Genomic DNA, 243,793 nt, shown 5'->3' on the forward strand with positions numbered 1-243,793 from the left:
AAATAGCACTTTTACCCAATCTTTCATCTGTCTCGTCATTTGGAATAAAGATAGCTAGCCTGTGGTCTTCCATATGTGGTTAGACCACAACAGCTCCCATCACCCTTGGTCAATGGCAGAACTAAACAAGAGAAAGTGGATTTAGGGAGGGAGATGGCCATCTAGAAGCATAAAAGGGATGGGAAGAGAAGGGGAGTTCAGTCCAGGCTCAGTGTCTGGGAGGCCCCAGCCAGTGTGGTGTCGAGGTCAGAGCACCAGACTAAATTTAATGTAGACATATCCATTCATTACTTTATTGCTTTCTAACTGCCCAAGTACTTGGTTAAAATAAAAATCCAAATGCTATCGAAGTGAAATCAAACAATCTGGATTTTAAAAAATATTTAATGTTTCAGGATTTAAGGTTTGTTTGCTACAGTTTATGCAAGAAAGAACATCTGGACAAGAGGACCAGTGAGATTTCTCTTTCCATGGCAATTGTAGGCAAATGTGTGTTTGGATTTCTCTACCCGGTATTATATCAGCTTTGTCACCTACCTTATCATTTACCCTTTCAGATACAGTGTACGCCTGCTTGAACAGCTCTTCAGCTGAAGCTAGTTCAGAGTAAAACAAATATGTGTTTTATTTTTAATGGAACTCATTATGAGAGCTTGGTGTATAAAGTAGGAGACACAGGAAATAACATTTCAGTTCACGGGGCTGGCTCTATTTGCAATCAAAAAAGAGAGAAATTGGCATTATATTTCTTGGTAACGGATATAAAGCAGGTGTTTTCAAAGGGGTGTAAAACTATGGTTTAGGGAGACCTGGGACTGTGGCACACACTGACCCACTGACTGACCCACACACCCTCCATTAAATATGTTTTGTTGGGGACATCAGTCAGATGTTGGTTGGTACAGCTGGGTGGGAAGGGATTTTGCCAACAGTCCAACTGGGCCGCAGTCTGTGGGCATTTGTTGTCATCTCAGGGTTACCTCGATGCATCACAACTTGGTGAGGGAAACTATCAGGCAGGAGCCTTATATTTTGAGGGAAACAGTGGCCCAAAAAGGCCCCAGTCCTACCTCGGGGGTGCCATACACCCACCGGCTGGGTTGCAGCAGAACCCACTGTATTGGTCTGCCCTGTGGTGGAAAGCCACCGTGTGTCAAGCAGATCACCTGCATCTAAATGCTTCCTGACACTCTGGGGTATGGTAGGCAATCTAAATGGGATCTCCGAGCTGCCCACTGATCCCAGGAACAATGCTACTGGCTGCCACCACTGCATACTGCCAGGCAGACATGTCAGGCCTCATGGAGAGCCCATTAAATAGTGGAAAGTTCAACAGGTGGTGGTATTTGGGGAAAGGGTTACCGTATTTTTTGCACCATAACACTCACTTTTTTCCTCCTAAAAAGTAAGGGGAAATGTCTGTGCGTGTTATGGAGGGAATGCCTACGGGTGGCATGCCTACAGATTTTCCTCCTCTACGTGTGTGTTATGGTCGGGTGCATGTTATAGAGCGAAAAATACGGTACTTCCGGGTTTCGCCAATTGCGCTTCGCGCATGAGCTCTAAATCATGCTGCGCACCTGCAGCATGGCACTTCAGGTCGTGCTCTTTTCATGTTGCGAACGGGCCTCCGGAACAGATCTCGTTCGCAACCAGAGGTACCGCTGTATAGGTTTCTTTGTTTTTTTAATGCCCCTAAGGAAAAGCCATTTGACATGAATTACAAAGTTGCCCAGGGACCACTGGACTAAGGCTCTTGGCATAATTGTGCTTAGTTGATGTCTTTTCAAGAGCTGTTTTCTTGCATGAGGACAACACACAGCAGCAGCAGCATTCATGAAATCTTAGGGGGAAATTTGTCCTTGCCATTTTAAATCATATTGCACTTACTTATATTGCTGTAAATTTCACAGCAGTTTTAATTAGCAAAGGTGTCAATATCCCCATAAAATGTATCTCAGCTAACTGTGCAGTTATGATGATGTTTTATTAAGGACATAAAGATTAAGAAGAGCGGGGGGGCGGGGGGAGAGGGGAGATCATAATCATTAGCTACAAAGAAGAACACCCACACGGCTACCTGTCAGTACACGTACATGTGTTCATTCTGTCACAAATGGACCTTCTGCACACCTAGTTGCCAGAGAAGCAGCCAAGCCTCTGGGCTACATTGCAGACTAACGCCAGATCTGCGTGATGACAGCAGAGCTTTGGGAAGGATTGTTATTGTCTCTTCTTCTCCTCTGCGTCACAAGGCACCTATGAAGGCTGTTTCATAAGCTCCCTGTGATGTGGTGTTTGGAGGCTGCAGTGCTTAAAAAAAATAAGGAGGAAATGCCTACCGTGCACACGAAGATGAACTTCCCAAATCTCAGCAGCCATTAGCAATGCAATCTCTCTTCTCAGAAAACTCAGATCCTGCAGCCTTGGTGCTTATCCTGTTTCTACCCATGCTGGAGAACTGGGTAGGAACATACCAGAGGCTTCCAGTATCTTGATCTGGCTTCCCACTGTCTCCCAAGCACGACTCAAAAGGTGACTTTATACAAATAAAACTAGAAGCATTTCAATCCTGACATACTCTGTATGTCTGTATGTGTTTTACTCTGTAAATTCTGTAAACTTACCATTCCTGACCTGCTTGGTTATTTTTTTCAAACAGCACTGAGTTATTTTAGGGGTAGTAACCTCAGACCCGAGGGTCAAATGTGGTCCTCCAAGCCTCTCTATTAAGCCCTCGAGACTTCCACCATCTCACCTCTTCTCCCCGGGTCACATCCATCATCGCCAACCTCCCTCTATCCTCACTTGAGTGCTTTTGCCTGGCTGCCACCTGTTCTGTATAATACAGGATCGTCCCGTATTTCAATGTAAAACTGTTTTGATACAGTTTTGTTCTGTATTTCAGGTCTTCTGTGTGTGTGTGTGTGTGTGTGTGTGTGTGTGTGTGTCAGTTTAGGGATCCTCTCCAAATGCATGTGCTTGAAAGGTCATGTATTTAAGCTCTGGGTAGCCAAGCACAAACAGATTTCCAAATTCAGGTTTTTTAAAAAATAAATGTCCCTCAACTACCTTGCCTTGCCCTGTCCTGTATTTTGCCAGAACAAAGGTGGCAACACTAGCTGCAGTGGGTCTATGAACTGTGATAATGCCCGGAAATCAGGTGAAGAGAAATGGAGTACAGGGTGCAGAGACCTCTGACCTTTGCATGGCTTGGATATACCCTTTTGAAAGTAAGATTCACATGCATTGCTCCTCTCGCTTTTGCCTCTGGCCCTCTCCACTACTGACATGCAGCCCCAGGAACATTGCATACACAAGGGAATGCAGCTCACAGTCTGAAAAAAATTCCTCACCTCTGAGTTATTTCATTGGACTTGAAGTCAGTTATTCAGATTCAAAACTGAAGAACTTTGTAATTCACTTAGATCTTGTGCAATACTTCTAGAAAATTTCTGCCCATACAGATTACAGTGGTACCTCGGGTTAAGTACTTAATTCGTTCCAGAGGTCCGTTCTTAACCTGAAACTGTTCTTAACCTGAAGCACCACTTTAGCTAATGGGGCCTCCCACTGCTACCGCATGATTTCTGTTCTCATCCTGAAGCAAAGTTCTTAACCCGAGGTACTATTTCTGGGTTAGCGGAGTCTGAACCTGAAGCGTATGTAACCTGAGGTACCACTGTACTAGGAACACGACACCCGTAACCATAGTAACGATGGCTGCGTATGTGCCCTCCATTCTCCCAAAGGATCCTGGGAATTTCAGCTTACTCCTCACAGAGCAACAGTTCCCAGTACACTTAACCAGCTATAGTTCCCAGGATTCACTGGGGGAAAGTTATGTGTTTTAAATGTTTGGTGCGAACACAGCCCAAGATCTTGTCCTGTTATGTACATTCCTTGAATATGTGATATTCAAAATAAGGGGATCAGTTTCAGTTAGAATACTCAATATTATAAACATTATGATAATATTGTACATCTCTGACCCTGTTGTACAAAGTTATGAGATTCAGGGAAGCTGTAGTCATTCATTCATTTTAGACTGTTTCTTCCAAGACTTTAAGACCCCAAAAGGTTCCTCCATTCAAGGTAGCTTCCTGATTAAAACACAAAACCTACATTAAAATTGTAACACCATCAAATAATCATCAAAACAGCAGCCACATTCTCTTCTATATGTATTTTGTTCCTGAAGATGATGGTAGTGAGCTAGCACATTTATGGTTCATGAGGCACGAGTTCCATACAATGAATGGGTGTACGGAGGCAGGGAGGAGAGGCATACATTTCTCCAGTTCCCTGCTCAGTAGACTAGATGGATTGAAAAGAAATATAAATGAATGGAGGTCGAGTTTGTCCCTGCCATACAAGTGTACATGTGCAGGTATTTTACAAACTTGCATTTGAATGTGTGGATGGCAGAGGCAGCTTAGATAAGACCTTTTGAAAAGAGCTTTTGATACCTTATTTCCAGAATTGAAAAGAAGAAGAAGAAGCCTTTAGCCTTAAACAGGATGCATACAATTCCTCTTTGTTGTTTTATTTTGTTCTGTGGAAGGAAAGGACAAATAAAAGCAAGTCTTCAGAGGTTGGCTCAGAGCCACTGTTTATGATGAAATTAGAAACCCATGCAAATCAGCATATAAAATAGAAAGTCTGGTGGGCTTCCTCCTGAGAGAGAGAGAGAGAGAGAGAGAGAGAGAGAGAGAGACGAATGTGGAACTGCCCCCTATTCATTTCAGCCACAGCAACCTCCTTTGTGCCAGCTTGTGTAATTATGAGCAAAGAGCTGCTCTCCACAAGTAGCTGGGAGCAACTTCACTCTTGCTGGCTTCTGCTGCAGAGGAAAGTAATAAGTCAACAATGTTCCCGTCTCCCAGGATGAGACATTTTGCCCCCAAAACCTCAGCCCACTAAGTATCGCCGCAGGGCAGCACACAGCCACCAGCAGACAATTGGCCGCTTTCTGCCGCGTCAGCTCTGTTCCTTGATAGTGGCTATCTCTGTGTACACAAGTCAGGCACACCAAGTACTTATGATACCAAAGTCTTGCAACAAAGTCACCATGACCCAAAAGAAGAACAAAGCACTCTGTGCACCATTTCACCACGTCTGTTGCAGCTGTTCTGTTGAGATCCATGAGACTGTTCTGTGAAGAGCACGAGTGAGAGGAGATTAAGACTTCGTGCCTGGAAGCATCGCCAAAGAAAAACAGGCCACAGATTTGCATAGAATTTTGCCTATGCTGGTTTATTTAGACGCCATGATTTAAATGGAAACACAAAGCCGCTCAAATAGTAGAGCCAAGTGTGGTGCAATGGGTCAGTGCGTCTGGCTGTTAATCAGAAGGTTGGTGGTTCAAGCCCACCCAGGGATGGCTGTGGGCAGGATTCCTGCATTGACGGGAGTTGGAAAAGATGATCCTTGGGGTCTCTTCCAACTCTACATTTCTATGATTCTATGTCCAGACAACCTGCTCAGCTTGCTGTTGAGGGCCAACTTCAGCACTCTAGCTCTCGGTTCTTTATATTGAAACCAGGCTTGGACCAAGGACTTCTTCAAGTAGAGGAAAGTAGGGCATATGGCTACCCAACTTGCCCATCTACTAAATGTCCACACTGCGTTCCTCATAACATGAGACAACCACACCCTGTATAATGCTGTGATCCCCACAGTCAAAAGCATCTTCTAATATGAGATGACCCTCAAGACATCTTTTTTATGGGGGGGGGGACTGTGGGTTGACATGAATGTCCAATTTCTGCAATGTGAGCATGGTCCCTATCAACTGGGTCATTCTGTGTAATGCAGGATGGAACATGATGACACAAGGGAACAAAAAAGAAACTGTCTTGGTTTTGAGGAAAATCTGGTATGAAGAGGTGGTGTTGTATTTGTCCTATTGACTGAAAAAGTCCAGATGCTCAGAGGGAGCCTTCATTGTGTTTTCGCACCCCCACACCCCACACACAGGGTGTAGTTGGGTGCTCCCACAAAAAAGGAGGGTGCATAGTCCCCAGAGAACTGAAAGCAGCGCAATCTGACGCATGCATTGTCTGAAGTAATTCCCTTTGAGTTCAACGGGGCTTAATCTCAGGTAGGTTTCCATAAATAGAAAGAGCCATTGCTACTTTTGTGCGTGGAAGTCATACAGCTCAAACAAAGCAGTAAATAAAATTAAGAATGAAGATCTCCAAAATAGGTAGATACTGTATGTGCGCGCGCGTGTGCGTGAGAGATCAGTGTTTTATAGACACAACAGCTGCAGAGCTGTGAGTTAAAGAAATTTAATCAAAATCAAAACTCCTGTTAAGCTGGATAGGACTAATTTAAAGCACAGATCAGTAGACCAGAGGAAGACACTTTCTCTTCATGAAATCACAACACTCATGTTTTTCTCTTGGCATTTACTTACTAGAAAACTCAGTCAGCAGGTGGTCATCCCTCACCCACACCATGTTTATAGCAATTGAGCAGCAGCCTTCAGTCTTCCTTACAGGCCTGCATCCAATGCATCTACTTAGTAGCCCATAGTCTCTCAGTGCCATCTATACAGTCATGTCTAGGAGGCGACTGTGATACTCATGCCATTACGTGTCATATTACACACAGTAACTAATGTGATGGGGACTGGACTGGAATGAGAGAGGGCTGTGTTCAGATGCTTGTTGAGCCTTGAGCCAAGTCCCTATATCCCCAGTCAGTTCAGCTCATAGGATTGATGAAAGGAGAAAAGGGTATGGACAACTTCATGTACACCCCTTAAAAACTGTGGGATGGGTTTAATGGGTAGGAAAAGGATATGTTAATTGCAATTTATACTTCTAGGCACCCATGTGTGTGGGTGGAACAGAGTTTCAAAATTCCATCCTTGGCAGAAAAAATAAAAGCATGGGAATTAGGCTGTAAAACCTTATTTTGAGCAAGTACAGCTAGGATGTAAACTGACTCTCACTTTCTTGCTCCACTTAACAAAGAATCAAGCAGCAACTTGGGAAGTAAGCTTTAAAATATAATTTACTTATAATCTTGCATTGGTTCACAGCAATGGCAGCAGTAAAAACTATGTAGGCAAAATACTTGCATTTACAATATAACCAGCTTCACACATGTGTCTAAAGCTGGAACAAGTGGAGGCATGTTTGCATCCATCACTGGTCAAAGGAAGAGGGGGGGGTGACAGGAAGTGCTATGTGCTCTTTCCTCTCCAGGAGAGGAGGGGAAATGACATCACACAGAGCTCGCTCTACCAATTGTATTTCTATGGTCTGAGTATCTGCCCATCTGTAATACAGCTCTGTGGACTTAGCCCCTTCTCATGCTAACTAGCAAGAATATGAATTTGTTAGATTTGGCTGCTAATATCCCACAAAAACACCTTAGAGAACGGATGGATTGGCTACAGCTGTGATAAAGATAAAGCAAGCAACAGGAATGAGCCTATTGTTAGAGTCAGAAGGCGAAGTAGCACACTTTCTCAAATTCAAAATAGATCTCTCTTAAATGCTGGGTGAATGCAGCATCTGAGCAACAAGCCTTCCTAGAAATGGAAGATATACAGACTGTGTGTGATAGATGAGAAACAAATATACATTTTTCTGTGTGCAAAAGAACTGGTTGCGTTTAAAGGCCCAATAGCCTGGTCCTCTACACAGTTACTTAGAGATAAGACCATATACAGTGAGCATTTACCCCAAGTAATTGTGCATCATGATGCAGCATAAATGTTGAGTCCTAACCACATTTCAGATTTAATTCAGAGGGATTTATTATATAGCCAGGTGGCTATTTTCAGATTGTCATAAAAGAAGGCAAAAGGTGGTAAACATCTGCATGCATTTTTCATATGCTAATTGATAGCTATAGACTCGGATTCAGAAATTATGGCTATAATGTAAACAGAAATATAATGCTTCTCCCGACAGTGGGAAACAATACAGTGACCGAGTGACCTGTGTCTACCTGTTGCTAACTGTTGATGGGTAACTTCAAGGTCCCTGCTCACACTCCCTTCTGATGGTTGTCTGTCTTTCAACCAGACTTGGAACAGACACCGCTTCAAAGAGGGGCCTCTTTCCAACAGAGGGCTGCCCTCTGAAAAGCCTGAGACATGTGACCACCCTACTTCCAAGTAAGGAAGAATTATTGCAGCTTAAGTTTTGCTTCCCTGCAGAAAGCAGATCCCCAGGAGTTCTCATGAATCTATCATTCTTGCTTAACTCACCATGCTAGCTGGCAACGTTCTCTCATCCTCTCAACAGAGGAATGCCGTCTCACTGATCAGAACTACAGATATGTCCGTGGGATTCAGATAGTTAGTGGTTTCAGAAACAGATGGCAATTTATTCCCACCACCCCCTCCAGGAGTCCCCTTACAGCACAACCGCCACAATGCCTGCCAGCCAAGACGTCTGTGCTAAAGCCCCTCCAAATCTTTAAAATCAGCATTAAGGTACGTGGAGGAACCAGAGGTCTCGTGTGGTCAACCAGCGCCATCTTCTGGATTCTGCCTTGAAAACCCCGAGAAAAGAAAAAGAATGAATGTTTGTTCTGAAGCAGTACAATGAACCCAAGATACTTTCCCTTTATCTGATCTATCAAGAGACGTTCAAAAAAAATCCCTTCAGCACCACCAATTCATTTTCTATGAATTCGCATGTCAACTTAGTTTTGGTTCACACAAGCAGTCCTGACTATTCTTGAGTGCGTGCTCATTTGGTAAAGTACAATTTATTTTTTAAAATCATATCCTGCCACATAACAGTCAAGGCATAAAAAAATATGCAATACTATTAAAATAATGGAACCACAACAAAATTATATAGGCATGTACAGTATATATAATATAAATGTATAAAAAACAGAAGAAATGTTACAAACCGGTACAAAATGGGCAGCAGGGTGATTTTAAGAAATCCTAAAATAAACTATAAATCAATCCAAATTTATATATTCAACTACTGCACACTTCACACCTGTATTTTCATCCCAAGTACACAACAAACTGAAACATAGCTGTCCTTTGAAATTTGCATTTCTCCGAATTTTGCAATGCAGTTTCTCCAGCCAAGTAATGTCGCCCCAGAAGTTGCCCCCCAGAAGCTGTCCTCTCTGACCCACAAATGAGATGATCAGATAACTTGTGGAACTTCCTCCCTGTGTGGTCTGCCATATGTCACATCTTTCCCCGTTTTAAAGGGGTCTTTTGCAAGGCCTTTCACCAATAATTTCTGCTATGTTACTATGTCTGACAATTTGACATTGTTTAACTTTTGGGGGGGGGGGTTTCTGTCAGCTGCCTTGGAAAGATCTGTACATACCCTCCACTTTGAAGCCAAAATTTGGGGTGTCATCCTTCTGTTTTTTATTGTAAGAGCACAGCGGCCATTTTGGTTGCTGTGATCTCGCGTGACTTCAGGCCATAGTTCATGAACAAAGGCACTTTTTCAGCAACGGCACCCAAAAACGTGTTTTTAGGTGCCACATGAGATCGTAGCCTTTAAAAAAGTGCTGGGGGGGGGCTAATTGCATCACAAAATCCTGTGAGATCACAGCAACCAAAATGGCCACTGTTTTCTCATGTTAAAAAAATGAGATGTCCCAGTTTACCACCTGCGGGGTATTCTGTATCCTTGCAAGGGCCATATTAGGATATATATATAATAAGATGATTTGCAATATAAGGGTGAAATGCATATACTTTACTTACAGAAAAATTCAGGTTCAGTCACTGGTATCTCTGGATAGGGCTGGGAAATATTCCTACTTGAAACCTTGGAAAGCCATGGTCAGTCAGAAGGCAGTGACAGTAATGCGCTCCACTGACCAATGGTCAGCTGTGGTATGAAGCAGCTTTCTAAGTTCCTAATATTCATGTGCAGGAGGCTGTTTAAACACCAAGCAGTGTGCCACATGAAACATTTTGCTTGACGGTTTTTTCCCTTCAGTTTCTAGAATCTTCCTTATTACAGCATTACTGCATCTGCCATTAAAAACTTGCTTTTAAAATGATTATTTTTTAAGGGAAAAGAAAGGGAAACAGCAAGAAGCCAGGCTAACCTGTGCCTCCTTCATAATGTTGACTGCTGTGGAAAACCTCCTTGCAATGGGGCTGTCAGTCACACCTGTCCTGCTCTTCCTTAAATTACAATATGGCATGTTTAGTCAGAGCTGCCGAGGCCAGACATAATGTGCCCTCTGTACTACAAGAGGGCATTCAGGCTCACGTCAGCAACAGGCTGATGCAGGTGTTCAAGTTTAAGCATGTAGATTTTCTACACCATCAGCCAAGAGAATGTTGAATTAGCTGCCACTTACAAATGGTCCCTGGAAATGTTTTTCGCAGTAATGCTGCAGAGTTTACACATAATCCAGAACAAAAATGACTATAATTATGTGCACAGATGAAAGTGAACAACCTGGTCTTCTTGCCAATCTTTAGACCTGATATATTTTGTAATTTATTTTTACTCTCATCATTCATGTTTTTTACCAGAAGCTTGGTTTTATCTTTATTAATTTTAAGACCTGCTATTTCTTCTTTTTAAAATATTTCTTCTAATGCTTTCGGAATTGACTATTGGTTCTTCTACAGATACCACGTCATCTGCAAATGCTTTTAATTTGTATTGTCTCTGTCCCACCTTTATTTCTTTAATTTCTTGATTACATCTCATTCTTTGTTCCAGAACTTCTAAAACTGATATAAACAATAAAGGTGACAACAGACAACCTTGTCTAGTGCCTTTAGTTATCTTACAATTCTCAGTCAATATGGTTTTTACTATCAATTTTGCTGATTGTTCTGTATATATTGCCTTAACTCCTTTTATAAAAGTGTCTCCGCAGCTCATATATTCCAAAACTTTAAACATAAAGTCCCAGGAGACATTATCAAATGCTTTCTCTGCATCAAAAACATTAAAGCTGCTTGTTTTTCATTTCTCACTACTTATTTTTCATTTCTCCAGAACCCGAATTAAAAACCTTCAGGCTTTTTAGAGAAGATGTGTTGCCCTTGCTGCCTTCCTGTCTCCTCACAGCAAGCAGGTTGCTCAACGTGAGTGATCTCTGCCATCCACCATTGCCCGGGGCAGACCAAAAAAGTATTTGCTGGCGAATGTAAATGTGCCATCGAATCTAATGCACACCTTAATTTTCGCAACATAATTTGGCCAAAAATGGTGAGCATTAGATTTGAGTAAATATGGTATATCAATTGATATTCCACAACATCAGAAAACTAAAGAACCTGCCATCAATCACACCTTAATGGCCTGTGGGCATTAAAAATGGGCTGGATTATTTAACTGACTTTTTTGTCAGTATGAAAAGTCTCTCTCTTTCGTGGTATGAAAGTGTCTCTCAAAGATTTTAATAATCTCCAGAGCTTGTTGAATTCTTTTGTTCTGTTGGGGAGGTTTACCATTATCTAAGATTAGGAAGCTATGGGCATTCCCCTCCCCTCCCCTCCCCTCTTTTCTTTCTTTCTTTCTTTCTTTCTTTCTTTCTTTCTTTCTTTCTCCCTCCCTCCCTCCCTCCCTCCCTCCCTCCCTCCTTCCTTCTCTTGAGAAAAAAATATATTGTCACAGCTTTGAAACAGCAAGAGCTAAGGACACAGCAGCATTCAATTCACATTTAAAGGTGAACCTACTGTCTGCAACTGCCTGTGCCCTGGGACACAGCCATCCTTTCAAATTTGCCCTATTGCAAATTTTGCAATGCAGTTCTCCCGCCAAGTCATGTGGTTAAAAATACAGTAGGGTAAAGCATGCATTAAAAATGCATGGATTGGTGAAAATAACATTAAAGGGCATTCTACTGGGGGAAATTACTTTGCAAAAATGTGTATGTGAAGCAAAACTGCACTCAAAAATGTATACATGAGGATAATTTCTCAGTAAAATGCTGGTGAATGTTCATAGGGACTTTAAAAAAAATCACGAACTGGTGTGGAAATGTTGAGAACTGAATTTAAGATTGGGGGAAATGAGGCACTGAGAGAAACTGAAATTGGTAGATTCCGCTATCCCTCACAGCAGTAGGAAAAGTGCAGCTGAAGCAGTCTGGTGGCTTCTTCACATTTGCCTCAGTGAGAAGGGCACTGCGCCCACACTACCATTTCCTCTTTTTTTCTGCTTGTATAGGAAAGAAAACCACTTGCCACTTCCTCTTAAATCATTGCACTCACACACATATGAAAAGAATTCAACTAGAACTACCCTAGCTCTCTAAGTGACCCCAAATATCCCTCTTCCTGCACTGCAGGGGCCTAGACTAGCGAATCCTCAGGTTCCCTTCCAACGCTAGAATTCTATGATTCTTTAAAAATGAATTATATAACCTGCTGCTTTAAATGGTCCTTTTACTGTATCTTAAGGCTGTTTTATAATTTTGTTCTGGTTTGGATTTAAGTATATTTGAAATTAGGTAGTACTTATTTTGTCCTTAAGCTACTTAGAATGTTTCTATAGAATGGCGGGATAAGCAGGTGAGCGAACAGCTTTTTTGGGTTCTGGCATGGAACTCCCTGCTGCTGGAAAAGCCTTCTTCCGATTGGCCTTTGACTGGCTGTTCTCTCCTTCCCAAGGTAAGTTTTAAACAGATGTACAGTGGTAACTTGGTTGTCAAAAGGCTTGGCTCCCAAACAAATTAGCTCCCGAACGCCGCAAACCCGGAAGTTGCGAACATTTTTTGGAAACCAAACATTTGACACGACTTCTACAGCTTCCAATTGAGTGCAGGAAGTTCTTGCAGCCAACTGGAAGCTGCACCTTGGTTTTCGAATGATTCCAGGAGTTGAACGGACTCCCGGAATGGATTAGGTTCGACAACAAGGTACCACTGTCTTGCCTTTTCTTTTTAAAGGCTGTGCAAGCCATTTTTTAAATGGAGTGTATCTATTTGCGTCCCTTCTCTTACCAAGGCTGATTCAATGGAGGCATCCGCAAGTGGAAAGGAGGGGAGGAGACTTGGGAAATTCCCCTTTTCCTGTAGCTCCCCCACCACCCGCAAACACCCACACCCACACACCCACTGTTCTGAAGGATCAAATGGTCCCCAAACATTCTGGTGTTGTGATGCAAGAAGGGACTACATAAGGAAAGGGGGAAATGAGCTAAAAATAATCTTGCTCCCCTTCCATTCATAGAGGTCATCACTGGATGAGAGAGCCATCCATCAGTGGAGACACATGACAGGGTACAATCTAATATGTATTAATTAAAAAAAACCCATCATTAGCCACTTTGATTTCTTTCTGAAGGCATTATGCCTTCTACAGATTTCTTTAAATAAAGAATATCTATACATAACAATGAATTAATAACAATTATATTGGGAGTTACCTAAGGAAGGCAATTCTTAGACTTCAGCTGTAGAGTGGTAAGGGGCATTGTTTAGGTACAGATAGCCTGCTTTTAATACAGCGTTTCCGTGAGCTGCTCTGGTTCACCAGAAGCAGCTTAGTCATGCTGACCACATGACCCGGAAGCTGTACCCCGGCTCCCTCGGCCAATAAAGCGAGATGAGCACCGCAACCCCAGAGTCGGTCACGACTGGACCTAATGGTCAGGGGTCCCTTTACCATTACCTAGCCTGCTTTTAAACATATAAGGCCCCAAGTTCCATTGAAAGCAGTGCTGGGAAAGCTCATCTCTCTGATTCAGGGCAACTGCAACCAGCTGTAATGGAGAGGACTGGCTGAAGCAGACTAACAGTGTGTCTCGGGATAAGGTGACTTCATTTCATCCCTAGGTATGGAAAATAAATCAGATCTTGGACCAACGGGATGAGGGGGAAGAACAATCACATTTGTATTGCTAATGCAGCTTAGAAACTAGAGAGGAATTAACAGCAGCAGGTGATAAATGCCGGAGGAATAATTTATAAGGCAAGCTATGGAGATGTTATCATCAATGGAAGCAATTATTTCTGTTCTTTATTTCTCTCATCTGATCATTTATCACTATAAACTTCTACCTGCGAGGAAAGCATCGCCCCCCAAAGTGCTATTCTGCCTCTTTTCATTTAGTCATGGTAAGCAAATCCAGAGGAGGAAATGCTAAACAGCCAAACAATGGCTTATTAACAGACATTGATATTCCTTTCACATTGGCGCACAAAAGCACACAGGTAGTTTGGGAGCAAGTGGTTTGTTTATTAAATGCGGCGCAGATCTCCTGCCGCCTCTTCTCGTTCCTTAAGAACCACTTTTCATGCGAGCCAATTCCCAGTGCCAGGAAGCCATTCAGAGAGGGGCTTTTCAGATTGACAGACACTTGTGTCTCTTGCACACTTCCTCGCCTCTGGCTGGCCTCCAAGGGCTCTGGGAACGAGGATAAGGAACGGCTTATATTTTCTGCTGGGAACAACTTGTTCCTTATCGTGTGCGTTCACAGCTATTAGCACACCACCCCAGAAGACAAGTAAAGCACCTGTTAAGAGAGGAGGAACTATTCATTGTGTTTTTTTACACTTCCATATACTGAGGACAGAGGCAGAAAGTACACGCACAGACCATCATCATCTCCCAAATCTTATCACCCAACTTTGGAAAGTGCCAGGTTTACAGCACTTCCATCTTGATGCAATCTGTGGTTTGGCTGCTAACAATTAATAAATATTAACCCCCTCTTTAAAAGTGGGGACATATTATCTGCCAAGCCTCCTCTCTTCCCTCCCTCCCAAATAATATGACAACTGGCTCTAGCAATGTAGCTTTTCCCAAGTTTATTTCATTGTCTTTGTATGTGCTGGTCTGCTGAAACTATGTAATTGTTTTGTTTAGTTAAGCATGAAAAAAGTGGAGGGAAATGTTTTATTTGCGTATTTGTAGAATTGTTTTCTTCTTTCCTTGAGTTGTTTGTGAGAACCTGGCATGGGGATTAATACACAAAAAAGTCACACTAGTCCAATGGTTCCCAATTAGCTAAGTACTGCAGACCCCCCCCATTATCCAAAAGCCAAGCCATGGACCCCTTACTCAGTGGGTAGAGAAATGAATGGTGAACCAGATGTAAAGCGGGGGAAATAAACAATGAAAAAGAATGTTGTGGGCAGAGGAGTACAGGCAACAACCGTGCAAATCAAGGGTTGTGGGTTACTGTGCGCAACGGTGGAGTGTGTATAAGCCCATCCCGTTACGCCCCTTTTTCCTGCCACTTCTGGGTCCATGGCAATGCATGTGCATGGTCATGCATGCTTTCAACATACACAAAATGGTCATTGCCTGTATACTGCCAGAGAAAAGCTGGCCTTCCCATTTAATCTATACATTCCCCTAGGGGTGATCTTCTGAAAGTAACATGCTACAGGTGGGCAGGGTGAGAGGCAAAAAGTGGGAGGGGCAACAGAACCAACTCTTACTTCTGCACAATTGGCTACATTCCATCCACACACACTTCTTAAGACAGTGATGCCATTCATTTTTTCATTCCAGGCATTTATTTACTACATATTATTCAGAATTTCTAAGTGGTGTGCATAAAAGGTTAAAGACCATTTCTTTACTCAGAGTAGACCTACTGCAAGTAAGGAACCTAACTTAGTCATGTCTGTTGATTTAAATAGGTCTACTCTGATTAGAACATCACTAAACATTGAGGGACGCGGGTGGCGCTGTGGGTTAAACCACAGAGCCTAGGACTTGCCGATCAGAAGGTCGGTGGTTCGAATCCCCGTGACGGGGTGAGCTCCTGTTGCTCAGTCCCTGCTCCTGCCAACCTAGCAGTTCGAAAGCACGTCAAAGTGCAAGTAGATAAATAGGTACCACTCTGGCGGGAAGGTAAACGGCATTTCCGTGCGCCACCAGAAGCGGCTTAGTGATGCTGGCCACATGACCCAGAAGCTGTACACTGGCTCCCTCGGCCAATAAAGCGAGATGAGCGCCGCAACCCCAGAGTTGGCCATAACTGGACCTAATGGTCAGGGGTCCCTTTACCTTTAAGCAGGACCCCATACAAAGAATAAGGTGAGTAAAGCTCATCACATCTACAATACTCCCATAATATAATTAAAGTAATCACACTGCTATTGGTTTTAAAATGAATCATCAACACTTTAAAAAATAATAATAATTCCAGACATAATTCTTCAGAAATACCTGTGGCAGAAGGCTTCTCTTTTTTAAACAAGCAAACACCTGCCTTAGATGATGTATGCGGCCTCATTAGCAGCAAGCACTGCCAGCCTCTCTATGCTTGAAATAATATGCTGAGTTCTAAAGGAAGACGACTTGTTCTTTCATCATTGTGACTGATCAAACCAAGTGTAAGGGATAATTCCGCTTCTCATTCAAAGGTGAAATTACTGTGGAAATGTAATACAGGAGCGTTCTCCGTGAGATGTGCTATGGAATGTCGGGAGGGGCGGGAATCAAGGTGGGCTTGCCTGAGAATACAAGTGGAGAAACAGTTGATGCCTGGAAGAATATTGCCAGTAATTTCCCAAAGATTCTCACACATAGATGGAAACCAAGGAGCAGCTGCTTCCAAGCACCACAGACCTCACAAAAGTATACTGGGAAGCTGAAAGAGGTTGCATGGATACCAAGAACACCATAAAACCCATAACACCCCTGGAAATCCTTCATGTGTCTGCCATACACTATGGTTACCAGACATCCCCATTTCCCGGGGACAGTCCCCGGATTCACTAATCTGTCCCCGGACAAAATCTGTCCCTGGAATGTCCCCGGATTTCATTTAATGTCCCCAGATTTATATTTTAAGTGTTGTAGATTTATTAGTAGGGAATGAATGTTGTGTGATTGGTTCAACAGCACAAGACACATGATATGGGGACTTCTGGCAAGGCAAAATGGTGGATGCCACAGCAGCAAGCAGCTCCTGAAGCCAGCCAGAGCCCACTGTGCTACTAGGCTGGCTCTGGGCTGCTGAGACTGCTCCCGCCGCCACCACTGCCAAGGGAGCACCGGGGGCACCCACTGCATCAACGGGGGGAACCGCTGCCCCCCCCCCCCGTAACTCAAATCAAGCCGGGAGCAAGAGCACCCAGCCACCCAGCCAACTGCCCAGCAGAGCTCCAGGGCCAGGAAAAACCTGGAGCCGATGCAGTGGGAAGGAGAAGGAAGAGAGAGGAAGGAGAAAAAAGAGGGGAGCCCCAACCTTGCCGCACCGCTGAGGACGAGAGTTAGGAGAGCACCAGGAGGGCTAGACACATGGCTGAGCCCAGGCCCAAACTGAGCCTACTCCACGGCGGCTGGCGCTCCAAGAGAGCAGGTCAGGGCCCAGAGGAAGGCCACATGACAGAGGACACCACAAAAGAGAAGATATTACTTCTTAATTTTTTAAAAAAAATAACTTTTGTTTTCTCTTTTTCTAAAAAAAAAAAAAAGTGTCCCCGGATTCTTTGGAAAAAATTTGGTAACCTTACCATACACAGGCCCCATGGCTTGGCCTGAGACTGAATGCACAGTAAGCCCTTGAGGCACTTGAGGAAACTGCTCCCTACCCTTTCCCTCACTCAAAAGAAGAAACTCACCTCAGAGTAGGCAGAGGTGGCATGGCAGCTGACAGCCAGTGGGCTGGAAGTGTCTTTCCTTTCTGGGGATCCATCACTGCCCCAAGGGGCTTTCTCTTTCGTCAGGAAAGTCCCCCACACTGGTCAGCTCCCTACCAGGATTATGGGACAGACAGGCTCAGAGCCCAGGGAGGAAAACACCACCAGGAGGTTGCCCTTTTATGCCTTGCCAAAAGAGGAAGCATTTGCATAAAGTTTTCCCAGATGCAAATGCAGACATAATTGCTATAATTTAAGTAGAGATATATAGTACAGTTCAGCATATCAAGGAAGACTGTGCCTGCTCCGTTTGCAGTCCAAATTCTGATTGCTGCTGGGCTTCTTCAAGCCCCCAACTCTCCCTTCAAGAGGCTTGGCTGTAATTAGAGGCTCTGAGCTTCAGTTGCGCCATATTGAAGCTCCATTAGTCAAAAGCAGTGCCTGCTCTTACAGGAAGCCAGAGAATACCTTTGGCTCTCCATTGTGACAGGGGCAAGGGAAGGATGAGGAAGGGCTGGCATGGGCTTGGGCTGCTCTCAGCAGGGCTGTGCTCACCCTGGTCCTGCTCACAGGCATTTGAGGAAATTTTGCTTTCCTGAAATACTCATGGCATCCTCCTTAATCTCCAGAGGGTATGGGGAGCTCATCACTTGCAGTCCAAGGTAGGAGTACTTGTATTTCCTGACCTCCTCAGCCAATAGCAACTTTAGAAAGGGGAGGGGAGGGTTGAACCAACAGAAGTAAGGAGGGAAGAGTTAAGTTCACAAATACATGAAGTCCAAGCTATCCCACATTTGTCTCCATTTGACTGAACTGCTAGCCTTCATAGAATTGTGATACAGTGGTACCTCGGGTTAAGAACTTAATTCATTCCGGAGGTCCGTTCTTAACCTGAAACTGTTCTTAACCTGAAGCACCACTTTAGCTAATGGGGCCTCCCGCTGCTGCCATGCCGCCGGAGCACAATTTCTGTTCTCATCCTGAAGCAAATTCTTAACCTGAAGCACTATTTCTGGGTTAGTGGAGTGTGTAACCTGAAGCATATGTAACCTGAAGCATATGTAACCCGAGGTACCACTGTATATTACAACACTTCATCATCTGCCTATTTAAAAAAAAAATTAAAAGTAGTAATTATGAATGGTGCATGCAATTCAACCTACCCCTGTGAGCTTATACGTTTAGGTAGAGTAGTGTTACAGCTTCTAAAATGACATCCCTCTCCATTTTTGGAACCATCACCATTCCAGCATTTGAAGAAGAGTCTCTCCAAAGCAGTTTTGATCAAATGGCTCTTTTTGCTGTTGGTGAGGCTCATACAGGATATATCCCTTCTGCTGCTGTGGATCTGTTCTGCCTGCTCTTGGAAGAGGACACTGAGATTGCTATGAAGTAGAAGAAGTGTTAAGTTGTGGGTAGACATAGCAGATGACACAGCGATTTCTCCAAAGCAGCTATTTATTTGTAAGCTGGAACAGAACTGAACTGAAGGGCTCAGTCAGCCTGCTTATATAGAGCTCCAGTACCTTGTTACTGTAACAACTTTCTAAAACTATCCAATCACTGAACGTCACTTGCGATCCTTCATTTGCATACAAACTATCCAATCACTGAATGTCACTTTCGATCCTTCATTTGCATAACTATCTACAGTATCCCCCTGCTGGCCCAGGGTGAGAACTTCAGTACATAACAAGAAGAGTTTGGATTTGATATCCCGCTTTGTCACTACCCGAAGGAGTCTCAAAGCAGCTAACAATCTCCTTTCCCTTTCTCCCCCACAGCAAACACTCTGTGAGGTGAGTGGGGCTGGGAGACTTCAGAGAAGTGTGACTAGCCCAAGGTCACCCAGCAGCTGCATGCGGAGGAGTGGGGACGCGAACCCGGTTCCCCAGATTACAAGTCTTACCACTCTTAACCACTACACCACTATGAAAATATTATGAGGAAGCACTTGTCCCACTCAGAAAGTTCAGTCTTGCTCCAAGAACCAGATCACATGTTTTTATACCCTAAGGCAGCATAAAGGCTTTTCCAGCCAGACTGCCCGGCCTTCATATGAGGAGGACGCATCACAGGCCACCCTAGTGACAAAGACAGTGCCTTTCTCCAGACTATTTTATGATTGTCCACTAGATGGCAATACCACATGAACTTCAACACTAACTGAACACTGTTTATTTAAACAGCCTGACATTTCAATTATAAAGAATCATAAGCAACCTTTCCATTTTAATATCCAATTCCAGTTGTATGCATGGGTCACTTCACTATAAGATACAGCGAGATTTAAGTTTCTTTCTTTTTTTTTTTTTTTTTTTTTTTTTTTTTTCGCCGCTCTCCGATTTAAGTTTCTAGTTATTTCAAAGACCGGAGCTTTGGAACTTCTGCTATTAATGGGAAGTGTTATTGAAATTCAGCTTTCTTCAATAAGGAAACGTAAGTGTATGCCATGATTTGGTCTTTGCACAATAGAAAGAACTACAGTGCCTTATTCCATGTCTCGTAAAACACATTGCAACACTCTGTGGTGGGGTTTGGTTTTTGTTTTTGGTGTGGTTTTTTTTAACCAATCTGAGTCTGGGGAAAAGGCAAAACACAACATTTATTAGCACCTCACATTTGCACTTCTGTGCCCTCTTAATCCTTTCTTATAATTACTCAGCGGATTTTCTGCTCCTGCCGGTGGCTAACTTGGATTGGTTAGGGACTTGCAGTTGAGACTCAACCTGATGTGTCCAGAAGCTGCTACAAAAGAGAGGCTCCCAGTTGCTCAGACAGTGGGTGCTGCTTAGGACACCTCCTCCAGATCTGTACAAACGGCAGAAAAAAGGTGTCTAAGAGTGACTTAAGCAGGACCAGAAGACCCATGAGATAAGCTGAGGCAATTGCCTCAGACAGCAGGATCCCCCAGGCAGTGTATCCTGATGTTAATCTTTCTCTGTTCTCTGCCCTGCTTGTTCTCGAATAGATCTTCCCTCACCCCTTCTTCCCTGGCATCAATCTGGGGTCCTCCTCAGGCGCCAAAATGTCTTGGTCCAGTCCTGTGCCTTGCGCACCTTTCACAGCTGCTTTTCAAGGGTTCTGGTTCTAATTCTAGACGTGATCTCACCAGCTCCTTGTGATGCTGGCAGAGAAGCTGCCTTTCTCAGTGACAGAGGCAGTCACACTTACGCATGATCACCTGTGCAATTTCTGCCACTGCTGCTCTCACTGTTGTCTGGCCTGCTTCGTGACACATGAACCAAGATCGCTCAGCTCCAGACGCTTGGAATTGCCCGTGTTCTCGCTTGCCCTGTTTTGCACAAAATTGATTTGGCTCGTGCTCCTGTCTGAGCATGTTGGGAATATGTGTTACTAGCACCGGAGTGCCAAAGTAGAAAACGGAACCACAACCATTTCATCGCCGATTTCATCCCGGATTTCAATGGAAAATTGAATATACGGTTCTGACTGAATTTATAGACCTACCTCACCTTGTCATTTGATTTGCCCTTTCTTACAAAGGTTGGTTGGGGCTCCCCCCCCCCCAATCACAACGGGAGATGGCTCCTCCTCAAGCTCTGCTTTGTGAAACATGATCCTTCTAACCTTTTGAAGCGAGGAGTGCCTGGCACTTGCAGGGTGAGATTATTTCAGCATAATTAAGAAAACTTGTCAGCGTGAGCCTGGCTGCTGGCTGCAGCCTGCAGCCTATGGGACTAAGCAAGCATGTCCTTGGCATCTAGGAAGTCCAGATGTCTTTATCTTCTTGGGCAATGAGTTAGATTCTGTCCAGATGGTGTCTTGATTGCTTGAAACTCAATTGATTGAATTAGTGGAGCTGCTATCTGTTCTGTAGCTTCGACGCTCAGGACTCCTATCCATTGTCATCGCATTAGACTTCGCTTGCCAAGTGCCTGGTGGGAGGGCCAATCACTAACTAACAACTCCGCAGCATCTCTAAGTGTGCATATTTAACAACCGAGCCCTCGCCCGGAGAACGCCTTCATATGGTTCCTGCTGACCTTGATGTGGATGGGCAAATACATCTGGTGCTCGTGAAACAGGAGGCTCTCGCTGCCTGCTTTGCATTTCAGCCTCATTTAACCACATCCTCTGCACAAAACCCACAGCGCCGTGGCAGCACCTGCTATCAGGCCGCCACGCCAGGGATCCAATCGACAGCCACCAGACTATCAGGCGTTTACAGAAACACTGCAGGAAGCATCTTTCAAGGATCGCAGACCAGAACTTGCCTTTTGGCCTTACAGTCAGGTTCTGTTTCTCTCAAGAGTTACAGAGCACAGAATTAAATGTCCCAGCAGTCAGATTACATTTCTTGTCGGAACAGGAGTAGTAGAGAACCGGTGGGCACAGACAAAAAGTCATTAATGCCCTCATTTCCCTTCTTACTGAAGCAGGAGGAGTTAGTGGAAAGAGCTCTCAGTCATAGACAAAGCATTAGCCACGGTCACATTGAACTGTGGCAGGCGGGGGGGGGGGCAATACTGAGAAGAGGAGGAGGTTAAAGAAGAATTTTCACCTTGCAAGATCACACTATGAATACTTACTCCACAGATTGCTGAGAGAGATTGGGGGGAAAATAAAGAAGCAGGGAGGAGAGACTATTTCTTGACCAAAACCTATCTTAAGCATATTGATTTTTAACAAAAGTATTCGATATCAGCCTCGGAGAAAGCTGGTGCAGCATTGGGAGAAGCAGACAAATTAATCTATGCAATAAGATTTTTTTTTTTTTATGATGTAAGAATATGCCCACTAGGATTAGACAGGCGCTTCGGCAAATGGTCTGATTTAGTGACTGCAGCAAGGCAAGGCTATTGGCAATCCCATTCCTCGGAGTAATTGAATGGGATATGAAGTGGGCAACACAAAGCACCAAGGAGAGTGTAAAATGGGATAATGGGGGGAAACTAAGAGACCTTGAACTTACTGATAAAATCACTTTGTTTTAAGTGCATCACGGACTGAAATGAGAATATGCCCTTGCCACAAGGGGACGAACAAAAGTTGGATTGAGAACGGAAACTGCTAAAACAAAATAGGTAATCTGTAGAAGACACAGAAGGGCACCTGAGATGGGGAGGAGGGAAAAGGCATTGCAATGTACTATTTGTATGCACGTTGATAAAAGGAGCCCTGGTACCTTTTGGAATAGGGGGAAATCTGTGTAGGTGGCTGCACATCTTCTCACCCCTGCATATTTACAGTTCCCCATGCTATCTACATACTAAAGATACAGCATCCTGGTTCTCCTTCACACATCAGCCCTATTCACAAGAGCAAAACAGTCCTAAAGGAAACAGGCTCTGTGTGCAGCAGGAGGCGATTTTCTGTCTTGAGATTCACCCTGTGGAACGCCCTCCCATCAGATGTCCAGGAAATAAACTATACGACTTTTAGAAGACACCTGAAGGCAGCCCTGCTTAGGGAAGTTTGAAGTTTTTTGAAGTTTTATTCTGTTTTTAATGTTCTGTTGAAAGTCGCCCAGAGTGGCTGGGGAAAGCCAGCCAGATGGGCAGGGTAGAAATAATAAATTTATTCTTACTCTTATTCCCTTTTCCATAAACTGCTTTGAACTAGTCCTGTGGAAGAACATAGACATCCTTGAGGTGCCCCAATACAGTTATTAGCCCAAAATCAAGTAAAAGAAGCTTGTTGTACTTAGGAAGTGGAACAAAAATGTCCTGCTCTGCTCCATGTGCCCCTCCCCCATTCCCTCTCATAAACATGAGCTTGCACATCCATTTAGATCATGGGGAGGGTCACTCATGCATCCACTACCACAAGGGGCTCCATGGGCACAGCCATTTTATTTCAGTCATACTGCCCAAATTGTGGGACACCCTGCACTGAGTGACCTATTTTGGGTTCCATCTTGGCAGCTTTTTGATCCCACCTGAAAACTGCTTCTTCTTCTTTTTTTTTTAAAGTATCAATAAGCCTACTGCCTGGATAGTGTTTGGTATCATGGCTTGTTTTTGAAATGGTTGTATTCAATTGTTTTTAATAATTGAATTGTAAATCACTTTATTAGGCAGCTCATGTGAGCTGCAAAAACAGGTATAAAAGATTCAAAAGAAATACACACACACAAAATAAATAAATACAAAACAAAACCATATGCCGCAACAGTAATGGACCATGCATAACAAGGCTTCGGCTGGGGAGGGTGGGATATAAATAAATAAATAAATTATTATTATTATTATTATTATTATTATTATTATTATTAGTGAACTGGTTGGGCAGCATTTGGTCTGGGGTTGGTTCCCAGCAGTGGGATGAGATGACAAGTCTCCTTACATTGGTACTGGAATACTTGTCCTCAGTCCTTTGAGTCACTGTTTCAGCACATCATCCCCCACAGAATCAATGCTGGGCTGTTTTGGGGGACCCTCACATGGCTGGCTGCACCCACTTCAGATCTTTAAAAAATGGTTCTTGTGTTTAAAAAAATGTTCAGAGCCTGTGGATATAATAATAATAATAATAATAATAATAATAATAATAATAATTTATTTATACCCCGCCCATCTGGCTGGGCCTCCCCAGCCACTCTGGGCGGCTTACATAAAAACCAAAAATACAGTAAAATATCACACGTTAAAAACTTCCCTGAACAGGGCTGCCTTAAGATGTCTTCTGAATGTCAGGTAGTTGTTTATCACTTTGACATCTGCTGGAAGGGCGTTCCACAGGGCGGGCGCCACTACCGAGAAGGCCCTCTGCCTGGTTCCCTGTTGCTTTGCTTCTCGCAATGAGGGAACCGCCAGAAGGCCCTCGGCGCTGGACCTCAGCGTCCGGGCAGAATGATGGGGTTGGAGACGCTCCTTCAGGTATACTGGACCGAGGCCGTTTAGGGCTTTAAAGGTCAGCACCAACACTTTGAATTGTGCTCGGAAACATACTGGGAGCCAATGTAGGTCTTTCAAGACCGGTGTTATATGGTCTCGGCGGCCGCTCCCAGTCACCAGTCTAGCTGCCGCATTCTGGATTAGTTGTAGTTTCCGAGTCACCTTCAGAGGTAGCCCCACGTAGAGTGCATTGCAGTAGTCCAAGCGGGAGATAACCAGAGCATGCACCACTCTGGCAAGACAGTCCGCAGGCAGATAGGGTCTCAGCCTACGTACCAGATGGAGCTGGTAAACAGCTGCCCTGGACACAGATTTGACCTGTGCTTCCATGGACAGCTGTGAGTCCAAAATGACTCCCAGGCTGCGCACCTGGTCCTTCAGGGGCACAGTTACCCCATTCAGGACCAGGGAATCCTCCACACCTGCCCGCCTCCTGTCCCCCAAAAACAGTATTTCTGTCTTGTCAGGATTCAACCTCAATCTGTTAGCCGCCATCCATCCTCCAACCGCCTCCAGACACTCACACAGGACCTTCACCGCCTTCACTGGTTTTGATTTAAAAGAGAGGTAGAGCTGGGTATCATCCGCATACTGATGAACAACCAGCCCAAACCTCCTGATGATCTCTCCCAGCGGCTGCATGTAGATGTTGAAAAGCATGGGGGAGAGGACAGAACCCTGAGGCACCCCACAAGTGAGAGCCCAGGGGTCTGAACACTCATCCCCCACCACCACTTTCTGATCACGGCCCAGGAGGAAGGAGCGGAACCACTGTATGACAGTGCCCCCAGCTCCCAGCCCCTCAAGACGGTCCAGAAGGATGTTATGGTCGATGGTATCAAACGCCGCTGAGAGATCCAGCAGAACTAGGAAACAGCTCTCACCTTTGTCCCTAGCCCGCCGGAGATCATCAACCAGTGCGACCAAGGCAGTTTCAGTCCCATGATGAGGCCTGAATCCTGACTGGAAGGGATCCAAATGGTCCGCTTCTTCCAGGCGTGCCTGGAGTTGTTCGGCAACCGCTCGCTCAATCACCTTGCCCAAGAATGGAAGATTTGAGACTGGGCGGTAGTTGGCCATCGTGGCCGCATCTAAAGATGGTTTTTTAAGAAGCAGTTTAATAACCGCCTCTTTCAGCGGGTCTGGGAAGGCTCCCTCACGGAGGGAAGCATTCACCACCCCACGAAGCCCATCGCCCAGTCCTTCCCGGCTAGCTTTTATAAGCCAGGATGGGCAAGGATCCAGGAGACAGGTGGTTGGTTTCACTTGTCCAAGCAGCCTGTCCACATCCTCGGAGGTAACAGATTGGAATTGATCCCACTCAACTTGACTAGACAGAACTCTAGCACTCTCCCGCCCCGGTCCTGCTCCCACGGTGGAGTCTACTTCTTCCCGAATCTGAGCGATTTTATCTGCAAAAAACTTTGCAAAATCATTGCAGGAGAACATGTGGCCCGTACTGGGCCCCGATGTTGCAGGTGGTTCCGCTAAATTGTGAACCACCTGAAAAAGTCTCCTGCTGTTGTTTTCTGCAGATGCAATAGAGGCGGTGAAGAAATTCTTCTTCGCCGTCGCTATCGCCACTTGGTAGGCTCGACGTTGAGCTCTAACCTGTGTCCGGTCAGATTCGGAATGAGTTATCCGCCACCGGCGCTCTAGCCGTCTCAACGATTGTTTCATTGCCCTCAGATCCGTGGAAAACCACGGGGCTGTCCGGGCTCCATGCAATCGGAGAGGGCGCTTCGGAGCCAAACAGTCAATAGCCCTGGTTAACTCCACATTCCAGCGGGCCACCAGGGAATCAGCTGAAAGGCCATCAACATGGGATAAAGCATCCCCTACCACTCTCTGGAAACCATTTGGATCCATTAAGTGGCGGGGGCGGACCATCCGAATTGGTCCCACCTCCCTGCAGAGGGGATGGGTCGCAGAGAAGTCCAGTTGCACCAGGAAGTGATCTGACCATGGCACTTCTTTCGTTTCGCTTTTAGTTAGTGTCAGATCACCAACATCCATAGAGGTAAACACCAGGTCCAAGGCATGTCCGCGGCTATGGGTTGGGCCAGACTTATTCAGGGACAGCCCCATGGAGGCCATGCTTTCCACGAAGTCCCGAGCCGCCCCTTGTAAGGTTGTGTCGGCATGGATGTTAAAATCCCCTAGGACAACCAAGCTGGGTGTCTTCAGGAGAACATCCGCCACGATCTGAAGCAGCTCGGGCAGGGAATCCTTGGTGCAGCGGGGAGGTCGGTACACCAAAAGGAATCCTGTACTGCCCCTATTGCCCAGCTTCCAGAACATGCACTCGGAAAACTGGGTCTTCCCAATAGGACGCCTGGTGCAAACTAATGACTTTCTAAAAATCACTGCAACCCCCCCTCCCCGCCCACATGACCTGGGTTGCTGTGCGTAAGAGAAACCTGGTGGGCAAGCAGCAGCAAGGACAGGCCCATCTGCTTCATCCAACCAAGTCTCTGTTACACATGCCAGGTCAAGTCCTCCATCCATGATCAAGTCATGGATGGCAGTGGTCTTATGAATCATTGACCTGGCATTACACAGCAGCACCTTCAGGTCATGTGGGTATCCCTTGCTGATTCTAGTATCCATCCGGTCAGGACCAGACCCGGAGGCAGGAATAGTCCTCAGATAACGACTAAACCTGCCCCCTCTGTAATGACATGGTCTAGTCTTAGCGTAACTCCTCCTCCTACCAGTGATCACTGAGATCGGTTGTCCCAGTGCATCTCCCCCTGTGGAACATGCCCCAGCCATTTTGTGGGCTGGGGCCCACTCCCCGGCAGCCCTGAACCCTCCCCCTAAGAACAAAATAACACCGTAAACAAACAAACAAAACCAATAAAACAATACAACAAAAATGTAAAAATTACAAAAACATCAAAATAAAAAAATAATTCCCCAAGCCCAACCAAACATCCATCCCACCCCCACCCCCCACATACAAAAAATCCAAAGGAAAATTTTAAAAAACATTTTAAAAACACTCTGTGCCCCTCCTGCAGTAACAACTGTCCTAGTGAGGCCTGTCAGGCCCCGCCCTGGGCCAGGTGGTAAGTGGCAAGAGCAGGGCCCTCAGGCACTCACTCAGGGGAGTCCTCCTGGGCAGCAGGCAGCAAGCAGCAAGCAGTCCTTGTGAGGCTTCAGGCCCCGCCCCAGGCCAGGTGGTAAGTGGCAAGAGCAGGGCCCTCAGGCACTCACTCAGGATACCTCCCTCTTGTGTAAGGAAGGTGCCATTTTGGCAGTATAATTGACAGCGGTAACCCCTAAATACTGGGAAAAGAATGTTCCCAGCAACCGACACACATCTGATTTGGAAGGCTTCTGTGGCACCTAATTTGCTTCACTTGGAACGTTCCTCTGATAAAGCAAGCAGGGCTTTTTTTCAGCCAGAACTCAGTTTCGGCACCTCTCAGGTGGGCCCCATTGCCATTATAAGAGAACAAGGTGAGTTCTGGCCCCTCTTTTTTAAAAAAAGAAAAGAAAAGAAAAATAGCACTGACACCAAGTGAACCTCAAAGACCAAACCCTCTTTTCACGTGCCTCCCTCCTGACATTTAATGCAGAAGTGGGCAGACTGATGCAAGGATTTAAGTGTGGGGCAGAAAAAAGGAACCGAAAAGGTTGGCTGCAGGGCCCATAAATGACTAGGCTTCAAGAGGAAACTTATTTTTAGCTGTGACGGCCGTTTTGTCTCCTACATCTCCAGTTTAACAAAGCTTTCTAAACCCCCATTCTGGAAAATTATTTTTCATCTGACTTCCATTACCGCAGCTCGTCTGTGTGGAGAATCTAATAAACCCTCCTAATGGCCTGGTGCACGTTCTGCTGGGTTCTGATGGGCCTTTTAGATGTTAGCTGTGAAGTAACCAAGCCAGCAGATATGATGTGCACTGAGGTGAGTGATAACTTGTTTGTCTCTCTATTCGGGGAAAAGCATCTTCAAGAGAGAATCAATAATTAATCTGTGGCAGTGAATACTTGCATGCTAACATCAGGTTACTTCAAAGGGCTATGAAATTTGCGGTTGGTGGGGCAAAAGTATCAGGGACAATGCTGTACCTTCAGAGCACATTCGCTAAAAGCGGCCTCAGGCAGGAAAAATTTCTAGACCTTGAGGATCCTTTCTCGCTGAAAAGGCAAACCTTAAATTAGCAGCGATAATCCTGTGCCATTTTAGCATGGGACTTAATAGGGACAGTCCTATGCGCATCTACTTAGAAATATGTTTCTCGTTGTTTTAATGGAGTTTATTCTCTTGCACTCGCAATTTTAGCCTTATAGCTATGCATTTTCACTGTGTTCAGTAGTGCAGTGTTCCCTGGTGCATGGCAAGTTTATTTAGGATTTCAACCTATGAATGCAATCCTATATACAGTTCATAGGAGCCAACTCCAGGGGGCCACGGGTGCTTGGGCACCCACAATAATATAATATAATTGAGGGAGGGGGCCGGGCACCCACAAAGTCAATGAGAAAAGCCGGCATGAGGCAGTAGAGTTGCCTGTGAAAGAGAAGCAGTTCAGTTCCTCCCTCCACAGCCAGCAAGTGAGGCACCCTTTACTTGGGGGGGGGGTGGCTGGGATGCAGAGGCAGAGTCTCTCTGCCTCCAAGTCTGAGCCCCTCCCCACGGAAAAGGGTGCCTTGCTGCAGTGGCAGAGCTTCATGCTCCACCACTGGGGGCGGAGAGCAGGTGAGGGCGTGGGGCATGTCCTGGGGGCGTGGCGGCCAGTGCGGGGGGGGGAGCCGGGATGGCACCCCACCGAGATCGTGGTGCCGGGGGTGATGCGCTCCCCACACCCCCTCTTCCTCCGCCAGTGCCTTGCTGGCTGCAGAGAGGAGGAGGAGGAAGAAGAGAAGCTGCTGTGCCACCGCCCACCACAACTATGTGCAGGCATGTAATATCGTGTATCCACGTTGTAGGGGTGGGCACCCACAATACTGAGGGCAAGATGGCGCCCCTGACACAGTAACTGGGAGTAAGCCGCTTGCTGCCTATTGCACCAAAGATTCAGGCACATCTCCTGCAGGGAGGTCATACAGTGCAGCATATCAATAAGCGAAAGGACAAGTCTGAAAAATCTTGTCCTGAACTGTGTCTAAGAAGTTTTAAACGGACATGTAGACATGAGAGGCAATGACGGAGAACCCATTTTCGAGGTAGTGCACATATTTTGCAGACTGTGTGCGCACATGGACATTTTACTAGGAGTTCTCTGGAACCAGAGGGGGTTGTAATGAAACAGACCACTGGTGCCTTTAATCTGTTTGCAGCAGGGCTTCCGAACAGGTGCTTTGTTTTATAAGCAGTTTAAATGTACCTAATTTCTGTAGAACTAGACCCTTTTTTTTTTTTTTGCACACTTTATGCTGCAAGCAGTAACATCCTTGATAGATGTAGCAGAGGAGATGAGTCACAGTTACAAAAGTAGGTAGGTTAATATTTCTTTCAGCTTTTCACCTTATCAAAGAACTACCTTTGCAAAAGCAATACTTGATGAGTGTATTTGAATGTGCTTTCAGAATTTGTTAAAAGAGGTGGCATTTTCTATACAGTAGCAGGGGAAAAAATGTCCCCCCTCCACTAGATAAAATAGCTACAGACTAAAAGGAGCACTAATATTTGCATTTAACTTGCCCTTTTAATTATGCTAATAATTTTTCTCACTTTAATGTTTTAACCTGTTGCAATAGTGGTCATCTGGCACAGATCCCACTCCAGTTTCAAGGATAATTAGGAATAACAGAACTAAAAATGGCCTCTGCATAGGGCCAAACTAGAATTGATCTTAATCACAATATTAGCATCCACATAGGTTTTAAAAAAGAGAGAAAGAATATCAATCACTGGGACTCGGACTGTGGTGTTGTGGGGAGGGCTTCAAATGCTTATTCACACCATGGTCCCACTCTGAATCTGTATGTAGGTCCTTTATAGATCTAACAACGACAGCAGCTTTTAGCACACGAAGTTCGATACTAGAATTTGCACTTGAAGACAACATTGTTTAGAAACACATCCTTTCCAGGTCTGATTTGGGGAATTTCCATTATGAGTATCATTGAGACCAGGGCAGTCCAACACATGACCCAAGAGCCACATGGCCTCAATACCATTTTTGGTGCCCCTCAGAAACATTTGATGCCCCCACTTGTTGTAATCTCATTGCTAAGCAACAACATGCAGGGCTCAATGGAGGCCAGCCAACCAGAAGAGTCTCTGAGGTGTACTTGTCTGGAGGCAGAGTCAGCATCTGAAGTCAGGTCCAGTCCTAGGGCTGGGTGAACAGCAACCCATGTGGTCAGATGGTCTGGGGTCAGAAAATCCAAAGATCATGGGGTCAAGGGTCAAGACGAGCAGAAAGTAGCAATATAGGCCCAGGAACTACAAGTGTTGTTACCAGCCTCTGACTGCTGCTGGAAGCTCTGTTTAAGGTGGCTGAAGCCAGCTGATTCTCATCAGTGCCTTCTCCTCTGAGTCCTTGAAGGCTGATCAGCTGCAGGTGGAGTCACTCCACCTTCTTCCCCTTCAGGCTGTTGTTCAGTAGGTGAAGCTGGCTCCTGGCCCATGACACCATCCAGCCCTGGCACTGTGTTCCCAAAGCTGCGTAAGTGAGGTGCTGGGCTTTGGGAAGGAGGTGTGAGGGCTCTGACAGGGTCCTCCAGCCTCCTTCGCAAATTCTAGTTAGCGCTTTTTCAGCTTTGGGAAGGTGGGAGGGCCCTGCCAGAGGCTCACACCTGCTTCCCAAAGCAAGGTGCCTTGCTTATCCAGCTTTGGGAAGGCATCTCAAGGGCTGGCAGGTGGGTGGGGGTCAAATTTTGGCCTCGCTCCCTGCAATGCAGCAAGGCAGTGTGTGGCCACGGGTTCTGTATCCAACTACGTTTTGTGACCCACTTGGTCTGCCCTGATTTTGACAGTGCCAGTCACATAGCATTATATTGACTCTAATATCTTATGTCGTCTGCTGGTGTAGTCTCTTCCCCTCCCCCATATACAGAGTTTCAGACAGAAGTGTCCAGATCAAATTAAAAGTGACACTCAAAGCACAACCCTATACTTTTCTATTCAGGAATCCCTTTGCAGCCTCAGTCATTTGAAAGACCCTCCCCCTCCCCCTTTTTTAAGCCAACACAGCTGTGAAAAGCTGCAGCCTGGACTGGACATTTTGGGAGAGGGTCCCTCTCATCACTTATCTGCAGGGCAGTTTTCTAACAGATATGAATAAAGCCTTAGATAACATATGAGTGGGCATGGAGGTGCCAAAAGCAGGTTCTGGAATGTGAGGGGAAATCCCCTCAGGTTTGCCTTCCTTGTATAGTTCTCAAAATTTGTAAGTTGTCTGACAATTAAAGAAGTCGCCAGCATCACCCGGACTATTGCCTTTGATTTCAGATACAAACACCAGAGTTTCTGAAAACTACAAAAGGCCCTTGCTGATACTGCTACTACAATAACAAAATAGTTTGTTGCACAATACTTATACACTTCGCCTTCTGTGCAAAGATAAAAAAGGAGATAGCATGTCAGATTCCCAGGCAGGGTCCATTTTTGGCATTGGTACTGATTCAGGCCAGTACAGAGATGGGACAATATTAGAAGTTTCACAAGAATTTTATTTATTTATTTACAAACCCCAATTACGAGAGATTGCATTGTGCCAACAGAGATGCACACATCTCTGTTGCATTAATGCATCTCTGTGCATCAGTGTGTGCGGATCCATAAAACTGTGTGTAATTTTTACAGCTTATTGCTAACAGAAGCTACAGTTGTGAAGATCTGGGACTGAAAGAGATTCCTGAGCAACTACCTAACATAACCCAAGTCCTTGATTTCAGCTTCAACTTCCTGTATTCCCTTCAACAATCAACACTCAGCAAGCTGAAAGATCTGGTGTATTTAGACTTAACAAGGTATGCTAGATCTTTGTCCTCTTTTTGTGCAAATTGGGACTTTCACTTCAACTTTTCAAGCAAGTGGTACTTGTGGTTACAGCCAAGAGATATTTAAGCCTCAAAGCTAGAACTCTCATCTACCCAAACCTGCTCCCACAAGTCATTGCACTGTGAATCAATACTTGTTAGAAAATTTTGTAGTTGTTGTAAACTGAGGCCAGCCTTTAGACAGTCACAACCTGTGCAGTGCTATTATCTAACGTTATGCCATGTGCAGCATAGAACTGACACCTAAAACTTCTATAATGCTATGCAAAATCACCTGAAAGGCAAAACCAAACCCTACCAAGGCACACATATTACAAGACCAGAAATTCATAGAACTTGCTTCACTACCCTGCAGTAGAGTATTGAAAGAAGTCCTAGATGACAAACTCTGGGTGCATATTTTGTTTCTTGACATCTATATAAACTGACTGACCTATCTTGCAAGGAAAGAGGAAATAGGATAAACCACAATATGGCCAGTGTCGGGAAATGGCACTGGTTTCTCCTAAATCAGGCTGAACCCTCCTCTTACATCTCTGCTTGGTTTGCTTGCTGGGGTGAAGATTAACGCCCCCCCCCCAGGCACTAATGGCTCGTGCTTGAACAAACAGCAAACATACAAAACTTACTGCCCGGTACCTGCACTCAGAATTCTGTTTTTCATACAAATTGTGCTGCCAAAACCAAATGAAGAGGCAAGGAGAACAAACGCCTCAATTTCCGAGAATAGCTGAGGAGTGTAAAAAGCTGCTCTTCAACAAAATTGCAAAAGCAAATGCTTTGGCACACTGGTATACCCTCCCCTGTGTTATATGACTTACAAGGATTTATGCAAGTGGGTGCATTGGAATGTTCTGGAACACAGTGCATGGCTACAAAAAGGTACAGCGGTTCATGCTCAGCCTGAAATTAGCAGAGACCCTCATTGATTAAAAACAGACACACAACTTGGGTACCCATCCATGCACATCTTTTCATTGGAATTTCTCCCTCCCCTTCACACCCTCCCCAGATCTGCTCCAGAGGGTTTGGGAACCCCTAGAACAGATTTAGGGCACACATGGTGGGAGGAAGAGAAAATGTTTCATTGTGCAAAGATAAATGACTGTGCTGACTGAGTGAGAGACAATGAATTGCAGTGTTAATGTTCACTGCCTATTTAGGTTGGTGCAAAATATGATCCCATTTACAGCTGTGCCAGTTCTATTGTTCTCCTCTCATTAAAAATGTAAACAAAAGCAGGAAATCCATTTTTATTGTTTCTGTAGATGTGTATTAATAAGATAAGCATATACAGTTGCGGTGTTTGACTGCTAGACTTTTGTGTGTGTGTTTTGTTTTTTAAGGTGTCAAATTAACTGGGTATATGAGGATGCCTTTGGAAACAACGCTCACCTGGAGACAATCATCTTGACTGGAAACAATCTTCTGTTTCTGGCAGACAGAGCATTCGCTGGACCTCACTCTCTGAAACACCTTGACCTGACCCAAACAGGACTCAGTAGTTTATCATCCATCCCAATGGAGGACCTGGGTAACTTGGAGACACTGATACTAAAAGACAACTACATCCAATCACTAGAGCTCCCATCACATTTTCCAACGAGGAACCTCAAATATTTGGATTTTCAGATGAACATAATACAAAGAATATCAGCTGAAGACATAAGGGTATTAAAGCAAGTCAGCAATCTGACTCTCATTCTTGCAGACAACGATATTATGCACATTGAGACCAAGGCTTTCAGTTCCATTTTTTTCTATACTTTGGATTTTGGCCATTGTGTGAATGTTTCGGTGATCCTGGAAGGGCTGCAGGATGCCAGTACTGTTGCTCTTCGACTTGGGAATTCTTTGGATAGAGATGCCCTTCCCATAACTCCCGCCATGTTGCAGGGTATATGCAACATCTCTGTTGACTACCTCTATCTGCCATATCGCCATTTCCTATACTTCTCAGCTGACACATTCCACTGTTTGGCCAAACTCCAGAAGTTGGACATGGCCCACACAGACATCGGTGAACTACCCACTGGCCTGGTTCAGTTGAATTTCCTGAGGGAACTCAATCTCGACAAGAATAAATTTGAGCACCTTTGCAATATCAGGGCTTCTGCTTTCCCCAACCTCACCCATATTTCTCTCAGAGGGAATCTGAAAAGCTTGGATTTGGGATCTGGGTGCCTAGGGTCTTTGTCGAAACTGCAACACCTTGACTTGAGCAGATCTCAAATAGAAAGCACCGACTGCTGCAGCAAGCCGCTCCGTGGCCTGAGCAGCTTGCAACACCTCAACCTGAGCTACAATAGGAAGCTCGGGTTCCACAATGAGGCGTTTAATGAAAGCATTAACCTGAAGGTTCTGGACCTCACTTCCACACAGATTCTCATCAATGCTTCTCAAGGACCCTTCTGCAACCTGCATTTTTTGCAGATTCTAAACCTTTCTTACTCTAAAATTGATCTCAATATCCCACACATTTTACAAGGTCTGGAGAATCTTATTGTCTTGAAGCTGAATGGAAATAACTTTGAATCCAAGACCATCCTGGAAGACAACCTCTTTCAGCAGGCACCCAATTTGGAAGTGTTAACTTTATCTTCTTGCAAATTGTCGGCTATACAAACCAAGGCATTTTCTAAGCTCAAGAAGTTAAAACACATGGACTTGAGCCACAACAATCTTATTGCATTCAATTCAGATGCATTTTCCAGCCTCAGAAACATATATCTCAATTTTGCCAACAATAGGATCCATATTATCCCACGTGATATGTTGACTAACCTATCTGGCCAGAGTGTAATCAATTTAAGTTACAATCCACTGGAATGCACCTGTTCCAATATTGGATTATTAACTTGGTACAAGCAAAACATAGATAAAATTGAAGACTCTGAAGAGACAGTGTGCTCAGAGCCCAAATCACTAGCGGGCTCTAAGCTCCTCTCTATAAATCTGTCCTGTGGGTTTAGCACTGCTCAAGTAGTATTGATTGCCTTTGTTACGATAGCAGTAATTGTAGTGACCTTCATTTTGATCATACGTTTTTTAAGGAGAAACTACCAACAGCTTTGAGTTCCTGGAAAAAGAAAAGATACAGAAGAGTAACAAAAGCCAACAAATTAGTAGGAAGATGCTTATAAGGGAATTCCACTTTCTAATACTAATTTTTGTTCCAGTTGTCGTTGACTGTACAGGCAGTCCTCGTTTTGCATGGGGGCTCCATTTTGGACACATGCAAGCATAAACCCACTCTGCACCACTCCCAACCCCTTTTCATAACATCTTTATGACATTTTGGGGCTGTTTTCAGGTTTGGTGCAGTGTGCATGTGTGTGATCACACATCATTCAGGTGCGCCTAAATCAGGAGTTGCCTGTAGCGCACTTGGTTAATTTGTTTTTGACATGAGATAACATGGCAAAGGAAATCACTGCAAGGTATGGAAATAAGAGAAAGCCAGAGTTCACTGCTCAGTCTTGCATTTTCCAGGTAGAGTTCATTCTCAGTGCCATATAGGAGGCAAAAACTGATGACCTCACAGTGCACCAGGTCAGTGTAAAGTTGACAGTATCTTAACCTGAAAAATGTAAGGCAGTTGTTCTTTCCTAGGTGATCATTTTATATTTGGCAAGGAAGACTCCTGCTAACTCCTGGACAAGATAAAGCTTGAAAGTACTCAGAAGTACTCAGCCTAGGCTTCCATATTTGGAATAAAAATGCCACAATAATAAACAGCAAGGCAGTTCTCTTTTTCATTACTGTTTGTTTAATGTTTCCTCACAAGGGTTAAAGAGGGTAAATATTACACACACAAATAAGGGCTAAACTGGATGTGGTGTGGCAGCCATATGTATTTTATTCCAGGACCTACCTAGATCCATCTATTTATTTGCTGCACAAAGGGAGTTAAACCCTCCCCATTTTACCCTGCCAAGTAGGGCCAGGACAAGAGATGGTTGTACTTGAGTTGCCACTCCATCACTCTTCCTCCCCTCCCCTGCTGGCGGTAGGGCCCCTCATGGACCTCTTTATCTCTGTTCTTCCATTCTCCCCCCCCCCCCGCACGCTTTGTTGCTGCTTTAGTAGAGGCCATGCTGAGTCTCTGTCTCCTCCTGCCCTGCCCTCCGCATCTCACTCTACATGTCCACGGTTCTTTGTCCGATAGAGGAATTCAGTCTGCAGTCCTGCAAGTCTGCTTGCATTATCCCAGTTTGCTGTGGTTGCTATGTTATTCTTCTATATTTAGGCGTACTGTGGGGGCACCGCAGCAAACCACAGCAGTTCACCCCCACCCCGTTGAGGGTTCAAAAATGGTTTATGAGGGCAGAGCAAAACAAGCGTCCTGATATTAAGCATTCTAGCCCATTATGCACATACCACTTTGTGTTTCAACTAAATGTTACTTGAAGCACGTAACAGGAAAGGAAACTCAGAAATGTCAAAACAATAGTGGCAATTTTTATATAGCCAAAACCATCATCTGGCAGCCAAACAGAAAAAACACACACTTTTTTGTGGCCCCTTGTCACTAGGTTATTTGGTCATTTATACCCTTTTCACACAGAGAAGGGGACTGTGGGGTTTCACTGCTAGCCTTGCCCCGAGGTTGTGCAGTTAGGTGTGGCTGTCTACAGGGAAAAGTCTCTGTGTCACCACTTCTACATGCACCAGTTTTCCCAAGTGTTCTGGAACCCAGAAAGTGTGGAAAGCCCATGCATGTATGTTTCCCCCTGCTTAATGTGTGAACATGGTGGGGGGCCTGGGACCCCTGGGGCTGTTGCCCAACAGCAGCCTCTGGCTATCTGCAATGTCCTCTTATGCAATTCACATGAGAAGGGAATATGTTTTATCAGTGGAACAAAAGACTATGCTGTGTGGACTCCTCCTTCCTTTTCTGCTTGTGCATTTATAGACCTATATTTGGTGAAAATTAAAGGAAGCCAGTTCAAGAAACAGACTCAATTCCCTTTCATGCTCAGTTTTATTTTAATGTTCTTCATAAGTATAAATAATTTTATTCAATACCCAAAGGTTAGGTCATCCATGTGGATTTCTTAAAGAAAATAAGACTGCAAACACTTTATTGCACAGATCCTAACTTTTTTTTTTTTAATAATTTGATAATCTACAGTAGGAAGAACTACAAAGGGTCATTCTAATATACAACCAACACATAGACTGACAAAAGAGTACACACTAAAGAGGATCTCTAACAGTTCACTGTAAGGTAAACATCAAGAACAAGGAAACTACATGAATGCAAGCTTATGTGCCACTACATTTCTAAAATAGGTGGGAAGTATTTGGCAGAAGTGATAAAGCACTATACAAAATATACATAAAAAGATACATTTGTAAACAAGAGAGCTAGGTGTGCTTTAAGGGAAACAAGTGGAAGGTTTTTAACTTGCAAGCAAATGTAAACTATGGGATAACTCCCAGATAGAAATGTCATGATTTTGGAGTGCATTAGTGTTTAATTATTTCAACCCCCAAAGCACAGATATAGGCTATAAATGCTAGAACTACTCACTTCAAAATGTTTCCCCCCAGTTGATTTTAATAATTCATGAGCACATGGAAAGGAAAAGAATATTCCATCACTGTATGGAAAATTACAGGGACTTGCTGGTAATTTTATTTTCTTAACAAGGATTTCAAAAATGAACAAAATCCCAATTGGTTTACTCATTTTTCTCAGGAAAATGCATTTAGCATACTTGTAAATACCTTACAAGCAGCCAATTCATAATTGGGTTATGCTTGGGTAAATATAGCTAGGGAAATGGTGTGTGGGGAGCGGGGAAAATGCCCTGAAGGAGGGTCTGCATTAAATGAGCTTTTGCAAGGAAATATAGAAGAAAGAAAGCACAATTGTCTTGTGGATCCCAGTCATTTTAGCATACTTATCTGTGATAATCTTTCTGGAGTGTTGCTATACATGTTTCCAAAAAACCAAATACTTTCCCTCCAAATTTAATCAGACAAATTCAACATAGACATATTCCACTATACACAAAATTCAAATAAGGCTTAGCAAAAAGTAAAAAGAACACCAACATTCTAGCACCAAAAAGCTCCAACAGCCCCCCTTTTTTCTACAAAAGAATGCCTTTTTCATTAAAAAAAATACATTTACTTCTTTTGCATACAAATAAAGATCACAATATGAAATGTATAGAGCTACTTAATGTACTTCAAGAAGAATGTTAAACCTAGGATGACTTGCTAAAAACAGCAAGATTAATCTACAACATAAGGCCCCAGCTAGGTATTAAAATGTTATCAGGTGTTTGATATATCATCTAGATACAATGCTGAAAAACGCTTCCCCTCACTTCACCACTTTTGTCATAAAATAGAAAAGAAAGCTGAACTGCTAAATGCTCACATCTACCTATCATGACAAAGATGATTCATTTGTGTACATGAAAATTGTTTCAACACTTTATGCCATGCACATCTGTATGTTCTTCATACCAGAAAGGCCTGGACAGAAATAAATGTGAGCTGAATCAAGGCAGCAGGAACTAAGCTCACAAAGGTATTTTAGTCTAAAGCCCAGGATGAGATGAAAGAACACAGGACAATTTCATATTACCAGAAAACTATATTGTGAATGGGATGGTGTACCCATGATAATGGAGACTTCTCTTTCCCATCATGCACATAGTCTACACAAGAGGCAGAAATTGTGTACTGAAGAGCTCCAGTTTTAACTGACAAAGTTAGCTCACTACAATAATACCAACCTTGCTAGCTCTTAAATACAATTCTAAATTCACTGAAAGTCATTAGATTTATCACTTCTTCTATTTTAGAGTTGTGCACAGCTTTTTGAACAAGGAAAGAATGGAGCGTCTTTCTTCTCCCTTCAGACCAATATATATTTGTGGGTTCTGTTTAGGCCCAAGTTTTAGTAATTCTGCTTCTTCTTAAATTATGGCAAACTAGTGGCAAAGCAACTATCATTAAAAAGATACAGTAAACAATGCAATCAGCAGCAAAGTAGAGACACTACATAATCTAAATGATACACACTAGTAAGTATTTACAGATAATTTGTCATCCCACCCGCCCACAACCTGTCTCTCAAATTGTAAAAGTATTTTTGTACAAATACAATATGGTAACAGTTTAACCGGTTACATTTGGGAAGGAATTTTGAGGGGGGAAGGAAACCAGTCCTTTCTTTACACACCCTGCTTAAGTGGCGCTGAATATTTTTTTTCTGCAAGAAAATACTACACAGTGCTGAAGGTAAGACAAGACACTAGGTTTTCAACTAAGCAGTCCTATTTGCAGGTCTTGCTATTGGGAGGGTTTTTTGTGAGGGCTGCTTCGGGAGGTGTCTTTTCCTCGCCTCGGCCGGGCAGAGTCTTTGTCGGCTGAAAGTGCATTGGGAGAGTCAGCTGGAGTCCCTGACTTTGGCAAATCTTTACCTACATTCGGTTTTCTCGTGGCAGAAGCCTGAGGCAGACCGGGGTCTTTCCCCTTCATGTCCACAGCAGAGTGAGACCTCTCTTGGCTTTTGTGCTTCCCCGCCAAGTCTGAAGTGGGAATGTTCTCTTCCACAGGGGACGGAGTATAGTGCAAGCCCAACAGGGAAACACTTTTAGTCATTTCTGCCCTGCCGTCTGCTGAGGAAGAGCTGGCTTGCTTTTTCACTTCCCTGCTGCTCAGTGCAAGTGGCTCGGAGGACCCCAGGCTAGCCTTTGCTGAAGGCAGAACAGGGGCTTCCGGCCTAGATTCAGGGAAGCTGGGTGGGCACTCAAGCTGCTTTGAAGCTGCGTGACATGAACTCTGCAAAGCAGGGGTGGAGGAATGTTTTGCAGCATGCTGCTTGCTCCCCTCGGATAGCTGCTTTTGATTCATGTGCCCTTTTCCTTTAGTGTCGTGAAAGTTCTTCGCACCCGTGACTGCCTTTTCCACTGCTTTTCCTCTGGCATCACAGCTAAGAAGGGAAAGGTTAGGATCTGGCTTCCCATGGTCAGTTTGAAAATAAAGTGCATTGGTGCATTTCCCCCCTTCAGGTTGCATTTCCGCAGAGGTGGTCTGAATGTTCGGGCTCTTGTCGGCTGGTTTGCTCAACAAGGAGCCCTCTTTTACAGCTGGCGATGTCTTGGGAGGCGTGTTCTGCTTGGTACGTAGACTGAATGGCTTTTGATCAACAGGATCGTTTAAACTTGCCATCTCTTGCCTCTGAAAATGCTTAGCACCATCTGGGGCTGCTGCCACCGCCTGCTTTTTATTGGAGGATTTAAGCTGTTTTTCAGGCAAGGTGCTATTGATGTGGATTGAGGGTTCTGACCCACATTCTATGACCAGATACCTTTCTGCCTGTATTTGCTCATTATTTAGCTTTCTCCGAGAGCTTGGAGGGTGTGAAAAAGAATCCAGTGCAGACTTATTGATGTTTTTCCCCTCCTTCACAGAGCCGGCCAAAGCATGAGGGCCAGTTTCTTTTTCTTTCACGTTTGTAGCTATTTGCTTTTGTGTCTGTTTTTCAGAATGTTTCAATTTTGAGAAACAAGTGTCAGGAACTGGTCTAGATTTAACAGTGCTATTTTCCATGTATGTTGCAGGTCTCATATTATCTTTAATGCTGCAGCAACCAGGAGCATCCACTACACAGGGCCTGTTTAATAATTCTTTTGCAGCGGGGAGATCAGAATTGCTTCCTTGTTGCCTAGAAGCAATGCTGGACTCTTTGTTACCAGCTGGAGGCTCCGCATTTTTGGGCTGCTTCTGTTCTTTTTCCCCCTGGTCCGTTTGCACGGTTACACCAGCCAGAAGTGATGCTTCAGGCTTGGAACATCCACTTGCTTTCTGCAGGCCCAACTCATTTGCTGAATAGTCTCTAGTGGTGTTATCATCCTCTTTTACGGATGGCTTGAGCACATCTTTGAACTTTGATTTCGAGCTTGCTATTTGTACTTTTGCTATTCCACGTATCTGCTGCTGAGCAGCTGAATCAAAGGAATACCTCTGAATGCGTTTTGCATCCTGATTTGGTGACACGTCTGTAATAGATTTCTTTGATGGAGAAACCTCAACTGCCTTAGGCTTCTCTGGAAGGATGCTATCACTTGGCTGAGGCCTTGTGTGGTTGTCTGGTCCTTCTTTGTAGGTTTTCTTCTCCTTCCGTTTGGCTTTCTCAGGATTTCCCTGTGCATGGGCAGATTTGCAACTTGTCAAGGTGGAACTCTGGTTTTGGGAACTGCTGGATTTAGCCTCATGTGCAGAAAGCTGAATAACCTCTTTCTTCTGATTAATCACCTTTACAGAGGAGTCACATTTAGCACTGAAATTGGAAAGTGTCTTTTCTGACTGCTGTTCAGTGGTCACAGGCATTGCTGGTGAGCTCTGAGTACTTTTATTTGGCTTTGGAGACTGGAACTTTACTAGATTAGATTCATAAGGGCTGGATTGTTGAAAGGCTGGCGTCTGCACTTTCTGACAAGACGGCTCAACCTTTACACTGATGCCTCCTTGGCAGATGAGTGGTTGGCCATCGTTTTTGGCATTTTGGCCTCCTGCAACTGCACATGAAGACACTTCTGTCTTTGAAGACTGTGGCCCAGAAATTAAAGCAATATCTAAGGTTCCTTCAATTGGCTTCAAGCAAGACACAGACCTCCCTTCTAACTTATATTCTGAAGGACTCTTTCGGACAGGTGACTCTGTGGAAATCAAGGCTGATTTCTCCACACCAGCTTCTGTTCGGCCAGTCAATCCTTTGAGAGGAATGAAAGGAACAGAGTTAATCTGAGTGGCATGAGCACTGCTAATAAATGATCGGCTTTCAGTCACCGAGGTGGAATCTTGCAGCATGTTTATAGGTCTGACTGCACTCAGCTGATGGCATTCATGTACACTTGGTGTCAGTTTGGACTTTAGCACTGGGCAGGAGTTGTCATCTTTTTCTTCAAAGGACATTTTCTTCCGGAGATAATCAATATTTGCAAGCTTACTATCTAATCTTTCAAATTTGACAGGTTCTTTTGTCGGTGCAGTTTTATCTACATTTTCTCCTTTCCCATTCGGCATCTTGTCAGATGAGTGAGGCAGAACATTTTGCAATGTACATGGAGGGGGTATTCTTTTGAAGTCATAAGACAAATGACTGAGCTCATTAAGTGGAGGCCCTTGACATGGTGTATGCGCATCCAAAGCAGTGCAATCATTTGATCTCATGCTTGCATTCTTCTGAAGGGTGTCTTTTAGCATGCCACCTACTGGCTCTGTCTCCAGAGCTGCAATTTTAGCTTCAAAGTGGTTTGATCTTTCCAAAGCTTTCTGAAATGCTTTTTTGCCATCTCTCTCTTCTAAGCATGAGGCAACTGGGTTTTCTGATTCACCACAAATTTCATGTACGGTGCTTGCTTTCTGCAAATATTCCTGTTTCTCTGCCAGATCTTGCTTCTTCACAACTATCTTCACCTTTAATTTTTCTTTATCCAGCTCATCAACAGATTCTTGCCTGCCCAACTTCCTGGAAATGGGACGTTTCAGGCAGCCTTGTTCAGCAGGTCTCACTCGTGTGAGTGATGGCACATCAGAAACATTCTCCTCCAGGCTCTGAAGGGTTGTATCCCATTGAGAAACCTCTCTATTAACTTCTTCCTGAGTTACTTCCAGGCTGTGCTTGCGAGAGCACAAGTGTTTCTTGTCAGTGCCATAAGAAGGGGCAAGTTTCTCTTCTGACTGAACCCTCTTGAGCAAAGGAGACCTTGGTGGTTCTGCACTCTTAGGCCTCACTATGTGTCTGACAATAGTGGGAGGAGAGTGCATTTTTGTAGGGAAAGCCTGAGCTATTTTTGTGTTTCCAATTGAATGCCCCAGTAAAGGTGATGGAGACCGCTGAGGAGATGTTGGTTGAGGTGTTGGAGAAGGAGTCCGTGCCAAAGGAGAGAGGGGAATGCTGCCAGCTGATTTGCGTCTTCCTGACCTGTATCTTTGCCCACCAAGCTTGGGCCCCAAACCATGAAGTGTGCTGGGCCTAATATGCCCAGAACCAGCTGGAGAATTGGGTGCACTTGAACTTGGAGAGCTACTCTGAGAAGAATTTGTACCTGGAAGAGAAACAAACAGAACTGCACTAGAACCTTCAATCAACGCTTGTCAATAAGCTATAAAAGATGTTTCTATACAGACAAGAAGAAAATAATAATCAAACCCAATATGGCTTGAAAATTACTGGCTTTCAAAGGTCAAATCTCTATAGCTTTTTCATCCTCCTTGCCTGCATTTCCCCTTGAAGTTTAAATTAACTGAACTTGGCCTACTTTCTGAATTTTCTAAGAGGACTCTGCTATATGGTCTAATACTAGCCGCCTGAGCTGATATGAATATAGAGTGAATACAAGCCACTCTCTATATATGGCTGAATAATATAAGCAGCTCTTTCAGAAACTTTTAATAGTGTGATTAGCTGGGGTTTTCGACTACTGAGGGACAGCATCATCCCAGAGGCCGTCTGAAACATGCTCTGGGAAGTGAAGCAAAAAAAGAAATACAGAATAGATGACATAATGAAAACTGCACTGAAGTAATATTTGCTGGCTTAAGAATTTTTTAATATTTTTTCTCTAGTTCAAGAATTCACAGGAATTCTCAAAGTTGGTTGTTTTGTTTCGGCCTTTTTTCTTTTGTAAAGTTAAGCTCTTCACTTGCTGAAGATGCAACAAAGCTGCCCAGTACATTGAAGTGGCTGTGAAAGCCTGCTCGTTGGCCCTTAGGTTTCATTAGATAATCCCTCTTTCCTTTCAGTGGGTATCTACTGTCAGGCATCAGAGGAACCAACCTTAACAGCAGCTTGCCAGGAACAGATAAGACAAGGAAAAGTCCTTAACATCTGCTTTTTATTCAATATTCACAGAGAGAAGCTTGGGAATGCAGCCTCTTGGAATAATAGCGTTGTCCTGAGTGAGTCTCCACCCCTTCCCTCTCTCTCATGCGCCATAGCTATGGGTGCTGAAAAGTGCCCTCTGCCTTTGAGCTCTTTGCTCTCCTACTTTCAATGCCCTCCGGGTTCTGGTAAGGGGGTTCTGAAATGCTTTCTAAAGACACTGTCTCCATCAGCTGTCGTCCCCCCTGGTGCTTCTTCTTCCTCCCTCTCCTCACCCATTATTTCCCAGCTTTCCCCCTCATCTGTCTCTGAGCTGTATTTTCCCTCAAACCCCTGTTGTAATTCTGAACTGTCTTCTTCTTCTCTGGGTCAGGCTGGGGAGGCAGTCTCCACCATTCCTCCTCTGCCCAGTCCCTGACATCCATACTCACCTGAGGGGAAATCGGGGGTGGAGCGGAGGCTGGGTGTTGGTGAGCGGGGAGACAAGCTGTGAGTTGGAGAACCAGGTAAGCTCTCCCCTGATGAGAGGGATCGGTTCAGGCAGGAGAAACTCCGACTAGTATGAAGGAGGGGCGAAGGCTGCTTAGCCAGCTTTTTGAAGAGAGATCTTCTCCTAATGTGAAGACAAGCGGTCTTCTGTAAAACATGCTCCCAACAACACGGCAAAAGCAGGGTATCATAGTACTATCTCAGCAATAACAACATTCCATTTATCCACAAGGACTACCAAGGTTTTAGGCAACACTGCAGCCAAAGTTTTAGAACTGCAGTTGTGTAAACTCTACAAACGCAGATCTTGTGGTATTAGAAATGTGGAATAGAGCTCTGATTTGTACCGTGTGGCTTTTAATGCAAAAATTATTTATTTAAATAATAAATTAAAAGAAAATAAAAAAGTTGTCACTGTTGCAGGTGACAACAGAATTTGAAAATAAACCCAACCCCCAAATTTTAAGTTCTGAAAAACTCATCACAGTTTCATTTCATTTATGAATCACTTCCTATGAAATATCTCAGTGCAGTTTCACAATACAAACAGAACAATGTACAATTGTAAGGTTCTAATTAGAGGCGGTGTCATGTTCTCTGGCCACAACCCCACCTTCATGCCACAGGAGCCACTGGTTACAGAACAGGACTCTTTACATCAGGGGTTGAGAACCTTTTCGATTCTGTGGGCCGGGTCCTTATCTGGCCCCACCCTATGGGTCAACTTTGAGGTGGTGGTCACAATTGAGAAGCATACTTTAAGGCTCCCAGTTGTGCACTGACAACAGGTTTGGGACAGGTAGAGAGACGTGCTATAGGAAAACTGCCACATGAGATGAATCTGAATATCTGGCAGGCCAAGCTTGGCCCACTGGCTGGAGGATGCCCACCCTGCTTTGAATGAACAGACAGCTTCTCAAGGGGAAAGGCACTAATAGGAGGTATCTTGCTAATAAGACTTCAGGATGCTGCTGAGACAACAGGAGTTCTAGTCAACACTTGGAACAGGTAACTCTTCAGAATCCTGAGCAGTTTTGCCTTGCCCTCTCTTGGAACTGGCAGCAACAACCTGGACTGAACTACTGGGTTTGACTTACTATTAAACTTGATTGGACCACTGGACTTGTCTTCATATTTGAGATGAAATGACCGCTTACCCTATTCCGTGTGGGTGGCGGGTGCAGTCCCTTGCGGGTCTGCCACTATCGTAGGGCAGTCAGGGGTCAGGTAGCTGTTAAAATCCACCCCGGATGGCTGCATTGCAAGGCAGGACTGCCTGCCAAAACCCCAGTTTTGAATCGGCCAAGCAGGGGTCCCCAAGCAGGCAGATCCTTGCTGGTGGACCCTGAGCTGGAGGTTTCCATGCCAGTCCACCAGCGATGAATAAAAGCCAACTGCACCGGGCACATCCAGCACAGTTGGCAAACCCTCCCTCCCTCCCTCCCTCTTATGCTACTGTAATTTTCTTGTTTTCTACTGTAATTTTCTTGTTTTCTACTGTAATTTTCTTGTTTTCTTGTTTCTTCTTTCTAGGCCACTTGGTGTTACCATCAATCTAACCATATTTTGCTTTCTTGGTTGCTTGTTTTAACCACGTTTTGCTTTTTGTATTACCTAACCTTGCTATGGTTACCAATGGTTGCCATATTCGGAACCAGGAAGGAATTTGGCCTCGTTTGCAAGTTTTCCCTCACCCATAGCAAAAACTTTTGGCAGTTAAGGCATTGGGTGGAATGCTACTCATCAAGATTTAGGGTGAATTGGTGCACCAACTGGATCGGAACCAGTGGCATATTCCAGATACTCTGTTAGAGTGGTCCTGGTGGAAATCTCTTTCCAGAAGCCGATTGTGGGGCAGACAGGCCATAGAGCTTCCAGAGGCAGCCTTAGGATGGCCTTCACGGTAGACTGGCATCTTGCGGAGGCCATAATCTTTGGTGCAACCCTGAAAAGTTTCAGCCCCCTGGCAGGATGCTGAAGTGGATATACATACAATGCCTGAGCCAAAATCCACCTACATCTGGAATCAAAAAAATTGCAGAATGTTGTCTGCCTGAGTTTGTTCATTATACACTAGCTGTAGCCATGCATTTGGGGGGGGGTGCAACTGGGACTGCAACATTTCCCTCTTAATAGCAAAGAGAACAAACTTCAATTTATTCTGTATTAAGCAACCACAACTTACCTTTCCAAACTCTCCTTCTTTTTTGTTTTCTTACTCCGTCTAACCATTCGGCCCCTATAGCTATTTCTTCTAGCTGGTCCTGTTTTTATTGAAGTATTCTCAAAGGCTGTTGTAGTAATTGACACTTTATTGCCACTCTGTCAAGTAAGAATTTTCAAGGCGTAAGTTGTTACTGAACCATTTTCTTCCAAACAGAACAGCAGATCAGGAGATGTGCACCATTACATAGTTAGGAAGAAAGTTTCCACTTACATCAATACCACCAGCAATCATTGATCTTTACTGGTCCCACCTACCCGAGTCATCCTCTTATTATACCAGTCCTTGCTTCCGGGGCTTTTTGAGGGAACATTTTCATCACCCCTCCACTTTGACAGCACCACGTTATAATCTGGATGATGTGGTAATATATAGTGGAGTTCATATGTGGAAGAGTAGGTCATAGGTCAACAACTACTACTGCTTATTAATACAACACTGAGCCCGTGATTTCACTGAGCTAGGCAATTCCAAGTCCAGATCTGTAGAGTGAGCAATTCTTCTTTCTGCTGTTAGCTTCCACTTAAGTTTTACATTACAAGTGAAGTCAGCTGCAGAACTCTAAGAGATCATGAGCAGAACTGAAAAGTGGTGGCCAAGATCCAAACAACTGCACAACCGGCAGCAGACAACAAAGGGAGCTTTGAACTTGTACAGCAGTCCCACTTGCTGCGTGACAAATCTCTTTTGAAACTGAGGGGGCTGGTGGTGCTGGTGAGGATCTGCTCTTCAAAGATAAAAAGTCAAATTCCACTGGGCATGGCCAAGCTCTTTGTATTTTTCAAACATGCTCAACTGTTTATAGTTTAGCAATTTGTTTTAGGGGGAAAGCAATGCATGTCTTCTTCATGGACCAATCAAGCTAAAAAGGACTGAATCCTGCAATTGTCACTGAATGGCTACTGGCTGAAAACATTTGGCTTCAGCAGAACTCTGGCTCCAATGTCAGATGCACCACTGCGGACATGCATTGAGCTCTGTACAATTTTGCTATCAGAGTGCTACCAGAACTGCTCAATTACATCCATGAGGTGGCAGGGTTGTGTAGTTCATTTGATAATGAAAAGCCAAAATTGCTTGCATTCACCCCTGATCTATATGCCACTTTTTAAAAGAGTCAATCCAGAATCCATTGAACAGTATAGTTTGGTTTTGTGGCTCAAGTTTCAATTGTTACAATTTTAAGATGTGGATTCACTTGTGAGCTTGATTTTTCAGGGCTTACCACATTTACCAGGAAGGCACTGTTCAAGCTGAGTTTAAAGGTAAAGGGACTCCTGAGCGTTAAGTCCAGTTGCGGACGACTCTGGGGTTGCACGATCATCTTACTTTACCGGCCTAGGGAGCCGTTGTTTGTCCGCAGACAGCTTCCGGGTCATGTAGCCAGCATGACTAAGCCGCTTCTGGCGAACCAGAGCAGTGCACGGAAACGGCGTTTACCTTCCCGCTGGAGTGGTACCTATTTATCTACTTGCACTTTGACATGCTTTTGAACTGCTAGGTGGGCAGGAGTTGGGACTGAGCAACGGGATCTCACCCCGTCGCGGGGATTTGAACTGCCAACCTTCTGATCGGCAAGCCCTAGGCTCAGTGGTTTAGACCACAGTGCCACCCGCGTCCCTTCAAGCTGAGTTTAGGAGGTTATAAATGCTTTGTTAGCAAAGAATGTAGTTCTAGCCACCTTGAAGGAAGTGGTTGTAAGACCACTTCTGAAATAAGTCTCTTTGGACCACAAAGGATTTTATCAACACCTGGCTGGTTTCTAATGTTAGGCAAAGTGTTGGAACAAGTGGTTCTGGGTCACCTCCAAGCACTGTCAAATCAAACTGATTATCTAGATCCATGTCAATCTGGATTCTAGCCCAAATCTGGAAGTGAAACTGCTTTGCTTGCCTTGATGGATGACCAGTACTAAGAAACTGACAGAAGGAAAGCAAGTGCCTATTATATATGAAGAACCCTGCCTATAAGCTTAGAATCCAAGCAGTGGCAGACCCAAATATGCTGATGTGCTTTCTGGGTAATATAGACTATACACTAGTAACACAGCAGGACATATTCACTTATTTGGAGAGCAGAGTGTTAAAAGGGAGGAGAGAGAGAATTAGTGGCATGCTCAAGTATATATGTAGGCCCGTTCTCTTTCACTACCTGCTGGATTGATGCTGCATCTGAGTAATCTATTTTCTGCAAGTAACTAAGACAATTACTGAAAAGAATGGCTATCAAAGTTGTACATGGTGACAAAACTGGAGAGGCCAGGTCCTCATACTACCCTTTAAAATTAAAAATTAAAAAACCCTCAGTGAATTTGTTGCAGCATACCTTGAATCACCTAGCCTTTCTAAATGACAAAAATAGAGTTATATACAGGATGCACTTGATAGAAACATGGAAAGGACTAGAGTGCAATTGAAAGGGCCAGCTGCTGAACACCCGCTTTAATACAGCAGTGACATTTGTTAGCCGTTATCAGAAAGACTGAATGAGGATGAAATAGGATTACACAGTTCAGAGGATTGATAATTGCAAGAAGTGCTTCATTTTATATCATTACACTTGTGCTATTTTTCTATTCATTGACTTGGGAATGCATCTTCACCTACACTGCATGTCCCATCTCTGTGTGGGGAGCATTCAGGCTTCAGCTTTATTATGTTTAAGTGGTTCTATTAATCCGTAGGCTTTTAGCAATTTTCCACTTGACTAGCCAAATATATGTGGTTCAAAACCACCACCAAAGGAGGGTTGTGATAACTGAGTTATTTATAGGTTCTGAGAGCTCCTCTAGCTTCAAATAAGAGATGAATATGAAAGACATACCAAATATTGCAGCGGAATTCTTTGATGCCTTTATGCTCCATTTAAAATTACAGCCAGCTAACTCAGAAATATGTTTATAAATTGCTTAAATGCTGGGTTACCTTAAATTCAGATTCGTGATTTTAAGTGCCAAATGGGCAGCGCTGGGATATATGATATGACAAGGTTGTGTTCGAAATATTCCAATGGGGATCTGGTCTGCACCGAACCTGTGGCTGCATCTTATTGCTCTCACTGTAGTCAACTTGGTGAGCCCTGGATAAATCAGCTTTAAGGCTGGATAAGCACCAGTTGCTAATAGCTACTAAGATTCAGCCTCCAGAAGGAAAGGCATCTATTGAATGAATGGTAAGCGCCAGGTTTCTTGGACAAAACTTTAAAAAATATGAATAAATAAATACTGTACCTTTAATAACAGTTCTATGACTTCAGTATGAACAAGGCCATGCACTGGTTCTCCATTGATATGTGTGATGAGGTCACCAGCTTTCAATCCAGCGTGATAAGCTGAACTTCCTTCTTCAACATTCTAGAAAGCAAAGAGAGGTATTTCTGAACCAGAAATCTTATTGGAATTATATGATCTATGTCTAAGTTAGGGATAATGTAAATTGAGTGTGTAAAGGGCAGAGTATAAATAATTAAATTATTTTAGAATTTTGTTTTGGTGTCCAGGTAAGATGGAAAATGGAACTTGAAAATGGATTAGAGAAGCCAATGGATGTTGGACTAAGCAAATCAAGTGGCTCAGCTGCAAGCAGCAGACTGTGATGCAACTTAACTTTTTTGGATCTGGACATATGATATCTGAGTTAAGAGAACACTTAACAGATGCACAGAAAATTCTAAAATTGGTCTAGGTCTAGAATGGCATATAATGAACATACTGCCCCCTACAAGGTCACCCAGATAGCTTGTTAGAATGCCAGCATGTTGGGCCATTTTCATCGGATGTAGACTTCAAGCAACAAACATAAGCCTTACCCAAACAATATGCTGTACTGTGTAGATATCACTATCACCCACATACACTCTGATTGCGCGGATAGTAAATCCATACTTCTTGCCTGAGGTGTGAATTATGACAGGCTGATGAGGACTTGCAGAAGCAGCTGAAGAATCACGGCTAGGCGAAGAATCTCTAGAAGACGAAGGATCTGAAGACACGGAATGGGGGGACATTGGACTTCCCAAAGGGGACACACCAAATATATCTGGAACAAATGGTCCTCTATATAAGAGTACATTCTGAATTTATGTTCATACATCCTACATATGTAGACTAGAAAACTAAGCAGATGCTTAAAAAAATAATTCTCTCCCCCGTAAATTTCCAAAACGTTTACAATACAGTGGTACCTTGGTTTACGAAATTAATCTGTTCCGGAAGTCTGTTCTTAAACAAAGCGTTCTTAAACCAAGGTGTGCTTTCCCATAGCAGTGAGGGACTCAATTTACAAATGGAACACACTCAACAGGAAGTGAAACATGTTCTTATTCCAAGGCAAAGTTCACAAACCAAAACACCTACTTCCGGGTTTGCAGCGTTCTTAATCCAAGCTGTTCATAAACTAAGCTGTTCTTAAACCAAGGTACCACTGTATGTATCTTTTGTTGGGTAGGAATTTTTTTAAAACTGAATAAATAATCTAAAGGTGCGTTTACATTAAAATTTCCTGTTCTTTTTCCATGGAGATCCCTACATATACAAATTATTATTCTCCTATTTACAAAAACAAACAAAAAAAATATTTTAAAAATATTACTTCAAATTAAATACCTAGCAAAGTTGCACTAATATCACATTGCATAAAGAGGAAAGGGGTATATACAAGCATATACAAGTATCAATTTAATAGTTATATTCATGATCTCTACCTCCTGGAATCATAAGGGATAGAGCACTGGCCGAGAGGGACTTTGTGACTTTTCCAGAGATTTTCTTTTTCTCTGTCGTTTCTAATCGCTGACGAGCCATATGAGATGCTTGCTCATTGGAAGGCTTTGAGGAATTATCAGTGCTGTCCACACATTCACTTCTTCCATTTATCTGATCCAAGTGCTCTGAAAAACTTCCAACTGCACAAAAGAAAAGAACAAACAAACTGAAGAAACAAACAAACCAAGAGGTTGGGGCAGAATCATACAACACTGTAAAACAATCTCATTTCTAGAAGCATATAAATACACTAAAATGTTATGCCCACTATTGACTTAATTGTTAGCCATCTCTAGGGATCAAGAGTGAGCCAAAACAATGGTCTCCTTCCCCTTCCATGCACTAGACTTCCCATATTTGTGGAAATCTACAACTTTAGACTTTGAATAAATATACTTGATAAGGAAAGGAGTGAACAGCTAAGATGTCCTGCACAATTTATACTGTCATGTAAGTGTTTATGCAAGACTTATACAACTAAAAATATAATAATTTAACAATGAACAAAATGTATCCTACTCTTTTATGTGAAGTGTCTATTCCTAGGTTAGGTGATTTACGCAGTCATCGGTTACAATGGTAGCTGATGAATCAATGATCCACATATATTTTTTTTATAAGCAAAAAATTGATCACTAGGCAAATGAGATAGCCTGCACTGACAATGGCCATGTTTGCACGTCATACTTACCAAATCATGCCTTGACATAAACATGCTAGCTCCTGAAGAGGAGATGGCATCCAATGTGCTCTTTTCAAGAGGTTTTGGCTCAATGTGGCACCTAACCCAAGGTTTGGCTTAGCATGCTTAAGGTCTATCTTTCTTGCCAACAAGCATGAGCCAAGGTTTGTTCTATAGGCTGAAGTTTCTGAAATCACATTACTGCAGTGTGCTATAGATGGGGATGCCTGTGAAGATGGTTCAGAAACTGCAGCTGGTGCAGAATTCAGCCCCCAGGTTGCTTCCTGGAGTAAGATGTTCTGAGCACATAACACCAACCTTAGCCCAACTGCACTGGCTTCCAATTAATTTCCAGGCTTAATTAAAATGCTAGATTTGAGCTATAAAGCCTTATGTGGCTCAGGAACCCAATACAGTGGTACCTCTGGTTAAGAACTCAATTCGTTCTGGAGGTCCACTCTTAACCAGAAACTGTTCTTAATGTGAGGTACCACTTTAGCTAATGGAGCCTCCCACTGCTGCCACCGCATGATTTCTGTTCTCATCCTGAAGCAAAGTTCTCAACCTGAGGTACTATTTCTTGGTAAGCGGAGTCTGTAACCTAAAGCGGCTGTAACCCGAGGTACCACTGTACTTCAAGAACTGCCACTCCTGACATAAACTGGTCCAGTCTCTGCGATTGTCCTCTGAAGCTCTTTTCTGAGTTCCCCCTCCACTGAAGGTCCCGAGGGTGGCAACATGAAAATGGGCCTCTTCAGTGGTGGTTCCCTACTTAAGGAATGCTCTCCCAAAGGAATCTTCCCTGACACCATCTTTGTCTAGTTGTAGGTGTGATGCAAAAACTTTCATTTTTACCTGTGCTATGGACACTTAATTTGAAAAGGTTTTTAAGTATTTGTGGCCTCTTTTGATGGGGCAGGAGTCTAGACCTTTATTTTATTTGTTTGTCTTTTAATGTTTTATTGTGTTTATTGTAAATAGTCTTAGTATTTCAATTATGTCTGTAAGACACCAAGTCATTTCTATGAGTGAAGCAATTAATTAATGATACAGTGCCCATGAAAGTCACTGCCATCCATGTATGTTGTTCATTAAAAGAGAAATCCCCAATGTTCCATTACCCATTTAAATTATGCATTTTGTGTCGCATGTAGTTTGGCCCTAAAACTGAAGACATACAGTAATTTTGATCTTGGAATTTAAGAAGGAGAAGGTCAGATGAAATGTCTAACTTTATACAAAACAGATGAACTAAACACACATGCTGTAGAAAATACTTCCATACTTGAGACTTACCTGACAGCGTGGAGCTACTGATTGTGCTTGCTGGAGTTGTTACCTCCACTTCATCTAAAACAATTTCCTCACTAACAAATGCAACCTTTTCTTGATCTTTGCAGGATGCAGCAGAACGCAGTGATTCTTCTTCATCTCCTTCAGCTGATACTGACAATTTTGGAAGTAACCCTGAACTGTGACGTTGCCTAGAACTTTCAGTACCAGAAGACAAAGATGTAGATAGTTGCTGCCTACATTTAAAATGATATTTACACAATATAATTAAATAGGTCAAATCAAAACCAGAAAAACACAAAATTTTGCAATGTTGCATTAACAGAAAAATTAATCAAACACGATGGTGTTAAGAGAGAACCAATGTCCTACTGTACACATCTCATGTTATGTCTGATCTCTGGCATGTCATTATAGTTTGGCCTAATCTGCTTCATAGGATTATTGTGAAGTTACTTTATGATAATTCTACATACTCTATTGGCAGGGGACAAATATGAAATAAATACTTACATTTCAGAATATTCTGAGCTCCAGCTTAAAGATTCTGCAGATGTTAGTACTACATTCTTTGTTCTCTCTGTTGTATCTTCCTTCTCTGCAGTTTGATTTCGAGTTCCTCGATCTATACTGCTAAAAACCTGTGCATGGGGGCAAAAGAAATGATAGCTAACAGTTGTTTGTATCTAAAAGAACTTCAGAAAAATACATATCATGCAGAGCTCTGCATGCTCTAAATACTTATAGGCAGTACCCTGGAGTTTTAAAGGACTTCAGTAGATGAAGTTCTTAAAAGGATTTTCAATTCTACTCTCCTTGGTATCTTTGCTAAGCAACAGGGTAGCTAATGGCATCTTTTCTATCATGAATTCATCTCATTTCTTCTTCACCTTTGACTTTATGTACTATGGACATGCATGCTAAACCTATAGATGCTTCAGGATTTTTATATCATAGGATCAGTGCATATCTCAAATACCTCTTAAGCATAAAGTCACTGAAAAACGAAAACAAAAATATCAGCAAGTCATATAATGGCCATCACTCAGGAATGCAAAGTGGTAGGGAGAGTGAGCTGAAATTGACTGTGAAGATGAGAATAAATTACTTGACTAAATGATTTAGAGATTTGGCGGGGGGGGGTGGCCATAAAAAAGCCAGTTGTTTATCTGACAACCTGCATATTGAGCTTGTTTGCAATGAAAAAAGTTGAGCTTTTAAGATATCAGTATCATACTATTCTTGTAGTATCCTATCTTACAAATGCACAGAAGCCATCCACAAAGAGAAGATTTAAATGCTTCTTGCTGTTTGAGAATTGGATTCTTGCTGCCAAGTCATGACAAAGGTTTAACATCACTAGACGGAAAGCAAGACCTTCTCTTGCTTTTCCCGCTTGCCCATTCTTAAATTGCCTCTACAGATGAATGGGGATTATGGATTTCTACAGATAGGGAAGCATATAACTATGCACAAGAGGAACAGAAACTTTAAAATCCCTTGCATTTAATCATATTCTGCAAAAAGCATTTGGAAATGGTATACAGTCACCCACCGAGATTATTTATTTACACATATAGCCCATCACATCACAGGGGTTTAGAGAAGGTACTGCAATAGCAGACAAACTATAAAAAGCATATTTTAAGATGTTAAAACTGCTCCTGCCCTTCCCTGAAAAACAACAACAACAGTGTACTCGGGGTGGACAAAATTACAATGAGGGGGAAAAGTATTTGATCCCCTGCTAAATTTGCCCTTTTGCCCTCTGACAAAGAAATGGCCAGTCCATAATTTTAATGGTAGGTTTATTGTAGCTGTGAGAGACAGAATAACAACAGGAAAACCCCCAGAAAACCAGAAGACAAAAGTCAGAGATTAATGTGCATTATAATGAGTGAAATCAGTATTTGATCCCCTCTCAATCAGCCAGATGTCAGGCTACCTGGTATCTTCACTGTATGTAACGAGCTGAGATTAGAAGCACCTGCTGTAAGGGAACAGTCTTACCTGTAATCCCAGCTCGTTACAGTACCTGTACAAAAACCACCTGTCAACAGAAGCAATCAATCCAGCAGATTCCAAAGTAGCCACCATGACCAAGACCAAAGAGCTGTCCAAGGATGTCAGGGATAAGATTGTAGACCTGCACAAGGCTGGACTGGGCTATAAGCAGCTTGGTGAAAAGGTGACAACAGTTGGTGCAATAATTCGCAGATGGAAGAAACACAAAATAACTGTCAACCTCCCTTGGTCTGGGGCTCCATGCAAGATCTCATCTCGTGGAGTTGCAATAATCAGGAGAATGGGGATGAAGCAACCCAGAACTACATGGTGGGAACTTGTCAATGATCTCAGGGCAGCTGGGACCACAGTCACCATGAAAACAGTTGGTAACACACCACGTCGTGAAGGACTGAGATCTTGCAGAGCCCGCAAAGTCCCCTTGCTCAAGACAGCACATGTACAGGCCCGTCTGCAGTTTGCCAATGCACATCTGAATGACCCAGAGGAGAACTGGGTGAAAGTGTTGTGGTCAGATGAGACTAAAATCGAGCTCTTTGGCATCAACTCAACTCGCAAACTCAGTGGGCAAATTTAGCTGGGGATCAAATACTTATCCCCCTCACTGTATGCTTACGTACTCATTCATTCACTTTATTTGTATACCATTTTTCTATGCACAGAAATATGCTTAAAGAGGCTTGCAACCAAGAAACAGGGATACATTTCAAACACACAATACAAAACAATTTCATTATAACACAGCAAAACAATAACATACCCACATTTACTTAACAACATGACAAAACAATAGCAAATATAGTAACATAGAGAAAAACACATTCCAATACTATAAATAGAACAGCATGCAACATCCAATAGCAAAAATAACGAGGGAGCTTCACAGTTTCACCTTAGCCCTTAGTGCTATACTAAGGAATAACTAAGTTAAACCACACAGAATATTCATTTTTATATATTCAATACTGCAATAATTATGCTCAAAACAGCAGAAGCTTACTTTGGATAAGTTAAAACTGAACTAAGACCTAAATATTAGCTTTTGCTATTTTCGTATGGGGTCTCTTCTTCGTCACTTTCTCACTTTAAAAATCCAGGAGCAATGCTTTTAGTTACTTTCCTCTTGATCTCACATACTCATCATATGGAAACATGATGAACTCACAAAGGAGCAAGTTACAGGTGCGGGGGGCGGGGGGCGCTTATTGTTTTTTGACAAATGATCTGGCTGGGTACAATGGAAGAAAGTGAACCTCTAGCTTAGGGTTTGCTATGGAGTGTGACCATTTTTGTATTTGTTCAAAGGAACTGAAATGCATAGTGCTAATATATTTACTTATATATTTACTTAATATCCAATAATTTGGATATTTTCTCAAACAGCCCTAGTAAAGTAAACCATAATAAATTAACAGTAGTAGTATTTACAGGAAGGTCATTTTTTAAAAACCCTTCAATGGACGTGCCAAAAATGCCTCTCAATAATTCACCACTACAATTTTCTTCTGTTTTCTCATGCATTACACTCACCACAAATATGGTATATCTTATGGTACATGAAAATGCTTACTTTTGAAAATCGATGTGAACATGAAGAAAACTGCCTAATCTCCAAATTAAAATCTTCATCATTTGTATCATCCTCTTCTTCTGTTTCCATGTGGTGGTATTTCTCAGAACGAGCTATAAAGTACAGGACAATCTGTCAGAATTTACTGTAGTTTGAAAACTAACTGAAGGACAGTTTTATTTTTGTTAATACATTCAACTTCTAGGGCAGTAAAACATAGCATTAAAATTATCGCTTCTGTAGAAAATTAAACATACTGTCAAAGTAGCTTGTGTCATCTTCAGATTCCAGCTGAGGAATGAATTCTGCCTTCTGTCTCAGCAAACTATTCCAATCTAAGTTTTGGAAGAACGGGTGCTGTTTCACCTCATAAGCACCACCTGGGGGAGCAAGAGAAGCCTGTCTGGATTAATTCTACAAATAAATTATTCAGTCATATTTATTTTAAAATAATAATGCCATTTATTTCTAAAACGGTTGCCATGTTGTCGTTGTTTTTAAATGATTATCTTGGATTAACCTGTCTTTAAAAAACAAACTACAAAAACTTGAGACTGCTTCCCAGTCCATCCTAAGTAGGTAAAATGTACACCAGAACCGGTATTTACTTTGACACAGAAGCAAAGCATTAAACAAACCAGTAAGAATACATTAGAAACTTGAGCCAATGAAAAGACATTAACATTTGTTTTAATGTTGAAAAAATAGTCTATGAATATTACCAACTGTTTAATTACTTTTGTGAACTACATTTTCATGTTCTTCTTCAATGGATAACCTGAGCTCAGGCAAGTTAGAAGCAACACAATGTCTGTGATATCGAAAAAATTAAAAACACCCACTATGTCATATGAAATAATATTAACAACACACTGGGAAATAAACATTGGCGATCTTGCATTTTTATTTGATGTTCATTTTGTTGTCTATATTTTAAACTTTATTTCAAAATAAAATTCCCTGTTAAAAAGGCTATCTTTTTCCTTAAAAACAATTTATTTTTTGGTAGTTGTACACTGAGGGGACAATTTGGGCCAAGATGCACTGGAGAGGGGAAAGGGAGCTGAATTATATATAATGGATTGAACTGGTTAGCCAATACTTTGGTGTTTCTGCATTCAACAGGTACAGTATTTTGCATAGTATCTAGAACAGTAGTATGCAAACTTTTTTTTACTTACAGACATGAAAATTGCTGGTGGGTAATTAATGATTAACACAATGATTCTTTTTTTTTTGCCTGTTTTATCAATTGTAATGTGCTGTGCTAGATGCTGTATGTTTTTTAATTGTACTTTATTGCTTCTTTCATTTTTTTATTTTAAAAGAAGCAATAACAATACAATTAAAAGTTATACGAATATTTTATATGGTGAAGGTGCCGTCTCTTTTCTTCAATCCCAAATCCAGACACTACATAACAGTTATAGATTGACTTTCTAAGAAGACCTTGGGGGGGGTATTGGTTTTTTATTCTTGTTTTTATTATGCCTTTTGTGTTTTTCATCCTCTATTTTTATATTGTGAACCTGGTCCAGATTGGCTACCTGAAATGTTTAGGGGGGAGGGAAGGGGAGGGTTAATAGGTTCTTGTTATTGTTGTACTTGTCAAAAATGTAATTTACAAGTACTCTGGAAACCAATGTATGCTTGTATTTTTTTTTGGGGGGGGAGGGAGGGACCCATAAATAATAACAATACAAAGAACCAAATCCAGAGATACGCTGCAGACCACCAGAAGGAATCTCATGGACTACTAGTGGGCCATGGACCAGAGTTTGAGAACCTCTGATCTAGAATAACAGTGAAAGTCAGAAGTTTACCAAAATCTGACAACTGGTTTTAGGCAAATGCCAAATGCATGAATTTCCAAAATAGTATTATTTCCGAATTTTTAAAAGTCACTTTTGCACAGCATTCCAAATGTCAAACAATCTAGACTCACCAAAAATTGTGACTGTCAAATTTTCACCTCCAACTCAAATGCACATTCTCTAAATGAATAATACTGTCATTCAAAGAAACACTTTTCAGTCTCTCTTTATACGCACAACTTTATCACAAACCAAGGCAACCAGCACTGCTATTACCAGCACATTATCAATCTCTCTATGAAAAACTGGAGCACAAATTACAGCCAGTCCACAGTACAAAAGACATAGCTGTATTCATCACCCCTTTCCTTTTATCTCCTTCAATTTCTCCTGTTTTTTGCTTCTGCAAAAGAATTGCACTGAATGAAGAGGATAAGAAAGCATTATGTGACTCAAACTCAAGCCTTTTCTTTGTATTAGTCAAAAGAAAAGTTCAGTCACTCACACTAGCATCTACTGAGATAATTGTTTTGACAGCGTTAACTGTGGCACATGAAAATGGCATTCTATATTGATTAACCATGATGTAAACTTTGATATGCTATAGAAGAATCGGGGCTCTCTGCTGAAGTGCTATTACTAGACACTGCCTCTGTATAGTGGGAGATGTATGGGATTCCTTAAAGTTTGGTACAGCTTAGTCAATGTGCTATGGGTGCCAAGATGCATTATACAGCCAGGAGAGCAGTAGCTATGGTCCCCCTTGTGAAGAAATGGTCCCACCTGTGCCTTTTGGTTTGTATATCACTACAGCGTTCAGGCATGAGGTTATGTATGGCTTCTTCTGTGTGTATGAGTGAGGTGGACTGAGTGAGTAGCCAAACAAGACATAAAGCACATAGATCAGATACATTTTCAGGGACAGAAAAGGGTTCAGGATAGGACTTCCAGAATCCCATTGCTGATTGGCACTTCAGTTGTTTCCGCAAATCGTTTATTTCAGACCCAGTAGCATGTCTTCCGATGCCTGAAGCAGAAACTTTAGTGAAATACCCACAGGGTGGATATGTGTCCATTCCATCATCACAAACACCACTCCAGGATATTTAATAGGAGTAGTTGCTTTCACCACAAACATACAGTTTTGGATTTCCTCCCCACTTTGTTTTCCCTTCTGCATGAGTTCAGTTTCTTTCCTGTTTGCGCCTCACCATGTTTGGTGCATGTATGGTTATGTATTTTTTGAACGTTCAATAACAATTAATAATAATTTTTAAAAAACAAATATACACTTTCAGAACTGGGGATCTATTAATAGACTGTGATGTGATTGGGAAACAGCATTGTCTATACAAACCCACATTTGGCCCTTTGCAGGCATTATGAACTCAGGTTGCAGAAGTGCTGGCACTGGCATTTTCCTTAAGAAAATATGTTTAGTGTGTGAAAAGCAGTCTCAGTATTCATCAAAATATGTTGGAAAAGCACAACAGGAACAGTACACTGTGGAGTCTGGTCAAATGACTGCTTCCTTAAAATATTACCGGTGAAACAAAACTAGATGTTGCCCTTGTAATAAATGTTCATAATGCATTATTTCTTAGTCAAAAAGAGCAAGATAAAAAGGCCTAAAACAAGCCAAGAAGATACTATTTCTATCATCTTGGTAAACATGAGTGTAAAAACCATGCTTTCTAACCTGTTCCCAATCTCTCCAAGGGGTTTTGTCTCAGAAGCAAAGTAATCAGTTCCTGGGCATCCGGAGGTGGTGCTTCATCTTTTTCTGGCCAGTTGATCTCATCTAGCAGAGAAAGATACAAATTGTCAATCTTTTTTTAACAGTCTATCATTCAACATTGACTTATGACATCTATTCAGCATAACTTGGTGCAGCATAAGCGCAGCCTCAGGGATCAAGGTGGAAGTGTTGCTGTGGTTCACTGATCTTCGGCCATGCTTACCATGAGACATCTTCATTCGGGGGCTGGCCTTTGGTTTGACACTTGGTGTCACACCAGAGAGAGAGAGAGAGACTGGCGATGCTGTTGCCCAGTAGTCTCCCTAACAGAGCTAATGCAAGCAGCCTCTGGTGTCACATTGGAGGCTGCTCTTGTTGGTCTGGCTCTGGCCCTCATGGCCTCCATGACAACCATGGGGCTCTCTCAAGTGGTCACCAACCCTGACCCATAGCACAGGACAACTTGTTTTTCTGCCCCTGGTGACGAAGCTGATGATCTGTAAATAGGGTTTCTGTGACCCCCTAGTCATGATCAGGCCACTTCCTGGTGAGGTTGGGCTAATGGTACCAACTTCCCTCTGTAGAGATGGAAGACCCACTATTATGGTTCACCCCTGGAGACTTATGGATTTCAATGGATTCCTGAATGCTCTGGGGGATTTTTCTGGTGGATAGAACTGGCAATCCTGTTGAGGCCAATGGAATTGTGAGACTCAGAAGGCTGTAGATATAATCATGCCTGACCCCCGTGGAAAATGTTTGGCACCCTGGTATACTGGGAAGCTGTAAGTAATGAAACAGTTTAGGTGATGGCTAATGTGCAGGTGGCAGAAGTCTCATTGCAAAGATGACCGAACAAGTGCTAGAGCACATAATCCTGCCTACTATGTGGAAGTGAATGCAGCACTTTGCTGCTTCCATCACATCCTTGATAAGTAGGTTAGCAGAGCACTTCAGAGTGGCCCATAGCCTACTGACACCTATATTGGTAGACAGAGCCTGAGACACCTGAGGGTCCCTCTGTGCATTGCTTTGAGGACAAAGTTAGTTACCTTCACAGCAAGCTAGATGCCAGGATTGATGGTGTTCCAAGTGAGTTTTCCAATGTCCCGTCAAACCATGTTTTGTAGGATCATCTACAGGTGATGGGTATTGGGGCCACTGTTCTGCAGTGGTTCTGGTGTCATCTTCAGAGATGGTTTCAGAACACAGCATACTTCTCAATCCCAATAGGGCACCACAGGGTCTCCTGTGCTATTTAACATCTACATTAAGCCACTGGGAGTTGCCATTAGGCATTTTGGAGCAAGGTGTCATCAGTATGCTGTTGATACCCAACTCTGTTTCTCAGTAACATCTGAATCAGGAATGGCTGAGAAGACCCTGAACCAGTGCTTGGATGCAGTGGTGGACTGGATGAGAACTAATAAACTGAGTCTGAATCTTTGCAAAATGGAGGGTGGGTGGGACCAGGAAGTTGGTAAGTTGCCTGCCCTGGATGGAGTTGTGCTGTCTTTGAAGAAGTGGATTTTGGGGGTGCTCCTAGATCTAGCTCTGTCACTAGACAGGTGTCCACAGTGACTAGGAGTGTCGTATGCTAACTATGGCTGTTAAGACAACTGTGGACATTCCTGTATCAGAATAGTTTGACCACAGTGGTCCATGCATTGGCAATCTCATGGCTGGATTACTGCAGTGGGGTTGATCCAGAGGCTGCAGCTGATGCAGAACTTAATTCACCTTGGACAAAGGCAGGAAATGGACTGGATGAGGACAGGAAATAGCTACACACTCCTTGGCTCTGAACATTTCCTGCCTTGGACAGTAGGTGGTGATGTTTACCTATGTAACAGCCTGACACCCAGAGGAAATAGTCATGCAACTTGCAAACTATATTCAAGATGCAAGACCAGGTCCTATGGAAAAGGTCACAACTTAATTGCAGTATTCTCCAGAAGGGCCAGATTAAACATCACAACTATAATGGGCCACATGCTGAATTTTACCTAGGTGGATTTACACAGAAATGCTTTTACTCAGAGTGAAAAGCAAAAGACATATTTTTCAACTTGGTTGAAGCAGATTTAAACACAAACCCAAGCCTTCTGAGGAAGCCCACATTTGGAAGACCTGATATCTGAATCCTGTCAAATATGGTTGCCCATAGATCTAAACACATGCTGAAGACATCTATCATGCAAAAAGCGATTTCATGGTGGAATAAACCATAGCTTTTAACTAACTTTTTTTGCATTTATGTTTTGTAATGAGGTAAATTACTCCAATGCGCAGGCACAGAATGGGGTATGAAAAGCAGTGGAAAAGGGAGGGAGGGGTGTTAAATAAGAAGCTATGGCAAAGACACATTCTCTGAACTCAAGAGAATCTGACAGATACAGTCTTCCTTTCCCCTAGGGAGAAACATATAAAGAATCTCATAGCACAGAAGAAATGCACCAGGGAAAAAATTACTTCCTAAGCAATGCCAATACTTTGAATTGAAGCTTGTAACCAGGTATTAATTATACTTTACTACAAGTTTTTAAAAAAATATTTAATATTTATTTAGTATTAAAATACACAGTATGGAAAGTGTAGTATCACTTAACCATGGTAAAACAACTGACCACTTTTTCGTCTCCGCTTCCTCCTCATACATTTATTTTCCCTACTGGTGCAATTGTTAACTAGAATTTGATTTCAACAAGAATTTTAACCTAGAATAAGATGCACATTTTCAGTCTCTGCAACTTCTGCTAAAATACTGAATCGTCCAATTTCTTTTTAGATATCTGAAGCTTTTGGAATGTCCTTCTCCAGCTTATTACTTTATTACATAATATCATATGCATGCACCCAAATGTACAAATGCACATAAGATAAACACAATGAAAGCATGACAGTATTTTATTTTTCCTGCCTACAAATGCTATTTAAATGCATTCTGAAAAACAAAATATGAAAATTGTTGCTGCCTCAGGGATCAAAAACAACAACTGCTTGTTTTAATTAAACATTTGATTGTCCCAAAAAAACAGTATGTTTTTAAATCTATAAACAGCTAATGTATTGTATAAAGAGGTTATTTACTGTAGGCAACCAACAAATCTATTTCATTAGATTACAAGCATGCCTAGCTGGAAGATCTAATAGGACATAGACATAATTGCAGCCTCCCCTCCCTTGTTCACTTCACTAGTGTACCTTTTCATTGCATTTTATGGAATGGATCGGGAAACAACTAGTAAAAGAAATGTCATTCTAGTAAGCATTTGGCATAAACTGTGGCCATCTACATGTTTTGCATCTGGAAAATATAAGGGAACAGCAGGTAGGATAGAGATAGATACTGTTTAATTATCATTTAGTTTTGCCACAAGCTGCATAACAATACTTAGGGCCGGCCTGCAGGTTAAGATCTAAAAGGTTATTGAATTTTAAATGAAAGAAGAACAGCTGTTACAGAAATAACATTATACTGTAACGGCCACTAGTGAAATCATTAACAATCTGTGAACTGCATTTGAATCCTTCTTTTCCCCATTATTTATTATTTGGGAGACATTTGTTTTAGGGTTTTATTACATTTCTGTTAATTTATTGCATTGTGCCCTTAGGCATTTTCCCATTTATGCAAATTAAGTACATATCAACCTTTTTTTTGCTGATTTTTAAAATTAATGGCTGAAAAGACAGTACTAGCTCCAAAAGTATTAACTATCCAGATAATAGTTCCTTTCTGATTAAAGTATTTATCCTCTTCTTTGTGACTAACTCTCTTTTCCTTTTAAAAAACATTTTCCTCTTCCTTTTCTAGTATGACTCTTCTAATATTTTTCCTGATCATATTCTTGCTCACCAGCACTGATAATTTTGTTCCTTCTTCTTTCTATTTCTTTGATCATTTCATGCCTTAGACTGACAGACTGCTGACGAAAATTGCTCTGAATTTTTATATATTGTAAAGTGCTTCCTACATGTTAAGCATTATAGAAATATTAAATGTAAGCACTGTAATATTATCAAATTATAACGATATTCACTGAATTCAGTCTTGCTCTGTTTCACAAGTTCACATACCAGTATTGTAATTCTGGGGCATTATATAGACAATTACATTTTTAATTGTGGCAAATATGTTAGTAAGCAATATGGATTTAAGTGGTTCTTACACTGAAATATATGTCATTTTTCCTGGAAGCTCCTCTGGCCTACAAACATTGACCCAAGTGGCAATTCTTAGAGAGGATGGTTTTAAGGATAATAATTCAACTTTTCTGATATTTACCACTGATTACTTGTCCAAATAGCTCCTCCGGTGTATCACCAAAAAAAGGAACACACCCAACAAGAAACTCATAAAGAATAATTCCCATAGACCACCAGTCCACTGGCTTGCCATAGCCCTGTCTTAGAATTACTTCTGGAGCAATATATTCTGGCGTGCCACAGACCTAAACGTGAGAGAAGAAAAGCAAACCTGAGTTATATTTCTGTGCATAAAACTGTAAGTTGATTGCAATCAATGTGTTAAAAGAAACATATTGAGAATTACAAATTTTGTCATGACTTTCTTTTTGGCTGCATGTATTTCAACTTTTCTGATGAAAGCACTCAAGCAACTAAATGCAAAATTCAACTGCAATTCAGATCTCAACTGAAAGCATGAAAAAAATACTTTATATATGTTGTTTGCTAATGTGAAGTCACAGTAAATTACATATATTTATACTAAGCACAATTGGCTCCTTATTATAACATGAAAACTGCAATGGATTTACCTTAAGTAACTCTTACAGTGAACAGATTGTGGGCAAATGGTAATGAGGCATGCTTAAAGGGAAATGGGCCATAGCTAGGATTTTTAGCACCCTTGATTGTGCAATGCATCATGAGTTCCACAAGTACTCTGCTGAGACTCCTGAATTCTTTATAAAAACAACTTTCCATTTGTCTCTCTTACAATCTCACTTGCTCACAATTAGATCATTCATCTTATTAATAGACCATAATTGAAGGAGGGAAAGTCTAGAACAGTAAAGGTAACTCTTACATATAGATTTGTAACAACACTATAGAAATAAAAAAGCATCTACACAATTTGCACAATTCATCTAGTTTCTAAAGTGTTCTGCTAATACAAAAGGAATGACACATCTCTTACCTGTTTATCCAGAAATTCTCTAGCATCCTTCTCAATGTGACCCTCATAAAGATTGGTGGTCATACTCATGAGGCCAACCTTAGATAGCCCAAAATCTGTTAACTTTATATGCCCCATGGAAGTTACCAGTAAACTGCAAATGAGAATGATAGTAGATTACTATTACTTTCTACTTCACTGCTGTAACAGCATAATGTTTTCGCTGTAACACATAAATTTAAACTCACATTACAGTCACAGTATATCATGAAATTTGTTGGAATAAAGCCAGCAAATGGATATGACAACTGGCAAGGGATACAGGATGTGTTATGTGGGGTCTTAGACTCTGAGAATGTCATGGTCCCATAATAGCACAGCCAATTAGTAGGTATAAAGAATAATTCAATGGAAGTAGCAGTGTGATTGATCTCTCCAATGGGTATAATTTCAAAATCTCATTTCCTTTTCAGACAACACATCAAGATCAGGATGGCCTTGTGGCACCAACCTTAGGGCCAGAAGAGCAACTCCACTCATGCTGCCACACTGAGTGCCCTATGCATGAATAAATGTGCAAATAGAGCTGGTAATTAGGCCTTATTAAATCTTAAAATAAAGTTATAGGCCTCAAATCATCATAGAAGAAATTGAAGATGTCTACAAAGAGGTGAATAAATATGCATATAAACTGGGGAAGAGGGAAAGCATTTATAAAGTTATGGTAACTATAACACATATTTTTTTCCTTCATTTAGTAGTAGGAAGCAAAAAGAAATCCAAAACTATGGAAACTAAATAAAGATGTTTCTCCATAGATGGTGGCCATCATACTACAAGAATGTGACAAAACACATTTGTGCAGGTTTTTAGACAGCTCTAAAAAAGCTAACTTTGAAAATTCTGAAGTGTCTTCATTCAGCTCTTGTTTAATATAATCCACACCTGAGAAAAGCTTTAACCCTCTTAACTGGACCATTATTGTCCAAAGGTGAGTCTGCAAACATTTGCATGATCTGACACATGAAGAAACTGCAATACCTAACAAGTGTCAAATGGTGTCTAAAGCATATAAGCATATAAGTGTCTAAAGCATATAAACAACTGTTGCCCTCAGCTACGGACTATGACTGGAATACCTCCTTGAAATGCATTGCTGCAACGAGTTAAAAATAAAAGAGGAACCAGTCAACAAATTCTCTATAATTGCAGTTCTTTTAAAAAGAAACAAAGCAGTTAAATGATTATATTCTGAATTTATCTATCAATAAAATTTTATTACATGGACACAAGCCCATTAAAATAAAATTAAAACCCTGGAAGTCATTCAATATGTAATATGAAATGAGTAGTACACATATAAACCACGAAGAGGAAAACCATGCAAACTACACTATACTTCATTTCACTTTGCCCAGAGGCTTCATATACGATATCATTAGTTTTTCAAGCAACTATTAGTTACATGCTATATACATACTTATCTGGTTTCAAATCCCTGTGTACTATTCCATAGTTGTGGAGATACTCCAATGCCAGAACAGTCTCTGCAAAATACATTCTGGCCATGTCTACAGGCAGAGGTCCCATATTTTTCATTAAAGTAGCACAATCTCCACCTGAAATATAATGTGTATTATTAAACCTATTCCACAATGAAGAGATGTTTCAGGATTCAGTTTGACACACAATTATAATTAAGAACAGTGTATCCTTAAGACTGTGAGCAGACATGTTGACTGTAATGGAAACTATTATAGTAATAGGACTTTTTTGCCACTTTACATCACAAAAAATAAACTAATATTTTTAAAAACTGTGTTACATACACTCAAAATAGTTAAAGAAACTAATGTTGAACGTTTTAGGTATGTGTATCTCTTTTTAATATTTGCCCTTTACCAAAGGATTTATGCAAATTCACTCACAGAAACACGGACAAGAAGGAAGAAAAGTTCTATTTCAGTATGAACATCTGGCACTGGCAGAAGCATGAGAACACGTGGAGGGGATGTGTGAGTAAGCAAACTATCTTATCTACTTATAATACTGATGGGTGAATCCTCCTAAGGAGCTTGATTCATAACCGAGCCCAACTAACCCAAACCAAAAAACAAGCTCACTTATTTCTGAAGATAGTTACAAGTCAACCAGACCACATAGCTTTCCAGGTATTAAGTACAACATGGTCCAATTCCGTCACCAACCCCATAAGCCTCCCCACTCAACTACCTCAGCTGGTGGTTGCTGGTTTTCTTCTACAGCTTAAAAAAAAAAGGAAAGGGGGGAAAGAACACAGAACCATCGTCATAGTAAGCAAAGTGTCTCATCACCCCTAACTACCCCTAACCATTTTGCACTCCCCCAATGACCTCTCTAATATGCTACAAGGAAAATCTGGGAGTAATTTCAGATCAGCCCTTATAACGCGCCCTGCCTTTTAAGAAGGTGAACATTATGAATTAATGGGATTTATCTTCTCTCACTCTTGTCATTCCTAATTTCTAGTATGCATTGTGGACACTGAAGAATGGGAATCTGAAAGGTAAAAATATTATCATCTTCTAGTATTACACTGCACATGCCACTGGATGTAGAACAATACTGTACCTTCTACATATTCCATGACCATGCATAAATGGCGTCTAGCTTCAAAGGAACAGTACATGCTGACTACAAATGGATTTTCTGCAAATGTCAGGATATCACGCTCAACAAAAGCCTGCTGAATCTGGTTTCGAAGAATGAGATTCTGTTTGTTAATCTTCTTCATCGCAAACCTCTGTCTGGTTTCTTTATACCGCACCAAATAAACAGCACTGAAAAGAAAAGAGAGAGAAAAAATCAGGATGAAATTGTTTTTAAATCTACTATTTTTAATGCACACTATGCTAGAATTCCAGAATTCAATTTCTGACCTAAGTTGCCACTTCATGTTTTTGTCAGTACTCACTAAAAGGCTTTATGATGGGGAAAACTATTATGGCGCAATATAATAAACCTGAGACTGCTTACTCTGCGAGTGTGCATCATATTTATGACTCCACCTTTGACTATTAAGGATGAAATCTTGAACACAAAGGAGGGAGGATGAGAGCTTCATGATGAGACAGCTTTTCTTTCCAAATTGTGAAAGTGGTACACCCACTATCCTAGACATTACCAATGAATAAAATTTATCACTACTAAGGCAGCTGTGCTGTGGCTGAGTCAATCTGGAGTTCGCTGACATCATGGCTGCTACATAGAAGCCTTCCAACCTCTGATCAAACTCTACTCAAGTTCAGACCCCTATATATTTCTGAATATGGGCTGAATTATGTCTATTTTTATTTGTACCCCCACAATCTTTTAAAAATAACATCAGCATTATCTTTTCCACATAGTCAAAGTTCTGTCCCTTATTACCACTACAGGAACATTTCTTAAGATACACTTTCTCTTAATTTCTGTCATTCTGACAGCACCATTCCCATTTCAGTGCTGGAGCAGACAAAAGAGATTGCACCACATTGAAATCAGGACGACATAGCACCTTAGGCAAAATATGAATCATGTTACATCCTTTGTACTTCCTTTAATGAAGCCATGTGACTCAGCCCAATAACATTTTGAAACTGGCTTCTGCTCCTTGCAATCCCCTCAAAATGTGTGTGTGTGTGTGTGTGTGTGTGTGTGTCCACACACTCAATCAATAAAGTTCATTTCCTTGCTGCTGGCCACAGAAATTATGGCATAAACATATTTAATCCTTCCCTATAGTTTAGGTTCTTTATCCCATTTGTTTCTCTGCACTACAAATCCTCTTCTTTGAACATGAATTATTTGCCCTGTTCAGCCTTGAACTCTTCTCTTTGATTTCAATGCTGTGAGCTCTTGTTTATCATATATACAGGAAAGTATATCATTTGCATTAAGTTTGTCAAAAGGCAAGAGCAATCCACCCTGCTCCGCTTTGGGGGTGGGGTGGATGGGATAGAGATGTCCCTCTAGCAACCCTGCTGGCCTCCTGCTGGTCACCACCTGCAGAGTGATACCAGCATCACTCTGCTGGCAAGGAGCTTCCACTTCTGCCTGCCAAACATGCAGGCAAACAGGATCCTCGCTAGCAACAGCCACCAGAACACCCTCAAATGGGACTGTCTAGGGGCTGGGTCAATCTGTGATCTGCCAGATGCCAACCTGGCCCTACTGTAGTGATGTGGTGGCATCAGGTCTGATCTTGGCCCTAATATTTTGCCACTTCCAGGCTGTCAGATCAATCTGCCTGCCAACCACCTACTGCTCCAGCCACCATGTGTAGGAGGGCTACAGATGCTACAGTGGCTTGCTGCTCTGTAAAGTTTCCATAAACAGGAAAGTTTAGGGATGAGGGGAGTTTGGACTCATCCCCAATACCCTGAAAATAGTTAATTAATCAACTGATTGTGCATAAGAATATAAGGCTTCATACATGCTACACCTTTAAAGCACATTTGAAGTACATTTTCCTCCTCAAAGAATGCTGGGCAATGGAGTTTACATATCACAGAGTTACAATTCCCAGCACCCACAGTGCCCAGAATTCTTTGAGGGTAAGAATGTGCTTCGAAATTGCTTTAAAGGTACAGGCAGCCCCCTGCTTACAGGCATTCAATATGTGTGTAATAGTGTATGTGCACATCGTGCTGAACCCAGAAGTGACCCAGAAATGTCATAAAGACATCAGTGAAACGTCATTAAAAGGGCAGAACAGAGGTGGGGCGGGGGGAGCAGGGTGGGGTGTTTGCAGGCTTTTTCAATGGGTTTCAATTATACTTTATTTCACCGACACTCGTGGTGCATCAGAATGTAACCCCCGCATAAACGGGGAGCTGCCTGTATAGTGTATACACACTCTAAAATGAGCCCTGCTGTATAAAACCAAAATTCCTTGCCCAAAATTCTGTTCCTATGGTGGCCAACTAGAGGTCTATGGGAACCACACAAGCAGGGCAACAGTGCAAGAGCCCTCTCCTGCCCAGCAACTGGTCTCAGGGGGAAGGTAGCTCCAACACTGGAGGCAATAACAATCATCATGATTCGTAGCTACTGATAATTTTGTACAATATTTAGTCTAAACCCGTTTTAAACATGTCCAAGTTGTAGAGTCTAAGCAATAACTGAAATCAGTTGTGTGAAAGAAAGAATAGGCTATACACCATACACAGTATGGTTGCTTAACCACTCTAACAAAATTTAAACATAAATGCTATATGGCATATAACCACATACTCAAGACCACAAGTACCATTAATATGGCATGAGAGAAACTGCACAGCAAAAGACACTGTGGAACAAATGCATCCTGTTTAAAACCTAGTCTGCTAGAATATTCAATAATCAACTAACATTATCAATGAAAGAGAGCTGCTACTGTACTGGGTCTTCTAGTCCTCTGGCAATCAAAACCAACCATGGAAAATGAGTGCAAGTGATACATATTACTGGAAAATATTCCACAGTGAGAAGCTAGAGACCCCTCTCACTTTCACACAATAAATGACTCTGCCACAACTGGCATGTGACTAATATGAAATGTGGCCATGTTTCTGTCTTAAGGGGGAAAAATTGTAATCTTCCTTGGCGCATTGTCTATATGAAAACATAACAATGTGAATGTTATTACTTCTTTGCAGTCTTTAATATTTAATTATTGCACAGACCAGCTACAGTGGTACCTTGGGTTAAGTACTTAATTCGTTCCGGAGGTCCGTTCTTAACCTGAAACTGTTCTTAACCTGAAGCACCACTTAGCTAATGGGGCCTCCCGCTGCCGCCGCGCCACCAGAGCATGATTTCTGTTCTCATCCTGAAGCAAAGTTCTTAACCCGAGGTACTATTTCTGGGTTAGTGGAGTCTGTAACCTGAAGTATCTGTAACCTGAAGTGTATGTAACCCGAGGTACCACTGTACATTTGAAATCAAGTGATTCTCTTGTGACGGTTCCACATTACAGTTGACATTACTGATTTTCCTAATCTAATTTGCTTTTTTCCAATTCTTCCTCAATTCATTTTCATTATTACATCTTCTATTTAATTCTATAGGCTGGATCCAAATGTACTTAAGAATAGACCCATTGGAATCAATGGGACGTATTATTATAGGTCTACTCTAAAGTATGCACATGTCTGAATCCAGCCACATATTTGTTTATCCATACTTTTTTTGATAAAGTTTTTTTAAAAGTTGTTGGTTTTTTTTAAAGTGGAATGCTATGAAAAACTCATGCATATAGGTCAAGCTTCAGCCAATGGGCATGTTCACACAGCAGAAAATCACACACAGCCAGAGACTGACGTCTGGTTTCCTTTGTAGTCATTGCTAGTGCTAAATAGAGACAAGCAGTTCTGCAGTAGCAGTCCAAAGTACCTGAGGTTCACTCCCTTGTTCACAAATCTGTTCTTTGGAATCTAGTCAAACTACATTGGAAAGCTAATGGCCAAACATAAGGTAAGCGTCTTTTAAATCTGAGCATCAGAAAGAAGAGCTGTTTATCAGCCAACTATGTCTGCACAACAGCTTGATAAACATAAACAAAAACACAGTGATGCTTTCCTTCTTTCACTTGACTGATTTAACCTTAGAAAAACATATTTTTACATATAAAAGAATTATCTTCCTGCTTTCTGCTTTCAGTCAGTTTACAGGCCAAAAAACTTCATTAAGAGCACCATATTTAGGGCAGGTCATTTATTTATTTGCATTAAAGATTTCTGTGCTCCCTTTTTAATCAAATTGTCCTCCACTGGCATTTAAATAAATTAATAATGTTAATTCATTTATTTCCCTTTTATTAAAAACACATGCCTTACACCCAAATGGAGCTCCTGTTGAGAATATATTTTCCAAAATATGCCTCAGAAAACACAGGATGCAGGGTAGTGGCCAGCTGGAGGACCTGGGGAAGAGGAGGCAATTTTCTCAGATTCCTACTTCTGCCTGCCACCCCTATTCCTCCCCAAAATCTATACCACTGCTTAGGAGATTGGGATACCCTCTGGAACATGGGTAGATAAACTAAGGCCTGGGGGCCACATCCGGCCCAGCGTGTTTTCACATGAGTAGAATGTGCCCTTTTATTTGAAATGCATCTCTGGGTTATTTGTGGGGCATGGGAATTCATTCATATATTTTTTTCAAAATATAGTCCGGCCCCCCACAAGGTCTGAGGGACAGTGGACTGGCCGGTGGGGGCTGCAGGGGAAAGGGGCAAAAATAATCCCCGCCACCTTGTCTAGATCTAACCCATTATGGATGGCTCATTAGGATGAGAATAGGGCAGAAGTGTCCCTACACTGGCAAAGACAAGATCTGAAATATTTTCCCCACAGTGCTAATAGTAATCTCTACAAATTAGATAGTTTATTTAGAAATGCTTTCTATTCTACTAGGAAAAATGAGAATAAGCACTCTTCCTTTAATCCCAAAAGCGAAAGAGCATCACCCCTCTCAAACTTAAAGCAACACAACTAACAATAGGTTTTGTTAATTATTTTGTGTATGTATCAGCCACATATGTTTATTTCCCTGCTGCTCACTAGCAAAGTCTCGAGAAGACCTAATTGTAGTGCACAGCAACTGTATTTATGTAACCTTCAACAAAACTAGAAATAGCTATTGAACTGTTTCACCAAAACATACCAATGAGGGATTAAGCAAGTGCAACAATTGTGAATGAAACTTCTGTTCTGAGGTTAAAATAATTGGGGAGGGGGGGAGAGAACACATTGCATTTGCAACAACAAACAATTTATGCACAAGAAACACAAGATCTGGCTTACAGAGGAAAGTCTTAGACAAGACAGCTTGTGAGGATATTAATGACTTGGCCTGCATCCTACATGTTTACTGATTCACAGCTTGTTTAACTTCTTGTATATTCTCAACCATTCATTCCCAATAGCCTAGTGTATCTCATGTGATATAAAGTATTTTAATTCACATGAATGAATTTATTCCCCCATACAAATGAATTTATTCCTCCAGTTCTCAGCCAGCTTTTAAAAAACATACTTACTGAAACTTAGGGAAAAGGCTCACATATTTAATTGATCAAACTTAATAAATCTGATAAATTTATGCCAAATTATGCCAAAATCAAGAATTATATTTTGAAACACAGCATGTAAGCTCTCTAATGAAGGCACCTAATTCCATAACAGAACCAAACAAATAAAGATCAGAAGGTCGGCGGTTCAAATCCCCACGACGGGGTGAGCTCCCATTGCTCGGTCCCTGCTCCTGCCAACCTAGCAGTTCGAAAGCACGTCAAGTGCAAGTAGATAAATAGGTACCGCTCTGGCGGGAAGGTAAACTGTGTTTCCGTGTGCTGCTCTGGTTCACCAGAAGTGGCTTAGTCATGCTGGTCACATGACCCGGAAAAACTGTCTGTGGACAAACACCAGCTCCCTCGGCCAGTTAAAGCGAGATGAGCACCACAACCCCAGAGTCGTCCACAACTGGACCTAATGGTCATTGATTACCAAATACATACATATTTGGTTCAATCAAAATGCTTCCATTTGGAAGAAACAGCATGTTACACTATCATAATAAAAACATTAATGAACTACATCAGAAAAATATACCCGGTGACATTTCTGAAAATAAATCAATGAACCATAAGCTAGACCTCCCTTATTTATGGGACTGCAGAAAATTAATGGCCTGGAAAACACCAAAAGGAAAAATGTTGTCTGACAACATTAACTTTATTTTCAGTTTATACTAGTAATAAACAGCATTAAGTGCCTGTGAAACAGTTTATTGCTTTGCATCCACAAAAGAAATAGTATAATTATTGTTTAATGGTACTAAAATTCTTAACAGCTAAGTTATTAGTAAGTGCTACCTTTTTACTTAGAAATAGTGGTCCAATTTGACTGAACACAGGGGATCAGAATTCTAACCTTCTGAACTTAGCATTAATAACCCAAACAAATAAAGAAAACCAATGAATGTGTTTTGTTAACACTAAACAATGAAAAAACAATGAAAAAGACAAATGATTTCAACATAAGCTTTATGCATGTGCTGCATATTATGCAAGGTAAAGAACTCTATTTTAAGCAGAAGTTGTACCAAAGATAAAATAATAATAATAAAATGGGAACCCCTTTCCCCATTTAAGAGCTATTCATTTCATTACCAAAAGAAGAATTATTTAATTACATTTTTCTATACAAACTTGTTTACCAGCCAAGAAGTAAGCAGTTTCATTTTGAACAGTATACAAACTTGCATGCAAAAGCTATGAGCCTTATTTATTATAAGAGTACTCACCCATATGCTCCATTACTAATCAGCTTAATTGTCTCAAAATCACTTTCACGAGGCTTCCTTTTAAGTTTAAGGGATGCATTGGAACTCTTTATAAGAAAAGAAAAGAAATCCAGTTACACTAGGCATAAAAAGTTGCAATATACCACAGTATATACCACTGTATACGAAGTGGGTCTACAGTGGTGCCTCGCAAGACGAAAAGAATCCGTTCCGCGATTCTCTTCGTCTAGCGGTTTTTTCGTCTTGCGAAGCAAGCCTATTGACGGATTAGCGGATTAGCGCTATTAGCGGCTTTTAGCGGCTTTTAGCAGCTTATCAGCTTAGCGGATAAGCAGATAAGCGGCTTAGCGGCTTAGAAAAAGGGGGGGAAAGGGGAAAAAAGTCGGAAAAACTCGCAAGACATTTTGTCTTGTGAAGCAAGCCCATAGGGAAATTCGTTTTGCGAAGCGCCTCCAAAACGGAAAACCCTTTCGTCTAGCGGGTTTTCCGTCTTGCAAGGCATTCGTCTTGCAGGGCACCACTGTACTTAGAACCGGTGTTAGAAACTGAGATGTGAAAGCTAGGAGCTAAATGGCACCTTAAACCTAGGTTATGGGCACAACGACAGAATGTCTAGGTGCTGAGTCCTAGAAGTGCTCTCTTACTGGACAAATTGCTTGATTAATGAATAGAATGGCAGTGCAGATAACCATTCTCTTCTATTTCTCAAAATGCACAAATTACTTATTTTTATTTTTTATATTACTATAAAGCAAAAATAATATTGTCAAAAAAGAGTGGTCTTTGATTACAACTAAATACATAAATAAGAGAATAAAGAAAGTAACCCTCCAAACTAATTTCTCATATAACTGCTACATTTATATTGATTACTAAAGAAAAATAGGATGTATGCCGCACACTTTTATAAGATAATGAAATGAAACAATACAGCCAACTGTTTATTTTGAACTCATTATAAGAAAACATAGGCCAATGTAGCAAAAGACTTACACTAACTGATTCATCAGTTTCTGGAGTTGCTGCAGTTCCACTGTCATAGTTTGCTAGCTGGGCTATTTCTACAATATAAAAACAAAGTACACTATATTTTAAGAATACAGTTTGAATATTTATTAAAATAATGGGCTAAAAGACAGAGGGTGCAATGTTTTAACTGATACAGGGAAATACAATTTACTTAAGGCATAACACTTTTGAAGTTCAACTACATCTTCATTTAAACTGGTGTAAGAACAAATAATACAAAGTCACGCTAATGAAAGTAATACTTAAAAAATGTGTTTGTAGTGCCACCTCCCTGATAAAATTTTAAGGTGGTTGGAAAAGAGGAAATGGCAAAAATCTTCACCTTGCCCCATTTGTCCAGCACTAGTGTACCTCCACTGAGCGCATATCAGGATCCAATCCATAGTATATGCATGTCAATATTGGGCTATTGGCCTGATCCTGCAGGCCCTTCCTATGTTCTTAAAGAGCCTGCTGAATCAGGTCAACAGTCCATCTAGTTCAGCATCCTGTTCTCACAGTGACTAAACAGTTGCCTATGGGAAACCAACAAGCAGGATTTGAGCACAAGAGCCCTCTCCCCTCCTGTGGTTTTCAGCTGCCTCCAACGGTGGAGGCAAAGTATAGCCATCCTCACATCAGCTTTAAAAAATAAAACACAAAGGAAACCATCCCATAACAGCAAAAACCAATTCATAAACTAAACACACACACAGAGAAGAAATCATTAATACAATCCAAGTCAAGAATGAACGTAGGTGTTTCTTTTAAATCAAAGCCAACATGTTTCCTCACTTAAGTTAAGGCCACCTACAACAACAACAAAAAACTTTGTATTAGTTTTACTAGTAAGTTAGAAAATATGGGATTTTATCATGGAACTGCTGAGAGTGAGTTTTCCCATCCGCTTTTTTGGCTTGGCAAGACCTAAGCCATTAATGTACTTTGACAACCTTTTCAATCCAAAAATTATATTCATAAATAAGAAAATTAAAATGGTTCCGTTTTAAACATTACTTTTGCAAAATAACCATTATCTGAGAAACACACATTATTTGTAAACAGTAGGTAGTAATGGAATGAAACCACGAGTCAGCTTTTGAAGCAGGAAGTTAAGGAACCATTTTGCAATGCCTGAAGACATTTTTTAAAACTCATCTAAATACCATTAAACATCTGCTTTTTTATTCCATTGATTTAAACCATTTCTAAAGACTCATGATTCAAAAAGGTAAATATGGTAATTTAAAAGCCATGGGGAAACATTTCTCCCCAGGGAACATTTCTGAAATACAACAACCAGGCTCCAATAAATGATGAATCTGTTGTGCTATTGCTTTCAGTACAGTATAGGTTATCTGGCATTATCTTGAAGTACTGCATGCATCATTTCACTTGAAGAAAAGATACTTTAGAAACTATAACAAAAAGGAGGAAAAACATAAAGGCTGAAATCCTAAGCACAATTACTGGAAAACAAATTTCATTGTCATATTAAGAGGCTCAGTCGCTTACAACTGAAAATATATCCTTGTTATAAACTTGTTTTTATAAACTTAGTCAACTAGAGCTGACCTGATACTAACAATGAAGGTAAAAGGTAAAGGTAAAGGACCCCTGGATGGTTAAGTCCAGTCAAAGGCGACTATGGGGTGTGGTGCTCATCTTGCTTTCAGAAGCCAGCGTTTGTCCACAGACAGCTTTCTGGGTCATATAGCCAGCATGACTAAACCACTTCTGGTGCAACGGAGCACCATGACGGAAACCAAAGCGCACAGAAACGCTGTTTACCTTCCCGCCACAGCGGTACCTATTTATCTATTTGCACTGGCATGCTTTCGAACTGCTAGGTTGTCAGAAGCTGGGACAGAGAAACGCGAGTCTCCCCTATAGTTTCATAAATGTGTTTTCTTTTATTTCCATGTGTTTGAATTTACATACCAACAAAATTATTAACATGCTTCAAAATCTGCAGATGGGATTGCATGTTTCTTTAGATAACTTTCAGAAGTATGCAACAGAAAGCACCACTGCATGCTAACGTTGTTGTAACATGCATAATTACAATACAGTCCTATTCAAAGTCCAATTTTGTTTATATGGTTTTAACATTAAAAAGGCAAGTGGGCTTAAATCACTGTTTGATTAGCCTGAAGAAATGAAACCTTGCAATAAATTAACTATATGGATAAATTATTTAAGAATCTGTATGCAAACAGGTACTGCATGTTTTTGCGGGGAACACAAGCTGTCCTCATCCTTCAAAAATACTAAAGAATACTAAAGAAGGTCAATAAGTGGTGTATTTCCATGTTCTATCCCCATGTGCCAACCAGAGGATTGTTTTAAACCAGGGCAATTTGCTATACTGATTTAAATAGGCAAGAAGACTAACCTGTTTCCCATGGGAGTTTAATACATTTTCTAGAGAGGAATGCATGCCATATTTAATGTTTTGGTATAAAACTAAGTAGTCAATAGCAACCTAAGACCATAATCCAAAAGCTTTGGCCATGTAGTCTATATGTCTTTTGTTCTGAAGAATTGTATCTGCTTAGAGACAGATTTCTGTGTGGCTCGTTCTATATAAATACAAGGATAGAGAGTGTGATCATTTACTTAAATGTAAGGCTGAAATTCTATGCACACTTACTTCATACCTCTGGACTGCCCTGAAATTTTCTTTTAAATCAGATTAACATACAAAAACCCATCTCAAAAGCGTTACTTTTATCTATGCTGCTACCCCCTTTACTATTGAGATTTGCCCAATGACTTCTTTCTGGTTCTCTGAGTGAATCATATTAAAATTATTCAGACTATCCAAGAATGTTTTGATATGCTCTAACATAACTTATATTCACATCATCCTTCGTTTATCCTGCCCTATGACTTGACCTCACCTGCAGCTGTCCCTGCTTTTCTCAAAACCACTAAACGTCGCACCACAAATTTCCACCATGAAAACATTTAATGAGGGAAGGCATTGAGAAGCTCAGTCATATCTTCCCTTATCAGCAATGCACCTCCTGAGATGAAAAATGAACTGGCTTTATCCTTTATCTTCCTTTTTCTTCCTAACAACTTGCTATTTTCTAACACTTGATAGATAAAATATTATATATTTTATTCCATGCTGTTTGTACATCATTATAAAGATTGAAGTAAACTAGATAAAGAAAGTAGAACTAGCTAACATAATAAACTTGATTTAAGAGCTGTTTATTATTAGTCCATGGCATTCTCATACCTTCCAAAGGATCCTTATTCAATCCCAGTTGACTGATAATATATCTAGGAATGTCAGTTTTAATGCCCTGTCCCTCTTTTGCATGTCCTTCAGCAGCTTCAAGAAGATAGTAAAATTCCTCAGGATCAAATTCCTAAAAAGAAAAGAAAAATCACTGCAGAGATCTTGTGTGTTTACTTAATTTTGTTGCAAGTCATTAAGATGCCTTTCTTATGATAACAATTTTGATGCATAGCATCCCCACATGCTGAAAACACCACCACTGCCACAACCATTTTGGAATGGCTTATCATTGCAATCAAAGGGAAATAACAACAAAATCTAAACTTTAGAGAGTGTACAAATTCCAATTATTTCAGTTTTATTCTAGCAGATTTCACATTATTTCCCTTTTGCAATTCAAATGTTTCCGTTCATATATATTTGTGTACTGTGCACAGCGAGTTCTATTGTTTGGGGTAATGACTAAATGTAGACTGACTGAAGGCAGCTTTATTGATTACAGCTTGCCAGAATTTTGCAACGATCCAAACACTGAGCAACCTGTTTGTTGGCTAACGTTGCTGCCCCCGTCACCATCCTGAGTGTAAATCTTCAGGGAGTTTTCTGACTACTAAGCCTACTATGGCCCCTTCTGAGGGTTCTGTGAGCAACCTGGGTATGTTGTGGCCAAAAGCAGCTCTCCAACCTGGGGCCATAGTGTGACTCCCGCAAGACTTCTTATGGTGATCCTCCTCAGTCCTGCCTCTCCTCAATGCTCACAACAAACATGGTGACAAGTTAAAGTTCTATTAACACCTATGACTGATTACTGATATGGGGAAGGCAAAATCCTTTCAGTGCCAAAGCCAGCTGCAGACACACACACTCTCTCTCCCCCACAAACCTCCAGCTAATCATTTTGTGATGGAACTGATGTATTGAAGGTGATTTATTGTTCCCCATTTTTATCAGTCTGTTTCATCAAAACCACCTCTCCCTCTCTCTTTCAAAACAGAAGACAGTCCTAAAATGGAAGTGCATACAAGACTCCTTAAAGGGATATCTGTGACAGCAGTCGACGCTGATGTGCACTGGGTAAGAGCCACCTAACAGCCGGTGCCAAATTTCTTTGCTCCTTATACACCTCCATCATGCACCCATTTACTTGCCTTTTTCTAAAACGTTGTAACCTTTCCTCATATGATTTAAGTCTCTTCCAGCTATACTGAACTGCTTTTTCGTTTCGTTTATTTGTATTTGTACTTCCATTATTTTTATTGCATTGCTTTGTTTGAATCACTTCGATAAAAATTGTAAAATAACAACTGCTACTACTACCACTACTATTACTACTACTAGAGGCCATAATGGTTATGCAACACCTTTTTTCTGCTGCCCCCACCCCACATAAATGGGTGTGGCAGGGAAATCTCTAGGCCCCATTTCATCCCTAATTACATTGTGAGGAAAATACTCATGCCTAATAAACTTGGAACAAATCTGATTTTATATAGTATTTGTTTGGGAAATTTAGCAGACATCCATTAAAATAATCTGATTTAAATGGACCCATTCCAAACCAGACCACTAGAGAATTCACCTATCGCTCCTAATAAGCTTTCCCCACCATGACCCTCATCCCAAACACCTATAAATACATGAAGTGATAAGCTACTTGGAGCTTAGTAAAATATGAGGCTGGCTGCAAGCTTTTTCCACGGTAAGCAACTGATTTCACGGAGACCTGCAGAGTGTCTCCCAAACAGGTATATAATTATTAATCAAAAATATAAGAGCATGGACTTCTGGCATACAGGTAATAATACACAGAAACCGATGCTTGTGAAGAAATAAAACCTTAACTTTGAAAATGTCAAAAGATAAAACAAAGGGCGTAAAAACACTACACACCTACCAGCCAAAACACTATCTTTCAATAAACCAATAGAGTAGATAAAGCAGAACATATGCATTCAATCCACAGACCACATGGTTCAAACATTTGCATTCTATTTTCCTAGCTTTCACTCACTTGCTCCCAGAGATCAAGAAAGGCAAATAAAAAACAATTTCACCAGTATTAAATGCTTACACTGTATCCCAATCTAAGCCTGCAATTCGTTGTTGGGGGGGCATACTAAAAATGTACTAAAAGCAACAATATTGAATGAAAAGTACTCATTCATTGGAGCCCTTCCACTGACCTTCAATGGCAACCCAACTGATTAAAAAAGCATAATCTTACCAAACATTCCAGTAAGCGAGCAGGACGTGCTATGACAATAAGAATCTTTCGGACGAGCTGCTTAATAAATGCCAGTTCTCCACTTTCTGATCGTTCTTGGGCCTGATAAAGAAAAAGAGACTTGATGTTATATATAGACATAGAGAAAGAATTAATATGACAAACCAAACGTAATACAGTGAAATGAACTGTATATTCTTCCAACACAATCATTTCTACAGTCACATGGGTTACCATCTCAACATAGCCACCATGTTGATAATACCAATGCCTCTGTTGTTAAATGCACGGCCTGTGTGTGTGTGTGTGTCCATCCATCTCCTATGTAAGGGGAGCATCTTAGTGCAAGTGCAAGAGAAAGCTTAGTAGAATAGTCATGCTGTAGAAAGAAACCCATAGTTGGTACACATATTTGGCAGATTAGTTTTAAGAGGGCTTGTAAGGAAATGGTTTTGTGAGGAGTTCTTCTTTAATTTTGTTTTGAATGTTATCATAAGTTGCTCTGGATTTACTGAAAAAACAAGGATAACATTTATAGGTAAGTCATATAGCTAAATCAATGCTAACTGTTTGGTAGCTTAGCTAACTCCAAACCATATTAATGCAGGCACCGGTGCGCCCTACCACCCCAAACAATGAACTGTAATGTCAGGATTGACAGTACAAACTAGTTAGTTCTTACATTTGAATCTTGCCTTTGCTATGTGCATCTCAGGGTGAACATCTGTCCAACTGTATACATGTGGTAGAAATATGAACTCAGTTCATTAAGAATCACTGCTGGAATAGCATAGGTGCTGGATTAATGATTTTTTTTATTAAAAAAAAAAACCAACACTGTATGTTTATGTGCTCACAGATTATGTTTAGCAAAGCAATCTATGGATGGAATCTTGCTTCTGCACATGGACTGCCACTGCTGGATGAGAGCAAATTTCCTTAGATCTGAGCTGTGCAATCATCTGCCTTAGGAGTAAACATTTTACCTCTATCTGTGGAAGCAGCAGCAAATAAAATGTACATGGGGGGAAATAGCAGGTGAGTAATCTAAGCAGAATTACTGGGATGGCAAATTCAGTAGATGATCAGAAAAGAAATTGAAAGTATAATGTGAAAGAATGGGAACAAAAAGAGCACTTTTTTGAAGAAAGAAAAAGCTTGGGAAAGAAATTGCAAGAGGTTTTGTACTGCATTCCAAATTTCTTTCAAACTTTTTTTTGTCTAGTAACAAAGAATAGACTTTCAGAGACCTAATGAATGCAAAGAAGCCATATGTTGCTTCTCCTGGCTGAAGGATATTGACGCTCCTTTGTTCATATCGCAAAAAAGGCACTTCTTTGTCTGAATAATAGAAGCTGCAGGATAAAGTTCAAATTACATTCACAACTTATTCTCCAGTGTACTGGTAGATATCCACAAGTGTGAATCTGAATCAATCCAAATTAGATGGTTGATTGCATTACTAGAAACTTACTTTTCAAAATATTTTTTTTACTTGTGAGTTAAAATCCCATACATGTTAACTCTTAATTAAAACAATATGAAAAATTAAGTTCAGGATAGGTTTTTTTTAAACACCTAGAAGTTGAAAGGCAGTATGTATAGATTATTGCATTTTATTGTATGGCAAATTTGAGAGAAGAAACAAAACGGGAAAAATGATTTTCACTATTCCAGTCTAGCAAACATTAGTATGTTGAATGCATTACTATTTGTATCAGATGCTTAAACCTGCAACAGTAGGTGAGCTTGTGAACAAAAAGATCCCAGGAAAGTAAAAGGAGGTTGCTCCAAGAAAACATTAAACTCAAATTGACCTTGACCTTAATACAAATATGTCAGCTGCTCAGATGCCTTGTGACTTCCCTTAGCCATGCAAAGCAATAACAATGTGCCAAGCAGCAGGAGACACAGCTATCCACTGAATGTCACAGCTGGGAACTGACAACAATTGCATCATCAGAAACCCAAAGTGTGTTCCCACAATTTAGTTCCAGCAAACAGCAGGCATTCCTGCAAGGATTTATGTTGAAATGAACACTATAAAGGTAGCAAAAATGGGAGTTTTCATACTTGGGAATAAAGGACACCTAAATAAAAACCATAAAAGCTCAGTTTGAGCTCAAAGATACTGTTTAAAAGTGTACTTTGGAATCAATTTTCTTATCAATAATTTAATGTTACCAAACATCGTGCAAACCCAAGCCTTTTTTTTAAAATCCCAAAATGTTCTTTAAAACTTCAGCATTATTCAAAAACCTTATTATTTTTGCTAACATTTTAATAGCACTTGACCATGGACAATTCAGAAATATTATTTCACGTTGTACTTGGACAGAAGGCATACCCAGGTCTGTGATACACTTAAACTACATGTAATAATTTTGCCTGTACTCATCTTCATCAAAATGTTCAATGATTTGTTAATACAGTAAACAAATTCACAAATAAGGACCAATGGTCTCTTCCCTCAAGCATGTAAATGACATCAGGTGTGATATACCTAAGCTGATTCATGTAAAATGAAGGTCTGCCTTCTGAACTAGGAGAACATGCTATAAGACAGGGGTCAGCAACCTAAGGCCCATGGGCCACAAGCAGCCCATGGGGGTTGTTTAACCAGCCCATGGACCCCTGCCACCCGCTCGGTCAGCTCCTGTGCACCACACTAAATGAGCGCGGAGCAGAGCAGGGACCGCCTTCCATGACACTAGCTGGCTTCCCATTGGCTGCAGCCAGTGGGAAGCTGCGCACACCTCCTCCGCACCAGAAGGAGTGCCAGAAATAGTGTTTGCGCATGCGTGCGTGCAGCACACACACTCCAGCCCACTGCGGCATCTGCGGGACTGTCAACCAGCCCAAGCCACAAAACCTTCACTGACCCCTGCAATAAGACATGTATCATGAATGCTGCCTTGGCCAAAGCATAAAAATCCACCTTATAAGGCTTAAAAAGATACTGGGACTAACCCATGTAGCCAACTGACTGACTTTCTGCAGAGGCACATTTAAGGAAAATGCTGCTGGAGTAGCTTCTGCTCTTGCTGAATGAGCAAAAATCTTGATGGATGGAGGCAAATGAATGATGCAATTATACATTTTGAGCCACCTTGCCAACATGGTGGATGGAGGAGGCTTTCTTACCCAAGGAGGAAGGGTGAAATATACTAAGAGGAAATCTGGCTGGTGGAAGGGCTTGGTACATGTAATGCAGATTTTCAATGCCTTCTGCAAGTCTAATGAATTTCACATTCACATTCTTTTGTATAGCTTTTCCTTAGCCACACAATTATTACTAGATTGTATAAAATTAGCCAAAAATTATTAGACTGCACAAAATTAAACTTGGATATAATATTCCTTTTGTCTACGACAGAGGAGAGTATAAGACTATTTCATCGGAGGCACAGAGGGACTGCCTAAGTTACATTCTAGGATAAAATAAGCTAGCTTTCAGATACTTCATATGCCAATTATATAGTAATATGCTTTAAGGTCCCTTAGACAACCACGAAGGTCACTGAACTGACCGGACCCACTTAAAGAGCTGTATGTGTCTTATGTATTTATTTTTATAGGTCAGTTGCCATAACTATTTCCAGAGCTGCATTTTCTTCAACTAACATATCTCAGCAATTTCTAAACCGTATTTATGTGGTTCATACCTCTTGTAGGAGCTTATCCAATTTGTGCTGTAACTCAAAGAAGTATCGTGAGGTGATGAGGCCCTGATGAGATTTATCCAAGCAATCACGAGCCAGCTCAATGATCTGGTGGTGGGTGAAACTGAGAACTCCATCTGCCAAGGGAAGGACGTTATCAGGAGAGTGGTTGGTGATAATCTCCTGAAGTCGCTCTTCCATCTGAGCAGTAGCCTATCAAAATAAGTTTTATGGGTTTAATCAAGAAGCTATTAAACATACTTAAGATTTAAATTAAAATCCTTGCAAGACAAAACAGAAATTTATTGAACCTGTAAACTTGATTGATTGATTGATTGATTGATTGGATAGTTGCTTTATCTTCCCCAGGGATAAAGCAACTTACAACCAACCAACCAGGCAACAACCCCCACATAGGAGAATAAAGAAATGCATTAAAAAGAGACAATGCATGTACTTTTGTAACCAAAGGAAATCTTTAATAAATTTATTTAAATATATATCCTGCCCATTTCTAAAAAGGCCACAGATGGTGATCATATAGGCCATACATACTAGCCTGGCTTTCACATTACATGAAAACATAGTTTAAAACCAACTATGGTTTAATGTGAACAAGCAATGTGCTTGTGCACGTTACTCAAAAGTTCTTGTGGCACTCCTCTCCAGTTTGTGCTGCTACCACACAGAGGACAAAACCAGCCAGAGTCTGACTTGTCATGTAGTCCAAAGCAGGGGCTTGTGGTTTGTTTGCTCCAAACAAACCACCAGAAGTAACCACTTTAGCTTGTTTTAGCTACAGTTCAGAAGGAGTGGAGAAAGAGTATCATGAAAACTTTTGACCAGCATACAACAGCACACTGCTCATTCACATCAAATCAGCTTCTTTTAAACTATGGTTTAATGTGGTGTGCAAACTGGGCTGTAGAAAGAGGTAAAATTTTATCCCTCTTTCAAACGACCTGGCATTTTTAAAAGACATTTATACTCTCTTTAGAGGAAATCCTCCACAAAATGGACTGTAGTACATTATAAAACCTTTTAAAGCACATAGTCAAGTCAGCGAAACAAACAACATTAAAACCACTAGCATAAAGCAGTAACAACCATACTCCAGTTAAATGCAGTTAACTCACCAATGCACAAATCAAATGTTTTGAGAAAAGACAGGTTTTTAAAACCTCCTTTTTAAAATTAAGACATGGGTCTTCCTGAATGCTAGAGCAATTCCATTTCATAATTGTACAGCAATCACAAAAAGCCCTGTTACTCTGATAATTCAATACTAATAATATCTACACTAAAAATAAACATATATTTCTAAAGCACACACTTGCAAAAGTTGCTTCCACAAAGTTATACATGCTGCTTCCACCAGGATTCCATGTATTTGCAAGGAATTATCTGGGCTCTGTGTCCTGTCATTGCATCTTACACTGCCAAAGAACCTTCTAGAAGGTTATGTACCCTGTGTAACTGTTACCATAAAACCAAAGCTTTTTGGAAAGCGACGAGAACTATAATGCAACTTTGACATGATTGTTTCTGAGACAGATCAGCTGACAAATATTTTAAAGAATATTGTTGCTTTATGATAGCATTTTTGGCTTAAATTAATCTAATATACCAAATATAACAGAACACCTTTTTTTAGAACACAGATTTCTTATCAAGTCAGCTTTAGAATGCAGTGAATATTCATCTTTACCTTTGGGAATCTTTCTTTGTATACATGGTTCATCATAATGATTTCATGGTCACAGCAGGCAGGAGAACGTCCAGGGCTGCAAGTAAAGCAAAGCCAATCATCCCTTGGATATTGTATTGAATGAACTGAAAATGAGGTCTATAATTTATGTACTCTCTTCTGTAGGCAGTCAGTATTATTATTACTACAGGACAAGGGGGGCTGCAACGAAATGTGGCAGAGTGAAGAGGTCTTAGTCACTGTTCTAGTCTGTCTGCCATGCCTTCCTCTGCAATACTCCATTCTAGTCAACCCTCCAACCTGGTTTTCTGTCCTGTCCCCTGTCAGCCAGCTTGATCTATGAACATGCTTTTTTGTAAACTGATAAAAACAATGTTTTCAAGAGCTGGGAGTCAGTCCACTCCCTGTTTCCAGAGGTGTAGGCATGTTAGTTTTGCTGCAGCAAAATCAACAGTGTCTTGTGACATTTTAAGACTAACTTAATTAATGATGCATTTGCTAGTCTGAGGGGCACAATATTTTTGAACTCATTCCTAAATACTGCAGATGCAAAAGGCTGCTTCCACCTTTCCTACTTTATAAGAAACGAAGAACGAGCGAGTATGTATTTCCTAAGGCTAGGCACCTGATAGGCCCCTTGTATCAAAATAATTTCTGCGGGTTCTAAAACTACATAAAGCAGGTTTACATGAACTGGGAAAACAGGTTCTAATGCACACATATCACTAAATCCTCATCAACTATCTTTAAAGTAGAATCTCTGCTCTGTTTTGTTAGGCCTGTGGCCAAATTCTGTAAGATGTTATGTAATATAATGAAATATAATGTAATGTAGTTGCACTGCGTTTTCATTGGGGGGTGGGGAGACTGTGCAAAAGACACCGAATTTCAGGATAAGTATACATGTTGACTATTGGAGAATTCCATTTTATGCAACAGAGCCTACTGACCTCTGAATAACAGGACCCAGTTGTGACTCTTGCACACCAGCTATGTCACTCTAGACAGGTTCTACCAGCTACTGTCCTCCTTCTACTTCATCCAGAATCTATTTGCTTATTGCATTTTGTCCCCTCTCAAGCCTCTATATGGCTAAGGGAAATTAAGGAGTGGGGGTGGTACAAGAGGAGCAAAGTGCCCATTTACATTAGACTGACTTGTTTACGCTGACACTAACACTACAACTCACTGTTTTTTCATAAGGAGCTGCTGTTTCATTAAATCTAGAGAGTGACCACAGCCTCCAGGATACATGCAACACAGTTCAGAATAAAATTTATCCTTCTCAGATAACTGGGAATCAGAAGAATGTAACATTTCAATCTATGAGCTAAGGCAGGAAATCTCTGCAAGTTGTAGTTTCTGGAGACACTAGTTTTATATTAAACTAATACCTTAAATATTTTGATTTAGTTCTGAACAAATGAAAAGATCACCTATATTTCTTTCTCTTTGTTGACAAGCTTCACCTCTACTGAGAACAAGAGAACTTCAAACTCTTGAAAAGAGCAAACCTATCACCCTATAATTTGGTTTCTCAACAAGTAGTCTATTTCTCTACAGATTGTGAATGTAGCTTTTCTTATTAATCACCATAATGTACTCAGAACTTTGGGAGAGGAAGAAATTTAAACTAAATACTTTTTTGTGATGGTAGGAATTCTGAATAATTTATGTTGCCACGCAGCACATTTTCAATCATTTCAATAGATATACTGAGAACATTTTGAAGATTATTAAGCTAGGAAGCAACTGAAATGAAAATTATAAACTTAATTGTGAAGGTCATGATTTCACATTTCTAAGGGCAAGGCTAGTGGAAGACCATTTGAAAACTAATGTGCATTTTTTAAAAAAGCATAAGACACAATTAGCTCTATATTTTACTGCAGTTCAAACTTTAGTATAAGCACACACAAAAAAACATACCGTTTTATCCAGACTTTCCCTGACACACAATTTTGGACCCTGTTATATGTTTTGAATCTCCGTATTTATTGTATTGCTTTACTGTTTTTCATGTTTTACATTCATGAAGACTGCCCAAAATATTAAGAGATTTGGAAATGCTTTTAAACAAGGTAACAAAATATAAAATAATGTTATAGTAACATGCATAAAAAGTATAGTTTCTCATGAGTTTCCACATGAAGATATCATTTCAATTTCCTGGCAGGTCAACCCACCTCAGGCTTCTGGATCGTGGCCGCATTTGAGTGGTCCTACATCTATTATCACTGGCAATGCTTTCAGTGGCACAGAAATGTTTAGACAAAAAATGTAGTTCGTCTGGAGTTGGTTGGTATGGTAACTGGTGCAACTTCTCTTGGGAGGAACAGGATGACTGCAATAAACATGTGGAAGATAAATTCGTACCATAACCATAAAGTCACGTTAAACATTTGTCTGGATTGTACACAGAATAACTTCCTTATTCCTAAACTTTCTGAACACAGAAAATAAAAATGCAACCTTAAAGAGATTATAGAAGCAATAACATCATACAAACACTTTATATGCATCTGTACAGATACAGCCTTGCAATTTCAAGGACCCTTCCTGTGTATTCTCTCAGCCCTTGGATTTAAAACAGACAAAACTGCTAAGCATATGTATGAAACTAGTATAACATGATCATCCATTAACTACAGCTATCCTTTTTGATTTGCTGTGCTGTAATGCAACTTTAAAGATAATTTGGTGCAGAAGGTGACTTATCAAGATGATGCGCTGGAAAGTTACAGAAGCAATTTTCAGAAGCAATTTTGAGGAAGGCTTATAACACAGTGGTAGAGCACATCCTTTGCATATGAAAAGTCCCAGGTTCAACCCCTGGTGTTTCCCATGTAGAGCTGGGAATAACGCCTACTGGAAACCTCCGAATGCTGCTGTCAGTGAGAGTCAACGTTACTGAGCTTGATGGATTGGCTTGGTATAAGGAAGATTTCTATATTCCTATGTTCCACTATCACTCCACTTAATACACTTTCCTACATGGATATTTACTTTGGTGTAGTAAAGAGGCACATTTGCTTTGCAGAAGGAACACATGATGGGGAGCAACAGTTCGTTTCCTTCTAACAGGTTGCTGCTGCTTCTAAATCCCGAGGCAGCAATACTTCACCTTTCTGGAGAAATGCCTTACAGAAATTTTCTATGCAGTCTCCAAGCATGTGTTCAGTCAGTTATTCAGATTCACAAAGCAAACATCTTGTCAGGGAACTGCCATCAGTGCCGGAGGGAGAGAGCAAAATCCAGAGAGATTCCAGAGAGCATCCCGGGATTGGGAGAGGCAGCCCATCTTCTGGGGAGGAGAATCAGCGTAGCACCAGTGGAGAAGGGGGGCAGATGGGGGAGGCGGCGAGGCGGTCCCATGATTCCTTGCCGGGGACCAGCGGGGAGAGTAGGGGTCCTCCACTGCCTACGCCCTCCTTGCGCAGAAGGCTTTCGCGCAGAGAGAGTAGGTGGAGACTAGGTGTCAAAGAGCTTCTTTGCTGGAAGAAGTTTAAGAAACACCCACTGATGGATTCTGCCAGCGACTGAGGCAGCCACGGGTGAGTGGCTGTCCGGACAGAAAAGGTTCACTCAGGCAATCCAGCCAGGTGTTTGCACCGGCTTACGCACGAGCAACCCCTAGAACCATTACACATCTGTATAAATCTTGAAGACCAAAATAGTTGCTTGCTTGAATATTACTATGAATAGATTTTCTTTTGAAATACTATCCTCTTTGTTTAAAATCTAGGATGAAAAAGCAATGAGCAAAGGAGTTTTCTATTAATTTTACCTTACCTATGCTTACATACAATCCTTAAGTTAAGTGATTTATGCTGACAGCTTCAGATTGATCAGTTAAGAACAGGGCATAGGCAAACTCAGCCCTCCAGATGTTTTGGGACTACAACTCCCATCATCCCTAGCTAACAGGACCAGTGGTCAGGGATGATGGGAACTGTAGTTCCAAAATATCTGGAGGGCCAAGTTTGCCTATGCCTGCTTAAGAAGTGTGAGAAGAGTCATGCTGGATCACATCACTGGCCCTTATAGTCCAGCATCTTGCTCATGTAGTGGCCAACCACAAGGCTGTGGCAGATTTAGGGGAGTGGGACTGGTTTGATCACACTAGGTCTGGAGCCTTGGGAATGCCACAAATATGATTTAGAATGGAACATGAGAGGTGAGGAACGCCAATTCTGGGGGTTGCACAGGCCGCTGCTGAAATTTGAGACCCCAAGGTCCTCCACTCCCTGTGGGTAGCCTGCAAGGAGGACCTGAGCGCAACAGCACTCTGCCCACCTACAATTGCCAGCAACTGGTTTTCAGAGGCATATTGCCTCTGACAGAAGAGGTAAAGCATAACCATCACGACTTATAGCCACTGATAGCCTTCTCCTCCATGAATTTATCTAATCCTCTTTTAAAGCTATCTAAGTTGGTGCCCATAGGTCCACAGTTTAAATGTGCACTGTGTGAATAAACGCTTTCCTTTATCTGTCCTGAATCTCCCAATATTCAGCTTCACCAGATGTTCACAAGTTCTGGTTTAGTTCACAAGTTCCTCCATGTTATACATAATCTGATAAGCTTTTCTCATGTCACCTCCTATTTGCATTTTCTCTAAACTAAAAAGTTCCAAATGCTGCTACCCTTCCTCACAGGAGAATTGCTTCATCTCTTCAATAATTTTGGATGCCCTTTTCTGAATCTTTTCCCACTCTATAACATTCTTCTTGAGGTTTGGAAACCAGAACTGTATAAAGTATTTCAATTGTGGTCACACTACAGATTTGTATAACAGCATTATGAGATTGTCATAATGCTTTTTCACAGCTGCCACACTCTGGAACTACATCTTTATCGAGCTGTCCACTACAACCTCAAGGTCTCATTCATGGTCAGTCACTACAAGTTCAGACTACATGAGCATATATATGTGTGTGTGTGAAATTAGAATGTTTTGCATCACTTTACACTTGTTTGCACCGAACTGCATTACTGTCCATTCATTTCTGTTGGAGCATTTCACAATCTCTTTTTTGCTTTAACAAACTCAAACAATATCATTAGCATGCTTGGCTACCTCACCGCTCACCCCTAACTTCAATTCATTTATAAACAAGTTAAAATGCACAAGTCCCAATACCAATCCTTGGGGGACTCTCCTTTCTCCATTCAGAGAACTGCCCATTTATTCCTGCTCTCTGTTTTCTGCTAATTACCCAACCCCTGACCCATATGACGACCTCTCCTCTTAGTCAATGAGTGCTAAGCTTACTCGGGAGACTTTGGTGAGGGACCTAACTGAAAGCTTTTTGAAAGCCCAAGTATGCTATGCCAACTGGATCACCCCTGTGAGCTTGTTCACAATCTCAAATAACTCTAATAAGCTCGTGAAACTGGTCTTGCCCTTGCAGAAGCCATGCCAGCTCTGCTTCAGCAAGGCTTGTTCTTCTATATGCTTGGTTAGCTTATCTTTAAAAAGACTTTCTGCTAGTTTTCCCAGGCCAGACGTTAAGCAAATTGGCCTGTAATTTCCAGGATCTCCCTGGATGCCTTTTTAAAAATTGGTGTTATATTGGCTGCTTTCCAGTCCTCTGGTATGAAGGCTAATCTGAGTGACAAGTTACATATTTCTGTTGGAAGATCAGCCATTTCACATTTGAGTTCTTTGAGAACTCTCTGGCGAATGCCATCTGGACCCAGTTGGCAATTTGTCAGTTTTTATTTTATCTGTGTTTATTATTCAGAGCCATCTTCCCAATAATAGATAGTTCAAAGGCTTTTTCTTAATTTTCTCAACATAACAGTTTACATGAAACTATTTTCCAGAAGGTTTAAAACAATAACAGAATATGGCAATTTATGCTGTGATCTCTTAATAACCTACCAGTAGATTAACTGTGGTTCGTATTTTCTTATAGCTATCTAAACGTCACCTAATCTTAAAAATTAGTATGAAGAGCCAGGTTGTACCTATCAAGATATGAATATGTAATTATTCAGGCATCCAAACCTATCTTGCAGTGAAAATGATTGGCTTCAATAGAACATGGATTTACTCCAAGGGAAATGGGCCCCAAACCGTGTAACGGGAAAAATAACTATTTGTATTATAGCTAAGCGATGCATGGAATCCTGCTAAATAAAAAATTCAAAGTGAAAGTGAGTTATGGGAGGATACAAAGTACCTTCTGGCATATATAAAATATACTATCATGTTGTACTGTATATTATATGAAAGAAGGGAAATCAACAGTGGTTATAACACACGGTGTGCCTGTTGAAGGAGGGACAATAACAAAAAAAGTGTATTTGTTAGAAATACAGCTCTACTTGAATAGCATTTTTGGGCAGAGGATCAGTGCAAGTTCTCTATTATGTCAGTGAGGCTGCCTTAACAATTACTTATTAGCTAGCATGCCTGTAACTGTTTTCAAGCACTGCACCTAATTTTTTTCCTTCAAGTTCAGCAGACAGCATCTATTGTATGAATTATGAGAAAGGAGCGGGGGAACTCATTGCCAGAAAAAGTTAAAATAGTAAATATTTTGACAAGCATAGTGGGGTGGGCGACCCAATCAAAATCCTTTAAAATGTTAATAGATGGTATTGCTGGGATAGAGCCTCCCCTATCTCCCTATAGTCCTACCCCAACTGTAGATACTAGTAGAAGTCTACATTATTGTTTAAAATCTTACAAGGGCTGAATCTGAGAATATATAACAAGCAGAAGCTATTTATTTATTTATAGATAGTTACTTACTGAAACAGTTGAGCTTGGAGTATTTGTACCATAGCCAGAAGAGGGGAGAGATGCCAGTGACCAACGTCGTCCATCAGTCCTGTTGGAAATTTGAGTTAAGCCACATAAGATAACTGTTAACACTACAGTATTATACAAAAACTGTTGGAATAGAATCCACGAAATGTTGTGGTGTACCATGAGGAAATACAGACAAACTCATAAGCAAGCGTTCTTACAAGGCACTTTTTTAAAAAAAGCACATGGAATAATCCAACTGTGAATGGGATGTTTTAGGATATCGGTTAGAGACAATGCTAAACAGGAACAGGATGGAGGAGAGACAGATGCACAACAATGACAGGCTAGAAAATGGAATGTACATGGAAATGCATCTAAAATGCACCCAGAATTACAGAAGGTTGACTTGCAAAACTAAACATTTTCATAAAATTATAAATTTTGGTAGAACAAAACATTTACCATGTAGGACAATTTCAAATTCTGCTACATGTAGTCCACATTCAGACATAGGACTGCCAACTCAAATTTTCAGCTGGATGAGGCCTAAATACTATGCTCATGTAACATGTGCAGTTATAGTGCCTGTGTTTATAATTCCTCTGCTACAGCACTACCATCCATGTCTAACAGGAGGCTACAACTGTTTCACAGACAAAAGTAGAAAATAACATACACATGATATGCACTGTCTGCATCCAACACAACTGATAGCTCTGTGATTGCTAATCAGTGCCGGGGGGGGGGGGGCAAAGCAGGTAAGCTTGCCAGCATCAATGGTGAAGAGAGCTTCTTCAATGCTGTCTTCCTGGGCTCCAGTGGTGAATGAGAGCCTTTTACATTTTTGTGACTCCTGTGACCTGTGTATGCAATAAGGTTACATAGTGCTGCTTAACTAATAGTTAATCAGCTTTCCCCACCCCACTTCAGCAACACTGTTTTGAGAAAAAGGGAAAACCCTGGCTTGGCTGGTTTGTTTCTAGGCAGTTGGCAATCCTAGTCAGAAATTTACAATCAAATTAACAAACCACAAAAAGAGAATAGTAAGTTTTCGTGACAGTTACCTCTCATTTCGATGCCCATGACTGCATTATAATTGCGCAAAGTATATTTAAAAAACAAATGAAGAAGTAGAACAACAACTTTCTAAATATAAGTGCATGACAATCAGCATAGACAGCTTCAAAATATATGGGGACGTACCCTGCATGGCATTTTGCAAAAGATATTTCAATTTTACAACAGATGTTAAAAGAAACACAACTCTGGGGTGGGGGATCTGTGGTACTCCAGATTTTGTCATGTTACAACTCACATAATCCCTGATCAATATCCATGGCAGCTGGGGCTGATGGGAGTTGGGAGTCCAACATAAGGAGGGCCTCAGGTTCTCCATCCCTGACATAACTGAATGATGCAACTTTGTTGTTTATTCAAAGCCCATTCTCTATCTTTTACTCAACTTTGGTAAGTGCAATGACCTGCTTCTATTTACACAAACACCCTGTTGGTGATTTTTTTCATAATGCTACAGCAAAGTGCTGTCAGACCAAGGTGACTTCTAAAGTGGAAGTCCCATGAAGCCCTATTTCCCCTGAAAAATAGGGAGATGCCAGTCTTGCTACGTTTCCAGAGAAGGCCAGAAGAGCAACCAGTGGCGTCCATTCAGTAATAGGATGTATGAACTTTTGCTTATTAGAAATTCGTTGTGTTTTAAAGAAAACTGCTGTGTTGAATAGATCAGTAGTTCCCAATTTTCCCCCCTGTGGACCACTTGGTTGCTGAGGGTCTTCATGGACCACTTAATTATTTTTCTAGTTGTTGGAACAATTGTAACGTGCTGTGTTAGATGCTGTAATGTTTTTAATTGTATCTTTACAAGCATGCCAAAGACCATCTAAATGAAGTTAATGGACCACTGATGGTCTTGTGGACTAGACAGTCACCCCTTTCATGTTACCATACTATGTTTTTTGGTCTGCCAACTTTTTCACTTGCATGGTGTGAAAACTAAGTCTCATATTGTGATGTATCCTCACATATATTTCAGGATCTTTACTATATGCACAGCAGTCAGCTAGAGTGATGACAATTTCACTCATATTGGAGAGGGGTAAATAGGGAGTGCTGGTATAATGGCACTTTGCCACTTCTAGCATGCTCATTAAGCTATGAAAACAAAGCAATGAAGAAAATGCATTGTGTAAGACTTGCTCTAATCTAGAAGGCGGGGGGACGAGAACCTCTTTCTAAAGAACAGATTATTTCCTCACTGAAAAATAGATTGTTGCCGAAAGTAGTAATTCAGGGAGAAACATTTCTATGAACACAAATATATAATGTTAAATATTTAAAACACATATCCTAAACACGTAATGGCAGTAGTTAGGTAGACGTTTTTTTCAGATTTTTGAGATGTACAGTTCTTTTAAATGAGCAAAGTTTGGATGAACCAATCACTTTTCATTCCCAAAACTCTTGGGTTGGGCTTTCAATAAAAAACATGTGCATAAGATCCTCTGTTTTATTCTATGAGCAAGGCAAAACTTAGTCTTTACAATGGGAAATTCCTATATACAAATAGAAGAAGGGGCATTCCTGGCTTTGATTTTTGCCCATGGTAGCAGTCACAACTCAGAGAATCAATGCAATTTATTATGCTACAGTTCTATTTTTTTTCCTATTGGTATTTCCTCTGGTGTATAAAACTGACACACAATGTAAATTAGTTTTCAATCAGCTATTCTGAAATACATAGTAGTGGTTTATGTTTCTGAACAAATATGAAAAGAAGATGGAAAATAAATTGGGAAGGAATAGTATATCCTTAAAGAAAATGTTGAAAGAATAGAAACTGCAAGATAAATCAATCGGAATTTTCAAATAAATCTGTATATAATCAAGATGTAACATTTTATGCATCTGTCTCTCCCAACATTAATACTTATATGGTTTTTATAAGGCCGTGACAAATGGAATTGTATTCAGGTTTGTGGCTTTCTTCTCACTCACCGAAAAAAGAGAAAAGATCACAGGCAAAAACTGCAGGAGACTGCAGTTATTTGGAGAAGAGGTATTTCTTACCCAGGTTACTGAATCCACTAGAGAAAGGGGGTCATTGTCCAGCATTTGACAATTATCATGTTTGAACATTCCAGTTTTAATGTTATTTTCACATCTATTTATGGTTGCCGAGACAGGTGGGGAGGAAGGTGTAGCATTTGAATTTCATGCTACATATCAGCTGGTTATCTGTGCATGCTTCAAATAACAATTTTTTAGAAACCACTGGTTTCTTTTATATAGAATGGGTTCATTTTCTTCAGGTGACCAACAGATCACTTATACTGATGCAAGAGTACTATACAATCACAAATGCATCTTCCAAGAACTATACAAAAATTAATCCTCACAAAGGGGTTCCTAGGTAGACAAATACTATGCCAGATGAGGCAGGACCCACTCTTTTTCTAACACAACTTTCACTCTGTCGTATTTTCTGGGTTTCGTTCTGCTAGGGGCATCTTCATCAGTGGAGTCACCCTAATCAACAATGGCAGCTCTTCTCTGGGTGACTCACTACACACCATTGTGGCTTAATTAATAGTTCTGCAGAATGACAATGTAGTGACAATCTCTTTTGACAGATTCCCATACTGTACTCCACCCCAGTTGGCTCCTTTCAGTGTAGTAGGAAACTGGTTTTGGAAATCACTGAGGTAGGTAACTCCTTCAGTATTTCCCATAACAACACACGTATCATTACAGTTGTGGAAGAGCTAGTTTGAAGTCAAAGGACTCTCTCTCAAGATGCCGCATTAAATAGCACATACCAATTTATGAGTGGAAGGTTTTAGAATGTACTGATACCTATCATGAGAAGTGATGGACTCTCCTTCCTTGGATGTTTTTAAGCAGAGGTTGTATGGCCATCTAATCAAGGTGAGATTCCTGCATTGTAGGGTTGAACTAGATGACCCTCAAGGTCCTTTCCAACTCTACAATTCTGGGTTCCTATAATTCACTAGTACAGTTTTGCAAAGGCTGGATTACAGGCCGCTGTAAATTCTATACGTGTTTTCTAGTCTTTTTAAAATTAATTAAATTAAATTAAATTACTATGAAGGAAGGGAAAGAGGTGATAATCCTGGTTCTTATATGAATGAACTTTAGATATTGCAAGAAATTAGCAGTGTCAAGAAGCAAGTTGTGAAGACTATTATAAATTGAACTGCATTTTAATGCAACATATATTGGTGTTTCTTACCTCCACCAGCATATTATAAATGCATAAATGCAAAGCGAAGCATGATTCCCCACTATTAATTATGACACATCAAATACACACAAACCCATCCTACCTTCGTGCAAAAGAAAAGTGGGCTGAGGCACTAGGAGAAAAATTTCTAGGGCTATCTTGAGGACTGCTCCCTGGTGAGAAACAGAAGAAAGTAGGAAAATTATTTACAGTGTCGTTCAATCATAGTAAGACTCACTGAAAATCCTCAGAAACGTATTTTGCTCTGATTATCATTTGTTTGTATAGCACTTAATGCGTATCGTGCTTAATGACAAAGTTTGTCAGATAGTGTAACCTTCAGTTTCTATTCCAGCCATATACATTGGGCTCGCTTGGTGCTGCCCTGATTGCTTTTGTTATGGAGTGGCATATAAAGTAAATAAATAAAATATAATTATCTAAAATGTAAATAAAATGGAAGCCAGACTCTTAACTTCCATCCTGCTTTTTATCTGTGGTTCTCTAAATATTTTTTAAATGTGTTTATTATTTTATTCGTTGAATTTGTATACCACCCTTCATCTAAATATTTAAATATAACATAAAACATAATATATAACATAAAAATACAAAACAAGAACACAAAAGACATAACAAAAAAATAAAAACAATTATTACATCATCTCAACCAAAATTAGTTCACCACAGCTACAGAAATATTTCTGTTTGGGGGGGGCAGAATATTAAGACTGAAACTCTGTTTTTTTAAAAAAAGTATATAAAATATGTATATATCTGTTCTCAATATATCAGCATTTAAGGACATTTGCAATAAACACTGATATCCACAGTTTAAAAATGTTATTTCTCAACATTTTTCTTGCCCCCCTCCTCCTTTAAAAACCATTCTATATGCCAACAAGCAAACCATGAAAATTAGATAGAAAGTTATTCCCAGGACTGGTAAGACCAAGGCATGGGGAGGTGATCTTAAATGATATGAAGATGTGACTGCTCATTGTGAAGAGAACATTTCCTTTGGGGCCTTGTTACTTTCTCACATTAGACCACTCAACCTGCTGCTGAACACTGAGAAAGCTTGGCAGGCAGCTGTTGAGGGAAAGTTCACCACTATCCCAGCCTGCCTCTCAGATGCATAATTAGAGCATGTGGTCTGTCTACAGGGGAAACGTAAAGGCGACACAAGCAAGAATGTTCTTTTTATGAGCAGTGGTGTCTGTCAAGAAATACATAATCATCTTTCTAGAGAAACACACAACCCACTAAGTTTTTGATAAGCACACAGTCCAATATATAGAAACAAGATTACACTGTTCAAGGGAATAAAGTTGAGTTATTGCACGCAAGGTTTGTCTTTTTCTATTTGACAACATTATTTAGTTTTAAAGGTAGCAAATAATTATCTAGTGTGTGTACTAAAGAGTAATGCACTGCAGATGCTTAAACAGTAATTAACCAGCGGTCATAATAAACACTAGAGTTCTACTAGAAAATGTTAATTATTCAACTACTGTATAATTATTCTATTATAGTCATTCCTCAAGATTAATTTTGGTCATCAAAGCAAATCTCAGAGGTGTTCCGGGCTCCATTAACCAATTTGGTGTCGACACTCTATGGTCCACCCTGAAGGGCTCTAATGGCTGATTACGCAATGAAGTGATGGAAGCAGCAAAGTTGGCCCTGCTCACTGCCCACATGGTTATGTGCTCCAACACACATTTGGTTTTCTTCATAGCAGGGAATTCACCACCTGTGTTCTACATTGTCTAGCCTGTTTCATAGCACATCTCTCCCCAGTATACCAGGGGCAGAGAATGTGTTCCACATTCTCAGAGAGGACACTCAGTACTTCTGGTCCTTTGCAACATGCCATTTCACAGCAAGATGAGAGCCTCAGAAGCATCACCAGCTTTATCCACCAGAAAATCCCCCAGAATGGTCAGGAATCCATCAGAATCCGTAAGTTTTGGTGGTTTGACCATCCTAACTGGGGGCCCACCTCTGAAGGGAAAAGTTGGTAGCATCAGCCCACACTTCACTAGAAAATCTTGTCTTGAACTCTTGGGGCAAATAGATCTTAAGCAGAAATATTATGAGGAAGATGCTTGGAAGAACACACATCCCTACAGCTGAAGATTTGCTTTTGCTGAATATATTGATTTTTATTTAAAACTTTATTGCCTTTGCCAGTCACTAAACTCAATATTTAGATGCAAAAGAGTTCACAGCATGTTGCACAGCTGACTCGTTTAAGTATTCAAATAACTCAAACAGACGGCAAGAAAACCCAGAGACAATAAGAATAGGAATCATACTGCTGCCACGATTTAAGGCGTGGCATTTCAGAAAAGCAACTGGAGTCTCATCTATGACCTTCATCGCTCACAGCATTTCTCTCAGTACTCATCCACCTATCTGCAAGTCAATACCTGAGAGGTTTTCAAATGACAACCAGTGCCGGTTAATTCTCTCCCCATATGTGCACTGCTTCCTTATTACTCAAATCCTGCTGTTCTCAGGGATTTTGCTGGCTGTTCCAGCTTTCACACATTTCATTTGCTGTCGAGACTACTACTGACGTTTCTGGCCAGATAAAGTAAACCTGATTGGTAGGGTCAGGCATTATATAATTAACACTACAATCTCCAGGGAGAGGCAAACACTGAGAGCGAGTAATCAGCATTTCAAAATACTGTATTTAATGGCAATATATTAGGAGCTGTGTTGCATACATGTTGCATTATGTGAATATATTCAGAATGCAGAGCTTCAGAAATCCTGAAGAACTCAGAGAGCAACTACTGCACTGACTATAGATTATTGCTGTGCTTTAGTGCCTGGAACAAGTGTTTTGATACACAGACGGTACTAAGGGAGATTAATAACATCTTTTAGATTATACACAGGATCAGTTAGAAACCTTGTTGTTACCACTTGACCACTCTCTTTAGTGCCTATCCGCATTTATCACCATAGCCACAAAATACACTAGTAACTACTCAAATTTATTAGTTTGTAGTAATCTGGCAAATTTTATAATTCAGGCAACTATCCAGGAAGCTATCGTCTCTGTTTTGACACCCTAGAATGTAACTATGCTGCAGATGGCAGAAAAATAATTTTCCAAGAAACTGCCAGATGATTTATGTGGGAAAAGGTTTCAGAATATGTTGCTGAGCTTGATTAAATGTAGATGATCCCAGAAGATAACAGAACTCACTACAGGAAAGTTTCCTATCTCTTATATCTGATTATCTATCAGAACATGTAATTTCTGAAAGGAAAATGCCTTGTGGCACTAGCAGCAGGCTTGCTTTGAAGAAAGCTTTCAATTCAATGTCTCCAAACAAGCCCCTGGGAAAGAGTGTTTGGGAAAATTTGAACCTACAGAAATGTTGGTGGCTGTCAGTACAGTACTACAATTTATTTGTATTACATATTTTAGTTGGTCTATATTATGTCTCCTAATGAAAAAAAAAAGCATAAAATCAGTACTGGAAAATGACAGTTCCCAAACTGTAAATATATTTCTGATATATAATTTTGTTGTATAGGCATTTTGATTTGGTAAACTTTAGTAAGATTTGCAGTGAAATCAATGTGTAACTTATCAAGTATTCATGTTTCACAGAAGTTCTGTCATAGTACAATTGCTTTAAAATTACAACCATAATGTTATTTTCTTGTCTCTCCTTCTGTCCTCATGTTTTATGTTAATGCTTAAAGACTCCATTCTTTGCTTAAATGTATTTCTGTATGACACTGCTGTCTCTCATTTCTTTCATTTGAATTGTGTGAACTGAGCATTTTATGTGCATGAAGCTTTCAACCCAGAGCTGGAAAAACAGTTCCATTTTAGGAACCAGTATCAATTATTTAGGCTAACTGTGAATGGAAATGAATATATATTTGTGATCAGATATTATGCATGTGATCAGCTATGTAGAATCTTTTTTCTATACAAATGCAAATTGAAAATCACTTAAAACCAAAAGGTTTTTTGTGAAAATGTCAGATCCACAACCTGATGATACCTTTATTCCCACCCCCACCCCCACATGCTGGTGTTTTTCCTGTGAAACACTGTTAAGTCTGAGGACCTAGAGAAAAATTAGTTTACTTATCAACCTGTCTATGTACAGCATTAATCTGCAAATAATTTTCAGTGTCTCTGCTATTCGAAATGAGGTGGGCAAGGACCAGAGGGATGGCCTTCTCTGTTGCAGCACCTTTTTAATGAAATTTGTCTGGTCTGAGCACCAGGCAAATAGCTTTTTATTTCCTCTGGACTTTGTTACCTAAGGAATTTTCTGGTGTTGCTGCTGCTAAAACTTACCATTAATGTGTTTAAACCAGCATTAAAAACTAAAATTTCAAACTTTCATTCTAGTCTGGTTCCACAGTGATCATTGGAAGTGCAAGGGTACCCCAACCCAGTCACGCTATATAGTTACAGACTACAATATTTCTCTCTTAAGTCTATAGAAACAGTGGAATTTACCTGCATGAGCTGAAAGTGGCGAATGGGGCCGGGGCATAGCTGGGGACTGTCCATTGCATATCAAACTTTTTCGGTTACTTGTCCGGCAACTGTAGGAAGAGAAGAGAATACTTAAAGTACAAATGGTTCAAATATGTAGCATCCCAACCCTATATTTAATTCAGAATTACTATCTTGTGATAGGCATTCTGAATTCAGGGGAGAGGAGAAACCCTAGAATTATACCACACACTGAATGTTAAATGAGTTATATCCCATATATCAGCAGGAGAAAATGCATTAAGGTTAATTATAACCACAATTTTAATGCAGATATTATCCCCAAAGAAATCCACCTGCCACTATGACATTACATTATTAACACTGATATTTTATCTGATACTGAACAACAGTCTTATTTATAATACATAAAAATGTCAGAAAAAAAGATGACCATTTAGAACCACCATTTGATACATGGATTTCCTAATTCCATCCAGGGCAATAATCTATCTATCTTATGATATACTAATTAAAAATCTAATTATTGAAGCAAATTTCACATCTGCGTCTTTTTGTAAATAGACCAGGCACATCCGACAAAGATAAATGTGTTCTTTCACTCACATTTTTCATCTCAAGCACTGCAAATCACTATTTTTCTCCATTACAGATAATTATGACATGAATGGCAAACGCATACATCTACTAAAAAGCAGGACTTCTGCAGCTTTAAGTGAATTCATACTCTTGTAATTATAATCAAATACACCTAAGAATATCATCTTCCACCTTGAAACACACATGTAAATTATTTCCCCTAAGATAATGAAATTGTGAATGAACAAAAATGTGTGCATCAAATATGTTAACATTTGGAATACAAATTATTCCATTACAACATCTTCAGAATGAACATAGGAAACTGCCTGATCATACTATTTGTCATACTATTTGTCAATCTAGCCTAGTACTCTGACTGACAGTGACTCTCTGGGGTATAAGGCACAGTTCTTTCCCATCATCTGCTACCTGATTCTTTTTAACTGAAGATATTGGGAACTATACCTGGGGCATTCTGCAGTGAAAGTATATGCTCTGCCAGTGAACTATGGTCTGCTTAAACTAAGGAAGGGTGAATGCATACATTGAATTCACACTGTAAGTCTTCAAACACATACATGCGCGCACACAAGCAACAAAAATGCAAATAGCTCACACTTCTATAGGCAAGGAAATAAAACACTGATCAAGTTCCTGCAGAAGGGTAGTATCCAGCTAAGTCATACTCAGAGTAAACCCATTGAAGTAAACAGATTTACAATAAATTCATCCTAAATCAATTAATTTCAATGGACCTACAAAGAGCATGACTTAGTTGGATACCACTCAATCTGTTTTTGCAGTGGCATAGTTGTGGAGTTACAACCCCATGTAAGAAAATCCATCTGTGAAGGCCAATAATATGATTTCAATGAGAGAAGCCATCTCCCAAATAACACAAATAAAAACCAAACCGAAATAGGATTTTATCTGCTCCGAAAACAAGTGGTAGATAGGGCTCTGAACATGAGTGTTCTACAGCAGTGGTGTCAGAACTTCGAATGCCTTTCACAAGTTTCTAGTTCCTTAAAGAAACAGAAGTATTTGAGTACTCTTGTTAAGGAACCATAGTCTACTCAGTACTCCTAGGCAAACATATACCTTCACATATATTTCCTGTAAACTACTTTCACCACTCGGGGATCCAATTTTAAATGTTCCAACCACAGGTTTTTTTGTTTTTGTTTTACAGTTCTGCTAAATGAGGACCATTTATTACATTATCGTTTTGCTTTAAAACACTGCTATATTCAGAACAGCTTATATTTAAATGTCAGACGTCTATTAAAAAGAAAAGTATGGCATGTCTGTTTCTACATGTAAAAAGACATGCTGCCCTATTTATTTAATTGCCTATTAACTGTTAAAATCAACTTAGTGCTGGTGAGAAAGGTCACATTTGAAACTGAATATTGTTACTAAGAAACCACTAGCAATTCTTATGCCCTCCCCATTTCACACTCTTTCAAACATGGGCTACAATCGCTTTGATCATCATTTAGTGGCTACAGGGAAGGCTCCACTAGCTGGGGGGTTTTGCACATTGGATAAGAGGTCATCACAACTCAAACCACCAACAGCTGGGCAACAGCCTTCTGTCAAACCCCTCATATTACATGAATATACTAAGGGAGCAGATCAAACACATAAGTAAAGGTAAAGGTACTGGCCCCATACGGGCCAGTCTTGACAGACTCTGGGGTTGTGCGCCCATCTCACTTAAGAGGCCAGGGGCCAGCGCTGTCCGGAGACACTTCCGGGTCACGTGGCCAGCGTGACATCGCTGCTCAGGCCAGAGCCAAAGCCGCACACGGAAACGCCGTTTACCTTCCCGCTGGTAAGCGGTCCCTATTTATCTACTTGCACCCGGAGGTGCTTTCGAACTGCTAGGTTGGCAGGCGCTGGGACCGAGCAGCGGGAGCGCACCCCGCCGCAGGGATTCGAACCGCCGACCTTTCGATCGGCAAGCCCTAGGCGCTGAGGCTTTAACCCACAGCGCCACCTGCGTCCCACCAGATCAAACACATAAGGACCCATAAATCAATATTTACATACAATCACATTGCAATGTGGTGCTACTAAGTGCAGCTTTCAAGATAAGGCAATCAGCAGCACAGATAATGGCCCTGTTAGGTATGCTACCATTAATGTTTCTTCTTCAGAGAGAGTCGTTTACTATGAATACATGGGTAAATTACTGGCAATAAAGGTTAATTGCTAAAAAGAGCTGGGTGAAAGGAATGTGCTGGCAGCAATTGCTTTTTATCACGCTTTTCACTTGAAATCTGACATCTGTTTTAATCATTTATAATAATTTCATTTTAACATCCTTAATTATTAATATTTACACTTGTAATGAAGATGGATATATGGGCTGTAAACTATTATGGCAGAACCTTTAACAGCATACACTGACTATTGTAATGTATCCCTTAATTTTGTTGTCATTGTAATGTGCTTGCTGGTTGAGCAGAAGATAAAGCTTTAAAAGAATATGTGTCTTTGTATTTGGAAAGCACAACAAATGAAGTGCTTTCTAAACCAATTTTAAATTCCAAATATCATGTAGGAACACAATATAAAGTGATACATGCAAGGATGAATGAATGGAGGATGGAGGCTGCAGGTTTTTTTACTATTAAAAATGTACAGCTAAACATCATCTCACAGAGGTAGGCTACCTCTGGCAAGATATGGTATGTGTCCACTTTGTTTACACTAGATAAGTTTACATTATATTCAACATGATGTGAAAGCTGACTTCAGATTTATTTGCTTTGCTAAGCACAGATTCCAGAGTGCCAACTCTGTTTATGGCACAGCAGCCTACGGTGCAGATGATGATGATGATGATGATGATGATTAATAATAATAATAATAATAATAAATATTTATACCCCACCACTCTGGGTGGCTTCCAACACAATATTAAAATACAGTAATGCATCAAACATTAAAAGCTTCCCTAAACAGGGCTGCCTTCAGATATCATCACTAAAGTCTGGTAGCTGTTGTTCTCTTTGACATCTGGTGGGAGGGCATTCCACAGGACAGGTGCCACTACCAAGAAGGCCCTCTGCCTGGTTCCCTGTAACTTGGCTTCTCGCAGTAAGGGAACTGCCAGAAGGCCCTCGGCTCTGGAACTCAGTGTCTGAGTAGAACGATGGGAGTGGAGACGCTCCTTCAGATCATCTGTTCAACATAGGCTATGAGAGCAACAAAGGACACAGCAATTTTTTTGGAACAAAGCCTCTATAAATGTATTGGCAAAAATTATGCCAACATGTTTTCACCTTTTAAAACTATTTTACTTCAGCATCCTTATTAACTTCAGACAAAAAGGTTTTTCATCTATAAAACAATCTTGAAGCCAATAGCAGTTAAAGCTATTACTAGTTATAACCGATTAGCTTAAGTACTACTAGTTAAAGCCATTTGCTTAGATCAAACCTAACTAGGGTTACTTGTTATGAAAACACACCTTGGTGTACCTCAAAATCATGTGCTTCCCTTTGCCCTCTCCATATGCAAGGAGACTGAAACATTCTGGTTTCACTTTTTCATAAAGCACAATTTCCTCCTACACCAAAACTCTAGGAACTTTGCTTTAGTCTAACTAAAGCTAGATAAACATCAGAAGAGCAAACCACATTTTGATAGCCTGTTTTACAAACACAAACAATATATACAATTCTAAAGCTTAAATTGGAGAGAGGTGAAGACATACTGGTACTTTCCCTGGGTATAATTTGGTTTAGGACTGGCTCTGGTATTTGTCATCAAGCTCCTGACTGTAAGAGAAGGGTTAAATCTTCCTTTTCCATGCCTTACACACATGCACAATGCAATAAAATTATATAGTAAGTCAGACTATCAGCACAGTAAATTGTTCCTGAGACCTGCCTTAGTCTGCATTGTATTTTTAGTTTATTATCCATGTAATGCAAATATACACAAGATGAAAAAACACATAAATGTTAAAATTTAACTCCAATGGGGCATGAATGTTTAGTACCATATTCTTGTTACGCAAGGATTTACAAAGCATGGTTGGTTTCATAACTACGTTGCTACTTTCAGCAAACTTAATTTCACAGTACACAAATATTTTGCCTCGCCTCTGTCTTTAAGGGCAAAAACTGAGCATTATTTTTTTAACAGCTTAAATTTATGCCAGAGCTTTGTTTTCAGTTCCAGGGCTATATCCAAAAATGTGTGAAGAAACATGTATCTTTGTATCTGCAGGGTATGTCACTGCTAAAATGGCCGCTGTTTCTTTAATGCGAATAAAGCTGGGTCAGCATGACTCAGCGGTCTGCACCAAGTTGTATATATAAGTGAGAAATGTTAGTTTGTTGCTGAGGCTGGTGTTTGGGTTGGTTGGTTGGTTGGTTGGTTAGTTAGTTAGTTAGTTAGTTAGTGCTGGTGTGTATTCTTATTCAGTCGTGTTTTGCACAAAGACTTTTAAGAAGAAAACTCTGCAAGGATATTCTCGTGGACTCTTTTATGCAGACAAGGGTCCGAGGACCAGGCTGAGGAGACAAAGGGAGGTCAGAACCCTTTCCTTCTTTTTTTTTGCTTTTTAATAACACTGACAGGGTGCATTTCACATATTGAGGAGAAAAGCATTAATGGCTATTTTTGTGACGTATTAAGTGGAAGTTTGTTTCAAAAGAAATAACGGACCATGCTGATAATTGGGAACACTGGTTGAGAGCTGAAAAGTGCATGTTAAACTGATTCAGCCCATGAAGCTAACAGGGCAGAGCCTAGAGGGCAGGCCCATGCAGGGCTTGTCTTAGGCCTGGGGCAAGAGTCTTGTCCACGAGATGCAGCACCTAATCTGATCTAACGCTACATGCTAGTACAGTGGACACTCAGGTTGTGAACGTGATCCATGCGGGAGGCACATTCTCAACCCGCAGCATTCGCAACCTGCAGCGCCGCATCTGCGCATGCGCAAAGTGTGATTTAGCGCTTCTGCGCATCCACCGAAACCCGTTCCGGTACTTCCGGGTTTTGGCGCATCCGTAACCCAAAAAAACGCAACCTGAAGCGTCTGTAACCAGAGATACAAACAGTGTTTCTGCTCAGTTGAGATCTAAATGTGAAGCACATAGCTGGTGAATACAGAATTTAATATATATTTCTATATTACTGCTAGCAGTATTTTGCACCATTCTTTGCTTTATTTCTGATATTATAAAGCACACATGAAAATATCAGAAATAAAGCAAAGAATGGTGCAAAATACTGCTAGCAGTAATATAGCTATGTGCTTCACATTTAGATCTCAACTGAGCAGAAACACTGTATGACACAAGTATTATCCCCAAGAGAATTTATAGCATGGCAGGGCTTTCAGGTCTCTGGTTATCATTTAGTTAATATCTAGTTGGTTGAATCAACATTTATTGAAATGTAAAAACTTCTTGAGCTAAGAAGGTAGTACAGATGAAGGCAGGCAATGGCTATATTATTCTGTACACTGGAAAGTTTCAATGATCAAACTTATTATTACTTTATATATTTATTAACAAGAGTGCATACTGTTTTCACAGTGCAGCCATCCCACCCTTCCTGGTGACTTTTGGGGCTCCGCGGGGACTTTTTTCTCAGCCTGATACTCCCACAGTGGACACTCGGCAGCTGGGTTGTCTTTCTGGCAGGGAGGCTAAAGCTTCAAAATCCTGCACTGAACAGGCAGGTGGAAATGGATGGCCTCCCTAGGACCCTTCAAACTGTGCAAAGAAGGAAGAGGAGGCAGTTGCCCAAGGGCCTGTGGCTTTGTGCCTGGCTGTGCTTTGCTGGTAGAGTGTTTTTCCTTCACTTTCTAAATCTCATTCATTGCATCAACGACCCAAGTTGCAGAACAAGTTTGAGTCAAGTTCAATCAGGGATAGGCAACCTAAGACCCAGGGGCCGGATGCGGCCCAATCACCTTCTCAATCTGGCCCGCGGACGGTCTGGGAATCAGCCTGTTTTCACATGAGTAGAATGTGTCCTTTTATTTAAGATGCATCTCTGGGTTGTTTGTGGGACATAGGAGTTCGTTCATTCCCCCCCCCCAAAAAAAAAAAATATATATATAGTCCAGCCCACCACATGGTTTGAGGGATGGTGGACCGGCACACAGCTGGAAAAGGTTGCTGACCTTGAGTTAAATGATGCTGAAAGCACCATTTCAGTGGAATTCACTCCCACCATTCCTCACTGCAGCCTGGCAATGCTAAATGGCCTTTTGGTCAAAGTGAAGCTGATAGATCCCTCCCTAAAAGGTTTAAGGTGAATGTACACATAACCCCTGGAACACATGTCTCAGAGCATGCAGTAAACAAGCAACTGACTGACAAAGAGAGAGTGGCGGCTGCCTTGGAAAACAACTACCTGTTGGAAATAGTGAATCAGTGTTTGCATAGTTTACTTTGGGAGGTAGGAAAGATACCCAAATTGCTTGTTCCTGGCATCAATTGGACATATTTCCCTAGCAAGTTCTAACGTTTAGTCTTCTTTCTGTATCTTTTGTCTTGATTTCATGCTGGAGAAATCAAGCAAACCAAAACAATAATTCCATGCAAGACTAGGACAAGTTATCCCAAAGAAGCATGATTTTAATTACAACAGTCAGTTCCTTAGCAGTTTTCATCACTAGGCTTTCAATATTTACTGTATGTTAATCCTTTATTTGCAAAAACAGAGAAATCTGTCCCTAAAGAGGTATTAAGCCTTGCATACATAGCTCCCCTTCTCCTCTGCAATTGTCAACACATCTACAGCATCCACAGTTATAGGTTTGCATTTTGCTGTATAGTTTCCAAAGATGTTGTGATTCATAACAGTCTCTAAGTTGCAATTCTGTGTTAGCTTTCAGGCAACAATAGCCTTATTTTGTACAAGCTCATTTCATATTTCTCACAGGTACCTCACATAAGCCTATTTGGACATTTCTTCATAGTTTAAAACCATCTACGAGTTTGAGGGCAAAGTTTGAAGTGGGGAGCAACCTCTATCTGATTCCATGGAGACTCCATGCCTGATTTAAAATCCTGGCTGTGCAGGGTTCTAAATTGCACAGGGAACTGCCACACAAGAAGAGGGCACTCCCCACGCAGTGCTTCATTGTGAAACTCCTGAAGGGCTCTAAAGAGTGTACACTGTGCAGGTGATGTGCTGGAGAGAGCAGAGCTTGATTGTGCACCCCCACTTCTCACTTGTTTGCTTATCTTTAAATAGTCTTCAGCAAAGTAGGTTGGCATATTTTGATTTTAGAAAATAGGTTTTAAAAAAGAAAACAAAAAATGCTGCAAAAAGACAAACTGATTAGAGGGAGAATTGAAGAGAGAGCTCCAAAGGCATTGCTGAGATTGCTCTATTGGCAGAGGAGAAAATGACATGCAGTACAAAAATTTGCATTCCACTATATATTCTTAAAATGGAACAAAACACAATTTGTCAGCAAATAACTAAACTTCTGTAACATGCTTTTAAAATCCCACAAGCTACTTTTCATTGTAGCCTCTATTAATGCATCTTATTGAAAGTTTACATTTACAATTTCATCAAAATGCTGCACTGCTCCATTAAATATAAATTACTAGCGTAATATTGATTAATTTTTATACTGACGAACACTGAGAGTTCTACCTCCCCAAAGTCACGCATCTTGTCACACTGACAGAATTAACCTTAATTATTTCACAGCAAAAGACCTAGCATCACAGCACATATGCAAATCTAAACAGTTAGGGAACTGCCCTTTGATTCAAATGTTACCTTTCAAGCTAGATAAGGCCCAAGTGAGGAACATATGAAAAATTAGTGCAGTCAAATTTTAATGATGTGGAAATAATCCTGAAACGTCTTACGAGCACTTAAATCTGCCACCAAGTACCTGCTTTGCACATTAACAGTTTCCACTTTTGGACAGGAAAGGGGGGATTTGATTGCAAAGAAGAGGTCTATGGAATGGGTTTTCTGTATAAACAAGGAAACAAACTTTTTAAAAAGCTTTCCTCGTACCCCATCATAAATTTACCGTATTTTTCGCTCTATTGGATGCACTTTTTCCCCCTTCAAAAATGAAGGGGAAATGTGTGTGCGTCCTATGGAGCGAAGACGCCATAGCCCCACGACCCTCTATAGCAGGAGCCTCTATAGCAGGAGCCTCTATAGCCGTGCGTCACCTCTCCAGCCGGAAGAGCTCACGTGGTGTGCTAAAGCAGCCCCCCGCGACCCTCTCCCGGCTGGAGAGGTGACGCACGGCTATGGCAGGAGCCTCTATAGTAGCGTGTCACCTCTCCAGCCGGGAGAGCGTGCGTGGGGCTAAAGAAACACCCCGTGACCCTCTTCCGGCTGGAGAGGTGACGCGCGGCTATGGCAGGAGCCTCTATAGTCGCGTGTCACCTCTTCAGCTGGGAGAGCGCGCGCGGGGCTAAAGCAGCCCCCCCGCGACCCTCTCCTGGCTGGAGAGGTGACGCGTGTCTATGGCAGGAGCCTCTTTAGCCGCACGCCACCTCTCCAGCCGGGAGAGCCGCGTGGGGCTAAAGAAGCCCCGCTTACTCTCTCCCAGCTGGAGAAGTGATGCGCGACTATGGCAGCAGCCTCTCAGCTGGAGAAGTGATGCGCGACTATGGCAGCAGCCTCTCCGCTGCACCTTTCCGCTGCTCCCTGACCTGCTCTTTGGGGCTGGTGGTGGGCTTCCCCCCGCCAGCCCCAAAGAGCAGGTTGAAAGGAACCTGAAGCCTGGAGAGCGAGAGGGGTTGTTGCGCACCGACCCCTCTCGCTCTCCAGGCTTCCAAGGTAGCCGCCTGAAAGCACCTTAAACGGCACCTTGTTTTAGAGCGGGAAAACAAGAGGGGGGAAATTCTCCCCCTCTCTGCGCAGCACCTCCTGCCGCTTCGCTGAAGGGGCGCTGGGCAGAGGGGGAGATTCTTTTTTTCTTCTTGTTCTCCCCCCTCTAAAACAAGGTGCGTCCTATTGTCCGGTGTGTCCTATGGTGCGAAAAATACGGTAACCTATTTTTGTTTGTGACATTATTAGAAGGATCTCTAGAAGACTATGGCTTATGCTGCTCCTGTACAATTTTTTTGTGTTGTCATTTTGTATTATGTCAACATGACATTTCAGTGAGAATGATACATTTCCTTGGATTTTTAAATATCCTGTTACATAATCTGGAGTACTGCTTGATATAGACTTCAGCTGAATATGTGACTAGTAAAATATATGGTGTTATATGATTAGCTGCTATATAAGTCAATTTACTATGTGACAGGGTACACTTGACAGAATTAGGCAACCAGCCAATTTTGTACATTGATGCCTTTATGAATAGACAATTTTAAACAGTATTTCCACCACACACCTCCTTGAGTCGATATCATATTCTTATACTTTCTATGGATCCATTGACATCCAGCTTCTGCTCTTAGGAGGTGGCCAAAACAGTCCAAAGCTAAAGTTATTTATTCTAAAATATTTATTAAGGCCATTTTAACAAAAGGAAGCTAAATGGTTAATAATTAATAGCCTAGGAACATTTATTGTCACAAAGAGGGTTTTAACAATTCACTGTTTCTCAGCCCATTCAATTTATTTAGTATATTTCTAGGCTGTTCATTGGTAAAATTCTTTGGATGCTTCAGAAAATATCAACAGCACACAATAATACTATCATATTCAAGTCACTGCCTCTACTGATATTACCAATTATGGTCAAATTTTATCATTTTTATGGTGGGAACAGCTGGCTGTCAGCAGCTGGAGTATCAACAAACTTACCTATTAAGAAAGAATACTTTCATCTTGATATGAAAGAACCTTATCAGGCCGTTCTATATCTTGATAGAAACCAGATTAGACACTTATAGCAGAACAAGAATATGTTTCTATAAGATTATATGATCTACTATGATTTCCAAGTTGGGCTACAGAGTGAGATTTAAGAATTTTATTGTCTGAGCACCTTGATGGTATCAAACAATTTAGCTTGGGTGTATATTCTTTTATATCTCTGCTTTATAATGAACAAACAAGAAAAAGACAAAACATGAAAGATTTATTATTTATAATTCATTAATAAATGTATTTATTGATGGAATAAATGTATAGACCAACCTCATCCCTGAACATAAAGATCGGGAGGTGGCATAGGGAGCAAGAGATCTTAAAGATAACATAGTCCTAAATTGTTCATGGTTTATAAACAATAAGTAAGCATTAAACTTAGCCCAATAGTGTAAAGGCAGAAAAGGTCAACTCTTTCAGCAATAGTGATATACTCTGACAAAAGGTCTTCATGCAGAGGAACCAACTGCTGCATTTAGCTGCTGTAGTTTCTGGAAAGAAACATCCCCAACACAGTGTGTGTTGCAAGCAATCTGATGTTTATTACTAAGACATGCACCACTGTGGCCAAGTTATCCTTTTCCTGGAAAGTCCATAGCTGATATACCAACTAAAGCTAGCAGAAGATGCAGACACTTGGTCCTCCAGCAACAAAGCTGAATCTAGGAGCACTCACAAGCTGCAAGCCTGTTCTGTTAAGAGTAAGAGCAACCCAATCCAGAACATGTAACTGACCAGCTCCCAGATGTGAGAACCAACCATCCAAATAGTTTCTGAATCAGACGTTACAGAAAAAGAGAGCTGTGTGTCATCAGTGTGTCAATGACATCAAGCCAGAAATCACCTAATGATCTATCCCAGTGGCTTCATACAGCTATTAAATAGCACCGGAGATAAGTGATAGCCCTGCAACATCCACAGCATGATTGCCAAGGGTCCAAAAGGCTGTTCCCCAGTGCTACAGGTTAGGGAAAACTTTCCGCAAAAACTTACTGTTTATTTTGAGGACCTGCCCTTGCATTTATATTCCAAGGCAATACAGTGGTACCTCGGGTTACATACGCTTCAGGTTACATATGCTTCAGGTTACAGACTCCACTAACCCAGAAATAGTGCTTCGGATAAAGAACTTTGCTTCAGGATGAGAACAAAAAGTTGCTCCGGCAGCAAGGCAACAGCAGGAGGCCCCATTAGCTAAAGTGGTACTTCAGGTTAAGAACAGTTTCAGGTTAAGTACGGACCTCCGGAACGAATTAAGTACTTAACCCGAGGTACCACTGTATATTTATATGTCACCCTGTCATTCTCCTAACCAGAAACAGTTTTGAAAGCTCAGTTACCGTACTTTTACATCTTGATACTGGTACGAGTCTTTTTCTTTGGATCTCTCATTTCTATACCATGTAAACACCACACTTTACAATTTGCCATTATTTTTAGGGTGTAATGTAGGCAAACACTTATGAGTCCTAAATAAACAAACCAGTGAAATCCAATCAACAAAAGCCAGTTCCTGAAAACTTGCCCATCACCAAGGAAAACATGGATTCAGCTTCCCTATGACCCAATAAAAATATGTTTTATGCATAGGCTCTGTCTTATGTATTCTCTTTGTTCATAAATGTTTGCAATAAGTTATATATGGAAAGGCATTGATGTCTTCCCCAATTACATTTATTTCATTTCCCCTCTTAAATCAAACATTTAAAATAGTATTATGTAAGAAGAAAAATCAAACTTTAATTAGAGCTACCAAGAACAGTCCGAAATGTGCTGCTCAGGAAAGAAACATGTGACTGCAACTAAGATTACTTAATATAGACAAGCAACAAATGCTAATGAAGTGTAAAGAAGGGCTACAAAAAGGATGGCACAATAACAAAAGATGTGATATATTAATGGTGGTTGAAACACACAAGGCACAAATAAAGCCATCTCTTAACATTATGTCCAAAATAAATTGAATCTTCATTCAAACGTTGTTTACTTTTACTGAGAATTTATCAAACTGAAATGTATCAGGTAACAATGAGTTAGGGTTCACACAGGTAACAGGATCTGAGTTCAACCATACCATTCTCATGAGAAAAATTATATCTGACCTGGTGCTGTGTGAAATCCCAACATTTAATTTTGGTTCAATTAAATTGCAAAAACCTTACCATCCCCAACACTATTTCAAGAATCTAACAATGGAAATAGAATGATACAATTAAGGAATGATGCAATTAAGGGTCCCTATAACGTCTTTGCTGTCAGAATTCACCACAGCTGATGCATTTTCAGGCTTCCACCCACACACTTTCATAACAGCCATATACTGTATCTGCTTTGTTTTGTTCCTTTTAAAATGACAGCTTAAGTTATTAAGATATGAAACAATCTAACTGGTATCTGATTGGGTAGAGAGGATGGAGGAAATGGGACTCTAAAAACTTCCTTACATTAAAAAAAAGTTAAACGCAAATGCAAAACCAAATGTCCCATAGTGCAGTTGTCCTGTGCCATATACTGTACAGTGGTACCTCAGGTTAAGAACTTAATTCGTTCCGGAGGTACGTTCTTAACCGGAAACTGTTCTTAACCTGAAGCACCACTTTAGCTAATGGGGCCTCCTGCTGCCGCTGCACCGCCAGAGCCCGATTTCTGTTCTCATCCTGAAGCAAAGTTCTTAACCCAAGGTACTATTTCTGGGTTAGTGTAGTCTGTAACCTGAAGCGTATGTAACCCAAGGTACCACTTTACACTAATCTATCTTGGGTATATCCTAAGAAAATTCCTGCATGCAAGTAATTACTGTCCCTAATTGAAAAAGTAGCACAACACCTTATAAGTTCAAGGAGCTGCTTCTACATATTTAGAAGGCTCCTTGGCATAGACTGTGTTTACACAATTACCATTCTTCTCCTGACCGTTTTCTAAACATTCATGGGCCATTGTGTTTTTCTGCTGTCTTGTGAACTATCAAATATAGCAATCCTTTTGTTTACTTTTCATGATCACTTATCATGAAGAAAAGAGATGAGTTAAGGTTCCTTGTTCTTGCTAGGGATTCTTTCCAGACACTCTACTCACTTCAAGCTTTGAGTCATACTTTGTGTACACAAGCCACTGGATAACCGAGTTCAGAGACTGTTAACTTAGAGAAATTTGGTAAACAGCAGCTTTCATGATGTATCTTTCACAACTTCTGCCATACATAATGACAAATTCATTCAAATATTTTATTTTAATATATATTTTGGTCAGCATTTTTACAATCAAGAATTTTCCACCTAAACACTCTATTAATTTTATCCAACACATTGTTTAGCAACTGTTAGACATAGTGTTTACTCTAATTTAACAACATCCGTGAGGGAACATATGACTCTAAACCATGCTCAAGGAGTAGTTCAAAGCACAACACAAGGACAACAACCCAGTTCATGGCATCAACTGATGTCTTCTGTGTCTTGTGATAACACAGTCAATGGAACTTTTTTTGTTTCAGCATTGAATGTCACTCACCGCTCTCGTTACTCCCCCTGTTATGTATTTAACCTTAGAAGTATATGAACTGCCACACAGCTTGCCATGACAATGCATAACGTAGCCAAAACATCCAATCACACAAAATTGTGTGAAAACTGTCTGGGTTTTCTTGCAGAATGATATCCTGACACATTTTTCTTGGAAAAGGAGCAATATTAGGGAGAGATCAAAGGGTTGTTTTTCTTTTCATTTCATTATAGTAACAGTGAAAACAGGATATGTTGAAAACTCTCTGGAGCATGGGGATGGCACAGAGGAAATGGGTGAGGGGGAAGTCCCATTGTGCTAGCAGTAAGCCTTGCACACATACAACTATTTTGTTGTATATTGCCCACAGATAGAAAATGGCAGTTAAGTTGGTTCTAAATGAACCTTTTCCTGTTACTAAAAGGACTCTGATGTTCATATTATACCAACCTTTTTTTTTATTAAAAAAAAAAACTACATGAATGTTCATATAACATCTTTGTTTTTTAATTTAAGCCAGTATGTAATGTTGCAACTTTTTTCTAGCAGACCTTAAACTACTTTCCTTTAAAGAAGACTTCAAATTCATAATGGTGGGGTCCTAGCTCTTTAATAGTTGCTTAACACAAATTTAATGGTAAGGGCATTTGTCACTTAACATAAGAAGTTTCACAGCTTGAATATCTGCTTGCCACCAACCATAGCAACAGAAATCCCTGGAGAGAGAAAAGTACAAAAAAGCTTCTACCATACAGGCCTTTCCCAGTTTTCTAGTTTACTGAAGCTACCGGATTTAGTACAGATGACTAGTACTCTTAAGTCCTCTGCTGAATGTACAAATAGGAAATAGAAGATGGTATAAATGGAAAAATTCAGTTCAGCTCTGAAACTACCTCACAGATTATATGACAAGACAATTACATCATGCTATGCTCATTTTAACATGAGGAAGTAGCAGGGAAAAAGCAGTGAGTAATCATGCCTGAAGTCAGAAGAAACTTTTGTAAAAACTCTCCTGCTTTCTACATGTCCCTTCTTGTGCCCTCAGCAAAGGAAGGCATGGCCTATTCATTAATAATCTTTGGGTGGCACAGCATCAGTCATGTGCTTTGGCATAAGCCTTCTAAGTGAAAACCAGACAGCCACAAAACTTGCTTAACTACTTTTCCTTCTCTTTCAAGCAGTATGTGCTTATGGCATCAAAATTATATACGAGAAATTATGTTGCCAATGTCGTTTTATTTAAGTTGAAAAATAAAAAGCTGTAGAATCAGAGACATGGTCACAAAGGTTTCTTTAAAAAGTTGAAACACCATATTTAGATAGATGAGAAAGAAACAGAACTCTGTGATGCTCATTTGCTTTCCATTGGACAACATACGGTACTCCTAGTCAACATTAAAAATAATCATTATCTATAAAGTTGGACTTTACTCCAAACGAAACGGGTGTTTCTGAAGTAGGTAGATTCCTTTTGATACGAAGTTTCTAATGTGCCAAAAATACTCGGTAGAAAACATTTCTCTAGGAGACAGCCTTATACTAGATGAAACACCCTTTACTCACTGTTACGCAGTTTAAATGCAGGCTTCTTCATTGCAAAACAGATATTGGGAGGAATAAGGCATTAGGAAACAAAGTAAAAGGAAGAAGCATGACTCCAGCTCATAAGGTTATGAGTCACCAAACTGACTTTACTACAAAAACATTTAAATATAGTCGTCATTGTTTGGAGAGAAGAGTTAAGACCTATTGCACACCAAGCACGGGGGAGGCAGGCAAGTGTGAGCAAGAACCAAACAAAGGCAGCATATGGGCGAAAAACGAGGCCACAGCTTTATTGGTTACCAACCCTGTGGGGTTTGGGCATGGCATGAGGCAAGGATCCATTCTTCCAGGCAGTCCACCAGCTGGCCCAATCTCTCATCCAGCTGCCTCCTTGGGCAACCTGAGGAGATGCCAGCAGGTGGTTTTCCACCACATAGTGGATCAATTTCAACCATAGATATAGTTGCTTCCCAGCCCTATCAACCAACAGCTGTTTGATACCCACCCCAATGTATTTCACTGAGAGTAGGTGGGTCAGTTGGTGGTGGCTTCAGAAGCTTCAGGGCTGCTGCAGCGCCAGGTTTTATAGCCCAGGTGCACATAAAGGCCAGCACAGGCTTCACCCTGGTCCACACCCAGATCCCAGATCTGGCTTCAGGGCTCACCAGTCTGGCTATGGATTAGAATCAGGTCTATGCCCTTGTTTGCTTCTTCAGTACTGCTTTGCTTCTATTTCCAGCTCAGTAACAGTAGAAGACAAGCCACCCCCAGGTATGAGCTGTATACATAGTTTATTGCACACTAAGAACTGCAGAGTCATAATTTCGACCTCAGCTTGTGACATGTTTGCCAAATATGGTGGCCACCACTATTTTAAGAATGGGAAGTAATAAGAAATTGATCTGTGTTTTATACTCAACATACTTTTTGACATGCTCATGGAAACTCATGCTCATTCAAACAACTGCTTTAGTATTACTGTGCAGCCTAGTACTACTTTGCATAAATACTTTATTTTTAATTCAGACTTCTTAGTGTTTAAAATCCATTTAGCTTACTTGCTAAAAAGTATGATTGACTCTTGGTGATCAGGTAGCCATTCCACCAGTACTAATAAGAATTAAGTTGTGTTATGTGATCTCCAAGGACGTGCTCTATTGGGAGCTGGCTTCAGGCACTGGGCCATTAGCAGACCAACTCTGTGTCACAAAGATGTCTGCAAATGTGACACGAAGGCTGACAACATTAACCCCGCCATGTAGGAATCCCTTGCAGAAAACTGCAGTGCCTGAAAACAAGTTCTGTATCCAGAGCAGTGACCAAAGGAGGAATGGCCACAGGAAAGAACACAGAAAGAAGAAATGCCATGGAACACCTGCATCAGGACAACCGGACACCTTCATTTGCCCCAAGTGCAACAAAACATGTCTCTCCTGTATTGGTGTTTACAGCCAGTGGAGGCCCTGTAACTTTCCAAAAGTTTGACTTCACCCCCAAAGGTGTACTCTTTCAGATGCCAACCAACCATAGATTCTCACATACCTTTTCATTTCACATTTAGTTCAAGCCTATGTGTGTTTACTTAGGTGTATGCCGATGAATGGCCACTGAGGAGTCTCAGTGGAACTTGTTTTAAGGTACTTGTACTGCACTCTTAGGTAAAATTAACCAGTAAAGTGATTTTGTAGTACAGTAATCAATGTACATTGCAACATTTTAAACTGAGCATTTAGACACATGAACTAGTGAAAAGAGGAGTCATTTCTTTTAATTACAGAGGGTCAAATCCAACATTGCCTTCCATTCACACAATTTATTATCCTCTCCTCCCCCCTACAATCCCCTTCCCAGCGTTCCAGTAAATGGGTTTTTTTTTGGGGGGGGAGGGGATGCTGCAGTGGAGAAGTGAGGAAGGCCAAGTCCTTTTGAAATAACAAGACATCTGTTCCCACCTGTGTGCAAACACAATTAGATACAACCTAGAATAATTAATTCAGAACTGTGTTGAAATGAATATGGATTATAAAATTTTAGGAATAATATGCATTGGAAAAAAAATTATGTAGGGACAATTAAGGGAGAAAATGAACTATGGCATTTTTACTGACACCAGACCTGATGAAATAACACCTTCAGACAATAACAGCTAGTACGGATAAACTGCAGTACAGTTTGCTTTTTTGAACCTTCTCCAATGGGCAAATCAATATGGAAGTAATCTTAGTGTCCCAGACTTCTGAAACTTGTTTCTATCTATTGGGACTAGTGCCTATCTTCAAACTGCTACTATTCTACATCTGCTGTTTCTCTGCTGGATCATTTTCAACAGAATCACAAGTCTCTTTTCCCCTGATGATTAAGATTTCACCCCAAGCTGTTTTGCCCTTCCATTTTATTCAGGTTTGAAACAAAGTGTTCTACCACAGCAGGTCTAAGTAATCATAAAGGATGTGAATGTTAATTACACTCAATGGTTCTGAAAAGTAGTATCAATGAATACCAGCATCTGGAGCAGCTTGTAATTACTTAATCTGAAAATGTGAAGCTTGTGGTTTCTGAGAAAATGAATAATATTAGGAACTGGTGTACGGGAATAAACTTATTCCTTATCAAATCTTGATTTCCATTTCCATTTCCATATATCCAAATTTGTTTAAAACAAATGTCCTGCTAATACAAATAATAGACTGACTTAAAGTGCAAACTGTTGTATGAAAGCAGAGGCCACACCTAAGAATTATTCTAGATGTGAGATTAAATCCACTTGATGAACACAGGCAAGTCAAGACTAGATTAACCATTGGTCTGATTGTACATGGAATAGCCTGGAATCTATTGTATTTTTTTTTTTTTAAGCCAGCAAGTTAGGATATGCAATATACAAAAACAAAAAAGCTACAAATAAAGCCAACACCTTAAAGATTCATGAGGAACGAAATTAACAATAAAGATAGAAACAGAGTCTTTAACAATCACTCTAAAATCTCATATAAAACTTACAATCCCAAAAGGAACTCTTTAGCAAATAAACATGGGTTACTTCATATATACTGAACAACCAAATTTGTCCTCAATGATATACCAATGTTGTTAATAAACTCAGCTCTCATATAATCACAGGAAAAAACGATGTTCTGCTTTTCAGACCAACTGCCAAACGCAACAACCCAACACAATTATATGGTGATGTCACAAAATAAACAAAAAGTAAATTATTTAAAGTTCTTAAAAGTTAAACAAATCTGTGCAATTCCCCCCTCCAAAACCCCCCACCAAATTCACCACTTGAGAAATAATGTCCCCATTCACACTTAACATTAAGTCAAACCATGGCTTAGCATAACTGAGCAGATGCGACTGCCTTCAGTCTCAGTTCCTGCAGCTGCCATGCTACCTGGGGCTGAGCCATGGATTGCCTATATGTTACAGCTCAACCAAGGTTTACATTTTTGTCTTTCTGAGCCGTAAGCTGTGATACTTTTATAGAAAAAGAGGTGCCAGAACTCACCAGGAATGCCTCCCTTGCTCTCATATAATGGCAGTGGCACCCACCTGAGAGGTGCCAAAACTGAGTTCCAGTGAGTTCTGGCTGAAAAAAAGCTCTGGCCAAAATAAAGTTTGATTAAAGCTTGTGCTTTATCTGCAGCAAGACAAACCACAAGCCAAGGTTCAAATGTATTGCTAAGCCAAACCATGGCTTAGCCCCCAATAGCACAGCAGCAGTCAGACTTGGGGAGAACCACTGCAGCTAAGATCTTTACATCAGGAACTCACACATTTGCATAAAACCATAGTCTGGCTTTGCAATATATGCAAAATGGATCAATGCACTACCATACCAAGGACAAAACTAACAAGCAAACAGAAAGCTTTTCATTGCTTGTTTGTTTATTAGTGACATTTTAAATGAAAAGTAATTCAAAGCAACTTACAAAAAACAGAATAAAAAAATTCCTTCCAGTAGCACCTTAAAGACCAACTAAGTTAGTTCTTGGTATGAGCTTTCGTGTGCATGCACACTTCTTCAGAAGAAGTGTATCTGAAGTGTATCTGAAGAAGTGTGCATGCACACGAAAGCTCATACCAAGAACTAACTTAGTTGGTCTTTAAGTGTATCTGAAGAAGTGTGCATGCACACGAAAGAAGTGCGCATGCACACGAAAGCTCATACCAAGAACTAACTTAGTTGGTCTTTAAGGTGCTACTGGAAGGAATTTTTTTATTTTGTTTTGACTATGGCAGACCAACAAGGCTACCTATCTGTTACAAAAAACAGGACATGCATTTAAACAAGCATAAAACTAAAACACTGAAGGAGGTCATTTCATATCAACAGTTTGCACGGCACACTTTAGAGATAGAAGGGAAAGAAAAGCACCCCAGTTTACTGATTCATCCATTGTACAGTCACGTGAGGTCTTGTCACAAAGACTGCATTTGGTGTTCTTTTTATAGTCTCAAGCTCCAGTTCTGTATCTGGAAGAAGCATCACTCATGCCAAGCATCCATGACTCCATAGCAGTCTCCAATGTGGTGCCTCAAGGGCCTGGAAGAGGTAACTGTACCATTCGGGGACCGGAGGGGGAGAAAAGCTTAGGTCCTATCAAGCTTTCTGAGGTCTGGGATTCTGAATCTTCAAAGGGAAACAGCCCACTGGGCAGTGGAGGATCAGGACGTAGAAAAACAGTGCAACTACCTGACATTCAGAAGACATCTTAAGGCAGCCCCGTTCCGGGAAGTTTTTAATGTGTGACATTTTAGTGCATTTTTTGTCTCTGTGGAAGCCACCCAGAGTAGCTGGGGAAACCCAGCCAGATGGGCGGGGTACAAATAATAAATTATTATTATTAAGGGGAAAGAACTATCCTTAGCAAAGTAGAAAATAGGTGTGCATATGCCCAATGATTATTTTCACTGGCTGAGCCAATGGTGGATTATATAGAACCAATACAAAAATTAAATACTAAAGTTAGACTGGAACACAAAAGAAAACAATCTGTTGCTTATATGAGGCATGTGACATTAAAACACTGGATTAATAGCATATACGGTTGCCATTTAACACTTCCAACTTTGTGTTTCCAAGCCAACCTGCTATCTGCCATAATGAAGCAGCCCTGCTTGGGAAAGGCACACCCTTCTGGTCTCTAAGCACACTAATCAATTGTGGGCTCCCATGCAGTGAAGTTGTGGGTGGATGAGCAGGCAGCAAATAATGATACAGGGCCGTGTGGATTAAAATTACTGATTACAGAAGTATAGGTTTAACATAAGCATTAGGCATGCATCCATTACTCAACCTGCTGTCAGCCAACAGGTGGGGATTGGTTCACGGTGTGGCCTACTTCTAGTAGACCTGATTTGGCCACTGGCAGGGGATACTATGGCCCGTCAGCCCCTGAGCTGGGCTTCTGAACGAAAAGCACCACCTCCACAATCCCTTCCCTATCTCTCCCAACTAAGGATCCAGCCAAATGTCTCTCCCGCCATCAAAGGTTGTGACGATTCCTATGAGGTAGGCTAAAGCCACAAGCCAAAGCAAATTTGCTTGTGAGCAAAATTTCTCCCCAGCCCTGAAACCAGCAGTCCATAGCAAAGTCATTGGTCAGCAAACCCATTCCTGCAAAGAAGAGGTAAATTAAACAGGGGGTGGGAGGCTGAAAAAAAGCCCAGTGCAACTGGTTAGGCAAGCAAACAAGGCATGCCTTCTATAGGCCAGGAGCAGACCAAGTGGAGCAAAGTCTTCTGTCTGGTCTGCTCCATGGCTCAGCACCCTCAGGACACCTGATTGGCTCCCTGAAGTCCCATTATGCCCCCATTTTCCCACGATGAGCCTGAGACACTGGCCACTCCCCTCCCCATGTCAGGCCACAAATGGCACTCCTCAAGTAAATCAGGAAAGAGGATATTCTTTTCTTACCCAGTGCACTAGCAAAATATTTTGTAATCTGACATGACAATCAGAATGAATGTTTCTATAGGTTTAAGCCTTGGATTTAGCCAAGCTTATTAGTTATGCACATTAAGGGGCCTATGTAAAACACAGGGCTGGATTCAAACTTGCTCTTGTGCAAATGAAAAGGCTCCCTGCTGGAGGGAAGGGCAATGAAGCTATTTCCATGGATTTCTCTATCCCTAGGCAACTCACAAAGGGACGCGGGTGGCACTGTGGGTTAAACCACAGAGCCCAGGACTTGCCGATCAGAAGGTCGGCAATTCGAATCCCCACGACAGGATGAGCTCCCGTTGCTCGGTCCCTGCTCCTGCCAACGTAGCAATTCGAAGTTCAAAGTGCAAGTAGATAAATAGGTACCGCTCCTGCGGGAAGGTAAACGGCGTTTCCATGCGCTGCTCTGGTTCGCCAGAAGCAGCTTAGTCATGCTGGCCACATGACCCGGAAGCTGTATACCGGCTCCCTCGGCCAATAAAGCAAGATGAACGCCGCAGCCCCAGAGTCGGTCACGAATGGACCTAATGGTCAGGGGTCCCTTTACCTTTATGCAACTCACAACTGCCTTTGTGGTTCCAAAGGGTCCCCTCCCTCAAGCAGCCATAAGACATTATCCAGCCCCAAAACATTTTAGTTTAGAAAAAAACACACACAAGAAATGGATGGGACAGGAAAATTATGCATGGTATGAAGAAAGTGAATTAAGTTTTCCACCCTCTCATATACACTATAACCTGGGGTAATCCAAAACTGAACAGTGCGAGATTCAGGACAGATAAAAAGAAGTATAACTTTGTCTAGCTAATAGTTAAGCTACAAAATTTTCTACCACAAGATGTACTGATAGCCACCAATTTGGAAAATATTAAAAAAGGATTAGAAAGTTTCATGGAGCAAAAGGCTGATAATGGCCGCTAGTCATGATAGCTATATATATTGCCTCTATCAGAAGTATGTGCCTCTGAATACCAATTGCTGGCAAACTACTGGAAGAGTGTTATTACGATCATGACTGCTTCTAGGCTTCCCACAGATTGGCCATTCTGAAAACAGAAAGCTGGACTAGGTAGACCCTGGTCTGAGTTCACCACAGCTGTAGTTATGCTCCTAACAAGAGTTTAGCAATGTGTCCACATCCGTGCTAACTATGGTTCAGTTTAAATGGGGCAGCATTTAATTGACTCAAAAACTTCCGCTGGTTCAAAATACAACAGCCAGATTCCTGCCTAGGGTTCCATTTATTGCTCATGTTATCTCTTTATAACAGCTATACTGGTTGCCAGTTGGTTTCTAGGCCTAATTCAAGGTGATCACATTCATGTTTAAGTCCCAAATGACTTACTCCTCAAATATATGAAAGACCATCTTCATTATACACCTTTAGGTGCCAAGCAAAAACATCCCTCTTTAACCAGGCCTTTGGCTGACTGATATCTAATGGCCTTTTAAAATGTGGTGGGGGGGTGGGGGGGTACTGGTTGCTGTTTTTTATTATGTATTTTGTGTTTTTATATTGTAATTTTATGTTGTAACCGCCCTGAGACCTATGGGTATAAAGGGTATACAAATTTAATAAATAATAATATTTATTTATCAGAACCACTCAGGTATTAAAATCAACAGGGTTTTTCCAGAGGTTTGGGATGTGTGTGTTAGGAGAGCGTATTCACTGTGGCAGCCCTTACATTGTGGAATTCCCTACCGTGAAGGAGGGGTCTGGCACCTTCTTTACAGAGCTTCTATCCTATGTTGAAGGCATACCTCTTTACCCTGGCTTTTTGACACCTGATATACATTTTTAGGAACTACCCTAGTCCTGTGACTCTCTTGTTTTAAACTGTTTTGAATTTTAAATTGTTGTAACCCACTATGGGACCTTAGGGACGCAGGTGGCGCTGTGGGTTAAAGCCTCAGCGCCTAGGGCTTGCCGATCGAAAGGTCGGCGGTTCGAATCCCTGCGGCGGGGTGCGCTCCCGCTGCTCGATCCCAGCGCCTGCCAACCTAGCAGTTCGAAAGCACCTCCGGGTGCAAGTAGATAAATAGGGACCGCTTACCAGCGGGAAGGTAAACGGCGTTTCTGTGTGCGACTCTGGCTCGCCAGAGCAGCGATGTCACGCTGGCCACGTGACCCGGAAGTGTCTCCGGACAGCGCTGGCCCCTGGCCTCTTAAGTGAGATGGGCGCACAACCCCAGAGTCTGTCAAGACTGGCCCGTACGGGCAGGGGTACCTTTACCTTTACCTTTATGGGACCTTATGGTGAAGGGCAGGTAATAAAGTGATTTATTATTAATAATGATGATGATGATGATGTATCCATAAACAGATGCAGACTGTGCCCAAAGTTTCCAAGAGTCAATAGACTATTTACACATCAGTAAACCATGAGTTACACTAGCCTAAGTACTAAAATGGGTCTTCTCTGTTGTGGTGCCCTGGACATGGAATTACCTCTCTATGGATGTGCACCTGTCTCCTTCACTGGCGGTCTTCTGGTCCCAGCTGAAGATCTATGGTTTCCCTTCAAACTTTGGAAGTTGTGCATTAACTGAATTCCAAAAGTGGATGAGTTGCACCTGCTATATTAATTTTTTATTATTGTAATTTGTTTTATATAATGTTTATATATTTTAATATGACTGTATGATGTGTATCTTTTATTTGATTGCTTTCAAACCCACCCTGGGATTCTAGCTAAAGGCAGTCTAAAAATACATAAATAACTACATGTGAGGCATAGTGTAAAAAACACTTGTTAGCTCATTTCTAATCAGTTTTTTGTTTCTTCTAACATAGCTCTAGTTTCTAGTTTCTACCAAATTCACTAGTTATGTACTTCAGTTTAGATCTTGTCATTATTCTGTTACTGCTTCTGACTGAAGTGAGAAAAACTGTAGTTACAGAAATGTACCTTAATTCTTGACACACAAGTAGTATCAAAACATAGACCAATGAAAACATCCTGCCAAAATTCAGAAAAAACTGATTAAATACTAATCAAACTGTCACTCAACAAAAAAGGAGCCCCATTATCACAGGTTAAGCAAAAGCACCAGATTAATGCAATCATTTCAAAAATAATAATCCAAACTTTATTTACATGCCACATTTCTCTAGTTATTTTAATTGTCTTCCAGAAAAACATTTTCCGATAAACAGAAAAATCACAGTATTAACAAGTGGCACTCCCCTTCCCCCCCCCCCAGTTAAAGAACCCCTTTCTGGGGGGAAAGTGAATTAGATATAGAACATTAATTTGAAACTGAACTTTCTCTACAAAAGAGTTATTTACTAACCTTGAAACAATAAAAGGTTCAGTGATTAGATTTCATTGATGCACAAATCCAAATACTGAAACTTTCTTTCCTCTACCTATAGTTAAGGTAGCCATAAGTCTACAAACTAATTATAGCCTACTGAGTGTTAAATGTAGCATGAAACCTCAAAACAAAGAAGGCGGAAGTGCTGAAGCAGTATTTACCTGCATTACAAGCTATTCGGCAACTGTATGTGGCCAAAATTTATTTACATTTTGAAAACTTTATAAGAATGGCAACAAACAACTAGAAACATAAGCTTCCTGAACTCAGTTTTTACCTTTGTGTTCGGCGGAGTCTGTTTCCACTTCTCAAATGAGGCATTGTAAAACTTGAGAACACAGTCCAAAAATGTGGATCAGACATATCCATATTCCTTCCTTAAACACACAAGTTGTGTTTTTCCCCTTTAAAAAAGGAGGGATATATACAAAAAGAAAAAAAGGAAAATAATCCCGATTTGATTATCTTCCTCCCCACTGAAAATGTAAACATTAACTCCACTCAAGGCAACTTTAAAGCACAGCGAAGCAGCTGGATACTATAGGCTTCCTTAGTAGCGAACAACTTTCTGTTCTCAATTAAAAATAAAAAACTTTTCCTTTTCTGTGTAAATGATCTGATGCGTATGCTGCTAAGCTTTAAATAAAAATTACAATAGTTTTAGCCCTCCCATTCTGCTGAAAACCCTGTCCTTGTACGTGTGATTCAGCCAAAGGTACTTTGTCATCTGTTTGGAAGATACCATTCAGGTTCATTCAAAGGGGGGAAGGTTATAATCTTTGTTTTTTTCTGTAACTTTCTTGGTGGTCATAATTTCAACGTGGAATTTTGTTTTAAGAGTCTCATTAAATAAACAACATAGCCAGTTTTAATTCCTTTAGTATTAATGAAGAATAAATCTCACACAGAATAAAGTTCACACAGTTGTTCCCCCCCCATGCTGCTTCAGAAATGAGATCATCTTTCAGAGACTTTCCCAAGACTTAAACCTATCACTTTTGATACTATCTTCCTGATTATTGAGAGGCTGTGAACAAAATCAGGGTCTCCTTTACTGCAGAAGAAAAAATCTTCCTACTTTAATCTTTCCACTGCAAATACACATTTCTTCCAGAATTCTAGCAGTCACTGATATAAAAAGGAGAGGATTTCAGTAAGAGGCTTGCAAAAAGCTTTCTTTCCCCCCAACCAGAGGGTACTCGAAGCACCGTTCACAGCAGAAAAAAAATAAGTGATTCACCCCAGAAGTGTTATTGTACGGAACATATAATAGGCAAAATAGGTATTCTATTCATACCTAAAACCAGTAAATTTGTATGTTTGTCTTAAAGAAAAGTGACACCAGGGAGTTCCATGTTAAATCTGTAATTGTTAAATAACAGATGTAACTCTACTTGCTCGGCTGGGAACTTATTAATAATTGGCAAAGCTGCAATACCTGTACCATGGGTGAGGTGAACAGACCAAGAGTGGGAGGAGAAGTATCCTGCCACCCATCTCAAAACTCAAACTCATTGCCCATTCATTCCAGCACTGAAAACAAAAAGAAAAGAAAAAAGAAAAGCCAGAATACAGGGTGTGGCAGGAGAAACTATTTAATAACTACAGCTACACCTCATACTTTCTTCCACTTGGAGGCATCTTGAGCACCTACTCATTAGTCCCAATACTAATTCTTGCAGCTTTGCAGTTTTATACCCTTAACCGCATTTGGATTCATATGCCAGAATCATCTCTCATTCTCACTTTGTTCCTTTAACTTCAGTTCATGCTCTATCACCTTTCTCAAGTTTTCCATTCTTGTGTTACCCTAGTTCTAATGCTGCCCTAGTTTCCTCCTGTACAAAGAAGTACGCCTGGCTATTTTCAAAAGCAGTAAATTGGATACAGTCTTAGCCATGCTTAGAACAGAAATTATTTCTAAGCATGACAAATGCTACAATCCTAACTTCACTTAACTGAGAGTCAGCACTCATCTTCATTGCTATTGGAAATGTAAAGGCATTTTCTCATGGCTACCACACATGATGCAGTAAGAGATGCAAAGCAAATCCTATCCCCCTTGTGAAACTGCATGTAAACAATTTCCTTTTTATTTCAGCTTTGGCTGCTTCACCAGCCCCTTTTGGACAAAGATGACTTGTCCTTCATGCTCTGGTAGATTATGCTCTACATGTGGCTGCCCTTGAAGGCAACTCAGAAACTTCAAAGGATCCAAAATGCAGCAATCAGATTGCTGGATGGGGTTCTGTTTACATCTCAAACTACCCCTGCTCTAAAACATCTCCAATGTTCATTTCTGGGTGCAATTCAGGATTCTCATGTTAGTATTTAAAGCCCTAAATGACCTGGGCCCAAAATACCTGAAAGGCTGCCTCTTTTCCCACAGATTCTTTCAGATGCTAAGATCAGCAGAGGGGGTTGTTCACTGCCTGGTTGTTCACTGCCTGTGGAAGTTTAGGGACAGGGGAGGGTGTCCTCCCTGTTAGCCCCTAAGTTGTGGAACTCCGGCCCCACAGAGATGCTTCTAGCATCTTCTTTATATGGGTTTTGGGAAATGCTGAAGTTGCACCACTTAACCCTGGCCTTTCAGAAGTATATTTTAAGAACCCACCTTATTTCTAGATTCAGGCAGGTAGCTGTGTTGGTCGGCCGCAGTAGAACTATATTAAAAAAAATTTAAAAATTGTACAGTAGCACCTTAGAGACCAGCTAAGTTTGTTCCTGGTCTCTAAGGTGCTACTGGACATTATTTTATTTTATTTTTATATATTTCAACCTTACTTCTGTAATTGTAAGTTATTTTAAACTGTTTTCAATATTGTTGTTTTATTTGCTGCCCTGGGCCCTTAGGGTGAAAGGCAGATAAACAACAACATGCCTAGGTTCAAAACAATGTAAAGCTGACTTCTTGGGGGGGGTGGGTTGCCCCATCCTTACAGAGCCATTGCTTTAGTAAACAGCGGCTAAAATTGGCTAAGCATTTGTACAACGCTTTTAAATATTCAAAGTGTATTCTTTTCCCGACATTTTGCAGATGAGGGAACTGAAGCTGAGAGAGAGTGGCTTGCCTAAGGCTGTTTGGTAAATACATTTCTACAAATTCAAAGTAATATGAGCTTCCTGGAGAATTTGTATTGGACCACAATACCTCAAGGACCATCTCCCCATATGAACTGATCTTTATTACGCATTTTATTTTCTCATTTTGTATTTTTATATTGTGAACCGCCCTGTGATCTTTGGGTGAAGGGTAGTATACAAATGTAATAAAATACATACATACATACCACCACCCCTGATATCTAAGACAATTTTAAGATCTGACTAAGCATGTTTGACATATTTAGTAACCACAGTGCTGTTGTGAGGGTTAGCAAAGCCATGTACTGTGTCAGATTGTCTTCCACCACTTCCTGCTAAACCTTACTGAGATTACAATAAAACCACCTCAAACAAGTGTCGAAAGAGTAGGCAACTGTGCAAGTAACCTGGAGAGAAAGGGCCTCTCATTCGTCCTTCTCCCTAAAAGCTTAACCTTTTAACGGCAGCTTAAAATTTGTCAGAAAACTATACAACACATTTACAATTACACCTTTACAAACTCTATAGGAAGGAAAGGAAATGGTGCAGTGATGAGGCTCTGAATGTTAAAATGGGGCTGAGCCCAACAAGCTGGAAATCTCCAAAGGGGCAGAATCCTCCCAAGACTTGCTGTAGTTGGTGATACTAGGCTCCAAGAGTAAATAAGTACTTCAGATGTAAGGACCAAAATGCTCAGGGTGATCTTGAGATGGAGAATGAAATCAATGAGACATCCAAAAGAGAAAATGCTGAAGTAATAGGTGACTCCAATCACCGTCACACAGAATGGGGAGATTTGTCTTCCAGGCAAGACAAAGAGGTAAAAACTCTAAATGACTATGCCCTGGAACAGCTGGTTGTGAAACTGACCAAAAGGATGGCAACCCTGGACTTAATCTTTCACATACAGAGATACACAGTTTCTATATGAAAAATCTTATGAAGTTTACCATTTCATATTTGAATATGTGGCAGGAAATATATAGCAAAACATACCAGAGCTCAAACTAGAGCTTCACTACTGAAGACTACATATAGCCAACCAACGTTATGAGAGGAAAATATACAGTGGTACCTCGGGTTACATACACTTCAGGTTACATACGCTTCAGGTTACAGACTCCGCTAACCCAGAAATAGTACCTCGGGTTAAGAACTTTGCTTCAGGATGAGAACAGAAATTGTGCCCCAGCGGCGCAGCAGCAGCAGAAGGCCCCATTAGCTAAAGTGGTGCTTCGGGTTAAGAACAGTTTCAGGTTAAGAACGGACCTCCGGAACGAATTAAGCACTTAACCCAAGGTACTGCTGTAGTGAAGATAGAATCCTTTCTGTTTTACCCTAATCACAATGATTGACCCTTCACTCCCTCTAGTGGTTACAGTTAATTAACTGCTACCTTTTTCAAGATTTTGTTTCTACCACATTCATTGCATTTCTTCTCTGAAGAGTGAGAGAACTATAATCTGGAGAACATGAATTCCAAGTTATACATCATGTGTGTTCAACCCCTATTTATGCATGAGTTGAACCATTTATATTCAATCCATAACAAACAATTTGGAGTTCAAATCAAACTTCCACTGGTCTACTAGCTTAATAAAAAGCAAATGGGTTGGAAAAATAGAAGATAGTTTTGTGGTAACCTGTTTATCTCTCCTGTCATCTAAAGGATTAAAAGCATTTTACACCTTAACCTAGAAGAATATCAAGGAAACATTGGTTTCATGAGGCTGCATCTATAGACGTTCTTGCCACCAACATCTCAGCTACAAAGCAAAATAGAGTGAAAATTAAGAAAAAGCACAATAGCAGCTGGAGATATGCTGTTGAACTGTAACAAACCAGGGAAGAAAAAGTGATATTATATATCTTCTGTCCATTCATTATTTTGGTTTCTGTGTGAGCCAAATGGTCCGTAGTTGAATTACCAGTCTATCCTCTGATGGTACTGATATTAAAAAGCTGAATGCTTTTTAATGTCCAAAATAACAGTCTTCATGCATTATTTGATTGTAAATGAATGGGCTGATCTGGCCAGAATTACCAAGACTTTGGTGGATGATTTGGATTAAGTCTGTCCTCAGCTTCCAGATATTGTATTCTGTTCAGCCCCAGCAAAGAATTGAGAGTAAGGGAAAGAGAATTACTGTGGTCAACAGGAACTTCATCTCGTTCTCAAGGCTATCTGTTTGAGTGTCACTCTTGAGTGTTTTTATCGTGTGTTGGGCACTCAGATTAGGGATTCCGCAAGTATAATGCCTATCCAATTGTCTCATCAGTTTCCCTTCCTAAAATGACAGACATGGACTTGGATTTGATGAGGATTCCTAGGATGGCTGTCCTGGGGCATCATCATCCATGTTATGATCACCTAATCTGCGATGGCATAGGACTTCATGACTGCTATGGGCTGCCCAAAGCTCTATCTTGTCCAGTATTTTTTGGATGACTTTCAGTTATTAAAGTCTGAAGTCTTGGTCAAGTGTAACTGACCACTTGTATGCTGCTTACCACACTCTCCTTTTAATATCCAGCAGAGATGGAATGTATACCTAGGTACAGGAGGTGGCGACTTCTTCTTGCAGAGTGGGAATAGCCCGAGCTGCCTTGAAATATGTTGTGGAATGGCCATTCCTGCACAAACCCACCTTTAATCCTAAAGACATAAATTATTAGCTAGTAGCCAACATTTATTTCCTACACAAAGTGTCCCAGTTGGTAGATGTCAGCCAACTCCAACCACTCAAGGACATGAAACCACAGAGTGAAGTCATCCAGAGGTTTGGAATTAAGTGTCATCAATATCCAGATGACACTCAACTCTACCTTTCCTTCTATCTAATGCAAATGAAGCAGTGGGAGTGCTACATCAATGGCTGTCACTTAAAAAGGCAAAATATATGCCTCACAAACAATTATTGATTAAATATTGATCTTCCTCTTAGGCTTTGGCACTCACAACAGGCCTTTTTCATTTTCCACCCCATCTCCTTATGATCTTTTTGTCCTTCAGAAAGGCAGGGCAAAGGCTTCTTCTTGCTCAATCTATATAGCAGGGTGTCTGTGTCACAGTTGCTCGAGGGGAGAGGTGAAAATGTTCACCAGAAGAGATGAACCAGTTCAAAAGGACAGCAGAAGCAAGATAATTGCTTTAAACTAAACCAAAGGTCACCAGAAGAAGGCAAGTAGCAATTACCAAGCAACAAAGGCCCTCTATAGTCATCTCATGAAGACTGCAGCATAACTAGGTTTAGACATGTACCTTAGATTTGAGCGTTGTATCACAGAATTCTAGATCAGTCTTCACCAACAATAGAGTTTGCTAAGACTGATGTTTCAAAACACATGGAGGGCACCAAACTGGAAGATTGTCTTACATTAAAAATCAATCAATCAAAGCAATTCAATGTAAATGAGAAAATATTTCATGGGAGGTTTTTTCTTCAAATTTTCTTTTCCTTTTTTCAAAAGCAAGAGCATTGTTGCTCTGGACCTGGGATAGTTCAGTTGGTAAAGCATGAGATTCTTAATCTTAGGGTTCTGGGTTCGAACTCAACGTTGGGCTAAAGATCCCTGCATTGCAGGCGATTGGATTAGATGACCCTCAGGGTCCCTTCCAACTCTACAATTCTATGATTCTGTATGTCCCCCTCCCAATATTCACACTCTACATGGCAACTCAGATAAAAAAATGTTTGCTTGCTGGAAGTGTTGCTAGTCTGCCATTCAACTAAAGGTTTCAGGGCAGCACAAAGTGGACATTAAAATTAAGACGAAAAATCTGAAACAAAATAAATTGAGCACCATAATTAAATTAATAACAATCTTACATAAAACATGCAGCAGAATTGGAAATGAAGTATCACTGTAAACTCATCGCTCCACAAAGCCTGGGCAAAGGAAAGTGTGCATGTTTACCTGTCACTGGAATGAAGCTGGAAAAAAGTAGGGGTGTGGCATACCTCAGAGGGGAGGCTATTCCAAAGCTGTTGGCTCACTGCAGAGAAAGCCCTCCTTCAGACCCTTGCATTGTGCTCATTGATTGGTGAAAGGACCACCAATGGGGCTTCCTCTTTAGGCAGGCTGGTATAAAATGAGGGGTTCTTTCAGATATTTAAGGGGGAAATCATTTGGGAGACATAATAAGCACCTTCAATGAGGCCTGACAGACAATGCGACTCTTTTAAAGTTGGTAATGTTCCATTATATTTGCCACAGCAAAAGATGACACATGGACACGTATCATGGAAACACAGCCACAGCCAATTCCAGCTCTTCTGTGGGCATCCAGATATTTCTGGATGTTTATTTCCCCCTTCATATGCTTATTATAACACAAGCCAGTAGAACATTAGGGTATCCTGCCTGTCTAGAGTTTGAAGTAAATCAACCTACTTTGATGCAAACGCCAGTCAGGGTACTTCCATATGGGTTTTTATTGTGGGAGCAGTGCTCCTCATGCACTCAGGTGCTTTGCAGTGCCCATACAATGTCACCGACATCAAAAGGATAGTCCATAACCACCACCACCCGTCCAATCCAGATTTACGCTTTCTGGAGGAAATCCAACAAGTTTTAAAAGCCCTGTTGCCAATGGGCCATTTGTGATATCTCAATGACTCTACTGAGATTGTGTTTTCTTTAATAACTAGCCACAGAACTTAAGATAAGAAGCACTGGATAGAGTCTATATTGCCTGCACAAGAATCAGGACACATTACTAAACTGGAGATTAAACATAGAAAGATGAAGAAGGAAAAGAGCTGGGTAAACTTGTTGCCATGTTTAAACACTGTCCTCTCAGTGGCTTTCATTTCATAAAATCCGGCTAATGAGCAAAGCCACACCACATACACCTCCAAAATAAAATAGACAAGAACCAAAGATAGATAGATAGATAGATGATAGATAGATGATAGACAGATGAGAATTGCTGTTATATAACCAATAATTCCCTTTCAGCCCTCACCAACTCCAGGCCCTTGAAACGGAACAGTGCAGCTGCAAAACAAAGATAAAACTTTAAAAGAAACATTAATTCATTCACAGGTATACAAAAGAATAATAAGATACAGCTTACAAGGCAACAACAGGCTTACAAAGACATGTTTTATGCGCTACATTTAATTATTTCCTAATGACAGCTCTATTTAACATTGTAACACTTAGTCACCAACACGTAGATCACATTCATAAGATAGTATTCAACAGACATGTTAATGATTTGTCAGGTATAACCCAAAAACTAACAAATAGAGGGAAGCTGAATAAATGCAGGGTCACAGTAAGGAAGAGATTCCCTGAGCATTTCAGTTTGAAAAAGGAAACTTTAATATAGGCCAGCAGAACTTGTGGCCCATCAAACCCAACACAGGCCACCACAGCTTTCAAAGTCTCCTGTTTTTTTTGTTGCATATCCAGAACTGCACATAGGATGGATGGGTTGTCAAGTACCTAACAGGTGAGCCTTCTTGATGAGCTTGTTGTGTAACAGGTTTTCTTAGTAATGTTTTTAGTAATATTGTCATCCAGGCTGAAGCATCATCTGATAATCTAGATTAATTCAACATGTAGACTAGAAATACACCCATATTTTATTATTTCAAATATTAATACCCCACCTATTACTGATCAATCAAGTTAACTTACAATGTATTTAAAATACAATATGATCAGAAAGATGAAGTCACTCAGTGGGTGGAGTTTCCTCATCCAGCCTGTTGCTGCTATCTTCTGCAGCTCCTGCCTCTCAGCAGCAGACACAAGGTAATTGGAGGAAAGGTACAAAGCTGAACACAAAGCCTACTCCAAGCTGTCAGTACCACCCCTGATAATAATAATAATAATAATAATAATAATAATAATAATAATAATAATATAGTTGTATACCACCCTATACCAGCAGGTCTCAGGGCAGTTGCAACATAAAATCACAATAAAAACAAAAAATACATAATAAAAACAAAAACAACCCAATAAACCCCCTCCTCATGCATGTTAAAGAGGCCTTGTATTTGCTTGTTGCTGGTAGCTTACATTAAACAAATTGATGGTCTAAGTCCATCACAGTGAAAACCATGCCCCATTTCCAATTAATATATCAACGGTCATATCCAACGTTTATATATAGGTTAGTAACTAAACAGTGATTATACTTATAAATCTACTTCAATGCCTACATATTTTCACAGTATTGATATAGTTTACACTGTCGTCTACCTTCTAATATTCCTGCAAAGCTTAACAGCCCAAAGGCTGTTAAAAGTACCCAACACAGCCAGAATTCAAACCTATATCATGCTTACGTCCCACATACATATACTAAGAGCTTACTGCAAAAAAATAAGGATATCTGCAAAAAACAAACATGCTCCTGATGAAGCCTACCAGGCAGTAGACTAATATACAGTCTTACCAAATCATATTAAGAAACCACCTGCCAAAGTTCTTTTCTGCACTTCAAAACTACTTGCAACACTCATCTGACCTTCATTACCACAATGTGCCAGTACTTTGTTCCCATTCTCCCACTGCCAACATCCTAACCTGCAGCAGCATTCAGGCAAGTTTCCAAAGAAGAGTAAAAGATGGGAGGATGGAAGTAATTGATCTCCTTTTCTATTGACTGCTTGGAATTGGTACTTTGTGCCAGCAGAAGCAAGAAGTGTTGGCATAAACGGGGGGGGGGGGGGGAGGATTACAAGAACCACATGTGTGTTGATCTGATGACTGCACAAGGGAGAACTCACCCGGGCCAGAACTACTACCAACCCATTTCGGCCTCTTATCATTTCAAAAATGCACTTTCATTAGACAGCAATGTAGAAAAGTGAAGCAGTAGAGCACAGAGGTGGTGCTAGGGAAAGTAGTAGGCAACAGATATGATGGATGACAAGAGGGTAAAGGGAAACTGTTTTCACACAAAACTGAACCAACATTTCAAAGGGGATTTGTCTAGAAACCACCACTCTGCTTCAGTGATAACAGCTGCTATTTTGCATCAGGAGAAATTGTAGTTTGATTTGTGAGTTGGCAATGATTAGCACAGATCAATTAGAAAACTGGTCCATTAATTTTGTTCAAAACTCCCTGAATTTACACAATAATCCAAAAGTAGGTCACAATTTACAACAAAGCAGAATTGTATATGCAGCTTGGTTAAATATATAAAACATCGTTTGAATGCATCTGCTTTTAAAAAACTGCTCATCCATTTTTATTTACTATCAAATATAAAAATGTGCATCCATCTCTTAATTCAGCAAACACTATAAATCTATTGATTCAGCAAAGTATTTCTTACCCTGCCAAACTATATGCATATAAAATTCAACTAAAATAAAGGTAGAAAAATGCAGATGAGTTCTGTTGGGTAATTTAAAAAATGTGTGCTCATCTCTTGGTAATTGCAGCACCATAACAATTTAGTGCATCTTGTGGGGATCTGTTCTCCTAGCATTAAGAGCTGGACTACAGAAAGGCTGAACAGTTGAGTCCTAACTCATACCCCCAGAACTTTACTCCAGAGTTCTGGTAGACTCTCACTGTGAAGTGTCTGAGGACAGAAAGGGAAAAAAATCTTTACCCACATAAGTCCTACAATATAGGTTCTGTTCATAGCAGTTTCCAGCTCAGGACACTCCAGACCTTGTGTGATTCTTTATAATTTAAAGTTCATGAACCAACCAGCAGCTGAGACAACCATCCATTCAGTCCAAGGTGGGAATGCAACAGTTTGGTGGACAATGATAATAACTGCTCCATATACTATACACTTGGTTTTTAAGATATTGCTTGAGATTCAGATCAATTCACCACTATTATCACTGCCCGCAAAGCACCCAACAAGGACAGTCATGAAAGATAATTCAGTAACTTTGGTTTTTTCTCATTGTCTTCTTCTTTAATATTAACCCTGTGCTCAGTTAATATTGTTGTTTATTAAGTATTTGTTCAATCATTGTGTTGTGTTGTGTTGTATTAAACTTAGAGCTGAACCAATACTCCCATCACCCCATATTATAGGCCATGCTGGATGGGACTGGTAGAAGTAGGAGTCCAACAACATCTGGAAGACCACAATTTAGTGACTCTCGTTGCAGAGAGTGGGAGGCACAGATATAAGAACTACTGCACAACCTGTGCAAAGCAAATACATTAAGTCTATCTAATTTTGAAAAATTATTCCAAAACATCACAGACAAATACAACATTTCAGAATACAAAAATATTCTGAACAGAGCTATGAAGTACTAAACTTTTGAGCTGGCAATCGTAATTATGATTGACCAGAAGATTAGCTGAATTTTAGGCAACCCACAAGTGGTCAAATAATTTCTGGAAAAAAGGTTGAACTGATAAATTCAGATGGTGTGCATTTGACAGTATTCTGAACAGCAGAGTACAGTAAATGCAAAGCTACCAGGTACTGAAACAAGACATGGCAAGCCTTCAGTTTGTATGTTGCTCATTTTGCAATGGGATTGAAAATTTTGCTTCTGTTCGAGACTATCTGCATCTTGCTGTTTTGTCTGAATATGACAAACTCTGGTTAATTTTAAGAGTTTGTTTAAAACAAATCAACTTCAAACCATGGATTATGAAAATGGAAGGTCTCCTCTGGTGCTGGAGGAGAGGAAGAAAGAAATGTGTGAACCCAAGGCGTTTAACTACAGATCATTCCTGAAAAGATAAATCACATTTTATCATGATGGCCAAACTGGTGCATTAGTAAGGCTATTCACAAACCTTGAATCTTCAGAAATCCAAAAACTGCTACCACCTCTAACTCTACCAGTATTATCTTACCACACATGCAAATTAATTTACTTTGGTGAAACATTTTTAAAGCTACCAATATTTGCTTGACTATGCATGCATGCATGCATGCATGCATACATACATACATACATACATACAGGCTTCAATTATCTACTCCCCCTCTTCAATGTGGAAGGCAGAGAACTGCAACAATGGAAGTTTAGTTGCTTACCTCCAAAAATGAAAAGCGTACAGAGGACTGCATGGACTGCAAGGGCTTGTTGGGGTTGGGCTCAGGCTTCTTGGGGTGAGACTGAAAGTTAAAATAATGTCATCTCTAGTAAACAGAAGTTGAGTAAAAATCCTATAGTATGACTGAATTAAGGGAGTATGGCTCAAGCACAATCAGTAGACAGGAAACTGGTTTTCTCTACATTGAGGAAAGCCAAACAAAAAAAATTATGTCAAAAGACCCCTAAATTTTCTGTATCTTCCTAATTAAATGGGGGGTGGGATTAACCATGCAAATATTTTCATTATAAGAAAGTGTTCAAACACACGGAGCATTTTTTTAAAAAAAAACAAATCTTGTTATAAAAATTGCTTGTAAAAATGAAATTAGCACAAATTTGAGTGCACAAATTGATGCACAAAAGAAAGATTCTGCTAACTTTCAGGAGAACTGATTGCCCTCAATTCTGAATTGCCATGCACTGAGGGGAAAATCAATTAACAATGATCATGCCTCAGATGAACCTCATTGGCTACAATATTGCACTGTGCAAACGCTGAATGAAAACTGGCTGAAAGAAGTATTGAAAACTTATTTCAGTACTTTAAATGCGACACTAACACATACACATAAGAAAAATTACAAAAGAAAAAATGCATCAGGCCTAAAGGAAAATACAAGTAAAATAAATAATAATGAAAATATTACTATTCATTTTTAGTTTTGAGAATGCCATTTGTGAAAATATGGTACAGTCACTGACAACAGCAGTATCTAAACATTGAATTATGAATACCTGATATCTTAAATACTTGTTCCAGAAAGACATCTGTAAAAATTTAACTTGACTGTGCTCGCATCTAATGCAAACATCAAATCTGTATTATTGTGCCTACGGTAATTCCAGCCTATGTTTATTTGTGTCAATAAACCTGGCACAAATTGTTTGTGGTAAGAATTTTCTTAAAATACTACCTATATAACTCCACCAGTCATAACACCAACAATAATGGCAACAGGCCAACTACCAATATTAAAACTCCATGTCATCCAAATTATTCTGAACAATGGCAAATATCATAGTTAACTGGGCAGAACTGAGGTACACAGGCCAGAGACAGTATGGAAACAGAAGATATAACTATGCCTACTGGAGTCCATGGCTCCCTTCAGGAATACTGCTATTTTGATTATTAATAAAATGTTTGCAAAATGGAGTTAAAGGCTATCATTTTTTCAAACTCTCGAGTCTATCAAAGGAAAACATCCTACCCAAACTTTGAATACCCGATTCTTAAGATGAAGCCCATTAATGCACCAATTTTAGTGGAAAATAAAAATAAAATTAGTAACAAAAAAATACAAAGTTTGCCAGCTGTCATTGTGTCTAAAAATTGACCAAAATAATAGTTAAGAGTTAGAATTTTATCAAGTTGCCAATGCAACGTAATGGATCATTTTTACCTTAGAAACTTTGTAAATGAAATATGTCAAACATTAAGTCAGACATAAAAGCTATATAACAGAAAATAATAAAATGTTGAGACTAAAAACAATCACATCCCAATACTTTACAAAATGAAGAATTTCTTACTATTATTTATTACTTTTATATATGGTAAAGTTACAATCAAGCAAAACTCCAAGTATAAACACTGGACTCCATCTTTTTAAAGGAAGGTATGCTCAAATAAAATAAACAATAAGCAAACCATTATCACTGCATTTATGTAATTCTTTCAGGGTACTATCTACACATCACATACAATAAATGAAACACTGACAGAAACTACTACCTTTATTAATGTCAGTGTTTCTGTAATCTAGTTATCAAAGGTGGTCAAAGATACCAGAATACCATTTTTACTAACAGAATTAATATTTTGTATCAGTTACAACTCACTAGAAGTGACACTACATGCATAAATGCAAACGTATATCAAATAACATACCTATTTTGTAGATGGGTAAAATGGTTCACTGCTAAGTAACCTGACCTTACAGATGACCTATTCTCTTTAGGAAAGCAGAACAACTGGCACATTAAATCTATTCAATACCTACAAAAACAACATCTTGAGAGAATACTGCATGTGTGTGTGTGCTGATACACATCTATATCTATGCAGCAAATTGTGGTGGGACACAAAAATAAACACATTTTGCACTGGCTGATTAATTCAGAATCAATGGACTGGCACTTTAAAAATCAGACATTATGGTCAACATGTTCACTGTAACATATGTTTTTATGCAGCTGTTTTCTAAATGCAAACTGGAATCATTCAAATGAGTCCATCAGTCCTAAAACATCACTAAGTAAACAAAGCCCTTAGCTACACAAACACATTTAATGCAAAGACTAGAATACCAAGCAGAAATGTCAGAATGCAATACAGTTCACCAGTACTCTACACAGTAAAACATGGATCATATGCAATGAATTTTCACAAATAGCATTCCTCTTATGCCCTAATCTCTTGCAGAGCTCTCTATTATTCAGCAGAGAAAGAGGCCTTTCAAAAAGGCAGCACTGGGATAAACAAACAGAAACAGAAAGGGTGTGAGAGAGAAACAAACACCGTGGCCTACCGAAGCATTATTTCACAGTATGCTTTTAGGATGCTCACATTCATGCATTCAGTGATTTTAAGTATGCAGTATATTTTAATCTGAAATATACTGCAATATCCTTGCTTTAGGCTCACACATTTGCGAACAGCAACTGAAATGCATTCTGAAAATGTTCCTGCGACCTAAAGCTGCAGTGCTCTGAGCCTGTCAGCACAAACGCATGTTAAATAACTACAGCTCGCACAAAAGCTAGTGCCATGCAGAAAGCATTAAAATATTAAAAGGCAGACAATACTTACTCCAAGGTCAGCCCTGGAATTTGCAGCCTTTCGCGTTGGGCTTTCATGGCTGTTACGTTACCACATTCTACTGTAACCATGACACACATTCAGTGGCAGCATCCTGGTGATGACAGAGAGCCCAAATGAGCCACTATAAAGGAATGGACTAACAATCTCTTGGGGGAGGGAGCACTGCAAGTTTGGGTCCTTCCACTTCTAGCTGTCACGAAGAAATGTCAGCAGCTTTCTTCCAGGTTAACCGCAAGCGTACTGCACTGATTTTGCTAGCAGAAAGAAGGCTTCAGGACTGTATCTCAATCGACTCATGTCTAATATTCTAAGAAGCAGTTTGCTTCCTAAAATGCAGACTTTTCTCTTCAGAGGAATGAAAATCTGCCCGCCCCTTGCCACAGAGACTGTCAGATTTCGGAACAGAGCAAAAAATTAAAAAGTGCAACAAAATATGCTTAAAATGCTATTCTTCAACACACATCCAAGATACAACAAGCTTTATGACCCTATCAAAAATGATTTATCCATCTTGTTTAGGTTGTCCCATTATTGTTTTACACATGAGCAAAATTCTGTTTCTGCATAAAATCACAGGAAGTTAAGTTCCTTCCCTTTGCGTCCAGAAAATTATTCCAAGCTTAGGAAGGAACACATGACACTAAAGCACAGATGTTCCTTAATTCATGATCGAAAGTTAATCATCTTATTTGAAGGAGCTTGTACTTGTGCTAAAAAAAGAAAATGTTAAAAATATTTTATTAAAGCACAATATGAACAAGAAAGGGAATCCGAAAGAAAACCCATTAATCTCATAGGGTAATTATATGGCATGCACACAGCAGTGATTCTCAGCTTGTTAATTTATTTATTTATTTTTTAGGTTTCCTGGATATTTTTAAACCTTAAATGATTAGATAACCAGAGAAATAGTGAGAATGCTGCTCTTTTGCAACCATGGGCATACCCAGGGGGTGGGGGGTGGGGGCAACTGCCCCAGCCAAATCAACCAAATAAACAAAAATACTTAACTGACCAATTGCATCACAGATAACTCAGTTCTGCTCCCCTAACATAAAGCCTGTCCTCCTAAAATAAATTCTGTCTACGCCCATGTTCACAGCCATCATGGATCAGCAAATAAGCTTAACTAACAAAGACTCATCATTACCAATTCTGAACACAAATGGAAACAAAACTCAAGACAGCCTGATGGTGTCTAGTAGGGGTAACATGTCTCAAATCTTTCCAGGTGATACAAAGGTCCATATGCCAAGATGGGAAGGCAAAAGATAGACTGCATTTCCTAAGCCTGGCCTGTTAGTAACTCTTGGAACCACCAATGGCCTGAAAGAATTCTGCTCTTGTATTATTTTGACCTGTGTTTTTGTGCATGTTTGCTTCATTCAACATTTTAGGGTTTTCACTGCCTTGGGTATATTACCATAAAGTTATATAAATGCAGTAAGTAAATCAATTAAAGTTCTAAGAATTTGTCCGAGTCCTATGAAACCTCCCCTATGACAACCTATGTGACAAAATAAGAAAAGAATGCACCACTGTGGCCCAGAAGGCTGAATAATGAACATTGTCTGGGCTCAACTTTCACCTAAGCCCCAGACTCAGTGGCTAAATCTTGAGTATCACTCTCCCATGCCTCAGTTTCTCTTCCACAAAAAAAATAATAGTAACATATTTTGCAGTTTGTTACAAGGAAATGCAAATTATAGATAATACAGAACTGTGCATCCAACACCTAAACAACCTGCATTTCAGAACTTTTTCCATCAATTGTGTTTTATGGATTTCCAATTAATCCCCAGAGCTTTCTCTCAGCTCTTCTCTTAGGAGGCCAAAGTATTTCTCCAAAATTTCAAACTTCAACTCTTACCTCTTCTAATCATTCCCAATAGGGATTCATTCACAGCCCCAAAATCTGACTGCAGATATATCAAACACACTGATCTTTTTTCTGAGGAAAAATCTACATAAAGGAACTGCCTGCAAAATGTCAACATGCACATCATTTAGCACTCGGTGAACTCCTCAGGCCATCTCTGACTCAGAAACTAGGACATACAAGTCACATTATTGATTCAAATCAAGGATGCAACCATGTATTAGGGCTTTGAAATACCTGTTACATGTTTACCTCTGTGAAGTCCAGAGTAGAAGCTGAAATAGCTCCAATAGAATTTAAACACACAGGGGTATCTAATTTGTTTTCACAGTGCTGTTGCACCAGCAGAGGCATCTACTACCCACTCATGAAAAAGGAGAAGGAAGTGTTTTTCCCATCTTCCCCATACCCTGACAGCACCATGCCCAAGCACCACAGCAAATATGTTCCTCCCACAAACCAATTCCCCACTGCCAATCAAAACCCTTATGCTCATGCAAGGGTACCAACTGGCTCTGACCCAACTGATATTTGGTGATATTTGGCAGGGAAGAGCATAACTCAGCTGTCTATGCAGAAGATCTCAACTCTTAAGTTCAATCACCAGCATCTCCAGGTAGGACTGGGAGAGAACCCTGTCTAAAATCCTGTCATGCAGGCAATGCATAGCTAGATAGACTAATGGTCTGACTCAGTAAAAGGTAGCTTTTTATGTTCCTACCTACATTTCCAACATGAATCCCAAACTTTGCTTTCAGAAACTCTTGCGGCCCAATCCAACACCATATGCAAATAGGACATTTGCAATACTGCTGTGGGGATTTGCATCACTAATGCAAAACTCCCATGTTAGGTCCTATTTTGTCTCACCTGGTACAGCAAAGAGAAACGAGGTGCGAACTGAAATAATGGCCATAGTTTGCACCAGAGTGATGGTGAACAAGGGTACTATAAAACACCAGATGCAAGATATTTCTTACACAACTTATTCAACCTAAAAAAGATGAAAATCACAAATAGGGTGTGCCACACCTCAGAACCCTTAAGTGAAATGTAAAAAAAACAGCCTGTGATTATTTTTGATTGCATAGTGTGTTTTTCCACACAGCTTCTATACACAATATTACTTAAACAGTTTACAAACTCTCCACATCCTTTGTGCCTACTTAGCTGCTTGCTTACACAATCTAGGCTCCAAAGAATCTCCCAGGGTTTCTAAACAAGCCCTCTATATTCCAGGGCATTCTACCAACACCTCCCTTCAGTACTGAACATCTCAGGTCAAAACTTCTAGGAATTTGGCATAAAAGAGAACAAGTCTTACTGCTCACCTGACGCTTGTGAATTCTTACCTTATGGGAGCAAAATGGCTGCCATATCCAAAACAAATCCCAGGTTTTCCCAGGACAGAGATTCTCTTTCAGATCATTTCAGCTTTTGATTTATATTATGAATGCATAAACAAGTCAAAGACTGGCAGTGAATCAAAGGATTCTTATCCCAAAATAAATATGAACAGATCTGAGTCTTTTCCCCATCCTGTGCCATTTAAAATATTGTTAACAAACACATTTTAGTCTAGTTGGTTTAGTTCATGGTCTCATCAACTTTACCTGTTTGTGCCCAATTTTGGGCATTATATTGCCGAGCTGGAACATGTGCAGAAGAGGGCAACCAAGATGATAAAGAGTCTGGAAACCAAGCCTTGTGAAAAACAGTTGAGGGAGTTGGTATGTTTGGTGTTGAGAAGACTGAAAGGTGAGATGATGGACATCTCCAGATATGTGAAGAGCCATCACATGGAAGATGGAGAAAATACGTTTTCTCCGTTATTCTTCAATCTCATAACCATGGATTTAAAGTACAAGAAAGGAGATTCCAATTAAACCTTAGGTAGAACTTTCTGATGTCAAGAGCTGCTTGCCAGTGGAATGGACTACCTCAGAAAGTGGTGGACTCCCCTTCAATGGAGGTTTTTAGACAGAGGTTGGATGGCTATCTCTCAGGGAGTCTTTAGCTGTGATTTTTGCATTGCAGGAGTTTGCCTAGATATATGGTATATGGTACTTACTCAAAAGTTGAGAGCATGAAAAATTTTGTCCTTGCTTAGGGCACCATATTACCAAAGTCCACCCAAGCTTGGGATCCCTTCCAATTCTGCAGCTCTATGATGCCATGAAAACAGGAGATTTGCCCATTTCCTGACTTAGTAAGCCTAAGGTATTATTTACGTACTTTGTCTCACAAGATATCTAAGTCTTAGAACATGAAAGCATATACAAACAAGAATGAGACTCTATTAGTGCACAAAAATGTATGCTTGTGAAGGAAAAAAATTTCCATGTGAATTCATCTTCATATACAGCAGCCCACAGCTTTGCTGTATAGAATAATATATCACATCTCATAATGGTTGCAGAAAATAGCATGGGGCTTTGCACAAAGCAGAACACTTCTAAAACTGTTCTGAACAGAAAGTACAGTATGGTTTATGGCTTTCACAACAAGAAAAAGATCAACATTTATATCAAACTCATAATTTAGATCAAACATGTAACATAAAATGCCACCTATCATTTGGAACTCATTGTGAAAGATTTTACATGTTAGATCTGCTGCAGTTTTAAGGAATCTTTAAAATCAAATTTTATTTATACTATTAAGTGGTTTAAAAGAAATAATGACATTAAGGACAGAAACGTTTTCTTACTGTGAATTTGTTTTGCAGTTGTCACATAGAGAGAAATCCTGTCTCTTGGGATGACACATTCTGCTTGCTGATAGAGGCACAACATGGATTCTTCTAGCCATCTTATCAGAGGGCTTACCCCACCCTCCAGACCAACTGCCAACAGAAGGAAAACTCCTCAACCCTCATCAATGATTTCACAGACATCCATGGAAAGAAAACCACGATACAGGCCACTGAGCCACCCACTTAAAATTAAACTCGGTGAGAAATGAAACATGGGGGGGGGGGGGGGATACAGTGCAAAACCAAGAGGAGAAAGGAGCCACTGATCAGGACATTCTAACACCAAGCGTGCAAAGTGCACACAGAAAGCACTAACATAATACGATCATGCTAATCCCATAAAAGAAGGGCAAGTAGAAAGTATTTCATGAGATAACTGGAAACAGAAAATCATGATAAGAAAATTTCCATTCCACCCCACCCCCACGCCATGTTGTATTGAGAGCATTTCTGTCTCTTGGAATGTATTATAGTCATAGGATCCAAGGTGGGTGTCTGGGATCAAGCAGCCCTTCTGCAGAACCTTCAATTTTATCATGTTTGGCAAAAATATGGAGGAAACCCAAGTGGCTGCCCGACAGATATCCACAATGGTGAAATTTTCCTTAAAGGCAGCTGAAGAAGACTACTCCGACCCCAAGAGAATGGGTGGGCTAATCCTGTCCCCTGCCCCGGTGGCATTTTCCCCAATGTTTGTAAATCAGTTTATTTCTTGCAAAATACTTAGAGGTTTTGTTATGAACAAGTGGTATGGAAATTTTGTTAAAAATAAATAAATTCTATGTACCCTTAAATGGAGACCTCCTTAAAATCATAAAGAGATATGAGACACAGCCACTTTCTTCCCTAAGGAAAAGAGATGGAAAGACACCCTCCCCTTCCCTAAATTCAGCAGTTCCATCCAAAGAGAAGCAGAGAACACCACAGACATCTAGCATGTTGCATACTCTTTACTGGACTTGCAATGGGTTTGGAGAAAATGTGGGCAGAAGAACCTCCTGTGACCTGTGAAATACTGAATTAATCCTAGGAACAAAAGATGGATCTGAGCACTACTACTTCCTGATGTAAAATACGTAACAGGGGATCACAGGAGTTTGGAGACCCTTCACATAGATTTAACAGCCAGCATGAATACCAATTTTAAAGTCAGGAACTTGAGGGCACGTGTGGCCATAGGCCTTTTAGCACTCAGTTCACATTCCATTTAGGGAACTGTGAACCACGGACAGTTTCTGCTGCCCCATCGCCTTGAGGAAGTGCTAAAATAGTGGGGTAGAAGAACAGTGCATTCCTTCCAATGGTGTCAAAAATGCTGCGGTGATTTTGGTCATCCCCTACTGTTAATACTATTGAAAGAGTAGAATTTACTACTCTGTGGATACCACAATGGTTCCAACAGAAGGAGGGAATTTTCTTGTTGTAGCTGGGAGGGGAAAGAGGGGGGGGAGTTTGGAGTTTGTTCACCACCCAGCTGTTAAACTATTGCAAGTTGTCAACAATTGCCTTTTAGATATAATGTTTTCCATGCATTACTATAACGTACTTATCATCCTGGAGCAAGTATGGATAATTTAAAAATAATCACATGGAATATTAATGGACTGGGGTCACCCATAAAAAGGAGATGGGTTTGGAAGGAATTAAGAAAAAGGGAGACCAGATTTGATTCTGGTCCAGGAGACTCACCAGAGGAGAAGGGGGACTACAATGAGTACGTCTCCCCTCCACTGGGGGACAGTGGTTTGTCTCTCAAGGAACATCTAAGGCTTGTGGGGTAGCAACATGGGTTGCGGATAAATCAGAATTTAAACCTGAACAAACCCTTAGTGATCCTGATGGACGTTACTTGTTTATCAGGGGCACATAGCAGGACCAATGGCTGACTATAGGTAATCTTTATGCACCAAACAACCAACAGGAAGAATTTTTGGGGAAAACATTGATGGAGCTGGAAAATTTCAAAATAGGTCAAACAATCCTGGGGGAGATTTTAATTTAGTCCTAAATGAACATTTTGACAGAAATTGTTCAGGTCAGGAAAAAAAAGGTCAACAGAGACTCCCCATCAACAACAAAAACCCCTGCATAGAATTCTTAAAAAATTCAATTTATATGATATCTGGCGAATGGCAAACTCTGATTTAAGGGACTATAGTGATTACTAAAGTGAGATACAAACTATTCTAGAATTGATTATTTATTGACAACAGAGGGATGGATCCATTGGATCCACTCATCAGAGATCAAAGCAGGAGAAGTCTCTGACCATGCTATGGCTATTGCTGAACTGTTGAGAGAAGGAGGATACCCAAGGAACCCAGTATGGAGACTTGACCCATGGCTACTGCAAGATCAGCTGGTTCTCGAACGGTTGCAAAACGAGATACCAGAATTTTTTAAGAATAATGATACAGGATTATATAACCCATCTTTAATTTGGGATACAGTAATTAGAGGAACGGGACGCAGGTGGCGCTGTGGGTTAAAGCCTCAGCGCCTAGGGCTTGCCGATCGAAAGGTCGGCGGGTCGAATCCCTGCGGCGGGGTGCGCTCCCGCTGCTCGGTCCCAGCGCCTGCCAACCTAGCAGTTCGAAAGCACCTCCGGGTGCAAGTAGATAAATAGGGACCGCTTACCAGCGGGAAGGTAAACGGCGTTTCCGTGTGCGGCTCTGGCTCGCCAGAGCAGCGATGTCACGCTGGCCACGTGACCCGGAAGTGTCTCCGGACAGCGCTGGCCCCTGGCCTCTTAAGTGAGATGAGCGCACAACCCCAGAGTCTGTCAAGACTGGCCCGTACGGGCAGGGGTACCTTTACCTTTACCTTTACCTTTAATTAGAGGAACATTAATCAGTGAGAGGAGTAGAATCAAAAAATGAAATCAAATATTCATCTCCAATTAAATAAAGAAATAAAAGAATTAGAAGAAAAACATTAAATAACATGCAGTAACAGAGTATATCTCAAATTAATTTGGAAAAGGAAAGAATTAGACATGTTAGAAATACCAAAAATAGCAACATCCCTTCAATATTTAAATCAACAATACTACGAATTTAATAAACCAACTAAAGTAACGTAAATTAAACAGAACAATCCACTCAATAAAAACAGGCAAAGGTGAAATAACACATAATAAAATTAAAATTAACCAAGCCTTTCATGCATTCTATAAGACCTTATACACTTCTGGAACACCATTGCTAAATGCCATTCAGGAATTTCTGACCGCAGTTAACATTCCAAAATTAACAGAAGAGCATGCAACTTACTTAAATCAACCCTTTGTTTTCATTAATAAATGTTGATTTAAAATTTCTTACAAACATTATTACACACAGGTTAGCGACAATTGTACCGAATTATATATATTCAGATCAGACAGGTTTTATTAGGCTAAGGTCAATAACTACCCCAATTAGGAGGATCCTCAATGCAATATACTGGGGATCAAACCAACCGGCACCAACAGCCATCCTTACATTGGATGTAATGAAGGCATTTGACCGTCTTGAATGGAATTTTCTTTTTGAAACCTTGTGAGGTTTTGGCATGGCATGGGAGCCCCATTTATTGCACTGCTGACTACCTTATATCAGGATTGCACCACAAATATTTTGATAAATGGTATACACTCAGAGCCTATATCGATGGGCCAGGGCACGAAGCAGGGCTACCCATTGTCGCCCCTGCTTTTTGCCCTGGCCATGGAACCCATGGCTCTAGCGCTTAGGGGAGACCCTGAGGTGTCTGGAATACAAATTAATGGGCAGACTCGTCTGGTCTCACCCTGGAATAAGCCTCCCGGCTGTAATGAAGATTCTTGATGCTTACAGAAAGGTCTCTGGTTTTTGTGTTAACTATAGCAAATCAGACCAGCTATGCATTCATATGCCACCTGAAGTACAACTACATCTTCAGCGCTCCACTGGAATAAAACTTTGTCAGAAATATTTTAAATATTTAGGAGTTATTATCCCCAGGAACCTTCAAAATTTGGAAAAGCTTAATTTTGGTCCAATGATCCAAGAGATTAGACAAAAATTGAAAACTTGGAGCAAGGGTTCGCTGTCATTCTTGGGCCGAATCGCCACTATAAAACTGATTGTGCTGCCGCACCTCCTCTATCTCTTTAGAGTCTTACCAATTGCCATAGAAGACAAAAAATAACAAAATTGGCAAAACACGCTTCTAAAATTTATACACCAGAATAAAAGGCCAAGGTTACCATATAAAGCGTTATATCAACCAGGCAAAGTAGCAGCCCATCTACATAGCATTTTTCTGGTAATTCAAGGATCTCAACAAATAGCTTGGCTAAATATGGAAAACCCAAATGAACAGAATTCAATAAGAGGGGTCCCATTTTGGCAAATTAAAACAAAAAAAAAATATTGAGGTAAAAAACCCCAATTTATTATCTAATCTAAAAGTTTGGAAGAAATAGTTCCCACGGGTGGCCTCTCAGTCTTCTCCTGTAATACCGCTGGCATTTCACCCTACTTTCTATAATAGAGACAGAACATTCCCCTTTGAAAAATGGGGAAATGTGGGCCTGTTTTGGCTTAAAGACTTTTACAAAGAAAACACCCCATTGTCTGGATTAATACTACGAGAAATGGTTCAAAACTTTTCCCACAATTGGATGGTAATCCATCAAGTCATCCATTTTATAAGTAGCACAGAAATCCACAAACAAGAGATGAAGTCACTAACTGCATTTGAAAATATTTTATATACCACAGACCCTAGAGGTAAAGGTCTAATTGCTTTAATCTATAAAGCGACTGTAAATTTCTCAACCTCAAAGCCCTCCATGTTGAAGACTAGATGGGAAAGAGACTTGGGAGAAGGGATTGATGATGGTTTGTGGGAAGGGATGTGGCAAAAAGCCCCCTTACGAGCTATTTCTGCCCAAATAAGAGAAAACACCTTAAAGCTAACCCACAGGTGGTACTTGCATCCCACATTGCTAAGCAAAATAGACAAAAATATTTGTGGTTCGAGGACCCGACCCCCGCAAAGTAAAATGAAGACACAGGGACACGTGATATAAGGTTAATGGGCTAGAAAAGGCCACAACTTTATTGATTACAGCAATGAAAAGGTATTGGCTTAGGCACTGGATCGCGAAACAAGTGGGTTTATTCACCAGGGGTTCATCACCTGTTGATGCTAATCCAACTATAGGCTCACCCCTGATGTCACCGAGGGTCGTGCCATGGCCTCCCGCCAGGCAGGCTTTGGACGGAATACACGACCGCCAGATTCCATTAACGGAATACCCCTAGAAATTGAAGGCATAGGCGATGGCCACACCTAGCACTTCGACACACCACAACACATTATTCCAATGCCTAACCTACCCACCAATACCACCAAAAAGTTGTGACGATTGCTACGAGGTAGGCGAAAAAACCAAAAAGCCTAATGCCAAATGGAAAAACTCCTACCAGGCCCCCCGGGCAACCGGGGCGACCAACCTAAGGTCCATAGCAAGGCCAATGACCTAAGCCCTAACTCAAAGGGAGTGGAGGGTGGGTGACTCGCCCAGGACGACAAAGAGAAATGAGGCCGGGGGGGGAGGCTGGCACTGCAGCATAAAGGCTGCTGGACACGCCCCCCATGGCACCTGGTTGGACAGCCACCGGGGGGGGGGGGCGTGAGTGCCAGCCAGGTGAGCTGGAGGCAGGGGGCAACGCCCCCTGCTAGGAGCGGTGCTCGGGCTCCCGTCCACAACCACTCCCCTCTCTTTCAGGGAGGAAAGTCTTTCTCAGCAATGTTGGTGAGATTGTGGGAATGAAGGAACATTTATACACATGTGGTGGAAATGCCCATTGATTAAAAACTTCTGGTTAAAAATATTTAAGGAAATGGAACAAATTACATCTCAATCGATCAGTTTAGATCCCAAAATAGCATTGCTTTCTATATTTGCAGACGAAGCACAAAATCTTAGAGACAAAGACTTAATTGTGCGTCTTATAACTGCAGCATGTCTGGCTGTTGCTAGACACTGGAGGACATTAAACCTGAACCTATATGAAGTTTGGTATGCTTATGTCTGGGAATTAATTTTGATGGAAAAGTTAACAGAAAGGGTACGTGAAAGAAAACAATGTGAGAAACTACATAACTTACATAACGTGGTCCTCCTTCATTATATATGCATCAAAGAAAGAACATGCATTTAAACCACGTAAGACACATGGGAGCATGTGGAATGATATTTTTTAAACCAGCAACTGTAGAAATAATTATTTATTTGATTCTATTACTAATGTAATTACCTGGACGTAGTTGGGGCTGTTTTTTGGGGGGGTAGGGGAAACTGTATTTGATTGCTTGTATTTGATTATATGTTGTTCTTATATTCAAAAAAATATTCAAAAAAAAAGTTTGCAGCAGTACAAAAGAATAATAATCATTTTTTAAAAAGGAGTGGGGTGCTAAGAGGAGATAGGGCTCCAAAGACAGCCCAAGTGAACACTTAACATGCTTAGTGGGCATGGAATGCTGACTGTCTGAAGTCAATAACATTGGGGGGAAACCCACATTAGGAACAATAAAGCTATTCTTTCCTTAACTCTGAAAAAAAAAATGCTGCTCCAGAACGTGTCCTGACACTTATTTTTTTTTTTAATAATATTTATTAAAAATTTTCCAGAATAAAAAGGAAAGATAGCAAGAAAAAAAGAAAAAACAAATATGATTTACACTTGGTTTCAGTGGCATCTTTCCCGGACTTCCCCCCCCTCCCCCTCTTGTATTCCATTTCCCTTAAATTGATTCCACAGATTCTTACCCCAAATTTTAAAACCTTATTTGTAATTTTAAATAACCCATTTATTCCAAATTAATTTATCTTATTTATCTTAATGAACCATTTCTCCTTATATTTTATATAATTCCCTAAGATCGACCCCATTTCCCTTCCACGAATTCCCCTATTTTCAAACAACAAACATGAAAAAAGAAAAGAAAGAAATAATATATAATTTTACAGCCTTTGGATTCCAAATCTCCCCCCCCCCCCCCATTCCCCGGTTCCAATCCCCAAAGTTCATCCATTGTCTACTGCCAGCCTGGTGTATCCACGTCTATATCTCAACTCCACTTTGCCGTCTTTTGATAGCTTTTAATTTCAGAAAGTCCAATCTCGAAAAAACTCTCAGAAAAAGTCATTGTTCTTCCATCCAGACCTCTATGTTTAAGAGTCTAACTTAAATTCTATTTCTTGGTCCTTTTAAAGTCTGGATGTTCCAAATACTCCAGCTTCAAATTTGGTCCAGCTCTTATTCCTCAGGTTGCTTTTTCCTGTTCTGCTGCAGAAAACTTCTAATTCATAAACTTCTTGTTCTCCACAGAGGCTTTTGTTATTCAGGAACATAACTTGCGTCAAGTCCCTTCCTTTCTTCAATAGATAAATCCATTGTCTCCTTTAGTATAGAAACCTCTGTAGACAAAATAATGCTTCGTTTTTGCAGCTTTCCCAAGAGATAACAGATCCTGCTCAAATTCATAGTATTTTTCCACTTGCTGCTACTGTTGCAATGTCCCAGCCTCCCTCTAGAGGGAATATGGTAACTTAATTTCTTTCAAAATCAGACCCAAAAGTCAAATAACTTGTTGCCTTTATTTCCAATAATTTATGTCCAAATTGTAACAAATCTAACCAGCAAAGCCATCGTAACAAAGTTCTCTTTTATTTTCCTGCTTTGACAGCTACTTTGACAGCTGTCAAAGTTTCTGTGTCTCTTCACCAGTCTCTCATAGCGGATCGTTCCCGGTTCCCGGGGGGGTTGCATTTTAGTTCCCACAAATCAGTCTTCTCCTCCAGCACAATTATTGTAATTTCCCTTCGTGAAGTTAAAAATTTTTTTCAGGTAAACAAGTTCATCTCTCGATCTTAGTTGTCAAATCCTTGCGTTGAGCCATCTACAACGGGGGGGGGGCGGACTTCCTTTTTGCACTCCCCCCGCTCGCTCCAAATTCAAAGATCAAATTTCCCTTTTAAGTCCAATCAAATTACTCACAGGTTGTTCCTTTTAGTCCAAATCCGAAATTTTCAAAGAAGTCGTTGCTCTCCGCCGAATGGCATGCGGCTTCGCTGGGCAGGGGAAGCATTGGACTCACAGCACCACACCCCCCCCGTCACCCGCTCCGCAGCCTTTAAAAAGGCTCCTTCACGGGTCGGGGGCGCAAACGGTGCCCGCCGAGTCACCAAGTCCATGGGCATCTCCGCCCATGGTTTTTGAGGGTCCCCGCGTCGCCGGCATGGCAGGACCCGACCCCTACCCAGCCGACTCCCTCCGGAGCTCGGAGGGAGTCCGCCATTCAGCGATGGCGCCGACCCGGAAGTCCAGAACGTGTCCTGACACTTAAAGGTATAAGTGTATCGCAAAACTAGGAGAGGGACCTATACAAGAACAGATATTCCCTGAGATAATCACAGTCAAACAGTTTAGAAGTCAAAACCAGCATCATGAATTGGGCCCAGAAACAACAACCTGATGATGATGATCCCCCACCCCCCAAAGATAGCAATACATCAGAAATGTTTTGTTCCAAGTAAACTAATACTCTGGGTACTCTAAACTCCTGCTATCTAGCTCCAGTCCATCACATTTCCTCGTAAAATTGACTTCTTTGAGACAATATACAGAGGGGAATAAACCTAAGTTCTAGTTACTAAAGATGTAAAAAATCAAAGTAATCTAGAACTACCTGCATTTGGTAGGTCTGGTGTCAAATGGACACCAAATACGTTTAAAATATTCATGGAAAAGGCTCATGAAGAAATTTTGTTTTCCATTTTGCTAGGAGCACTTCATTCTTATTTGTACATAGAAATTTCAGGTGATGTCATTTACTGAAATGCTTTAGAGTACATTCTGTTTTATTCTCTAGTGTAATGTCAGATTCAGCAAGTTTGCAATCAAAGTTTTTAGTCCCTGGCAGCCAGCTAGAATTGAATGTTGGCAGGCTCTCAATTGACAGGCTCCTACTGAGGTGCCATTGAACCATTAAAGAATAGTGCTGAAATGAAGCTGCTGGGATCTGATTATTTTTAAAGGAATGGCAAATGCTTAAAAAGATCCATGTGGTTTAAAGTTAGACTTTTAACTTTTCAATGAGACAACTAACGTCAACTTTGAAGGCAATGAAAGAACCTATATTTAAATAATGTGAGATAGGACTGTGTGAAATTTCCAGTTATATTCACAGCTAAACTTATGGCTTTCAAACAAGCATAAAAGAACAGGAAATCCAAGAAAAGAGTAAGAAATACACAATGCATACCTAAAGACATTTTAACCTTACTCACAAGACTGACTCACTAACTCATGGGGTATCAAAGTTGTTAGTGTAAAGTTGTACATGAACCAGAAATTTGAAATTTTGCACACGTGTCATCCAAGACAAAAAAAAGGTGTCACATTCCAATATGAGGAGATATACTGCAAAATGTTTAAGGTAAAGAAGCATTATCTAGAAATTGGAATTCCAGCACAGAGGAAGCCAAGCCAGGAATAGATTCAAAGGCTCAAACTGCTTGGCTTGGCTTGGCCTACTAGTCAAACCAACCGTTTATGGTTTCCATGGACCAGTCTCTTCTCTCACCTTAACTCTTATCCAGGATGCTACAGAATCAGGCTTGAAAGCAATTATATGTAGCCACAATAGAGGCATTAGAGAAGCAGAGGCCAATTGTTTAGAAGGCAAAGGATGTTTCTGCTCAATAGTTATCAAAAGGCTGCAACAGTAATTATTGTAAATTTAGTAGCTTAAACTAACTTGCTTCTATCAATGTTTGAGAAGAAGTTAGGGAGGAGCAGAGGCACAAATCAGAAGGAAACTGTAAATGGAGATGAAAAAGCTAGTCAATATTTGTTAGCCATAACATAGCCTTATCATTGTTGTACACTGTCAAAGCTTTTTGCCCTGGGTACAATCTTTTCCATGTTTAGGGCTGCCTCTACATTCAATTATTTCATTTGTCTTACAGTTTTATACAAAAATAACATAAAGACATTTCCCTCAAAACTGCTTCAGTCCTTAATACTAGATATTACCAAAGTCTTTCAGCAGCAGTTTTTTTTTTTAATGAAGACAGATAAACAAGAAGTTTTAAGTATAGTAACATTTGCAAATGCTTATATACACAAAAAGTATATTGCTTTTAAATCTACACTCTCAAAGAGCTCCAAAGGGTCTGATGAGTCTGACCTTCCCTTTGCGGAAATCATGATGCTTCAGGCAAGGCTTGTTCCTCTATAGATCTTAAAATTCCAAAGTTAGTAACACTGAATATTCCTATCCACAAAATGCTACTCCTACTTCCCTACATTTCTTTATATTTTAAACTCTGCATCCCACTTTTCTACCACAAACAATCCAAACCATAAGAGGTGATTAATCAAAACAATGAAAATAGTAAATAAAAATACAACAGAATATGGAAATAACATAGGAAAAGAACTCCCTTTGCTACAACCTCCTACAAATCACATAGATGTGTAATGCATTTTACCAACTAGCTAGTTAGTGAGAGGGAACCCTGAATTACTGAAGCCTCAGATACTGGGGTTCTCTCATATAATTAAGATAGCCAGAAGTGAGAAGGATGATGACGGGAGAGTGTTATTTCAACTATAGCACCCCATCAGTTGAACATCTCCACAGAAAAGCTCACCTGGTGCCTACCATGTCATATTGTCAATGCTAGGTCCTACAGATTTTTGCTCTCCCTGCCAATCTTCTGAATTTTCTTTACAGTGTTTTGGTTTTATAATTATGGGTGCAGTTTTACCTGTCTGATTTAACCATGCAGGAACTTGTGCTTATATAAAATCCATGTACAACAGATGAGAATTAGCTGGATCTTGGAAAGGTCAAGGGTACATAAATATTTGTTCCTTGCAAAAAAAATAATTCTGCATATAGTAAAGCATGTTTTATTATACCAAATTCAGTTTACCTATGATGTGTAATCGCATTCATCATGAAAACAATTAAACCCACTGAAAATGTTCTTTGATTTAGGGCAATTTCTTCTCTATCATTTTCTCCTATCTAAATCTCCACAGGCTCTTGCTCCATTGTTCCCTATTTCTGAGCCAAAGAATGAAAAGACTAACATTTAAAAAATGCAGGATCAACAGGTCAGGGCATAGGACAAGACAAAAACTATATGAAGAGAAGCAGTCTACCAGATATACAAAGAGACTGAAAAAAACATCACTGAAGCAACACATAAAATAAGATTGGCAGGTGGTCCGCTTTATTTCTTTCTGACTTCTTCCTGCTTGCTGTTTCCGCCCAATTTTGTCAGGTTCATCTATTGGGTCTTGTTAGTGATTGCTAGAGACCTTTTACCTGCAGGGTATTCTTTTCTTTTAATAATGATACGCTTCTCCAGGAACACATATGCTGCACAAAGGAAGAGGTGAAGTGAGAAATATAGAACGTGCACTAAAAATCCACTGTGTTCTTTCTTTGGCTTCTCAGCTGCCCTTTTCAGGTTGATAGGAATTTCTGACATGTTGATTTGCATTCCCTAGATCATATCCTGTTACTCTAAAGAACAATTTATTTCCAGACAATAGTGTTCAAAAGCAGGCACAATTTTTGTCACATTGTGTTTCATTCTAAGAGGTGGTACTGGTATTGCAGCAATAAATATTCCCATTATTCATTCAGGTGTCCACATAATCCACAACCAAAAAATGCTGCAATAGAAACAACCAGGGCAGGCTCAATCTCCAAACAAGGGACTGCTGGAAGCAGCAAATTAGGAATGTTGGCACACTTCTTGACATGAGAGGGTCAAGCATGTATAGGTCTTGTCAGCACACCAGTCTCCTAAGAGAAGAACTGTGTGCCAAAGGAACACAGAGAGAGTAGGTAAGCAGAGGATGGAGAGGATGGCTGAGGGGCTTCTTAATCACACACCAAACAGAATTCACATTCTTCTTTTTTCTCCTTCACTAATACTGCAGCAGGAAGGTCATCTGGTACAGAAGCTCTCTTCTGGTATTTCTGATGCTACGTTTTAGCATTACATGATTGAAAGGAGCTCTGCAATATGATGTTGATACTGACAGAATCAACAAAGCATTTTAAGTGACAAAGGCCCCTTCCAGTCTGGTAATCCTATTCTGTCTTCCTCTCCAAAGACTTCTGCATTCACTACTACTACATTGCCACCCTCTTTCCTTCTCTTCTCCTTTAACTGGCCACTCTCCTCGGTTTGTGTCCTACTCATGCTTTATCCCTATTTCATGCTCCCCATCCTCCATCCTTCCACTCGCTGGGGCATGATTTCAAGTTTATTTTCCCCTACTATCCCCAACGTATTACAAATTAAAAGTGCTTGCCAAAGGGCTGGCCTCATCTCGTTAAAGACTAAGAGTAGTGAAGCTTCTGTGCAAAACTGCATGGACTTAAGAACTGTTGGTTTCTGCTCTCTTCACTGTGCAGCGAAGTGCTTGTCACGAGGCAATGGACTTAAGAAGAGTAAATCAACTACAGATAGGTAGCCGTGTTGGTCTGCCATAGTCAAAACAAAATAAAAAAATTCCTTCCAGTAGCACCTTAAAGACCAACTAAGTTAGTTCTTGGTATGAGCTTTCGTGTGCATGCACGTATCTGAAGAAGTGTGCATGCACACGAAAGTAAATCAACTGTAAGAGATGTTAGGTAAAGGTAAAGGGACCCCATTAAGTCCCTTTAGGTCCAGTCGCGGACGACTCTGAGGTTGCAGCACTCATCTCGCTTTATTGGCCGAGGGAGCTGGCGTACAGCTTCCGGGTCATGTGGCCAGCATGACTAAGCTGCTACTGGCGAACCAGAGCAGTTAACGGAAACACGTTTACCTTCCCGCCGGAGCGGTACCTATTTATCTACTTGCACTTTGACGTGCTTTCGAACTGCTAGGTTGGCAGGAGCTGGGACCGAGCAATGGGAGCTCACCCCGACCTTCTGATCGGCAAGCCCTAGGCTCTGTGGTTTAGACCACAACGCCACCCGTGTCCCACGTAAGAGATGTTACTGGCTGCCTAATCTCTAAAAGAAGAGGCAAATTCTATGTTACACAGCTGATCATTCTGAAAACGGTACTTTGCTGCTTTTGCTGCTTCCTTACTATTTGTAAAGCAAGCAGTACAGTTACATGCAGGTAAAGGTAAAGGGACCCCTGACCATTAGGTCCAGTCGTGACCAACTCTGGGGTTGCGGCGCTCATCTTGCTTTATTGGCCGAGGGAACCGGTGTTTGTCCGCAGACAGCTTGAACTTTGATGTGCTTTCGAACTGCTAGGTTGGCAGGAGCAGGGACCAAGCAACAGGAGCTCACCCCGTCACAGGGATTCGAACCACCGACCTTCTGATCAGCAAGTCCTAGGCTCTGTGGTTTAACCCACAGCGCCACATGCAGGTACTCCCTGCTAATGACTAATTCTCCTAGACTATTATCACAAACCTATTCAACACTGTTGGGCCAATATTGCAATTTGAAACAGGCATGCAATGCAGTTTGGGCAATTGTCTCTAACCACATTTTTTCCACTGTGACACAAATCTAAAATCAGATATTAAATCTGTAGAGTTGAACAAAGTTAACAATAGAAAAATAGAGACTTCTGCATAAAAAATGTAATACTGTCCCATTGTTCTTTTATTGTTTGGCTGTAGTGGGAGGATTTCATTCTATTTCCTACCTTTATCTCTTCTTCCCCAAGGTAATCCAATAATCCACACTCAAAATCACCGATAAACAGGCCAATTACAAACCCTTATCAACTTCTGGGAAACCTGTCAGAATGAGCCTCAAGCAAAAAGAAGCTTAACAATTCCTATTAAGTTGTATGCATTTGGAGTCTTCTGTTCAGCACCTCATCTGATGGTATCAGCTGCTTTCCATCCAACACATAATGAGGTTTATGATCATTATGTGGAAAACCTGCAACAGCCTGATTTTTCTATGTGTGAAAACTGATTGAGATAATAGAATAAAATGGTCTCATGCAAAATTTTCACAGATTATAGTTTGCCATATTTCATTAAAATGAGATTCAGTAAAAGATAAATAAATCTGATAATATGTTGAAACCAAAAAAACACACTGGTACAATTCTATTCCAAAACCCTCTACCATATTTGTTAAGTAAACTCTACTATTCCTACAATAGTTTTTACCCACATGCACAGAAGAGCTTCTAACATATAAAAGTAAATTCATGGCAAGGGTAGTATCAAAGTTACGTCTTCAGTTAATAAATGTGATGTTACAATGTTCCAAAGCCATAATATTGAAAAGGATTTCCTTGTCAGAGATTATTTTGTTCCCACACTCATAACATTCAACTTCAAATGTTAATTACAGCAACAGCTTGGTTCTGCTTCTATTTCTGAAAAGTACATGCAGTTCTCAACCTTTTTAGTCCAATGCAAGATATGTGGCGCTTAAAGCAAAAACAAAAAATCTGAAGACTACGTGTTCTCCTCATTAATACAATAAATAGTGGGTAAACTTGTCTGTTTCAAAACAAAAATAGACAACTATTAATGGTGGTCCTCAACTTGTGCCAATTTTTTAAAAAGAGAACATTGCCATCATAACTTGAGAAATTAGGTATAATGAACAAGGAAGCAATATACATCAGAGCTAAGCTGACAAGCAATTTTAGTTTTGTTTTCACTTGCATTTTCTGACCTCCAGTTTTTTGTGAACACTTTTGACTGCACCTTCAAATATGCCCTCTATTTAAGAATCCGAGACCAGGGAGAAGAGTTGGTGGAAGAAGACTGGAAAAAGTTTAAAGACTATTTACAGAAATACTGTAAAATTAATGAATGTTAGAAAAATGTTAGAATGAAATTATATGGCTTCAGTAGAAATGTTATAAGGAATCAAATATAAACAGATTAATAGAGTATTAAAGGAAAAAATAAGGTTAGAATGTGTTAAGATAATTATAGGATAGAAAACAGAGGAAGATGGAAAGGAATTGCTGAAACAATTAACAGAAGTGGAATACAAAAAGGGAGGTGCGAGGAGGTCGTTGAAATAAGTGAATGAAAGACAAGATATTGAAATTGTTTGATGTGTTTTAAACTGCTAGTTTAATGTGTTTGTGTTATGTAATGTTTTTGTATTGTATTGTTTTGTTCATTTTTTTATTTTATCTATGTTTGTAGTGTTTAAATTGTTGGGAAACTAATATATATTATTTTCCAAAAAAACAACAACAAATATGCCCTCTATTTATATGGTCAAAAATTCACCAAAAGCTGGCTTTTAAGGCTCCTGAGAACTGTATAGAGTGCTGAGGTTGCCTACATGAGACCAGAGCCAGTTCTTCTATTTAGGCAACAGTCCCCAAGGCAACTGCCCCACGGGTTACCTGGTCTAACAGCATGGAAGTGGTGCCAGCATCAGTGCTGATTTTGGCTAAAATTTTGCCCGAAATCATGTGAGATCTTGCTGGTGCTGCTTCTCCGCCAGCAGCGAAGGAGGTAGTGAGGGAGAAGAAGCAGTTCCCGTGGCAGCAAGGCAAGGCGGCACTTCCTGTTTTGCCTCAAGTGGCAGAACGGGACACACTGCCCCTGCACAGGACAATACAAGGAAACACCAAAGCCTTGGGGACAGGAGTGCTGAACGAGCCCTGGGTGTTTCAGAACAAGCTGTCAGAAGTTCCTGAAAAACTGATCTAAACCTGAATCCAACATCATTTATATGTTTTAAAACAAGGAAATCATGGAAGTACATTGAAGATTTATGGAATTTCTCAGAAGTCCCTCTTTGTATTCTCTAGAGCCCTTCAAGTCAGCTGCTGGCTGTCATTTTCTTTAAAAACCACCAGTACCTCCTAGGTGGAGCTTGGGGCAGGAAACAACAGGCATCAGTGGGGGGGGGGGAGGTGCTATTCCCCCTCATCACTACATTTGAGGAACTAGGGGAAAAGAAAAATTGCAGCCTCTAGCTTCCCAAAGAAGATTCACTACTGGCTTAAAAACAGCAACAAAAATCAAAATCAAAAATAGAGAGACCCATTCAGACCACAGTCATCCATTTTACCCAAGCATTGTAAAGAAAAATATACAACTTAAAAGCACAAAAAGTAACACAGGCCTTAAAAATTAACTGCTTAAAATGTACTTTGACTGCAATTCTATGCACACTTACATGGAATTTAACAAAGTGTGACTTACTGAACTTTTTGAACAAAGTGGGGCTTACTTCTGAATAAACATGCCTAGACTTGTGCAGTTAGACAAACAAAGTCAAGACACACAAATTTACCCAATGCAATTATTAACCATGAGGTGTCAGCATATTTAACTCATTAATTTTCCAAACCAATACAAATAAATGCTTGCAAGGCTCTAACAATCCATACCTTGATTCTTTAAATATTATATTAGCTATCCTCGCTTGGCATTAGTTTAATTTTTAAGCTACTTTATTTTTGGCATCAATATTAAGGTTAAATTGAATCCATCTATGTACGTGTCTCTCTCAGCTATTTTTTGAAATTCCAAACATAACGAGTCCAAAGGAACATATCCTATACTTGATTTATTTCTAATGTATTTTTAATTGATAGCCTTATTGATACCCAGAATTCTTTCATGTCTTCCTACTATAAATTATTAACTAATACCAGAAGAAACATTCAGTGAAGTACAGTACAAGGACATGGCACATTGTACAAGGACATGGCGCATTGGTTTACAATGTTAGCTTTTTTGTGCACAATCAACTGCCACACTTAACCTTCATTTCATTGGCCACTGAGAGAAGGAAGATATATTGAAAAACTGTCAAGCCCTATGCAGAGCGCATTGAACAAAATAAAAAGAAGAAATTTCAACTACTTACAAACTTCCCCTTCTTGGAAGGCTCAGTTCCTTCTGCAAATGAAGAAAAATGTAATTATAAAATGAATTCTAAGCATACAATAAGAATATTTTTCAATCATTTACCTAAAATGCCACATATGAATGGTTCAGACATCTTATTCTAGACTAAGATTTATGTTTTTAAAACTACCTTAGTTCTTTGTGCACTATTTAATATTACAAAGTTGAAAATTGCCTTAAGTGATTGCCTCTTATTTTGTTATACAGTATATGACACTCTAGTACTTAATTCTGCGATCAGAAATCCCACTCAATGCCAAATCTTTGGGAGGAGCAGCAACTGCATAGTTAGCTTCAGAAAATTCTTGGCTTCTAATTACCAGGAAACAGGCAGTTTTCCATTAATAATAAAATAGAGCCCAGGCAGTTTTCAGTCAGACTCACCTTTATGGTATGTAAAATGGGTCCTTACAAAACATTATATACTTTATTTAAACCCTTACTGCAGGACTATAGGTTGAAGCCCAACTTAATTGTCTATGGCAGAAAGGTTCTTTCCATCCATACAGAAGGCTTTAATCCAGAGGAGGGAAGAAGAGTTGGGGTAATTGTCATCTATTTCCCCCTGTATCTGTTCCATAGTACAGTACTCCACAGCAGCTTCTAACTCTTCAGAGATTTTTGAAGGTTGCAAGGGACTGCAGGGGAGAGGGTGAATTGGCAAAGTATGATCTCCCCCACCAGCAGGAGCAACACCTGGATGGAACTCCAATCCAGGGGTGCTCACACTAGCAAAAGCAAAAGGCCAGGATCTAAGACTATATATTTAACACTCACACAATATAAGCTTGCAGCACAGTGAGAGAAAATGTATAGCTCTTGTTGTTGCTGAAGCCACATTTTAAATATATTTGCTCATCTTTGTTGAATCTCAAAACCTGAATTCAACATCAGATGTATCATTTAAAACAAGAGTGTCATCAGGATACATTGGCAATTTGTGGCAGTTCTAAAAAGTAATTTTTCTCACCTTAAAGTTATTATACACAAACACACACCTCATTTGAATTCCAGCACAGCAAATGCTACTTAAACATAAACTAAAATAAAACACGGCAGAGAGAGCAAACTAACAATACATTGGTAAAGTTTCTTTCTAAGTTCTATTTTTAATTCTATTTCTTCATATTTTTCAGTTATGCATTATAGTTCAGAATATCAAAAATAAATGCTGAGTTATTGTACGCTTGAAAGCATTCAATACACTCACACAGCAACAAATTTCCTTCCCTCTTTTCATACTCTACTGTATATAAATGAAGGATTCCCAGTTCCCATCTTATAAAGAATTAATGCCTGAATTTATTTATTTTCCTGCAAACAACCACCATCCAAATCTTTTTTCTTTTGCATTGCACTATTTAATTTTAAGTGAATGGTGATGGTTGATGGGTTGTTGCTTTTAACCTAGAAATGTTGGGGCATAATAAACTTTTACCCATGTTCTGAGAAACACAAGGATTTCCTACAAAGGGATTTTGCACAAATGTAACATTTCTTGTGGTGCCACATACTAACGAGGTCTGTTTTGGGATTAGTCAGAAGAGAATGTTCTCCCCTCTCCTCCCCTTGCTTTCTTCAGCCTCATATTTCTCTTCCACCTCCACTGTCATGTTATTTAACATATCTTCAACAAAGAAAACTCATCTACCCTCAAATCTAAATTGAAACATGATAACCAGTGAGGAGAAGCAGGAGAACAAAGGTATGCGGATGAGTGTTAGTGTCAAGGATTTGGGAAGGTGGTCCAGAGAAAGAAACGATTTGGTATGATCCTGAGAGAAATAATTAGTTTTGAGCTACTCCTAATGAAGTTTTTCTTAGGCTTCTTCCAAAATTAAGCAAATAAAGCAAATTATAGGATTTTATCATACTTTTCATTTCATATTTCAACACACCTATCATTTAGAGGTCTACATCACCAGTGAACACTGAGAGTTCATACATAGGAACTATTTACTTCCATATACGATAAAGTTGCCTCTACTTAATCACTTATTTGTAAATACAATATTAGAAGAAATTTAATATATTAATTCTGATGTGTAGCTCTACACCGGGGGTGGGAAAATGTTTTGTCCTTGTAGGCCAGATCTTCATCTCATCCCCACCCTATGGGCCAACTTTGACATGATCCACTTGCATCATTGATGACATGAATCATAGGTGAATAATCCAATTCTGTGCTAAACTATTATTTCCCATCTAAGTACTCATATATTGTTCCCTGTATTATGGCTGAACCAACTGGAGTGTCTTCCTGTATATGCATCTTTCACACATGAAGAAGGGAATAATAACCTAGGTGCATAAACTTAAACAAAACTAAACATTTATTTTATTTTTCATATTTATTTTATTATATTTTAAAAAGTATACCTATTCATTAAAAGCATATAGTGCTAATAAAGAGGATATGGGAAAGCTGCAAGAATTTTTCACAGTTGTTACACTATTTCATCACAGTTGTACAGTCTAATTTGAGAATGACTTAGTTGAATGCCACCCATTATGCCATGGGGGGAGGCAGACCTCAAGTACCTTGATCTGATTAAATGTTTATTCAGCACCATAATTAAAAATCAGGTTTATTTAATGTTAAGAAGTTCAAAAGGAAGCAACTTTCTGATTGTCACAAAGGCCAGTCATCCAGCACATGGCATATACTCCTGTTAGCTACAAAACAGGATTAATATGTTTCCTCCCGAGCTCAATCTGATGAGATAAAATTGTACTTCTGTTCAAAGCACTAGAAATACATTTCACAGTAGGCTCACTGCTAACAATTTTTATGCCTGGCCACACCCAAATTTCCTCTTCGTGTTGCATGACATAATCTTTGGGTAACAAAAGTACAGAAATGTTACCACAATCTGGCTCTCTGAATGCAACATCATTATTCTTTTTTATCTTGCTATCCAAGTTTTTCCTCTCATTATCTGTAAATAATCTCATGTAATATTAAGAGGATTTTTAAAAACCTTGATGTAGCTGAGGGAAATATGCATAACTGTTTCAGTAGTTCTTTGCTGCATTCAGTTGGCACTGAACTGTGGAGTTTGTGCCTGCTTACAATTACAAACTTAGTGAATAGATTGGCAGACCAACCTACTGAAGAGAACTATAGAAATCATGTTGTAATTGTGGAGCCCTCCTGAAATTTTGAATACTCTCTTAGTTATGTAATTTGCTTTTCTGTATTGATTTGAATGTCACTATATACTAGAGGGGTGCATGGGGTGTGAGGGGAGGGGCTCTACGTCTGGTGTGGGACACAGTGTGCTCCTTCTGGGTTGTTTGTCCTCTTTTGGTCTCCACCCTGCACTCAGTTCTCACTTGTGGCTCCTAGAAGCTGTCAGCATGCAACAGTGGCCACACTCTGGGAAACAGTTTTGACTGGTAAGATAAACCGAGTGAGGGTAGTTGATGAATTTCAACCCACTGTTGAGTTAGGTACTTTCCCTGTATGCGAAGACAGGGTCTGGCGGATTGAGCAGACGAGATCAATAGTGGGTCAAATAGCTAAGAAGGCAGTTTCTGCATGTGCTGTGGAGGGAAGGGAGGGGCAAATGGGGCTAATCAACCTGGCAAGGTAGCTTCTGATCCTAAACCTCAGATATCTTCAGAAGAAGAAAAGGCTGAGGAGTAAACCCTATACAAATCCGGAGTGAAGTTTCTAAGATGGTTGGATGGGGTCTTGTATGCCTCAACCTGGCAACTCCTGCAGCCAAGCTGGTGCCAAACATATTGCTCTGCTTTCCTTTGGACCACATCAGTGAGGTCAAGAGTGGAGTCTTGTCATCTGCGCAGCCCAGGACCTCCATACACACTGCCCAGGCTTGCGCCCCAGGGAGGTCACTGAAGTGCTTCTAATGCATTGGTCTGACTTCACCCCCAGAGGCACACTCCCATGTCTCCCAAGACAGATGCCAACAACAGTATACTAGAGATGTTGGAGAATTCAAAGAAATGGAAGCAGAAACTGCCCATGTTCACTTATTCATCCCATGTCTGTAATGGAAATCAACCCAGTAAATATTATCAGTATTCACTTTTGTTGCTGTCTGCAAACAAAACATAAATTATTGCCTCCCCCTCCCCATTTGCATTATTTCCTTTCCATTGACATGAATGAAATGAAATAACATAATGACAACATAATTCACATAAGTTACATAATTACTTTCATAAATTACTTGAGGTATGTAATTTCACCACAGTAGTCAATGAGACACACAACATAGTTTTGGGTGGAAGACAAACTGCACTGTAATGGAAACAGTGCTGCATGTGATTAATATAGGGCAGAATAGGGTAGAACTGTACACATGAAGCATATAAGCATTCATTATTGAAAGTTTCTCATTTACTTTTACCAGTTCCACACTATTTTCTTTCCCCCACCTTCGTGTGTGTCTGTGTGTGTGTGTGTGTGTGTGAGAGAGAGAGAGAGAGAGAGAGGAGGAGGAGGAGGAGGAGGAGGAGGAGGAGGAAGGGGGAGAGAGAGTCCGCTATATAGAGGGAAATCTTTGAAGTCTGAAAGCCAGGCAGCTTGACAAATGTACACCAAAAGAACAAGCAAAACTCTTAACGGTATTAAAAGCACAAGTAGTATTTTGGTTTTAAACAGCCTTGAACACTCAATACATTCTACAGTAAATGAAACCTGTTCAGTGTTCCTTAACATATGACACATTTCAGAACATCATGGATATGCACATAATTTCAGTATCCAGCTGCATTTCCAGCTGCAGGAACAAAGACTTTGACTTACAACAGAGTATAGATGAAAAGAATATATGCCTAGCTATACCCACAATACAGAAATTCTGTCCATTTGTTTATCCATTACTAGTAAATTACTGTAAATTCAAAATATTGATCTGGACACCTCTATATGGAAGCAAAGAGGTGCCATCGACTTTTGTTGTTTGTTGCTGGGTCCTATTTCCTGAAATCAATAAAAGCTACAATGTTCATAAACTGCTAAAGAGATGGCTAATGTTGTAGATATGGGGAAGCTTTTAGAATAAATCTACTTTCAGCTTTTGTGGCAATGTTTTCAAATATTGAAGTAATCCTAATGCATTTTCACAGTTACCTAAATATACTCCAGGAAATTTCTCACATGTCACATTTGTGAAATAATTAGGGCTTTATAAAAAATAAAACAAAAGCTATTCTACTTTCAGGTCCTTATTCTACCGCACACATCACCGTAACAAAAGTACGTAATCTGCTGCTCATAGGCAATCTACAGAACATCATGGCCATGTTTTTTCCCCAACAAAGAGCAACAAGTAGGTAAGAATGTATCTTTTGCAAGAACAACTCTACTGGTAAAAATGTATAGGCTTTCAAGCTCTACAATTCCGCAAACAATTTAAGGAAGAAAAGTTACTCTGTACTCAAATTAATGCATGTGTAAACAACCCAGCTTTAAGTAAGGATTTCCGTTTTTCCAAGCAAGTTTACACAGTTGCAGAGACTTATTAATCCACCTGGGACATCTTGAGTTTTTTGTCTCACCTGGGGTGTGTCTGTATGCTTGCCTATGTGTCCTATAAGAAGCAAAAGCCTAAGAGGCTAGGAAAGCCAGAAAGCCCTAGACCCGGGAAACCAGTCAATCCACAGTAGTGACTGATCTCTAACACACTGGGTTTAAAAAAAATGAAACAATTAATAATGCAAGTACAAAACTGCTAAGTATCCAATGCAATTGCTGTGATGAGTCTCCATATATTTTTAATTGTTATAAATAACCTCAATTGTGTTTGACATTTCTGTAAGCTACTAATAAATTCAATTCAGAATCATGGGTTGAATCCAACACAGTCACTGCAGAAGCAGTTACAGATAGGTAGCCGTGTTGGTCTGCCATAGTCAAAACAAAATAAAAAAATTCCTTCCAGTAGCACCTTAAAGACCAACTAAGTTAGTTCTTGGTATGAGCTTTCGTGTGCATGCACACTTCTTCAGATAGAAGCAGAACAACTCATGTAAATTAACTTTCTCTCCCTTTTGTCTCCCATGTGTGCATGCACACGCGCGCACACACACACACCCCTGCAAATCTGCTCCAGGGTGTTTGGGGAAAATTCAGAGCAGAACTGGAGGGAGGAGGGGAGAAGAAGGACTGTTCAATACATACAACTCATGTGTTTGTATTTCACAAAGTGGTCATTATTACAGTGAAGATACATTTACAGCATACTCAGATCCCTGTCAATGACATTTATTTCCAGGTCAGCATGTATAGCAGGGATGGAGAAGCCTTTGGACTCCAGCTCCCATCAGTCCCATTCACCATGGCCAACAGTGAGGAATGATGGAAACTATAGTATAAAAGCTACACTTCGCCATCCTTGATGGATAGGACTGCAGCCTTTAGATATCTTCATTTTCAAGCATGAACCATACAACCATGTTTTTCAGCCGTGTTTTTTTTTCCATTCTATGTTTAAGCTGAACAAAAAACTTTGGAAACCTTTCTAGCCACAGTAATGAACTGAAGTGGCAGTGCACACATTCTTAAGAGCATTAGAGTTTTCTGGGCCAGGCCAAGGGCTCATGTAGTTCAGCATCCTGCAAGAGCAAACTCCCTTACCTGTGGTTTCTAGCAACTGGTATTCATTATTTATTTTGTATTTATTCAGAAGCAAACTGCCTCTGATCATGGAGACAAAGCATAGCCAGCTTCCTCTGTCACAGGAGAAGGTGGCAGAAAGCCTTGCTTCACTGAGTGTACAATAATTAAATGGATAGGGGATCCACGGGTGCAAATTGCCCTCCATATATGCCGCCCAATAAAACAGTCTCATTCTGCCACATTACTGGGCCAGACCTAGCTGGGCTAATTGGTTTGTCAGGACTGTAGCCAAGATATTGTTCTGTAAATCATTGTCCCATTTTTCAGACATTCTTGTCAATCACAGTTTTATTAAGAGTAAGCGGTTAGAGTAATTAACTTCTGTGCATGTGCCAAAAAATGGCTGCTGATTTTGAGCATCTAGCATGAGGAATGCAAATTGCAGAGAGATTAAAATCATCACAAAACCTCATATTATTGATTTGATAATGAGCAGAGGATGCACTTCAGTTCAATGTAGTTTTTCTCTGAATACCTTTGGACATGACAAACTGGGAAAATTCATTTTCCTACTTGTTATATTTGAGCTTTTTTGTGGTATCACTAATTATACCTTTATCAATTACAGAGGCACAAACAAAAGCAAAAACCCTGGAATAGACAAAGGCCAAAGTACAGACTATTGCATTCAATGTGACATACTTGGCACTTCAAAACAAACATTTTCTAGTCTGCTTTATCCAAAATCAAAATATTGTTCTTGTGTTATAACCAAAGAATACTAAAGATAAAAAGGAGGCTGTAATAACAACAACAACAACAACAAAAACACTTGTCCCTTTAACTTGAAACATAAATTAGATATACAAGGGGCATTCATCAAATATATCCCCTGATCCACTTCCGGTTATCGTATGAGGATGTAACTGCACATGTATAATGATACATCTTTCCATAGGTAACGTAGTAATTTGTAGCTTTGAACTCCTAACAGTTTCTCTGTTAAATGTGCTAACATGGAGTAACGTCTGATAATCGAACCAGTTGAATGCAGAGCTGCCATCAGGTTCTTGTACTTGAAAGGGTGCACACCACGGGAGGTGTTCGATGAGATGAAAGGGACTTACGGGGAGGCTGTTCCATCGTATGGCATAGTCAAGCACTGTGTTGTCAGTTCAAGTGTGGTTGAACTTCGGTGGAATGGCTCCCATTCCTGGGTGACCACACCCCTCCATTGATGAAGACACCATTTGGAAAGTGGAGGCTGCCATTTTGGAGGATCGCCTCATAGCCGTTCGCCAACTAGCTGCAGATGTCAAGATCAGTGTGGGCTCTGTAGAAAAAATAATCTATGACCATTTGCACATGGGAAAGGTGTCCGCATGGTGGGTTCCCCGTCTGCTGACGCCTTTTCAGAAGCAGGAACGAGTCACATGGCCATGTGTCACAAAAACCATGAAGACTTCTTCGCCAGACTAATTACTCAGGACGAAACATGGGTCCATCATTATGACCCAGAGACTAAATCCCAGTCCAAACATGGAAGCACTCTGCCTCACTACCTCCAAAGTAGACACATGTCCAACTGTCAGCGGGCAAGGTCATGCTCATGGTCTTTTGGGACCAGCGTGGAATAGTGATGATGAATTTCCTGGCAAAGGGTACCACAAGGGACATACTACAGAAATTGTGGAAGGCCATCAAAATCGAGAGGCGTGGTATGCTGACCAAAGGTGTCCTTCTCCTGCAGGATAACGCCCCAGTTCACAACTCGCATGTTGCTCAGATGGAAGCATGCAAAATGCCGACTTCTACAGATGAGGTCTCCACAGCTGCATAAAGTGATGGGAGAAGTGTTTGACTCTTGCTGGTAGCTATGTAGAGAAGGACTAATAACTGTGCCCAGTTTCGTTTGTCTCAGTCCACGGGAAGTATGTCAGGGGAAATCTTTAACGAATGCCCCTCGTAATATGCACACCGTGCCATTAATTAAAACATTTTAACACTAGGGGGGGAAATGAGCTCCACAATAATAGTGTGGAGCCTTTCATAACTTGATATCTCTTGAAGTTTGATCAAATGAAATTCTCAACAAGAATATACCTTACAAAATACTCTTCCAAAATCAGTTTGGTTAGCTAAAAATCCCAAGCTAAACAAGAAACAGTGAATTTGTAAATACCAATTTAGTACATATGCAAACTTTATAAGGTAGCAACATACAATTAAATAGCAAAAATCCTCAGCTAACAAAAACCTGAGTTGCCCCAAGCAGCCAACCAAGAACACAACCAAGACAGGAAATTTGTAGATTTGTATTATTCAATAATTGCTTCAACATCTGTGCAGCTGAAAGGAAGGATACTAATACTGAACTAATAGTAGAACAATCCATTATTACTCATGCCAGATGGAGACTGCAATCTAGGCGATACTATGGGTCGTTCTTGGTGTGATCAGATCCATAGAGACATAGTAACCAACACTTCTCTATAACCTTATAATGCCCTTCCATGACAGCAGAAATACAGAGCAGTGAAAATCTTCTTAAAACTAATCCCATTTATCCACTCAAGATATTCTTCAAATGTATGCTCTGCCTTCAAGAAAGGATATCAAGGAAACATCTTGCAGTTGTAAATTGCTGCCAGGTCAGATTCCCTAGCAAAGATTTCTATTTGAAACGTGATTTGGGATATAACAATCTAGATAGCCTCCTGCTGAGTTCTGAGATAGGAAAAGCCAAACAAAACCAAGAAAATAATAAGGAAAAAAGAAAAGAAAATATTTCCATAATGTCATTTTTGCCCTAATACATTTATCTGGTTTCCTTGTTTCTGGCTAATTAGGGCAGTAATCATAGAACTTATTTCCATGTTTGTCTGCACTGGGGGGGGGGGGTGAAATTATTTTTGCACACACACACACACACACACACTGCAAATGCTTTGTCAGAATTGGTCATATATGTGGATTTTCAAGAAAGAGGCAATGAAACAGATATTGTGATTCCAGCCAGGTGCTTTCATAGCACTTCCAAAACATTAGAATATCTCTTTATCACTATTTTCTGTAGTGACCTTTCTGTGGGTGTCTGCTATAGAACTCCTGGACAAAATGAGACTTCGATGGTGCCTTCCTAGAGGAGATTACCAAACATTCAAAAAGAAGATAGTCATGGGAGACTTCCAACTACCCCAATATCTGTTGGAACAAGTGTTAGAAACTGAAATATGAAAGGTAAGAGCTAAATAGCACCTTAAACCTAGATTATAGGTGCAAAAATCGAATGCCTAGGCACACTTTTTTATAACAAGAATATAAAGCTGAAAACAAATGAACTGCAGCTAAAATCTTATATTTATTTTTCACATGGTCTAGTCCTCATCTGAAAACTGCAAAGAAAAAAACCAAAGCCATGCTTCCGCTGCCTACCTCCCTAATATTCTTAAGAGGGTCTCTTCTCCAGTCTTCATAGAGTGGCTGAAAGTGGGGAGGCAGAAAAAGGTCCTCCTTTCCTTCCACTCTGCAGTTTTCAGTGGAAATCTTAGGCGCAGTACTGCGCCCAGAACTCAGTAACTGCTTGCGCTAATGAAATTCCTTGTCACAAAACACATCTAGAATGGGAGTTTCGAAGGCTGGTTGGGACTCCAATTCTACAAGAACATAAAGTCCAACAAATTCATTTGCCAGAAGGTGGAAGAAGCAACAAGGGGATCACCTCTCTTAGACCTGGTCCTCCCCAACAAGGAGGAACTGATCAACCAAATGGAAGCACTGAAGAACCTTGGAAGGAAGTGACTGTGCTCTCTTGGGTTTCATTTTCTGCAGGAAAAGGAAAGCTGAGTACAGTCTGACATGTACTCTGGACTTTAAGAAGCTTAAGAAACTAACGGGAGAAGTCCCATGGTCAGAAATTCTCAAAGAGAAGGGAGTCCAAGATGGATGGGAGCTTCTTAAAGGTGAAATATTGAAGTTGCAAAAGCAGGGAATTCTAACAAGAAAGAAAAATGGGCGACGTCTAAAGAAACCAGGGTGGCTACATAAGGAGCTTACAGATAAGCAGAGGTGTAAGAAGGGAATGTATTAGAAATGGAAGAAAGGAGAAATCACAAAAGAAGAGTATACACAACTAGCCAACAGTTGCAGGGAGAAGGTCAGGCAGGCCAAAGTTCAGGTTTGCAAAAGAGGTTAAAAATAAATTGAAAAGGTTTATTTGGCAATGTTTAAAGCAAGAGGAAGAACAAGTGGTATTCCCCTTGTATGGCGAAGACTGAGAAATGCTACTGAGTGACAGCGGGAAGGTGGAACTGCTCAATGCCTACTTTGTCTCTGTCTTCGTCCAAAAGGAGAACAGCGTCCAACCTAGTGATAACAGAATAAACAATGCAAGCAAGGAGCTGCAGCTCAAGATACAAAAAGAGGTGGTAAGGAAACAACTAGCTCCTTTAAATTAATTCAGATCTCCAGGGCCTGATGCACCCAAGGATGCTAAAGGAGTTTGCAGATGAAATCTCAGGGCATCTGTCTATAACCTTTGAGAATTGTTTGAAAACTGGTGAGATCCCCGAGGACTGCAGGCAGGCAGATGTTTTCCCCATCTTCAAAAAGAGGAAAAAAGAAGTCCCAGTTAACTACTGACCAATGAGCTTGAAATTAATGCCAGAAAACACTTTGTCTGTGAGCACTTAGAAATGGATGCTGTGATTACTAAGATGTAGCGTGGGTTTTTCAAAAATAAGTCATGCCAGACGAATCCTCTCTCTCTCTCTCTCTCTCTCTCTCTCTCTCTCTCATTTTGCTGGTTTGGGCCGAGTTCTCCAATCTGTTAAGGTCATCTTGAATTCAGATTCTGTATTCTGCTGCATTGGCTTCCCCTCCCAGTTTTGGGTCATCTACAAATTTGATGAGCATCTCCTCAATACCTTCATCCAAGTCACTGGCTAAAGATGTTGAACAACAATGGGCCTAGGACAGAATCCTGTGCCCATTTGTCACTTTTTCCCAGATGACACTCATTCAGTCAGACAACCAGCTATAAATCCACCTAACAGACATCTCGTCCAACCCACATGTTACCCAGCTTCTCTGCAAGAATATCATGGGGGATTCTGTCAAAAGCTTTACTGAAATCAAGATATACTATGTCCATAGCATTCCCCTAATCCACCAAGGTAATGTTCATGAAAGCTTTGAAATATTTCCCTTGTTTAGCACATTTAAGTTCCACTTAAATTAACTCACTTTTGTAGTGGCTGGTTCCACTAGTCTCTGGCGATGTCTTGTTGAGCTGAAATGGCTCTTCTGAGGTGTCCCTTCCTGACAGTGAATAAAAGGTGGCAAGGGGGGGGGACAAAAAGGGGAAAGATGGATCATGGGAAGGGATGGAATGGAATGGAAAATGACCAGGGAAGGGAGAAGGAGACTATTTAACTAAAGTGTACTTTCACTCTGTTTCTAAAAAACCAATAAACAATTGCAACATTAATGTAAAGATATATATAGAGAGAGTCAGTAATTACACAATGTAATAACTTTGGATGGATCACATCCATAGTAAAGTGATCGTTCTATTAGTTTCAGTGGGAGACATTTAAGCACTTGCTTAACTCACTGAATTCAACAGATTTTCACAGTGCTCAATGTTGGATTATATCCTATATGTCTAATAAATACAGTTGTTTTAAAAATGCACCTGCTGTCCATATTAATTTTATTATAGGTAGCCCTGAATCAAATCTTTATTATACCCTTGGCATTAACAACTACTGTCAAAAGCACAAGATAAAAATGTACTAAGATTTAATATATAAAAATTACATTTTTAATATTAAAAATAGCTTTTAACATCAACATCATTCAAAACAACTACTTTTAATTATTAAATTAGTTATTTCCTAAACAATACACCTTTTAAATATGTCAAATTAATGGATTAAACCCATTTGCACTTACTTATACACTTGTGCTATTGGTAAGTAAATTTTGTTTATAAGAGAAACCATGGCACCTTGTAATGTTTAGAAAACTGGGGTGCTAAAAAGTTATTTTTTATATCAAGTGACATTTTAAATGTGAAGTTTAAGGCTGCAATGGTCTAGGGCAGAGGTGGGGAACCTGCAGTCCTCCAGATTTGGGGGAGACTACAACTCCCAACAGCCTTGATCATTGGCCATATTGGTTGAACCTGATGGAACATGGAGTTCAATAGAATCAGGAAGGCCACAGGTTTCCATCTCTGATCTAAGTTGGTATCATCCTGCTTGGTATCTCCATAATATTCTACCTATGGTATACATGCAAAATGCTCTATCTCCACCTTCACACACCAACCCACTCATGACATCCAAGAGATTTTAAAAATCAGCATGATGTGGATATGGAAAGCAAGTTAAAACTACTGTAATATCACATCAGCACTTTAAATGCATGCAGATAGGGTCTCATACATACAGGATTCACAGGGAATCAGGGAATCATGATCAATCAAGTACTTAGAACATGAGATTTAAGGTATCTTAATTCCTACTTTGTGTCTTTCATTTAACTTCTTAAAATAAACCTAGCATTCAGAGCGTAACACAGAGCGTTTTTAAAACACATATGCACAATATATCTTGTGTGTCCTCATTATACAGTAGATTTGTATTTATTTATTCCAGTTTATTAAAATGGGGGCCTGCCTTCCATCCCTTCCAAGGCTCCTCCTTTCCCAGATGTTTCCCAAGCAGTCTCAAACTGTGTCTGCACCCTTCTGGTCTCTGTTCTGCCCTCCTCATTATTCTGAGCATTCTTGGGGTAGGAGAGCTTGCCACAACAGGAGAGGGAGATCCCCTGGATTCTTCAGCAGCCTCTTGACCCTGCTCCTCTGCTTCAGCCTTGAGTCTGAACTGATCCCTGTCACAGGCCCTTTCTGCTCAGTAAACCCTGTTGCCCCTTCAGCATTCATCTCCTCCTCCCAATCTTCTCCCTCTGAACTCTCCTACATGTCCTACCACCAATCCCCTGGCTCTGAGCCTTCCTCCTCTGGGGTTCCCCGGCTGGTGCTTCCCACCACTCTTCTTCATCCAGTCAGTCCCTGATCTGGCACAGCTCTGAACACCTGGGTTCACAGTATAACACCTAACCAGACTAGAGGCATTATCAAAATTCATAGGAGTACATACTACACTTGGGAGCTGGCCTGGAGGGCCGGATTCTGACATGAGGTCCTGAAAACAGGTCGACAATACTCTTGGTATACTGGCCAACCTGCTACCCAATGGCCTCCATCACTGAGCTGGCTGAGTTGTCTCCAGTGTGGTGTTGAAGGAGTCCAGGCCTGTGGTCCTAGACAACTTCAACAGCCCAGCCAAGGATCAATGTAAAGTTATGTAGCAGTGTCTAGCATCTTGCCAATGTTATCTGTCCACTTGCTGTTAGACAAGGTCTTCCCATCAAGTGTTGTGATCAAGTGTCATAGGGGTGGAAGACACAAACCAACCAAATCAGCTTACGACCAATCTTGACCTCTACCCAATGCATGATACCACCCTTCCAGCCAGTGTTAACATTTATAGCATCAACTCCAATGGCCTACAGCCTCTTACCAATGCCCTTATTCATGAAATCTACAAATTATGAACAATAACCTCAGTTACATAGTTTTTCTCTCTTTGGGCCTTTCTCCAGAGTGCAGAGGTGGAGATATCTTTCACCTGGCTCACTGCACACAGAATAATGCTGTTCTCTGATGATGCTGGGGGAACCGCTGATCCGCATTGTCTGCTTTCAGAATAACTTTAGTTGTATTTTCATGGCCATCAAAAAAGATGCAGTCCTGTTCACCCTTCTGGCAAAGATTGTCAAATTCCTGATCCAGGGATTTCATAACGTTTTCTTGGGCCCTCTTGCCTTTATTATGATCAACTATAAGCCTCTTGTCCTCTTCAGTGATCAAGCCAGCATCCATAAAGGTGGCAGTAGTGATGGCAGCTGTGGCACACAGGCCAACACCGTGTCTGGTGCTCTGCAGAACAACGTTATGTATTTCTATTGTGATGTAATCTGTCTTTTTTTTAGAATTGGAAGATGTACTTGGTTTTCCTAATGTCAATTCTTAACTTCCCACATTTCCATCTTGGGCACCAGCCATTTATTATTCATTTTCATCAGCAGAGAAAATATTTCAATTGATGATATTGAAGCATCCTGCTTACTGTTCTGCTTATATTGAGTAAGACTTCTTCTCTCGCCTTCTTGCCACCTCCTCTTTTTGACTTGTCTGTTATGCTCAGGAAGATCTGGCAAGCCAATCAGATGTGGTCCAGTAGAACTAGTCCTCTTTCACTCTGACTTTTAATGAAAACAATTTCCTTCACAGGGATTTTCATTTCAATAAGGTATATACAGTTAATGTGAGCTTCCTTTTTGCAATTAACAATATATAAAATATGTATAATATAAAAAAATAAGAAAAATATTGATATATAACATTAACTACAAGAACTCGGCATCATTTTTAATTATTTTATGCAATTTTACACACATATTCTCCACAATTTTCTTTTTAATAAGACCAGTTTGAAGTTACTGGCACTTTCACAAAAACATAAAAATCTCAATATTTTTATGTAGTTATTTACCCTGCAAAACTAACCAAAATATGTTCTGAATTCCCAAGTCATGTTACAACTTTTTAGCACCCCTCATTTTTGGAATTTGAAAGTGTAAAAATTCAACACATCCTATGTTATATATAATTATCAAGTCACTGATAAACATACAGTCTCTTCACCATCAAGTTTACAGAAAAAATGTTTTCTATGCAGTAATTCATTTGATGCGTTAACAAAGCTGTCTGGAGAGATAATAGCTCAAAAGAAATTATCCTTCAATAAGTGCATTTCCCAAAGGTCATTTTATTACTAAGACAGATAATTGGCACTGCCACAATCTGACAAACTATAGTTCTATTCTATGGGAAGTGGCATGAACATGACATATCATATGAGTAGAAACTTTCCTTAATTTATGCAAGAAACAAGTGTTTATATCAATGTTAAAATGTATCTGAAAATTCGGTGGTCAAATAGATTAGGTCATAATCTTAATGAAAATATATAGTATTGTTAAGAAAAAATATCAAAGGAGGCAGAAGGACAATTATTCTTAGAAACATATTCATGCAATTAGATGAGAGATATACTTTTACCATATTGTCAAACATTAATAAAGTAATAGTCTTGTCTGGAAGGTAGGAACAGAAGCAATTACTTTTAAATTTGTCCAATTCAATTTGAGAACCTGCCACGCACAATTTAGGTATCTTCTATGAAAAATAATAAGAATGAATATTGGTCCATATCCAAATACTGAAAACATCAAATATTGATATTCTAAGGAACAGGTTGGCTGATTTGGAAAGTACAGCTAACTAGCATTCAGAGGACCGTGAAAATGGTGCTTGGTACAGGTCCAAAAATGCAATGGAACTGGATTCAAACCATCCTTGGATACCTCTATAGAGACATATTGCTTGCTAAAGGATTTGACATGAAGGAACATTAAGTTTATGGTTTTCCTTTCAAACAGAACACCAAACCGTCAGCTTTGTAACATATTGTACACATTATCAAGAAATGTTGGTGCAATTATCAAAAGGCATTAATGAGAAGTACGATACAAGCTGTAGACATTTAGTTTGGCCAAATGCCAAACGCTCCAGCTATTAATGTAGCAGCTCTTTTTTCTGCTACACGAGGCCACTAGACTACAGAAGGAGTGAACCCATGGGAAACAGTGTTAACTCTTTTGTGAAGCTTAATATAGCTTTAATAATAGTACAATTGACTGTTACAAATAAAGAGCCTTTGAGATAGCTGGGCAAACACATAATGATAGATAAATGGCTTGAAAACATCAGACAAAGCAAGCAAATACACTGCTCTCTGTTATGCCAATAGAAGCATCACCTAATCAGAAAATAATTTGAGCAGTGAGCCCAGTATAGAAACACAATCATAGTGTTTTGTTCTGATGTACAAGCTTCTGATAAGGATCACGTTCTCAAGAAATACATTCTTCCTGTTTGCAGCTGAACCTGGCTGTGCAGAGAGCTGGTTCGTTGGTTCCCTGCAACTCATTTCCACCTGCCTCTTCAGAGCTAAGGGTTAAGGTGAGAAATGTCCATGAGCATACATGCAGCATTTTTAATTTTTAGCTCCCCCGTAAAGCATGTGTGGCAGGATAGGCAAAATAATATACTGGTTTTGTGCTTTTATATTGTTGCAGTATATTTTTATGATACAGCATTGTATAATACTTTTTTTTTATAAACAGATAGGTAAATAAATAGATACATGGCATTCCAAACAAGGGAGGAAGCTACATTCACCTCACTGGGGAAATAGGCATTTTGACTCCTGTTTGCCAAAATTGTGGATTTAAATTGTGTGGAGATGAAAATGAGGTCAAAAGGTATGTCATCTGAAAGCCACTGCATTATTCTGTTTTAGAAATGTGCACAACAGCTATTGATGTGCTTCATTTAAGCATTATAAGAACAATGCAGAAGTTTCCTATTGTTATGACAGAATAAAGATGTTTAGCATCCAGAACAGTACTCAACTAAACCTGTAAAATGCATCTAAAAACTACAAAACAGTGAAAACTGAACTTCTGACCTACTATAAAAATATTAGATTACATGCAGCTATGGTTTCAGAATGTGCAATCAAACTTTTGTATGCTCAAGTGCATAACTGAGAATATTAAGAGTATTAATGGTGTATAGCCCATTATAAGAACAACAACAAAAATCCATGTGGAATATATGAAACAAGACCTCTGTCCCTAGGGGGAAACAGTGTTTAGCTCCATTCTGATCCATTTAGTATATACTAAAAATGCTCTTTATTCTTTTTTTTAAAAAAATGGTCTAATGAGCAAGTTTTCTTTTCTGTACCATTATTTTTTTCATTACCATGCAATTACTGTGGTAAATACTGATTAGGACGTCTAATTTCTGAATAATCAATTAAATCAACAAAAGGAACAATCCCACACAAAGTCTCTGGAATTTTCTACTATCTCACTTCCTCATATATAAAGCATTGTTTTTCATTAATACATATAGTAATGTTTCAACTCATTTGTGTACTTCCAGGCCCTTACCAAAGAAAAATCATTTCACTATGAGCAACAGGATGCAGAGCTTCCTTTCCCACCCTAGATTAATTACCCTAGATTTCTGAGACCAGGAATGCTAAAAATTAGGTCAGAACTCAATCTAGACTGTTGTTTATATTTTTTGTACTTGTTATGAGTTTCTTTCGATAAGCAATTTTGTAAGCAATCTTTATTTGATTTCACTGACACTTTGAGTACTTATTTTCTCTCTGTTTCACACACAGGGGGTGGTGGGGCAGGGGGACTGGATTACAATGAAAAGGAACTATCTGTGTACACCTAGGGATACTCCACATACCATGCAATTTCCTCTGAGTTTTCAAACAGCTTGTCTTGTTGGCTGTTGGGAGTTCCAGCTCCTTACATGGTTCCCTCACCCACTCAAATGACTCATTTGATTACAACCTGAATCTGCAGTTTGATCATACTTTCTGTGAGAACAGAAATATGCCCAAATGTACTATAAATGATTAAATCCCCTAATGGTTCCTTCACCTGGAAAAGTTCTTTGGAAGAACAAAAGTAAAAGGCCTAGATTGCTTCCCTTTGAACTTCATCCAGAAGAAGAGCTTGCCCTCTCCAAACCACGAAAGCACTGTCTCAGAGAGGCATCTGTGCAGCAGCCAGTGCCAGGCAGCAGCGCCCTCTTCTGCTGGCCTCCTTCACTGGGCTGGCTTGCTCTCGTGATGAGAGATCAGTAGGCCAAACGGCCTTAGCTTCCCCTGTATTGAACTGCCTTGACCGGGGAATTTGCCGCTGTAACTACAACTATCACAATTGTAACTGCAATAGCATATAAATTTCTGCTGAGGCTGTCAGGAACACGGGCAGTGGTGGGTGCTGCTTTTGCTTGCACAGACCTTCTCTCTTTTCCTAACTTTCTCTAACTGAAGACAATGTTTGTGGCTTGTCAATATAAAAATTAGTTGCAACCCAACTGACTCACTCAGCAATTGAGTGAGGGTTGGAATTTTTGCACAAACCCTGATCTGCAGTCTCCATATTTATTGAGTCCTGGTGTGCACAAGCACTATTCCTTATTGGGATTTCACTGGAGTTTCTATAGTGGCATTAAGGCTGCCCCCACAGGTATTTTGTGCCACACAGATTCTGAAAGAGGCAAGATGGAAGGTTTCTGCCTTTAGGAGCTACACAACATAGGCAGAGGAGAAGAGCTTTCAAGGGCTGGCTGGAAAAATGGGCTGCACACCTAGTAACCAAGACCGCAGAGGGCTTCTACTGCTTAGCAACTCTGCAGCACTATCACCATCATGGAGCAGCTGAGGGCCTCCTCTTCTGGACAGCAATTACTATCTCTGTTGCTCTCACTGCTTTGCAGCAGTGGCTTCTATAGCCACCATTTCCTGTTCCAGACAAAGAGGCAGACTTGACATCTGCTTTGGTGTTAGCCACCTTGTGATTTAGTAAGGTTGGGAGCATGCAATGCAATATCCTGGTGCCCTGTCTTCTTGAACTGGTTATGGGGGAAAGCCCTGCCACAGAGGCTGACAAACATTTTAGGCTGAAATTGGTCTTCAACAGAACCAGTAGTCCTCTCAGAATGAAAATTATGTTCCTTGGTGTAGAAGGTATACCCTGAAACTGAAAGGTTCAATTGACAGACCTTTGAATACTTTTTAAGGACATATTAAGCTGTCCACTAACTAAATTTACATAAAATTATAAGCAATTTACAATCCCTTTTGTATTTATCAAATCCTTTATGCTGTCATCATTTTCTTCTCTTTCACTGCTCTCCTCTCCATTCTACAGTTGTCTCCAATTTAATTTTTCCCCACACTCCCAATGCACCATGGGTGATATACACTGAACCCTGCACCCCAGTAGCACAGTGGGTCTGACTGTTAACCAGCAAGTTGAGGGTTCCAGCCCACCCAGGGACAGTGAAGGGGGTTGGAATAAATGACCCTCAGGATCCCTTCCAGTTCTACAATTCTATGATTCTATGAGATCTCGAAGTTTACCAGAACCACACCTTATGATCAGCCATTTCCCCTTATGCCTCTGTCTATACAGTGGTACCTCGGGTTACATACGCTTCAGGTTACATACGCTTCAGGTTACAGACTCTGCTAACCCAGAAATAGTGCCTCGGGTTAAGAACTTTGCTTCAGGATGAGAACAGAAATTGTGCTCCGGCGGCGCGGCAGCAGCAGGAGGCCCCATTAGCTAAAGTGGTGCTTCAGGTTAAGAACAGTTTCAGGTTAAGTACGGACCTCCAGAACGAATTAAGTACTTAACCTGAGGTACCACTGTATTATGGTTTCTATAAATGAACTGGAACACTTCTACAGTTCAACTACTAGTAAGTCCTAATTCTGTAATCTCAGTCTTTCTAGAAGTTCTTGTGCTGACAGGATGGCTTTGTGGGATAGAATGTATATAAAAATTTTGTTTTAAAAATTACAATAAAATTCTAATAATTTAAGAAAAAGCACAGAACTTGACAAAACACAACCAAATATACCCAATCACAATAGACGGAGTAAAAATCACAGCCAGTTGCACCTTAGAAGACAATGAGATGCGGAACAAGGTTTCAGAAGGTGAATGAAATTCCATATTATGATGTGGTCTTGAGTTAAAGTTTGTAAGCCAACCCAGTACATTTCACTGCAAGACAAGGTATAAACAAATAAATGTATTAACAACATAAAACTGGGTAGCAGATTATGTGAAAGCAAACAGCCTCTTCAGATATCTTGATCCTAAACAGTTAAGAACATAAGAAAAGTTCTGCTGGATCAGACCAAAAGCCTACCAAGTCCAATATCCTGTTCTACAGTAGACAATGAGATACCTATGGAAAGTCCATAAGTACATGAGGACAATAGCTCACTTCCGCTGTTGTTCCATCCAGCAACCGTTACTCAAAGGCATACAGCCATCATGATTCCTAGTCACTGAGAACATGCATTTTTCTAATTCCCTTTTAAAACTCACCAAGATGTGGCAACAGCCACCAATTTGAGGAACTGAATTCCATAATATACTTATGCACTGTGTGAAGAAGTACTTCCTTTTGTCTGCCATGAATGTCCCACCATTCACCTTCCCTAGATGACTTGGCCACTGTACTCCATGCTCTAGTAACTTCCAGATTGGATTATTATAATGCATTCTATGTGTGGCTACCCTTGAAGATGGCTCAGAAACATTTTGTTCCAAAATGCAGCAAGCAGATTACTGGATGGGGTTCCTTTCATATCTCATGTAACAGCTGCACTGGTTGCCAGTTCACTTCCAACCCAAATTCAATTTATGAGGAACGGCTGAGGGAGCTGGGCATGTTTAGTCTGGAGAAGAGGAGGTTAAGGGGTGATATGATAGCCATGTTCAAATATATAAAAGGATGTCACATAGAGGAGGGAGAAAGGTTGTTTTCTGCTGCTCCAGAGAAGCGGACACGGAGCAATGGTTCCAAACTACAAGAAAAAAGATTCCACCTAAACATTAGGAAGAACTTCCTGACAGTAAGAGCTGTTCGACAGTGGAATTTGCTGCCAAGGAGTGTGGTGGAGTCTCCTTCTTTGGAGGTCTTTAAGCAGAGGCTTGACAACCATATGTCAGGAGTGCTCTGATGGTGTTTCCTGCTTGGCAGGGGGTTGGACTCGATGGCCCTTGTGGTCTCTTCCAATTCTATGATTCTATGATTCTATTCTATGATTCTATGATTCAAGGTGCTCAAGTTATTGTTTAAAGCTCTAAATGACTCATGCCCCCAAATACCTGAAAGATCGCCTCCTTCCCTACAGACCCTCTCTGGGGCCAAGATTGGCAGAAGCAGCACCCTTAGTTGTTCTATCACTCTTAAAAGCTCGGGGGGGGGGGGGTGATGGTCCAGGAGGGGGCATTCTCTGTGGCAGCCCCTAACTGTAGAACTCCCCACATCATCTGTCTCTGTCAACAGTGCCATATTTTATGCCATCCAAAGTCTTATGGGAAGTTCTAATAGGAGGGCATAACAGCATAAATGATGATAATAGCTATATCAGAATTAATCAGATACTGTTTCCTATGAAAAGCATTCCAAGTCACTGTCCCTTGAAGAGATATGCTAGATGATAAAAGAGACAAGTATCAATTCTACAAACTATATAAAATGTTTGGGCCTCCTCATGACTCAAGGTGTATTTAACCAACAAGCTATAAAAGGATGCCTCAATATCACACTCCCACATCAAAGGCTAATGCATATAAAATACTGTGATCACAGTATCTCCCCTGCCAGGTAAGTAGCATATAACAAATATACTCTGGTTTCTCTTCAGATCACATACAAAATATTATGATGTTGAGGATATACCTTGCACCAGGAGTTGAGATCAGCTGAAACAATCAAGTCTACAGGGCCATTTATCAGACATGACAGTTCCACTAGACAGCACCATACACAGATGCATCAGCAAAACAAGGGTAGGTGGGTGTGTTTTGCCACCTACATTGCTATGAAATTCTGTTCTTTAAAAAAGATACTGCCACAGATTGTCTGCTACATATAGGTACAATATGTGCCCCTCAGCTGCCTCTCTGCTGAATAGTTTGAAATGCACTGTATGCCAGATATCTACATACATTAGGAAGGTCTCTGTCCCTCAGCCAATCCTCGTCCCAAAATTCATGTTCCTTCACACATCAGGAGAGAAAAAATGTACCCATGTCTTCTAAGTTAACACAGACATCAATATCTGCAATAATTTTATTCTGAATCAGATATAGTCTTATGAAAGCTTTTATGGAGTGTTAAGAACCCTCACAGAGGAGAATACAGTAACTGATACACCTCAGTGTAGAGGTGCTCTTTAATAAGTGAGACCATAAGGCACAGTGACATCAGCAAACCTAGCCACGTGTCAACAATGCTAATTGATGCTTTAAGGACTCATATTTTTCATACAATCATACAAGCACAATGGTAGAAAGACAGAGTGCAATGCATAAAGAAAAGGTGAATAACAATAAAATATTGTCCTTTAACAAGTACTAAATGCATACTGGTAAAGTGGAGAATAGGTCTTCCCTCTAGGCATGATACTTGCTAGATTTTGACACCTTAATTTTCAATAAAAGAGGGGGAGAAGTATACGGATTGTTTAAAACTTTTTGAAAGCATGCTACAGAAGTTAATAGCCGAAGAGTGTGGTGGTGTATTTTTTGAGAAATTGCTTGATTTTTATTGAAGATAGAAATGTCCTTTACAATAAAAAAACCTGATTGGTTTTATGCAAGCACTATATTTACTAAAAATGTAACAACTTTGGCTTTTTAAATCCTATATTCAAGAAATTTGTTTATACTTGCAGCAACAATAACAAGAATGGTTCACTTTAGCCACAGTCATTCCAATGTTTTAGGATACATGAGTTCAACATGAGGGTCTTTATTATAAACTATGATTTTTCCAATAGTATCAATGAAAACAAAGGAAACAATATTATTTTTTTAAAGGCTCCAGAGTCCAGAAAGCTATTTTCTCAAAATGCCTCAAACAGCTCAAGTTATCTAGCATTGATAGTTTGTAATGTAATATGGTATTGTTGGTACATGAAAACCACTACACTTTATAACACTGAACAGTTAACAAAGCATCTTTAAGAGCTGAAGAGTTTACAAAACTCCCAGCACTCTAAAAATATACAAAGCTGCCATTTAAAGCCCCTCTGCACTACATACTGAAACAATGGGGTTGTATAGCAAACATGAGGAAGGAAGTTTAGTCAAAGATGAATGACCAAAGCATATTCATTCCTAAACAATAGACTGCAACAATGAAGTTTAAAAGTATTGGTACACCCACCTTCAGTTGTAAAATTTGCATTACTTTGTTTAAAATTCATATATAAAATGTTGGTTCATATAAAATATTGATGTGATTGTGCTTAATCCATCAATGTGTTTTTTTAAAAAAATTGCCACTCACAAGTCCAGACAACAAAGGTATTAACATGCCTGAACAGAAAAATATAGTAACTTTGAAACCTTTAGTGATAGGACAAGTATTCTGAAGTTATTTATTTTGGCAATGTATTCAATGATTGCCATAGTTTTGTTCATATTCCCCCCCCCAAAAAAAAAAGGTCCCAGTAGTATGGTCCCCCCCCCACCCATTTTTACAACAAAAACGATAACACATCCACCTATGAACCGGAAATCAATCACACTCTAGCATAACTTTGTGCTTTATTCCTAAAACATAATACTACAAGTTTCAAACTTGCAGTGAAAAAAAACCTCAGTACCCATGTATGCTATTTAATTCTGAGAATAAACCTTTAATAGTTACCAACATTTATTTGAATGCTAAATGGTTCCACACTTAAAGTTATTTTTGCACATATCAGTCATCATAATGCTACTAAATATCACATTTGTAGCTCTTTAGTGTCAGCTTATTTTAAAAATCAAACTTCTTTCCTCAAGGAAATGTTGCTAGAGAGAATTATTTTTCACCCCTCCTGGGGAAGGATGGCAGACAGTTTTCTGACAAGGAATTCTTTGATGAGCCATTTATCATGCTGTACTTGTGGCATGACACCCAACACTTTAAAATTATCCCTAGGTTTTTGCATAATACATGAATGCAAATCAAACTTTTACAACACAATTCCTCACTGAGAAAGCATAACTCATGAACTAGGTAACCTACCTGAAGCCCTCGTCTCCTCAGAATGCTGGACTCGTCCATTGCTTCCCTCATTCCTTCCACAACAATATAGCCATGCTGTACTATCTCAGACTTCGGCACACTTAATTCAGATCCTAGCAGCTGCTAAACACTTACATCACAGCTTATCTGATTGGAGAGGAATAGTCAGCTGACTACGGCCAGTTATTCTCTCAGTAACTTCTGAGCTCATGAATGCTTGCAGTACTGTGTTACAAAGCAGCAAGTGGGCTCCAGACACCTAGCACGTTTATCTAGGCAGGAGCAGCTATTCAACAGAGGAAATCCTGCAAGAGCACTGCTACGCTCCGAAAACAATAACCCAGGCATCCTGTGCTAACAGCAAACTGTTTTAAGCACAGACTATAGGTCAAGCTTTTGAGAGGAAGTGTGAGGTCAAAATGTCTGAGTTAATCAGCAGTGACACCTCAAGAGAAGGCAAAAGCCGATAGAGGGAAAAACGAAGCATAGCTGGTCACTCAAGCAGCACAACAAAGTCTGGCTCTCATCGTTTCAATGACATCAAAGGTGTGGGGGGGGGAGGCAGAACACGAGAGATGTATGGCAGCTTTCCAATCAACACTGGTATTTATTCTAAAAACATTAATGCAAAGTTGTTTAGCTTCCCAGAATGTATGCTCTACCTATATATTTCAAAGCTTTTAAAATATTAATATTCATAGTATTAATACCTCATAAAATACAGTCATCGGTTAAACAGTTAACCTATGCTAAGGAGATGAAGTAGTAGATACAAATATTATTTCTCCCCCTCATCATGCATAATTTCACACTCTGTTTCCACTTGTTTACTCTGATCATTTCCATTTTATTCCAGTTCAAGACTGCAAGGAGCTGAATATTAAGTTTTTATTGCTTGACTATTGCCACAGCAATAGTGATACCACAATGCCAGATGATAAGAAATCATCTTTCCCCATTTCCAGATTCCTGTATTTAGGCAATGTGGACTAAGTATCAAAGAAGAGAAAGAGGAACCAACTTGCCCCTTAACCATAGTCACACATCTTTATCAGAGTTCATGATTTCTGGTCAAATTAATTTCAAAAGGAAAAAGAGAAAGCTATTTGATTTGCCTTATCAGTACAGCTGAGGTTAAAGCAATGATTGATTTTTTTGGAAGCTGTCATCAGGCTATTAGGCTTGATATCAATTGATTAGAGTGTGTCATTAAAAATTGCTTAGGGATTTAACAGTCTATCCGCCAACTAAATCAATTGCATTTCATGCTTCAAAAATGGGCTCTGCATCTCTTTTTAGGTTTACAGGACAAACTCTTGTGAACAAGTATTTAATTCCTAACTCAAAAGAGGATTCTTTCAAATATACTAATGAGTTGTCATGAAGATTATTCTTCTGATACCATTTCAAGAGCTGCTTCACAGACGGCTGCTGCTGCTGCTGCTTGCGTGAGTGTTGGGAGGACTGCTCCCTCTCCTGCCAACTCCATCCGGCCTAGGGGGCGGGGCCTGCTACAGGGAACCAGACAGAGGGCCTTCTCGGTAGTGGCACCCGCCCTGTGGAACGCCCTCCCATCAGATGTCAAAGAGATAAAGAATTACCTGACATTATTAAATTTACTGCATGTAATGCTTTAAAAGAAAATATTATGAAAATGATCTATCGGTGGTACATGACCCCAGTCAAGCTTGCAAAAATTTACCACTTGCCTAACAATAAGTGTTGGAAATGTAATGAGACTGAAGGCACTTTTTACCACCTTTGGTGGACCTGCCCAAAGGTTAAAGCTTTCTGGGAAATGATCTATAATGAAATTAAGAAGGTCCTTAAGTGGACTTTTCCTAAGAAACCAGAGGCTTTTCTCTTGGGCATGGTTGGCCAATTGGTGTTAAAAAAGGATAGGATTTTCTTTATGTATGCTACTACAGCAGCAAGAATTCTACTGGCAAAGTATTGGAAGATGCAAGAACTACCTACTCTGGAAGAATGGCAAACAAAGGTGATGGACTTTATGGGACTGGCTGAGATGACGGGCAGAATCCGCGACCAGGGGAAAGAGACAGTGGAAGAGGACTGGAAGAAATTTAAAATATATCTTAAAAACAATTGCAAAATTGAGGAATGTTAAGATGTCAGGGGGTAAGAGGTAAAGAACTGCAGCAGTAACTAAAAAACTAAAGGAAACTTTATGAAAGGGAATTAAGACAATTGACTTAAGGGTTGCTAAAGAATCACTAAACAAGGATGCAGGGATGGGGAGGTATGGGGAAGTCAAAAGAAAGAAGGGTATGAAATGATGATTTTGAAGCTATATTGTTCTAATTGTTTTGTGTGCTTTGATTTTCTTGTTTTTCTTCTGTTTGTCTTGTTTTGTTTTTATTATCTGTTTGAAAAACGAATAAAAATTATTAAAAAAAAAAAAAGAATTACCTGACATTCAGAAGACATCTTAAGGCAGCCCTGTTCAGGGAAGTTTTTAATATGTAATGCTGTACTGTTTTTAACACTGATTGGGAGCCGCCCAGAGTGGCTGGGGAAACTCAGCCAGATGGGCGGGGTATAAATAATAAATTATTATTATTATTATTATATACTACTTCCATTATATGAGTGTTCATACTTGGGCTGGAAAGAACACCCACCATAATCAGATAGGGATGGCTAGCATGAGAATGGTTTTCAATCTGGTGTGCACACATCAAGATGACTCCAAAAGTATTTGGTTCACAATAGACAGACACTGATAAAGGCATAAGGATTTTTACAAAAATTAAGCATGTGAACATCCTGAAGCAAAGGTACTAAGAATACACATTTATACTGGAATTATAAAGTAAATACACCAACATTCCATCAACAGTTATATGGACAAACCCAGGAAACCCTTCGGATACTAAGCAAAGTCAAATTTTGTTAAAGAGACTGAATAAAACCTGGAGACAAATTTCTTCCATTTTCTTTTCCACTGCCTCCCCCACAGCAATGATAGGTTGAATTTAAGACATGCCCATCAATTTCCCTTCAGATGGGTCTAGATCCAAATTATAGTAAACAAAACTTAATTACAGTCATAAAAGGTAAAGGTAAAGGGACCCCTGACCATTAGGTCCAGTCGTGACCGACTCTGGGGTTGCGGCGCTCATCTCGCTTTATTGGCCAAGGGAGCCGGCGTACAGCTTCCGTGTCATGTGGTCAGCATGACTAAGCCACTTCTGGCGAACCAGAGCAGCACACGGAAACACCGTTTACCTTCCCGCCAGAACGGTACCTATTTATCTACTTGCACTTTGACGTGCTTTCAAACTGTTAGGTTGGCAGGAGCAGGGACCGAGCAACGGGAGCTCACCCCGTTGCAGGGATTCGAACCGCCGACCTTCTGATCGGCAAGTCCTAGGCTCTGTGGTTTAACCCACAGAGCCACCTGCATCCCTATTAAGTCATACCTGGGGTTGAAGTAGCTTCGGGATGAATATTTTCGGGTTGAGCTACGTGGCAACCCAGAAGTAATGGAGCGCGTTACTTCCGGGTTTCTCCGCTCGCACAGACGCTCAAAATGACGTCACGCACATGCACGGGAGCAGCAAAACGCAACGCGCCGACACGCCATCGCGTCTTACATTTACTTCAGGATGCAAACAGGGCTCCAGAATGGATTCCGTTTGTATCCACTTTAGGGATTGGATCTAAACATGTCCATCCACAATTTCAATTCTCCCTTCTACCTGCAGCTTCCAGGGCCACCTGCATACTGCCCTGGAAGCTCCCCTGATGGGTTCTAACATGCACCTCTCACTCACAGAAAAACCTGTGACAGTATCTAACACTATCAGTTTTATATATCTAATGCAACTTTTGGAAGAGGTTACCACACTGCTATCTTATATTCCTTCTAGAAGTCTGTAGCCAAAGATATTGTAGGTTGGCCAAAATCAGTATGGCTTCTCCATTACTCATCTCCATTTATCCCCTACTGCTTTCCTGTTTTTCAATCTGTCACTTTACCAAGCATCTTGAGCAGTTTCCCTAGTCCTCCTGTCTTCCCACAGCCTACACTGTACAAGCATTCTGAACCTTAAGCAGTGCAAGCACCTTTTCCTTACTGCTACCCTGCGATGCTAAAAAAAGTTGCTAGACTACAACTCCTATTATCCCTGATCACTGGAAATGCTGGAGGAAGCTCATGAGAGATGGAGTCCAAAAATATCTGGAGGGGCCCACCACATCCTCCATTTGCTTCTTCTTTCCTTGGATCATCATTTTCCAAATGACCTTCCTCAAACAATCTCCTCTTTCACTTACTGTCTATCCCTCAGATCCCTTTTTCTTTTCTAGAGTAAGCCAAGAAAAAAAGGGATAGACAGTTTGGGAAACTCTGCTCTACATCTTTCCTCAGCAGAATTTCTCCGGGGCTTCTGGCTCTTAATTATCTGCCCCGCTGGGCCACTTTACAATACTCAGTTTTAATATCTATGCTTTTTGGATTACAATTCTCTTCAGTCCCAACATGGCCAATGTTTATGGCTAATGAGAATTGTCATCCAAAATTCTGGAAGGGACTAGGTTGAAAGAAAACTATCCTAAAGCCTATGTAAGGATTAAAATTCCCAGCAATGCATTTTTGTAAGGCTGAGCAAAATGTTGTTGTGCTGCTCCAGAGAGAAGGGTGGGCTTAGTTTTCCCAATCTGTGATACCATTTTGATGCTTTTCAGCTGAAACATTTGCCGAATACAATAAGTGGCTCAAAAGACATGCATTGGGTGCAAATGGAGCTTTCATCTAAGAACCCCTCCACATGCGGTCTCCCTTTTCTCCCACAATTGTGGCTGTCAATTCGCCAGGCACATAAAAATATGAAATGAAGACGCAACCTTCCCAGAAGAGTGCCCATTTTCTTGCCCAGCCCAGGGAACAGTCCCGCTTGCTGCACTAAGTTGTGTCCACTCATAAGAGGATCACAGGAGGCATGTCTCTTGTTCAATCAAGGTCTTTGTAAACTAGAGCATCATGGGAGAGGCCTGCTTTCGCCAGAAGGTGGAACCTAACCCAACCTACCATCCCTACTGGCTAAAGGAAAATACCACAACCTTTGTTCAAGTTCTACCTCCAGTAGAAGCCAGGACATTAATAAGAACAGATAGTTGTAATTTTTTGCTTTTGTTTTGTGGTAATGTATTCTATCACAGTTCCTGTGTTTGAAGGATTTACTTTTTTGTTATATTCTGTATGCTTTATTTAGACGATTCTTTCTACAATATGTATGCCAAGTGTTATTCAATTATTATTTTTAATGATTAAATTCCTGCCAAATAAATAACTATCCTTCATTTGCTAGTTTACAAAGCATGAGGTCTATTGTCAAAAATACTGTCTCTCCGGCTTTGTTTACAGAGGCATGATAGTGAGATGAGAGGCTACCCAGAAATATTGAAGGAAGGGAAATCACATTTCTGAGACACATCTACCTAAAATAGGAAACCAGTTCAGAAGGCAAAAGTCTAAGCAAAGGACTAAGCTAGAACCTCTCTCCCCCATTTACTAGTTTTCAATTTCCACAGAGCTTTATTGATGAAAAAGGTAGACTGAAGTTAATTCCCTCCACTTCAGTGCTCTGGCACCCAAATTCAGTCTGTAGCAGTAGAGAACTACATCTTGTGATGGTGACATCAATGCAGGGCCTATTTGTAAGGCTTCCTCAACAAACAGATGGGGTATAAGTGCATACGGAAATAAATTGAAACTGAATCTGTTATTTTCCCCTTTCTATGGAGGTTATTAAGTAGCACCCACCTCTCTAAAACAACTACTGGCATTTTAAATTCTTGGTTCCAGCACACTCAAACATTTGCGAAGTGAGGAATGAAAAGGGACATTTTTGCAGTAGAGGTGAAAGGTACATTTCTTACCAAAGGCCAATGTGAAAGATAAAAATACAGGCTAGTATTTAGCCATTAACAAAGTCTACGAGGAGGATTATGACAATCGCACCCTCAAATCTAGCTTGAAAAAATATTGATTTCCTGTCAGAAAGCATCACTTTGAGAAGCAGACACACATACATAAAAAATTATATTACATGCTGGAGGCCAAAACTTATGAGACAAAATAAAGTGTTGAAAGAATGGCTCTGGGCAATAATATAGATATTGAAGAACCAGCAAGATAAAATGACTGTCTTTGCTACATATTTTTGTATTTTGACCAGGTGTGGGATGCTAGTCTTAGATTTGGAAAGTTTGTTGTGTCAATTTGTTGAATGTTGTACAGTGGAATTTGACTAAATTTTTCAGATATAACATATGCAAACTGTCAGAAACTAGAATCAGATGTCCATCATTTCACAAGCAACACAAATATCATTATAAATGAACTGTATTTTAAAATTCTACTGCATTCAAAAAGTGCTTTACAGATACATCAGTCCCTCATTCATAACCAAACAGTCATGTTGAACACACTCTTTGTATTTGTGGAAAAAGAGAGAGAGAGACAGAGATGAAAAATTCCTGGATGCCAATAACAAAGTTTAGAAAAAGTACTCTTTGTTGAGAACCCCAACAGAAATTTAAAATCACAAAACATTTAGCAAAGTGTGGAAATAAAGCCTTAAAATGTACCCTTCAAAGCGAGTTCCAAAAGTTTCCCTCTTCCCCCAGCATAGGAAAGGACCACACGTTTGGTAAGTTAAAAAATAGTTTACTTACAAACTCAGATTCATCCACTCCAGAAAGTTGCACAGGCAGTAAAACTTTGCTTAGTTACAAACAGTCCTAAATTATTAATGAACTCAAGAGTGGCTGGTGAGAGCCATGCTATCTGAACTTGAGCAATCAGCTCAAACCTTTTTACACATGGCGCTCCTCAGGTAGACTGAAGGAGAACAAAGACTTGATTACCTATTTCCTTCCAGGGAGAGGGAAGTGAGCTACGCTAAGCCTGCATTAATTAAACTTCAGCATGTTGATTATATGAGGCCAGTTATTCTACACTTTGGGACAATGACACTTGTCATTGCTGCTACCAGAAATTAAAATCTGGTTCCACTACAACTGTTGATTATTTTTGTGTGGTTACATATCCCTTGGGGCATGCTGTGACTTTTAACACCATGTCAAACATTTACATAAATATCCCCCTAATCCATTATGGTTACTCTAGGCTTATTAAATCAGGATGCCACCGTCTGCTCTTGATAGAGAAGAAATACAACTGTGCAGTACTTGTGACAACACAGGTGAGAACCACAGTGGAAGGAATTCAAAACTGCACTAAGAGATTGTTCTGTCAGTGCAAGCATGCCATGCTTGCCTGATGTAATTCCCTCTCCTTTCCTGGGTGCTTTTGTAGAGGTTCTCTCCCAATCCCCTCTGAGTGAATTTCCCAAGGCACACAGGGGAAGAAGAAGTCCTATTGTGCAAACAGAAGCCCTTCCACAGGCTTCTGCTGATGGGGTTCATTAGTTGAATCCTGCCCAGCATTTTTAATATTTTTACACCACCTTTCTGAAAAGAACCATGGTGATATACAACAGACCAAGAATCAGAACAAAACAATCTGGGAGCAACACAGGAAACAGTCCACTCATGCAGGCCCCTTAAGCAGGCCTTTGCAGGTGACACCATCCTCAAAAGTGATTCTCCTTCATACTTAATAGACACACAAGTTCATAATGAGACATGTGGTCCCCAAGCGCTTTAAAATGCTAAAACCAACACACTGAATTGAGCCTAGAAGACAACTGGCAGCCAGTGCAGTTGTTTCAGTATCAGAGTAACAATATCCCAGTGCAAACTGCCACATTTTACACAATAGGCAGATCCAGAGCTTGCATGTGAGTTTGTAGCCTTCTTCCCATGAATGCTCCTTGGGCTATAATCAAGGACGTGACTTTTTAATTTGCAATTGTAATTTTTAGTCAGTTTTGTAAAACCACAAATATGTAAAAAGAAAAGTATGAAAAAATGAATTGGAAAAATGACATGAATAACAAACTAAAAGGAATAGCATCTCAAATAAAATTTTTGGGTCATGTGAAGTATGTGCTTTGTTACACCAGAATTCAATAAGCACTGCTCACCTCTGTCTCAATATATTATGTTTCTGCTTTTCACTCTTAAATAACTAGTAAGCTTTACCTTGGGTAGTGTAATTATACAATTTTGCTTCCTACAGTTATGAAAAGTATTCCATTCCTGCACCGCATTGTGACTTGGGATAGACCCTGTCAGTGAATGACTTCAATCTGTTGAGAACTACATGGGTGAAGACTTTCCCCACAGTACTCAGCAGGGCGATTCCATAGTAGTCGTTACAGTTGTGCATGTCTTGTGGAACATATTCTGTTTCCCAACACTGCAAGAGAAGGCTGTGGAGGTGTGTTATGAGGGAGGGATGGAGGCTGGCTTTCAGCACTTCAGTTGGGATTGCATCCTGCCCTGATGTTTTACCACATGTCTGAGAGTTGATGACATTCTTCTTGCCTTACTCAGTGCAGCAAGCTTCTTCTCGTAGGGTGTACACTTGTAGTTCACAAGAACCTCATGCTTTGTAGTGACAACAGGCTCCATGTCCTTAATGCTGACCTCAAACCAGTCCAGTATCTGCTGCTCTCTTTCGCCAAAAGAGGACATAGCTGTGTTGTAGGTTGCCTCTTTGATGTAATTCCACCTTGCTTCAACACTGTCTCTGGGGCAGTTCAGTAGAGCTCTCACAAAACTCAGGTTGAGGCCACACTTTCTGCTTTGTACTATGCATCCTCTTTGGCTGGAGAAGGATCTTGCTCACCACCAGGGAGTGACCCATGTTGCAGTTGGCACTGTGGTAGCTCTATGTGATATGAACACAGTTCAGTAAAGGCGTGATAATCAAGTCCAGCTGGTGCCAGTGGCCCAACCTTGAATGTCTCCGGGAAACTCAATGTTTCGCCTTAGTAGAAAATAACGTGATCATGATGCAGAGGCCTTGATATGAGCACAGTAAAAGCAGCCTTTGTCCGTTCTTGTTCATGCTGCTAATACCAAAGTGGCCTTAGAATTTGTTCCACGTGTGATGAGCATCCCCAACTCTGGCATTAAAATCTCCCAGTAGAAATATGTGTTCACAGGCTGGGATCCTCATGACTACCCAGCTGAATAATGCTTTAGTGCATTGTATCATATAAAATCAGGGGTAAGATCTGCCAAAGATTGCATACACTATTCAAACATTTTGTCTGATGGATAAGTAGAGTGCTGGTACCAGGTGTTGGCAGGACTTCAGGCAAGATGTCTTAAAATGTTAGGGGAAGAGTTAAACCTTTCCTTGCTATGTGTTGTAGTGCCAATGATCTCTCCCCCATCCCTCATAAACACTCCTGTAAAATTCCAGACACAGTTGCCAGCTACGTATTTAATGTTATTGTGTAGCATGACTAAGAAAAAACAGGACAAACACATTTAATTACCAATAATTCACAAATTATTATACCACTCTGTAATAACAGTACTCCTGTGTTTCCTCATAGACTAAAAACAACATAATAGACTATAATACATTAGAAACAGGATCTTTCTGCTTGATAGTGACACTTAGGAACACAATATTCTATTGGATAATTTCTCTTACTGCTTCCCTTCTTCCAGATCCTCCTTCACCAAGTTTAATTTCTGGTGTAGTGACCTCCAGCAATTTAAATTCCAGCTTTTTATTTAATCGGTCACCATCTCATGGTTTATCATGAATCAGAAATGCCACAAAAGGCTTTATCACTATGACTAAATGCTCCAGGGCTGCAGACAGCTGTCCACAATGCACCTGTTGATTAAGATAGAGATTCTCTAGCTGTTGCTTGTGTCACATCACCCCCAATACTAGTCAGCAGCAACAAAGCTCCTATAAGTTTCCATGGCCACTTTTAAATCACTGCTTCTATACAATTGTGTGTGACTGCCCTTTTGAAAATCAGCAACTAAGGCATGGCTTAAAATTTAAGTGATGACTGCCCTTGAACAGCAAATTTGAATCAGTTTTTTAAACAGTTCCAGCCCTCTACTACGACACCCACTTTAAATTAAAAAATATGCTTTTAAACGAACATATTTATCATGTAAAGAAGAGATCAATGTGAACAATATGATCTATGCTGCCATTTAAAGTTTACTGTTTTGGTTATAGGGCTTTATAATATATACAGTTTAGGTCTGAAAGCATCATAATATTTTCATGTCAACTAGAGGGTTGAATATCTTCCAGGACTTATTATTTTTGTCATATTGCCCATCACAACCTGATACAGTTAAGAATAGCAGAAATTAGGGTACTGAAAATTTACATTTCAAAAAGAAAATCATAAATTTTAAGCTATGAGTTTGGACAGCTTAACAAAAACATCCTAGTATACTTTTGATATATACCAAACTGTCTCCATACATATCACCTCATCAATCAAACAGAAAGATGTTCTACTTTGGCTCCACATGCACCAAGTATTTGCAAATTTCTTTTATTAGGAAGTACAATTCATTTTCTTCCCTTATCAGTAGGAACAAGACATTTTAGTAGTATCTTATCTAAAATGTCTGAACTGCTCCTGAAATATATTTTCCTTTCAAAATGGAGCACAATTTGAGCACACATTTGGTATTATTATTATTATTATTATTATTATTATTATTTCCAGTTACCTAATCAGTTACAAGGAGGAAGGAAGAAACACTCCACACTGCCTGAAATTCTGCAAAGCTAACCAACATAAGATCAGGCTTGCTGTATATTAAAACTCACTTTTTAAAAAAATCCATATGATGGACTTCATATCATACATTAGAAAGTAAAAGGTTTCATCAACTGTAACAGCTGACTTAACAATGCAGTACAGAGACTGTATGTGCACTGTAGCAATGAGTGAGAACTGTGTGCAGATTATAAATACACTCTTATTCCCTTTCTCCACTAGGCACTTCCATCTGCTTCAATGGATTGTAGCGTTGCAGCAGACATGGGAAGCCAGCAGCCTGCAGGCCAATCTTGAGTCCAATTTTGTTCACCAGGCTGTTTTCCCCAACAGCAAAGTAAAAGGCAGCATTTCTCACCACTCCCCCTGCAGCACTGGGGTGGCTGTAGGTGGAAATGCTACCTTATTTAAAGAGGAAGCAGAGAGCTTTAGCTTAGTGCCAAGATCCAAGATAGAGGATCCCTCTGCTTGCTCATCTCTAAAGAACAGGCAGATATTCCTCCCCCATCTTGTTTGCCCTTTAGAGCTCATTCTCTGAAGAGCAAGCAAAACACTACCTCTTCATCAGAAAGCTGAAGGGGATAGTGGTCCACTTCCTGTTGCTTGGGCGGATAAATCCCAACGTAAACAACATGCTTTCTTTGAAGCACATTTCATAATAAAGAGTAATCAAAAGTCAATAATGAAAAAGGATAAAAACATGAAATGAGTGCGTAAGAACGCTGCTTCTCATTTAGCCACATGCATTTAAATCTACAAGCTGAATTTCAACAACAGATGTCTTAAAAGTCCAGCACTATTTTAATTCCACAGTACATCTAGACAAATAAGAGCAAATCTTTAGTTATCATATTTGTATGCAAGGGTGAGCGGAGTCAGTTTATCTATTTTCAGAATCCCAATATGGGTAGCTTTTATATGCATTTTGAAATAAGAGCTGTTGCACCTGTGGTCATTGTATCTTGATTGGCAGTTGAGTTTGATTATAACAAATGAACATTGAAAACAAAAGGGAAGGACAGAGTAAATATTAGTTACAGCACATATGATATAGACTACACACAGCTCTTGTGCCACCTAGTGGACATCACTTGCACAAACTACTAGATTCGTACTTTTAAAGCAGTCTGCTAAATCCATTGCAAAAATCACCTCACCCATCTCACAGGCCAACACTCATTGCTTTGCATACACCAGAATTAACTGCCAAATTGATGGAAACCATTATGAAAACTAATTTAAAATCTTTGTTTCAATAATGTAGCATCTTGCATATAAAATTAAAGGTAAAGGTAAAGGTAGCCCTGCCCGTCTGGGCCAGTCATGACCGACTCTAGGGTTGCGCGCTCATCTCGCTCAAGAGGCCGGGAGCTAGCGCTGTCCGAAGACACTTCCGGGTCACGTGGCCAGCGTGACGAAGCTGCATCTGGCGAGCCGGCACCAGCGCCGCACACGGAAACGCCGTTTACCTTCCCGCTATAAAGCGGTCCCTATTTATCTACTTGCACTTGGGGTGCTTTCGAACTGCTAGGTGGGCAGGAGCTGGGACCAAACGACGGGAGCTCACCCTGCCGCAGGGATTCGAACCGCCGACCTTACGATCAGCAAGTCCTAGGCACTGAGGTTTTACCCACAGCGCCACCCGCGTCCCACACATATAAAATTATTTCCTTTAAAAAGACTTATTTTTCTTAGTCAATGAAATCTCAACATTCATTTTGTGAAGGAGAAACCTTCTATAAACTTAAAAATGCCGGAAGTTTCTAGTTATCTATTTCAGTTCCAATCTGGAATGGAAGGTGTAAGAATCTGTAAGGCACATACCAGAAGCATGAGTTCTGAAAAAGTCATAGCTAGTTAGAAAATTTTCCAGTTTGGAATGGTTCTGTTCCCTGTTGTGGTCAATCAGGCATATTCTCCTCTGGTATATTCCATTCCTGCACCAATCCAGTTTTCCCATTCTCCCCAACAGTTAGTATTCCGTCGCTACTGAGCTTGTTTTTTGGGACCTCCTTTTACAGTCCGCCCCCCCCCCTACAGATTTTTATTTATTTCTGCAAACTACAGAACTCCTCAAGCCTGATGATACCTCACTCTTGTGTATGGATAGTGAAAAACAACTGGAAACCATGCTTGAATATCAGATATAGGAATGTTGATGAACTGAGAGACATTCTTTCTAAGCTTTTTCTAGGTTTTTTCAGGTAACAAAGTTGATGTAGTGTTTAAGCCTCTGCTGTAATATATTAAAACATGGGAAAGCTTATTTACTGTGGAGTGTCTTACCACTAACACCATGTCCATTGTTTTATTTATCCATTCTTCCGGATTCCTTCAGATGGGGAAGTTACAGATAGCTACTTTTAATTAATGCTTTTTAACTAGTGCTTGAGACTAGAGATACAAAAAGGGCAGTGGGCATTTTCCCTAGAGGTTATGTTTCTTCTGTGATCCAGTATTGCTTTACATTTCTTATACCACATTTTAATATGGTTGTTTAATCCTTCCAATAGTTCTTTGTCTTCTTCACCTTCAAGTGGCAGAAAGCAAAGAAAATCCCCCCAAAATTCTTTAATTTATTACTTGCCTTTATTGCTTGCTCGCCTGCCAGGCAGGAGCATGACCCCGAAGGTTGCTTTTGGGAAGAATATACTATTTTTAGATAGTTTGAAGATGTATGCTTTTAAAGCCCTCTTGAGGTCATGGGGACTCTAGATATTAACAGACAAGAAAAGCAACAGTCTTTCCCCAAGATTGTGCCACAACTGGGTTTGCTCTTGCATTACTCCTTGTGAAATAAAATATAAAAAACTGAGTCAGAAAGCTTTTACCAGACCAAATCAGCATGAACTTTAACCAGAAGAGCTAACCTTCTAATGAAATTTTGCATCTGACTCCAGTATTCAGGGACTTTGCAAAGTCTGTGCCCTTCCTTGCTAGGAGGGATAGAACAGGATATGCTTCGAGGGAAGGGCACACATTTGCACCTATTTATTTATAAAATTTACACCCTTCCCTTCTGCTTTATATGAAACACATGAATAAGCATACATAAGCTCACAGTGACTCTGAGAACAGCAGGTATACATTCAGTTATTTTGCCTGCCACATCCCAAGAACACAAAGCTGTCACAAAATAGAATATGAAAAAAGGCCAGAGCAATTAACTTTAAAGCCTGATACAGGTCAGTTTTTAACTCTGGCCATACATAAGTGACGGACACAACAGATTCTGCCAGCGATCAGAGGAAAAAGAGCTATCAGGGAGGTTGCACCCCTCCCTCCCATGAAAACCTTTATGGCAAGCAGAAGACCAGATCCCAGCCATCAGCAAAGATGCAGCTAACGTGTTTCTTCTCTTTTTTTTCATTTATTTATTAAATTTCTATACTGCCCTTCAATTCAAGGATCACAGGGCAGTTTACAATATAAAATCACAAAAAACATACCATTGTAACAAACAAACACGACAACACGCACAGTTTTAAAAGCCTAGGAGAAGAGGAATGTTTTTGCCTGGCACCTAAAGATTATATAATGAAGGTGCCAGGCGAGCCTCCCTGGAGAGAGCATTCAACAAAAATGGCCTGTTCTCGTGTAGCCACCCTCTGGACCTCTTGTGGAGGAGGCACACAAAGAAGCTGCCTCAAGATGATGAACCCAGAGTCTGGGACAGTTCATGTGGGGATAACTTGTCAGGGAATTGCCATCAGTGCCGGAGGGAGAGAGAAAAAGCCAGAGGGATTCCAGAGAGCGTCCAGGGATTGGGAAAAGCAGCCCATCTTCTGGGGAAGAGAATCAGCGTAGCACCAGTGGAGAAGGGGGGCAGATGGGGGAAGAAGCGAGGCGATCCCATGACTCCTTGCCTGGGACCAGCGGGGAGAGTAGGGGTCCTCCGTTGCCCACGCCCTCCTTGCGCAGAAGGCTTTCGCGCAGAGAGAGTAGGAGGAGACTAGGCGTCAAAGAGCTTCTTTGCTGGAAGTTTAAGAAACACCCACTGACGGATTCTGCCAGCGATTGAGTCAGCCACGGGTGAGTGGCTGTCCGGACAGAAAAGGTTCACTCAGGCAACCCAGCCAGGTGTTTGCACCCAGCTGGGGAGATAAGCACCGGCTTACACACGAGCAACCCCTAGAACCATTACATAGTTGTATCTCAATTCTCTGCATTTCCTTATTTTCTCAATAAGTTACCTAGACTGCTTCCACTCTAGGCATTTAACTTGGGCATAGCCATGATTTGTTCATTCTTTTTAATGCTCTTTTGTAGGCTCAGAAAATCTTATTTTAGGGAGAAGAGTGGAGAAGCAGAGTGATCTCTTTGGGGTATGGATCGAAAAATGTGCAACTGAGGCACCTAGCAGGAAGAGCATTCCATGAAGTATCTCCATTGCTTGCCTGTGAATTTCCTGCTGCCTGTCTACTTCATGACCTCTCCCTTGTCCTGAGCCTTTTCTGTCTTGTGCAAAGAAGTGGAGTTGTCCTGCTTGCTACCTGGGAGATCAGCTTCCAGCCAACTCTCCTCAGTGTTCAGCTGGTGCCTGACATCCCATTAGTCAGCCACATTAGACAGTGGCTTTAAAGCTTTTACCTGGCTTGCCATATCCTCTGCTTCTCTAGTCCTGGGGAAGATGAAGGGGGTGATCTAGAAGTCATCCAGTAACCTAGGAAGCTGGCATAGTGACCTCCAGTACTCGAGCAGAGGTATCTGGAGCCATTTGTTCTTCATGGTGATTAGAGGGGCCTGCTCCCATTCCTCCTCCTCTGAGGAGTCCTTAGGTTTGAGATCTGGACACAAATCCCTTCCTTGTCCACACAGATATATCCCAAGAGCAGAATGAGTTAACTTTAAAAAAAAAATTAAAAAGGCTAATTCCATGGAATTATTTTGTAAAACTTAGAACTCCCCATCAGGAAACACCCTCAGATAATAGAAAGATAATTTAATAAAGTAGTCTCTCAGCACGTCTATGAGATTGTCACAGAAGGCAGCATCTAAGCAGTCACAGACCATGTTGTTCACAGAACAAATCAGTTTGTGTGTGTGTGTGTGTGTGTGTGTGTGTGTGAGAGAGAGAGAGAGAGAGAGAGAGAGACCAGTTGTAATAAGTATTTTAATTCTACTGAATATATAAGGTAAAGGGACCCCTGATTAGGTCCAGTCGCAGATGACTCTGGGGTTGCAGTGCTCATCTCGCTTTATTGGCCGAGGGAGCCGGTGTACAGCTTTCGGGTCATGTGGCCAGCATGACTAAGCCGCTTCTAGCGAACCAGAGCAGCACACGGAAACGCTGTTTACCTTCCCGTCGGAGCAGTACCTATTTATCTACTTGCACTTTGACGTGCTTTCAAACTGCTAGGTGGGACCGAGCAACAGGAGCTCACCCCATCATGGGGATTCGAACCGCCGACCTTCTGATCGGCAGTCCTATGCTCTGTGATTTAACCCACAGCACTGTTACTATAAAGAAGCAATGCAGAAGAAAGAAGCAGCAGCTGGTTTAGCTGCTGGAGGCTGGAAAGCCAGACAGGATGTTTGTGACTGTTACCATGGCAATAAAGGGGCAGTCCATTCTCCGTATTGAGCACAGGATGTGAGCTCAGTGTGAGACTTATGACCTGTACAGGATGTACAAGGGTGGAGTTATGATTCTCTCTGTTGTTTGTGAAGAGTGCAGACATGTTTATCTGTATGGCTGCTAAAGACAGGAATAAAAGCATGTAGATACATTTCTGTCTGAGTCTAATTCCCCTCCCTGGGGAGCAGGGAGGAGGGAGAAGCAGTGGTGTGTTTTTCTCACAGTCTGAGAAGAATCGCCGATACAGACCTCGCATGTTTCCTGCCGGGAGTCGCAGGGGGTGGTCAAAGGAATTCAGCCGGTGCCTGAAGAGGTAGGCACATTCCTCTGACCGAGGCAGAATTCCAACACGTCCCCTTGCTGAATATACAGACCATGTCAATTACCAGGGGTAGCACATCCCATTTTGCTGCTTGAGGCAAAAGAGGAATGTGCCACCTGCCCCATTGACACCCCACAAGCCGCAGCAGGCACAGCAAGCCTCTTATCTGTATTGTGTGGAGGTGTCCACAAAGTACCAGCAGCAGTGCCAGTTTCTGGCAAGATCTCACTGAAAATTGGTGCTGCTGGCGGCAGCACTTCTACACTAGCAGTGGGACTTTTGTTGCTTGAGGCAGCTGCCTCACTCTGCCTCATGGGTGGGCCAGCCCTCTCAATTACAGTGTTGCTCAGTTAACAGGAAGCTCTTTGACCCACTTCAATACTCTTAAACAGCCCATTTTAACAGAACAGTGATTTCAACATTATTGCTAAAAAACAAGCCAGCACTATATTTGACATTTCCAATTAATGCTTCTGAAGGCGCACTTGTTTATTCTTGCATTATGTACATAAGGTATTTTATAACCTCTCAGGTAGGTAACTGAACCATTTTATTTCAGGAAGTAAAGCATAAAATAGTATTGAAGTACTCCTGAAATACATACAAATACCAAGTTATAATCTAATTAACATAATTATATCTGAAACCATTTTTACAAAAGGCATATGACAATTTAGTAGGAGTTATCATTTTCAATTAAGTGTTTGCTATTTGTTCTCTCCTAAACAAATACAGTAAACTCCCCAGGAAGAAAGGCCATTCCTTTCCATACAGTTATTTTCAGCTGTGGAAATAACAGAGTACAGAGGAATTCTTCTACAAAGCAAGAGAGGAATATTTCAGAAATGAATGTTTTCCTCTTTTCCAACAGCAAAGATGTAATAAGGTCAAATAAGCAGCATTTATTTAGACAAATGCTGACTGAGTGAAGCAAAACAGCACATCACTGGTCAAGTATCAGCATTAAAATGTAATGCAGAAAAATTGAAGGGTATGTAAACCATCATTACATGAAAAGCCATTCTTTAATAGAACAACCACAATTCTATGTTTCAAGAGAAGTCACATCTAAAAATTGAAATTAGAATCTATGGTACTTCTTTATAAGTGTGTAGACTTTAGAAACTCATTATAAACTACCTCAGACTCTGTACCATGAAAATGGACAAAAATATTGTTATATGTTTCATTTCCATACCTTTCATACTGAAACACTCTGTACATGTGTGAAGGGTCTAGAATTTGAGTGGAGAAAGAAATATTATGTTCATGTCTTTTTGAGGTTTTCCTGTAGTCACTGTGGGAATAGAGTGCTAGACTAGAAAGGTCTTTGGTGTGGTCCAACCTGGCTGTTTTATTTTCTTATTTGCTACTTGACTGAACACTCCAGGTTACAATGTTTTGCTTCAGATACTACTTGATGCTGTAGTTCTAAGTGTATGAAGTTTTTTAATGTGATGTTTTACACATAAAGCTCACTATCCCCATGTTTTCTCATACAAACCGTAATTACATACGCTGAAATATTTTCAATCCTACATTTATAGTGCACATTCCAGAACTCAACAAAACAGTTCTATCTTTCAGCAAAGTCGGCATTTCCTAGCCTGCCTACCTTCCTTATATTAGTATTAGTATTATTATTATGACTAGCTCTGTCAGCTTGTCCATTACAGGCAATTCTGTACATTTCATCAGCCATTCCCACTCTGTTGGGGCCTGCTGGCATTTCCATTTTCTTGTCCATACAATTTTGGCAATACTGACAAGTGATTTTAGATTTATAGTTACAATATCCCCATCTACACAGGGCTAGGTCTCAATATATGCTCTATTATATCTGAGATCTTTTGAGTTATTTGCCACCAATAATTTGTGACAATTGGGCATTCCCATCACATCATGTAATAAATGGACATTTCCCACAAAACATTCCCAACATTCAGAGCCATTAACTGGGTGGATTTCATTTAACCTTGCAGGTGTTAGATACCACCTCAGTAATAATTTATATTGTGCATCCCCAACTGACAGACTTGATGAGATTTTATCTACCTGTCTCCAAATCTGATTGCATTGAGGAACTATTCCATCTCCATGCTTTCATAACTAAATATATCTATCAGTTTAAATATATATTTTGAAATAAGCACAAGTACTTAGTACTTTCTTATTATCTATAATGAAGTGTCAGGCCCAAGCTTCTTCTTTGGTTTTGGAGTGGTGGGGTGAAAAAATTAACACTAAGATTAAAATAGTCTTCAGGGCCACACCAAGACTGAATACTTTTGAGGACAGCCTTACCATTCCATTGACCTGCAAGATGACTTTCAAAAACATATCCCCCTCCCCCTATAAAGTAGTGGTGGCGCAAAAGTTGACTCTATTGCTAACATTCCTCTAACTTACGAGATTTAGTACCAGCTGCAACCTGAAGCTCCATCACCCAATTTAAAAAGTCCTACACAGTATACCAAACTATGTTTTCCTCATTATCATGATGAGCTTCAAATACACACACCAATATACACATTGCTTTAGTAAGCTACTTGCATGCACATAATGGAACAAAATAATAGAATGTCTTTTTTAAAAACAACAACACCCCAGTATTTTAAACTAGTGTATTATTAAAAAAAGTGACTGCTTCTTTTTCTTAAATAGACTACTTAAATGGAAAAACTATACTAAAATGTGCTCCCAGCTGAGGTTTTATAGGAAAGCAAGTAAGGCAATTCAAAATTACAGCTCCCCTAGTAAACACAATTCAGATAAACTGTACATGTTTAGTACTATTATATACAGTAACCGACAACAGTTATGTGAAAGGCCCTGAATTACTGTATCATTTGAAAACAATTTTGGATTATTTGACTGTAGTGCAAATAAACTCCTTGCCGCAATGTTACATAAACATTAGTTTCTTGAATAAACAAATATTTGAAAATATAACTCACCAAGCTAGCTGTCAGAGAAGGTGCTGACTGCCCAAGAGCTTGACTGCGCATTCGGACAAGATTGGAAGTTTCTCCAGTTTGCCATGACTGTTGTGTAACAGCATTTGGCAGCAAGTACCTACCTGTCGAAAGTTTAGGTGGAAAAAAGTTGTCAGTACACAGCCTCTTGCACAGTAAATGGTCTGCAATATCAGTCCATGCAACTCACTGTAAATGGACAAATTTGGTCTGACTTAGCAAGATTTAAACCTCAAATGCTCCTTATAAGCTTCTGAAACAGATATTCAGCTAGCCTTAGATATATGCACATACTCCAAGTAATAAATCTTACTGTGCAAATACAAATATAAACACAAACTTATCCCATTCTGAGTATTAAGAAACTGATGAACAAAAGAAATGAGAGACTTGTGAATAGGAGGATTTTTTGGTTTATTTATGATTTGACCCACTGTTCCTAATGCCTTCTTTTTTTTAACTTGCACTAAGAATTAATTTTGATCCCTTTGGTGTTCTTTCTCTCTACTTACCCCCTTTCTCCTGTTTCCTGCCTTTTTAGGAAAAAAGACTTGCTTTACTCATTTGGGACCTATCTAGTACATTTCTTACCCAGGGTAGATATACACACAGAAAAAAACCCCACAATAAATAAGTCAGAAATTAAATCGTTATAACAAAAGGGGGGGTGGGGCGATGTAAAAATTGCTTTTGCTCTCTGGTGCCATCTAATGTTGCATGTTTATAACAAATTCAAAACATGTTTTTTTGACTAATGTAGCTGAGTCCCCAGACTCTGGCACAAGGAACCTTCATCAAGAAGCTGTTTCCAGGAGAAGTGCTGTGAGAGGAGAAAGACTCAATATTGACCATGGGGGGGGGGGTTCTACCTACTTTACTTCATCTTCTAGCCCTTGGAGCCTTCAAAAGTAAACACTGTTGGGTCTACATACAAAAGGGGTGGGTTGTTATTCTGTTTTATTCTATTGTAAATCACTTAATAATAATAATAATATTTTTTTATTTATACCCCGCCCTCCCCAGCCAAGGCCGGGCTCAGAGCGGCTTACAAGCAATAATAAAAACAAGATGAATGATTACAACTTAAAAACAAAAATAAAATACAACATTAAAATAATGGAACATTAAAATATTAAAATGTAGCCTCATCGCAGGAGGAGAAGGAAAAGAAAAAAGAGATCTATTATTATTAAAAGGTGTTTCTTTATTAATGTATTTATGGTAACACCATCAGATTTGGACTACCTTGGGATGTGAATGTATTGAATATTGCTAACTGATCTGCTGGTAAGTTTTATGCTCACTTTGATATTTTTAAAGTGGATTGTTAATTTCTGCAGTCATGTTATAACTTTAATAAGTATTATATCTGTGTATTATTGTTGTAGATTTATTTTCTGTGAACCACCAACTATTCGTGGAGAATGCATTATATAAGTAAACTGATTGACTTAAAGAAAGATATAAAGCAGCTGATTTTAAGTAAACAATTAAGAAGATTGCCTGGTGCATATATATGCCTATTTGTTTATGAACACATATGTGATATTAGGGCAATTGGCTAGAAGACAGTCTGTAAGAAAAAATGTACATTCTAGGTAAATCACCACATTTTCAAAAATAACATTAAAACTGAACTGTTCTTGGCTGCTGAATACATGCTTGCTGCTGAATCCTAATGGGAATTATCCCCCTTTCTTTCCAGAGACATGGAAATGGCTTTTAAAACAACTATTATCACAATAGCACAGAATCTAGACACTATCTAACCAGAACTAAAGACTTAAGGCCCATTAATTTCATTACTGATTTATTATTTTTATTATTTTTTAAAAAGAGTAAAAGCTTAAGGCTACAATCCTATGCACCATTACCTGGATTAAGTCCTACTGACCTCTGAGTAGACATGCCTAGGATTGCACAGTAATTCTCCCATTGATATGAGTCTTAGAAGTACTTAACTTTGACTGTATCATGCTATGTATTTAAGCTCAGTAATGCAGGAAGTAAATGTTAAGATAATCTGCATCAAACAATGATTTCTTCAAATGACTGTATTTAACTTGAAGGGTAGGAGCAGTAAGAGGATAAATCCCTTCTCAATCTGATCACCAGAGACCCTAGCAACTAAGACTCTAAGACATCACTTTTATTAGTACAAACTGTTGTAGCGCCAGCAGGGTGAAAAAAGAAATATGTAAATGTTAGTGTTTGTTTTTACAATAATGTATGCAGAATTAATGCAACCATCCCCATTAGACTTAATAGAAAAATAAAACAATTGATTAATTTTAAAACCATTGTTATGAAACCCTTCATTATTGTTATCTTGGTTCCTTGTAGTTACATCAAGAAACTTTATTTAAATCCAGTTTGGGAGGAATACCAGCAGGCATTTAAAAAGCATGTTGCTGTTTAATTCATGCATCATTTGCTGCTTACAACTTAAGGAAATTAGCATCTGTCAAGTGTATTACTTAGCTGCATATGGTTAAAATTAACGGACAATGCTTCTTTCCCTGCCAGATTTAAAAGAGAGATAAACATTTTCCCCCAATCTGTCCATTAAAGCTGATATAATTCAATCAAAGCTAGAAGTACAGACGACTTAATTGTGTTGTCCTTGGCCACTGCATTGTACAGAACCCCCATTAACAAAATTCAGCACTTTCATGCCCCTTCCTCCACACAGTAATAAAACCTATCTAGCTCATATTATTGAGGTGCTAAAATATCCTCAATAGTTTGGAATAATTGCCCAGTTAACATTTACAATTAGTGTTATTTTAATTCTTTGCTCTTTCAGAATGACTACTGCTATTTCACTATGATCTGTAATAAAGGAAGAAATGAGTTTCAGCTGAACCTTAAGCCACAATTAATGTCATAAACGTCCATCAATGAAAACTCTTCAGAAATGGCTTAGAGAGTGGCAGAAGCATGCTACTTTGGACAAAGAGGCCTGTTTCTTAAACAAAAGTTTCTCAAGTTTCATGCATTTATTCTTCCAGGTTACAGCACATGTAGTGAAACTGCCTTAAATTACATCCAGGCTGGGGAATCTTTGGCCCCCAGATGTTGCTGTACTAGAACTTCCATCAGGCCCAGCAAGCACAGACAATGGCTAGGAAGAAGGGAGCTGTAGTTCAGCAACATCTAGAGAACCACAGGTTCCCCACCTCTGAGTTACACAAACACCAAAGCAATTTTCACAAATTTCAATTAAAACAAGAAGTACTGGGGAAAATAACACACTGCCCCAACAGCACAAGAACACAGGAATAGTTTTTCTGCGGCATCACTCCAAGGATCTATCTTGTCCAGGATCCTGCTGTCAACACACACTACCCAGTCAAGAAGCCTACAAGCAGGGCATGAACACAACAGGCATTGAATGTTTGTTCTCAGTACATGAGATTCAGCGTCTGCCTCTGAACCCGGCTGTTACATTATTCTGCTATTTGTTCAATTCTTCTTTAGAGTCATCAAATAACATCTTGTGGCAGCAAACATCATAATTTAAATATGTGTTGTGTAAAAAGCTACTTTCATTTATCCATCCTAAACCTAATGTTAAAGTTAATTCCAGTGCTATCTAGGGATCAGCTGGAGGTCAGGGAGTGGTATTCCCCATCACTCTCTCTATACCACTCAGTTTTGTATTTTCATGGTTTGTTCGTGGCTAGACAAACCACAAACCCGGATTCAGACACGACACTAAACCAAACCATGGCTTAACTCAGGATAGTACAGGATGAAGGGAGACGCGAAGCAGCCACAATTTTGCTCCATGCATTCATATAAACGTTCACTCACACTTAGCCATGGTTTGGCTTAGCATTACATACAAACTGAGCCACTGACTTAAACGGCATAGAATTAGTTAGACTGCATTTTATTGCCTGAAATAACTGCCTGAAATTGCTACACAGCATAGTAACCAAATTAAAGGCATTTCACCTTTATTTTTATTTATTATATATAAATAAGGTAAAGTCAATTTCAGCATTGTAAAACATCTTAGCATGATGAACAAAAACATTTAAGCTACTACAATGCAATACTGCTCTGTAATAAGTAATAGAAAGGAAATAAAGTCACACATTTTAGTTAACTTTGAACCTAGTTAGACACAGCACTCTTCACCTCCAGCCCATTTAGAAAGCCATTATTTTCTATCTTGAATTCCACTTTCAGCATAGCCTACTAAGCCTGTGGAGCATTCTCAATTCTGACAATTTAAGCCCGAGCCCAAGTGATTGTATAAAGCCCTTTGAAGTTACTTCAGCTCATGAAACCCATTCACTGCAGCAAAGGAGCTTTGCAGTTAACCAGTTTTCCTGCTCCATGACAGGAATAAATCATGCAGCTTTGTTTTCTGCATTTAATATTTTAATAAAGGGAAATCAAGAGCCTTGACTCAGTTCGGCAGTGAATTACAACCAATTAGTTTGAACATATAAATTGCTGTTGATATATTTAATTTAAATAGAGAATTTGTTATTAAAATATATGGTGGTAATTCAGAAACTAACAGCAAAATGGCTACCCACGCTGTACATTAAAAATTGTCGACAGTCTCCTAATACACTTAAATTTAGAATTCATGAATAATTTTATGAAGTGACATGATTGACAAGCTTCTCTCTTGAGATCTATAGCAGCTTCCAGAAAGGCAAGTAGCTAAGAATGTGAAAGTGGCAGGGAGAATCTAGTGAAAAAGTATACAGCTAATTTGACTTCAGAATTCTTCCTTCTCAACAGACTTGTTGGAAAATGGACAAGTCTCCAACTGACAAAGTTGAGGGGAAATAACTAAAGGTGGAGTACTGAAGGATCAAGTTGTCTGTTTGTGGTAACTGATAATTTCCACTGTAAAGAATTTGCAGAAATGAACATGTTATCCATGGGAAACTAGAGTTTTACTCTAACAACAACAAAAAGTCTTTATAACACACAAAAATTGCATTATACGCATCACTCTCCAAATAGATAGCTGTCACTTCTGCTGGGCATGTTGACATTTTCTGCAGGACATTTTAAGATTCCACTGATTGGTTTCTGAGTGGCACAACACAGCTCACTCTCAGCATGTATTTTCTATAGGTATCTGACACTGGAAATGGAGTTCTGATTCCTGAGACACACCCAACCCCAGGAGCCACAGCAGTACATTCTTAGTGTAATTAAAGGTCCATTGAGTAACTTCTACTTTATGTAAGTAAAAAAAAGAGCAACCCAAAAGCTACCATGGTAGTAAATTAGCCTTGCATGTAAGGCCACAAAAGTTACTAACATGCCTTTTTCTTATTTTTACTAGCCTGCTGAAGCTGGGGGGAAAAAGACAGGGCTTCATCATTTTGCAAGAGCCAGCTGCAGTTCTATTCTAGGTACAAATGATGAACAAAGTGTTCTGCCATTCTTCTACCAGCCTGCTCACTTGCCTGCATAAAATTCCTTCTCACCTATGACTAAGAAGCTAGTGTATATATATCAGCGACAGGGGCCAAATGTGCCCTTCTGCACCGTCTACCTGGCCCTTGGGACTCTTGCCACATCACCCCCGCCCCACTGGCCCTGCTCTGCACTTTCCTTGAGTAATTCTGCTTGGCTGGGGTGTGTCATTGATTTTTTATAATGATTCCCTGCTTGCTTGGATGGGGAGTGGGTAGAGAGTTGTGTGTAGAAACTAACCTTCTGTTCAAAGGCAAAATTTACATTTGTTGCTCTTCTCACTTTTGTCTCCAGTCCCACCCACCACTGGCATATGGTCTCAGGAAGTTACCCAGAAAGGAATGCAGGCCTCACTAAATAATGGGCTGCAATAACCAGTACAATGGATTTTGGTGGGGAGCAGGAGTAATTGCTAATCTTACTTTACAGAGACAGTATTGTAGAGATTCATTAAAATGACTCATGGAGATATCTGTCTCTGTTATCCTCTCTAAGTCATCTGTCTATAATCAGTACACAACACTCTGAGCTTGACTGGTGTCTGTTCATATAAATTTTTAAGATCAGGCATGTTTTCTATAGCAGAGCTTTATTTTTTTACTAAGTATGTATGGGAATATATCCATCCTTGGCTATATGGACATGCCATTTTCCTTACCAGTCAGAGCTCCTCCAAGACTTCCTCTTCTAAACGGTCTCCCATCTTCACTGAGTTGCCTTTTAAATTTCAGTGGCTTGCTGGGGCCAGAAGAAACTTCAGGGTTGCTGGATTTCCGAAATGGCATAGATGGAGGTGACAATATACTATCAAGCTGTAAAAAAAAAAAAAAAAAAAGGAGAGATGCTGGAGTTAAAATCCATTCTCAACTGGAAATACAGGCAACCCCCATTTACATGGGGATTATGTTCATGGCTTCCACACATGTTGGTGGAGCATGTGTAAGCTCACTCCGGCCACTTCCGGATTGTGGCGATGTGCACATGCACTATTGTGCATGCACTGAGGAAGCATAAAATGGTCGTTGTAAAAGATACCATTTGTATGTGTAAAAAAAAGAACGCTTGCTAGCTTCAGAGAACACCATATTGCCGTAAGCTATTTAAACAAGGAGAGAGATGGAATGCTAGCAAACCTTCATCTGCCCACAGGCGATATGTTCCCCATATGCACACACACACTTACAAATGAAACTGAAAGCAATTTGAAGGAGGACTATCTGGTCATTGTTCACATCTCATTTTTGCACTTGGAAAGGGCAAGATAAAATACAATTAAATATAGTAAGTTTAGGTAAAGGTAAAGGGACCGCTGACTATTAGGTCCAGTCGTGGCCGACTCTGGGGTTGCAGTGCTCATCTCGCTTTACTGGCCGAGGGAGCCGGCGTACAGCTTCGGGGTCATGTGACCAGCATGACTAAGCCGCTTCTGGCAAACCAGAGCAGTGCACGGAAACACTGTTTACCTTCCCACCGGAGCGGTACGTATTGATCTACTTGCACTTTGATGTGCTTTTGAACTGCTAGGTTGGCAGGAGCAGGGACCGAGCAACAGGAGCTCACCCCGTCGCGAGGATTCGAACCGCCGACCTTCTGATCGGCAAATCCTAGGCTCTGTGGTTTAACCCACAGGACCACCCGCATCCCAATGGTAAGTTTACATCATATCAAAAACCTACAAAGCCTATTTGAATTGAGATGACAAAATAAATGGCTGTGTAATGTGGAGAGATGCAACTCTCACACCACTTTCAATTATTTAAAAAAATACTGTCTGTCAGCTTTTGTTTGAGCTACCCCTGTCATGAATCTGGGTGCCAATACATTGGCAGCTTTATGTTTTCCAAATATTTCTCATAATTATTTGCCAATGCTAATCAAAAACTGTTCTGAATATACAATTAGTACAGTACTGTTGTTATTTCAGGATGAAAGCATAGAGTGGCTATACTTAAGCCTTGTTCATGGAATTTTAACTGGTAGCTATATATGCAGAAAAGTTCAAAATGCAGGTGACCATGCAATAAAGTCTCATTGGTTCTTTGCTGCAGTAGGCTTCTCTACATGGGAATTGGAACTTTGAATGGGAGAGAGAGAGAAGAGCCGATAGAGGGAGAGATGTAACAATTATTATTCATAAAGGATAGAAACAATACCAAGGCGGGTTTGCAAGCAAGTACTTGTCTGCTAGCCTCAGGCAGAGTAAAAAAAGATTCCTAAAAGGTGGTGTCTGCTGCCTTAGAGCACCCAATTTGCAACAAATATCTAATATGAGAATGTAGATATTTTATTTTTATTTTTTTAAGCTAAAATCCATTGAACATTCTCAGTATAAGCCTACTTTTTCTCAGTGAAGTATTTTTCCACCAGAAGTCTCCTGGTTTGTTTTATAAAGTAAAAGGTGATCACACCAAATTGCAACTAGTCAGGCTACATGACCTTATCTTTTGTGTAACATTTCTTGTCCCTGGACCAAGTCATTGCCAAGTGTGACGTTGCCTGGAATGTTAGCAATTAACGTTCAGAGTACAATCCTGTGCACACTTACCCATCAAACTTAACAAAGCTTGCAACGTAAACACATATAGGGCCATATGTTATCTGACTATATGTTGTTTCCTTCACTAAGAGGGAGAAAATGGTATGGTTTTCATACAACTCTTTAAGCTTTACTATTGTTGCACGCCACCCCAATCTCCAAGTGGTGCAAGATTCCAGGGGTTCCAAGCACATACCCAGAGTTTCTGTTTCCTTTTGGAATGAGGTACAGTAGAGACTGTTGTGTCTTTGTAATATATGGTCTATTTACACATATATACAACCTGAGCCTCAGTATTTAACACCCCAAGAGGTCTTTGCCACAACATTAGAGTCAGAGAGAAATCAAACATTGCTTCCTCTCTCCAGCTTGCTGCTTTTCTTCTACCTTCTGAGTTGGGCTTGACTGCCTATAGAGCTATCAGATAGAATGCTACCAATAGGTTTTACATATATTTGGGGCCTATTGCTCCAGCCTAAAATATTAACCACATTACTTGTGGATACAGAAAGCTCACCCAATTAAGCTCAACAAAATGGAACTTTCAATTCTACCTGAAAAAGGTACACACAGGGATTTCCTCTGTGTATTCTGTAGTACAGTTGTACGTTGGTTTACAAACTTAATCCATTCTGGAAGTCCGTTCTTAAACCGAAACCATTCTTAAACCAAGGCGTGCTTTTCCTCATTAGTTAATGAGAGCTCCCGCCATCGGTGCCCTTCCACCGTTCCGCTTCCGTTCTTAGACCAAGGTAAAGTTCGCAAACCATGACACTACTTCTGGTTTTGCGGAGTTCGTAAACCGAATTGTTCATAAACAGGACTGTTCTTAAACCAAGGTACCACTGTATTTATAAATCTCATGACATAAACTTTTGCAATATATGCATAACCACCTATAGATGAAATTAGAATGAACTGGTCTCCATCCAGCAAAGTATAAAAACGTGTTTTCATGATGTACAGACAAACATATTAAGAATATTAAGCTGGGAGGAATAACATCATGAAAACACACCACTGAATTTTCATATTCTGTTTTAAGCTCCATTTTAACTATATTGCAGCAAGAGATGGAAAAGCCACCAGATGGCACTACATAATTAACAAAATAGAAACAATTCTGTGTGTCTCAAAACTTACTGTATCTTAAACTAACACCAAGTGTATTTAACAGACACACAAAATAAAGACTACACCCTCAGGGAGAAGAATTTGCATTGGCTATTTTGAATATTTGTAATAAAACAAAAATCTATTTAATTTTCCTCTTATACCATCCATTTCTCCATGAAATCAGTTTGTTTCCATCAACACAGCAGCACTATTTTTCTAGAAAAAAAGGGTGCCGGAACTCATCTTGTTCTCTTATAGTAACAGATTTGCCTGAAGAGAGTCTTTAAACCTCTTTTGCTGACCTCTTTTGCGCTTTCCATTTTTAAGTTCGGAATAGAGTACAGTGGTACCTCTAGTTACAAACTTTATTTGTTCTGGAGGTCTGTTCTTAACCTGGAACTGTTCTTAACTAGAGGCGTGCTTTCGCTAATAGGGCCTCTTGCTGCCACTGCACCGCCCGCACACGATTTCCATTCTCATCCTGGGGCAAAGTTCTCAACTCAAGGTAACTCTTCCAGGTTAGTGGAGTTTGTAACCTGAAGCGTTTGTAACTCGAGGTACTGCTTTGGAAGACAATAATCAGGCATCAGAACCACATGACCAGTCCAACGAAGTTGATGTTGAAGAATCATTGCTTCAACACTGGTGATCTTTGCTTCTTCCAGTACAACGGCGTAAGTTTGCCTGTCTTCCCGAGTGATGTGTAAAAATTTTCAGAGACACCGTTGATGGAATCTTTCAAGGAGTTGGAGATGAAGTTTATACGCGGTCCATGTTTCACAATCATATAGTAAGGTTGGTAGTACAATAGCTTTGTAAACAAGCATTTTGGTTTCCCTGCGAATGTCTCAGACCTCAAATACTCTGCACTTCAATCAGAAGAAAGCTGCACTCGTAGAGCTCAGGCAATGCTGGATTTTGGCATCAATGTCAGCCCTTGTGGAAAGATATTTGTGGTGCTGCAGAGAGGTTGTTTTGTGCTTGTTGGTGTACCACTTTGGTTTTTTGGATTTTGGGTGATAGGCCAAACTTTTTGTAAGCTTCTGCAAAAATATTTAGGATGGTTTGAAGGTCATCCTCTGAGTGTGTACACACTATGTTGTCATCAGCATAATGAAGCTCTATGGTGGAAGTTATGGTAGCCTCACTCTTTGCTTTCAGCCTACTCAGATTAAAGAGCTTTCAATCTATTCAATATATGATTTCTATTCTGGTGGGTAGTTTCCCTTCAACAAAGTGTAGGATCATGGGAATGAAAATAATAAATAGAGTTGGGGTGATAACACAACCGTTTAATACTGCCTTGCAGTCTCCTGAACTGACAGAGGTCTTGTCAGAGACAGTGTTGATGACTCCCAGACTGCTCATCCATGCTGAGGTGACTGGCTCTGGGGTAAAACCACTCCTCAAGAAACCCTCCCTGTATTTTGAAAATCTAAGTAAAGCCAGTTGCTAATCTCCCCTTCTTGGGCAAGGTTCTTGAGTGGGTGGTTGCAGACCAGATCCAGGCACTTGTAGAAGAAACTGATTTTCTAGCTCCATTTCAACTGGGATTTAGTCTCAGTTCCAGCACATATACTGCTTTGGACACCCTGAATGATGACTTCTGTCAGGAGAGAGATAAGGGAAATGTGCCCCTGTTAATTCTCCTCAATCTCTCAACAGCTGGCTGGGGAGGAGACTTAGGGGGAAGTGGAAGGCCCAGGTTGACAGCTTTACCAGAGCCAGTCTTGCCTATAGGTTTCTCTGTTTTGTATTCTGTTTCCTCAAATAAAGCATCAACCTTACTGCTCATCTCTGAGCTTCTGTACTGACCTGTAGCTGAGCCAACCCTGATAACAGCTTGGGGGTCTTTCTGGATCCATTGCTGTCGCTTGAGACTCAGGTGGCTTTGGTGGCACAGAGTGCCTTCCATCAGCTTTGGCTGACAGCCCAGCTGTACCCCTACCTGGACAAAGATAACCTAACTTCTGTTGTCTACGCTCTGGCAATCTCTAAAGATTACTGCAACACGTTACAAGGGGCTGTCTCTGAACATGGTTCAAAAATGCCAATCCTGGCCCAACTGCACTGGCTGCCAATTAGCTTCTGAGCTCAATTTGAAGTGCTCAAGGACTGCAATACCTCAAGGACTGCTTCCTGCCATTCCGTCCCCCGTCCCCCCATATCAACGAACCTGGGTCCTGCAATCATCATTTGAGTCCCTTTTTCATGGCCACACTTTCATGATCTCCTATCAGTCCCACCAGGTCCAAAGCCCACCAGCCACCACTGTCTTGGACCCTTCATATAATACCTTTCATACCACCCCGTAATCCTATGGGAGAAGACTTCCTTTGGGAAAGCTACTCTCTTTCTTAAGAATTCTCTTCCTTAGCCTGGTTAAATACCAGGAAAAAATAGAAAGGTTCCCTAACACAGAAAAGGTTAAGCATAATTTTTCAATGCTCTCAGAAAAATATTGAAAATGTAACTAATCTTTATATTCCATAGAAATTATTTTTTAAACTGTTGAATGTCTTATGATAAACCAAATATATATAATTAGACAAATACTAATTTTAAATCAGCCATAATATATTTAGAATACTTTGTATTTATAAGCAACTATTAACATATTTTATATGCATCACCATTGATTTAAACACTGGCTTATTTAAAAAGACAAAAAAATGTGACAGTTTCACAGCCACAGGGTAAAACCAGCAAGCTTGCTTTCAAAGTCACTTTCAATCTTAAGGAAAAGAAATTAAGCACATATTAAAGAGGCATTCATATTCATGGTTTGTTGACACCACCATCATTTGGTTAGTGAAAAATGCTTTAATCTACAAAAGAGAATATGTATTCTTGGGAAGGAGATACTGTATTTACCAGGAATACTAATGAAGTCACCTCAGTTTAGTTCATTTACAAAATCCATTTCTACTCTGTCACCAACAAATTTCAAAGCTACCTAAAATGGCTTAATTCGATCAGATACTATGTAGGCTTCAGAAAGCTAATTGTTCATTCAGGTCTATGCACTTCGACCCAAGCTCAATTAGATCTCATTTTCTCCTCTGTTACATTAAAGTATAAAAATACAAATACAAGCTAGCACATTTCTAATCCCAGAGTAAAAAATCTTGAGCTGGAAAACAATGGTTGTGTGCCTGTTCTTCTAGGACTTTTTCTTATCCTCTAGTTTTTTCCATTCCATCCGAGGGAGCTGGTGTTTGTCCACAGACAGCTTTGTGGGTCATGTAGCCAGCAGGACTAAACCACTTCTGGAGCAACGGGACAGTGTGACGAGTGCCAGAGTGCATGGAAATGCTGTTTACCTTCCTACTGCACCAGTATCTATTTATCCTCTTGCACTGGTATGCTTTTGAACTGCTAGGTGGGCAGAAGCTGGGACAGAGCAACGGGAGCTCACCCTGTCATATGGATTTGAACTGCCGACCATCAAGAGGCTCAGTGGTTTAGAGCACAGTGCCACCTATGTCCCTCTAGGGCTTCTAGTGCATCACAGCGGCTTTGCTTTTCCAGAGGATCTATTTGTTTCTGGATAATTATTTCTTGTAGAGATTTGTTTCCTTTTGTTAGAAAAAGTTGCATCTAATATGACCTCTTGCTAGAGTTTTAAAGGACTACTATTCTATATTAGCATTCATATCCTACGCTAGATCACTTCACATCATTCTCACAGCTTCCAAATGCACCTATGTAATAGATATCATAACTTTTCACTTACTTTCTCTGCAAGCTGTATGCATGGGTAGTGTCCCATTTCACCACTTGAGGCGGAACAGGAACATGGTGCCCCCCTGCCCCTGAAGCATCTCTTACCTCTCTTAACCTGGGTTGTGCAACAGCGCCTGTGAAATGGTAGTGGCGGGTTCTGCTGAGATCTTACTGAACTATCAGGAGATCTTGTGTGCTTCACTGAAATCTCAAAGGATTACAGTAAAATCTCTCAAGAAATTAGCAGAATACATTGCCAGCCCTGGTTTTAGGCATGCACTGAAATTTGGTGCCATGCTGGAGTTACCTAGCAAATGTAGCTATGTTGCTAGCTTACAGAAGTATATCCAAAGCAAATAAGACTTTGCAAGTGTCGCCTGACCCTCAACGGGATGATCACAGTTGCTCAGTGATGTATAATAAACTTCTTATCTAATTAACCCCAGCACCTATTTCCTTTTATAGAATACTAGATGTGTCACCTATATATCATATCATATCATATCATATCATATCATATCATATCATATCATAATATCATATCATAATGTATATATAAACCGTTCCGGGGGCAGATGGGGCTCATCAACCTGGGAAGCTGGCCCACCTAAGAGATGGAAAACTCTGATCCTAAACCTCCACTGCCCTGCGGGATATCTTTGGGAAAAGAAAACACTACACTTCATTGTCTCTCGACAGATGGATGCCAACAACAATTACATAAATATAAAATACTGGTCAAGCTGTTAATATAATAAAATTGTGTGATCCAAACTCTGCAGCATTCCTATATATTTAAATAAATATATTAATTATTCAGGATGTTAAGACAAAGAATAGGAAAAACAAAGCACATGCAGCAGTAAGTGTTGTGCTATTAATTTCCTCATAACAGCAGCACAGCCTAAGGCTATGCCTCCAATGCTTATGCCCGTGTGAAAAAGCTAGGCAGAAGAGCAAGGAGGGAGTGACTGGACAGGTTTTAGAAGAAGACGCATCCTGGAGCTCTCTTCATGTAGATTGTATACACCAAGGGGTTTCACTCTTCCTTATAAAAGATGCCATGTGATTGAGGCAAAAGTATTCACTTTATTTATAAGGATGTCCATGCCTCTGGGAGTGTAGCTATCAAGTCATGGGAACAGACAAAGAGGACGGGGGGGGGGGAGTTAGGCATAGAAAAAGCAAGTTTTCAAAACTTTGAGGGACAGAATCATTTTAGTCAAGAAGATGCTGTATGGAGCAGCAAGAGAAAATGGAGAAATTACGGAAAGATTTTAGGTTTGACCCCCCCCCCCAAAAAAAAGGCAGATGAAATAAGAGGACAAATACAAACAAAGGTAGTTAAGTAATATGCAGTGGATGTAGTGGCCTTCCCTGTACATGTTTTGGACCTCAGTTCCCATCAGTCTTAGCCACCACTAAAACAAACATAATAACTGAAGGTCAGAGGCAAGAGGAATGCCTTAGAGACACCCATGTTGCATGACACAATGGAATAAGCAGCATACATTGTGTAATATCATTGCATTAATAGTGACCATAGCTATAGTATAATGCGGTCAGAGTTGTATTCCACAACAGTTAATTTTAAAAAAGGGAAGGTGATATTCATGAAAAGTGGCAAGTAACATGAAAATATCCTCCCAGTACTATCGCAATTTCCTACCAAACATACAACTCACATCCCCTAAGTCAGCATCTGCCAAATCATGTTTAGTTTTTAAAAACATCAAACTATACAAATCACTATGTTATTGTGGATTTATTTTCAGGAAGCAGTTTGTTTACTTAAGGTGCTTGCATAAGGAGCGAGTTCCCTTGATAAAATTAGTGATGTTTTCTGTTGATGCTTACCTTTATTTCTCTTAAAGGAAAGGCGTCATTTGATTTCCTCACTACAGCTACAACACGCTAAAAACAAATCTACAAAAAAATCTACTATAAATTACAATGAATGAAAAAATAACCAACATGCAGAAGTACTTCATAATTTACTGTTAATACTATGTAATGCCAAGCATCAAGCTAGCAATAAAATAAAATAAATGATAAAGGCATCTGAATAATGTATCATTTTCATATCCACATTTTTATCAAGTCATAAAAAATTAGTATTTTGCCTAGCTTATCAAGAGTTCTACCATAATCCTAGGACTCTCAAGAAACTGCACTTCCTTTCCAAATGAGAAAAGAAAGAGAAATAATTTCAAGCCCTACAACTGTAGCTTGAAATAACAATAAAAAAAAATTTAAGTGAGTGAAGATTATGTACCAAGTGAAAGAAAAGAACATTTCCTATTCCTGATGCTCTCTGGGGAAGCCCAAACTCCTCTCTGATCAGGAAGCAGAACAAGCATTTCCACAATTACAGCAACAGGAAAGCCTGCCTGATCCCATCCCTAAACCATAAAAACACAAACCTGTAACATACTACCATCCTAGAAAACTACCGGTATTTCAGAGAAAAACAGGACAGTCACATACTATACACCAGGGGTCAGCAAACTTTTTCAGCAGGGGGCCAGTCCACTGTCCCTCAGACCTTTTGGGGGGCTGGACTATATTTTGGAAAAAAAATATGAACAAATTCCTATGCCCCACAAATAACCCAGAGATGCATTTTAAATAAAAGCACACAATCTACTCATGTAAATCCGGTCCGCGGGCCGGATTTAGAAGGGGATTGGGCCGGATCCAACCCCTGGGCCTTAGTTTGCCTACCCATGCTATACATCTATTCATCCTAGAAATCATTAGCACAGTATGAACTAATCTTACATTTCCAGTGTGTGAAATACTTCCATGAAACTACTAGAAATGTCATTTACAAGTTCCCTAGCACAACAGTGATGACCATTCCTGGACTGAGAGCTTAACTACGATAGTTCAGACAATGGTGACTTTAAAGTTGGATTACTGCAATGCACTCTATATGGAGTTTCCCTTGCACTTGATCCAGAAGCCACATTCAGTGCATAATGCTAAAGGTACCTCGGGTTAAGAACTTAATTTGTTCTGGAGGTCCGTTCTTAACCTGAAACTGTTCTTAACCTGAGGTACCACTTTAGCTAATGGGGCCTGCCGCCGCCTCACGATTTCTGTTCTCATCCTGAAGCAAAGTTCTTAATCCGAGTTACTATTTCTGAGTTAACGGAGTCTGTAACCTGAAGCGTCTGTAACCTGAAGTGTCTGTAACCCGAGGTATCACTGTATTAGATACTAGCATTTTAAAGTTTCCCGCAATCCATTTAAGTATGATACCCCTGCTTTAATATGGAATAGAAGACTCAACCTGTGAAATGATTTTAGATTAACATCAATTTGCTATTTCACAGCTCAAATGATTATATTCAAATAAATTTGCATAACTATTGTGCCCTTGAAGTATTGAAGGAAGTGCAAGCTATGATCACTTCAGAAACAAAAGTTACAACTCTTGTTGGAAATATCATTTTAAACTATTTTCCCCCATTCTATATATTACAGTAACATAGAAGAATAAAGTAGGCTAAAGAAGTAAGTTTGCCCTTAATTCCCAATGCCACTAAATTAAAGCTGGAACTTTGCAAACAAATAATCAAGTTTTAAAATTGAAAATCTACTGTTTAATCCACTTAAAACTTTCAGCACTACTTATAGCACACTCATTAAAAGCCTGTTTACAGTAAACTGAAGTTATTACAGGATATATACCCTTGCACCCTACTTTCTTCAGTAATCGGCCTCGGCCCAGTATACCTGAAGGAGCGTCTCCACCCTCATCGTTCTGCCCGGACGCTGAGGTCCAGCGCCGAGGGCCTTCTGGCGGTTCCCTCATTGCGAGAAGCAAAGCTACAGGGAACCAGGCAGAGGGCCTTCTCGGTAGTGGCGCCCGCCCTGTGGAACGCCCTCCCATCAGATGTCAAAGCGATAAATAACTACCTGACATTCAGAAGACATCTTAAGGCAGCCCTGTTCAGGGAAGTTTTTAATGTGTGATATTTTAGTGTATTTTTGGTTTCTATGGAAGCCGCCCAGAGTGGCTGGGGAAACCCAGCCAGATGGGCGGGGTACAAATAATAAATTATTATTATTATTATTATTATTATCATCATCATCATCATCATCATCATCACCATCATCACCATCATCTTTATTATTCAGCCATTTCAATAACCACGTTACTTATTTATCTTAGATGGTGGGTGGTCGCGGACCAATTCCAGGCATGCCTGGAGGATGCAGAGCATTTGAACCCCTTCCAATTGGGTTTCAGGCCCCATCATGGGACTGAAACCACATCGGTCATGCTGGTTGATGATCTCCAGCAGGCTAGGAACAGAGGTGAAAGCTGTTCCCTGGTTCTGCTGGATTGCTCAGCAGCTTTCCATTCGGTCGACCACTAGGCCTGGGCAATGTATCAATAAGTTGCCCAGAACCAGTATGAGGATCCGACCATGATGGCTGCTTCACCCAGTGGTATATCACGAGTGAAACCGCCGCCACCTCTGCCACCAGCGCCCCTAAGGAGAAACGAACTGCAGCCAAGCACTGGTGGCAGAGACTAAGGAGTAGCAGCAGTTTCACTCGCAATATACTGCTAGGTGAAAATGCCATCACACCCTGGCCATCATACAACTGAGGGAGGAACAAGCTACACTGACCTCTGGCAATGGCGTTACATCCAAACTATGGACTGCACAAACTTGATCATGAATAAAACTTCCCTTCCAGTTGTGGTTTGTTTGAAGTGAAAGAAACCACAATCCCCAATTCAGATATGATGCTAAGCAAATAATAATGGGTTGTTGTTCTCACTCATGCTAAGCAGGAGCCGTCTAAGATCAACTACTATCATAATGTGCCAAAGTTAAGAGAACTGTGTAAATGTACACGTGTGCAAGAGCACAATCCTACAAATTCACTCCACACACTATAAGAGTGAAATGAGCACAGTGCTAATAGCAGCTTCAGGACCAGGATTTTCATTAGGACCACAGCAGGGGAGAAAAGGGTAAGTTCTTCCTCCCTTCTTGAAACAAAATAAAAAAATTCCTTCCAGTAGCACCTTAAAGACCCAAGAACTAACTTAGTTGGTCTTTAAGGTGCTACTGGAAGGAATTTTTTTATTTTGTTTTGACTATGGCAGACCAACACGGCTACCTATCTGTAACTCCCTTCTTGAGGCAGCCTCAATTCTGATCAGGCTGCCTACACCTACTGTTTTGACTTTTTTAAAATGAAGATGTAATGTAACATGTACTTTAGCCCTAAATTAGAACCACATCAATTGCAGCTTTACACGGTTTATTCTCAGCAAGGCACATTTCCACAGCAAAACACACACATTAAGCAGTTGGAATTATCTCTGTGCAAAGTAAGATTTTTTATTTTTTTAATAATATTTATTAAAAAATTTCCAGAATAAAAAGGAAAGATAGCAAGAAAGAAAGAAAAAACAGATATGATTTACACTTGGTTTCAGTGGCATCTTTCCCGGACTTCCCCCCCCCTCCCCCTCTTGTATTCCATTTCCCTTAAAATTGATTCCACAGATTCTTACCCCAAATTTTAAAACCTTATTTGTAATTTTAAATAACCCATTTATTCCAAATTAATTTATCTTATTTATCTTAATGAACCATTTCTCCTTATATTTTATATAATTCCCTAAGATCGACCCCATTTCCCTTCCACGAATTCCCCTATTTTCAAACAACAAACATGAAAAAAGAAAAGAAAGAAATAATATATAATTTTACAGCCTTTGGATTCCAAATCTCCCCCCCCCCCCCCATTCCCCGGTTCCAATCCCCAAAGTTCATCCATTGTCTACTGCCAGCCTGGTGTATCCACGTCTATATCTCAACTCCACTTTGCCGTCTTTTGATAGCTTTTAATTTCAGAAAGTCCAATCTCGAAAAAACTCTCAGAAAAAGTCATTGTTCTTCCATCCAGACCTCTATGTTTAAGAGTCTAACTTAAATTCTATTTCTTGGTCCTTTTAAAGTCTGGATGTTCCAAATACTCCAGCTTCAAATTTGGTCCAGCTCTTATTCCTCAGGTTGCTTTTTCCTGTTCTGCTGCAGAAACCTTCTAATTCAGAAACTTCTTGTTCTCCACAGAGGCTTTTGTTATTCAGGAACATAACTTGCGTCAAGTCCCTTCCTTTCTTCAATAGATAAATCCATTGTCTCCTTTAGTATAGAAACCTCTGTAGACAAAATAATGCTTCGTTTTTGCAGCTTTCCCAAGAGATAACAGATCCTGCTCAAATTCAGAGTATTTTTCCACTTGCTGCTACTGTTGCAATGTCCCAGCTTCCCTCTAGAGGGAACTTAATTTCTTTCAAAATCAGACCCAAAAGTCAAATAACTTGTTGCCTTTATTTCCAATAATTTATGTCCAAATTGTAACAAATCTAACCAGCAAAGCCATCGTAACAAAGTTCTCTTTTATTTTCCTGCTTTGACAGCTACTTTGACAGCTGTCAAAGTTTCTGTGTCTCTTCACCAGTCTCTCATAGCGGATCGTTCCCGGTTCCCGGGGGGGTTGCACTTTAGTTCCCACAAATCAGTCTTCTCCTCCAGCACAATTATTGTAATTTCCCTTCGTGAAGTTAAAATTTTTTTTCAGGTAAACAAGTTCATCTCTCGATCTTAGTTGTCAAATCCTTGCGTTGAGCCATCTACAACGGGGGGGCAGACTTCCTTTTTGCACTCCCCCCGCTCGCTCCAAATTCAAAGCTCAAGTTTCCCTTTTAAGTCCAATCAATTTACTCACGGGTTGTTCCTTTTAGTCCAAATCCAAAATTTTCAAAGAAGAAGTCGTTGCTCTCCGCCAAATGGCATGCGGCTTTGCTGGGCAGGGGAAGCATTGGACTCACAGCACCACACCCCCCTGTCACCCGCTCCGCAGCCTTTAAAAAGGCTCCTTCGCGGGTCGGGGGGCGCAAACGGTGCCCGCCGAGTCACCAAGTCCATGGGCATCTCCGCCCATGGTTTTTGAGGGTCCCCGCGTCGCCGGCACGGCAGGACCCGACCCCTACCCAGCCGACTCCCTCCGGAGCTCGGAGGGAGTCCGCCATTCGGCGATGGCGCTGACCCGGAAGCCCTGTGCAAAGTAAGATTTTAGATTCCCCAGAGCAGTTTTGAGGAACACAAAAAGAACAAACATTGGAAATTTTTAACTCTACTGAATGTTACAAGCTTTGGAAGAAATAAGATTTACAAAATGCTTTAAACTATTGCAATAACCACTGCAATAAGTAGCAACAAAATGTGTTTCCACTATAATGAAACCTCTTCAACCTCAATGTATGTCATGCCAGACTTTATAAATTCTATGTAAATAAAACAAAACACAACCAGAAGCTTATATAGTACTACAAGCAAGATCCATCAGTTTAAATTCCAGCTGTAGGTGAACTGCAATGCTATAGAATTCACCATGTCTCTTTTTTATGTATTCACGTTTTAGAAGAGGACAGTTATTTTGTACTCTGGTATCTCTACTCAAGTACAAAATATAAAGTGATGATTGGCCCTTAGTATTCTAGACAAAAGCCTTGCCATGAAGCAGGCTTGTTTTCTAGCTTCCTGGTGACTTCCATCAACCATTCAACATGAAAGCATTTATTTCTGTAGTGCTGTTAATCCCTTCAAGGTATAAAACAAACATTCCAGATTTATGCATTGCTATTATCTTATGTCAAACATTATGTTAAAAAGATCAGTTCCATTTATAAAACATGACAGCTGTGGCTTCATTAACATTAAGGAGCTGTTTTAATGACTCAGGATTGGATTGTAAAGATTAAAAACATAAAGATTAAAAATTAAAAATTTATGAAACTTAGAATTAGAGCTCATCTACTCCTTCCTCCACAACAAAGAACTCAACTTTTTAAAAATAAGTTCTATTAAAAATCAATTTGGTCTGTCTTATCACTCAAAGTATAACTTCTTCCCATGTTGTCACGTCTGCTAACCACAAGAAGCCAAGCAACTCAAACTTTAGATCAGCATAGTTGACCATATAATCTGTAAATAATTTAGAGCACAGGACAGCTATTTAAGGCCTTTTTTGAACTTTGACAATTGAGAAAGTTCTCACTTTAGGATATTTAAGACCTGTGTAGGTCGTCTGTCGTTTATTCCAACTCAACAGACCTGGACATTTATGTCCCAGTGCTCATACCAGTGACATTTGCTGATTTTTTTAAATTTATTTTTTTGTTACAACTGCGCCCCAAGTTCATTGTTGTGATTTCCCCCCTCTTACTAGACAATGAATGTGTATCTGGCAATTTTGTACAGGAGCACTGACCAAACCACAGTATAAAGGAACATAAAAGGTCTTCCAGCCTAATTTTAGAAGCAAAACATGCATATTTGCTAGTAAAAATTAATTAAGAGTTAGTACCTTTTGGAGCTATATACCCAACTGTATACTGTATATCCAAAAGCTTACACATTACCCCATCATAAAATTGGCAATGTTCCTCCACTATAAAAGGACCTACTTACAGTCTGCTATCCATTTATTGAGCCTATAGTTCCTCTTTTGTCAGAGAAGTTTGCTGCTAGCATGTCATCACTTTCTTAGATGTCACATGAGAGTCATAGTCCACAAAGCTCTTCACTATTGCTATTGCTGCCATTCTACTTAGCAATGCAGCTAAATGGGATACTTAGAAATATGGCATCTATTAAATATCATCTGCCTTGCTGAGGGGCAAAACATTCAGACTTCACTAAGCGCATTGAACCAGGGGACGCTTACAATATAACAAGAATTATTGAAAACGGACAAAGCTGGAGGCACTCACACATAGGAAATATCGTAGTTATCTAGGAACCATCACAACAGTAAATCATATGGCCTCTAGCAAGCAAAGACTCCCAGAAATCCATGTCAAAGGGCTTAGAGGTAGAAACAATTAAATGACTCTTCCATTACTTTTAAGCACAATTAAGTGTTGCATACCAAGACACAATAATAAACTGTACTGGCTTTTCATCGCAGAACATGGGCTCTTATTTTATCTTTTAACTGTCTTTATTGACAGTGACAGCAATAGAAATGATAAATTAATATTCCTGTTTTTTTGTTTCACCCACCGATCTCTCAAGCTACTTCCAGATGATTAGCCTTTAGCACTACCCAATCATTACACTTCCACTGTAAGCTAATTTTGCTGCATTTGCAGCACCATAATGACCTCCATGGGGCGCAAGCATGGGCGGTGTGTATGGAGGTCCTGGACCCAGATGACAAGACCCCACTCTAAGCCCCACTGATGTGGTACAAAGGAAAGGAAAGGAAAGCTTGGTTGCAGGAGTTGCCAGAAGGAGGCATACAAGATGCCATCCACGAAAGATGCATGCACACAAAAGCTTATAGCCAGAACAAACTTAGTTTGTCTCTATGGTGCTACTGGACATTTTTTTAAATTTTTAAAATTTATTTTATCAGAATGTATGTACATCACATTATGTTCTAGCCACACTAATCAACATGACACAGCTGCTGTAGATGGAGCCATCTGAAGCTCAGCACATTCAATATAATGAGCAATGCCATCAAATTAATTATTACGGTACCTAAAACAGTTTTCCCAAATATATATTGTTATTAGCTATGCCTATGAAATTTGTATTGTCTGTTTTAAAGTTTTAGGTGTTTTTATTCATTTTATATATAATTTATATAATTTATATAATTTAGATTTACCGTATTTTTCGCCCCATAGGACGCACTTTTTCCCCTCCAAAAATGAAGGGGAAATGTGTGTGCGTCCTATGGGGCGAATGCAGGCTTTCGCTGAAGCCTGGAGAGCGAGAGCTCTCCAGGCTTCCCGCAGATCTCCATAAGCCGCGGGAGCCCTGCACTGGGCTCCCGCGGCTTGCGGAAAGTTGCCTGCATCCCGAAGGCTGGGCGCGCTGAGCTCAGCGCGCCCAGACTTCGCGCAGCTCTCCGCAAGGCGCGGGAGCCCTGCGCTGGGCTCCCACGGCTTGCGGAGAGTGGCCTGTTCTGGGGGCTGGGGGGGAAATAAATTTTTTCCCCTTTATTTCCCCCCCCAAAAACTAGGTGCGCCTTATGGGACGGAGTATCCTATAGGGCAAAAAATACGGTATTTTTAATTGTATCATTTTATCACTTTGGTTTGCCACCCTGAGATCCTCTGGGAGAAGGGTAGGATAATAATTTAATAAATGAATGTTCAACATTTTCCTCCTACACTATTTCCCTCAAAACTGGTATTATAGTACGTATATGTTCCCTTGCAAATCAATTGAGAACTTTGCTGGGATTTATAGATCACTTCTCTCTATAGCTTTTTTTGAGGGGGAGGGAGACACTCCAATGAAAAATATTGTGGCCTGAAAAAATGCAATAGTGCCCAGATTGTGTAATATCTGATCCTTTTTAAGACAATCTTGATTTCAATTTGCCCTTTAAAAAGGCAAGACCAGTGGGATTTCAGAACCACTGCACACTGCCACTGAATACTAATGGCAACCTGCCATTGACTTTCAATTACAGCTGAAATCACAAACTAAGTAATGCTTGTTTATAAGAGAAAACTAAAAAGTCTGTTACAGAGATTTTGGAGGAAAATGAAGTAGGTCACAAAACAAAGATTTCAAACACATTTATACCATAGTGAAGCAGTTTGTGTCATAAGAGAAACTGAGTATTAACCTCAGACACTGTTTCTCAATGAAGTCCTACTCACAGTTAGACCGATTGAAATCAATGAGCTTAAAGTTACTTAACTCTACTGAATTTAATGGAGCTCTTCCAAGTATGACTAATGTTGGGTATCACTCAAAATGTGTAAGGTTTTTAAAGTCCTTATCAGACTTGCTTCTCTAAAGCCAACAGAATAACTTAGGAACATAGGAAGCTACACTATACTTAAACCATAGGTTTATCTAGATCAGTATTGTCTGCACTGATCAACAGTAGCCTTCCAGGTTTTCAGATAGGTGTCCCTCCCTGCCTTATCTAGAGATGCAGGAGATTAAACCTAGGACCTAAATTGCTCTACCAATGAAATATGGTCCTTCTCCCAAGTTTGTTTTGGTTGGTTGGTTGTTGTTGTTTTTTTTGGGGGGGGGGGAGAAGCCAAACAATAAAACCTGCCAAAGTATTTTCTAAAACATGGAATCTTGAAAAAGGATGCATAAAGTGTTTGTCTCACTCTGCCATTAAGTTCACAGGGTGATGCTGGTACAGTCACAATTTCTCATTCTAATTTACTTCACAGTATTGTTGAGAGGATTAAATGAGGAAAGAGGAACCGTGTATGCTGCCCTGATGCCATGAATGATTTAAAAAACTCCCCTGTAAATGTTATCAATGTGTCTTACCCACCGGTTATACTTGCTTATTTACCCCTGAATACTAATTTGCCCCCAAGTTTGACAAATAAATCATTTGTCATAAATAAGGCTGGCTACCAAACTCTGGTCCTAGCACCAGTTTTTAAAAGACCAATTAGATGCCAAAAACTGATCTGGAAATCAGAAAGAGCTGTCAAAAAACCAATTCAGTGTATGAATAAAACAAGTAGAAGACAACACATAACTAATACACACGGCTGTCACAGGCTCAAATTATTGGGCAAATACCTACAGAAAGAAGTATAACGAAGAGAACAGTAAACTTCCACTAAAACAAATGATTACAATATAGTTTTCTTCATTTATGCCAAGTGTCCAGAACTGCAAATATTAGATGGTGGGGGTGGGGTGGGATTTTCTTATGGAAACAGAATGACTGATGACCCAGCAGATGGGAAAGAGATATTCTAGTCTAACATTTGGCTCAGAACAATCCTCTGCTGTGTTGTCTGCTGTCAGTGCTCTACATTTTATAAAACAACACATTAGTTAGCATTTTTTCAAATGCAATTCTGCCCTTAACACCACTTACATCTTTCTCGGCTGGGTAGGGGAATTGAGTCAGTATGTCAATTCTGCCAAAGTTTCTGTTCTGCTTCCTCCTCATTATCACACCAACACAATGGTTTTTTAAATGGAGGAAGGTGCTGCATGATACTACATCAAGGGATGAGTGTCTAAAGGGCTGTATAAATTTCTCAAACTTATTAAATGTTGTCACCCAATAACTGAGACAACACTGCAGAATAAAATGTAAAGTCTCCACTACACTGTAACTGGTTTCAGGTGGCAAGTATGATCACTTATAAATAGCCTTATTTTAGAAGCGCAATTGTTCTGGACTAAAACCGTGTATGAATCATACTGCTCTAAATCAGGTAAAAGGTAAAAAAGGTAAAGGACCCCTGGACGGTTAAGCCCAGTCAAAGGCAACTATGGGGTGCAGTGCTCATCTCGCTTCAGGCCAAGGGAGCCAGCATTTGTCCAGGCAGCTTTCTGGGTCATGTGGCCAGCATGGCTAAACCGCTTCTGGCGCAACAGAACACCATGACGGAAGCCAGAGTGCACAGAAACGCCATTTACCTTCCCACCGCAGCAGTACCTATTTATCTACTTTCACTGTAGCTCCTACTTAAAAATGTTCATCTCAAGTTTTCTGTTCTCATCCTGAAGCAAAGTTCTTAACCTGAAGCACTATTTTCCAGCATAAGGAAAGCAAACTTCAACATTATCAGAGTACACCAGTTACCAGCCAGTAGTGATTCCAGAGTACAGTAACTTCCTGCATCTTGGTAGAGGTCATTTTAAGTGAGGTTCAGGTCTTACTTGCAGACTAGCTGCTGCTGTTCTGTATTGTTCATGGAATTCTCAATCATGGAAGAGGCCATCACCTTCAAGTTGGGGTAAACCACTGAGTCTCTTGGGCTTGCTGACTGGAAGGTCAGCAGTTCAAATTCATGTGGTGGTGGTGAGCTCCCGTTGCTCTGTCCCATGCTTCAGGTTACAGACTCCGCTAACCCTGAAATAGTGCTTCAGGTTAAGAACTTTGCTTCAGGATGAGAACAGAAATCGTACTCTGGCGGCGCAGCAGCAGCAGGAGGCCCCATTAGCTAAAGTGGTGCTTCAGGTTAAGAACAGTTTCAGGTTAAGTCGGACCTCCAGAACGAATTAAGTACTTAACCTGAGGTACCACTGTAGTTTCAAAATTTAACAATGTCTTAAACCAGTCCCAAGAATTATTACATTTCTCAGTTACTGTTGCATTTTTTTCTTTTGTACTTTATTCAAACATTAGATCCAATTCTTTCAGTATTCGTAGTATCAATGTCTATTTTGTTAAAATGCTGCTAATGTAGTTGTTTGGTACTCAGATTACAAGAGAACAAGCAAAGGAGCACTGATAACATTGAAGTATATTTATGAAGTCGTTTGACATAGCAATTTATTTCAACCCAGGTGTTCTTATCTCAAGTTGCACACCACCATAAAACTTGAGAATGTCACTATTATACTCAACTATGCATGCACACATTGTTAGTTTTTACAAGATGCACTGTGAAAATGAACTTGAGATGAACATTTTTAAGTAGGAGCTACATACATCTTCAACAATCATAAAGCGCTGTAATAAACATAGAACTATAAACATCAGTTAACTATGGATTTTAAAAACAATGCAGTATTTTAAAAGTGATATGACATTTTAAAATGTCAGAGCATGCCATGTGGAAAAGTACAAGGAAAGTGATGAAAAGACAACTTTCATGTGTGTGATTTTATAAAATTCTTTCATGAGTGTGGTTTTATAAAATCCTTTTTATAAAATACCAAAAGTTAGAGCATTTATACCAGGACTGGGGAACTTGTGGTGCTCAAAATACTGCTGGTGTACAGCACCAGCATCCCTGACAACTGGCCATAATGGCAGAAACTGGTGTTAGTTAGAAGGAAATATCATCTGGAGGGTCAGAACTTCCTCATCTCTGATTTATATAACTGTCACTAAGATATTTGTAGGAGAGACTATGTATTCCCCCCAGTGGCTGCTTGATAGAATAAATACCACTGCAGTCTCCTGGGTGCTGTGTACAATTATATAAGCTATTACTGATAACTACTAGAAGTTCACACAGGCTTCATATTCACTTAAAATAGCAGAAAAGGTTATTTACTTGCAATGCAATTCCATTCATGTCTATTCAGAAGTAAGTTACAGAAGTAAAGTAAATGGGATTTACTCCCTGATAAAAAGTGTATAAGACTGTAACCCAAGGCATTCCATTGCTACCAAACATTCAAGTTGGCCACTTATGAAAAAAATCTAAAGCAACACTGATGGCGTTGTTATTTTGGTCCCTTTTCTTTTCTATATCTTGTAAGGTAGAGAATAAGCTGTGTTTATTTAAACACATGGGCTTATTTTTCTGTAATCTTTGTTTAGAACTAATTATTTTATCATATTTGTATCCCATCAATCCTCCAAGGATCTAAGGATGGTATACATGAGGTTATCCTATTGTATCCTTATAGAAAGGTGAAAGTTAGAAACGGGTTTTACAACGACCATCCAAAGCAAGCTTCATCGCTCAAAGGGATATTAGGGCCAAGCTCTCGCAGTCCAAGTCCATCTACTATACTATACTTCAGTGTAACAAAAAGAGAGGTCGCCCCTCAGGAAGCTTGTAGTCAAACATTTGACACAGAAGCAAGCATGAAATAGGCAACAAATAGACGGAAGGAGTTTGGAGTAACATTGTTGGGGAAATAAATATATGGATGCAAATTCCGTACATTTGCTAAGTAAGGAATGTGCCTTAATCAGCCTAATAAGAATTTGCTATTCTGATGTTAAACACTATCTACCACCAAACTCTACCAACAATTAGACCAACCTGCCTGAAGTTCTGTCTAATTGCTCTTCTCCTTACAGATAACAAAACAGAGCGGAACATGGAAACGCATCACTTTAAATAAATTTTCAGTCTCTAACATTGCAGAAATGCAGTGTTTGAGCAGGTAATTAGATCTAATAGATTGAAATCATGCCAACGCCTGCAGTTAGAGCTCCAAAGAAAAAGTATTTCAGCTGTCACAGTATTAGTGAGCCTTCTAACTAACTAGTGACAGCTCTAGAAATAAGGCAGCTTTGTAGTTTTCAGTGTGGTTTAAAAAAATATGCAGTTGGGTTTTCTTTCCAGTGTGTAGTAATAAATGAGGTATGGGTTGGCAACAGATAAAAGAAAATTGTTAACAAATCTAGAATGCAATTACAATCAAATTCAATATTAAGGGAAACAGATGATGTTTCACACACAAAAATAAGCAAACATGCAAAAAAAAAAAAAAAACAACCACCAACTGTTAATTTCCTAAAGGATGCATTTTATGAAATGACATCTAGAAATACCAGTTAGTGTACTACATCAAAAGGCAACACTTTTTGGTGATCATGGACATTAAGTGACAGATCACTGTGTTACTTGGTAATGCCAGGGTCCTATGTGTTAGGTCCTCCCTTCCTATAGAGCATACATACAACCCAAAGCTACACAAGTGGGAAACCGCACACTGCTTTTCTTTTGATCTTCCTAGATACAAGGCACCTCTTGAGTTCTCACTATCACTGGTCTTCCCATGTCTCATTGAGACATTTTCAAAGCTATAGTGAAGACCACATAGGGGTGGGGGAGGTTTGCCACCCTGCTCAAGCTGGTAGCCACCAATATTAAAAACAGGGAACAAGTTTTGCCCCGCTTCAAGAGAATAACTACTGAAACTGCAACTAATCCAGAATGCGGCAGCTAGACTGGTGACTGGAAATGGCCACCGAGACCACATAACACCGGTCTTGAAAGACCTACATTGGCTTCCAGTATGTTTCCGAGCACAATTCAAAGTGTTGGTGCTGACCTTTAAAGCCCTAAATGGCCTCGGCCCAGTATACTGGAAGGAGCGTCTCCACCCCCATTGTTCAGCCTGGACACTGAGGTCTAGCGCCGAGGGCCTTCTCGGTGGTGGCACCCACCCTGTGGAATGCCCTCCCATCAGATATCAAATAAATAAACAACTATCTCACGTTTAGAAGACATCTGAAGGCAGCCCTGTTTAAGGAAGTTTTTAATGACTGATGTCTTAATGTATTTTTAATCTTTTGTTGGAAGCCACCCAGAGTGGCTGGGGAAACCCAGCCAGATGGATGAGGTATAAATTATTGTTGTTGTTGTTGTATTATTGTTGTTGTTGTTGTTTATTATTATTATTATTATTATTATTGCTTTATAAATGCTTACAAATTCATTTTTCACATACAGAGTAAGCATTTTTTCAAAGGGAAGCTGTGTCACCAAATACCACCTCTGGCTCTTCCACCTCAGAGGAAAGAGGACTACTTTTCCAACCACACCACCAAACATCTCTGCCACCCAATCACCTGTACTCAGTATGTTGGGCACTGCTGGTACCAACATTAGTCCAATGAAAAATCACACACCACAAGGTGGTGAAGAGAAAGAGGCAGCACTGGATGCACAGTGCAGAGAAGCCGACCTGAAAGTAGGCAAAGGATCACTCATGGTCCCCAGATTACTGTTTGAGGAAACACTGGCTGACACTATTACAGCAACTTATACTCATCTATCTAGTGTTGCCCCATTTCTCTGAAAGAGTTGTGCTGCTATTTGTGGATGCCGTGACTTTTCAAAGACCTTTTGTTCAAACCCAGGGCTCACCTTTAGCCCAAACATGAATTATTGGACCAATTTGTAACTTTTTTCCACTCTGTATATGGTATGGTTGTGATGCTCTTGGTGCTAACCCACCTTAGGTCAGACTGCAAGCCAACAGTTAAAGATTCATGTTTTAATGACTCTTCTACTACAGAATTCCTTTCTTAACAACACACTCCTTGCCACTTAAAGGCAGCAGAAGCATCATAGCAGTTTTAAATGAAATATGCGCCACAGCAGATATAAAGACAAATGGCTTCTATATATACTGGCAAACTGAGATTTATAGAAATGTTATGAGTCTGATTTTAATTTATGAGACTTATGAGCAAATAATTCTCATTATGTGTTCTTCCACTTTTAGTATTGGCCCCTAGTACTGGAATTTGATCACTGCATTTGGACATAACAACTCAGGCTCCCCACCCTTCCCCTGGCACTGCCACATAGCATTGAACACAAGCTTCTGCTTCCATTTTACATTAGCTGTAATTTAGTATGTTGCCCATCGTCTAAAGTGCAGTTATTCTTAATTATGCTTAATGAAAACAAGCCTGGCTCATAAACAATATTTGAAGTTGGCTGGCTTCCGTTGAATTAAGTTAAGATTAAACACAGTTTATCCAGGTGAGGAAAACACAGCAAACTACAGTTAATCAAAAAGAAACACTAACTCCTTTTCACTGCCACATCTTACAGGAGGGGAAGAGCACAAACATAGGAGAAAGCTAGACTTGTTCTCATGTCAAACTATGACTAAGAACCAATCCAGACAACGCCTTACTTTTTTCACAGACTTCCTACTAATATTGGGCAGGCCCAACAGTTTTTCCTTAACTATAAAAAGTTTGAGAGCTCCATTTAAAGTCAGAAATAGCTCTGTTCTACCTGAGTAGATATCCATTTGTTTATCCACTGCATATCATAGGCCAAGCATAGCATACACTTAAGGTTCAATTTCAACCATGAGCAAATTTGCTGACTGCAACAAAGCTGTGGAACAATACATGATAGCAATGTACACCAGAAACCTAACTGCAAAGTGACCTGGAATAATTAGTGAAGATAGTATAAAATTATATACCTAATTTAAAAAAAAACTGCTAATGTACAAAATGAAGCAGTGAAGTATGGCATCAGCAGTCACTTTCTCAAAAATAATGCCAGATTCTATTGCTGTCCCATTATTTTATCCATTCTAAGCTTCTTGCGTGACATGGGTATCATTCATTGGCCATTCTGAAAATTAGGGAGTGTAAACTACAAAAGGAATCTGAAAGTATACATCACCTAAGACACTTGTCACTAAAAAGTAGTTGTGAAAGTGCTCACACTTCACCTTAAGCTACACTTTCTCATACGCATGCTATTGACACATGCTAATTTTATTAATTTGGACATATCATTTTTCAAAATTCAGATATGAATGCATGTAGACTGAAGTGTGTGAGCACTTTCACCCAATAGATCACTTGCAAAATCACCCATTATTCCATAAAACTATGCTGTTTAGCTCTTCCAAGATTACTGTCAACTGTAAGCAAAGTATGTAATGAATGCTTGACACCAAGTTCACACCCTAGCAGCTATAATATCCAGAAGCAAAATCCACAGGAAAAGAAGTTTTCTACTCTGGTGTAGACTTAAGTTACTAGCAGTGTTCAAAACTCCCATTGTTCTAGATGCATTTTGCGACAGGAAACTTCATTAGTGCAAGCAATTTCTGAGTTCTGGATGCAGTACTGCATCTAAGATTTCAGATTAAAACTGCAGAGTAGAAGGAAAAGAGGACCTTTTTCTTCCTTCCCACTTGCAGCTACTCTCTGAAGACTAGAGAAGAGATCCTCTTGAGAATATTAAGGGGGTGGACAGGGGAAGAACTAGATGATATGAAAAATGAACATAATATTTCAGCTGCAGTGCCATTCATTTTCAGCTTTGTACTCTTGTTATTAAAAAGTGCTCCTAGACATTCTGTGAGGTTTAAGGTGCCATTTAGCTCCTAGCTTTCATATCTCAGTATCTAACACTGGTTACTAGGAACAGATATTGGGGCTACCTGTTTGCAAACACTACCTACCCACCCACCCTAGCACTATGCACCTGCTCAGGACCATTTCCTAGTGTTTCCGGCTTTGGGCCCCTAGCATTTCAGAACAGTTGCCAAGAAGGAGCACTGGCATAAACTAAATCCTGTTTCCCTACAATGTCAGCCCTTCTCTAGAACAGAGGGAAGCTTGAAATAGAGTTGTGTAACCTTGCAACCTAGTTCAGCCACTCAGGCAAACAGATTCTTTATTCACAGAGGGCAGCCGCCAAGTTTGTGAACACAGACGCAGCTTTCTTTACCTAACCAGAGTTTTAAAAAGGATACAAGGCCTCTGCACATCTGTAACTCTTAATTACAGGCCCCGTCTTCAAGAGCAGCCACCCATACACACATTCGCCCAAAATTCCTCAAGTTTCAGAACTCTCCAGTTAAAGGTACTGCCTCCTCACCAAAACCAAAGTAGTATTTAAATAAAGACACTCGTGGGCAATGCTGACTTCACAGGAATTCCTCTGGAATTTGTCTCCTCTTCACAAAGATTTCTTCCCCCAGTGAAAAGAAGCACGAGGCACGCTTATGTTCCACTTCCAACTATGTTACCCTGGGGTTCTAATACAGTACAGTCAATAATAAATAATAATAATAATAATAATTTATTATTTATACCCCGCCCATCTGGGCGGCTTCCAACAAAACACTAAAATACAATAACCTATTAAACATTAAAACATAGCCAAGCTACCGAAGGCTTTGATAACGAGCGCTCGGGCTATAAAAGCAGGAGCCCCCTGCTGGGGAAAAAAAAGATTTCAACTCTGCTGCTCTCGGGACAGTTTGCTCCGCGGCTGTGCCATTTCAAGCGGCCACCGTGCATCCCCACGTGCAAGCACGTCGCCGGTGGCTCGCCGACCCCCCACAATACAAGCACGCGCTGGCTGAGCATGAAAGGGACTCCGAGGCGCAACCCGAAGGGGCGGGGAAGGAAGCAAGCTGCGGGAGCCTCAATTGCGGCAAGCCGCAGGGAACGCGGAGGAGAGACATAAACACAGCCCTCAAAGTCAACCTGGGAGGGGCAGGCCCGCCCGTCAACACCGGGCAGGGAGCCCGGCCCTGGGCGAGCCCGAGGGGCGGGGGGGAGAGAGGCAGCGCGGCGGGCCACGTCCAGCAGCCACCCCACTTCCCGCCACAATTGGCCGGGGCTCGCCCCGTGGGCGGCAACCGGGAGGCGGAGGAGCCTGCGGGCGCCGTCTCCGCCGCCCCTTCCCCCCGTCGGCGGGGAATGAGGTCTCCCTCCCCACACAGTATCCTCGCACCTCTTCGTCCTGCTCCTCCAGCGAGGCGTCGCTCTCGGGACGAAAGTGGCCGCCGCCGCCGCCGCCGCCGCCACTGGCCGAGTCCTCTTCCTCCTCGCTCCCCCGACGGCGCTGCCCCTCGCCCAACACATTGTCCCCCTTCTCCCCGGCGAGGGGGAAAGAAGCCGCCGCCGCCACCTGCCGCTCGGGGGCGCCGCGGCTGAGGGGGGCAGCGAAGCCCGTCCCGCCGAGCTGCCCGGCTGAGGCATCGCCGTCGCCCTCCTCGGAGAGAGTTTGCGAGCCTGACGAGCTGGAAGAGGAGGACGAGACCCTCCGGCCGCCACCGTAATCTTGCCGCTGCTGCTGCTGCTGCTGCTCGGCGGAAACTTTCTCGCCCATCGCCGCCGCTAAGTCCTGAGGGGAGGCAACCGCCGCCGCCGCCGCCGCCGCCGCCTGGGCGGGTCGGGGAAGAAAGTCAGCCGCCCGCCTCTTCTTCCAGCAACGGCAGCATCCTCCGCCGGGAAGGGAAAGGGGAACACCGAGCCCAGGCACCGCCTAGCGGCTTGCTGCTACCCGCATCGCTTTCCGCTGTCCCAAGCGCGGAAACGCCGCCGGCTCGGAAGCGGCTCCTGGGAGGCGGCAGCGGCGGGGAGCCTGAGCTGTGGGGCTCCGGGAGAGCAGCCCGCTGCCTCCGCCGGCCCCTGAGAGGGCTGCCGCCTTCCGCGGACCTGCCTCCGGGCCATGGGCGGGGGGGAGACGGGCAGCCCGCGGAGCCAATGGCGGAGGCGGTGGGTGGGCCCTGCCGAGGGAGGGCTCGCGAGCCCGACGCGAGTGAGCGGCAGGTAAGGGGAGCGAGGCGAGGAAGGCGGGGGAAAAGCCGCCGCAAAAACAGAGCGCGAGGCGTGGATCCTGCGCGCGCCCCGACTTGGGAACACGCCCTTCGGACGCGGCGCCCGCAGCGGGACTTCAGCTTTTCAAGATAACGTTGGTATTGCGCTGCCCCGCTGCAGATTTTATTTTATTTTATTTTTTTGCAGGCGTAAACTGACAGCTAGTCCCTGCTGAGCCCATTGGGACTTTTATTTATTTATTTATTCATTCATGCGCCGCCTTTCTACCAAAAGGTATGCAAGGTGGTTTGCAAATATCTGTAGTAACAACCCCTAAGAAGTCTCGAGGTAGCCGCCACAAAACTTACTTTCGAGTAAAGCTGCTAGCTGGGGACTGGCGTGTTAGACGGTAAAGCTAAACCTACAAATAAATCCCATTGAAGTAAGCGGGGCTCTCTTCCCGCGGCGCTTGGTTGGGACCGGGCAATAGAAAGGGATGGGGGGGGGCGGTGTAAGGGAGTCGCGGTTCTACAACAACCGTTTGCGGGCCGTGTGTGTGTGTGTGTGTGTGTGTGTGCATAACCGGGAGCACGATTTCGGGAATCAGCATCTCGTGCCAGATGGGCTCTCAGATTCCCCCCTCAGCTGTGGAGCTTGGCCGAGTTTCCTTGGGCGCCTCTGTCTCAACCTCACCTACTACAACTGGCTCGATGCAAAGTCTCAAATGCTATTTGGAACTTCTTGGGGAAAAGAGGGCATGAAAATGATATGTATTAATAAATAACCCGTTTGGTTAGCAGGTTATTTATGTATTTATTTATTTATTTAAAAGTCACAATATTCTTTTGGAGATCGTTTTCACTAGTTCAGAGGCAGACATGGGGAACCCTTGCAGCCCAAGTGAATTTTCTCCAATGAGCAATCTCTCAGGGACCACTTTATTTATTTATATGTGGCTTATATGCCTAAATGTCTGTAGCAGGCAGAGACAGATGCAAAAGTAAACAGGGTCAGAGGCAAAACTGATTGAAGTAAGGAATATGACGCTTACCATTCTACAGGTGCTTATGTTCCAACCATGCAAAATCTGGAGGTTTCTACTCATGCCTGTCCATCCAAGAAGCATTCTCACAATAAAGGCAAACCACTGGCCTGGGATGGGGGCACATAGCCTGAGGACAGTCCCAAGTGCTTGCCTGGGTGTCTGCAGAAATAATTCAGGCAGTGTGGGCGCATGTGTGTGACTCGTACCTGCAGTTTGCTGTCTTACAACTGAAGCCCAAGTACCTCATGGTGCTGAAGAGAAGCCGTGGTGATTGTATTGCATGGGGTTATACATTTCAGAACTTCTAACAAATTGCTTTATTTGTCCATTTAACAATAACAAAGTAAGGCACTTGAAAGACATACAGTTTTGATTTGTCCATAGAACACTGTAGGACTCCAAACCAAATTTAAAAAACTAGCTTGGCTCTGTTGGATGCCAGGCATAAGGTCTGAAGCCAGTCAGACTTTTTTTTTTGTTAACGCGTATCCATCCATAACATAAAGAAAAACACAATACAAAGTGGGTCACTTGTTAAACAAAAACTGGAGTCTTCAAGGGTCCTTGGCGAAAACAGTCAATAACAAGGAGTTACTTCTAAACATGTTGACTAGCTGGATGGCTACATTAAAATAAATACAATTAGGATTTAGGTGAGGGAGCACTCATGAGAGCTGGCTAGAGAAGCCTAGAGGGCCGCATTCAGTGCCTAGGCTAGAAGTTCCCTACCTTACTTGCTCTAAGGAATGCTACAAGAGAGCAGTAATCGCTCCTATGGCTCCTCCCAAAATTTGAAATACATAGCACCCCTGTGTGTTGTTGTTTAGTCGTGTCCGACTCTTCGTGACCCCATGGACCAGAGCACGCCAGGCACTCCTGTCTTCTACTGCCTCCCGCAGTTTGGTCAGACTCATGCTGGTAGCTTCAAGAACACCGTCCAACCATCTCGTCCTCTATCGTCCCCTTCCCCTTGTGCCCTCAATCTTTCCCAACATCAGGGTCTTTTCCAGGGAGTCTTCTCTTCCCATGATGTGGCCAAAGTATTGGAGCCTCAGTTTCAGGATCTGTCCTTCCAGTGAGCACTCAGGGCTGATTTCCTTAAGAGTGGAGAGGTTTGATCTTCTTGCAGTCCATGGGACTCTCAAGAGTCTCCTCCAGCACCAGAATTCAAAAGCATCAATTCTTCGGCGATCAGCCTTCTTTATGGTCCAGCTCTCACTT

At 40.5% G+C, this 243,793-nt stretch overlaps 2 protein-coding genes and 1 long non-coding RNA gene across 13 annotated transcripts; 1 reads left to right on the top strand and 2 right to left on the bottom strand.

The window, feature by feature from the left end:
• Positions 1–18,964: 18,964 nt before the first annotated feature.
• LOC307226487 lies at positions 18,965–19,184 on the bottom strand. Its single transcript, XR_013843468.1, has 2 exons — positions 19,127–19,184; positions 18,965–19,078 (listed from the first exon to the last, which is right to left on the bottom strand). It is a non-coding gene; the product is annotated as an uncharacterized lncRNA (long non-coding RNA).
• Positions 19,185–28,021: 8,837 nt separating this feature from the next.
• Positions 28,022–36,106, top strand: CD180 (CD180 molecule). Its single transcript, XM_079996210.1, has 3 exons — positions 28,022–28,302; positions 32,152–32,318; positions 33,695–36,106. Exons 1-3 carry the CDS (start codon positions 28,213–28,215, stop codon positions 35,421–35,423), a joined length of 1,986 nt encoding a protein of 661 aa, XP_079852336.1. The 5' UTR covers positions 28,022–28,212; the 3' UTR covers positions 35,424–36,106.
• A 1,207-nt stretch (positions 36,107–37,313) lies between these two features.
• Positions 37,314–241,407, bottom strand: MAST4 (microtubule associated serine/threonine kinase family member 4; the record flags this gene model as incomplete). Of its 11 annotated transcripts, none has more annotated exons than XM_079995267.1 (31): positions 37,314–43,426; positions 44,634–44,815; positions 46,877–47,013; positions 50,145–50,267; positions 50,723–50,952; positions 51,617–51,817; positions 53,656–53,849; positions 54,166–54,293; positions 57,248–57,360; positions 57,505–57,627; positions 60,761–60,862; positions 65,088–65,253; positions 65,964–66,096; positions 67,423–67,561; positions 68,553–68,761; positions 75,249–75,334; positions 76,242–76,309; positions 79,507–79,639; positions 81,734–81,835; positions 85,399–85,608; positions 87,104–87,179; positions 89,290–89,447; positions 93,867–93,945; positions 94,931–94,951; positions 98,228–98,297; positions 102,632–102,720; positions 163,856–163,887; positions 175,730–175,804; positions 207,888–208,009; positions 214,018–214,171; positions 240,719–241,407. In XM_079995267.1, the coding sequence occupies 31 exons, from the start codon at positions 241,094–241,096 to the stop codon at positions 39,663–39,665; spliced, it is 7,797 nt and encodes a 2,598-aa protein (XP_079851393.1). In that variant the 3' UTR covers positions 37,314–39,662. The 11 variants fall into 11 exon arrangements, with proteins under 11 accessions (XP_079851393.1, XP_079851389.1, XP_079851394.1 ...); XM_079995263.1 differs by having other exon boundaries at positions 53,656–53,888; XM_079995268.1 differs by lacking the exon at positions 175,730–175,804 and having other exon boundaries at positions 53,656–53,888.
• Between the last annotated feature and the right edge of the window lie 2,386 nt (positions 241,408–243,793).

Source organism: Podarcis cretensis (assembly GCF_951804945.1).
Source record: "Podarcis cretensis genome assembly, chromosome: 11".
NCBI classification, from domain to species: domain Eukaryota; kingdom Metazoa; phylum Chordata; class Lepidosauria; order Squamata; family Lacertidae; genus Podarcis; species Podarcis cretensis.

What these genes read in the sequence shown, in the direction of transcription:
- CD180 (XM_079996210.1), top strand. Translation starts at nt 28,213, where the DNA reads ATGGCCTGGTGCACGTTCTGCTGGGTTCTGATGGGCCTTTTAGATGTT. An exon ending in CAGATATGATGTGCACTGAG is followed by an intron (nt 28,303 to 32,151) that starts GTGAGTGATAAC and finishes TAATTTTTACAG; the next exon opens with CTTATTGCTAACAGAAGCTA. An exon ending in GTGTATTTAGACTTAACAAG is followed by an intron (nt 32,319 to 33,694) that starts GTATGCTAGATC and finishes TTGTTTTTTAAG; the next exon opens with GTGTCAAATTAACTGGGTAT.